The sequence below is a fragment of the Paralichthys olivaceus genome, chromosome 2 (genome assembly GCF_024713975.1).
Source record: "Paralichthys olivaceus isolate ysfri-2021 chromosome 2, ASM2471397v2, whole genome shotgun sequence".
Classification (NCBI taxonomy): domain Eukaryota; kingdom Metazoa; phylum Chordata; class Actinopteri; order Pleuronectiformes; family Paralichthyidae; genus Paralichthys; species Paralichthys olivaceus.
Window position 1 is genome coordinate 29,244,256 of NC_091094.1, and position 233,666 is coordinate 29,477,921.

The 233,666-nt window shown below is 42.8% G+C and overlaps 5 protein-coding genes across 27 annotated transcripts in view; 2 read left to right on the plus strand and 3 right to left on the minus strand.

The window, feature by feature from the left end:
• golt1a (golgi transport 1A) overlaps positions 1–13,396 on the minus strand; it is a 20,833-nt gene extending 7,437 nt beyond the window's left edge. The window contains exons 1-2 of the mRNA XM_020104682.2: positions 13,274–13,396; positions 12,507–12,598 (exon numbers count right to left, since the gene is read on the minus strand). Coding sequence (XP_019960241.1) covers positions 12,507–12,598; positions 13,274–13,298 — 117 coding nt within the window. The 5' untranslated portion in view covers positions 13,299–13,396. The remainder of the gene's footprint in view (positions 1–12,506; positions 12,599–13,273) is intronic.
• Positions 13,397–20,979: 7,583 nt separating this feature from the next.
• On the minus strand, positions 20,980–23,498 carry LOC138406048 (uncharacterized). The gene has a single exon (XM_069517570.1). The coding sequence runs from the start codon at positions 22,904–22,906 to the stop codon at positions 21,500–21,502; it is 1,407 nt and encodes a 468-aa protein (XP_069373671.1). The 5' UTR covers positions 22,907–23,498; the 3' UTR covers positions 20,980–21,499.
• Positions 23,499–25,493: 1,995 nt separating this feature from the next.
• Positions 25,494–225,576, minus strand: plekha6 (pleckstrin homology domain containing, family A member 6). Of its 21 annotated transcripts, XM_069514550.1 has the most exons (27): positions 225,172–225,569; positions 203,113–203,254; positions 167,043–167,126; positions 161,696–161,810; positions 160,762–160,866; positions 127,267–127,339; positions 113,471–113,571; positions 76,633–76,811; positions 73,275–73,829; positions 72,462–72,936; positions 71,321–71,407; positions 67,860–67,913; positions 66,279–66,350; positions 65,731–65,811; positions 63,623–63,772; positions 63,338–63,433; positions 57,816–57,927; positions 57,556–57,695; positions 56,112–56,279; positions 55,069–55,144; positions 54,699–54,802; positions 53,874–54,032; positions 44,976–45,128; positions 38,251–38,384; positions 37,996–38,144; positions 31,301–31,396; positions 25,494–30,506 (listed from the first exon to the last, which is right to left on the minus strand). In XM_069514550.1, exons 3-26 carry the CDS (start codon positions 167,090–167,092, stop codon positions 31,311–31,313), a joined length of 3,474 nt encoding a protein of 1,157 aa, XP_069370651.1. In that variant the 5' UTR covers positions 167,093–167,126; positions 203,113–203,254; positions 225,172–225,569; the 3' UTR covers positions 25,494–30,506; positions 31,301–31,310. The 21 variants fall into 21 exon arrangements, 20 of the variants coding, with proteins under 20 accessions (XP_069370651.1, XP_069370641.1, XP_069370634.1 ...); XM_069514540.1 differs by lacking the exon at positions 203,113–203,254 and having other exon boundaries at positions 57,840–57,927; positions 225,172–225,572; XM_069514533.1 differs by lacking the exon at positions 203,113–203,254 and having other exon boundaries at positions 225,172–225,570.
• LOC138405504 (uncharacterized) lies at positions 48,705–53,865 on the plus strand. The gene has a single exon (XM_069514523.1). It carries the CDS (start codon positions 48,914–48,916, stop codon positions 52,931–52,933), a length of 4,020 nt encoding a protein of 1,339 aa, XP_069370624.1. The 5' UTR covers positions 48,705–48,913; the 3' UTR covers positions 52,934–53,865.
• Positions 116,035–141,142, plus strand: LOC138405520 (putative nuclease HARBI1). Of its 3 annotated transcripts, XM_069514641.1 has the most exons (4): positions 116,035–116,682; positions 138,948–140,143; positions 140,266–140,477; positions 140,593–141,142. In XM_069514641.1, exons 2-4 carry the CDS (start codon positions 139,494–139,496, stop codon positions 141,051–141,053), a joined length of 1,323 nt encoding a protein of 440 aa, XP_069370742.1. In that variant the 5' UTR covers positions 116,035–116,682; positions 138,948–139,493; the 3' UTR covers positions 141,054–141,142. The 3 variants fall into 3 exon arrangements, 2 of the variants coding, with proteins under 2 accessions (XP_069370742.1, XP_069370736.1); XM_069514635.1 differs by lacking the exon at positions 116,035–116,682 and having other exon boundaries at positions 136,782–140,143; XR_011239286.1 differs by lacking the exons at positions 116,035–116,682; positions 140,266–140,477 and having other exon boundaries at positions 140,003–140,143; positions 140,593–140,700.
• Positions 225,577–233,666: the final 8,090 nt, after the last annotated feature.

Below are 233,666 nucleotides of genomic sequence, written 5' to 3' on the forward strand. Positions count from 1 at the left end.
GACTATTTATACATAACAGAACACAGGTGGAAACAATCAGGTGCAGGGAAGACAATCACACAGGTGGGAAGACAGACAAGGGGAGGTCACTGTTGTGGTAAAAACTAAGTTTCACTCGTGGTCCAAAAGTCCAAAAATTCAGTCGAATAAAAAGCAGGAGAAGTCAACTTAAAAGCAGCAGAGTTTATTGTCGACAAAAAACCCGAGAGCATTCAGTAGCGAGCCGGAGCTTCACCAGAGAAGAACTCTGCCTAACAGTAGCTGTCTCTGCCTAACAGTAGCTGTGGTGCTTTCTTATAAACCCTTTAGTGACCACACCTGTCGGCATTTCATTGGTTATCATTATTTCAGGGCCACACGTGTCAGTAGGTCATTGGTCTATCGTTTTATCATGGCCACACATCATTTCATTGGTCAATTTTCTAGCTCTGGAAATTTCCACTGGGCATGTTGGGATCTTACACTAGTTTTGCCCAGACATGTCCAGGCATGTCTATTTTACTTTTACACAGCTTTGCTTATTCCTCACACCATTATCTTTTGCTTAATCAGCTTACTATTTTTTTAAAGATATTGTTCTTACATTTGACACCATTATGTTTCAATTCGGTCAGATTGTCTTTTTTAAAAGATTAATATTTCTTCACACAAGTTATACAATCACCTCATACTGTTTGTTACACACAGAATATATGGTTTGATTCGTAATTACATTCACAACTTATTGTAATCAGTAGTAAATCATGTTTCAATCACACCTTAGTTTGTATTGCAGATTCTTAAAGGTATATAGTGACATTCATAAGTGACATGGTTTGATGGCCAAAAATTTACTACATCACATGACCTGACAGAGGGGAAACGTCACAACACAATTAACACAGAACATGACATAACTAAACAAAGATCTAACACTAACATAGGCGACGAGACAAGAGTTGGATAATAGCATTTTTTAAAACAATTTGGCACAGTCCCAGAGGAGAGGAAGCTATTTAAAATGTTCAGTATAAAAGGACAGATTTTATTAAAAATGTCTTAAAAAATTGAAGGGGAAGAGAGTCAAGGGGGCTGGAGGAAGGGTTCATATTTTTGACTGTATTGAGCAGTGTAGGCTGGGAGACTGGAGTAAACACAGTGAAGCAAATACAAGGCCTAGTTGATAATGAAACTGCCAGAGGATCCATGGGAGCAATAATAATTGGACAGATGATGGAGATTTTTTGGTTAAAGAAGTTTAAAAACTCATTGCAGGCTTGATGAGTAGCCTCTACTAAGAGGAGCATCAGTGGCACGGCTTGCAATGTTAAAAAGCACCTTGGGGTTTGAAGCATTTGATTCAATAAGATTTGCAAAATAGGCATGCCTAGATTTTTTAAACTCTGTATTGAAAAGCTTCATGATTATTTGTAGGTTATCAAGGTGGCAAGGGATATATCATTACCAAAAAATCTAAGTTTAATATTAAATATCAGGTCACTCAATACAAAATCCCTCTACTGACGATCAGATCGATTTACTATGTCTAACTGAAACCTGGCTGCCATATTAATACTCATATTACTCAAGGCACAGGCAGAGCTGGAGGGGTTAAAGCAATATTTAAATCTGACCGATTTATCAACCCTTGACCATCATCAGCCTCATACATCCAAGCCTGAAATTACACAAACCAGTTAATCTGGCTGAATTCTCTGAATTTCAATCTGAATCCTCTCAATTTTTATCTGAGCTAGTTCTTAGGACAGATAAATGTGGTATGCCCCAAAATATTAGATTTAATTACATCAATAGTAATTTTTATTTTCAGGGTTGAATATTATTGCTAATAATATACGTGATAGACACGTTAATCTACATTTTATATGCATGGAGAAATCAGTAAATGACAGCAGCACTCAGGTGGAATGTTTGGCACCGGAGCAGTTGCACCCCAGACTGTTTCTTTGAGGGTAACTTTCAGATGCAGACTGGATGTTGAACTGAATGCTTGGTGTCTTCATTGCTGCTGCATTCAAATTGTTTTTACAGGTTAGAAGTGGGTAAGAGTTATCTGCATTAACTCCTTAAAGCTAAGTGTTATTGAGATAGGTTGATGTCACTTTGTTTGATTGTTGATTGAACTGTTAAAAACTTTGAAACTCTGCTAGGCAGTGAAGCGGGAGATATACACGCCACTAGGTGGACGATTACTGCATTTGCAGGTGAAAATATTTATTTTATCTGTGAATAGTCTTGCAGGCAGTATTTTAGCTCCGACATACATATATTCAAGTCATGTACTGTATTTGTGCCTATAAAGAACAGTTATAAGCTACTTTGCTACAGACTAATAGGATTATATTGAAAACATTTATATTTCTTCCTGAGTGAATGCTGTGTTGTGTTTAAGTGTAATATACAGAATTCATCTCTGATTTCAGTAACCTGGACTATGTCATTATAGCAGCCCTGTTCACTTATATGAGTGATAATGTGTACTAAGATGTTGTTTGGAGTAAGACAACACAAGATGTACAACGTGTTGTACACCATGTCATAATAAATAGTCATAATATGATATTAGGTATATTACTACATGACTAAAACAATAGGTGAACAGGATTACGTACCATTTCAAGTTACTGTTGATGTATTATAAACTTAGCAGAAGGAATACATGTCTGATGTTTATATCGGCACACAACATTATTGCCAGCTTCAAAAGTTGTTTTTGTACTGTCTCATACTGTACCACCTCATACAATTGTGTCTTACATTCCAGCCTATGGTGACAGGATTGCCACAAGGCGTTTCTGTATGGAAAAACAGAGAAGAGGTACAAAAAGACTATCCTTATTCAAAAAACTTCAAAAAATCATATCAAGAAGCAGTTAACAATTTACTTTGATTTAAGACACTTTTGTTATCAGTCTGGGATGATAATGTTTGGACATTAGAAATATTTTCGTTATATTTTCACTGTTAATATTAATAGGATTTGAACCTCTACCTAATGTCAGATGTTAATACTGACAGTGTTTGTGAATCTGCTTGTTACATTAAAAGGTACTTTGAGGTGGGGTTTTTTTACAAATAGAATCACAGGTTGCTGTCTCGTTTTGTATAACTGTCTTCAAACAGATTGCATCTTTACTGTTGAGTCATGTAGTTCAGGAGTCCTGCTCTGTGAGACATGATATGTTTCTACCCACAATCTTAAAATTGGATGTGGAGGTGAAGGGGCGGAGAGAGCACCTTCACCTGCACCACAGAGGATCAGTCAGCACAGGTGAGAGCTGTTAGCTGATTGATCCTCATACTTGAAAAGGCAGCAGCAGAGCTGCCTCGGGAGGACACACACTGGGGAAGAGAGACTGAAGCTGAAGGTCCAGCAGAAAGTGCTGGACCCTTTAAGTTCCAGGTTTTGTATGTTCTGTTGGCCTGCAATAAAGAGATGTTGCTGAACACGGGATGGGTGAACTGGTTTGTCTCTGGCTGTCGTGGTGGGAGCCCCGTGGCGTGGTCTACTGCCACATTGGACATGTTCCTTTTGTTATGGGATGCTTGTATTGTGAAATGTTAAATTTATCAAATTTGTGTAAACTCAAGGAAAGATGTATGCCCTAATAAAAGATAATCATATGCTTCATTTGCTGAAAGTTTAATGACAATTGCATTTCAACATAAATTTATAGAGTGACATTTCATTCAAATACATAAGATAGTTGATCTGATCTGTACTCATTTTAGATACATACATATTCACCAAATTTTGTAACATACAGTAAAATAATGAGAGAAACAAAAAACAGGAGGGTATATTTCCTAATTTCTACAATAAACAATAACTAAATATCAAAAGAGAAAAAGGTTTCACTGCTCTGTATTAACAGGTATTGTGTCTGTAAGAGCTACATTTGACATTCAGCATACACACCATTGTGGACAAGATATTATAACCTGTTTGATTTATAATTGACAATGACTGTCCTTTTTGTCGGCTGCTCTTTTTACAATGCACCCAAGATTTTCCATTTTTCACAGTTATTTAGTGTTTAAGCACAATATCCTCTACAGTGAAATTCATGGTCCATAAGATTTTCTACCCTTATGTGGAGGCTTACATCCAGTCATTTGATCCAGTAGAGCAGGTTGTGATCCTTAAATTTGTGCTCGTATATAAGCACGTAAGAACATGTAAAGCTCAATGGCTTCCTCTGGAGAGGCGGGTGGATGAAGACTCTTCTCTGCCATGGCAAGGCAGCAAATGTCAAACACTGTATCATCAGAGGGATACGGTCCTCTCTGAAGGCATTCTTCTCTGCAGGCTTCTGTCTTTTGTTGGGATACCTCTTTCAGGTACTCTCTGGCACCAAAAAGTTGGGGTAGGGTGTACATCATCACTGGGCGCCCACCTGGAGTTCTGGATGGGTGAATTCTGTGAGTGTTCCAGAGGTGAACAACTTCCTGCAGTTCTCTCTAATTATAAATAAATCTAAAAAAGTGAGTAAATCAGTTCACACATTTGCTATACCAACTGCAGTAGAAATTATAATGCATTAAACTAGCCAGTAATGTAGTTCAAATCAGCTCCAACTCAAACATCTGCAATAGTAAACTGTATCATGAAATTAAAAACATTAAAACACTGGCAGGGAACATTTTATTGCATTTTATACTTTTCATACTTTAAGTACTTTGAATGTATACTGCTGATAATACTGTCCTTTTACTTTAGTAAGGTTTTGAATATAGCCTACATGGAGTGAGCTCTTTTCACCAATATCAGTAGGCCTATGATATTAGTACCACACTAAAACTAACCCACTACACAGAGTGGTACTATTGCTTTTGGTGAAGAAAAACATCTGAATACTTAACCACTAAGCAGGTGTCACCGCATTATTCTGATATGGAAAAAAACAACATACATACATACAACATATTGCAGTTCTTACCTCTATTATTTCAAGACGTGAACTGAATGAGACTTTTATCCAGGAAGTCCCCAGAAAAGGAGTCTGAGTCTTTTAAATCTTGGAACAGGTTCATCCAGAACTGTGCATGTTGCCTCCTTAAAAAGTCCCACCAGTTCTCTATTCTTTGTTTGTGATTGCTCGATCCATACAGATAAGATCTGTGCGAAAAGTTTTCCAGATGATCGTGCCTCAAGAACATCTGCATTTGTTCTACGTAACAGTTCTCGGTTCTGAGGTCCGAATGAATTCGGGCAGCAGTTCCATTTCGTGATTAAGTATTGCGCGATTATCTTGGGATCACTGTTTGTAGAGTAAGCATGTAGCCAAATCCCCATTCGTGAAAACCCATCTATTGCACCATTGATGCAGAACCAGTACGGTTTGAGTTTATCATTAATTACATCGAATTAATGTGTCTATTGTTTCAAATGCTCTCTAAACTCAGAAAAAAAATTTGTCCGAAAAACAGAAAAAAAAGATTAGTCCGAAAAACAGAAGAAAAAATTTGTCAGAAAAACAGAAAAAAATTATACATAAGGTCACACAAGGAAACACAAAAGTTGTCAAAGAGGGTTTTATCTTTTCAAGAAAAATGGTTTCAAGAGTACACCTGGCTACATAACAATCCGCAGGTCAAAGGGGTCTTGTGCTTTTATTGTAACAAAGTGTTTACTGACAACAGGTCCTCTTTTGGCAAAAAAGTTGACACTGCTTTTGTAAATGAAGGCTTCCGCAACTGGAAGAAGGCTTTATAGAGATTTGCAGCTCACCAAAGAACCCACTCTCATTGTCACGCAGTAACAGTGAGTGCACATGACTCTAACCCTGTCAGTGTCCAGCTATCCAGCTCATGGGCTGGGCTAAACAACAGGAGGAGGCCAGGCATAGCCTCCTGAGAATCGTCAGCTCTGTTCAGTACCTGGCAAGACAGGATCAAGCCTTGACAGGTAAATCTGGCAGTGGGAATCTCGACCAATTGTTGAAGCGGAGGTCAGAAGATGATCCTGTGCTGAAAAAGTGGCTGACCCACACCACTAATTATGCCAGCTGTCATGCACAGAATGAGATACTGAATGTAATGGCAAACACTGTCATTCGTGACATAGCAAACACCATCAGGTCTCATCCCATTCTGCAGTTTTCTATAATTGTAGATGGTACACAAGATATATCTGGTGCAGAGCAGGAGTCTATCTGCCTCCACTAAGTTGATCATGACCTAGTGCCACATGAAGAGTTTATTGGACTCTGTGGTGTCTGAGACGACTGGTCAGGCCATTGCTGACATAGCCATTGATGTTTTGGTGAGGCTCAACCTACCGATGGCTGGTTTGCGGGGGCAAGGCTATGATGGGGCAGCCAACATGGCAGGCAAATACTCTGGTGTGCAGGCTATTCTGAGGAGACAGCAGCCACTAGCGCTGTATGTCCACTGTGGGTAAATCTTATTACACAGGCTGCCTGCTCAGCCTCCCCACTGATCCAGGAATCACTTTTTGGGTCCATCAGCTAGGTGTGCTCTTTGGTCAGTCAGGGAAATGCAAGGCCATGTTTGCAGACATTGCAACAACAGACAACCAGCCTGAGCCAATGTCAACATTGAAACCGCTGTGCCCAACCAGGTGGACTGTCCGGGAACAGCCATTAAGGCTGTGCTTACTCAGTATGAGTAAGAGTTCTCTGCAGCTTGGATAAAATGGCTGGTAGTACATCCAAATCTGCAGCCAGTGCCAGCGGCTTAGCAGAACATTTTAGAAAGGGCAAAACAATCTCGGGTCTTACACTCGCTTCTGCTGTGGTAGGAGAGCTTTTTGATGCCTCAACAAATCCCTGCAGAGGAGAAGCCAGACAGTCCCTGGTATGCTGGCAGCAGTCGACTGTGTCCGCTCCTCTTTCCAGGAGAAACAAAATGACAAAAACTGTGTGACCCTTTTTGAAAAGGCAAATGCTGCAGTGGTTAGGTCTGCACAGATACAACCCTTTAAGGTGCCAAACACCAGACACTTTCCTGGTGAAGCAGTTGACTATTACCGTGTGGAGTTCTTCAAGGTCTTAGATACTGTGGATGCTCAATTTGCTGAATGCTTTGATCAGGAGAGTTTTAAGGATCTGCAGAAACTGGAGAATATGCTCCTCACTGAGCAGATGGATGATGTGGTAGACCAGTACCCTGAGCTGAAAAGAGGTGCTCTTGCTGTTGAGTTGCCTTTATTTAATAGTAAATATGAGTTCAGCTGCAGTAAGGAAGCAGCAGAGGTACTCAGGGAACTGCCTGTAGAGGTGCGGGGACTGTTCGAACAAGTGGAGGCTCTGGTTAGACTTTTATTGGTAGTGCCAGCATCTTCCTGTGAAGCAGAGAGGAGTTTTAGCACCCTGAGAAGGCTTAAAACCTTGCTTAGAGCCACCATGTCTCAGGAACAACTGAACAGTGTTGTCGTGTGTCATGTACACAGAGACAAGTTTGATGAGCTGGATAGACCAAATCTCTGTCAGCAATTTATTGCTGGTAGTGAAACTCGCAAACACACCAATGGCTCATTTGCGTAGTTATGATAGTTTGTGAGTGTAGTGATCAGACTCACATACTCAGTGGTCAATACTCACATTATTGTACAATGAATCGATATGAATTCATGATGTTGTTGAGTCTACTTGTTGATGATGTTGATGAAATTTGTGATGACTGAGGTTGGAAATAGATCAGCTCTGCTTCTTCTATCCCCATTTCAAACGAAAGTGGTTGTTCTGTTTGGTGTTTTGGTTGGTTGGTATTTGTTTCATCTGATTGGTTTGAAATAAACTATTTGAATAGATTTTCAGGATTTTCAGGATTTTGTTGAGTCTACTGGTCAGAAATACGATAATAAAGGACAAGATACATTTTACATTTAAACATTTTGTTATAAGGACTTTTGTAAAATTATTTATCCTTTATTTTATCCAGGAGTTGTCCAGATACAGATAAGAAGAGTTCTACAGATGAGAAGAGTTATACAGATACATGATCTCTGGAAAATGGCAGATGAAAACAAACAATGAATGATTTTATATAAATATATGTAAATAAATCAGATTTTGTTGGGTCAACTTGTATTGTGTTTATTGTGTTCATAGAGCTGTGTTTTTTGTGTTTACCAGCATAACTGGCATTGTAAAAACATGATCAGTTAGTTTACACAAGTTGGTTAGGGCTTCATATTTTGATATTCATCCATATCAATTAATCATGCATAAAGTAGTCCCATACACTGGGAGAAAAGGAAGATGGTGAGAAGAATTGTGTCACACCTCAGCAAAAGTCAAGTTAAGTTTTTGTCTTGTCGCCATGTTTGTATTGTGATTTCCTGTTTTATTTTGAAAAGTAACTCTTCTCTCGTTTCAGGTCACTTGCCCTTCCTGATGTGCCTCGGTCTGATTGTCTTCTCCGATCCTGATTATACTCACCTGTTTCCCATTACCTCCATGTGTGCTTATAGTCTGAGTCTTCTCTTTGTCCTGTGCCAGTGTGTCTTGTCTCATGTCGAGTCTCACCAGCCTTTTGTCACAGAACCATAGTTTCAGTCGGTTGCCTTGTAAAGAGTTTTTTGTTAGCGTTTGCCTTTAAGTTTTCATAGCTTCTTTTGTTAGTGTAGTTTAGTTATTGTTAGATTTTGTCCCTCTTCTGAGGAGATTTTTGTTTATATTTATATTAGAAGTATTGTCCCTTGTGGTAGGAGTTTTATTTTAGTTCATAACGTGTCCCTCTTTGAAGGAGCTTTTGTTCATAGTTATATTAGAAGTATTGTCCCTCATTGTAGGAGTTTTGTTCTTTTGTTAATGTTTATAGTTAATTCCCTCGCAGGAGGTGATTTGATTTAGTAACTAATTTTCATAGCCTTTTTCCCCGTTTAGATCAGACTTTAGTTAAGAGTTGTTGTTTTTTTCTTTCCCTTGTCCCTTCACGGAAGGTAAGATATTTGAGTTGTAAGTTTTGTAATCATCCCCTCTTTATCGAGGCATCCTCTGTTGTCTTTGTTTTTGTGAAAATAAACACAAGAGCTGCTCCAGTTGTTTTTTCCCTAACTCTGCATCCGAGTCCTTCCTTCGAGTTGTGTGCCTGACAAATTGGGGATCTGGGAGGGTCGTAGGGAGGCGAAAGATAAGAACGTGAGTAGGCAATAAATGTCAGAGACCCTTAAAATTATGATTTACTAATATAACAGTTAAGTAAGCAGAGATACGCACTGTTGGCTGTTTAGGACACATAAACAAGAAAGGCAAGCACAATAAATGAATCCCTCTGCAGTACTTTTTCAGTGATATGGCGAGCCTCTACAAAGTTGTGATTTATGGTGGCATGGTATGAGTTGCATACAGGCAAAAAAAAAAAAATTCCTTTGTGCCCCCCTCCCCCCAATCCGGACATCGGATCTGCACCCCTGACTGTAATCATCCCCGCCCTACAGGAAATCCCTAAGACACTGTGGGCTCAAGGCAAACATGACGTTGGCTAGATTAAAAAAATGGGAACCTGTTTTTATGCCTAAATCTGACTGCAGGCCCTGTAAACAGCAATATCCAAAACCTAAAACCTGAAGCCATTTAAGGTATTCCTACAGTTTTTGAATCATTGCAGAAAGCGGGAGTAATCATTCCATGCAACAAATCACCAAGTAAGCACAACTATTTGTCCTGTTAAGAAAATACAGGCAATACTTGTTCAGCTTCCGGAGTAATGGTTGGAAATTCACTCACCTATGTCAAGGCTGTTGTTAATCTCCCACCATCTTTAATGAGGTGCTAATAAACGTCTTGAACCATTGCCACTCCCGGAAAGATCTGCCCTGTTGCATAATGTAGATGATTTGCAGCCACATGTGAAATATGTGAAAGTGATACAGCTTCACTAAATTGCAATTTATTCAACAAAAGGGTCTGGGTCATGTGATCAAACCAGAGGGCAAATCCCTCTCATTCAAACATGTGTTCATCTATTTCCTGTTTTATTTTGTAGTTTCTGCTCCTTGTGTGTTTTCCCCCTGGACTTCCTGCCCTCGTCAGGCTCACCTGTTTGTCCTGTGCCACCTGTCTGTGTGTCTCATAAGTTCAGTGTGTACTTAAGTCTTTGTGCTTACCCATGTTTTTGTCAGTTTGTTGTTGTTAGATGCTGTTCCCTGTGTTGTTCCACCACTCATTGCCGTTTCTACTTCCCCTAGTAAGTTTATAGTGTTTCCTTGCGTCTCCCCTGTTTTTGCCTTAGAGCATTTTGTGTTAACTGTTGATTTTGCATTTTGTATTTATACCCTGCCTTCCAAATTAAAGGACACCTTTTGTTGAAAACCTTTTGTTCTGCCTTTTGGGTCCACCTGCTCCCTACCCTTGCCCCACAAAACATAATTATATCTATGTTTAAAATTGGTTTGAGAGTTCTGACAACAATGTATTGTATTGCAATGGGTTCTGGGACAATATATCATCCAACAAAATTGGCTATTGCTATTGAGGCCAACCATAATATTTTTCATAGTGCACCAAGTTAGAGGTTTTCCTTGCACAGTTACACATATCCAAGCAAAATTGGTACTGTACAATGATTTTAAATGAGATTAATTCATTAATTAAGTTTTTTATTTTTATTTGAGGTTGTTATATCTAGTATGTTTATTCATTTGTTTTCAGAAACACTGTCTCCTCTCCTTGAGATGTAGTGCAGCCGTCCTGTTTGGGGAAGTACAGGAACATGGCCAAGGCCAAAGGCTTCACCCCCTCGACAACGTAGATATGAGAGAAGAGTCCCTATGTTGAATTAGATATTTGGTGCTATACAAATAGAACTGAATTGAATAATAAGGGTTTGAACGTAATTTTGGGTTTGAAATTATCCCCAAAGTTTGAATGTTGATATGTATCAGTGATGATGCGTTGACTCTGAGAAAATGTGTATAACATGAAAGATGCTGTGAGAATCATGTTCTTTGATTTTTCCAGTGCCTTCAGCACCATCCAGCCCCTTCTGCTGAAAGACAAGCTGACAGAGATGAGGGTGGACTCACAGCTGATGAGATGGATTACAGACTGCCTCACAGAGAGACCACAGTATGTCAGGCGGAAGGAGTGCACGTCAGACACTGTGGTTAGCAGCACCGGAGCACCACAAGGCACCATGCTCTCTCCCGTCCTCTTCACCTTGTACACATCTGACTTACAGTACAACTCTGGGCTCTGCCACATGCAGAAATACTCAGATGCGATAGTTGGCTGTATCAAGTACAGACAGGAGGGGGAGTACAGGAGCATGATTGAGGTCTTTGTGGGATGCTGCAGGTCCAACTACCTGCAGCTGAACACCTCCAAGACCAAGGAGGTGGTGGTGGACTTCGGAAGGAAGAAACCACATCTCCAACCTGTGTCCATCGAAGGGGTCGATGTGGAGGTGGTCAGGACTCTCTCTCTCTCTCTCTATATATATATATATATATATATATATATATACATACATACATACATATCTGAGGCTGCAGCTGGATGACAGGTTGGACTGGACAGCAAACATGGACACTCTCCACAGGAAAGGACAGAGCCATCTGTACTTCCTGAGAAGGCTGGGGTCCTTCAACATCTGCAAAAAACTGCTGCAGATGTTTTACCAGTCTGGTTTGCTGGGGAAGAAGCAGCAAGAAGAGGGACTCTGCCCGACTGGACAGACTGGTGAGGAGAGCTGGCTCAGTGGTGGGCACAGAGCTGGACTCTCTGGTGACAGTGACAGAGAGAAGGACCCTGGACAAACTGCTGTCCATACTGGACAAGGCCCACCACCCTCTGCACAACACCTTCATCAGGCAGAGGAGTGTGTTCAGTGGCAGACTGCTGTCTCAATCCTGCTCTAAAAACAGACTTAAGAACTCTTTCGTCCCCCTGGCCATCAGACTGTACAACAGCTCTCAGTGATGGCAGGAGGCACAATGGACTAATCTCTCTGCACAACTTCCTGGACTCTGTGTCATTGCCATGTCTGACTACCTCTGCTACATGCTGTGACTGTGACATTCATTCATTCATTTTATTCAATTTAATTGCACACAGTCCTTTATCCCAATTTCTCCTTATCTTCTATGGTCACTTTATATTTTTTTTATATAGTTTAGTTGTATAAAAAGTTTTTATTTCTATAGTTACCTTGTAGTTTTTGTATAGACAATTAGCAGTGGTTAACTTAACACAGTTCTATATTTATTTTCTATGCACATTTTCTGCAAATATTTAATATTCCTGCACATGTTTAATTCCTCTGTATATATTGAAATCCATGCAAATGTTTAATTTCTCTGTAAAAGTTTCATTTTGCTTCAACTGTTTAATTTAATTTAATTTCGTTAATTCCTCTGTACACATTTAAAATTTACAGTCATCTCAGGCTAATTTCTACATATGGTTACTGTGTTATAAGTTAACACAGTAAGCATAGGTCAAGTCTAATGTATGTTCAATGTATGTTACTGCCACTGGATGCTTGACTTTCCTTCGGGATCAATAAAGTATCTAACTATCTATCTAAAGATTACTTACATTTCCAAATGCCAGCAAGATGGAGTCAAAGTACAGCAGCACACCAAAGAGCAGGAAAAATAAACCAAACCCCACGAGACCAATCCCAATTTCTGGAAGATACAGTAAAGATTTATTAATGAGGTGAGAAAATACCAACAACAAAATGTAAATATAAAACAGTTTACAATTCCAATTTTAACCCTGGGTAGATGTTAAAGAGTTATCAGTCCTCAGTGTAAATTTGTTTCTATAAGCTGCCCTCTTCAGCATTTCTCCAATAAACACATCACATAAGTACAGTAAAATGTATGCGAAGGCAGAACTGTGACTTAATAAGGCAGACATTGTTCTATAAGTTTAATATTTGTTCTCATTTGTTATGATGAAACATGTCACAAAGAGACCAAAAATGAATACTGTATACAATCATTATTTTAGTAGTTTCTAGCTTTCCTAAACTTTCTGCAATTTTTATGTTCCAGTTACATAGGCTCACCTAAGAAATGATCACACCCCTTAAAAAAACCAAAACAACTTTCTTGTACGGGAGGAAAGTTATCAGCAGCTTCCTGGTGTATTTCATTTATATTGTTTCTTAGCAATCCAGAGTCTAGATATTGAGAAAATTATGACCATTCATCATTCACTATACTCCACAGTTGTGTTAAAGAAGCAATTTATTAATTCATGGAAAGTCGCTGTTTTTCCTTCAAGGCTACCCCCAGGAAAAAATAATATATATATCTATACCTATATAGATGATAAGAAACTGTGGGAACACTTACTTTGGAACTCTGAGATGACCACCATGGTAATTCCTTATGCTCCCCCTCCTTTCTAACTTGCAGAATTTGTATCGGTGTGACTGTCTAGAAGTGAATATTTCCTATTCGCAACCTTTGTACATTGACGTTTTTCGTGGAGGAGGTAAACATTAACCAGACCAAGCATACTTTGAGCCCCTGTATTGAACAATGGAGATTATTAGTTAAAGGGTCAATTACCTGAGTGACGTCATTCAAAGATAAGATAAGTCTTTAAAAGTTCTGACTCCTGGGTAATTCTTTTCTGGGGAGAAAAGAATGACCATGACAAAAAGTGCAAAAATGCTTCGCTATCAATAGAAGATTGAATAAGACCAAGTGTGCAAATATAGCTATCACCTGTTTAAATGAGTAATTGCAGCTGGAACAAAACTATTCCTAGAGTTTTGTTTTACCCCTTAGGACTATAACTCGTTAACTCAACCGAAAACTGGGGCACACAAGCATAAGTGATCCTCATGACTAGGGTGACCATATTTTCATTTGGGAAAACCAGGACACCTTGTCGGGGGGGGGTTATTGTCAATAACAATAACTCCAATAACAAATGATAATTTTATTCAAAATGTATTTATTCAAAATGCTTGAGTCAACAATTCCTGTAATGAATGAACAGCACAATGAAAGAAATACCCTCGCCTCGGACAGCTGTTTTGTGCTTCTCGGTGTCCAGGTGGATTTTCAGATCTCTTGCACCTCCATTGGACACCGAGACATATGTGCCTGCTTTGCACACTGTGCACAAGGCTTCCCATTTGTCTCAACCTGGTCTGAAAGCCGGGAAACTCTTTTGTAATTCGTCGGTAAACGAGCACTTGCGCTTCGGCATGTTGCTTGCGTATGACTGACAGTCACGTTGTCTACGTTCTGATTAATAGGGCTGACAGCGTAGGGGCGGGGATTAGGCTACGTCACACGCAGCGCCGTGGGCAGTGCCCTAGTGCATGTACATGTAATTGTCCAAAGAAGGTAATTTTAAAAACCAGGACATTTCCTCACTTTCTAAAAATAACCCGGGACACCCGGGACAGGACGTGAAATAAGGACATGTCCCGGGAAATACGGACGTATGGTCACCCTACTCATGACTATACAACTAAAATGTGATCAATATATCATTCACCCTTCCAAGCTGAAAAACAACAACAATTCTAACCACTTTGTGTAAGAATCAACAACTATCATGAACATGTTGTTCAGGAAGGGTCCTGCAAGATCTATATCCAGTCTCTTCCAGGACTCACCCGGAAACTTTCAGGGGTGTAACGAAACCTGCTGCAGCATTTTTTGTTCCAGCTGGCAGGTCTCACACTCCTTGCAGATCTGCTTCACGTCTGAGTCTAGGTTTGGCCACCATACATATTTTCGTGCTAAGGATTTCGTTTTTCACTCTGCCTTTTTGACCACAGTGGATCTCTGCTCTTCTCATTTTTGAGGGTACAATGACTGGTAAACCATAGGACACGATCTCGCTCAGTGGACAGCTGGTTTCTCTTGTTGAGAAAAACCTTTAAATTTGCCTCTACCTGCGTGGGCCAACCTTCCATGACAAACTACTTTGTACGTGTTGTTTTTGCGACTTGTGCTCCTTGTTGATGCTCTGCCAGCAGTGTGTAAGCATTCCCAGGGTTGCTAACAGCTCTTCTAAGTGTGGCAAGGGGTAGATGTCTGTTTCCACTGCCTGATTTGCTGATACTTCGTAATCTTCACATAGGCGGCGTGAGTTGTCCCTCTTCTCCACTGGGACTATGGGTGCTGCCCATTCACTGTGCTTATCACTCCCGTCAAAAGGACCACACAGCTCTTGGTTTTCACAGATGCTTTATTCGAACACCACCGTCGAACTAAGAAAACACACAACACACCATTAACATGTTTCACATATACATAAGCATAACACAGTAAGAAAATTAAATTTAGTACCTCGCTGGCTGCACCCTGAGGAAATGAGTTCAGTCCACCATGAGGTAAAACATTTCTTTTTTCTTCTTCGTCTTTCTTGCGTCTTTCTTGCGTCTTTCTTGTGTCTTTCTTGTTATAAGTGTTTCAACAAATACTTCCGTGGACTGAAGTGCCACATTAAACAAGTCCGTTATTAAACAAAGAAAATAAATAGTTCCCTTTTAGGCTCATGTATTATAAGTAAAATAAAGATGTTTGCCAGATTTCTCTCTGCTGAAGATTAAGGAGATATTCCTTCCTCCACCTAACCCAGAAGTCATTTGACAGAAGCTGCACCTGTCGCCACCTTTTACGCAAATACAGGTCCTGCTTCACAAACTGACCAGGAGGGGGAGATCATACAGAAACGTTTGAAGTGAAGCAGTGTCAAGTCTTTTTGCAGACTTATCCAGGATTGCAGTGAGAACACTTCTGATTGTCTTTATTTGTCTTTCCCACACACCTCCCATATGACTCGATGATGGGGTATTCATTATAAACTCACATCCATATTTCTTTATTTGTTCATGGTCCAGATCCTTCATTGCTTTCATGAACTCTCTTTTTGCACCTACAAAGTTGGTACCTTGATCACATCTCAGCTGTCTCACATTCCCATGGATTGCAAAGTGTTACAACAAATACTTCCGTGGACTGAATTGCCACATTAAACAAGTCCGTTATTAAACAAAGAAAATAAATAGTTCCCTTTTAGGCTCATGTATTATAAGGAAAATAAATATGCATAAAATAAAGGCTTTAAATTAAATATTATACAAACATAAAATTACAGCATACAGTAAATAATAATTACGGCAGTTAAAACCTGGGGAACACTGACTTTAAGTCAGCATGATGTAAGTATAAGTCCAAAGTATCCTATAAGAAAGGATATGAATTCTGGTGGCTGCTCACTGCTTTGTGCAGCTCGCCCAGGGCTATGTCAGCATTCGCATCGGGTGGTATGTACACAGCCGTTACCATGATGACGGTAAACTCACGGGGTAGATAGAAGCATCTGCATTTTACAATCAAATATTTCAAGTTCGGGGAACAATGGCTGTCTACAGTGTAAGCATTTTTGCACCCGCTGTCGTTGATGTACATCAGAATCAGAAGTACTTTATTAATCCCCGTAGGGAAATTAAAAAAGTTCAGTTTATTGTGGTTGAACCATGGGCCGGAGCTGCTGCAGGACGAGCCTCTCGAGGGTCTTCATGATGTGTGACGTCAGTGCCATGGGTCTGTAGTCCTCAGGGTCGCTGGATCGTGGCTTCTTTGGCACAGGGACAAGGCAAGACGCTTTCCACAGCACTGGAACCCTCTGGAGACTCAGGCTCATGTTGAAGATGTGCTGAAGAACTCCACACAGCTGGGAGGCACAGGTTTTCAGGACCCTGGGCATAACATGCATAACCCTCCTCCCTTACTCTTACCGGAGTTGCCGTTTCTGTCGTAGCGGTGGATCGTGCTGCCTGCTAACTCGATAGCTGAGTCCGGTATGGATGGCTGGAGCCATGTCTCTGAGATGGTTAAAATGCAACAGTCCCAAAACCACTTGTGGGCCGCAATCTGTAACTTCAGTTCGTCGATCTTGTTTGTTAGGGATCTGGCATTGGTGAGGAAAATGCTAGGGAGCGGTGGCTTGTGTGGTTGTTTCTTTAGCCGCGCTGGCAGGCCGCCCCTGCAGCCTCGCTTTTGCTTCCTTTGTTTACGTTTCCTCTTGGGCCTGCCGCTGGGGAGGGTCATCCACGTAGACCCCGGGGTCCTGGTAATGTCCTCCGGTATGTCATGGAAATGGTGATAGTTCGACGTAATCGCACTTTCACAGTGGAATCCAAAACTCAGAAAATCCTGACGACTGTAGGTAGTCTTTGTTTATGTGTGTGAAAACACTACCACATATTTGGCAAACACAAATAGTAAACAAAACACTGAGAGTGGGGAGCTGTGAGCCACTGCGTCTGTGCGTGCCGCCATTTATCTCTGTGTAGGCATGGTTAGCCTCCCAGTCTGACTGGCCCAGTATTCTTTCACAGCTGTGCTTTGCTGTGGCTTTGCTGAATTCCCCACAAGTATGAGGAGACGACCGAGGTGCCCTTGAGCAAGGCACCGCCCCCCCCAACATCTGCTCCCCGGGCGCTGGCAACAGCAGCCCACCGCTCCAGTATATGTGTGTACATGGCATATGTAAATGTGTGTTTCATCCAGGTGCCAACTGGATGGGTTAAATGCGGAGAACAGTTTCATGTATACATGTAAAAAGTGTTAAACGTGACAATAAAAGTATATCTTCTTCTTCTTCTTCTTATTAGTGTCACATTTGCAGAAAAGCAATTCTTCCTTCAAATGGTCTGCATCAATGACTCTGATGTATGTCACCAAAACACTCTTGTCGTGTCAGTCATTTCATCCACTGCTTTCTCATATCTTGTCAAATAACTATTAATTACTCTTGCATATTACATATGCATGTTGGGACCTGGTATCTGTGAACCATAGTAGGGCCTACATGTGTAGCCAAAAGCCTGAATGCATGTCTCCTTTGCTTTTCAACTTCAAGCAGGCCTGCTTGGAGCAGACTGCTAAAACCTTCCAAAGGCAGTGATGCGAGAGCCTGCCTAAGAACTTCAGAACAACTGGCCATGACACAAGGTCTGACCAACAGATCACTTCACTGGACTTTGAACAGCACATCCAAAAAGGACCTTTCCCCCTTTTTTCATGGACAGATAACATTACTGGGCTTTATTTTTACACTAGGCTAAGCAAATGACTGTTAATTCTATTTCTATTTCATGTGATCTATATCAAGATGGCGGTGCGCACAGTCGCAGCGGCCCAGCGCTCCTCAACTTTCGGCAGGTTTTTCCTTTTTTTATCTCTCCTTTCTCTCTTTTTCTCAACCGTGTCTGCTATATGTGTGCAGTATAGCAGAGCAGAACTGCTGTCCTTTGCAGAACATGTCGGATGCTCATATGAGGACACTTTTTGGAATAACATTCCACCAGGGATCCGGCAAACATCGAGCAAAGTCAGGCTCACCATCCCCCTGCAGAAGTGGCGCAGGCGGTGGAGGCACAGAAAACAGAAGCGGGGCAAGAGAGGGGGGCTAGCGGCTAAGCTAAAGGCTAACCCTTTCAGACCAGCCATTCCCAGCCTCTTTCTGACCAACTCACGATCTCTCAACAACAAGATGGACGAGCTATGTATGTGGATTACGTCCCACAGCCTGGAATACTGTGCGCTGATTGTGACTGAGACCCGGCTGGACATAAACACCGCCGATGTTGCTATCGAGCTAGCAGGCCGCGCTGCCTTCAGAGCCGACCGAACAGCTGACTCCGGTAAGAACAGAGGCGCTGGACTCTGTGTTTACATCGACAACAGATGGTGTACTGTCAGAGCCACCCACTGCTCCCCGGACATAGAATATATGATGTTGCAGTGCCGACCCTTTTATCTGTGTAGGGAATTTACATCAGTCATAATTATCGCAGTTTACATACCCCCTCAAGCTAATGCTAAAGAAGCCTTGGAGAAGCCTTGGAAACTTAAAAGTCTGTCCTGCCTAAATTCCATAAGTATGTTAAATTTCCTACCAGAGAAAAGAATACTTTAGACCAGGTCTACTGCAACATATCCAACGCATTCAAAGCCAGTCCACTACCACACCTGGGTCTCTCCGACCACCTGTCCCTCTCCCTCACCCCTGCCTACAAACCACTGATCTGCAGACAGAAACCAACCTTAAAGACAGTCAAAGTTTTGACTGAGGAAGCCACTTCAGCCCTGCAGAACTGCTTTGAAGTCACAGATTGGGAGGTTTTTGCAGAAGGGAGAGACCTGGACTGACACACATCTGCAGTGCTGGATTACATCAAATTCTGTGCTGACCAGGTGACAGAGACAAAAACAGTTAAAGTGTTCCCCAACCAGAAACTGTTGCTCAATGGTGAAGTGAGGACCCTGTTCAAGGAACGCAAAGCAGCTTTCAGAACTGGGGACCCACAAAGCTACAAAGAGGCATGGATAAACCTGATGAAGGGAATCAAAAGGGCCAAATGCAGTTACCAACAGCGCATCAAGGCCCACTTAAATAACAATCACGCCAGTAGCATGTGGCAGGGAATAAAGACTCTGACCGGCTACAAACCCAACACCTCAGCCACAACCCCCACAGACAATGCCCTCCCGGACACACTGAACCAGTTCTTTGCTCGCTTTGACCACCACAGCAGGAACCCAGACACCTTCCTTGTTCCATGAGCGGATAAAGACTGGCCACAGCTACAACCACACCAGGTCAGAGCCACCCTGCACAGAGTGGATGCGAGGAAAGCACCTGGTCCAGATGGCGTCCCAGGATGAGTAATCAAGGCCTGTGCAGACCAGCTAACAGAGGTATTCACCAAAATCTTCAACCTCTCACTCCAGCTGTATGTTGTTCCCACCTGCCTTAAAACAGCCACCATCGTACTGGTACTGAAGAAAAGCACAGTGAACTGCTTGAACGATTACCGCCCGGTTGCCCTCACGCCGATCATTACCAAATGCTTCGTAAGACTTATCACCCCCCTCATCAAGTCTGCCATCCCTGCTGGCCTCGACCAACACCAGTATGCTTATAGAGCGTACAGGTCAGCAGGGGATGCTGTTACGACGGCTCTCCACACAGCGTTCACTCACCTGGATCACAGCAACACCTACGTGAGGCTGCTGTTCGTGGATTTCAGCTCAGCTTTCAACACAATCGTCTCCCATAAACTGATCCGTAAACTAAGTAACCTGGGCTTAGATGGTTCACTGTGTACATGGATAATGGACTTCCTCAGCAACAGACCTTAGCGTGTCAGGATGGGAAAACGCACTTCCTCCACACTCATCGTGAACACAGGAACCCAACAGGGTTGTGTCCTCAGCCCCCTCCTCTTCTCCCTCTTCACCCACAACTGCTACCCCATCCACCCCACAAACACCATTGTCAAGTTTGCCGACGACACCACCATCGTAGGATTGATAAGTAACAACCATGAGTCAGCCTACAGACTGGTGCTCCCGCAATAACCTGGACCTAAATACAAACAAAACAATATAAATAATTGTGGATTTTTGGAAATCCAAGAGAATTGTGCTCCCCACCCTCTCCATTGATGGACAGGAAGTTGAGAGGGTGGAGAGCTTGAAAGTCCACATCACAGCCGACCTCACCTGGTCCGTCCACACCTCTAATCAGGTGGGGAAGGCGCATCAACGCCTCTACTTCCACAGAAAGCTGAAGAAAGCTCACCTACCCCGCCCCCTACTGGTCAACTCCTACAAGGCCATCGTAGAGCCCTACTGCTGTGCAGTGTGGTTTGCCAGCTGCACCGTCAAGGACAGGTGGGACCTGCAAAGGGTGGTGAGGGCAGCTGAAAGAATCATAGGGACGACACCACCCCCCCTCAGAGACATCTACACTCGCCGACTTCATAAGAAGGCCGGTAACATTAGCACAGACCCCACACTCCTGGACATGCCCTATTCATCCCCCTCCCCTCTGGCAAGAGATACCGCTCTCACAAAGCCAGAACCACAAGACTGTTAAACAGCTTCTACCCACAGGCCGTCAAAGCCATCACCCCACCCCCACCCACACCTTCCAAGGACTGACAACCAACAAACACACACACCTACCCCTCTCCCATTCTACCCACGGACTGTACACAACACACACACACACACACTCACCCAGTCTACTCCAAGGAGAAACATTCAGTGTGAATCTCCTTGTAAATTTAGCACAAAATCATTATTTTTGCACTAATACTCAGTTGGACTGTCAGACTGACTGTCCTATTGTACAATTTGCACTGTCATTACACTGTTACTGCACTGGCACTGTCATAACACTGTTACACTTTACTATGTTTTTATAAGGGAAAAAAAATAATTTTTAACCTTTGTGTCGTGTTCGTTTCTCCCCCCTTACTTTGGTGCTCCCGGTCAAATTTGACCGGCCTGTTTTAACTGCCCTTACATTAACACAAAAACCATAGATCGTCACCAAATTGTATTTAACTCCCTTTTAACCTGTAAACAATGTCTCAGACTACTGGTTACATGAATAACTGCAGTGAATAGACACAGAAATTGAAAGTTGTATTCCAAAATTAACATTTATTGTAGAAAAATCAAAACAGAGACCAAATTCACAGAACATCAGAACATCAACATGAACACGTGTGTGTGTGTGTGTGTGTGTGTTCAGACACAGGAGTGGAATTTTGCAATAAGGTCACAGTGTGTCTTGCAAACGTAGGCATCACATTTGAAACATGTAAGACTTGTCTTATTGTCTCTAGGGGCACATAGCTTGCATCTCTTCCGTTTCTGCCCCTGTTTTGGGGGGAGAGTGGCCAGGGCCGTGGCTGGGGCTTGCAGACTCCTCACCAGACTGCAAGAGGCTGGTGTGCGGGGAAGGTGCTGGCGCCGTTGAATTAGAGGAGTCACTAAAGCTTTCCCAAGCTCTGCCAGGAAGAGTCTCCTCTTGAAACATTTCCCCTGATTCCAGGCTGGGTCGATCGCTGTCCACACCACATATGCATTACATGCAGACACATCGAGACCACCTCTGAAAGGGACCAGGCGCTCGTCCACTGTCACCTCAGGGCCTGGATTGTACATCAGTGGTAGGCGCTCCACCCACCTGTCCCAAACGTTCCTGATGGCAGCCAGTTTGTCGTCTCGCCAGCGGAAAGGTCGTGTAGCTCTGTCATCAAATCTGATAATTCTTGAGAGGACATGAAACTGTTGCAGGGACATAGTTGACCGGAATATAGGCCTCCCTGACTCTGCATCCCACAGACTTTTTGTAGCCTCATTGTTGGACCAATGTACTCCTGCTAGAATCAACAGACCCATGTAGGCTTGGAGGTCTACCTGGTCCAAGGCCTTCCATGTGTCCGCAAACACACGCCCCCCTTCCAGGTTTGTCATCGCCAGTATAATTTCCACAATGGACTCTGGTAAAAAGAGTTGGAAGCTGGACTTGATGTCATCCACACGAGATGTTGCATACCGTGTTGGCCCTGGTGACATCCTAATGATATTTTCCCCTCTTGTTCTGCCTCCTCTGTCCTGGGGGGATGAATACCAGAGCAAGTTGCCATCCTTGGACTGGAATGTCACCTCAGGTGTGTCTTCCACAGGGGCCTCTTCCCCAGGTGCCTCTTCCTCAGGGGCCTCTTCCTCGCCATATGTTGACTGTTCGGTCTCATGATGGTCTGGATCAAAATCAGGATCGTTGTCTTCTATTTCTGAAACATCCTCCTCTATTTCTGGTTCAACTCCAATCCCGTCTTCATCAGTTTGAAAAAAAAGGTCAAGAGCCTCTCTGACAGAAAAACGTCTGATCGGGCGCCGACTCATTGTGTTCAGATTAAAATAAGAGCAATGCACAAGCAAGCTATATATAGGGGATCTGTGAGAAGATATCATACGTTTTGTATCGAAAGTGTGGTTCACGTGGGGGATGGACACATTAGCCCGGGAAAGAGCCAGGTTCCCATAACAAACACCTAATTGGTAACTTTGAAGTGTTACATGTTTAGTCTGGAAGGTGTGGTTCACGTAGGGGGACAGGCACATAAGCACGGGAAAGAGAGGACACATGGTCAGTCTGAAAGGGGTTCACGCGGGGTGGAGTGTGTGTGTGTGTGCGTGCGTGTATGTGCGTGCGTGTGTGTGTGTGTAGGTGTGTGTGTGTGCGTGTAGGTGTGTTTGTGTGTGTGTGTGTGCGTGTAGGTGTGTTTGTGTGTGCGTGTGGTGGTGGTGGTGGATTTGTGGTTGTGTACTATCTGATGAATGAACACAATCTAGGGTCACCCATTCATTTCCTATGGCGGTCATTTTTGACCGGGAACACCACAGGTGTTACAAAGTTGACTAAACAACTCAAAATTCAATGAAAGTAGTGATCAGCAATTGTAAATGTTCAAATGCCTAGTGTGGAGGATATCATAAGCCCTTGAGACAATAAAATGTAAAACACAATATTTATGATTGATCGAAATGGAAATCGGTCAGATTTGACCCGAACACGACACAAAGTGTGCATTTAGAATTTTTACCCCTTGATTCTTGTTCTACTTCTTGATTCTTGTTCTTACCTCTGGATTCTTGTTCCGATTTCTAAAATCAGTTAAATGCTGCTGCAATAAGTAAGAGCTGCAAAAACAACTTTCTCTGTTCTTATGTTGGTGACAGTGTTGAACATTGACAATAAAGGTTTCTGATTTCTGATGTTTATTTAAGTTTGACTAATGTTAGTTCTGTTGTGCTGTTCATTTTCTTTGCACACATCTAACTACTTTCTTTAACCTGGCACCAACACCTCACACACTCATCTCCACAAACTTAACACATACATGTGATCTCAACCACATGGTCCCAGGGGGCCTTTTGTCTTCATAGTGGCCAGCCGCCATTTTGAATCTCAGTCAGTCACTCACACACACACACACATAAACACATGCATACTCACATACACATCTGCACATCTGTATACAGTAAGTACACCTTTTATTAGTTTGTGTGTTGTACTTTTATTATTTTCATAATAAAAGTTTTTCTTCAAAACACATCTTCATTAATGTTGCATAAGTGGGACATTTGCCAACCTCTACACTGTCCATATCCTATATGGTAATTTTGGTTATAGTTATTTTTTTGTTATTTGTAGTCAGTAATTTCATGAGACTTATTCAATAAATTGGCTATCTTTTCTCTTCCTTTGAAGGATGGTGCCCCGATTTATCTTTTATCAATTAAGTTATTATTTAATATTCATATTTTTAATATGAATATTCAATATTTTTCAGAAATTCAGAAATGTATTGAATGCCCAAATGCACAGCATTTAATATGTTTAATGTATAATAATCACAACATGCATAACAAAAGTGTGTTAGTGTTAGTGTTTAATTCAGGAGGAAGTTGCAATGAAGAGGAATGGCTAAAACAAAACAAAAATATTTCATATTACTTCTTCACATCTTGAATTTATAGTGGCATTTTATAGACTGGCCTAATATTGTAGGATTTGCAACATTTGAAGACAGATCTCAGAGAGTGTTTTGGACGTTTAGTCCAATCACGTTAAAATCAATTAATAACCCCCTTTTTCAAAAAATCAATCCAATGAAGCTTTCCTATATAGTTTTGTGTAACAAACTATGCTGTGAGTAAGGTTCCCAAGCAGATTAAAGTTACAACTCCCAACACATGGTTATATCCAGACTTGATTATTGTAGCAATATTCTAGCAGTAGATTGTTAAGGCACTGCAGCTTGTCCAAAATGCTGCAGCACGTGTCCTGTCAAGAACCAAAGAAAGAGATGACATTTCTCTTGTATTAACCTCACTACACTGTCTTCCTGTTGAATTTAGTACAGAATTTAAAATGATCCTCCTCACCTACAAGGCCCTTAATAATATTACATCAACATACCTTAAAGAGCTCATCTGGGTCATGATGGTGAATCAGAGATCATGATCGTATTGGCAGTTGATTGTGGATAGTGGTGGTGGATCATGATCAAGATGGCAGCTGATCGTGGATCATGATGGTGGATCCTAATCATGGAGGTAAACTGATCGTGGACTATTATTTTTAACAAAACTTGATATACAATATGCCTACTCACATACTCTACCATTGACACTGGCAATAACTCCTCAATTAATTTACTTTCCATTATACTACAAACTGTTTCTTCAAATCGGTGTTATAAATATTTAATTTGCTGATGTTCTCTATTACACGTGGCATCTATTGCACTTCTGTCCATCCTGCATGGGAGACAGATCCCTCACATGTGGCTCCATCTGAGGTTTCTACGTTTTAAAATAAAAGTTATTTTTGTAGTTTTTCCTTACTTGTTGAGGGTTAAGGGCAGGAGATGTCACACCTTGTTAAGACAAACTGTGATTTGTGAATATGGGCTGTACAAATAAAATTTGATTAATTGATGTGGACACATACTTATTGGCTCAAAATACAGAGATCAGAAAAATCTGAATGTGACTAAATGCTACTATGCATTTATAAGAAAATGTGTGTTTTGATACAAAGAAACTTTCTGATATGAAATACAAATACTACTAAAAACAATGTTACTCTGAGTTAGGATAAGCTAAGTTTTGACATTTTTAAAATTATTTCACTTTTGATGTATTTAAAATTAAGCTCAGAAACAAATCAATAATCAAATAGTTCCTTTATTTCAAACCTTTAAGCCATCAATCATTGTGTTTCATCCAGATTCAAACCATGAGTCTTGTCATTAAGATGTCCATTCATCACAACACATAAAACACACTTTACAGACTTTTGGCACTGCATGTCAGGATGAAATGTTATGAGAATATAATAATACCACAGTATTTCCCAGTATATAGGGTAATTCCTCTCAAATTACAGCATCATTAGCTAACTCCTCCACAGACAATCATTATTATTTTGCTCTTAGTCTTCTAAGGCCACTTTGATTATTACCTTAAACATACAGTAATCTGTTTTTAAAGATATATCTAACATACGTTACCTATATATGTTTAGATAATTACTGGGGTATCTCTTAAGCACTATGATGGGGTATCTCTTAAGCACTATGATGAAGTCTGATGCAAAAGATACAAATAGTGTTGGGAGGAGAGGCAATGGTATCATTTCAGAATACAACTTTGTCTTCAATGCACTCCATTCATATGCAACTGTTCTGGATGAGAGCTTTATGTTCAGTGCCAACGTTCTCTGCCTAAACAGTTCAGAGATGTAAGGTTCTTGTCTCTAAACTGTGCTAAAATGTTCATTGTGAAATTACCATATTTGTTAAATTGTTGGAGAATCATGAACGTATTTTAACAGCATATGCTGAAAGTATATTGACTTGAATAAATGTTAATCACCCTTACCCTGACCTGTGAGAAAGTTTTATCTCTGCTTTTTAGGGTTGGGAACTGATGCTAGGTTCCAAATGATATATAGGCCTGATTGTCTATGTCGCGCATCAATGTAACATTGCCTGTGTTTTGATAACAGTTACAGTTTAGCATGCATGATTAACATCTGAGCAACACTGTGAAAGATGGACCACAGTAAATGGTCAAAAATCAGGCTATACTTTAGATGGAGAAAGTGATGATGAGGCAATTGCAGTACATGCAGGATGTTTATTTGCTGTAAGTCCGGTTGCACCTCAAACTTTTACACATATAAGGCGCACAGTATTGATTTGGAGAAATGTACAGTGTTTGCGGTTTCAGAATATGAGTGTCAGCCTGCTCAACCAGTGCAAGTCCTTGCAAGTACCTCCAGGACAGTGAGACCTGATACAGCAATTAGGTGTTATGCATTGAATGTACTTTAGTTTTCAATTTTTACCACCATTGTTGTTCTGATGGACTCCGTATTTTCTTGAACATGACTTTTATAATTGATATCAGTAGGTTTCCTATACATATTACATTATCAAACAGCTAAAATTTTATGTAATGTTATTGCTGAAGGCTGTTTCAAATCATGAACATTTTGGGCTGAACGGACACAGTTATCAGTGAAATGCTAACTCTGGTCACACAAGAACCCCATGTAACCCAAATTATATGTTTCTCAGATTGCAATTAATGGAGACAAATTTTAAACTTTTTGGGGGATATCTGACTTTGACTGGTCATATCTCCTTTAATGAAGACCACATAAAAAGGGTGTCCTCCTGTTTTAAAGCTCTTTTCCAGCTTCATACTTATCTTGGAAGTGATCCTCAATATAAAAGGTAACAGCATTAAGAATGATTATAACAGTTAATGTTGAATTGTATAAAATAAAATTCAAAATTTTTGCTGACATATCATGACATGAAGTGGCATCACATTATTAATGATGTTGAACAGTTAGTTATAAGTGCATGGTCAGGAACATGCAAAGTACTTATACACAACTCTGTTGATGGCTCCCAGAACACTGGATAATGTGCTCAAAAAACATTTGTGAAATGATAATTTCTAAGCAAAATGCAATTCAACTTATTGTACAACTACATGCGAATGTTGAGGTGGTAATAAACCTCTAAGAAGCAGTGCCCATTCCTAATTCAGAGCTTTTGATGCAGCAAAGATATTTTATCCAAACATTTGACACATTTGTTTTTTAAATTGAAGATCTGAATTGATAAGAATCAGAATTGATAGGCAGAATCTGAATTAGAATTGATAAAAATGAAAACAATACACAACCTTTCTCATTTTAGGCTTGTTGTCTCTGACACATGACATTTCTTTCCCCATATCTCAGAAATGAGATTGTGTAACTACCTGTTCCTTTTAATCAATTCTTGTAAAGGTTGAAATAGACATGATACAGGCAAATACTGTATATAATCAACTGCTGGTGTTGTGCTATTTATCATAATGCTTGACCCATGACAAATGGTATGTGACAACTCTGGTCTAAAAACCTCAGGCAGAACTGAACTGAATAGACAGCATGCCCAGACAGTGTAAATTTGTCTGTCTTAGTATCAGACAAAATTAGCATATTTACAAACATACATAATTAGGGATTTCGTTTTGAACAATGTGACCGGTTTCCACACCAGAGAGTGAAGTCAATACGAGAAAAGGCTCCAGTTCAAACTGAATTCTGGCCCCCAAATGTACTGTCTATGACAAATGGCAATTCCGTACTGGAGAATAGGTGTGCTTCAATGTGGGAAAGTGTATAGCTAAAATTAGATTACCTGCAAAACCTGTCTATATTTCATGAGCTTTACTTGACTTGGACAATCAACATCAATACGGTTGTTCAAAATGCTGACTACATGGGCCTAAAAGCATGACAAATGGATCATATATTCATACTCAAATACTCAATGTAGTAATTACAGAACTAGAAAATTCCTCCTGAGAAATTTTGAATGTGTGCCTAGTGCTTTCTGCTGGCTCGAGAGAGACATTTACAAAAGCTGCATGATTATAACATAATTATAACATGATCCAGGAGAAAAACTGTGCAAGCCTCTTTTTGGGTTTCCTGGTAACATCCTGTAACTATCCAGGGGCTTTAATTTTGAAATTCCAACCTCTTTCAGGCTTCCTGGTAAGATGCTATTACCATCCAGGACTTTTATTTTGAAAATCCATCAGGTTTCCTGGTTACATCCTATTACTATCTGGGTAGCTTTATTTTGAGATGACTCAGTATGTTTCTATTTAGCAGCAGTAAAAAGCAAAATAAAAATTTTGCCCTTGGTTGATCTTGAACCTGTGACCACTGAGTCACAGTTAACATGTTTGAACGAAGTGAGCTAAATACACATTGATACATGGCTATGAATGTACTTTTAACCTCCCCTCTGACCTCCCTCCTGCTCTGTGTGTATCAGGTTGCCTGACAGACACACAGAGAGACAAACAGAGAGAGTCACAGAGAGAGAGACAGACAGAGAGACAGACACAGAGAAACAGACAGAGAGAGAGAAGACTTTGCGTGTTTCTATTTAGCAGCATCAGTAAAAAGCAAAATAAAACTTAGTCTTGAACTCACAAACACAGACTCACTGTTCAAGTGATCTGCCCACCGAACTAAATCAGAATGTTGACAAACAGTTGTGAAAGTTGTAATCTTACAACTTCTGCTCTGTGTGTATCACCTTGCCATGGAAACTCAGTTGCTGATTGCATGCGCCTGTTCTCTCCCCACTGGGAAAGAGACAGATCTAAGCTCTGGCACAACCTTTTTATATACAGTCTATGGGCGCAACCCTGGAACAAATCTGTGAAATAACTTTGTCGAACACACTGTGTCTGTGAGAGCGAATTAGAAAAATGTAACTTTCTCTCAAAATTAACATTAGACCCAATAGACAGGGGCAACGGAAAACTAAAGTTAAAAATGGATACAGCCAAAAGTTTAGCTCTGATAGATTTTATAGTGGCATTTCTGTGAAGCAAACAAGTTTTTTGAATCTAAAAATCATGTATGAAATCTCCATTTTTCACTTAAAGAGCAGTTTAAGCTCACAAGAGGTAGAATTTTTAGCCCTGCTCTCACTCTCCCTCTAAAAGGGCAAGAGACATTGACTCCCATTCATTTTATTTCAGATTTTTCAAGCAAACCATTTGACAAATGTCTTAGAAAGGTCATAGCACATCATTCCTGACCGAGCCACACATTTTGATGTATTTTTTGCGCATGTGTGTCAAAAATTGCGGGAGGAGTAGCGGGACGAAATTTATACAGAAGAATAAGTATAAACAGAATATAAGCCAGAGCAACAATAATATGTGTAATACATTGCCTAGTGGTGTGTGCAGAGAATATCATTTTTCATTTAGAAGTATATCAGTATATACCCACCAGTACTTGTGTAAATAAAATCTCAATGAAGACAGCAGTATATTAGAGAGGTAGAGGATAAAAGTTATGTCAATCAATGTTGTGTGTTACGTGTCATTTTCTGATTCTGATGTAAGACAATATATTGTTGTTAGCAGCACTTTAAGGTGGATAATGGTTTATTTAATGTTGTCTTCAGCTCTGCCTGGAAACAAATTCTATTTTTTCATCATGCTCAGCGTGAAAGATGGGTGATGCATCAAAGCACAATTAATGTCACATGAGGTCTAGCTTAAACAGGCATCATAGTGAGTTTGCAACAAGAGTCCCCTGGTTTTCAAATCTTGTTTTGGTCTTATGTCAAAGTGTCATTATATCCTGTATCCTCAGTGAGTCACTGATCCCACTCTTGCCTTTTAGTCGACCTCAGTAATATTCACTTGGCCTCATTCCAATCTTTCCCCTTATCTTCAGTGTGGGCCTTTTGTATGCAGTATTCCCTTTGTAAAGTTCAATATCATCGTAGCTCATCAGTATTCTCTCTTTTGTAAAACATGTCCCTAGCTAAATTATGTAGAAATATTATAGAATTTGAAGATGGTTAAGAGAGCTGCTGCCTTCTTTTGTGCCACTGTATACACATAGTATGTGGGTGTTTTGGTTGGACAAATTTGGGGCAGGGAGACTTTATGGCTTAAATTTGGGTTTTAAATGTGCTCTTGCCTCCTAAAAATGTCTTTTCCCAGATGTCCATATCTATTTAGTATCAGTTAAGTGCTAAAAAAGTAATTGTCTGTGACCATTTCCATGTATCATGTTGTCCAGTGAATCCTCAGAAGGATGCTCCATCAAACTTAAAAGCAGCCATTGCTTGAGCTGCAGAAAAAAAAGACAAAGACAAATAAATTAAGAAAGATACAAAGATACTTGTCTGTCATTGAATACCATGCACCATGTTAAGAAATTAGTGCAATTATGATTGCTACTTAAAGGTACAGTGTGTACATTTGTCCAGTCTGGACCAAAACATGACGGCCTCTGTAGAGAGGACCCGCTCCTAATATAAATTAATAATACGTATTTAAATATAAAGTGCCTTTTCTGGGCTAAAGAAAACAACAATTCATACAATTTATATGAAACTTACCAGTGAAAACATCCAGAGGATTATTCTACATAAAATCTGTCAATAGATCCCTTCACCTAAATCTTACACACTGGACCTTTACACACGATGTGTTGTTTTTACAGGATATATACTTGTCAAACTATACCAAATTGTAAACACAAGTTCCAACTTGCTAAAACTTTAAACTACATCCTTTGCAGTTCCTCAGTCGCTCAGTTGTGATGTGGGATATGAGTCGGGTGATGGATAGAAAAACTTTTTTTCCCCACATCATGTCACGATTTATGTGCAATATAACTATGCAAGGGGTTAAAATCATTTTTAACTTTAATCAGTTATTCTGAAATCCTTCTGTCACAAATTAACAAGAGACCAATTCAATTATTGTCAGTTCAATTACACGATTGTGGGTTTATTAGCATTCTCAGCCTATAAACATGAGGACTGCTATTCAAAACCCACATGGTTTAAAGTAAGCAGAGGGTTTAAACAGGGTGAAAAAGAAGTGGAATGGGGACGTGGAATAATTGTGAAGACTCACCTTGTAAGACTCACACCTTCATGATGTGGGCAGAGTTGGGGAAGTCAGAAGCGGCCAGGCTGGGCGGGGAAGTTGGGGTGCTCTGGGCACACTGGGCTGTAATTAGATCGAAGGCAGGTGGTAGGAGTGAACAGAAGGAAAAATGTAAAGCAAAAAAAGAGTGAGCTAATCAAGGGGACTGTTACGACACAGATGCATGTGGACTTATGTCTTCACTGGATCACCATGTATTCTCTAAATATATATCCAGATTAGCCTAGGCCTCACTGGAAAGTAATGTTACAAAATACAGAAATTAAATTATTTCCACCAAAAGCCAAGTAACATACATATATATAGAGGAATATGCACTGGGAAAATATGTAAAAAAAAATCAGAAATTGTAAATTATAAATTGTATGAATTGTAGTTTTCTTTACCCCAGAAAAGGCCCTTTATATTCAAATACTTTATATTCACATTGAGGGGACCCTCTCTACGGAGGCCGCCATGTGTTTTACATTAGTCCAGACTGGACAAACTAAACACCTTTTGACTTTTTATGACAATTAAAGGCTACCACAGTTTCTTTTTCATGTTAAGAAGGAGAGGGTGAGGTGAGGGGTGTTCAGCTGCAACATGCAATTTCAATACTAGATATCACAAAATTCTACACACTGTACCTTTAAAACATTGTTGAAGTTATACAAAGCCTGCTCATCATAGGGTTATAAATTCGACCCACTTGCTCCAAATTTGGTAAAATGTATATTTTGGATCCTTAATGAACATGTTAACCTCTTCATTTTCAATATTTCTGGAATAATTATGAGTCAATCTTCCAATGTAGGTTGTTGTTTTTACTTGCCTCAAAAAGGACCTTCAGCAGCTTTGTATCCTCCCTTGGTTTTAAACATACAATGTGGCATAAGTATAGGGGCTCAGGGGTTAGAGTTGTTGTCCTCTAACCAGCAGGTCGGTGGCTCGATCCCAGTCTTCCCCGTTCCGAATGCCCTAAAGGCCCTTTCCCACAGAGAACAGAGCTACACATAGAAGCACTCTATGAATGTGTGTGAGATTTCAAAACTGTACTGTAAAGCTCTTTGAGTGGTCGTCTTGCAAAATGTTTTATGAATCCCAGTTCAGGGGCGGCCTGAGTTTGGGACAGTCCTAGAATAAATGGAAATAGTTCCCTTCCCTTGAGGAGCACTGTCTCCAGCACATCAAATGTGTCTTACTATATTTCCTGCTGCAGAGTTTTAAGGAACCTCATCTTGCTCTAACAGTGGGGCCTCCACATCGAAGAATTAGCAGAAGATCATTGAGAGCTGCAAATGTCCCCCCAGGCTTCTCCAGGGAGCGTACTTCCTGCTTCCTTTTTCCAATTTCATTTGATGTACTTGGTTTTTCTTTCTTAGCATAAGAAAGGGCATTGCACTACCTAGAGATTGACTTCAGGATTCGCACAAAAGGCTGATTTCAGGATTTTAGAAATGCAAAGGTTCTGCTGTAGTAAAGTCAGTAAATCTGCAATTCCGGTTAAAGTAGTGTAACCCAGTGACAATAAAGGGTTCAAATATCCAGCAAGGATTATTCTTCAACAGGTAGTGAGAGATCAGCCACTCAGAGGTGATAGTTGGTCATGTCCCGCCTCCAACTCAACATGATTGACAGATCACATGATTGACAGATCACATGATCAGCGGTGTCTGTGAGAGAGAGGTGGTCATGTGGGAGCGCTCACAGCAGAGAAGTGTAATTAAAACCAATCAAGTTTAATAAAGTTAGTAAAGCTTTGTGTACAGCTAACTAAGAAACAGAAGGAAACCCGGAAGGTCCCGGTTTTTCCATTGATCTCGGTAAGCTAATAGTCTGAAGTTAATGTAGCAAGTTGTGTGCATGTGCTGTGCATTGTGCTGTGTGTATTGCCTATGGTAGAGATGCTAGGGATATGTGCATAGTTGTTGAGTACAGGCAGTGAATTAAAACAGTAAGTCTTGGAATAGCTTGATACTAGAGCAGCTTTTTTATTTTCTAGTTATATATGTTTCATGTTATAAAGGCAGTGTCCACTGCCCAGTACTGCATGTCAACAGGAAAATGTTAAAATAATAATATTGTTGTTCATCATTATTGTACTATCCTCTTGAAGAGGTCAATATTACACATATTATTGTAAATGATAGTGATATAGTGTTATTTGTATGCTCACAGGAAAGAGGACACTACAGAGTATTTGTGTTAAAATTGTTCCTAATACTGGATCAAGGTGATACTAAATGCTTTTGTCATAATGGCTATGTTAAAAGGTCATGATTTATCAGTATTATAGTTAGTAGTAGTTTGATGTATGCTGGTTATGATTCATGTATTGATATTTGGACTTGAACTCATTGAACTAGAGTGTAATGCAAGGCATGCACATTATTATTAAGTGTTATACAGAATGTTTACTTTAATGTTATGATTAGTGTTATGCTTTAGTATGATTGTTGTGCATCAGATAGATCAAACAAATCTTAAATTCCTGTTTAATAAAAAAACAGGTCAGGTCTTGTGGGCAGAGTGAGAACAACCTATGGAGATCCTTTAGAATTGAAGGCAAGCCTCCCAACGTGATCCTATCTGGAAGAAGAGATCCATCAACTATTCCTTGTGGTGGTAGGGTGGTGCTGGTCACCCGGACTGCTACATACACTCATAGAGAGTGCATGCTCTTTTAAGGAACTGTCACAGGAACATTAACCAACTAAAGACAGTGGATTGATAAAACACATTGAGACTGATCACAGGAAACAGACTTTAACGACAACTGACTTGAAATGACTCATTTATTTTAAATAGCCCAATTTTTATTTTCATAGAAATAGTTTTTCCAAATGTTTGTGAACTATCACCTGTCGATTTAAGTGAGTAAAGTTACATTTGCATTCAACTTGTTGTGAATCTTGTGTACTCTCATTTATGGTTATTACAGTCTATGTCCCTCAGCTCCTCATCGGACCTAGTAGATAGCAGAGATGGGGACTCGAGTTTGTGACTCGGACTTGAGTCGCACATAAGTTGCACACACAGAGACTCGAGACTTGACTTGGACTCCTGCTCAAAAGACTTCGGACTCAACAGAAGTCGACGCGGGACAGGCGTCTAATTTCTTTCTCACAAAATCCATCTGGGTAATAGTTGTACGTCTCCTGCAAGTGAAGTTGTTGCGGCGGAGGAAACGATTTAGCTAACCAGCACTCGCTGCAAACTCCTCATCTCTGCTGTCGCTCACGGTGGCGTACCATCGCCCTGATCATTTTGCGGGACACTCTCTTGTGGCGTGCCCTTTTACTGATAACCCATTCACGCATGTTTATGCAAGCTCCTCGCTAGCCTTCTTCCCCCCTCCACCAGGCAGCCTGGCTCTTTTGCTGTCCTCCTCGGACAGACGCTTAAGCTCAGTTTTATTTTTTCGCCAATCTCTCACCCTCTTGGGGTCGACAGAGAAACGTGTAGCAGCTGCTTCTCCCGAGTTTTCCTCTGTATATTTTACGTAGTTAACTAATATAATATATATATATATATATATATATATATATATATATATATGATTAGATATAGCTGTGCAGTATTCTTAACAAACTGGATAGCAGCAGATGATAGAAGGCTCATTACAACCAGAAGCGACAAGAGACTTTTATTTTTTAGAGACTTGAGACTTGACTTGGACTCATGACCAAAGACTTGAGACTTGATTAAGTCTCACCCCACAAAGACTTGAGACTTGACTTGGACTCGTGACCAAAGACTTGAGACCTGACTTGGACTTGCAAAAAAATCTATTTGCCCTGCAAATACTGAACAACTTTTATATGATAATGAGATATGTTGTAAGTCATATTTTTATCCAAGATTCATATCTTTTATCTCCTCTATTAAGAAGTAATTCTGTATCTGTATTGTAACAAGATATTTATTTAAGGAATTATTATATCTCTTCTAATTGGACTGTCCCCTATCCTCAATTGTGGCTTGTAAAGGAAAAGTAGTAATCATTCTACCTTTTGATTATTTCCATTTAGCCTTTTATTCTGTACTGCACCAATACAGAATTGGCATTAGCTGTGCAGGAAAAAAAGTAGTTTCTTCTTTTCGAGATTTAGGATACTAAAGCGGTTTTGTGGTTTCCTCCCTCGCCAAATAAACTGAGATATCCATTTGTCCCATTTCTTAATTGATTACGATTGCATTATACTGGTAAAGTCCAAAAGATGTGTAATAGTTGCAGGATAATGTTCATCTTCTCAATGCTTATCTTATAATTCAGGGATAGGGGATAAGATTCCATCTATGCATGTCAGTATTTATCTTCGAAGACAGTAGTTAGTTAACTTGTAATAATTTTGAAAGGTCTTTTGTAAGCATTATACCCAAGTACTGCAGTGTTTCTGCTTCCCATTTATGTATATATTTATCCTGCAGGTCCCTTGATGGTGCAGTTTTTATATGTTGAGCTTATAACCTAATAGCTTACCAAAGTCAACCAAAAGTGCCATCAAACCAGCACATGATTTCAGGCTTCTCTAAATATACCAAAACATAATCTGCAAATAATGCTACTTTCTGTTCCTCCCACATTAATGCCACACTGTCTTATAAATTTGCATAAAGGTTCAATAAATAAAGTGGGGAGGGGAGGCAGGACAGCTCTGTCTTGTTCCCCTCTCTAAAACAAAAGAGTCTGAAAAGCCCACATTAATCTTTATTCAATCACTAAGTTATTCATATAGGGTCTGAATTATTCTGACAAATCTATCTTGAAAGTTAATTTTTCCCAATACAATACAGGAATTCCCATTTAATGGTATCAAAGGCCTTTTCCACATCTAATCCCATCATCGGTTTAACCTTATCTTTAGTTACCTGATCAAGTACATATAAGTTCCTTCTAATGTAGTCTGGAGTCTGTCAAAGTTGGATAAAGTACGTCTCGTCTAATTTTATGAGATTGGGCAAGATTTTTTCCACTCTGCGAGCTAGGATTGACGTAAATAATCTATAATCCACATTGAGAAAGCTGATGATGGTGGTCGATAGCTGCCATATTCTTGTTTATCTTTATCTTCCTTACTGAGATAATTGCCTCTTTCCAAGAGGGTGGAATGTCTCCCCTCTATAAGATAAAGTTGAATGTGTTCAGCAACAGGGGTGGAGAATTGCTGCTTTAATGACTTGTACTCTGCACTGCAGCTGTCTGGATCTGGGGACTTTCCAGCTTTCAATTTAGAAATGGCATTCTTTGACAGATATGTTGTACTAGATTGTAATTTTGAGCGCTTGTGAGTTTAGGTAGCTTTAGGGAACTTGTGTGACAGTCTGGGAGTCATGGGAGGCATGGGTTTGAGTGTAAATTTAGTTTTTTAATAATTTTTGATTTTGTGTTTTGTTAATTGTATTTTCCCCATGTGGCAAAGCCTGTAAGACAAATTATTTTGTCTTACGAAAGCATTTTGTTTTTGAAAAATATACTTTTGTAACTTCTGAGTTTAAAATGTATATATAGCGTCAATTTCCATCTGTATTATTATAATTCCTTTGTTAAATTGGAATTTATTGTCACCTAGTTGTAATTACTTAAATTTTCCCAGGGGATCTGCCAAACTTTGCACTGTTTTTTCATTTATGTGGTTATGTTTTTTTTGCCTTCAATGTGTCACACAGGATCACTGGTGATTTATCCCCAGTATTAATTAAGTTTAGTATGTCCTGAATGTCTCCCTTCAGTCTTTCCATTATCTTTGGATCATAAAGTATGTTTGAATTAAGTTTCCATAGATCTTTCATTGTTTCCCTTCCTAAAATTAAGGATATTAAAATTGGATTATGGTTTTGCAGATTAATTGTTGCAATATGCATGCAATAGTACCTTATTGTGAATCTATCTGTGCTGAATATAAAAAAAGTAGTCTATCCTTGCAGAGTGTGGAAAAGTAAAGTGTTTGGAGCCAACTTCAAGTCAAAAAGTTACCAATGTGTTTTTTAGCTATTCCAAATGGGTTTTTTACTCTTGTACTTTTCTAAACATACAAAATATGAGCTTGTATATATATATGAGCTTTTGGGCAAGTCACTTTTGTCGAGAGACCTTTCATCACGTGCCTGCTGTTCGATGTCCCCGAAGTCCTACCAAATTAATTTAAGGGGACTTTTCTTGTTTGGAGAAGAAGCCAATCAATAATTGTATCCACAAACTGAAGTTGTCTGCTCATTTCACTTTGTATGACCTGCTATTTATTCCCAAAAATACAGTTGGACAATGAAGTTGGTGGCATTATGATAAACAGGAAAAAGATTATTGGCCAATCCCACAAAAGACCTTTAAAAAGCAAATTGAATATACAAAAAAAAATCACAAACCCAACAATGCATTTTTTCAACAAAAAAAAAAGACCTCTCAGAAAAACAGATGTTGAATGCTTTTGCCAATAAAAGTTTCTTGGTAGATAACATTGAATTTACAAGACTTTGGCAGATTTTGGATCCTTAACAATTCATGTGATTTGCACTAAATCTGAGATGTGATTTTAGTCAATCATTAACATATGTGCTTGAGGCACTGTTGAGAATAAGTACTGTGGCTTGCACTGAGCTGTGTGATAAAATAATTAATGGAAAAGGTATTAGGGAAAGGGTAATTCTGTTGATGGTCGTCATTTGGAGAGAGTCCTAACCAGAGAGAATGCGGCTACGACGAGAGGCCTCAGCAGCCAGAGCACAGGAGATCTCGATTCGCTTCTCTTGTTCTTGCAACTGCTGCTGGGAGCTGACCAGAGCACCACCTTCCACTGGCCCATCCAGAGGAGGAACCATGTTCTGCAAACTGACAGTAAGAATGTGAGGAGATGCTGATACAGTATGTATATATATATATATATATATATATATAGCTATATGATTAATTAATCTGCAAGTGAGTCAAAACCAACTTTGATTTGGCAATGAGTGTCTTGATCCGCTCTAGTTTCTTCTGCTTCTCCTTCTGTTCCTCAGGACTCAGAGGAGTGGTGTCCTCCTCATCCAGGTAGCGCTCTGGAATCAGAATCTTGTTTGACGCGACCAGCTACAACAAAGTTAAACACACATACAGCCCTTAAACTAATTTAATGACAGACCAATATATTACTTATTTGATAGCACTTAAACAGATTCTGTTTAGATAATTTGGTTTGCTGGCTTGGACTTTTCTTATATTATTATTATCATCATATTTATTAGTAATATTATTATTAAAGCCCCTACAAGGAACTTTACATTTTCATAGACTTTTGTGCCTCTATGGACAGACATCTGTCACAGTTCAGTCTCCCATCCTGCCACTTCTCAGAACTTTTCCATGGTCTCCGCCTCTGCTTCATCTGGCTGCCAAGCCACACCCTCTCATCAAGCCAACACTACTCACCTGTGAACACAGCTGCTCCTCATCACCTGCAATCAGCCCAGCATATATTCACCAGCTCCACTCAGTCATTTGCCAGATTGTTCTACGCCTATCCAGCACTCACCTCCAAATTGATTCTCTGTTGCCGACCCTGCCTGTCTTTGACTTACCTGCCTCTTCTGAAACCTGGTAATCACCTCTGCCTTCCGTCCCCGACCAAGTCTTTTGCCTTTTTGTCTTTTGTATTGTCTGCCACCTCATCTGCTGCGAGCCACGTGAAGAATAAAGACTGTTACCAACTGTCCAACGCTTGTTGTGCTGCATTTGGGTTCAAACCTCACCCATTTCAGTACAATCTGGCCACAACATGGACCCAGTTCACACAGCCTCACCACAGTCATGCCTGGAGAGTGTGGAGAACATTCTTCAGCAGCATGAGGCTCTGCTCGCCTCCACCGCAGCAGGGATACATCAAGCTGTCACCACCCAGAAGCAAGCATCTGCTAGCCAGGAGCAGGTGCTAGCTTTGTTAGCCGCACAAGTTCAGCAGCTCACTGCTGTCCTTTCACATATGACAGCTCCAGCCCCTCCTGCAGCGTCCTCCTCTGCTACACCCCCGCTAGCGTCCCCTGGGCCATCCTCTGAGCCATGTGTGGGGGCCCCGGAGCGCTATGTGGGGGATCCTGAGAACTGTAATCCTTTCCTCACAAACTGTACTCCTTCCAAACCTTTGCTGCAGAGCTCCGCAAGGTATTTGTGGTGTCCGGATTCCAATGGAGGTCTGCTGAGTCTACACCAGAGGGGGGTCAGACCATGGCCGACTACTCCATAGACTTTCGCACTCAGGCCCGTCAGAGCAGTTGGAATATTGAAGCCCAGTGTGATGCTTAACTTCTGGGCCTAGAGGGTTACATCAAGGACGAGCTGGTCTCCTATGATCTCCCCACTTCACTGGATGGGCTCATCGAGTTGACGACATGGCTGGCTCTATGTATCCAGGTCTGACGTGGCGAGAGACAACGAGGACGGGTCGACCAACACTTTCCGGCCCAGCCTCGTTCTTCTCCAGAGGGCCCGCATGCAGAACCAGTCTCTCACTGGAGGAACGCCAGCGCCGCCGCCAGGGGAACCTTTGCCTGTACCGTGGTCAAGCCGGTCACTTCATCTCCAGTAAAAGCCCGGACTCACCATTAGCAGGGAAAATACTGGTCAGTCCAACCACTGAACTGTTGCCCAAGAAGTGCCCTCTCTGCTATGCCCGCTTACTGCTGGCAGGGGTTTCACACACCCTGACTTTATTCATTGACTCTGGGTCAGATGTCTCCCTCATTGACGACGAACTGGCACAGCAGCTTGACATCGACAGGGTTCCGCTGCCCCTGCCGGCCCCTGCCAGTACCCTGGACTGTCATCTTCTGGGGACCGTCACCCACCAGACTAGACCCGTGCGGAGGCTCCTCTCCGGGCACCATCATGAGACCATCACTTTCCACATCCTGAAGTCACCTCACATCCCTCTCATTCTAAGGTACCCCTGGCTCACAACCCCACATCAACTGGTGTAGAGGCAAAATGTATTATTACTCTGTACTGGAGATCCAGATAGGGTCAGTTACACAAGGCTTAGAAAGTTGGCCAAGGACCGAGTTGGGAAATGGAGGTTCAAATGGTTGACTGGTGTTTGCATGGGGATGAACCGGCTGGGTCGCAATGACCCAGGGATATCGGCAAATGACGCAAATGGAACTGGGTGTTTTCACCAGAATAGGTGCAATGGAATATATTCCATTGTTCCTATTTTCCACTGTTCCTAATCTTTTGGCACACCGACCACAGTTGCCAGGAATAAGCAGGGAAGCAGGGGATGTCTGACCCCCAAACACCATAACACACACACGCACAAGCACACCAACATACACTCACTTTCACTCATGGGCGGTCGCAGAGGATATAAGGTCTGTGAAAGTGAGTGTTCGGGGTTGTTTCGGGGGTTGTTTCATTGTTGTTTCGACGTTGTTTGTATGCTGATGTCATGCAAATAAAGAAGTCCCGCCTGGCCGTAACTTTTCTCCACAAGTTCTGAGTCTTTCTTAACTTCCAGTGTTTTACTGGAGTCGAGCATTTCTCTTACACTGGGCGACGGGGTCCATTCTAGGTTGGAGTCCCGGGTGCCATCAAGTCTGCCTAAAGCAAGCCTCAGCTCTGCAGCCCCGGTCCAGTTCCATCCCATCTCCTGACCTCTCCGGGGTTTCGCCAGAGTACCATGACTACCGAGAGGTCTTCAGTAAGGCCAAGGCCACCTCTCTGCCCCCTCACCATCCCTATGACTGCGCCATTGACCTACAGCCTGGCACCAGCCCACCTCGAGGTCGTCTGTACTCCCTGTCTGCGCCTGTAAGAAAGGCCATGGAGGCATACATCAATGACTCCTTGGCAGCAAACATCATCTGCCTGTCCTAGTCCCCTGCAGGGTTTTTCTTCGTAGACAAGAAGGACAAGACCTTGAGGCCCTGCATCAACTATCGGAGCCTGAATGACATCACGGTGAAGAACCGGTATCCTCTCCCTCTCATCGCATCAGCCTTCGAGCTCCTGGAGGGGGCCACCATCTTTCCAAACTAGACCTCTATGTCTACTACCTGGTCCACATCCGTGAGGGGGACGAGTGGAAGACGTCCTTCAACACTCCAACCGGGCACTAAGAATATCTAGTCATGCCCTTTGGCCTTTCCAACGCCCCTGCCGTCTTCCAGGCCCTCGTAAACAATGTGCTCCGGGACATGCTCAACAAACATGTCTTTGTCTACCTGGATGACATTCTCATCTTCTCCAGAACCAAGGAGGATCACGTCCACCATGTCCAGGCGGTCCTCCAACGACTTCTGGAGAACTCCCTCTTCGTGAAGGCCGAGAAATGTGAGTTCCATGCCTCCTCAGTCGCCTTCCTGGGGTCCATCATCAGCCAGAGGAGAATCCAGATGGATCCCAGCAAGGTCTCCGCTGTCACCGCCTGGCCCATCCCTGATTCCAGGAAGCAGCTACAGAGGTTCCTTGGCTTTGCCAATTTCTACTGACGCTTCATCCGTGTATACAGCATGATGGCAGCCCCACTCACTGCCCTTACCTCCTCCAAGATCCCCTTCAACTGGTCTTCTCCTGCTGCTGCAGCCTTCAAAGCTCGCTTCACCTCTGCCCCCATCCTTTGCATGCCAGACCCTGACAGATAGTTTGTGGTGGAGGTGGATGCCTCTGCAGTGGGGTAGGGGCAATCCTCTCACAGCCGTCAGCTGATGACCAGAAGCTCCATCCCTGCACCTTCTTCTCTCGGCGACTCTCTCCAGCTGAGATGAACTATGATATTGGGAACCGTGAGCTACTAGCGGTCAAGCTGGCACTGGAGGAGTGGCACCACGGGTTGGAGGGGGCCAAGTAGCCGTTCCTGGTCTGGACCGAACACAAGAGCCTGGCGCACATTTGGTCGGCCAGGAGGCTAAATTCCAGGCAGGCTCAGTGGTCCTTGTTCCTCACGCAGTTTAACTTCACTCTCTCCTATCGCCCAGGGTCCCACAATGTTAAGCCTGACACCTTGTCTCACCAATTCCTGAAGGAAGAGGAGGAATCAGCTTCAGGTTGTAATACCATCCTTCCATCCGATCTCCTGGTGGCTGCCCTCACCTGGGGGGTTGAGGAGAGAGTTAAAACAGCCTTGGAGAACCAACCAGCACCTGCCCTCCCAACCGGCTCTTCGTCCCAGCTGCGCTGTGCTCTGAGGTTCTCCAGTAGGCCCACAGCACTCACCTAACCTGCCACTTGGGGATCCAACGGACCAAGGAGGTACTGTAGCGAAGGTTCTGGTGGGCCTCTCTGGACCAGGACACCCAGGAATTGGTCAAGGCTTGCCTGGTCTGCAGCCAACACAAACCCTCCCATCAGGCCCCTGCTGGACTCCAGCAACCTCTCCCTGTGACCCATCACCCTTGGTCCCACATCTCTCTAGATTTTGTCACAGGTCTACCACCTTCTCAGGGCCATACTACCATCCTGACTATTGTGGACTGGTTCAGCAAGATGGCTCATTTCATTCTCCTGCCCAAGCTCCCCTCGGCTAAGGAAACGGCTGAACTGGTTCTCCAGCACGTCTTTCGCGTCCACGGCCTTCCTGTCGACAAGGTGTCTGATCGAGGACCCCAGTTCTCATCTGTCTTCTGGAGAGAATTCTGCACCCTCATTGGGGCCTCGGCTAGCTTGTCCTCCGGATTCCACCCTCATTCCAATGGGCAAACTGAGAGGAAGGAAGGAAGGAGATGGAGGTGGCCACTGCATGGTCTCCAGTCACCCCTCGTCCTGGTCACAGCAGCTTCTATGGGTGGAGTACGCCCACAACACCCTGACCAGTTCCTCAACTGGCCTTTCACCATTCCAGTGTGCTTATGGGTACCAGCCTCCACTGTTCCCTTCCCTGGAGAAGGACACGTCCTGCCCCTCCGTCCAGACCTTCATTCGCCAGTGTCACCACACCTGAGCCCGAGTCACAACCACCCTCCCGCGGTCTGTGGGTCGCTACATGAAAACCGCCAATCGTTGGCACACCAGGGCTCCCACCTACCAGGTCGGCCAAAAGGTGTGGTTGTCAACCCGGGATTCCACTGTGGGTTGACTCTAAGAAACTGGTGCCCCAGTTTATTGGTCCCTTCAAGATACAGAAGATCATCAACCCGGCTACGGTCCGGCTCCAGCTCCCCCACTCCATGAGGGTCCATCCCACATTCCACATCCCAGGGTCAAGCCTGTTACAGAGAGGCCACTGGTTCCTGCTACTCCTCCTGGATGGATGGATGGAGGTCCTGTCTACACGGTGCACAGCTGATACGTTCCTGACGTCGTGGGAAGGGCATCCAGTATCTGGTCAACTGGGAGGGGTACGGGCCGGAAGAGAGGTCATGAGTTCCTGCATGAGTTACATCCTGGGACCCCATCTCATTGCTGCCTTCCATCGGCAACACCCAAACCAGCCCAATAAGGGGCTGTCTTGTCCAGGCTGCCTCGTCATAGTGCTCCTGCTGGGTCCACGCCCTCTGCTCCAGACGTGGAAGACTCCCTCTCCTCTTCAGGGGATTCCTCATCCAACGATGAGGGGTTCCTCCCCCAGGCCCCCTCCACCCGCCCTGCTGAGGGCATGGACTGGTCCTGCTCTGAATAATTCTAGGTGCACCTTCAGGCCCTTCCTCCCACCCTGCATGTTGGCTTTTTGAGACGTCAGGAGCCGTCCCTTGATGGTGGGGTTCTGTCACAGTTCAGTGTGTCCCATCCTGCCACTTCTCAGTACTTTTCCATGGTCTCCGCCTCTGCTTCATCTGCCTGCCAAGCCACACCCTCTCATCAAGCCAACACTACTCACCTGTGAACACAGCTGCTCCTCATCACCTGCAATCAGCCCAGCATATATTCACCAGCTCCACTCAGTCATTTGCCAGATTGTTCTACGCCTTGATGCCTTTGCCTTCCGTCCCCGACCAAGTCTTTTGCCCTTTTGTCTGTTGTATTGTCTGCCACCTCATCTGCTGTGAGCCACGTGAAGAATAAAGACTGTTACCAACTGTCCAATGCTTGTTGTGCTGCATTTAGGTTCAAACCTCACCCATTTCAACATCATGCAGCTTTTCAAGCACTACCTGAGCCTTAGCTTGTGGGGGAATGTGTACTGCCTTCATTGTTATTGTAAATCCCTTGGAAGTGACTGTTACTAATGTGCACCAGCTGTTTACGTTAACACACACACCTCCTCTGCTTTCCCCATCCCTTGTTCGGTCTGCTCTGTAAACAGAGCAGCCGGCTACTTTGATCGCCTCATCTAGGATGTTATTCAGCCAGATGTCTGTGATGATAGTTACGCATGAGGTGTAATTCTCATTTTTATCGCATCTATCTTGTTTGTAAGTAAGTGCTAGTCTGTACGGGTTAACCTTTAGCCTAGTATGTAGCCCAACTGTCTTTCCCCTCATCTGTTTCCTCTACCTGTGCCGCATGCATCGTTTTGCTGGTGGGATAGTGGTCTCCGGGCTACATAGGATAATCAGGGATAAAAGAAGAGTTGAAACTGAACCTCATTCTGGCGGAAATTAACACATAGGCTTTTTTGGAGTGGCTTGTATATTCTAGTGCAGTAGGTTGCACCATGCACCATGAGCTGGATGCCAACCAAAGAACAGAAAGACTGACATAAATAATTTGCATCTGACCTTGCGGGTTAGAATTGCATCAGATCATTCTCACCTCCTCGCTAACATCCAGGTCATAGTTTTGTGGTTCCATCTGTAACCGTCTCAGCCGAGCAATTTCTTCCCGTGGTGACTCTTGGCCCTGGCCTCGAACTGCTGTCTCCATTTCTTTAATGTCGATCTCATGAGCAGTCAACCGCCTCCGCACCTGTCCATATACACAAGGATGCACACACATTCAGATTCAATTAAATCATCTGTAATCTTGATAATGAAAAATTTGCTGGGGCTCCTGTCTACTGCAGAGTATCACAATGGATCTCACTAAAGGAACAAGAGTTAACCCATGTGGAAAAAATTATAATAATCAAATCAAAATACTTTTGATTATTTTGAAACTCTAGCAGTTCAGTGGATGTCAGTTGAGTTGTGATTGACTTACTTAGGACAGATGTTAATACCAAGTCTGAACCGGGTCAAAAATATTATTTATACTTGTTTCAGCTTTTTATCAGTAGTTTATTGGTATCTGTATTTAGATTTAAACGTTCAGTGTGCAGAATTTAGTGGTGAATTTGCATGTTGCGGATGAATATTCCTCATCTCACCCTCCCCTTACCAACATGAAAATGAACCTGTGTTGAACTTCAGTTGTCATGAAAACACAAAAGGTTTTAGTTTGTCCAGTTTGGACGACAGTAAAAAACATGGCGGCCTCCACAGAGAGAACCCCCCCTCCATCTAAATATAAAGCTTTTAAATATAAAGGGCCCATTCTATGGTAAAGAAAACAACAATTCATGCCATTTAGATGATTACACACAAGTGAAAACATCACTAGGATTATTTTATATTCAACACATCATGTGACATACCTCATTTTACACAGTCATCTATTATACACATCCACCTTATTAGGCAGCCTATTTAGAGACATTTCCCATCAACCCATTTGCTTGTACTGCTTCTGCAGTATCATTACCAGTTGCTTCAGCCCCTCAACCACCCCAGCAGCCACCTGTATCCTCCAGGGGGGGGTCACATGTATTTGCTCATCACTCCCATCATATCTGTGTAATCATATGGGGGGAGTGATTGATTCGGAGCCTAGATGTCAAACACAAACTATGTTCTAATGCTGCAATAAACAGTTGAACGTTAGTTATCTGACTGAAATCCCTTTCACCTAAATCCTACGCACTAGACCTTTAAAAAGACATTTTTGCAAATAATCTGTAGTACATTATTAACTGATTAAGTATTTATACTGCCTTTATTGTCTTTTACAATGTATAAGCATAATGGCTTACACACACACACACACACACACACTTAAAGGCACATACACAGGGGTAGCTGTGGCTCTATAGGCGTAGTGCGGGTCATTCTCTAACCAGAAGGTTAGTGGTCCGATCCCAGTCTTCCCCATTTTGCATGCCAAAAAGTCCTTGGGCAAGATACTGAACTCTGATTGCCCACGATTGCTGGGTCGTTCCCATAGAAAAACACATTTTGGGGTAGGCTGTCCCAATACATGTTGGGATAGAGGGGTAGGGCCAAATGTTAGGGCTATATAGCCCTCAAACCAAGGGGTTCCCAGAATGCCTTGCAAATCACCGGCAAGCTGGGAGATAGAACCACAAATGGAGTATTTTCTCCAATATTAAGGTTTTTAGAAATTACCATGATTTTAATATCTTAGTTTAATATAATTTCAATGTTTTGTGGTCATTTTTTTCACAACAACCTTAAAACAAAAGATTGTGACTGTGCTAGCATTAGCATGCTAGCAATCTTTTTCTCTGCATGATAATCCTGTATTTTCACATAATTTCATGTCTAATCCCCCCTCTTTGAAGACACACACATGATGCACTTGATTGAACCCCCATATAAAGCAATGTTAATGAATTTAACCGCTTCTCTCATAACAAAGCATCCTGGCAGGGTTACATACATATCACAGCTGGCAATCTGTATGGAGTTTTTTTCCTATCTTGAATCAAGATCCTGGTCTTTCAGTTCAAGCACATGACTTGTTGAATTTATGTTCAGATTGTGCATTACTTTTCATCAAAACCCTGCTCTTGCACTAAAATAGCTCTTGATTGCACTTAAATTTGCTCTGGTTCTGCTCAAGCTGTGTGCTAGCACTCAGATATATATTGTTGCTGGCACAGATTTCCTCCACTCCAGCCCTTCTCCGCACTTGGGCTGATTTCGTGTGCTTGTGAATCTTCTGCTCTTGGAGTTCTCTTGTACGCTAGGAATTTTTTGTGTTACAACTCTGTCAAAAGTCCCCAACCAATAGAATGCTTAACCATAAACAATAACACACTTTGCTGGGACACACTGATAATAAGCAAAAGGCTAAATAAGAGTAACGTGACCAGGATGTTAAAATAAAACAAAAAACATACATTTCAGCTCATTTCCAACAGCACTGTCGAGTAGCAGACTTCAATAACTTAAAAATTCACAAAGCATTCAAGAAGTGTGTCCCAACAGGTCCTTCATTCTTTAAGTCCCTAGAAACATATCTGTTGTTGTTTGGTGTGATGGCAGCGTGTTCCATTATTTGCTGATGTAAGTATTTGAATCGCACATGTTCGATAGATTGCCCCATTTTCTCTGCATTTTTTGGCCCACTGTTGTCCAATTTATTTTTGGGCCAGCGTATTACAAATGTTTTAATGAACACTGTGACGGAGCGCATGACGTCTCGTCACGGCAGCAGTACACTGCCTCGTATACACGGGGGTGCCCTGCACACGCCGACCGTCACAGCACTAATGCACTGCCCCGTTTACATGTCTTATCATTACAAGTGTTAACTGTGTGCGTTACATCTTACCGGTGTTCAGTGTCGCGTCTGTGTTTGTTTGTGCGGGGCGAGCGGTTCCGGATGCGGATATAAATAGACGCTCGACTTCCGGAGTAACCGGAAGTGAACCCGCATTCTGTTTAATATTGCTTTGGCTGTTGTATGAATAGTTGGCTACGCCTTCAAGTGTACATGTGTTAAGTTTGTTACCATACATGGTTCCAGTCATATGGAATTCAATTTATTAGCTGTTAAAGCTTCTTGGTGTCACGTACCGGGGACACCCCTGTTTATTGTTGTATTTTGGTTTGCTCCAATTGTAGGGGCGGGCTTAGCCCCGATTTAAGCGTGTCGATTCATTCTGTCAGGGAGGCTGCTACTGGAAGGACGTAAGTCATAGAGCTCTCCCAAAAACGGTTTTCTGCAAAAATATTTGGTTATTGAAGTTATTTGTTTGGGCCAATGTGCCTATTTATTTTCTCATTTCCCAGTGTTTGTTTTTCCACTGGTTTGTTTTATTTTATATTTACTTTGAATAATTCTGCCTTAACAAATAAATGCCCTCTTACAACTGCAACTCCAAGTACTCCTGAGAGTTATTTCCACCGAGCTCAGCCACTCATAGACATACCTACCTTTAACATTTGGTGGCAGTGGTGGGATCCAGTGGCCATGAGCGGCTCTCAGTGAGTAGAGATGGAGACCAGAAGTGGAGTTACAGCACCCCACGGGGCTGCCCCTGCAGGAGCCCCGGGAGCAAGGCCGAAATCTGCAGCATCGTCCAGTACGCACACTCCAGTGGTCGGAGACCGGACCTATCGGCTGGAGCACATTATGAAGTTGTGGTGGACTGTCAGCGGAGGCAACAGGACCAGTTGGACGTAGAGGCACAGCGGCATGACCAGAGGTGGAAAGCCATGGAGCATCAATTTCACCAACTACAGAGCCTGGTGAGAGGTGAGACGGCGCGACAGTCACTCGTAGAGCTGCAGCAAGACAACCCGCCCATCTCCCGCCCCTCTTCGACTCAAGGGCTACTTCCTCATGTACCAGATCCACAACCACGTCCAGGTCTGGTACCAGCGTCCGGACTACAGAGCTCCCTGAACTCCTCTGCTATCAGCCTAGCCACACCTCCACATTTCCATCCGGGTTGGACGAACCCCAAGATGTCCCCATATGACGAGGACGAAGATATTGAACATTATTTAAAGACATTCGAAAGGCTCGCGGCAGCCAGTCAGTGGCCCTTAGATACATGGGCACTGTGTTTAGTGCCCTTGTTGAAAGGGAAAGCCAGAGCTGCTTTCGTAGCAATGAACATTGAGGACAGTCAGGACTATGTCAAAGTGAAGCAAGCCGTTCTCAGGAAATTTGAGATCAATGCAGAGACCTATCGCCAGCGTTTCCGCTCCAAGACTATCCTGGAGGGAGAGACGGCGAAGGAGCTTCGTGATCGACTCAAAGACCTCCTGGGGAAGTGGCTGGACCCAGAGACGAAGTCCAAGGAGCAGATCTGTGACCAGGTCATACTGGAGCAGTTCCTGGGGATGCTTAACCAGGAGCTACAGATATGGGTGAGAGAACGCACCCCACACTCCTCGGCGGAAGCGGCGGAACTGGTGGAGACCTTCGTAGCCGCCAGACAGTCCAGACGGTGCTACCAGCTGAGCCCACACGACACCTGGAGAAGACCTCAGCAGACAGCCCAGCATGAGCCGCTGAAGACACCGGTCGGTAAGTCTGGGGGTAGTAGTGGTCGTGTGTTCAGTCCCTCTAACAGCCCCTATAGGCCCAGCCCCAGTGTGAAGCCCACTCCAGCTAGTACATCTCGGGTCCTGATCTGTCACCACTGCGGTCAGCAAGGCCACATTAGACCCCATTGCCCTGTGATGCAAGCCACTGACTCAAGACTGTGTTATCTCTCTGGCCCTAGTAAACACATAGCATTCACTCCATCTGATGTAACTGTCCCTGTCATGATAGGAGGCAAGACGCTGCAGGCTTTGGTTGACTCCGGTAGTAGTCAATCTTTTGTTCTTAAATCCTGTATGAAGTCTAATTATCGGCCAGTGGGTAGCGTTAGGGTCCGCTGCATCCATGGTGATGAGTCTGGGCATCAGACTTGCGAGGTCCCCATTGTAATCAGCAGTCAAAAGTATTTGCTTACCGTAGGCCTCTTGGATAAGTGTCCCTATCCGGTGATTCTAGGCCAGGATGTGCCAGTCTTAACAGAGTTGCTGCAGAATGTTAACACAGCTTCTAGCTATGTTTTAACTAGGGCACAGGCCAGTAAGAATACAGAACTAGATGATTTAACAGAGTTACCGTATAGTGGCCATGGTGGCAAACCTAAAAAATCCAAGGCAGAGAAACTTAGGGCTAAAGTGGCGGGTACAGCGGTGCCAGAGAGTCTTGCACTACCACCACTGGAGGGCAGTGAAGTCCTTGTGCCAGATTTTGGCAAATTACAGCAGGAAGACCCGACCCTTAGCTCTAGCTTTGCCTCGGCGAAAACCCCAGATGAGGCTAGGGAAGACATCAAGGAGGGAGGTGTTTGTTTTGTCATGCGCAATGGCAAACTGTACAGGGAGAGTGCAGACAAGGAAGAGTTAGTGGTCCCAGAGGCTCTGAGAGGCAGAGTACTACATCTGGGGCATAGCATTCCGTGGGCAGGACACTTAGGCAAAGAAAAGTCTGAGAAAAGAATCGTGAACAGGTTTTACTGGCCGGGTTTTCAGAAGGACATAGCGGAATACTGCAAGTCATGTCCGGAGTGCCAATTGTCTGCTCGCTCACATAGAGGCTTGAAAGCTCCTCTCATCAGTCTCCCCATTATAGATGTGCCTTTCAGTCGCATAGCCATGGATGTAGTTGGTCCCCTAGAAAGGAGTAGGGCCGGCCACAGGTATATTCTAGTTATATGTGATTATGCAACACGTTACCCTGAAGCTTTCCCCCTCAGAAATACAAAAGCTAGGCAAGTAGCCAACTGCTTAATTCAACTATTCTCCCGGGTGGGGATCCCCAAAGAGGTATTGACAGACCAGGGCACCAACTTCACCAGTAAGTCTTTAAAGCAGGTGTACTCAATGTTAGGGATCCGGGGCATCAAAACCACACCCTATCACCCGCAGACTGACGGCTTGGTTGAGAGGTTCAATCAAACCCCGAAGTCCATGTTAAGAAAATTCGTGTCTGACTCAGGAGCTGACTGGGATCAGTGGCTCCCCTATCTGCTTTTCTCCTACAGAGAGGTACCGCAGGCATCCACCGGGTTCTCCCCCTTCGAGCTTTTGTACGGCCGGGAGGTGAGAGGCCCGCTTGACATTCTCCGTGAGAGCTGGGAGGGGGACGCTCCTCACCAGCCGGTCAACATCGTGAGCTATGTCCTAAGGATGCGGGAAAAGCTGGAACAGCTGAGCTCCATGGCACATGACCACCTAGCCAAGGCCCAGACACGACAAAAGACATGGTATGACCAGACTGCACGCAGCCGCTCTTTCAATCCTGGAGAGAAAGTACTGCTGTTGCTACCCTCATCTGAGAGCAGTCTGTTGGCTAAGTGGCAAGGGCCGTATGAAGTGCTTCGCAAGGCCAGTGAGGTTACCTACGAAATTGCCATGCCGGACAGACGTCGCTCTAAGCACCTCTACCATGTCAACCTACTAAAGAGATGGACTGACCGTCCGGCAGCCGTCCAAAACCAGCTGTGGGCGCGGACCGTGGAACAGGAGGAAGAACCAGTGGAGCTGTATTTTCCTACAGCTGGTGGTGAGTCTCCCTACCCCTCCGTCACCCACCTGACACCTGAACAGCAGGAGGACCTGCTGAGCATCATCCCCAGAGGCCTGTTCCGAGACCAGCCAGGGCGGACCGAGGTTATCACCCATGACATCCAGCACATGTCTCCAGGTCCCGTCCGGCAGACCGCTACCAGGGTTCCAGCGCGGCTGATATCTACGCTGAAGCAAGAGATACAGGACATGCTGGAGATGGGGGTGATTGAGCCTTCGCACAGTGAGTGGTGCAGTCCAGTGGTCCTAGTTCCAAAAAAGGATGGCGGACTCCGCTTCTGTATTGACTTTTCAAAGCTGAACAGCATCTCGACATTTGACCCCTATCCCATGCCCCGTGTGGACGAGATGGTGGAGCGCTTGGGGAGGGCAAAGTTCCTCAGCACTTTGGACCTGTGTAAGGGGTACTGGCAGGTACCACTCTCCCCCCGAGCACAGGAGCTGACTGCCTTCCGTGCTCCATCGGGTCTATACCAGTTCCGGGTCATGCCCTTTGGCCTTCATGGCGCCACAGCAAGCTTCCAGCGTCTCATGGATGAGGTGCTGAGAGGCGCTGAGGACTACGCCGCGGCCTATATTGATGACGTTATTATACATAGTTCCTCCTGGGCGGAGCATCTTCATCACCTTCGCGATGTCTTCCGGCGGATCCATCGAGCAGGGCTGGTGGTGAACGCCAGCAAGTGCCAGCTCGCCAGGTCGGAGGTCTGTTACCTAGGCTACAGCCTGGGGAGCGGCACTATCCGACCCCAAATCGGCAAGGTGGACGCCATCCGCGATTCGCTGCCGCCCTCTACTAAAAAGGGGGTGAGGTCATTCCTGGGATTAGTCGGCTGGTACCGACGTTTCATCCCTAACTTCTCCAGCCGGGCTGCACCCTTGACAGACCTAACTCGCAATACCAGTCCCAACAAGGTGGTTTTGACAGCTGAGGGTGAAGCAGCTTTTCAGGACTTGAAAGAGAGCATGTGTCTTGATCCGGTGCTCCAGAGCCCAGACTTTTCCTTGCCCTTTACGGTGCAGACAGACGCCTCAGGCCTTGGACTGGGGGCAGTGTTGTTGCAGGGTGAGGGGGAGGACAAAAGACCAGTGCAGTATGTGAGCCGTAAACTGTTCCCTCGCGAGACTCGCTACTCCACTGTTGAGAAAGAGGCTTTGGCTATTAAGTGGGCCATTGACACTCTTAAGTACTATCTGGTGGGCAAAGACTTTGTCCTTGAGACGGACCACAGGGCCCTACAGTGGCTCCATCGCATGAGGGATTTTAATTCAAGGATTACCCGTTGGCACCTGTCGTTGCAGCCCTACAAGTTTACGGTGAAGTACAAGGCGGGCAAAGACAATGCTATTGCGGACTTCCTTTCGCGCCATGACATGGACGCTCTCTCTTAAGGAGGGGGGTGTGTGACGGAGCGCACGGCGTCTCGTCATGGCAGCAGTACACTGCCTCGTATACACGGGGGTGCCGGGCACACGCCGACCGTCACAGCACTAATGCACTGCCCCGTTTACATGTCTTATCATTACAAGTGTTAACTGTGTGCGTTACATCTTACCGGTGTTCAGTGTCGCGTCTGTGTTTGTTTGTGCGGGGCGAGCGGTTCCGGATGCGGATATAAATAGACGCTCGACTTCCGGAGTAACCGGAAGTGAACCCGCATTCTGTTTAATATTGCTTTGGCTGTTGTATGAATAGTTGGCTACGCCTTCAAGTGTACATGTGTTAAGTTTGTTACCATACATGGTTCCAGTCATATGGAATTCAATTTATTAGCTGTTAAAGCTTCTTGGTGTCACGTACCGGGGACACCCCTGTTTATTGTTGTATTTTGGTTTGCTCCAATTGTAGGGGCGGGCTTAGCCCCGATTTAAGCGTGTCGATTCATTCTGTCAGGGAGGCTGCTACTGGAAGGACGTAAGTCATAGAGCTCTCCCAAAAACGGTTTTCTGCAAAAATATTTGGTTATTGAAGTTATTTGTTTGGGCCAATGTGCCTATTTATTTTCTCATTTCCCAGTGTTTGTTTTTCCACTGGTTTGTTTTATTTTATATTTACTTTGAATAATTCTGCCTTGTCGGCCTTCAATTTGGGGTTAACAAATAAATGCCCTCTTACAACTGCAACTCCAAGTACTCCTGAGAGTTATTTCCACCGAGCTCAGCCGCTCATAGACATACCTACCTTTAACAAACACAAAAACTGTATTTGGAACCAATAAATAAGCAATGTACAACTTTAAAAGTATGACAGTATGCATGTGCAAGTACTTAGTACAGGTATGAGCAAGTAAAACATTCCATTTTGCTTCTTATATCAAATGATTGATCATACCACTTTGTAGTTGGCTGGAGACTGGCCACCTGAGATGTTTAGGCTCCGTCTCTTCTCCCTGACAGAGCTGCTCTGGTTGCGGCGGATTCGTTCATTCTGCTCTTCTATGCTCATCTTTGACTTCATCTCTGCAGGAAATATAGCACTCTTTGGACGTTCCTGTAAAAAATATGTGACATAGTAACACTTTTAGAAAAAATTTCAGTCCTAGTTCTGTTGGAGCTTAGTGGTCACTTAGACGCATTCCACCATACAACTTCATAGACAGTGAACTGCATTCGACTCAGAGACGTAGATGTTTAAGACCCATCTCAATAACATAAGTTATTTGCAATAAAGTATCAAAGCAAACCATCAGAGTGTGTGGGGTTTACCAAAGTTCAGTCCTATTTCTTTCCTTTCATCTTGGTCTTATCTTTTTTTGATTTTTAATGTCAAATAATTTTTGCTTGATAAATTATGCATCTTTCTTATGATTATTCCCAGATAATAGTACATCAAACTGGGTGTAATGAGTGAATTTAAATTCAAGTATTTTAAAACCAAGTGTTACTAAAGCTATCTGAGCATCATTTAAGCTTAACTATTGCAGCACTTACAACTACATTTGAATTACTGTCTGAACTGAATTACCACAGTTGTGATCATGAGAAACATACTTGATGGTAATTTTGTTTTTGTTTCGTGTGCACATTGGTTACAGATTGACAGATTTCTACACATAATTTAGTTTGAAGGCTTAAGACTGTACATCTGTACACTGTGGATTAGATAGGTGCTACTAGTATTTGGATACTATTTACTATTTAGTTTAGGTTGACATACCCTAGAGATTGCATTAGGCACCCTGCCATTATGCCAGGATGCTTCAGTAGAGCTGCTGTGTAATTCGTCGGTGGGGGCCTTGGTTCTAGGAGGAACAATGCCAACTGGCAAGTGACACAAGAGATAAATTCAGAAAGATTTTAATGAAGAAGCTTAATTCTCAGTGCTAACACAATGAGAAAATGTTTGCATATCTTGTCAATCTTAGTTGATTTGATGATATAATCATACCGCAAAAGACAGAATAATGTAGACTCCACTCCATGATGTTCTGTGCAATAACGCAGGACGAAATGGCTGAACTATGATTATCAGCTTTCAAAGGCACAAAGGTGGTATCACATCGAAAGTTGGGCTAAGGTTGTTATACCTTTATTCATGTTGTATTGCCTGTCCTGGACCAGGTCCTGCATATCAGTGATATTGTTCTGTTCACCAAACTGGAGCTGCAATATGAAATATGTATCAATATTAAACCAAAAGGTTCTGACAAATTTTAGGAAACATCCAAAGCTGCTGATTAAACAGAATGCATTCATAATTTGTTATTAGTGATTGGAGAATCATTTTTAAATGACTGTTACACCTATAATAGCAGAAACAATACATTACTTGCATATGCAGTAATGACCTGACCAGTATGCATTATGACACTGAAATTAGATGATTTTGGTCTTACATCTTACATCTTAGATGTAAGAACAAAATCATCTAATTTCAGTGGAATTGCAGAGAATAGTGTATTCAGTCTCTGAGTTTCTGAAACTTTGACAAACACTTGAAAACCACCTTGACAGTGCTATACTTCAAAGGATCAGAGATAACATGAGAGTCCAAAATGGACACCCTTTATCCTTGAGTATTAACTGTTATACTACAGGAATGCAACACAGATTGCAGCCAGACATGAGATAGTAGTGGATGGTACAAATACATGTAAATCCTTGTCCAAGTAGACACTAGGGATTTTATGTGAATGTGTGGATGACTTTCATAGTACTGCTTCCTGGAGTGACCGGTAACTAACTAGCATGACTACATCATTACTAAGACATTATAGGGCTCTAGAGAACCCTGCTGCTAATTCCCTATCCTGCAATACAAATGTTGTGCGTTTTGATCTGATATCCTTTATTTAGTTACAAAGATTTTCTGATATAGCATGTACCTGACATTAAAACAGTTAAGCAGTACCATAAGGTACAAATTGAGCTTAAAAATAGGCTGCTATTGATACAAGGACATTCAGAGGCAATTGGTGGATTGTTTGAACAAGAGGTCTGGAAAGATGAAGCATGTAGGATTTGGAGGGATAAATGGCTTTTGGTGGCTAAGTTTAAGACTCATAATTTGAAAATATGACATTGAAGAACATTTAGGACTGGGTGAGCAGAGGGACTGACACCCAAATACCTTTCTGATGTGAGAATCTTCACCATCAAGGTAACCATCACCACGGCACAAGCTGCGTAGCCAGGCGGTGCTGTCAAAGGGCAAAGGGGGGATGGAGGGGGGGTGGGTAGCGGAGAGCTCCAAAGGATAATAGGCCTTGGGGAGAGGTGGCCTTGGGGGAATACTTTCCTATATCACCATAAGGGCAGGTAGGAGGGAGGAAGAAAGGAGAGGAAGGAAAGGAGAAAGAGAGTGCTGCTCATCAGGAGGAATGATAATAAGACAGGCAAAGTGCAGAAAGGACTCATGGGACTGATTTTATGGACTGGGCTCTCTGGTTATTTAGGAGTTAGATACAAAAATCTCCGGGCCAATGAAATACCTGACAAGCCTTTGTGAGACAGCCACAATATTTCAGCCATCAACTTGTATCATGATCATCTTGATCTTTGAATAAAGCAATATAAAATGTTAATGATTTGAGGGAAATAGTGTCATTGCATTTACAATGTTACAAACCTGAACACATGAAATGGGAACAGAGCTTGAGAATGTTGAGCTTAATTATAAAGTTGATAATGTTTTCTCTAAAGATGGCTCTGCATCAACACTTTACCTGAATGATTATCAGACTGTGTTATGGCAAATATCACTGGATCATTACCCAGTTTCCCTTGATTGTTAGGACAAGTAAGTAGCCTTGCACATGCACCAGCATCAGGCAATGATAGTGAGGCTGGCTGGCAATGTGGTTGGATTTTGGGGCAAGTACTTCTAAAACAAAGGACTGAAGGTGCATGCAGATCTCGCCTACAGTGTAATGATAAAACATCAGTGCAAAATGAATTGTGGAGATGCAGAATCTGAGATTCAGGTATAGAAAAGCATCTCTTGTAGGGCATGTTTCTGAGGCCATTATGGTATCTTGTTGAGAACTGAGTTGGTTGGGATCTTTTCTTAGGCCTACCCTGACTTCTGGAATACAGTCATCTAAGGATCACCACTTTATCTCCTTTAGGTCAGATTGAGTTTGGACCATGTCTGAATGCTGTGGTATATTTGGAGTCCTGGTATTGAACTTGAAGAAGTCTGTGCTTTTCTCCTGCTCTGATACTGCCTAGACTTTGTTGGCCGGACCTAGGTTGGTCAAGGTTGAAATTTGCTCTACAGTTTATGTTTTGGTCTGTTTCCTCTATCACAGGATCTAATCTAGCCGAGGATTTCCAATAGTTTTTGAAAGCTAGGGAGGGCTGAGGAAAGTTGTGTTGAAAGGTTTCACATTGATTGAAATGTATACTTTCCACAAGCAGGCTTGTTTCAGATTCTCTGTAACTTCTGGGTCTAAACCTAGGTCTAGTGTCAGATTTGAAATTAGGTACTGTACATGACTTTGGACGAGGTTTAGGTCTTGATCTTTTTTGCACTTCAAGCTTGGTTTTAGAGTCTGTGCATATGCATATATTACCTCCGGGCCCAGCTGTTTGGTGGGGGAGACGTGAGAGCCAGGCACTGGGGAGAAGGGGCTGAGTGGGCTGGTGAGGCTTATTGAGCTCAGGGGACTGGCTGGACTATTTGTGCTAAAGGAGCCTGATGCACCGCTGGCCACTGCCCAAGAGAAATAGAGGGAGGATGAGGGGTAAGGGTAGAATGATTAGAATTTACATGATAAGGACATTAGAATTTCCATTGAATTAAAGTAATTATTTCCCAGCTCCATTGTGTTACCTCTGTGCTTGGCTGTGTCAGTACCTCTTGATAAGTTATTCTTGTGCAGTCCTTCTAAAACATCCTGGACTCTCCAAAACTCTTTCTGGATGTGCCTACGCACAAGTTCACTCTGCAATAAACCAGAATAGACAAGAGTAGTATCAAAGGGATATTGACTCTCTATTGAAGAAACAGTCCAAAGGGATATCTATAAATCATTTATAAAGGTTATACAGAGCAACATTGAAATTTCTATTAGAGATGTTGTTAAAGTATCTAAAGAATTTTCTGAACAAATAAAACTGAAACTATTCACATGGTTAGATAACATGAAAGGTTGGTGAAATAAACATTTTTGCTATAAAAACAATGTCCCTTGAAACACTAATAGTTTCTGCAATTAGCCTAACATGCCGTAATTAGTCCTATATCTTAGCATACTCCTAGCAACCATTTCATTTACCTTTTCTACAAAAATGTACCAGACTTTATTCATATGACTAAAGAAAAATGTGAACCATTGATTTTGTGTAATGATACATTTGTATTTCTGAAAAATTTCCCCAACATCCTTGTTTTCCCAATAAAAATCTTTGGGTCTTTACTACAGTTAAACATAAAATTGTAAAACATTGGTATGGTGGGTCCATTGATGCGTCCGATACAGTCAAATAGCACTAGTTACTTCAGAAATAATAAATATAGCGGGTCATGGTAATATACAGCATTTCACTCAATGTTTGGAATCACTAGACTGATTAATATACAATATGCCTACTCCACCACTACAGGCAATAACTCCTCCATTTAAATTGTCAATTCTGCTCCCTTCATCTCTATCAGACATTTTCTTATGTATAAATACTTTAAACATTGACACTCCTTTCCACTATGTTAACAATTGTTTCACATGGAATCCTTTGCACTTCTGATATCTGTTTTACATATTAGACACACTCGAAAAAATAATGGAGATATCATACTCAGAGAAGACCTGGAAAAGCTTTTAGTGTTCTTTGTGCCATACAAGAAAATTCGGCCTGAATTTGATAATCTGGGACAGGTCACTTTGTAATTACACTTGTATTAGTCTCAAAAAAAGCCTAAATCACCTTGCTTTATGCATACCAAGCTCAATATTACCAATTTGTAGAAAGAATCATGAAAGATAATGAATAAGAAAACATATATTATTCATACAATAATCAGTCTGCTTTTGTTGCTGCGGGAGATTTTAATCACTCCAACATGAGGACAGTTCTCCCCAGGTTTCACCAACATGTTTCCTGTCACACTAGGGGAAATAAGACTCTGGACCATGCTTCCCCTAACATATCTAATGCTTAAAAAGCTACACCCCTCCCCCACATATGACAGTCTGACCACCTCACTGTCTTTCTCCCCCCAAAACACACACCCATCATCCAACATGTGAAACCTACAGTGAGGACTATTAAAGTGTGGCCAGAGGGGACAGACTCTGTGCTACAGGACCGGTTCAGACACACGGACTGGCATGCTTTTGCACCTAACACCCAGGCAACCTGTCACTCCAGCGCAGACATCGAAAGCTACGCCTCCTCCGTACTAGACCACATCACCACTACCATAGACAGTGTCACCACCCGGAAACGTATCACCATGTACCCAAATCAGAAGCCCTGGATGAACAGGGATGTACGTCTCCTGCTTAAGGCCTGCAACATCGCCTTCAGATTAGGAGACCCAGCAGCCTACAGCACAGCCAGGGCTGACCTGAAATGGGGCATCAAAAGGCCAAATATCGCCACAAACTGAAGGTTGAGGAGCACTTCTCCAACTCAAACCCCCGACGTATGTGGCAAAGTATCCAGGTCATAAGGAACTACAAGCCCCCTAACCCCTCTCCCCCTTCCTCAGACAGCACCTTCCTCAACGAGCTCAACAACTTCTACGCTCTGATGTTAAAACAGTGCTGAGCAGGATCAACCCACGCAAAGCTGCAGGCCCTGATGGCATCCCTGGACGTGCTCTCAGGGCATGTGCAGAGGAGCTGACGGGAGTCCTGACGGACATATTCAACATGTCCTCGGCCCATGCTGTTGTGCCTACCTGCTTTAAAACCACCTCCATCATGCCTGTACCAAAACACTCCACTCCAATGTGTCACAACGACTACCGCCCAGTAGCACTCACCCCCATCATCACTAAGTGCTTAGAGCAGCTGGTCCTGGAACACCTCAATTCCTGTTTCCCCCCACCTTAGACCCCCACCAATTTGCCTACAGTAAGAACAGAAGCACAGATGATGCAGCCACCATAGCGCTGCACTCTGTCCTCTCACACCTGGACAACAATAACACTTATGCCAGAATGCTGTTCATCGACTTCAGATCAGCATTCAATACCGTCATCCCCTCCAAATTAATCTCAAAACTCAGAGATCTGGACATCAGATCATGTTCGGTTAGACCACCACTGCTCCTCCACCATCACCCTGAGCAAAGGCTGTGTGATGAGTCCATTCCTCTACTCCCTCTTCACCCACGACTGCAGACCTGTACATGGTTCCAACACCATAATCAAGTTTGCGGACGACACCACGGTGATTGGCCTCATCAAGAACAGCGATGAGTCTCAATATAGGGAGGAGATGGATCCCCTGGCTGCGTGGTGCAACAACAATAACCTGCTGCTCAACATCAACAAAACTAAAGAACTCATCGTGGACTTCAGGAGGAATGCTGACACCCATCCACATCAATGGAGCCGCGGTGGAGCGAGTGACCAGCTTCAAGTTCCTGGGGATCCACATCGCACATGACCTCACCTGGACTACCAACTGCTCTAGCCTGGTCAAGAAGGCTCACCAGCACCTCTTTTTCCTGAGGCTTTTACTGCTGTACCATCGAGAGCATCCTTACAAGCTGTATTACGGTTTGGTATGGGAAGTGCTCTGTTGCGAACCGGAAAGCGTTGCAGAGGGTAGTGAAAACTGCTCAGCGCATCACTGGAGCCTCTCTTCCTGCTATTGAGGACATCTACAGGAAGCACTGTCTCAAGAGGGCAACGAACATCAAAGACTGTTACCACCCAGCACGTGGACTGTTTACCCTTCTGCCTTCTGAGAGGCGATTCAGGTGTCTCCGGACAAAAACATCCAGGTTCAAGAACAGCTTCTTTCCTTCAGCGGTCTCCCTTTTGAACTCTGCCCTTCGACACCCCATCGCCCCCTTCAGACACACACTCCTTCACACACACACTGCCCCCCATACCAAGAACCCAACCCCTGAAGCCCCACGCAAACACACTGACCAACCCCTACCCCCCATCTCAGACACACGCTATGGACTGAGTAATGTCACCTGCACTACTGTTTATTCTGTACACTGTACATACACTATACACACAATATAACCTGTATATTGTCAATAGCAATATCTGGTAGAATCATATCACTAATACTGTATATATATACCTACCTACTGTAATATATTTATACACTGTTTAGCATTTACATATACTTTAGCATACTGTAAAATATACTTTAGCATACTGTAAAATATACTTATTCACTGTTTAGCATATACATATACTTTAGCATTATGTAACATATATTTATTCACTGTTTAGCATCTGTAACATATATTTATTCACTGTTTAGCATATACACATACTTAAGCATACTGTGCCATATTTTATTCACTGTTTAAGCACTTCTGGTTGGATGCAAACTGCATTTTGTTGCTTTGTACTTTGGACATGTGCAATGACAATAAAGTTGAATCTAATCTAATCTAATCTACAAAATGAACCTTTGTGTAAATAAAAAAAAAAACTATAAAATGAATTAAAAACATTCTGTTAAAGGTGTATCAAATTTTTAAAAAACAATCAACAGCAAGCAACAATAGTATTCGATCATTCTCATCAAGCATCGATCAACCCATTGTATTCTCCACTTGTTTTGTGAAACCAATGGCTGCAGACCACAGAACAGCCACATCTGTGCCCCTACCGGAGAGCTAACCAGAATCAGAATCAGAATCAGAATTCTTTTATTTGCCAGGTATGTTTGCACATACAGGAAATTGCCTTGGTGTCATTGGTGCACTACTTATGTACATAAAACAACAATATAAAAAACAACAATATGTAAGAAATTGAATAAAATAAAATAGAATAAAATAAAAAATAACATAAAATAAAATAAAGAATATACATATATACATTAACAGATTAACAGGGTTATGGGCACGTGCTGTGCGAAGGTGCAGAGATTGGTGATAGTGCCAGTAGTATATAAGTAATAAATTATAAATTATGTGCAGGGGGTGGGGTGTGGTGGGGTAGAGTCAGTGCGGTGCAGAGTCAGTGTGATGCAGGGGGCTTGTTTGTGAGCCCCACTGCCACGGGGAAAAAACTGTTCAGATGGCATATTATGTGTTAGTTAAACAGACAGGGACAGACTGTATTAACCATCAACTCCTGTCTAACAATTGCAGATTATATGCTACATCAATTTTGTAAAAACAGTGCAGATTTGTTATTCCTATGTAAACATTTCTGAGAATTCAGAGATAATAATCTCAATCATTCCCAAAAGCCTGTTTTTAATAAAACACAAATCTCTATAATCTTGTTGATTTTGAAAACCAAGAAGATTTTTTTGCCTCCAATGAATGCCATGCACTTCCACAGTTATGTTCCTTACTGGAAGTTTAATGTTCTAATGGGTCATGGTGAAAGGCAGATGTGTGAATTTTGGGTGTAATTAAACAATTTAACAATATTTGGTTGGATAGACTCTGCTGCCCAGGCTTTTTGGGAAAAAAACTGATAGACTACCCTTGGTGCATTGTGTTTGGCTCTGTGTGGTTCTTGTCCTATATTTATATCCATACAAAGAAGAAATGCTTAAAATTTGGTGGTCAAAGGTCAAATATTGATCACTTTGACAGAAGATTAATTGTTTAGATTGCAGTGGTTAGAGGTACATTTCAGGATGACCTTATTTTAGTCTGGAAAGAAATATGATGTAGACTAAAAATGCACTGGTTGGCAGAGACACCATTGCAGGGCGGTAATTATTGTTTCTTGAAGCACATCTGAGTAAACCCAAGTAGGCAAAGACAAATATTTCTATCCTTCTCATAATGACGTTGATGTTTCAAGAATTCTAATTCTAAAACTTTAACCATAGCCTCTCTACTCATGCCCCACTTAAATCATTGCTAATTGCCCCGGGTGTGACTTGACCACTGTGCATCACTGTTTGATTATTAGTCATAGACATAGTCACCCATGATAGTAGGTAATGGTAAATATAATTTCATTAACACGTGTGCGTGTGTGTGATTCTTTGAAAAGGTGAATGGAGATCCATTGAACTGGAAATATGTTTTTTATTTGAGCTTTTTTTTGGAGTCTAGTCAAGTGATTGAACTGTCTAAATTTGAAATGTCTACATTTGTTTCAATGGAAGCTGATGCCTCCTTTAAGGGTGTTCAATAATTTCTACAGTAATGCTTTACAGGGGTGATAACAGCATTAATTTTTACCTGTCCTCCTGCATTAAGCTGCTCCCATAGATCTCCATGGATAGCGTTGGCCTCATCCTCTAATGCTTCAAACTCCATGCGAGTGGTGGTTAAAGCCTGAGAGAGGTACACACAAATGCAGCCATACTAAGGGAATTGTTCATCTGTGGCTTACATAAATCATGCACCTTTCTTACAGCCAAACTCTTGTTAAAGCACTGGACGAGTCACACCGTAACGACAAAAGGATATTACATTTCCCCCCACTCTGTATGCACGTTAGGTGTGTGTGATGCACTGTCTTACACTGGAGGCCTGGGAGAGCTCCCCTCTAATGTTGATGAGCTGGCTCTGCAGGGATCCTTTTTTGAACTGTAGCTTTTCCATGGCTAAAGGCTGGTTATGATAAAGCTCCATCTCCCGATGAGTTGCAACCAGCACTTCTTCTAGGTTGTCCTGAAAAGGGTTTTTATTTTTAGTGGTCGATGAGTATATATCCTCACATATGTTATAATTATAATAATAATGATAAAAATAACAATAATAATAATAATAATGACTAATATTATAATACACATTATACTACAACACAAAGCATGTATTAAATCTTGAACAGGTGCAGAGCCTGGTCAAATTTGTGTTTGTGAATTTCAGAAGCCATACCATCGTACCGCAGACCACAGTCAGCAAATTAGGTTAAATTCTGCTCAGGATGTCTCTTCCATGAAGCGAAACTGTAAGAGGGTAATAAATACCTTTGCATGCTTAGTGGGAGGGGGCTGTGAGTTATAAGTACACAGATTCTCCGTGCATGTCATTCAGGTGATGTGTACTGTGAGTCCATCTGCAGATGCTGAATTAAACTTACAGAAAGAAGTGTTTGACTTTGTGCTTGTTTCACAGAAATGTGTTATGTCTCGTCAAATATGTTAAGTTTATTCATGTTCATGTTTTAAGTTGTCATGCCTGTGTTTAGTTAATGTTTAGTAATGTGTCTTTTGAGTACTGGGTGTTAAGTTAAACTTCACTCATGTCTAGTCTCATCGTGCACTTCCTGTTTTATTTTGTACTCACCTTTTCCCTCTCGTTTCAGACCCTGACTTCCTCCCTTTGTGTGATTTTCCCGCCCCTGATTAGTTTTTACGTTTTTTATCCTCCAAGAGACCGCTTTTTGTTTGTGCATTTGTAGACAAGGAATAAACCTTTTTTGTTATATTCACTACCTTCTTGAGCCGTGCATTTGAGTCCACCAGCATTCGTGTCTAAGGTTGCAACAGAATGCCACCACAAGTTCAAACATATTTTAAATAAGCGGATGATCCATCAGTGGTGAGGCACTTAAAACCTGACCATTCATAAGCATTGGGTTCCGTATAATTTTTTTAATTTTACTCGGATAATGCTCTGAGATTTTTTTTGAGGTCCATGTTTAGATAACAAAATAGATGGTCATTGATTTTGGGAAAAAAAAGGATGTTATCATTGAATCATTTTAGAGAAGATCATCTCATCCTCCAGAGGTTCTACAAAGCTGCACTGCAGAACGTTCTGTCCTTAGGCCTGTTATGCACCATTGGAAATATGCATGCTCGAGATCACACCAAACTGCAGGCATGATTAAGACAACAAGCAGGATCATTGAGAGATAGTCAGGTGTGTGCAGCACAGCTGTATGATGACCTTATTTTTTAAAAAGGCTGATGAGATACTCAATGCTCCTACTCATCTTCTCCTCCTCAAATTCAGGGGAGTAGCAGGTCAAACGGCAGAATTCTGCATTAGGAAATTAAAACATCAAGGTACAGCCAATAATTTGTCCCTACATTAATAGATGTGCACTTATTTTATGTCTGGATATTTAGATTGTGAGCTTATTGTAGGCTACTCTCATTGTGTATACTGTTGTATATTTTCTGTATATCATACATGTGAGGTATATTTAATATATTATTGTATTTGGTATGTTGAGATATGCTCCTGTATATGGTATAGTCTGATTGCACTTTTAAATTGTATATCTTATGAGGCTGTGGCAGTAGACCATGCCACGGGGCTCTCACCACAGCAGCCAGAGACGAACCATTAGACTAGCTTTTCAGCTCTGTGTCTCTCCGTCTCAGTTCTCCTGAGTGTTGCGTGTGTGTTCTCCCGAGGTAGCTCCGTCGCTGCCTTTTAAACCTGAGGATCCATCAGCTAACAGCTCTCACCTGCGCTGATTGATTTATCATTCTCTTTTTGCACATTTAATATTGTTAGTAGGCCTATTGCTTCATATATTGTGTGCAGGTGTATATGATTGTGTGTGCCTGTATGGTGTGCTTATGAGACGTGTATGACCACATTAACTTCCCTTTGTGAGATAATAAAAATCTTGATTGAAAACATAGTATAATATTGTAAGGAAAATTAAATACCTTGTCCATTCTCAGTCTGTGAACAACAGCCTTATGGTCTTTCAAAATTCGATTCTGCTCACACAGTCGACTCAAGAGTTTCTGTGTCAGACGGGAGAGCAGGTGGTAACCACATTATGTTGTAAAAACCAAAGAGAAAATATAAGACAGAATGAAATAGCACAAGAATGGGTCTACATGAGTACATGCTGAGGGTAGAGGCTCAGAATATACGGACACTGGAAGGTTACAGTGTCCATATATAAAATAATAAAATTATTACTATCTATTATGTAGTGGATTGTGGATGTAGTGGAGTTCAGGTAAATCAATTTTCCACACTGAACTGGGAAAACAATGTCATTATGGTGTCTTTGTATACAGGGGCACTCTTACTTTGTAACAGTAAAAGGCCAACCACAAACCTTTTAACTGCAGATAAAAACATTTAAACATGAACCTTCACATTCCTCTGGACATGAAGTGTTAAAATTGTGAAAGATCTGGATGTAAGTTTTTTTTGTATGTCAATAAATATACACATGTGCATGTAGTGTTAAATGTCTTACACTGGTTTCAATCTCATTGAGCTTCAGTGTGGGATATAACTCTCTGCTGTAGACATCATGGAAACGAGGCAACTGTAAAAACAAAGGATACAGAAATGATCTAATCATCATCATCATCAATCAAACAGTACAGACACTTAATGATCCAGAAAAACTAATATTCTGTGTATATATTATGTTCTTTTGGGTGAGAAATATGAAACTTAATTCAGAAAGTCATCAAGATCAATATTAAACTTTAAAGCCAGCAATAAATAATTAAGTTACAATGAACTATTAATCATTATTTTGCTGGCTCAGTTGTCATGTTTTCTCCAGTGGATTGAAGGTGATTCATTTACTTGACGTTACAGTAGTTGGAAAGAACTCCACAAAGCCATTCTTTAACCTGGTGTTCAACAATACCTTGGCATCTTGATATTGGATACCTGCCTGTTACCTCATGTGTAACTGTCACATAACACTGTACCAGTACATCAATATATATATATATATATATATATATATATATATATGTAGGTACTGGGGTACAAGATTTGAAGTAGTAAGGGAGTGAAAATTATCGATTTGAAGAAGAAATTACTGTCAGATCTCTTAACTAATAAACTACTTATTATATTATTACAGGGTATATATAGATTGGTTCTGTGATTCACTTTCAAAGCAAATTTGTTTGTAGCTGCCTTTTTCACATAGGTATCATTGCAAAAGTCAGGCATGTCCTGTCTCAAAACGATGCAGAAAAATTAGTCCATGCCTTCGTTAACTCCAGACATGATAACTGTAATTCCCTTTGGTCCACCGGTAACTCTTTAAAGACTTTCCAGCTTTTCCAAAATGCTGCACCATGTGTATATACAAGAAAAATTCTCCTCTTTCAAAGTCCTTAATGATATGGCACCGTCATACCTTAAAGAACTCACAGTACCATATCACCCCACTAGAGCAATGTGCTCTCAGAATTCAGACTTAGTTGCCATCCCTAAAATCTCTAAAAGTAGAGGAGGAGCCAGAGCCTTCAGCTATCAAGCTCCTCTCTTATGGAATCATCTTCCAGTTTCAGATAGTGAGGTAGGCACCCTCTTTACGTTGAAGAGTATATATGCTTAAAAGCTTCTTTTTTGGTTAAGGTTATAGTTTGAGCTGGCTTGGGTCTGCCTTGGACCAGCTTTTACTCAAGCTGCTATTTAAGATTGTCAGGGGACACGTGACGCATAACACACTTCCTCATTTACTTGTTCGCAGAGCTATGCTGATGAGGATGAGTGATCCACCATTCGGATAACCTAACCAAAAAGGTGAACCATGCTGAAACTATGCTAGAAGCTCTGACAATACTGTTATCTAGCTAATTTACAAGCAAGCTTCCTTTTGTAGGGGAGAAGCTCCTGGGCAGTGCATCTATGGGCAGCACTTTTTCTATGAGGGGCCATTTGGAATTCAGTATCTTGCCTAAGGACACTTCAGCATGCAGATGGGGAGAACGGGAATCGACCTTCCGGTTGTACCCCTCAGCCACAGCCAATGTAAACATAGTATGTATACTTGCAAACAACATTGTGTATGTGTGTGTGTGTCTACCTGCTCATCTAGGTATTCCAGGTTACGTTGAAGTTGACGGTCTAATATGTCCTCCTGAGCCAAGTAGCACAACAAGCAGTACAACAGTGACACACATGTAAATCACATAGACACATACTGTACAGCTTTCAGATAGGCCAGCAGCAAAGCAAAGCTAAACACCACAGCCAACATGCTACGCATATTGGAAGTCTACCAGTAGACTGTCAGGGGACACATGACACATGGAACCTCTCATTCCTTCTCTCCCTCTTTATCAAGTTAATGTTTTATGTACATGAGAATTGCATAAAGAATTGCGAGTCTCCATCAGATTTCGTGCTGCATCTGGCTCCCTACAAAATTGTAGTACATTGGAAGCTGCTTATATTGATCGTTTTTGTCCCGGGCCAAATTAATCACTATAAGCGGTTAATTACTATTAAAAAATTGCTTACTTTCTGTATGATAGTTATAGAACATGAGGGAAAGATAATGGTGCCACATACAAACAAACACACAATAACTCGGACACGTGTTAACTCACACTGGGTAAAAACATTATGAGTGAACTTAGACAACGTATGGAAAGCCAGAGGAGATGGTGGGTGCTCGGTTTGGCTCAATTCGGTTTGTAATGTGCAGCAAATGATAGACACATAGGGAAGCATGAATTACTGACAAAGCCAGGAAAAACTGTAAAATTCACTTTTTTACGGTCCAAAGCTGTATGAAATGACCCAAAATGATCAGTGTAAGCGGACTTAGTGGAGCTGTCGCTAGGTCAATGCTCCGGCTCTGTGTGCACTGCCTGGGACAGTGGAGCTGTGCATGGCTCCCTGGGTGTCTGCCCTGGCCTTGGTACACCCTCCCCATGCTGGTTGAACGTGAGGTGCAAACAAAATAGTGACATGCTTAATAGGAATTGTCAAGAGTCTCACCTGTGGTCTGAAGCTCCACAAGGTATCTTAAATGGCCAACCCTAACCCTAACCTTAACATGGTCACATTTCCAAAACTGGAAAACTGTTCACAAGTGTTTGTTTTCACTGATAACATTGAAATTTTGTCTTTCAGTCAAGTGGTTCCTGTCTCCTATTATTCTGCCCCATATTCCATTGATCATGGGTCACGGGTGGTGTAACTTTTTATCTAAGGGTGCTCCAATTGATCGGCCACTGATCCATATAGGTAGATATTCCCTCTAATTAGTTTGATTGGGGATCTCTATTCTTTTTTTCAGTGAATACTTTTGCACTCTAACTTAGGTTGTTATTTGATGAGTACTTTTTGGTTTTTTTCGCTAGAGCCCATGGCTGAAATAGCTAACTAGTGAGACATATTGCTTCCATTCTCATCTATGTTGAGAGTTGCACATGTGCATAATCGATTAAACATGACAATGGCTGCATCGTGGGCTATGCTGATCTGCTTCTCTGTGATGTGGGTACAATGTAGGTTTTTACTTTGTGATACTATTTCAAACAATCTGCCCCAAGTCCTGATTGGAACACCATTATCTGTATCCTTAACAATTTTTTTTAACAAGGAGTCGTCCAATTCATTGTTTTGGCATCGTCTGACAAATTATCATTTTGGTGGAACTTGGCGATGAGAGGAAATATTTGCTCCAGCCACAGGTGCTACAGATGTTTTAATTGTTTTGTTTCAATGTAGGTAGGTGCATGTGGTCTCGGTGAAGACTTAATTTTAATGAGTGGCATTAACACTCTATTTGACCCATTTTAAGTTTCATTTTTCCTGCAAGTGATCTCACAGTGACACAGTGAGGAAAATTAAGTGATGTTAACTCGAGTTTAAAGAACTTTTTTGTTCATTTAAAAGTAAATAGTCCATAATAACTTTATCAAACCACCTCTTTATATAAGTATATATACTTTTTTTTTCACATGCTGAGTTGGTCAGTATTTGAATATAAAGAGCCTTTTCTGGGGTAAAGAAAACTACAATTCATACAATTTAGATGAAATTAACTAGTGAAAACATCCTCAGAATTATTCTACATTAAATTTCTGCCAATAGATCCCTTTCACCTAAATCTTACACACTGGACCTTTAAAGGGAGATATACGCTAAAAACGTTTTTGGGGGAAGTTTGTGACTTTAACTGGTATAGACACTTGTCAAGTTCTGATACCCTCACTACCCTCCATGTCTCCTTCACAGTGGGGAGCACACAGTCATCACAGTGAAGTCAGACAGGCATGCAGCACCTCCCACCTCCCAGCTCCTGTCCCAGCTGTGGTGGTTTCTCTTCGCTTGTGTGGAGGTGAGTGGTGATGAACAAAGGACTAAGATACCAGTGCCTCGAGTTTTCAGCTAGTTAGCCAAAAGACAAAAACAAATATAGTTAACTTGTCTCTTGCTAATATAAATGCATGAGCTACTAGCTAAAAAAAAATAAAGAAAAAGTCCACCAGACGTTGCTTAACAAGCGGACTGAAGGCACCTCATCAGAAGATATAAGCAAAGATTTAGGCTGAAAACTCGATGAAAATGACCTTGTTTCGAGTCGAATATGAATGCCAGGGCTTGGGGAAACTTGGATGACACCACACCAGCAGTATGGAGGCATGTGAGTTTTTTATGTTGTTTTATTACATCTGAACTATCTCATTAAAAATGCAGATTAGCTTGTTTGGTGAATTTAGGAGAAATTTACAGATGCAGACAGACAGGGGGTAGTAAAACAAACACCATCTCAATGTATAGTTTTAGAAGTGTGTGTGTGTGTGTCTATGGTAAGTTTAATAATAATAATAATGTATTGGATAATTTATGTAATCAGGCAATACAGTATTATCTTGCTTCGCTATTGAAGCTGAAGGTTAACTTGTGAAACAAAAAGTTTAAAAAAAACATTTATTTCAAAGTTGAAGTATTTTTGCATTACCTAAATAAATTTTTCGCGGTGTTTTTTCAGCATTTTTGCAGTGCTTTCCCCAGCAAAATTAACAAAATGAGTAGGAGAAGAGAGCAGAATTCACTAAGCCGAATTGTTGCAACTAAACATAGGCCTGCTCTGTAGTTTGAAGGGTAGGTTGGTTTGCTTATTTATGTAGGAAACAGTCTTTTTTTCTTTCTTTTTCAGTTTTGTGTGAAGATTTAAGTTGATTTTCAAGTGTTATTTATTTCAATACCACCAAAAGAATTCAAAGGATTTATTGTCATGTGCAAAAATAAATAGATTATTAGTCTAAAAATTCTTACTTACTTGTTCCACTCCCTGGTGCAGTCAGTCAGAAGTCAGAGATGTGCTATAATATCGAACTTTTAGTTTTAACTTTTAATAAATAATTATAAAAAATGTCCCTTTCGCACTTGAGCCCCTGCCCCCCAAAATGTATGAGCATGTCCCTACCACAGGTCCAATTGTAAGTGCTATAGCTATTGTAGATTGTGCCAATGTGTGACTTCTTATGTTATCTAGTCGATACATATGTGTACATTAGTGGCACATACCATTTTATTCTGGATGGAAGGGGATACAGGGTAGTTATGGTGGTATAATCCTTGGTTTAAGGACCTCCTGTCGCCAGAGTAGTCATACTGAAGGAAAGAGGAAAAGTAATAAGAAAAGATGGAAGGGAACAATGGAGATGATATTTAACATTGTAAAGGAGAGTAAGGTGAGTGTGGTTTCAAATGAGACAATCATAATAGTTTAAATCACCAGCATTATTCACAATACTGATATTGTCAAAGTTTGAAAGTCAGTCAATTTAACCTTTGACTTGGTTTCTTTGTATTTGATCTAATTTTTAGCAAATGTATTACACTCAGAATGCAACAAAATAATAATGCCTACTAGGTTTGTGCAGTAAGATAATGGTCTAAGTTATTGAAGATGGTTAGAGTGATTAAAGATATTATTCATAACAATAGTATTAAAGTAATAAAATGTGCAACCTTAATTTGCAACCTTTTGTCATAACTCCAGGGGGATATGCATTATAGAGACAGATCACTGTGAGCCATAAACAACTGTTTCTACCAAGCCTATCTCACTTTCTCAAGGAGTGAAAGATTGGCTCAGCACACCCCTAGTTACGACACATGAAAGTAAAACATCAAGATCACATTCTTTCTTTCATTGCTGTTGACCATTTGAAAATCTTCAGTAAGGATAAAGGTAATTTACACTCTTTTCAAACCTTTAATTATTGGAAATGGCTTGGGTATTCAAAAATTTGATATTTTGAGCTTTCATTATTTTAGCCTATTTTATTTTCCTGGAATTCCATTCATTCAGTGAATGGGAACAACATGGGACACATGTTTGGCTCTATCAATAAGTACGATTTTAGCACAAATAACAACATAAGTAAGTTGTGGTCTGTTGTAACACAATGAAACATCATACTGATGGTACAGATATCTTTAATTTCTACAAACCCTCCATAACCCTCTTTGTTCTATAAATAATATAGTATTTAATAATATTAGAGGATAAAATAAGAATAAAACTATATTTTGCTTTGGAGGTACACTGATGGCATTACAATCTATGATAATTTTCACTTTTATTAATAAAGCAGGAAATAAAGTACTCTCTCACAACTCTCATAACCCTCTTTGTACAAATAAAGCCACACTCGCTCACCTTTGGTGAGCCGAGAGATCTCCTCAGGCTGTAAATTGATGGATCAGCATAGATCACATCATCCCTCATCTTCCCTGGAAATCGGGCCGATAATGATCGAGCTGGTGAGGCAAAGTGTGGTGGCACCGGTGAGTAGGGCCCCCCTGATGAGGAAGACGATGACCGAGGCACAGACCTTGAGCGTGGCTGGATGGACAGTCGCCTCATGGATGTTTCCATTCCCCCATAGCACTGTGCCCCCCATGGGTCCCTGGGCATTAGGTGCGCATACAGCTGATGAGGTCCATCCCTCAGAGAGTGACGCTTCTCCGAGGTCCAGCCTCTGTCATATCCCTCCACAGCAGAGACGGAGCAGATGCTGTCTGGTCTGACACCTGATGGGTACATAGGGAAATCCTCCACATACTGGGGACCACCAGGATAACCACAGTAGTCAGCAGAGACCACCCGATTAACTGGGTAGTATTGAGATGGGCTGAAATAACAGGATGACATTTAGACCACTTCATAAGTCATCTCAAGTAAAAAATACAGAATTTCATTGACCTATAGTCTGACCACTTAATTTTGTTTAATAAGGGAATGCTGAAATACAGAATAAAATAAATATTTTGTTTTGATCTAACTGCATGCTATCAAAAAAATTGAAAGATAATGAATGATGTGGGGGGGACACCTCCGAACAGCTACTGAACTGCCAGTTAAGAATAATGGCATACAGAACTTCAGCAGCATCAGTGTTTTAATACTATTCCAATGTGCACTGGAAAAGAGATACATGTTTTATGTTTCCCCTCTTCTCTATTGATCTACCTGTCATCCTGGGAAACCATGCCCCGGCGCTGGTTGACCCACTGCTGCAGCTGAGCCATGGAGCTTTTCCTCTGGGCCACCCTCTCTAGAGATGTCCTGGGCACAAAGCCTCTCCTCAACACAACCTTCTCTTGTTGTTCCCTGGGGTCCTGTAATGGACCAACAACACCCTCTGAATGTCCATGAGAGGCACAATGTCCGCTGTTCCTCCTGGACAGAGGGTGTTTGTCATTGCTTATCTGGGACATAATATTGGCTGGGCCATAGCTTCCCCAACCATTTGGATGATGATGGTGAGGTGCATGATCAGTGCCAGGTCCTCTTCCATTATCTTCACCTTCTCCAACTTCTCCTCTGTTAATCCCTTTTCCCTGTTGATCTGAGAGGTGGTGAGTAGAAAGAAATGGTTTTTGACGGCTGTTCGCCTCATTAATCTTAGAATGGGTGGGCAGGTTGGTCTCAGTTTCATTGTGTGTTTTTGGGTGTGGATGCTTCTGAGGGTCAGGTGTCACCATAGTTTTGTTGAGATCCCCTGTGGTGTCTGTGTAGTTTGTTCTGAGAAATTTGAAGACAAAAAAAAACATTAGCATACACAGGCAGTTTGAAGTGTTTCAAAAACAAACCGATTCTGCTATATTAACAAAAAGAGACTTCAAAACCCACAAAACCTCATCACCTGGCCAAGTCACTGAGCCAGTGCTTGACACATGAAATAATCCATTAAATTGGTTGTCTAGAAATATGTTATTATTAATATTGTTTTAATCTTTTGTCTATTCATGACGTGACTGTAGTTATGAAGGTAAAAAAGTCTCTGGTGAGACAAAAAATAATAATAATTAGACAGTTGCGTGACCGTTTTTCTTTATAATCATCATCAGGAAGTGTAGCAGATCATCCACAAAACAGAAAGTTGATGGTTTGATCACCAATAATCTCCACAGTCCAAAGTGTCCTTGGGCAAGGAACTGAGCCCAGACCACTGCACCACTGAAACTGACTGACCTCAGGTCATACTCATATACATCCTGCTTACTGTCCAATTCACCTAGGGACACAAGTTTGTTTATGGGTATCTTGAATTTTCTGTGTAGGCTGTTTATGGCTCAAGAAAACACACCTAATAGTCAAACTCAATGAGTGGGGGTTGGAAACTAGCAGTAAGAAAAAGCGTGACAAGAACAAAGGACATAAATTGTACATAATGGAACGGGCTGTCGACGACCAAGAGCAAATTGTTAACGCTAACCAGCAAACCACAACAATGTGCTCAGGGCTGGATGCAATTAGCCAAGAGATACAGGGACCTCAAAACCAAAATGAAAAAAGACTTGACTACACTCAAAGAACAAGTTGCAAAAGACGTTAAGTCTGAAATCAACAAATTAAAACAAGAAATATACCAGCAGCTCTCTGCTAATACCAACACTTTACAGACACAAGGGACCAAAGTTGCAGAGGGTCGTATTATGGAAATGGAAACGTGGAATGTAGAGGTGAAGGATGTGCTGTGTAAATCTCTTAAGCAACAGAAATCTCTAGAAGTAGAGTAGAAGGAATAATATACAGATCTATGAGATAACCGAAGACAAAGAAGTGGACTCTGCCTCGACTTATGTCCAGCAGCTGCTCACAATGGAACTCTCACTGCCACCAGACCTCAACCTGCAACAAATCCAATGAGCCTACAGAGCTCTGACCCAAAAGCTGGTCATGGTTGTTAACTTTTTGGAATTTACAGTCAATTTATTAAGAGAAACAAGGTGCTTTCTAAGCTAAAAAAGGAAAAGGTTTGAATATTGTTTTTACAGGAAACAAAATTTAATCAAAAAATACATGAGAAACTCACACATCTAGGTTACAGGAAAACATTTTACAGCTTCAACTAACCTAACAATAAGATTGGAGTAGCAGTAGTCATACCAAACTCTGTACAATTCGAAAGCTCTATAGAAATAACAGATAAAGATGGGTGTAAATCAGAGGGTAACACTAGTACATGTCTATGCCCCCGTCCAGAAAGTAGGAAATGTTGTTTGAACACCTATTCAATCTCATAGCTTTGGAAACTGAAGGCATTTTGATATTTGGAGGTGATTTTCATGTGTTACTGCACCATGGCATAGAAACTACAAGTGTCCTAAAGACAAAATACACTTATCAAGGTTTATAAATACAACATCTGCTGGAAAGAGATAAGGCACATGACTCGGGAGCTCTCTCTGTCTACTCCAGAATTCAGTACTTCTTTATTAACGCTATCGAAAGATTGGAGTGGTGAGTATCTCAGACCATAGCCCCATATCTGTGACAATTTACTTAAACAAAAGACAGCAAAATACTTTATGGAGGTTGAATATTGGTATTTTCAACAATAAGACAGTAGTAGATCATATAAGGGCAGAGATTAAAAATATATAGAGGGGAGGTAGATCCTGCCATATTGCCTTAAAAGCTGTTCTGTGTGGGAAATTGATTGCCATATCCTCAACACAGCAGAAGGGAAAAAAATCTAACAAGTGGGAATCCTAAAGGAACTAGAGGGATGACATTAAAAAATCTCAAGAACCTGATGTTCTACAACAAATAGTAAGGGAGGATATAGACAATATTCTTAGAGATGAGATAAAAAAGAAAGATAGGGGTATAGCGGTCGTCCTCCAACCAGAAGGTCGGAAGCTCGATTCCCAGTCTTCCCATCTGCATGCCAAAGTGTCCTTGGGCAAAATGCTGAACCCCGAATTGCCCCATAACAACAATAAAAGTGCTACTCTAGATGTACTGAATGTGTGTGTGAATGGGTGAATGGCAAACTGTAGTGTAAAGCGCTTTGAGTGGTCTTCAAGACTAGAAAAGCGCTACCTAAATACAACCATTTACTATGAATCGGGTCCGAAGGCTATTAAATTACTCGCAAGAAAATTACGCAAACAACCATCTATTAATAAAATTAACAAGATAAGAAACCCCAAAACCCACCAATAGTTTCATGAAGCAGAATAAATAATTAATGTGTTTGAGGATTACTATAGGAAGATGGAAAGATAAAGAAATGAAAGTTATGGATTTCCAAATTCCAGTTTTGCTGGATAGTAACAATTCCTAATTCTATTTATTAGTATGAAATAGGCAAGAGATGAAGACCAGGAAAAAACATTTGTCTCTCTTTGAATTTGGCAAGTGTTCAAGTTGATAAGTGGGAATAAACAGTTGCATGTAAAAGTGTTTGAGTGGAAGACAATATGAAATACCAAAAAAAACTTAAAGTGGGTGGTATGTTTTAACAGATATTGGGAAGTTGGATATGATTGTCTAAGGGTATGTCACATATGGCTTGGTGTATGTATTTGAAAAGCACCTCTGCGTTGGCTGAACGATGACTTCTGTAGCCTCACTCATTGCTGTGATCCATTCCTCCTGCTCCTCATGACTGTCTGCACTGAAGTAGTATGTCTTGGTCCCAGCATGCTCTGCCTGCATGCAAAACACAATGGAATTCTTCAGCTCCTCCTTGTCACACTCTTCCTTCAACCACACCTGCAGAGGGAGACAAATCACAGAGCGGCAGAACATGAATATCAAAGATGTTTTGATATTTCTTTATCTTTCCATCTTCCTATAGTAATCCTCAAACACATTAATTTACATTAGCAGTATGATGTAAACACTGCACCAGATAACCAGTCAGTGTTAACATCATACTTGACTTACAAATTATGTTAATTATCCACAACTTCATGTCCTCATGTAATAAAGACATATTATATTGTATATATGAAGACTTTCCACTAACAAACATGCAAAAGGATTTATTTTCACATTTCAGGCCGTTTTTTGTATAACTATAAGTAGTAATCTCACCAAACAGGCCTGGCAACTTCATAAGACCTGCACTTGTTTCATTTCAGATGAACCTGAAACTGTTGCAGAAAACAGCTACTGTAAAGCAAAGGAAGTAGGTCAAAGTTCAGCTAGAAGTGGGTTTTGAAGACAGGTCTGAGAATGGAGGGTGTTGAGCATAATGTATGGTTTATGATACTGGAATATTAATAAAATGGCTTGACTTCAGTTTTGTTTAATGTTTATTATGATTACCTATTTCTCTCTGGTTGTGTCTGGCCTTTGTCACTAACTTGTCTGGCTGCTCATGCTTCTTCTTCAGATTTCTATTGTTACTGATATAATGAATGTAAATAAATGTGAAAATAACAGGAGTTAGAAGGCCATCAGGTCTCATGGACCTCGAAGGTGGGAGGGAGAGAAAACAGTGGCGACAGAAAAGGTCAAGGGTTTTTGTTTCAAAGGTTTGGTCTTCAAGACTAGAAAAGCGCTACCATTTACCACAGAGCCGGCCCTGTCCAGCTTGGATATGTCCTTCTTGGAGGCCACAGTGTAGAAAAGGACACTGGTGTCCACAGGAGTTTCCTTCAAATGGTAAAAGCCTGCTCTGTCCCCTCCTGTACAGATGTTAGTGTGAGTTGTCCAGTCCAGTTAACTTTCCAGCCACAGCCCGAGGTACTTGTAGGAATCTACAGCTTCCACCTCAACTCCCTCAATCAGAACTGGTTGCGACATTAGGGGAGTCAATGGAACAGTCAAGAGGGGCAAAGTGATTTCGCATTTGAGACAGCTCAAAGGGGATATTTATTTCCTTCAAGAAACTCACCTTAAGACTTCTGAGATTTCACGTATTAAAAGACCTTGGATGAGTCATGTATTTCATTCCAGGTTTTCTGCAAGGGCAAGAGGGGCGGCCATCATTATAAGTAAAAATATAGCATTTGAGCCGACAAAATCTATTGAAGATCCCAATGGCCGTTTTGTGGCTGTGTAAGGCAAGCTGTTTGACATCCCGGTTATCCTGGTGAGTGTCTATGCCCCTGTGTGGGATGATGACAAATTTACTACCCATCTTTTTCCTTCCCTCCCAGACATGGACAGTCATTACCCGATTATATATATTATTACCTTATTCAAGACCCTGTTCTAGATAAGTCCTCCGCTACGCTCCTTACTTTGTCCAATTCCGCTACTACTTTGAAATCTTTTTTAAACCAGCTCGGCCTATGTGATCCTTAGAGATCTCTTAATCCATCCAGCAAAGCCTTTTCTTTTTTCTCCAATGTCCATCATACATATTCTAGAATCGATTTTTTTTGCGTAGATAACAGGTTATTACATTGGGTCAACTCCAGCAAGTATCACAGTATAGTGATTTCAGACCATGCTCCTACATCTGTCATCATACACTTTCCGAACCATAGTCCTCCACACCCACAGTGGAGACTTTCCCACTTTTTATTGAATAACTCACATTTTAAAAAATTCTTTCAGGAGGAAATAGCTTTTTTCTTTCACGCGAACAACACCCCAGACATCTCAAGAAGCACTCTTTGGGAGGCGTGTAAAGCGTATCTGAGGGGCCAGGAGATCTTGTTTGCCTCTCGGCAGAAAAAAGCAGACACAGAGAAGATGGTTTGGCTCTCGGATCAACTGGTCAGTATCGATACGCAATATGCCGCTGCCCCTACCCCCTCTCTTTATGACCAACATTTTAAACTTCAGGCTGAATTTGACCTTCTGTCAACTTCCAAGGTTGAAACTAAATTATTAAAAACAAAGCAACGTTATTTTGAAATGGGAGACAAGGTGGGTAAACTCCTTGCCCATCAAGTTAGAACCTCAGCTCTCTCCAGACTGATCCCCAGGATAAAATCACCATCGGGATTGGTCATCACCGACCCCAAATCGATAAATGATAGGTTTTTGACTTTCTACTCTAACCTGTACACCTCAGAGTACTCACCAGAAATCTGGAAAAACCATAATCCCCTGGAGATGCTCTCATATCCTAAAGTTGAGAGCATTCTGGCTGATAAATTGGGCCCTCCGATCGCATTGGCAGAAGTACATGAGGCGATTAGACAGCTACAGAATGGCAAGTCTCCTGGCCCAGATGGATTTGTAGTAGAATTTTATAAAGCATATTCAAACCTAATAACCCCACATTTGGTTAATGTCTACAGCGAATCCTTTAATAGCGGCAGATTGCCCCCAACCTTATCAGAAGCCAATATCTCTCTTTTATTAAAAAAGGACAAGGACCCCCTTGAATGAAGCAATTATAGGCCCATCTCACTTTTAAATGTGGACCAAAAGATTCTCGCCAAAGTCCTAGCCACTCGTCTGCAGGAAGCCCTACCTACCCTAATCTCCTCAAAACAGGCTGGGTTCATGGCTGGAAGGAACTCCTCGTCCAATACCAGGAGACTTCTCAACATTATCGGCTACCCCAACCCTGAAACACCTGTGGTGGTCATTTCCCTAGACGCTGAAAAAGCATTTGACAGGGTTTAGTGGTAGTATCTGTACTACCTCCTATCTAAATTTGGTTTCAGTTCTGATTTTATTGCATGGATTAGACTGCTTTATGATTCTCCCACTGCCCACATCCTCACAAATGGATTGAGGTCGCCTTCTTTCGCCCTCTGTCGGGGCACCAGGCAAGGGTGCCCCCTCTCCCCCCTCCTATTTACTCTAGCTATCGAACAATTAGCCATCTGGCTTCGGGGGGAGGGGGGAGTTGAGGGCATCACCAGGAATGGAGTCACCCACAAGCTGTCCCTTTACGCTGATGTCTTGCTATTATATGTATCAAACCCAACCTCGACCATCCCTGTTATCTCCAAAATTTGACCCAATTCGGCAGATACTCCGGTTACAAATTAAATTTTAGCAAAAATGAACTACTTCCCATCAATGAATTGTCTAGGAGGATACCATCTTCCTCTTTCCCATTTAGAGTTGTTTCAGAGGGGTTTTGATATCTTTGCATTTTTGTAACCGCTTCTATCAAGGACCTTTTTGATAAAAATTTTCGCCCCCTCATTGATAAGTCTAAGCTAGATCTGACCCGATGGTCCTCCCTCCTTCTCTCCCTAACTGGCAGAATTAACCTGGTTAAGATGGTGATTCTACCTAAATTTCTCTATTTGTTCCAACATATTCCGATTTTTGTCAGGCGGTCTTTCTTTCAGCAACTAGACCAAACACTCTCATCGTTTCTGTGGTTGAAAAAGCTGCCTCGTATTAGAATTTTTTTTTTACAATTCCCCAAAAAGCAGGGCGGTCTTGCACTGCCCAACCCTATCCAATACTACTGGGCGTGCAATATTAACAAAATTAGTCATTGGCTTGATAGAGGAACCAACACAGGCCCCTCATGGGCCTATTACAATGTTTTTTCAGAGTACACTACACAAACGCCCGGCTGGCAAAGATTTATACAGGCACCAGTGACAGTTGTAATAGATGTAAACAGTCTCCTGCTAACCACACACACGTTTTGGTCCTGTTCAAACCTCACTGGCTTTTGGCGCCAAATTTTTGATACACTTGCAACAGTGTTTAATATGGATCTCAATCCTGAACCTTGCACGGCCTTGTTTGGCTTGCCCCCACTTATGTCACCCAATCTCCCAGCGTCAAAACGTCAGGTATTGGCCTTTACAACCCTATTGGCTAGACGCCTTATCTTATTTAAGTGGAAACATGTTCTCCCACCCTCACACAGCTGGCTTAAGGTGGTCCTAACTCATATCAAACTTGAGAAGATTAGATTCTCACTGGCGGGATCTGATAACGCCTTCATCAAAACATGGCAACCCTTTTTAGAGTACTTAAACAGAGTTACTATTCACCCAGAAAGTGATTAGATGCCCCTCCCCTCCACCTCCTCCTCCCCCTCCTCCTCCTCCCCTTATTTACTTATTTATTCAATTTTAATTATTTATTTACTTTACTTACCTACTTACCTACTTACCTACTTACTTGCTTATTTATTTATCTAATTTACTTTTTTATTATTATTTTTTTTATTTTATTGTTTTTTTTGTTTTATTTTTTTCAATTTTTTTTTAGTTTTGATGTATTCATTTATATTTTTGTGCGTCAGCCTAACAGTGGATGGGAAGGTATAAGGGTTAATAGGGTTCGCAGAAGCCGTTCAGGCTTAGTTCCAGTTCGATAGAGCATTAGGTAAAGCAGCCAACAACCACTGTTCAACAGCTTATTTTGCACACACTGTACATGTGAACTGCTTGTATATGTAAGTGAAAAAACCCAATAAAAAGATTTATAAAAATAACTTGTTGCGGTCTTGGTCCGGACCTCCTAAAGTCAATGACCAGCTCCTTTGTTTTTGAGGTGTTGGGCTGTAGATGGTTAGTGTGGCACCAGACATCAAAATCCCTCACCAGGCTCCTATACTCCTCCTGTCCCTGATGCAACCAACAATGGCTGTGTCATCTGTGAACTTCTGTATGTGACACAGCTCAGAGTTGTAGCAGAAGTCTGAGGTATACAGGGTGAAAAGAAGATGAGCCAGCACTGTGCCCTGGGGCACTCCAGTGCTGCTGATCACAGTGTCAGACGTAGTGTCCTTCAGCCTGACGTACTGCAGCCTGTCGGTGAGGTAGCTGGAGATCCAGGCGACCAGGCAGGGGTCCACTCGCATGCTGTTCAGTTTGTCCTGAAGCATAGGGGGCTGGATGGTGTTAAAGGCATTTGAAAAATCCAGGAAGAGAATGCTCACTGTGCTGCTTCCCTTATCCAGATGTGAGTGGGCTCGTTGTAGCAGGTAGAGGATGGCATCCTCCACACCAACACCTGTCCGGTATGCAAACTGCAGACAGTCCTGGGTGTGTTGCATCTGGGGTCAGAGGAGGCCTAGGAGTGAGGGTACTCTCCCTAGCTGCAGGCTTAGGTTGAAGATGTGGTGCAGTGGTTCTCCTAGTTCAGCAGTGCAGGTCTTCAGTAGTCTGGGACACACCTTGTCCAGGCCTGCTGCTTTACTTGGGTGAAGCTTCCTCAGCTGTCCTCTGATCTGGTCCGTAGTGATGAATGGAGGAGATTGTGTTGAGGTGGAGTCTGTGGTGTCTGGTGTGGTGGCTGAAGGGAGATGTATTAAGGGAAGAAGGAGAGATGGCTGCAGTGAGGGTGAGGTTGGGGGGGTTGAAGAAGTCGTTAAGTTCGTTCGCCTTCTCCATTGTACAAATCTGGTCTTTGTGTTGTGGCCTGTGACCACGTCTGCACAGAAGTTGAAGTAATCCATCAGACAGTGTGTCAACACCTCTATGTCCTCACCGTGCGGGTTGACCAGCACATCCCAGACCCTGGTGTTGTAGAAGTCTCTCAGGGTACTTTTGATTTCAGTGGACCACCTCCTGATCGAGTGAGTTGTTATCAGCTGTCTTTGGACAAGGGGGGTGTACTGTGGCTGTAGGTGGACCAGGTTGTGGTCAGACTTCCCTAGTGGGGGGAGGGGTGTAACTCTGTATGCATACCTCACATTAGCAAGTCAATTGTCCTGTCCTTTCTTGTTGGACAGTCCAAAACCAGGTCAAAATCAGCCAAAGTAGAGTCCAAAGTCACATGATTAAAGTCCCCAGAAATGATTACAAATGCCTCAGGGTGCTCTGTCTGCAGCCTTGTTGTGACGAAATGAATCTCCTCAAATGCATTGGCTGCGTCCGCTCTCGGAGGGATGTAAACACAGATGGTGATCACGTGACCAAACTCCCTCGGCAGATAGTATGGCCGCAGGCTAACAGCTAGCAGCTTGAGGTCCGGACAACACGGGGCCGTCTTTACGGAGATATATCCTGGGTTACACCAGCGGTCGTTCACGTACATGATGAGCCACCCACCTTTGCTTTTCCCGCATGCTATAGTGTCTCTGTCAGCTCTCACAGCAGTGAATCCCACCAGGTCCACATCTGGTACGAGGTTGGTTAGCCATGTCCCCGTAAAGATGAACAAGCTGCTCTCACGGTAAATCCGCTGGTTGTTCAGCATGGACAGCTTGTCGATCTTGTTTGGCAGTGAGTTCACATTCCCCATGATTACGGATGGAATCGATGGTTTTGTAGTGTTTCTGGTTGTCCACTAGCCTAGCCTTTAGCTTAGCCCTGGCAACCCCTGGGTCGCCCCCTCAGCTCAGCCGGGATGGGGTGTTGTATCCCAGCTATTCCCTTTGTTCTCAGAGGCAGCACCTCCTCTCTTGAATAATTGAGATAATTGGCTCCTGGTTGCATTTAAAAGTTAAAAATATCCATGGAATATGTATAAAAATGTATCAGACACACGTCTTCCTAAAAAGAGCAGAAAAACGGAAAAAAGAGGTTAAAAAGAGCTAAAAACTGAAGAGCTACTGGAGGGGCAGCCGTCTCATACAGTGCCCAGCTGTGCCTAGCGCATCCTAGAGATGTATCTTACAAGGAGAAACAGGTGCAATGCACAGGACCAGTGAAGAAAAGAGCCAAGAAGCATGCATCCTTCATTGCCAACCCCTTTGGCTTCACCAGGAAACTGCTCGGTGATAAGCGGCCCCCTCAATTGCTGATGACATTAACACTCTTCACAACACCTTGTGTGACCTAGCAAGAGAGCAGGAACTTGACCACAAGAAATCCCTGATAAGCCCAGCTCCCCCAACAACTCAGTTTGACTGTAAGGAACAAAGCTGGCTAAAGGTCCAGGAAGTTGCAAAGGCAGCAGGATCAGCCTCTGCCCCTGGGCCCAGTGGGGTACCTTACAGAGTGTACAAACGCTGCCCAAGACTCATCCAGCAACTGTGGAAGATCCTAAGAGTGATCTGGCAAAGAAGAGGGGTCACCAACCAGTGAAGATGGGCTGAAGGGGTTTGGATCCCCAAGGAAGAGGACTCCAAAGACCTCAACCAGTTCAGGACTATATCACTGCTCAGTACAAAAGGCAAGATATTTTTCAGCATCTTGTCCCGGCGGTCGTCAAAGTTCCTTTTACAGAACTATTGTATCATCAACACATCACAGAAAGGTGGGAACTCTGGCTGCTTGAGGCACACAGGGGCTATCACACAGCTTCTGAGAGAAGCAAAGGCAGGCAAGGGTGACCTGGCAGTCCTGTGGTTGGCCCTCGCTCATGCCTACGGATCCATATCACACAAGCTGGTTGAAGATACTTCAAGATGGCGCCCTACTAACGGGTGCCTGTTGTAGCAACTCCGAGTATTACTTTTACGTTTTTTTGTGTTTTTATTACGTATTTTATATTTTTTATCTTTATTTTTGCACTTTCCTGTGCATCTCCACAACACACAACGGCGAGATGCTTTTGAAACAAATTGGACACTTTTTATTACTTTTAAAAGCACTTGGGTCTCTTGGATCACTGGGAGCCATGCCGGTAACACTCGTCTGCATTGTTTACACCCACGACCAGCTGATGGCCCTGAAGCACACCACCCTCTTGGTCGGAAAGAGACCCACCATACCGGAGGAGCTAAAGAGGAGAATGGAGAAGAGGAAGTTTAAGCCTTTCATCCCTGCAGTCATCACTGGAAACGTCACTGGCAAATAAAGTGGACAGACTGGAAGCGCTTGCCAGGACAAATAGGTAGTACAGGGAGTCTAGTATAATGTGTTTCACGGAAACGTGGCTGCACGAGCAGATACCAGACTCCAACGTCACCACTGCGACCGGCAAGAAGAAAGGAGGGGGCATTGCCGTGCTCGTGAACAACAGGTGGTGTCACCCCGGGCACATCACTGTTAATGAGCGTGGACAACCCGGACATCGAGCTCATTGCCATCAGACTTCATCCATATTATTTGCTGAGGGAGTTTACCGGTGTCTTCGCCATCAATGTTTATATTCCTCCATCTGGAAACGCAGAAGCAGCGTGTTACATCATCCACACTGACTGCTGGATTACAAAGTCAACACCCTGGGTCATCATTATCATCACAGGTGACTTCAGCCATGTTTCTCTTTCATCCACACTCCCAACCTTCTTCCAGTTTGTCAAATGTGCCACCCGTGAAAATAAGACTTTGGACCTGCTGTACGCAAATGTTAAGGATGCGTACAGCTCCACTGCCCTGCCACCACTGGGCAGGTCAGACCATAACCTAGTTCTGCTCTCACCATCATACAAGCCTGTGGTTCAGTAGCACCCAGTCACAGTGAGGACAGTGAGGAAATGGTCTCCTGAGGCCATGGAAACACTGCGTGGAGCGCTGGAGGTGACAGACTAGGATGCCCTGTATGAGCCACATGGTGAGGACATTGATGGCCTGACTGACTGTGTCTCTGAATACATTGGGTTCTGCATAGACAACACCATCCCCACTAAAGAAGTCAGCTGCTACCCAAACGACAAACTGTGGGTAACCAGTGACCTGAAGGCCCTTCTCAACAACAAGAAGAGGGCCTTTAGATCAGGGGACAGAGCAGAACTCAAACGGGTACAAAGGGAGCTCAAACGCAGCATCAGGGAAAGCAAGGACAACTTCAGAAGAAAACTGTACAGCACAAACTGTAGTACAAAAACACCAGGGACGTCTGGAGTGGGATGAGAGAGATCACCAGCTTCCAAAGGAGAGGTGGGGGTGCAGCTGAGGAGAACGATTGACGTGCCAACGAGCTAACCCTGTTTTTCAATAGGTTCACCTCCAACCTCCCATCCCCGGCGGCCCCTCTACTGCCTCTACTGCTTCTCCGAGCAGCCAGTGGTACTGACCTCTCACATCATGAAGGTGATGGAGAGACTGGTCCTGGCACACCTCAGACTGCTGGTGTGCCCATTACAAGACCCCCTGAAGTTTGCATATTAGCCCCATGTTAGGGTTGAGGATGCAATCATCTACCTGCTGCAGAAGGCTTACTCCTCCCTGGACAGACCCAACACCTCAGTCTGGATCGTGTTCTTTGACTTCTCCAGGGCCTTCAACACCATCCAGCCCAGACTGCCGAAGGCCAAGATGGAGAACACGCAGGTGGGTGCTCCCCTCGTCACTTGGGCTGATGACTATCTGACGGGCAGACCACGGATTGTGAGATTACAGAACTGTGTGTCTGATTGTCTGATCAGTAACATCGAGGCCCCCCAGGGAACTGTTCTGCCCCCCTTACTCTTCACCACATACACTGCTGACTTTAAGTACTGCACTGAGCCATTGTGGGGTGTGTTGAAGGCAGGAGGAAGGCTGAGTACAGGGACCTGGTTGACAGCTTTGTGAAGTGGTGTGGGGAGAACCACCTGCAGCTGAACGTGATGAAGACGAAGGAGATGGTGGTGGACTTCAGGAGGAACAAGCCCCTGCCCTCTCCTGTCTGCATACAAGTAACTGGGTGTCACACTGGACAATAAACTGGACTGGTCCACTTACACAGAGGCCATCTGCAAGAAGGGCCTGAGCTGGCTTTACTTCCTGAGGAGGCTCAGGTCCTTTAATGTCTGCAACAAGATTCTGCAGATGTTTTATCAGTCTGTTGTGGCGAGCACTATCTTCTTTGCGGCGATGTCCTGGGGTGCGGGCATCAAGACAAAGGACACCAACAGACTGAACAAACTCATCAGAAAAGCTAAGTCTCTTGTTGGCTCTAAGCTTGTCACCCTGGAGGAGGTGGTGGAGGAGAGGATGCTGGCAAAACTCCTGGCAATCATGGACAAATCCTCTCACCCCCTCCACAAAACACTGGACAAGCAAAAGAGCAGTTTGAGCAACAGACTCATTCAACCCCGCTGCTCTAAGGAACGATACAGGAAATCGTTCCTCCCAACCGCAATACGATTCTACAACTCATCTACCTCTGTCTGAGCCACCATCACAGAACTGCATTAATTCTTCCTGTCACCTTTTGCTACCTGCTACCTTCGCACTGTGTACCCTGTACAAGACTCCGCTCCAATACTGGAACATTTACTTCATATGATATGCGTTATAACTATGTGATATTATATATCATTTTATACAATTTTCTTGTCTTTTTGCACATTCTATTTACATATTCATATTCATAGTATATTATCTATTGTATATGTATATCGCGTATTGTCAAGTATTTATATGCATATATTATACCTATACTATATATTATATGATATCATATCTTGTGTGTATATATATGTTATTTTCATTATATACTGTTGTTATACTGGTATTGTGTATATATATATATATATATATATATATATACAATTTTGTTATTATATATTATTGTTATTATTATTATGTATTATATTATATACTATATATACTATACTATTATTACATACTGTTTAGTAACAATAACATTACCATCATATCATCAGTACTATTACAATCATCTTGCCACTGCACCTTATCTACCTATTTATCTTGTGTCTTTTAAGTGCCTTTTTATGTGCCCTTGTCCTATTCCGTTTTAATTTTAATTTTTTCTACCTACAGTATCTTATTCTATTGTATTTTTGTTGTATCCAAATACCGAACTGCTATGACGACCTAATTTCCCTTTGGGAATGAATAATCTGTCTATCTATCTAAGAGACTCTCTGTAGACACCATGTTCTCAGCAAGATCAATAACCTCATTCTGGATTACTACAACAATTTCTGGATGAGAGTTACATCTGGATCTTCAAGATCAGCGTGGCACAGGCTTGAGAAGGAAAAAATGAACTGGCTGCCCCATCTCAGTTAACCTTTTCGCCCTTGTCAATAATATGGTGGTAAAATCAGCAGTGGTGGAGTGCCGAGGACCCCTGACAAAGACAATTGCATGCGGCAGCCATCAATCAGAGCCTACATGGACGATCTGACTGTTATAACATCATCAGTCCCTCGCTGCAGGTGGATCTTACAAGGACTTGGGAAGGTCATCTCATGGGCAAGGATGAATTTCAAACCATCAAAGTCAAGGTCCCTTGTGTTGAATAAATAGACAAGTTTCGTATTACAATTTCTGACACCACCATTCCAACACTGTCAGAAAAGCCAGTCAAGAGCTTGGGGAAACTCTACGACTGCAGCCTGAAGGACACAGCTGCTATCCACAAAACCTGAAGTGAAGCCAGGCTTACCAAAATTGACAGGTCCGGGTTACCTGGTCGCTTCAAGGATCTACCAGCATGCCATTCTTCCCAGGGTTTCCTGCTACTGTATGATGTCCCCATATCAACTGTGGAAGCTCTGGAGAAGAAGATCAGCAGCTTTCTGTGAATCCACAGATTGCCAAGGAGCTTAAGCAGTGCTGCTCTGTATGGGTCCACCAACACCCTACAGCTCCCCTACAGTGGCCTCTCAGAACAGTTTGTGGTGACACGGACTAGACAAGCCATTCAGTGCAGAGAAGTAGCAGCAGCTGGCATTGAGGTTCGCACAGGCAGAAAGTGGAGTGCTGCCAGAGAGTTGCAGGTGGCAGAGGCATGGCTAAGGCAGAAGGCCCTGGTTGGGACAGTGGCAAAAGGGTGATCAGGTCTGGGCTACTTTCCAAGCTGCCAGATCCCATCACATTAATTAAAACAAGCTTCACAAAAATTAGAAAAAAAGTGGCGCTCCAACAGCTGTGTTGAATAATCACATATACTACAAATATATTCTATCTTAAGGTATATAAGAAGGCCCTCCACAAAGCAAGAGCTGCCTATCACTCCACATTAATAGAAACAATAAAAACAACCCCAGGTTTCTCTTCAGCACTGGGGCCAGGCTGACAGAGAGTCACAGCTCCATTGAATCCAGTATTACTCCATGCCTGAATAGCAATGTCTGTATGCACTTCTCTAATGATAAAGCTTTTCGAAATAAAATCCACCATCTCCTGCCCTCAATTGATGCTAATACATCATTAAGCAGATAAATCTCAGGAACAGCTGAGAATCCTACTAATTATTTAGATAGATTCTCTCTGATCACCCTTGATAAGCTGACCTAATTTATCTCCTTGTCTAAACCCAAAATTTGTATCTTAGATCCCATTCCTACAAAGTTATTTGAAGAAATAATCCTCCTAATTAATAGTTGTTTACTGAATACAATCAAACGTTATCATCAGGATATGTACCACAATCTTTTTTGCTAGCTGTAGTCAAACTCCTCTCAAAAAACCCACGCTGGACCTGGAGGCTTTAGCCTATGGAGCAATATCCAACCTCCCCTTTCTAAAATCAATGTAGCCAATCAGCTGTGTGAATTTTCAAAGGAAAGTAATCTCAATGAAGACTAGTCATGGTTAAGAGCTCATCACATTTTATTACTAGACCATTTAATTGGCATTAAAGGAACCACCCTAACCTGGTTTGAATCATATTTATCAGATTGATTGTGCAAGGCTGCATTTATTGTGACCAGTGAGTTCAACAACGCCAAGCTGAGGAAAGTCCTGCTGACATACCATCAACACATCAGCTGTCCTCCATGGGTGAGAACACACTCAACCATATTTACACTCCCTTCAGGGATGCATATAAGGCCCTCTCTTGCCCCCCATTCAGCAAATCAGGTCATGTCTCAGTTCTGCTGCTGTCTTCCTATAGGCAGAAACTCAAACGTGACAGACCAATGACTCAGACCATTTACTGGTGGTCCGACCAATCAGACTTGGCTCTTGGGGACAGCTTCAGCACTACAGAGTGGTGTGTGTTTCAGGACAACAACATCAACAGATACACGGACACGGACACGGTCATCTGCTACATCAGCAAATTAATCAATGACTACGTACCAAGGATTACTGTACGAACATTCCAAAATCAGAACCCCTGGATTAATGGTTCATGCCAAACCTAAAGCACTGAAGCCTACAAATCAGGTGATAACCTGATTTGATAACTGTGCTAACCACTGCTACTGTAATCATTGTCTTTCATTGTAATTGTACAATATGTTTCTGTTGCGTTGTTCTGTACACGTGACATCCATTGCATGTTTGTCTTTCCTGGGAGAGGGATCCCTCCTCTGTGGCTCTCCCTGAGGTTTCTTCCACCTTCTTTTCCCTGTTAGAAGGGTTTTTTTGTGGGCAAGTTTTTCCTCACTCGAAACTGAGGGTCTAAGGACAGAGGGTGTCACTCCCTGTACAGATTGTAAAGCCCTCTGAGGCAAAATGTGTTTTGTGAATTTGGGCTATACAAATAAAATTTGATTTGATTTGACTGCTTTTCATTGACTGTAGTTCAGCATTTAATACCATTGTGCCCCTGAAGCTCGTCACAAAGCTCAGAGACCTTGGGCTAAACAACGCCACAACTTCCTGATGGGCAGACCCCAGGCTGTGCAGATAGGCAGCACCACATCCTCCATCCTGACTCAGGCTGGGTGCTCAGTCCTCTCCTGTACTCCCTGTACACAACCGTCAAACATATAGAGAGGAGGTCAGAGCCCTGGTATCTTGGTGCCAAGACAACAACCTCTATCTCAACATCAGCAAAACAAATGAGCTGATTGTGGACTACAGGAAGAGACAAGTAGAACACGCCCCCCTCTGCATCAACAGGACTATGGTTGAGAGAGTCATCAGCTTCAGGTTCCTCGTGGCTCACATCAGTGATGACATGACCTGGACTCACCACACAGACTCGATCACAAAGACAGCCAGACAGCGGCTCTTCTTCCTCCGCAGGCTGCAGAGGCTCAACATGGATCCCAGGATTCTTTTACAGGTGCACCATTGAGAGTATCCTGACTGGCTGCATCACCACCTGGTATGGCAGCTGCACCGCCCTGAACGGCAAGGCTCTGCTCAATGCATTACCAGGATGGAGCTGCCATCCATGGGGGACCGCTACACTCAGCAGTGTAGGAAAAAGAACAAATGGATCATCCAAACCATAAACTGTTCTGCCTGCTGCCATCTGGCCAATGGTACTGCAGCGTCCAGGCCCGCACCACCAGGCTCAGATACAATTTCATCCCCCAGGCCATAAGACTTTTAAACTCCTCCTGTTGGGATCTAAAGTCAAGTAAGGAGAACAATGTAGAGCCTCCATGTAACTCCAGAAGCCTGAGCTAGAGTTTTCAGCATCTGGCCAGGGTGTAGTCGCATTCCTTTGTGAACCCCCTGAAGTTGTAAACCGCTGGCTGAATTTCAATTCTAGCTTCTCATCCTAGAGCCCCCCAGGAATGGCCCATGACGTCACTCAGGGACCCCTCTGATAAAAGGGACCAGGCTCCGCAACTCCTTTGCTTTTTTCCTGTGTGCCATTGTTACCACCAGGACCTCTTCAAGACTTCAGTGAGACATGGTTGCTAAAAGGGAGCAACTCCTCAAACGTTTTTTTTATTCTTAATTTTACTTTGAGTAAATTTTATTTTATTTTTATTTTACCTTTAAAGACCTAGGCCACACGTCTTCCGCTCGCGGGTTTACAGACTTTTTTACCCAAGGATCCACTGCTAGCTATGCACAGTCAGCTGTGCAGTTACCTGCAGAAGACTTCGTCGAGGAGAACAGACCGAATTCCCTCCTTTTGTCGACTTCGCTGTTTCCCACCACTACCACTGAGGAAAACAGCTCATCTCATCTTGGAAAGAGATAACGGCCCCCGCCTGCTTTCACGGACCGCGCCGATTATGCAGAGACGAAACGCGGAGCCACGCCAAGCAAGAGGCTTATGTGTTACATCTGCCCCTCTCTCTGCTCCTACTACGCCCTCTACCTCTAGTTCTGGGAACCACTAACCGGCTACCACTCACTCAGTGGTCCTCCATGTTTTTGTTCATCACTTACAGGTGCACCGGAGTCAGAGCAGACCCTCACCAGCTGCACCTCATCTGTCATCAAGCTTCTTCATATACTCCTCCTGTCCACCTCCACGCTGCCAGATCGTAGTTTCTTTCTGCAGATGAGAGCTTCTGAGAAAAGAATGCACATGGGTGAAGTTTCTGATCAGAGGGTGAACGTTGTGACAAGACAGCACCTACCCCAGTGTCAGAGGCATCCACCTCCACGACAAACTGGAGCTCAGGGTTTGGGTGAATGAGGACTGGGGCAGAGGTGAAGCAGCGTTTAAGTCTTTGAAAAGCTGCCTCTGCTTCAGGCGTCCAACAAAATGTCAGAGAGGTGGAGCTGAGGGCTGTTAGAGGTGCTGCCAGTCGGCTGTAGTTGCGAATAAACCGCCTGTAGAAATTGGCAAACCCCAGGAAACGTTGTAGTGATTTCAGGTTGGTGGGTGCTGAATATACTGTGTCGGGCCGTTCGGTCCTCGTTATTATGTTGTATTTACTGTTTGTTGCGCCGTGTGTAGAGTACGCACTTCCACACAGTGCCTGCGCACTGTTGCTTGTTACTGAAATAACTGGGATTTTACTCGTTAAAAGACCAGTGTCCAGCTGGACGGACCTCCCTTCGCCCGCCTGGTCACCGTGTGGTAAAATCACAGCATATTACTCATATGGTTGATTAGATATACTCTGATCATTTGTTATATGTTTTCTTTCCTCTCACTCTTCTCCTCCACTAACCCGTTCATCATCTGATCCTTTGTTCTTCTACCCCTACTTCTTTTGAATCACGCGGCACTGCCGCCATTTTGGATTTGGCGATTCGACGTCACCAACGTGACCTGGCACGCCATCTTTACTTCACCCCCCTTTCTTTCCTCACACACATATCCACACACACACACCCACACACACGCATGCACAGTGCCACGTGTGTTTCTTTTATAATGAGTATAGTCGTTTATGTGTGGTAATGTTTTTGGTATATTTTGGATGTTTGTTGAATGAGTATTATTGATGTGAATTGATATTGCTATGTTAAATAAATTATTTTTCTAAGTAAGGAACTAGCTTTAACTGGATTCTTTGTGTATGTGTCTATGAATACAGCTGGATTATAATAGTCAGTGCTCGGATTCAAACCTTCACTGTTCAATTAAATCATTAATATTACATATATTGATTATTAATTGAAATTTCCCAAATTGAGATGGATTTTTACAGGTTGATTATTGGTCCCTGATACCAGGGTGGTGCCCCGTCTTATTAATGATAATTAATAAATATATTATTCCAATAATCAAATTTCTGATTATTGATATTTCTGCCAATTATCAAACCTGCTCCTTATTGTGCACAACACTCCTATCTACCATAACTCATCTCTTTCTCTTTCTTCTGTTCTTTGTGGTTATTGAGGGGTTATATAAGCATCACAGAAAACTTACATCTTTCAAATTTAAACATGTCTTTAATCTTTTATCTCTCTTATATAAGAACATGACTAACTCACATTTACCAAGTGGACCAAATGTGTCCAATGTAAGCTTTTTAAAGTTGTGATGTTAAATCCTTTAACCACACTGTCAAACGTTAATAGGTATTATCTCATCTAGAAAAACTTATCTTCAGGAAACACATCTGCTCACTTTTGATCATTCTTGGATCAGAGGAGGTTGGACTGGTAAGTCCAGAGGGGGCACAATTCTTAAGAACATTCCATTTCTCATGTCGAGCAGACTCTTCAGGCTGTAACATCATTGTAGTAGGCAGGTTAATACACCCGTCCTTCTGGTTAATGTTTGTGCCACATGGATAACAATTCATTTTTCAGAGTGTGGTAGTGGGGGGTGGTCAGTGTTGGTGGCAAGAGGGAGAGAGTGGGCAAGTGGCTCAGGGATTAGTGCCAGGGAGAGAGTCTGATTGTGTACAGGTGTACTGCATTTGCTAATGACTCTCTCTCCCCTTTTATCAGCAGTAGCATGCTGGGATACAAACACACACGCCACGAGAAGCTGGAGGCGACCTGGAGGAGGACAGCCAAACGCTATTGATATATGCATGTGTATATGTGTGTGGAGAGCAAAATAAAAGAAGTTAACCAAGCACTGATGAGGAACCCGCGGTGGCACGAGCTTGCTACACAGAGATTTCTTTGCCAAGCTTCCAAATATGGACACAAACAATCTTATTCTTAGAGGAGATATGAATTGAGCACCACCCCCTGCCTTAGACTGTTGTTCACCTAAATCTGTAGTCATACCCAAACCAGCTCTTGCAATTCAGTTATTCGTTATTAATACAAATGGGATATCTGATGGATGGTGATTTCAGAATCCTACATCCAGAGGCTATTCCTTCTTCTCACCTGTTTATGGGACATAAACTTACATTATTATTATTCTTTTTGGACAAGAAACTTCTTGCATTAATGCAGTGATTCTCAAACTGTGGGGCATGACCGCTCATATATTTGTTTATTTTATTCTCTCTGTCTCTCTAATTAATCATGATATGAATTGTGCCTGTTATCAATAATAATTAATAGTCTTTACATTGTTGTTTACATTTTAAGTAGTCAGATCTGATACCTGATGGTGCTCAATTGTCCCCGGTCTTTCTCGCTCCCCTCTCCCCTACTTTCCCCTCCCCACTATCCCTCTCTCTTCTCTCCCCTCTTTTCCACCCATCTGTCATCTCCTTCCCCCGTTTTCTTTGCTCACCCCAACCAGTAGAGGCAGATGACCGTCCACATTGAGCCTGGTTCTGCTAGAGTTTTCTCCCTGTTAATGAGGGAGTTTTTCTCTCTACAGTCGCCAAAGTGCTTGCTCATTGTGGGAACTGTTGGGTTTCTCTGTATGTTGATTTTAAGGTCCTGACTTTCTATGTAAAGTGCCTTGAAATAATGTGTATTATGATTTGGCGCTATACAAATAAAATTGAATTGAATTGAATTTAATTGTATATTTTGTAGAACTGATGATTTGATGTAGGATGACTCATACTCGTTTTCGGGTGACAATGCAAAGAATACTTGCTTCCATGGTGATTTTAGATTCACACAGAGAGAAAGAGAGTCTAGGTTTGCAAAATGGAGAAATACACTGACCGGCCACTTTATAAGTCACCTAACCCTGTTCAATTGCCTGTTTACACAAATAGCTAATTAGCCAATCACATGGCAGCAACTCAATGCATTTAGGCATCTAGATGTGGTGAAGACAACTTTCTGAGGTTCAAACAGAGCATCAGAATGGGGAAGTAAAGGGATTTAATCACTTTGAACGTGGCATGGTTGTTGGTGCCTGACGGGCTGGTCTTAGTATTTCAAAAACCGCTGATCTACTGGGATTTTCACACACAACCATCTCTAGGCTTTATAGAGAATGGTCCGGAAAAGAGAAAATATCCAGTGAGTGGCAGTTGTGTGAACGAAAATATCTTGTTGATGTCAGAGGTCAGAGGAGAATGGGCAGAGTGGTTCGAGATGCGACAGTAACTCAAATAACCACTTGTTGCAACCAAGGTATGCAGAATACCATCTCTGAATGCACAACACGTCGAACCTTGAAGCAGATAGGCTACAGCAGCAGAAGACCACACCAGGTGCCACTCCTGTCAGCTAAGAACAGGAAACTGAGGCTACAATTTGAACAGGCTCACCAAATGCACCATGTCATAAAGCTCACATCATCTCAAACTGGTTTCTTGAACATTAGTTCACTGTACTTCAGTGGCCTCCACAGTCACCAGATCTCAATCCAATAGAGCACCTTTGAGATGTGGTGGAATGGGAGATTTGCATCATGGATGTGCAGCCGACAAATCTGCAGCAACTGCATGATGCTTTCATATCAGTATGCACTAAAATCTCTGAGGAATGTTTCCAAAATCTTGTTGAATCTATGGTATGAAGAATTAAGGCAGTTTTGAAGGCAAAAGGTGTCCAACCCAGTACTAGCAAGGTGTAGCTAATAAAGTTGCCGGTGAGTGTATATTACAGGTGCAAGAAGAAAAACAGCCAGTGCTTCAGATACAAATAATACAAAGTCGGCTGACAGTAACATTTATCAACTCCCAAGTAAAGAAAATATGACTACGCATATCTTGCTCTTGGACTCACGTGAATGTGGTAGGAGATGAGGAGAGACCTATCTGTGTTTTAACTCTGAAAACAGATTAAAAAGACCATTTGAGACATTACATTACACTCCACCCACGTTAGTAAGACACTCAAGTAATTTAAGAGAAATCTTGATGAATACCACAAGCAGGAAAAATCGCTTTAAAAAAACAGCATCCATGAACAACAAAGCACAACTGGCCTCATACAAGGTTGCAGGCAGAATTGTGCAGAGTTGTTATTTCACCAATGTGAGTCCATGTCTCTAGGAGCAAAAGTCTTCCTTGAGAAGATTCTTTTATAATATTTCACAGACAACAGTGCTTAGTAGGTGAGATATCCCATCATAGCAGCAGCACCTTCAGATTTCAGCTCTGCTGAAGAGGAACAGTTCACTGAGATGTCGTCTGACTCCTCCCTGAGACTAAAGTTTGAATCACAGACACAGTGAATTTGGAATTGGTGTGGAGAGGGAGCATCCACTCAGAGGGCTGTGAGTATTCTGTTTTCCTTCACCACTTCCTACCTCTGTAAGATTGGATTTTCTGCTGTTGCCTTTCTGAAAACAACATAAAGATCTAAGCTGAACATTGAGCATGAACTGAGAGTGGCATCCTGTATGATCCCACTCCATCTGTCATTCTGGAAATTTTATTATCATTCCTTTTCATCAAAAGCATTCTTCTTGTCCATAGACAAACTGCTATCTGGATTTATTTGGAATAATAAATACCCCCACTTGTTCTTCTTCTATATGCCCTGCTCTGTTCAAAGCTCTATCTTAATGTACGTGTATATTTAAATACACTTCAAATCCACTTGTGAAGCATGTAGTTTAGAGTAAAAGGAGTATCACCACAATAAGAGATCTGTTTGCTGACAACATTATTATATCTTTGGATCAGCAATTCTACAGTTCCTTATCTCCCCCCACTTTGACATGAATTTTCAACTCCGCTTTGCCGTTTTCTCTGTAAATGAGCCCTTGTTGACGGTCACTGGGGCCAAAGCATTATTGTTGGCCTCCGATCTGCTCGGTTCCTTGGTTGTCAACGTTGATTTTGCATGAAGTCCGCTTGCCTCAGACTTGTGTGTATGTTGTTTAACAGTCTTTGGAAGGTATGGGTGGGGGTGGGGGGATGGCTTTGACGGCCTGTGGGTAGAAGCTGTTTAAAGCCTAGTTTATGCTTCTGCTGTACGCTGTAGCCTGACGCGCACCTCCAAAAAATACTAACTACGTGTCACGTTGACACGGACTGCGAGCGCTGTGATTGGTCTGCTCAGAACGTAAGTTCCGGCAGTTGCTTTTTCCGGTCTTTCTTCCTCGTCGTACAGACCACCTCCGCAAACGTCTTCTCTGTCGCCTGCGCTTCAACATTTGCAATATAAGCATTTGTTCTTCAATATTGATGAGCTCCAAATACAGCTGCTCCACCTCGGTCGCCATTGTTTGCTGTTGTTTACTTTACGGAAGAAAAAGCAAGGATTTGGCTGAAACCACACAAACACACAGCCACACCCCCCTAGTGGCATGGCGGTGAATTGCAGAGCAACGCGTTCCCTCGATGCAGAACTTCGAATGCTCAACGACGGCGTCACGTCGACGGGGTAGGTACGGCGTCAATGTGACGCAGAAGCATAAACTAGGCTTAACAGTCTTGTGGTTCTGGCTTTGAGAGAGCGGTATCTCTTACCAGAGGGGAGGGGTGTGATTAGGGCATGTCCGGGGTGTGTGGGATCTATGCTAATGTTACTGGCCTTCTTATGGAGTCAGCCAGTGTAGATGTCTCTGAGGGGGGGCAGTGTGGTCCCAATGATTCTCTCCTCCACTTATTTCCCATCATAACCACCCAGTATTGGTTATCCAAGCTCCAAACTGTCAATTGGGACAATTTACTCCTTAAAGTCACATAATTTGAACCCTTTAAGGAGTCAATGGGGAAAGGACTTGGGGCCACAATTTTCTGATGGAGTTTGGGAGAAAGCTTTAGAAAGGATACATTTCTCCTGAATCTGTTTCATCACACAATCATCCAATTTAAGGTCCTACATCGTCTTCATTGGTCTAAAGCAAAGTTAGCTAAACTCACGCAAAATGTCAATTCAGTGTCTACCGACGCAGGCAAGTACCAGCCACCTTTTCACAAATGTATTGGTTCTGTCTAACTAACTCACTAGTTTCTGGCAGTCAATATTGAAAACCTTTACAGATGTTTTGGAAGTATTCTGCCATTACTGCACTATTTGGAGCAATTCCACAAGATCTACAAGATGGAAAATATAATTGGTTTTGCTTCCCTTTTAGCCAAATGACTAATACTACTTAAATGAAAGGATAAATGTCCACAAACTTTTGGACAATGGATAAAAGAGGTTATACGTCATCTGACAAAGGAGAAAGCATGTTACACTACAAGAGGGTGTGCTCAAAAAGTCTATGCTATTATGCTAGACAGTGCAGGTCAGAGCTGTTAGCTGATTGAGTGGTCATGACTGAAAAAGTGTAAATGTAAATACAAACCATTTACCATTTTAACTGGCTACTTTAGGGTGTGTAATTGGATAATAAACACAAAATATACACTTTTAAACAGTAAGATGGCAACCAAAAGTAACATGTAAAATCAGGAATACTCAGGGAGGAATTAACCAAATTAGCTTTTTTACTTTTAAATGGCCAAATAACTTTCCTATTGGACATTTTCGTCTTGGGACTTGTATGGATCTACATCTCAAAGACTATATGTTGATGATTAGGACCTGATTAATAGATGGTTAGATGTTAATGGGATGTATGGATTAAGGGGTTGAGTGCTACATACAGTAGATTATGTTCCTTAAACATTAATGGCAGGGCATCAACACATTTCAGAGGAGTGAGCTGTGTCTATAGTTACAGCGGCAGATAAGACAGGAGGAGACATAGGAGCAAAGGGATTTTTACAGTGTGTTCACAAGAGACACAGTTGAAAAAGCACACTGTAAAGAAGCCAAATGGGCAAGGCAAGTGCACCATACAAAGTTTGTGGTAAAGGCTAGAGGAGTGGTAATGTTCAAGTCTATGATTGCAGATAAGGAAGAGAGAGATATTTTGGTTATAGCAGTGCTAAGTATGTGCTAAGCTAAACTTGAATGGAATATAAATATAAAAACTTTGTGACTTTTAATGTAGCTGTGTCAGTAACAAAGCACTGTCTATTTTGGATTTTCTCTTTGCTCAATTTTGCTTATTTGAAAAATGTAATGTGGCATTTTATGTAAACATTAATGCTAAAAAAAACCTACCCCTCTAAGCATCTCAACCAGAGAATAAAAATTATGCGTGTTGTGTATATTGTATACAGTCTTTGAAAGTATTTTTTGTTCAATCTGTAAAGTTTTCTCTCATGAATTCAGTAGTTATCTCTGTAATATACCAAATTCAATTAACTTTATTTATGAAAGACTTTTCATTGAATTAATTGCAGTTCAAGGTCCTTAAAAAATGTTAAAACAGAACAACAGGCACTTAAAAACACAACATATTAAATAAAAGATGAATATAATATAATCTGAAAATCGTGCTGATGTGTGTAAAATTTTGTGGAGGGGTGGGGCACGAGCCATTGAAGAACCCATTGAATGGTGGCCCTGATTTGCATAACCAAGCAGACCCAGGATTTAGGGATACCAATTTTTTTTTAAAGGGGTAGAGTAATGACATGAAATTAATTACAAGCAGGAGCATAAAAATATATTTTGAGCAGTTTTTTTAGAAAATATGTTGATGCATTTCTGATATGTAGTGTTTTTTTTTTTATTTTGGTGAATAATTACAGAAAGCTGCTTCACCATTTTTAACCAGCCAGCACTGAGTGACCTCAAGGAGCGATTTGGAACTTTCTGCATTTAGGCCATTTTAGGCATTTAAAACCAGTAAAAGAATTAGCATCTAGCCTCCCGTGGATGTTTTGCTTTGTCAAATTGCTTTCCTTCACTGCTTTCGCTCAATCGATCGTCGCCTCACTGCCTGCGTCTCGCTCAATCTGACACTTTGTTTCCACCGCTTGGCTCTGCTCAGCTCACCTACCCGTGCATCGCCTGCAGGCCTTGGCTGCTTCGCCTTCACAGTGGAGACCTGAACATAGCTGCACAGCTGGCTAAGCTTCTGAGTCCCTTTAGCTTGGGTCACATGTTTGAGTAGACTGTGGGGTTTGTCCGGAATTGTTTTTTTTTTATTCTTTAAATTGTTTTTTCATTTATTTAGCTTTTGATCAGTTTATTTCATTAGATTAATATTATCTCATTTTCATTTGAGATTCCTTGTTGTTTGTTATCTTTGAATTTGTTGTATTTTGTTTTGTCTTTATTTCTACTCTCCTCCTTGTGTGCTTTACCATCCAGTCCAGCACAGTGGTCGGCGAAAAAGTGTAATTTCACAACCTGCGCCTGGGGTGGGAGGTTGTCTTGCCAAAGAGAACGGTGTGCCCAGTCTATGTTCGGAGGCCTCTCGAGACCCAGAAAATCTGAGATGGACATTTCCCATGCTCCCGTTTTTTTTATCCTGTTATGTGTATATTTCCTTGCCTCGAAATCTTCGCGTCGGTCTCTGATCATGGTCAGCCCTTTCGTCATATTGCTGATATCTGACTCTATAAAGGTATCTGAGTAGATGGTAGTTCCAGCCTGGAGTTCAGATACCCCTCTATCCTTTTGTTAACTTGCTCCACCATACTTGGCAGTTAAGTCTGCATCTGAGAGACCCTGACTTTGGAGTTCCGGCAATTGGGCCATCGCTTTTTCCTCAATTTTCGCCATCAAATTTAGTTTTAATGACTCAATGACTATTGCGTGTGGGTCATTTGTGTTGTCTGCACCCGGGCTAGCATTAGCATGAGCGGTAGCCGTCGCATTTGCTTCAGGTACAGTAAAGCTCTTAAATGTTGTCTCCCTGCTGTTTTCTTGGTATTTCTCTCGCAGTAATAGAAGGAATGTTAACTTGTCTATCCACACACGTGAATGTGACTTGAAAAGAGCAATATTATTAGACTTCTTGTGAGAAGCCCAACAACTGCCAATCCCAGAAGTCCAAATCATTACATTGTATAAGTTTCACTCTGATTATTGTAAAATGTTCATTATAACAACCACTCGGACACAACTGTTGCTTGTACCACCCCTGACTCTTCTCCCTTCTCTTTCTATCTGTCTTTTCTCCCCCATTTTCCCCCCTCACCTTAACTGGCTGATGCAAAAGGCTGCCCACTACTCTGGTTCTGCTCAAGGTTTCTCTTTAATAAAAGGGAATTTTTCTCTCCACAGTTAAGAGTTTGCCTATTGAAGGAACTTGTGGGTTATATATAATATTATAAGATCTAAACGCTAAGCACAATACTGGTAAATTGTAATTGATTATTAGGATGCTCTAAATATTTTTACTTGGTAGATGCAGCAGACACATACACAACTCTACTTTAAAATACCCAGGGGACATATAATAAGATTTGGGTGACAACTGCAGACATGAGTTTTGGTCTGAGACAAAGCTTTAAGAGGATTTCTGAACGCTTCTTAACCTGTATAGAGGTAGGTGGTAAAGCTTCAGGAATAAGGGACAACAGGTTTAACCAGCTTTATAACTGCTCTTGGTTGAAAAAGCCACTCCCAAAGTGCAGAGAGCTCTGACATGTGGACTGGCAAGTGGACACAGACATCAAAGGGGCCTTGAGCCCCTGCCATTTTTCTTACTCGAGAGAAAGTGACCTTTTACTGGGCTGCTTTTAAAATAAAAAAAATATAGCACACTTGTAATAGCAGTAACAGTCTATAGTATGTTTTGAAGTACTTTCTAAATAAAAGGGAAGTTTATATTTGTCTGACTGGTTTTATTAACTGATGAAAAAGCAAGTATGTGTAGCAATATAGGAAATTGTGGATGTGATATATTGAAATACATCAAGATGCATTGTTGTGCATTCGAATCGTTGACTGCTCAATTGTAATCAAATCATGACACTAGTAAAGGTGCACACCTCATCACAGTCATATCAGACAGGCAGCACCTCCCAGCTCCTACTCCAGTTGTGCTGGTTTTTCATCTCTTGTGTGAAGATGAGTGGTAATGAAGAAAGACAAACCGAAGATACCAGTGCCTCAAGTTTACAGCTAATTAGCCAAAAGACAAAAACAAATATAGTTGTGTATTGTTAATGTACATGCATGAGTTACAGGCTAATGTACTGCACTTAAGAGGGAAAACTACAGGAGAATACAGTCAAATTTGTATCTAATAATATCATCACAATCACCACCTTGATATACAAATTAGGCGTTAACTAATCAAAATGTGCTAATTTACATTAATTTGCCAATTGCCACTGCAACTGAATAGTAACAAATATCATTTCATTCACTCTTATTTGGCCGGCGCCCCACACCAGGAATTTGATGTAGTTAGACAGAAATTAACCCAATTAAATTTGAAAATGCTTATCATGATTATGACTCTGGACTCTTTATTCTTTGGACCTTTGCCTCTTTTATGAACATTACACTACATTACATTACATTATCCATGAGGGTACAAAGCCAGTACAACAAGAATCAAGTCATTACAATTTGCTTAAAAAAAACTACAAAGTGATACAATATAAGTGCAACACATTATTTATTTATTTTTTTTTAATCCAAGGTGTAGTCGGATGAGATGTGTCTTTAGTCTGCAGCAATTATTTTATCCAAGGTGTAGTCAGAAGAGAGGTGTCTTCAGTCTGTGGCAGAGGAGATTTAGACTTTTTCCTGATGGGGAGCTTGTTCCACCTTTTAGGAGCCAGGACAGCAAACAGTCTTGAGTGGTAAACTTGAAGTGAAGGAGCAGCAAGCCGATTGGTAGATGCAGAGCAGAGTGGATGGGCTGGGGTGTAAGGTTTTACCATGTCCTGAAGAGTGTTTTCATTTTGATTACAGATTCCTTATTTGTTTTTGCCTGTACCTTTATTTTATTTTTGTTTGGATTCCCGTTTTCTCCCTTAATTCTGTTTCCTGTTTTATTTTGTAGTTTCTGCTTCTTGTGTGTTTCCTACCTTTACTTCCTGTCTTTGTCCTGTTTCCCTCCCTGGTGATTGTTTGCACTAGTTCCTCATGTGTTTTACCTGTGTCCAATTACCCCTGCCTATATGGATGACCAGAAATGTCTTAAGTATGTGTCAGTACAATACAAGAAGATTATCAAAACCTTACTCCCACACTAGTTGATAACTTTGTAAATAGTACTGCAGCCTCACTAAAAACAGCACTTGAAGCTGTCGCCCCATTAAAAAAGAAGAAAGTAAGTCAGAGGAGATTAGCTCCGTGGTATAATTCCCAAACGCGCGTTCTAAAACAGACATCGCGGAAGCTAGAAAGGAAGTGGCGTTCCACCAATCGCCAAGACTTCCACCTAGCCTGGAAGAATAGCCTTATAAATTGGAAAAAAGCACTTAGAAATGCCCAAACCTCTTATTATTCATTACTAATAGAAGAAAATAGGAACAACCCCAGGTTCCTCTTCAGCACTGTAGCCAGGCTGACAGAAAGTCACACCTCTACTGACCCATCTATTCCTCTAGATCTGAGAAGCAATGACTTCATGAGCTTCTTCACTAATAAAATTACAACCATCAGGGATAAAATCCACCACCTCCTCCCAGTGAATAACACTGATACATTGTCCGGTCCTGAAACCATAGCACCAGATTTATGTCTAAACAAATTTTACTCTATTGATCTTCCTGAACTGACCTCGTTAGTTTCATCATCTAAACCAACTACTTGTCAGCTGGACTCTGTTCCAACTAGACTTTTTAAAGAAGTCCTCCCCCTAATTGACAGTTCCATTTTAAATCAGATTAATATGTCTTTGCTAACCGGCTACGTACCACAGGCTTTTAAGGTAGCTGTTATTACACCTCTACTTAAAAAGCCTACGCTTGATCCAGAGGTTTTAGCTAACTATAGACCCATATCCAACCTGCCCTTCATTTCCAAAATCCTAGAAAAAGCCGTTGCCAACCAGCTGTGTGGTTACTTAGATAGTAACGGTTTATTGGAAAAATTTCAGTCAGGATTTAGAACCTATCACAGCACAGAAACAGCACTATTGAAAGTCACTAGTGACCTTCTTATGGCATCAGATGATGGACTTGTCTCTGTCCTCGTCCTGTTGGACCTTAGTGCAGCCTTTGACACAATATATCATAAGATTCTGCTACAGAGATTAGAACAACATATAGGAATTAAAGGAACAGCACTACACTGGTTTAAATCATATTTATCAGATAGATTCCAATTTGTTAATGTTAACAATCGTCCATGCACATGCAAGTTAATCATGGAGTTCCACAAGGTTCTGTCCTTGGACCAATACTCTTCACCTTATATATGCTCCCCTTAGGCAACATTATCAGACAGCACCACATACAATTCCACTGCTATGCAGACGACACCCAATTGTATATTTCCATGAAGCATGATGAATCTAATCGCCTAGTTCAACTTCAGGAATGTCTCAAAGATATCAAGGCCTGGATGACCCAAAATGTTCTACTTTTAAACTCAGACAAAACTGAGGTTATTGTTATTGGCCCTAAACATCTCAGAGAAACACTGTCTGACCAGATAGTCACCTTGGATGGTGTCAGTCTGGCCTCCAGCTCCACTGTGAGGAACCTTGGAGTGTTGTTCGACCAAGACATGTCATTTGACCCCCAAATTAAACTAGTGTCTAGGACGGCTTTCTTCCATCTGCCGATATTAACAAAATTAGAAACATCCTGTCTAAGCAGGATGCTGAAAAACTAGTCCACGCGTTTGTAACCTCTAGATTAGATTACTGTAACTCTCTATTAGCAGGATGCTCCATGAAGACTGTTAAAAGTCTCCAGTTGGTCCAAAATTCTGCAGCACGAGTGCTGACAGGAACTAGAAGGAGAGATCATATCACTCCTGTCTTAGCTTCCTTACATTGGCTCCCGGTAAAATTTAGAATAGAATTCAAGATCCTGCTCCTCACTTTTAAAGCCCTCAACAATCACGCCCCCTCATATATCAAAGAGCTGATAACACCTTATTATCCAAGTAGATCACTTCGTTCCCAAAACACAGGCTCTCTAGTGGTTCCAAGAGTCTGTAAGAGTAGAGCAGGAGGTAGAACATTTAGCTATCAGGCTCCTCTCCTATGGAACCAGCTCCCACTCTGGGTTCGGGAGGCAGACACTGTCCCAGCATTTAAAGTAAAACTAAAAACCTTCCTCTTTGACAAAGCCTATAGTTAGGGCTGGATCAGGTGAGTCCTGAACCATCCCTTAGTTGTGCTGCTATAGTTCTAGACTGCTGGGGGAACTCCCATCATGCACTGAGCACTTCTTCACTTCCCTCTGTCTCTCTGCCCCCCCACACCTGTTTATTTATTTATTTATTAGTTTTAACATGTCATCATGTCAAAGTGTCACTTTGTCCTCCCATAGTCCCTCTGGCTCTTCTCTCTATCTCGTTTCAGATAACTCCAGCACCGGGACTGCAGGACAACAATGACTACCATCGACATTGTTAGCATTAATTAAAATAACTCAGTAATTCATTAATATATCTAATCCTGTTGTAGATCACTACATTGTTATTGTTATAATCAGCCCTGATAGTGATTGGTGCCCAATTGTTCCCGGTCTCTCTCTCTCCACCTCATCTCTCTCTTCTCTCCCCCGCTTTCCACCCATCTCTCCTTTCTTCCCCCCTTACTTTTCTTTCCTCAACCCAACCGGTCGAGGCAGATGACCGCCCACATTGAGCCTGGTTCTGCCAGAGGTTTCTCCCTGTTAATGAGGGAGTTTTTCCTCTCCACAGTCGCCTGTGCTTGCTCATTGTGGGAACTGTTGGGTTTCTCTATGTTAATATTGTTTTAAGGTTTTGACCTTTAAATGTAAAGTGCCTTGAGATAATGTAAATTCTGAATTGGCGCTATATAAATAAAATTGAATTGAATTGAATTGAAGTATAAATAAATGTATAAATAAATACTTACATAAATAAATAAATGCATAAATGAATACATTTCTTAAATTCATTTCCACATTCATTTATTTCAACATTTAAATATTTTTGTGTTTTTGTGTTTGATGTTAATGACAAACTGTTGTGCAGTAGTTGCTGTTTGCAGTGTTGTCAGTGGAGTTCAAAGTTTTTTTTACTGGGATGATTTAGTGGAAATAAATTGAAGACATTTACATATTTTTGTATGTATTTAGTTAAACATTCATTTATTTATACTTAAGCCATTTCTTTGACAGTTCATTGTTCGTGGTTGACTTCACGCACGACTGTACTGCCATCCACTCCACAAACACAGTAGTGTCACAGTCAACGAGACCCACTACAGAGAGGATATCCAACATCTAATTCATTGGTGTTCAGCCAGCAACCTGGTGCTGAATACAGGGAAGACCGAGGAGGTCATTGTAGACTTCAGGAGGTCCAGGAAGACAGATCACACTCCCCTCCTCATAGACAGAGAAGCGGTGGAGCGTGTGGACAACATCAAGTTTCTGGGCCTCCACATCACATCTGATCTCTCCTGGTCCATGAACACATCCCGCCTGGTGAGGAAGGCACAACAAAGGCTCTTCTTCCTCAGGGAACTGAAACGGGCTGGACTCTCCTCTCGGCTGCTCACGAACTTCTACCGGGCCACAATCGAAAGCATCCTCTGCCACAGTGTGACAGTTTGGTATGGCAGCTGCACAGCACAAGAGAGGAAGGACTTGGCATGGGTGGTGAGAACAGCACAGGGCATTGTGGGCTTCCCCCCTTCCAGAGCTTGACTCCTTATATGCGGGCCGGTTCAAGAAGAGGGCTAGATCCATCGCCACGGACCCCAGCCACCCCGGCCACAGACTGTTTGTTCTGCTTCCATCAGGCAAGCAGTATAGACACATAAGGACTACGAACAACAGACTGAGGGACAGCTTCTTCTCCAGAGATGTCAGAGCCATCACCCCCTGCAGCCTCTCACACACCTCACCACCCCGCAGTCACTCACACACAGACACCTCCCCCTACAGCAACACGCACACACTCAACCCCCCCTGCAGCCACACACACACATTCACACACACCCCTTCCCCTGCAGCCACACGCTCACACTCACACCCCCCTGCACTCTCCCCCTGCAGCCACATGCAAGCACTCCCACTTACAGCAATGGGAGACTGAAAATGACTACTGACAATCATGCACTCCGCACTTTGGTCACCTTGTTTACATTTTACATACTGTATTTATTGTATACATATTCTGTGTCATTACATGTTGTTGTGTCATTACATGTTGTTTACTTGATGTTTTTATGTACCATGGGACGTAGCAATCCAAATTTCGTTGAATCACGTTCAATATCAATAAAGGCAATCTGAATCTGAATATGGAAAGATAAAATGTATCAGGTCTGATAATGGTGCAGAATTAATGGGAAAGAATTACCAGGCACTAATCAGTAAAAATGGGATTAGTCATAAGACCTCAGCACCATATCCACCACACCAGAATGGTGCAGTTGAGCGAAACTGGTGCACTCTCTTTGAGATGGCTAGGTGTATGCTAATAGAGAGCAAGCTGCCAAAAGAGTTATGGATACATACAGTGCAGACCGCAGGATGCAAAAGTTTGGGTCAGTATGTTATGCCTATAAACAAGAGAAGATAAAGATGGACTCGAGGTGTGAGAAAGAACTATTTGTTGGATATGACAAAAATAGTCCATCCTACATGGTTTACTATCATGACAGTGGGAAGATGCAGAAGCATAGACTGATTAAGTTTGTGGCCAAAGTGAATGTAGAGCAGGAGACACAGACAGATACATCGCATGATGATTATGACTTTGAGGTTCCCAAAAGAGCTAGCCAGGCCAGGCAAAATACTACTGTGAGTCCTCAGGGGCAGTTGCCAGTGACTATGTCTGAAGTGAACAATCAAACAATAACAGATGAGGCTGACCATGAGCACAAGCGATACACCTCTAGAGTGAGGAAAAGACCATCTTATTTGAATGACTTTGTAACAGACTATGAGAGTGATGATCAGTTGCTCACTAACATTGATTACTGTTACAGATCAGTGTGTAACATACCACTGACATTAACAGATGCTGTAACCTCACCTAATTCAAAATAATGGGTTAATGCAATGGATGAAGAGATGCAATCATTAAGAGAGAATAGTACATTCACTTTAACTGACTTGCTTGAGGGTAAGAAAGCAGCTGCTAACATGACAAGTGTCAGTCTTAATGCAAAAAGCAGCACAGGAACACCTGATTTTACATCAGATGGATGTCACAACTGCTTACCTACATGCTCCAATAGACTGAGATCTATATGGAGCAACCAGAGGGATATGAGGTGAAATCGAGCATAAATGAAAAAGTGGTGTTAAAGCTAGAGAAGTAACTTTACGGGTAGAAACAGTTCAGCAGAAATTGGAACAAGACACTACATGATTACCACTTTGTACAAAACTCTGCTTATAATTGTGTTTACACAAGGGAAACAGAAATATATATATATATATAATGTTATCATAATATTTTGGGTTGATGATTTAATCATGGTCACCAGTGACAAACATGCACTGGTAGTTGTAAAGGAGATGCTCTCAGCAAGATTCAAAATGAAAGATTTAGAAAAACTAAAATATTTTCTTTTCTTGGAAATGTTGAAGAAGGGAGCACACACAGAATATTTGATTAATATATCTATTTTGCAAAAGATAACACTTTTTAAACACATGAACATGTTGAAGAGGAGAATAGTTATGCATCTTAGGTTTTACACACTAATGTTTACATATTAAAATATTGCATCCAAGTGAAGCTTGTTAATTCTGAAAACTGAGTTTATTTCTGGCCCAGAGCAGAGCTGCAGAGCTCCCTGTGAGGAACCTGAACCCAAATATTATTTAAAACATTTTGTCTGAACGTGGTCCGTCTAGTACCGATGGGATCCATCAGAATTGGAAACAATTCTACAGTTTTAGAATGCATCATGAATCTGACGTAAGAGTTTTCTGAGATAACTTATAACAAATTTAAGAAAATTCTTAAGAAAATGGTGAATGAGACCCATTGAGATCGTGTTGACATTCTACAGGAGTGTGCATGATCACATTTGGAATGGAAACATGGTGCAGCACCCTAATTATTACTTCCAGAGCTGACATCATGTTGTCAAGATATAGCATACATTTCTAGAATATAATAATAATAATAATAATAATAATAGGATTTATACGATACTTTACTATTTATCTTTTATATGTGACGTTTGTTATTCTTGGTGTTTTTCAAGAGATTAATCTGATACATCACCAGTAACTAATTTCAGAATTTTGTGACTGGGTGCAGCCTCACCTGGACTGAAAAATTAGAAACAGGGTGTGCTATGTCTCTTCACATTAACAACTGCTGGGGACCATCTTGTGACCATCTGGATTTACATAATCTGCTCTTATCATAGTAGAAGTGGAAAACTTTTGTCCATTATATATTCAATATTAAGGGAGTTGTAAGCTTTTGGGACAAGCAGTTAGTGAGTTATGGTCAGTTTGTTTCAAGTTCCCCCACCCTTGAGCAGTTGTGCAGGACACAAGTCTACAGTCTTTGTCTGGAGCTTTGTTCCATATTCTTTTGATGGTTTGCACTGAATGAATAAATATTGAAATCACAGAGCAGGAGTGCTGATGGAGACCTAGAGCTGAGAGGTGGTTGTGAGTAACTCAGATGGTAGATGCTGTGGTAGAGGGGGTGAGGAGAATGATGCCGTTAACACAGACGAGAGGTCTCAGATTGTCTATATGAATATTTGGTTTGAATGACGTCTTCACGGTTTGACAGGAAGCCGTCAGACATGACAATGGGGATGACATAGCCAGGCTGTGAGCCAGGGACCAGTCTGGAACAGGGAGATGGGACTGAGCAAGTGGAGAGCAGACAGGGCCAAAACAAGAAGGGGCAGCCCTGAGATCACAGGCCTGTGTTGTGTACACCAGTGGATCCCTAACTGGTGAGGATAAGCAAACAGCTTAAGGGCAGATAACAGCTCATCGCCAGAGATGGTAAGTACACTGACTTGACATATAGCAGCACTGAGTTACTAAAAGTTAAGCCAGGAGCAGGAGATGAAGCTATCTTTTTTCAGTCAATTAGCAGTGGATCTAGTAGCAATGAGAAGGAAAAAAAACACAATTTGGCAACGGAGTCTGAAGCGGCATACACGCCAGCGTCTTTAAACATCCAGGAACTAATGACTCGATTGTTTCTCCTACACTCTGGCCATCCCTGATGGATTGTGTATGGAGCAGGCTTCGCTCCTTTTTTGTGCATTCCTGTAGCATATATTTCCTCACTCACTGCTACACAGTTGAGCATAGATAAACACTTCAATCCATCCAACTATGATTTAATGTAGGTGAGTTGAAATCTTGGCAGTGCTTCAGGCAGCTCCATGACTTTCCCTCTCCTGTAACCAATATTTAAGTAATACAACTGCAGGTGCAGACAATACAATTCTCTTTATGCAATATGATTCTAAAACAGTGATGTATAGAATTTTTCAAGTGGCTTGTGATCATTGTAGACCAGAGATGTAAAACTAAAGGCCCGTGGGCCACTTGCAGCCAATTGTATCCAGCCCGTGATCAAATATTATGTCTACCTTAACTGGCCCGCTGGTGCGCAATGCCCAGCTAGACACACACAGAGCGAGCGCACCTCTCCATTATTATATTAATTGAATCTTCCAGTGTTCCAGAGATCCCAGTACCTGTCCCGTCAAGTTCCCCCACACGCTTTTCTCTCTGATGAAGATGAACAAAAACACAGGAGTCGTCTCACTGATGCACACCTTCACTCCATCTTGAGGGTTTCTACAGCAAAGAACCTAAACCCAAACATTAATGAACTGGCAGCCAAGAACAGATGCCAAACATCTGGTTCTGGCACATGTAAATAAAAGAAGAATGTAGCCGACCTAAATATGTTTTCTTTTGCAATTTATCCAATATCCTGTCTATCCTATTTAATAAATGTTGACCCTGTTTGGCCCTCGAGGTACTCCCGGTTTTTAATTTTGGCCCTCTCTGTCATAGAGTTTGACACCACTGTTGTAGACTGCTTTCCAAAGACATAATCATGATATTTTATGCATGGATGGACATTAAAGAGCATTTCCTTCATCGACACCTCCTTCTCATATCCTATCTCATATACCCTCAGAGACCTGGATGAAAAAGGGACAGTTGTCTTGCAGGAGCACATCTCTCAGTACGCTGTGATATATCTCTACAGTCCTCAACTGTGTGCATGGGGTTGTGCTCTCTTTTGAGGACTGTACTTGTTAAATTCCCTTTTTGTTGGTGTTCGGGTTAGATGTAGATATGTCTCCAAAGATTCAACCATGTTTGCCTCATCTATATTTTATATTCAGGCTTCCTGTGTGAACAGTAATACCTACAAACTGCTCCTGATCAAGTCATGTTAATTTTATAATAGTGGCACACTCTGGCCCATGCTATCTGTTGCAAATCAGCTGTTCAAAGAAACAGTTTACAAAAAAAATAGTGACTTGCCAAGTGAGAGAATAGGTGTCAATAGTTCACTCAAAATGCATAGTTGTCTCTCACTAGTCTGTGGGCCAGTATTGGTTCAGTAATTTCATAATCCTTCCTCCCTGAGAGCAGCAGAAATTATGTGACAATGAGCAAATACTACTGATGGATTTTTGGGTAAACTAAATAGAGTAGTCTTACATGTCACTGTTTCTAAAACAGGGCATTTTTCTGGGCTGCGCTAAAAAAGGGCAAACATTTAGAGTATACCCACTTCTCCAGGGACCACTACACCACTGGTTTTAGGGATAGGGTTACAATTAGGTTTAGTTTAGGGTAAGGGTTAGGTTTAGGTATTTAGTTGTGATGGCTAAGGTTAGGGTAAGGGGCTAGGGAATGTATTATGTCAATGAGCGTCCTCACTAAGATAGAAGAACATTGTGTGTGTGTATGTGTGTGTGTGTGTGTTTGTGTACATGCACTGGACTTTGCACCAGAGCTTCCTGGATATGCAGTGAAAGAAAAGAAAACAACAAAAAGGACTAAATGTTCTAAAAAGAGAAGAAAACTGATAATGAGGGAGAGATAAGAAAGAAAGTTGTGGCAGAGATTCTAAGAGAAAGCTGTCAATTCAGTGTGTTTAATACTGATGTTAAATGATTAAGATTTATTTGCCATTTATAGACTCAGCTAACCTATTTTTAATTAAAATGGTCTCATCTTTATTCAGCTCTTACAAACAGTTCTTTTAGGTAGCATGATATTGACACTGAAAGTAAATTATTAATAAATCAACATTTTGGGAAATATACATTTTAAATTAGGACAAGGTGCTGTCAGTGCTGCACACCGTTGATTTCACAAATGGTATATTTGGCCCTTTCTATCCCTACCAAGATAAATGTGTGCTTATGATCCAATCATCCTAATCAGTCAAAATGATGCTTGTGTAGGCGGTGATGTGAAGGGCTTGTGAACAATAAACACTGATAATTAGTGTATTTTTAAATATTGTATATATAATTCCAAACTTGCAAAGGGTAAATTAACTCTTTAAATGAAATAAAACTACTATAAGTCCATTACAGTATGAGTTGCATTCACCCATCCACTGACTTGTTCATTCATACAGCACTTTTTCTATTGAACACTATCCATACATTGTTAGCACACAGCAATCAGGGGTTCAGTATTTTGCCCAGGTACAATTCTGAATGCAGACTGTAGAAGCTGGGGATTGAACCACATAGCTTGTGGTTACTGAACGTCCCTCGCTAACTTCTGAGCCATAGCTACAAGTGAATTGTTGCTGTGAATTGTGTAGTATAAATTAACAAAAAGACACACACAAATCAGGTATAGATAATATCAACATCAACAATAAGAAATAGGACAAACAACCTGATCAAACATCAAAACCCATAGTATAATAAAGGTTTCTTGCTTAACTAGGAATCTCAATCTCATCACCTGATAAGAGCTAGAGATTCACGTTCCCATGGTGCTACTTTACAGTAATAAATAATATAATTTAACTCAGCCATGATCTATCAATCACCCAGAGCCTAACCTCAAACCTTCACTAAGCCACAGCAATGTAACCAAGGAACAACAAGTTCAAACATTACTAAGTAACATTGCACAACAAGGATTCTTCAAGGGTTAGGGCAGTGCTTCTGTGAGGCACTGCTGTCTACTAGGGAAACCTACAGCTACAACATTTTCTTCTAACTGAAATATTTATTTGAAATATTTGGACAAGACTAAAACAACCAAACTACAGGATATTCCAACATATAATAATTTGTGTCTTACTAAATTATGTCATGTACATTAAAAGTCATATGGACTCAAGTATGTTCTTGAGTAACCTTGTATGAAATACAATAAAATAAAGACCCCCAAGAAGCTTTTTAAATGTTTCTTGGATGTTACTAACCTTAAAGGCAAACTTGCGGGTGATGTTATCTGCGGGCTCCACTCGACTTATCCGGAAACTGAACAGCGGTAAACTCCCTAACACACAGTCCTCCCTCTCATCTGTGAAGGGGAAAATTTTAAGTGTGAAAACAAGCTAGGAATAATGAAAGATACATTAATGACAACCTGAGCCACTTCATCCAACCAGCAGTATAAAAGACAGAGGAGATTTTGTTGTACAAACATGAGTGGAATCAGAGCTGCTTTCCTCTTATCATGCTCCTGACAGCCTCCTAGAATAGATATCCATTATAGTCCGAGGGTCCCTCTGATAAGCAGTGGTAAAGGCTAAAACACACTGACACACACACCCACACACATTCTAGAAACTAGCAGTGATAAACAGACTGCTAGAAAAGTGGAGCACAGAGCCTTAAATATTGCAAGGAGGCATGAAAATTTCAGCTGGTCCTACCTCATATTTGTTAAACGTAGCTCTGCACCAGTGCTCTCTGCCATTGACTGCGTGTGAGTGTTTTTTGTATGTGTGTATGTGTGAGTGTAAAGAGAGGAAAAAGAGAGAGCAAATGAGGGCAATCGAGCCGAGAGAGAGAGACAGCAAGAGAGATCTGAGGGAGGGGGAAGGGCTTGTACATCATACAATACGGTGATTCCTGGGTGTGAGAGAGCATGCGCATGTATGTGTTTGTGTGTGTGTGAGAGAGAGAGAGAGAATGATCAACCCATGTGACTCAGTATTGCAGGAATCTTGGCCCCTAGCCAACTGTACCTGCTGCTTGTCTGCACCAATCTCTCTTTCTCACACACAAACACACAAGGCCTGAAGGGACTACCTAGTAAACATACTTGTGCCTTTCCCTTGCTCCTATCAATATTGAAACAATGACTGATGACTGTCAATATTTGTAAAATTAATGCATAAAATGCATTCTGTCATTTTCTGAAGAGTAAGAAGTAAGGTGTTAATCACTTTATCATAAAATGCAGAAGACAATTTAGATACTGGATAAGGAACCAGCGAATTCTGGGTATTTTACACAGACGATATCATTAATCATATCTTTTGTATCAAAGGTGTATTTATGTCTGAACATATCCCCAAGATTTTTGCCTCCAACCCAATATAATGACTTAATTGGAATTTAGAAATTGTGGTGTTCACAGTATTATGATAAGGAAGTACTAAATGTGTTCAAGCCTCAGTATATAAAAATATTTTTATTGTTTATATCACCAACATGTATCACTGATGAAGATATCATGACTGTTTTTATTGTTGAAGCTTTACTGAAATCAAGAATTTTCCCCAACACACCCTGATTTATTCATGTTTCAATCATATATCACATGATTGATGATGTACAGTATTTAGAAGCGAAATAGGATTAAGTAAAAATCAAAATTTTTAATAGAGAACTCTTATTTAATAAAAAAGTAATTGACAGAATAAGGAAAGCAGGAGGACCCAAGTGTGAAATAACAAAAATGGCATGCATGGGTGCTTGGGTGGACAAGCCGGGCAGAGATGTTTTGGGCAGATGGCCCGAGGGATAAAGGCTGGTCCTCATGGGGGGCTGAGCAGGGGGACAAAGCAGCACACTGGTTCTCTATGAAGAACGGACAAGAGCAGGTGTCTTCCTCTCCATCAACGCTGCACCAGGGACAGGAGACTACGATGACTCAGGCACTGGTTCTGGAGATGGCTGCAGCTCTGGCTTGGGCTTTGGAGATTGTTTAAGCTCTGTTTTTGGGATGGCATTGCCGTCACAGCCAACAGACCAGGACCAGGCGATGGCATAGACATCACAGCCGACATGGGTCCACCTCATTCACAAACAGCTTGAGTGTTGTGCTTCTTCTTCTCATTGCGTGATGCCATGATTCACCATAGAAACCCATTTGTCATCAGGTTACTTTTATATTCATGAGGTGCTTTGCATTGACCGTTTATGGTTGAATATGGGCTTGTGGATAGCGGACTTTAAGGCAGATCCACATACGCACTTTTACAGTTGGAGTATGATTTATATAGAAACATTGCCTTCAGGTGTGATGCGCATGGTTTTTCTTAATAATAATTTACCATTTATCTATTTAACTATTATTTAATCATAATTTTTTTTAAATATTTTTACACTTTTTTGCACAGTTTTGCATTTTTATTTTAAGTAATTGACATGTCTGTGAACTTTAATTTTCTGGACTTTGCCTCCTGAATAAGTAGAGTTTTGATTTTGATTACAGACTCTTCGTTTATCATCTCTATACCTGTGTTTACCATATGTTTGGATTTGTTTTCTCTGGATTTTCAGTTTCCTGTCTTATTTTGTGGTTTTGCTCCTGGTGTGTTATTGACTTTACTTCCTGTCCTTGTCCTGTTTCCTACCCCTGTGATTGTCTGCAGCAGTTCCTCATGTGTTTCACCTGTGTCCAATAACCCCTACCTTCCCTGTGTATATAAATCTCTATGCTTCCCTTTGTCTTTGTTGGTTCATTGTCATCTTACATACTTCTCTCACCACGTGTCATTTCTGTTTTCCTCATTCCTCTCAAGAGAGTTTTCTAGTGGTGAAAACTCGGTGTCTACCTTGTTTTTGCTGTTAGCCTTTTTTAAGTAATTGTATTTTGTTTGTTCTTGTAAAGAACCCTGCTTGATTAAAAGGACACCTTTTGTTAAACCTTTGGTCTCTGCATCGTTGGTCCTCCTGCTTCTTAAATAACCTGAAAGTTATTGAATTTGCTTTTGCAATAAATATGTTATTCATCGATATGTGTCATGTAATTTGCCTTTAAGTGTAATGAACTTTTTTTTCTATAAATGATCATTATTTTAAAAAAGCACATACCAACTTAAGAAAGCATTGGTATCTGTAAAATTCCAACCGAAAGTATCTGTATCGAACTTATAAAGTCTTGTGTGTTGCCTTTAAGGCATTTCTTTTCTTTAAATCATCTGTTGATGCCTTACTTTTAGTTGCAAGTGGAGGATGGAAAATTAATTTACAGTTCAAAAGATTTATTGGTAATATTATTTATCCGTTTGCTTCACAATGACATCACTTCTGGTTTAGAACAACTTCCTGTTTTGACTACTTCCTTTTTTGGCAACTTCCCGTTTGGGGCTTCCTGGTTCTGCTGTAGAGACCTGTGGGACATGCTCTGACAAACAATCCACTTGCATCCAATCCAAAGCATCATAGAGGCAACGCTGTAAGTTTATTTATTCCCTGCTAGACATGCTAGATATAATATCTTAGTAAATATTTAGCTTAAAACATGTTTTGATAAGTTACTTATATTTTATTTTGCAATGTGTACCGGCTACAACAGCTGTGGTAACTGCCACCTGCAGTGCAAAGCAGCAATGTATATTGACAACGATGTACAATGTAATATAACAAACGCTGAATATTTTGTATTCTTTACTTACAGTTTTCACCACAGCATGGTCAAACTTACTACTACGACTCTGTCTTCATTAGCTCTGGTTTACCTTGGTGTTTAGTCAGAGTTACAACACACTGCACGAGAACACTATATCTGGTATTGCCCATCTCTACAGGAATAACAGGAAATAAAGTCACAGACACACAAGGAGCAATATTTCCAAATAAAACACGAAACAAAACACGGTATAGAACAACTACACAAGCCAAATCTAAATAAAGGAAAACCAAGGAAAATCATCCATCATCAAAATGTTCAACAAAAATCCAATAGCTTTTCAGATAAATGAGCACAGAGCTCAGTCATGATTGTAATTCCACAGAAAATTGTTTACAGCCAAGTGTGAATTATCCTGAGTGGAGACAGAAAAAAGGCAGATGGCTGAAAATACACTAAATATATGAATGGTATATATATATATATATATATACACTGCTCAAAAAAATTAAAGGAACACTTTTTTATCAGGGTATGGCATCAATTCAATTGCACTTTTTTGATAATTATCTGGTCAGTTAAGTAGCAGAGGGGGTTGTTAATCAGTTTCAGCTGCATTGGTTTTGATGGAATTAACAACAGGTGCACTAGAGGGGCAACAATGAGACGACCCCCAAAATAGGAGTGGTTTTGCATGTGGAGGCCATTTCAAGTTTCTCCCTCTTGATCACTTTGACTGGTTTTCCATTAGTGTTGGCTTTAGCTAGAGTCATTATCTCTACTGGGAGCATGAGGTGATTTCTTAACCCTACAGAAGTTGCACAGATTGTCCAACTCCTCCAGGATGGCACATCCATGCATGCCGTTGCAAGGAGATTTGATGTGTCTCCCAGCATAATCTCCAGAACATAGAGGTGATTCCAGGAGACAGGGAGTTACTCTAGGAGAGCTGGACAGGGCCGTAGAAGGTCCTCAACCCATCAGCAGGACCGATATCTGCTGCTTTGTGCAAGGAGGAACAGGTTGAGCACTGCCCGAGCCCTACAGAATGACCTCCAGGAGGCCACTGGTGTGAATGTCTCTTCCCAAACAGTCAGAAACAGACTTCATGAGGGTGGTCTCAGGGCGCGACATCCTGTAGTGTGCCCTGTGCTCACTGCCCAGCACCGTGGAGCTTGATTGGCATTTGCTATAGAACACCAGAATTGGCATGTCCGCCAATGGCGCCCTGTGCTTTTCACAGATGAGAGCAGGTTCACCCTGAGCACCTGTGATAGACGTGAAAGGGTCTGGAGAAGCCAAGGAGAACGCTATGCTGCCTGCAACATCGTATACACACTTGAACTAATGGGTAACTCAGAACAGGTGGCACAGGACAAACAGGTGAACATGATGAGGGTAGGAAGTCAAATGGGGAAAACACACCGGGAGTAGGGACTACAAAATAAAACAGGAAACAATGAACAAACCTAAAACATGAATTCAAAATGTAACAAAAACACTGTTTTGAAACCGAACTGAAAACACTCTTCATAAACGAGAACAAAAAATACCATAACAATGACAGGGATGAATGCAGGAGAAGCACAGGGGGGAACACGGAGGAAGGCAGAAGGGAACATGAGAGGAACACAGGGTGAACATAGCGAGGGACAAAGAGGGGACAAAGAGGGGAACACAGGAGAAGCACAGGGTGGAACATAGAGGGGAACACAGAGATGAACACAGGAGAAGCACAGGGTGGAACACAGAGATGAACACAGGAGAAGCACAGGGTGGAACATAGAGGGGAACACAGGAGAAGCACAGGGTGGAGCACAGAGGAAGGCTGAAGGGAACATGAGAGGAACACAGGAGGGAACATGAGAGGAACGTGGCGAGGGACAAAGAAGGGAACATAGAACAAACTTAAAACATGAATTCCAAACATAACAAAAATGCAATTTAAACTACAACTGAAAACACTCTTTATAAAAGAGAACAAAATAACATAACCGTGACAAAATACCATAGCGTGACAGAATACAATACTAGTGACAGAAATACCATAACGTGACAGAATACAACACCCGTGACATAAATTGGTGGTTGTTGGCTTATGAGAGCCAGGTGTGCCTCAAGTTCCTGGTCTCTCTCTGGGTCACTTAGAGTGGTATGAAAGGCGTCCATCTCCTCAGCTGAGCACCTGAGGCTGCTGATGAAGGTGTCCCCCAGTAGCTTCTTAGTTAAGGTGAAAGGTTAGAAATGGAAGCAATGCACTTCTTTGCGCATTCTCTCACCTGTCTCGGTTGCCACTCTGCCCTGTGAATGCTCATAAGCTTCTTTCTCAAAATGTTGTTGAGTTTGGCAAACCGTCTGGTTGTTTCTATTTTTTCTGCAATTAGTATATTTTGTTGGCCCCATGGCTCATTGTGTAGGTTGGCTGCATGTTGTGTCAGTCAAAGTGGCCAAACCTTTCTGATGCACAGCTGACAATCCATCTTTCCCTTGGCTGTCATCTTGCATGAATCATCCGATGAAGTGTGACCACATGAAGTTGTTATTGGTTGGGGGTCACTTGATCCACTTCTGTGAGACTCCTCTACAGGGATTGAAAGGCTTTGGAGGTACTGAGCTCTGTGGGGGGATTCTGGGAAGGGCTCTTCCTACATCTCACCAGGACCAGATCCTGTGTGCTGCAGCTTGTTTTCCAGGTCCATGGTTTACATCCTAGCCTATTTTTAGGCCTTGAAGATTTTTTGCATGATTTATTTGATAATTTCCAATCAATAACCTTGTTTCAGTCATAGTGGGGTTCTGTATCAGCTCCAGTTTTATATATATATATATATATATATATATATATATATATATATATATATATATTGACTGCTCAAAAAAATTAAAGGAACACTTTGAAAACACATCAGATCTCATTGTGAAAACAAATTATGTTGGATATTTATACGGATATGGACAGTTTAATGTCTTAGGAACAAAAGGGTTCCACATCTTTGATGGAAAAAAACACCCCGAAAATCATAGTGAAAAAGTGATGTGGCAGGCTATATATATATATATATATATATATAAAAACTGGAGCTGATACAGAACCCCACTATGACTGAAACAAGGTTATTGATTGGAAATTATCAAATAAATCATGCAAAAAATCTTCAAGGCCTAAAAATAGGCTAGGATGTAAACCATGGACCTGGAGAACAAGCTGCAGCACACAGGATCTGGTCCTGGTGAGATGTAGGAAGAGCCCTTCCCAGAATCCCCCCACAGAGCTCAGTACCTCCAAAGCCTTTCAATCCCTGTAGAGCAGTCTCACAGAAGTGGATCAAGTGACCCCCAGCCAATAACAACTTCATGTGGTCACACTTCATCGGATGATTCATGCAAGATGACAGCCAAGGGAAAGATGGATTGTCAGCTGTGCATCAGAAAGGTTTGGCCACTTTGACTGACACAACATGCAGCCAACCTACACAATGAGCCATGGGGCCAACAAAATATACTAATTGCAGAAAAAATAGAAACAACCAGACGGTTTGCCAAACTCAACAACATTTTGAGAAAGAAGCTTATGAGCATTCACAGGGCAGAGTGGCAACCGAGACAGGTGAGAGAATGCGCAAAGAAGTGCATTGCTTCCATTTCTAACCTTTCACCTTAACTAAGAAGCTACTGGGGGACACCTTCATCAGCAGCCTCAGGTGCTCAGCTGAGGAGATGGACGCCTTTCATACCACTCTAAGTGACCCAGAGAGAGACCAGGAACTTGAGGCACACCTGGCTCTCATAAGCCAACAACCACCAATTTATGTCACGGGTGTTGTATTCTGTCACGTTATGGTATTTCTGTCACTAGTATTGTATTCTGTCACGCTATGGTATTTTGTCACGGTTATGTTATTTTGTTCTCTTTTATAAAGAGTGTTTTCAGTTGTAGTTTAAATTGCATTTTTGTTATGTTTGGAATTCATGTTTTAAGTTTGTTCTATGTTCCCTTCTTTGTCCCTCGCCACGTTCCTCTCATGTTCCCTCCTGTGTTCCTCTTATGTTCCCTTCAGCCTTCCTCTGTGCTCCACCCTGTGCTTCTCCTGTGTTCCCCTCTATGTTCCACCCTGTGCTTCTCCTGTGTTCCCCTCTTTGTCCCCTCTTTGTCCCTCGCTATGTTCACCCTGTGTTCCTCTCATGTTCCCTTCTGCCTTCCTCCGTGTTCCCCCCTGTGCTTCTCCTGCATTCATCCCTGTCATTGTTATGGTATTTTTTGTTCTCGTTTATGAAGAGTGTTTTCAGTTCGGTTTCAAAACAGTGTTTTTGTTACATTTTGAATTCATGTTTTAGGTTTGTTCATTGTTTCCTGTTTTATTTTGTAGTCCCTACTCCCGGTGTGTTTTCCCCATTTGACTTCCTACCCTCATCATGTTCACCTGTTTGTCCTGTGCCACCTGTTCTGAGTTACCCATTAGTTCAAGTGTGTATTTAAATCCCCCCCATGTCATTGTTGGTTCATCATCATTTTCTCCATGTCCATGTAAAGGGGTTAGGGTAACCCTTTTCTAGTCTTGAAGACCACTCAAAGCGCTTTACACTACAGTTTTCCATTCACCCATTCATGCAGATGGGAAGACTGGGGATCAAACTTCCGACCTTCTGGTTGGAGGACGACCGCTCTACCCCCTCAGCCACAGCCACCCATGTGTATTGTTAGACCTCAGTAAGTGTTTCTGTATTTCCCGTTGTTTCTCCCTTGTTTTGCCAGAGTGCACCTTTTGCTACTTCTTTTGTTACTTTTACCTTTTAAATAAAGGACTCTTTTTGTTAAATATTTAGTTCTGTGTCTTGGTCCTTCCCTTTCCCTTTTACCTTCCACGTTCCCCCCCTCTCACCGCCCAGCTTGATGGAGGTTAAGGAGGTGGTCAAAGGAGCCAGATTAGCCTCTGCAACAGGTCTAAGTGGAGTCCCATACAAGGTTGTGACAAGCTCGTGCCACTGCGGGTTCCTCTCCACAGATGAGTACGGTCAGTTAACTCTTTTATTATTTTCTCACACACACCCATATACACACAATTGTCCTGCTGGGCTTTTCCGGTTTGCCTCCAGCTACTCGTCGTGACTGTCATGTCTCAGCACACTACTGCTGATAAAGGGGTGAGAGAGTAATTAGTAAATGCAGTACACCTGTACACCAGACTCTCTCCCTGGCGCCAATCCCTGAGCCACCTGCCCACTCTCTCCCTCCTGCCACCGACACTAACCACCCCCCACTACTGCAAAGGTATACAATTGTTTACCACAATTCCTCCAGTGCCTTTGGAAGAGGAGGAGCCAGTTGGGGTGTGCTGAAGAGGTCTGGATAACCAAAGAGGAGGAATTGATGGCCATCCAGGGCTCCAGACTAATATTTTTAACTAGGAGCACAGTAGTCCCTACTGAAAAATCTAGGAGTGCAAGCAGAAGAATTTAGGGGCCCATCTTAATTCAACCTTCAATGGAATTATTCACATTATCCCCCATAAATAGACAACTTACATAAATTACAATGTCACGGCTCCAGACTAACTTTTTCCACTAGTAGCACTTATTTTAGGGGCACCAGCACAACATTTAGGCACAACACTTACAACGCAACACATTCATATTTTTTGACTAAATAACAACCACATCAAAACAAGGAACTTCCTCTTACAGGATGCCTCTCCTTCCCCTCCCTTTAGAGTACGTCCCTCTGAGGACCACTAGGGTCTGGCACCTCAGTACAGGCTCTCCCTCAAGACTGTGTGCTGAGCCCACTCCTGTACGCCCTATACACCCACGACTGTGTCCCTCGCCATCCCTCAAACAGAATCATCAATCAGCAGGGGGAGACGAGACCGCCTACAGTGAGGAAGTTCAGCATCTGTCTGTGTGGTGTCAGGCAAACAACCTGCTTCTGAACACCACCAAAACCAAAGAAGTCATCTTTGACTTCAGGAAGAACCAGATGGACTACGCTCCTCTCTGTATCAACGGAGACCCGGTGGAGAGAGTGTCATCCTTCAGGTTCCTGGGGGTCCACATTCAGGAGAAGCTCTCCTGGGTCACCAACACCATGGCCGTGACAAAGAAGGCCCAGCAGTGATTGTACTTCCTCAGGATACTAAGGAAGAACAGCCTGGAGCATAAGCTTCTGGTGTCCTTCTATCGTACTACCGTTGAAAGTGTGCTCACTTACTACATCACAGCGTGGTTTCCTGGGAGCACAGCTGCGGACAGGAAGGCCCTGCAGCGAGTGATCAACAACGCCCAAAAAATCATCGGCTGCCCTCTACCCCACCTGGAGGAGATCACCACCACCCGCTGCCTCAGCTGATCCAGAGTCATCTTCTCCGACCGCTCCCACACAGCCCACCACCTGTTCGATCTGCTCCCCTCGGGCAGGAGATACAGGTCAATCAGAGCCTGCATCTCCAGGCTGACATACAGCTTCTTCCCCTGGGCCATAAGAACAATGAACACACAAACTCTCAAATAACTGTGAACTCTCCAAAAACCTTTGCAATAACTGTATTTTCCATGTGCAATAATAGACGTACCGTATAACTTCCACCTCCCCCCATGAGCCATTCCCACATCAGTCACAACTCTTATTAGGTTACTGTGTGTGTGTATAGCTGTGTGTATATACCGTGAGTGCACTGAATGCCAGTATAAATGATCGTCCATAATCGTATTTGCACTGTAGGATCTGTTTGATTCATATTTGCACATTCCATTTTTAAGCTGCTGTCTATTTATTCTTCTTCATGCATATGTTCTACTCTCAGTTGCACTGTAGGGCCTGTTTACATTTCCTTCCTGCATATCTTAGCTGGTTGTTTATTTATTACATATTTATTGGTGTGTTTGTGTGTGTGTGTGTGTGTGTGTGTGTGTGTGTGTGTGTGTGTGTGTGTGTGTGGCTTTAATCACCAGACACACCAACCAAGATGGCTGCGCGTGTACATGCTCCGGCTTCTTCTCTCTCCCGACAACGCAACATTTTTGTATAAATCGCAGTGTTTTTATATGTCTTCGTCATGTTGTGTCGACCAACATCATCGGCAGAGTTTCTGCTTTACATTGGCAGAATCACATCTTTCAATCATAACCCAAACCCAGCGTACGAGGATATGCTATGAGGCTGCGGTCTGCTCCAGAGGCCTGGACCAGCCCGGACCCCCACTCCTGCACCTCACTCAGAGTGGAGGCGCCACAAGCGGCGTGAGAGGAAACAGAAGAGGGGCAAGCGCGGAGGTATCCGAGCCAGGCTAGCAGCTAGCCCCCTTACAAGCCGGCCATCCCAACCATCGTGCTGGCCAACGTACGCTCTCTGGACAATAAAATGGACTACATACGGCTCTTAAGGAATACCCAGAGGAATGCGAGAAACTGCTGAGTGTTTGTGTTTACAGAAACATGGCTTAACAACAACGTCCCGGACCGCGCCATCAAGCTCGAGTGGCTAACTTGCTACCGAGCAGACAGAGCCCTCACCAAAGGAGGTAAGACACGAGGGGGGGCCCTCTGTATTTACATCAACGACGCATGGTGTCGGGACTCTGTTGTGGTGAACAAGCACTGCTCGCCGCTTTTGGAGCTCATGATCATGAAGTGTCGGCCATTCTGCCTGCCGAGGGAATTTACAGCTGTTATGATCGCCGTGGTGTACATTCCCCCGAACTCCAACAACAAAAGCAGGAGTGAGGCACTGAATGAACTATACCACCACATCAGTGAGCAGCAGGGGATTTGAATCATGCCAACCCCAAGACTGTGTTTCCAAAACTACAACAGCACATAGACTTTCCAACTTGGGGCAACAACACTCTGGACCATGTTTACACCTTCCAGAGAGGACCTTACAAGGCTTTCCCCCTCCCCCACCTCGGTGCCTCAGATCACATCACCATCATGCTAATGCCAGCATACAGGCCACAGGTTAAAGTCACCAAACCAGTTCGGAAAGAGATGTGAGTGTGGCCAGAAGGGACTGTAGAGGCACGCTGCCTTCAAAGCAGGAGACCAGGCTGGCCTGAGAACAGCAAGGGCCAACCTGTCACGTGGCATCAGAGAGGCTAAGAGGCAGTACTCCAGGAGGATAGCCCACCAATTCAGTGACAGCAGAGACTCACGCAGAATGTGGCGAGGACTAAAGTCAATCACAGACTACAAGCCCCCACCGCAGACCTGTGACAGTGCCACCTCTCTGCTGAACGAGCTGAACGGGTTCTTTGCTCGCTTTGAGGCACAGAACACCACGCATGCACAGAAATCCCCCCTCCTCCAGGTAACCAGGTGATTACACTCTCCACAGACAACGTCAGAAGGACATTCAGCAGGATCAACGCCCGAAAAGCATCTGGTACTGACAATATATCTGGCCACGTACTGAGGGACTGCGTGGGAGAACTAGCAGATGTCTTCACAGACATCTTCAACACCTCTCTGTGTCAGACAGTCGTCCCCACATGCCTCAAAGCCACCACCATCATCCCAGTTAGTCATGGAAAACATCAGGTCGGTGCTCCCCCCCTCCCTGGACCCCTTCCAGTTTGCATACCGGTCAAATCGTTCGACCGAGGATGCCATCTACACCCAGCCCTTACACATCTGGAAAATAAAGACTACCACGTCAGAATGCTGTTCATTGACTTTAGTTCAGCATTTAACACCATCATCCCACAACAGCTGGTCACCAAATTTGACCAGCTAGGACTCAACACTTCCCTGTGCAACTGGCTGCTGGACTTCCTGACAGGGAGACCACAGGCAGTGCAGGTCGGCAGCAGCACATCCAGCACCATCACCCTGAACTGGGTGGCCCCCCAGGGATGTGTGCTGAGCCCCCTCCTCTTCACCCTGCTGACCCACGACTGCATGCCGATGCACAACTCCAACTCCTCTATCATCAAGTTTGCGGATGACACAACTGTGGTGGGTCTCATCAGCAACAAGGATGAGACAAGCTACAGGAGTGAGGTGAGCCATCTGACCTCTTGGTGCAGACAGAACAATCTCTCCCTGAGCGTGTAGAAGACAAAAGAGATTGTTGTGGACTTCAGGAGAGCGCACACCCAACACCCCCCTCTGACCATCAATCTCTCCTGGACCAGGAGCAGTATATATTTTATATTTATACTTCTTTAATATTTTTCTAATATCTTCTTATATTAAGATGTGTTTTTTTTATTCAGTGTATACTGTTTTTTTTAACTTAAATCTGTGTTACTGGGGAGACCGAGAGTATGTTCAATTCCTCAATATGTATGTGTATGTGTTGCAGAAATTGACAATAAAGCTGACTTTGACGTTTGTGGGTGGGTGGGTGTGTAAATGGTTGTATTTATATAGCGCTTTTCTAGTCTTGATGACCACTCAAAGCGCTTTACACTACAGTTTGCCATTCACCCATTCACACACACATTCATACATATAGTGCATCTATTTGTAGCACTTTTTATTGTTCTTGGGGCATCTTGCCCAAGGACACTTTGGCATGCAGATGGGAAGACTTGGGATTGAACTTCTGACCTTCTGGTTGGAGGATGACCGCTCTACCCCTTAGCCACAGCCACCCAAACGTAGTGTGGTGCAATACCACACAAACTGGTTGAGCTCACCCTTCTTCGACACCATGTTCCCTGGATAATTAAGGACTTTATCCTGTACTATTACAATAACTTCAGGGTAAGGGTGCCCTCGGTCCAGATTAGACTGTCACTAGATCACCGGTCCCAGGCAGCAGGTGGATTCTTTAATGTCTAACGAAGCTCATCACCTGGGCAAAGATGGGTTTTAGTCAACTAAATCCAGGTCTCTAGTGTGAAGGAAGGGGAAAGTAGTGATCTCTCAACTTTGCACTTTGAACTGAAGCTCTTTGCTTATTTTACAGTTAATTGTCTTTACCAAAAGTAGCTAACTATTTTAAATATGATTGCAACACACTACTGGAAATAAAACAGTAAATGATCACTCGTACTAACCAGTTTCTTCTCTGGGATCCACTACACACACACACACACACACACACACACTTGAGATACATATCTTCATTTTTGAAGAGGAAAAGCAGTATTACTTCTTTTTCTTTACTATATGCTCGTAATCTGCATCAGTAGGAGGCTTGAGTCACTTTTTCACAGTTGCCATGATGACATGTTGTGTGTGTTCCATTGATGAGGGCTTTTTTATGTCCTCATGCACTAAGGATTACTTCAATTTAGAGTTTGACAGTTCAGAGTTAGTCAACTCCAAGGTCAGGATCACACACTCCTAAGATTAACAAAAAATACCTCTTACTGGTAACACCTTTAAATACAATTTCTTTTCCTTTTGAAACACTGTATCAATTGAAAACCATTGAGGCAGGGAGACTGGGAAGTAGAATGAAGCACAAACCTTTGTAGTAGAATAGACTTCGTTCAGTGAGGACGAACCACCGCTTGTTCCATTGCTTTACTCCACTACTGGCCTGTCAAAACAATAACATCATTACACATTGTCATTATTATCATCATCAATAACAACATAATCTTTATCTCTGACCACAGGGGCAGCTGTTGCTCAGGAAGCAGAGCTTGTTCATTAATTGGAAGGTAGATTATTGAATCCTCCATCTTGAGTAATCTGATCACAAGTACAGTTGTGAATGCACCCATTGCACACTGAAGACTTTTTTAGAAATGTAGGTGTCTAACACTGAATCCCCTACCTCCCTCTGTCTCTGGTCTTGCCTAGGGGACTGAGAGTAACAACTGGTTTGGAGAATGAAGATTATGTGTGGGGTGTGAGAAGGTCTGTAAAGTAAAGCAGTGAAAGGCCATTCATTGAATTAAAAACCATTAATAAAATGTTAAAATCAATTCTAAAAACCATGGGCAACCAGCGTAATGAGACAAGAATGGCTGTGATGTTTCAACTTCTTGTAAAATCGTTGCTGCTTTAATTTGCACAAGTTCGAGGAAGTAGAGATTTGCAATAATATATATAGCTGGAGATAAAGCCATGAGTGAGAATTTGTACATTATTTGATGGAAGGAGTGATCTGATATTGGCAAATTTCTTGATTTAACTGTGATATTACACAATCCCTGTATGCATTAGGTCCAAACACCATCTATATAGTTTTGTTTGAATTGAGCATGAAATAGTTGTAAGACCTCCGCAACTCAATGGCAATGACACAAGTTGTCATTGGGGCAACTGAGGTCAGATGGATTTCTGGATAAGTAAATTTGTGTGTCATCTGTGGCTGAGTGAGTAGAGCGGTTGTCCTCCAACCGGCAGTTCAATCCCCCATCTGCATGCCGAAGTATATGGTGTGAATGGGTGAATGGCACTATACTGTAAGCGCTTTGAGTGGTCATCAAGACTAGAAATATAAATATATAAATACAAACCATTTAACTTTACAAATCACTTTGGCTAATTGACAGTAAAGGGCCAAGAAGAGACCCTTGAGGAGCACTGCAGACTTTCACTCAAAAGAACAACAAAACTACACATTAAAATAAAATAAAAAAACATTTCCATTTATCAGAATCAGAATCAGAATACCTTTATTGTCCCACAAACGGGGACATTTCTTTGCCACAGCAGCAACAGGACAGTAGTGTTTTAAAATATATTAAAGAAACCTTTTCTTTTAAAATATAGACAAAAATTACCACACAAAATAAGTAAGAAATGTATTGCTGTTCTATGGTGAATCAAGGATCTCAAAAATTAACATACATGCTAAAATAAAACAAAATATCCCTTTCAATTTAACAAAATCAGGTATATCAAGATCAGTGCAAAGAAAAACTATTTACATTGTGTCAAACACAGCTGCTTAATGAGAGAAATGGAATTTTGTGTCTGTTGCCAACTCTTTGAACGCACAAATGGTGTGATGGCCATGCGGATACACTGATGCAAGTGTTCACTTGTGAGTCGACTGCAGTACATGTTGTCCACCATGTTCATTGTTGAGAATGCAGATTCACAGCTGTAGGTTGAGCCAAACATTGTGAGAATATGAAGTGTCATCTTCTGCAGCAGAGGGGAATTAGCTGCAGTTACCATCTTTGTCCAGAAGGTGATAACGTCACACTGAGTCTCCTTCAGTGCAATGTTTTCCTGGAGGTCAATTAGCTCATTTTGCAGTGAAACAGCTGTGGCCCATGGGGAGATTTTCTGTGCTTCTGCAGAGAAATCTCCCACATTTCGGACCAGAAATGGATTGTCAATGCACAGAAGGACTTGCTTTCCCGATATGAAGTCATCAAAGCGCAGCTTGAAATCAGCTTCTCCATGAATTCAACATGATGCTGATGATCTCCTTTTCATTTGGTCTGTTTCAAAAGTTTGGGGAGGTGGAGCAGTTCCAACTGTGGGTAAAAAGTAAAATGGAATAATAATCTCTGCTTTGAGATGTCAAAAATGGCATAAAGTATCAAAAGTATTTAAAGTAGGGCTGTTAATCGATTAAAAAAATTAATCAAGTTAATCACGTCAATAGGCTGTGATTAATCATGATTAATCACACAATTAAAATACTACTATTTACAATTACAGTGTTTGAATAAAGAAATGTATGACAAAGTGGTTAGGGCTTTTTAAAACTAAAACTTTTATTTTACATCTCAGCCAATTAGAATATCTTAATTCACAGAGCAACAACAACCATACAATGCCATCAGTCTTTTTTTTAACCTGCTCATCACGGGCACCTGTGTGCCACTGTAGTAAACACGCCTCTGAAATTGGGCTCTACTCTATGATTGCATAGAGGTTTGACTGATAAAAGGGCCTCATCATTAGAATGAATACAAAGTCTCATGGAGTGCTTTGCATTGCCAACAACATTCATAACGAGCTGCCAACTTAAATAGAAGACAAGCATATGAGAAACTGTTATCTTCTGCTACAATATAAACAGCTTGTCTGTAAACTTTGAGGTAACGTTTCACCCAAATAAAGTCAACATTACATTGAGTGGGCTGAAAGCTGAATTATAAACTGAATGTCATAAGTGTCTTAAAAGAAACAAAGTGAACAGTCCTTTTTACACACTTATTTCAATAACAATAACTGTGTGCAAAGGTGTTGTGTTACATAACTTCAGTCAACCAATTCATCGTCTACTTTTCTTTTAACCAGTTACCCAGGCAAACTAGCTTGTTGACATTTTCAGATGACAAAGCTGACCTCTTCTTCTGTACAATGTGGCCTGCCAAAGAAAATAGTCTCTCACATGGCACTGTTGAGGCAGGTGTGGCCAAGTACTTTTGTGCAAGATGTGCCAGCCTACCATGGGCACCAGTGTGCGCTGACCACCACTGAAGTGGACATGTGTCTATGCTGACACTGGGCTCTGCCCTATACCTGTCCAGAGTTTTGTCATTAAAATCTGCATCCTCCTCAGACTCTGACTCTGACCCCAACAGTAGGAGAGCCACTTTCTTCTTTGGTGGTTCTGGTTCCATTTCATCGCTGCAGGACTGTGATTCAGTTTCTCTGTCCTTCAGCATCTGACTCAGCTTTTTTCACACCTCTTCCCTCTCTGCTTTGAGCAGGCACCTGAGGTCCTTGAATCTGGGATCTAGAGCTGTTGCTAGCTTTAACCATGACAGGTTTGTGTTCTCCTTTCGTGTGTTGAGGTCCCCTTTGAATGCAGCCTTGAAGCGCACTATGTAGGCAGGGTCAACATCTGAAATCTCCATTGTACGCAGAAGGTGGCAGAGTGCAGGCAGGACCACAGAACTTTCAGCTCTGCTGTGTTTGCAGGACTGTGTTTAAAATGTCCGACTATTTTACGGCACTTGGCTAATGCACCATCAAACCCGCTGTCACGGAGAGACACTGTGATCGACCGCTGTATAATGTGCGCTACACAAGGCATATGCTCGAATGGTAGACTCCTGGCTACCGCTACCATATTACGAGCACTATCTGTTCCAATAGTGATGACCCTGTCCGTTATCCCCCACTCTTTAGCAACGTCAAGAAACTGGCGAGCGCATGCTTCAGCGAAATGCCTCTCCTCTGTTTTCACTACACCTAACGCAAACGAGTGCAGCTGCCAATTATCATCTATTAGATGAGGTGTTATGCCGAGGTAGTTATGGTTGCTTACTGATGTCCAGTGCTCTCCTGTCAGTGCAATAAATGAAGCTCGTGCCAGCTGCTCCACTTTCGTTTCCTTTTCACTTCCATAGAGTTCATGGATTCTTGTGACAATAGTTCCCCTCGAAGGCGTTTTGTAGGATGAGTCCCCTGAGGCGATCTAGATAATGTCTCGAAGCCCCTTGTCTTCAACGATGTTGATGGGTCTGCAGTCCGTTGCGACCCATTTAGCGATAGCATTAGTTAGCTTAGCTGTTGTCGTCTTGTTGACAGAGCCACCTCTGCTGCACTCTGCCAGCGTAGCTTGACGAGCACGGCTTGAACTCCTCTCGGTGTTAGCATCTGTGTTAGCAAAGATGTGCTTTTCACGGAGATGGTACTTCAGACTCGTTGTACTACGGTGGAAAGACAGTTCATCACTGCAGTATGTACAAACAACTCTGGTTTTATCTAAACTCCTATTCGGAAGCTTTTTAAATATAAATTTGCCGTTAAGCACACCGGGGTCCGTCTCCTCACTCATCACTTCGCTACTTCTTCACCCGCAGGCAGGTAAACATCCGCGCTGGAGGACTACGGCAGGAGATTGTGGTCAGATTTGGTGATGTGATTAATTTGCGTAAAAAAATAAATAACGCATTAAGGTTTCCAGATTAATCACACGCGTTAACGCGTTAACATTGACAGCCTTAATTTAAAGTACAATTCAGATTATGTGTGTGGTAGAAAATATTACACAGCCTACCTGTAGGTCACTTTTAAAGACCTCCAGTTTCCTCTGGACATCAGCTCACACACTGTGTTGTTCTTTCCTTGTAGTTTCATATTTAGGTCATTAAGATGAGATGTTATGTCTGACAAAAATGCCACAGCTTCCATTTTTTCTGGATTTTGCAGGAATTCCATGAACTGTTTTGCCTTTGCACTCTTTTGCTCTGACAGAAAAACTTGCAGCTCAGTCCTGATGGCCCAAAAACACCCACGCCACTCTGAATTTTGAGGAAAAGTCTCTTCAAAATTATTGTGTTTGGGCTCATAATGCTGTTTCGAATTGGAACGTTTTACCATAGCTATGGTGTCCTGGCATATTAGGCACATTGGTCTTGTGCTGGTGAGAGGGAAAATGAATGCAAATTGTTCCGTCCATTCCTCTTGGGATTGCCGATTTTCACGGTCCACCTTTCTCTTCATCTCGACTCACTACTACTCACCATGGCTGTATTTTTATTTTTATTTGCACTTTAATTTCGATAGTGTATACTACACTTTGTTTCTGCTGCTGTAACAAGTAAATTTCCCCGTTGTGGGATGAATAAAGTATATCTAATTTAATCTTACCGGCGAATGTGGAGCATACCATCTTCATCCAATCTTGACTCCTGCCACTGACAAAGTTTCAAACTGTAAACCGCTCCAAAAGGGAAAAGTAAAAAAAATGAGCTGCTGTGGTGGACTTCCAGTAACTGAGTAACAGCCTATCAGCGCACCGTTGTCATGGAGATGACAGCTCATTTACACATGCTTACGAAACCTAAACATAAACAATGACAGAGTCATGCGGTGAAGGAGTCACACAGTAGAGTCACACCAGCTCAGGGGCCACAAACAGAAGGCTTGCGGGCTGAATGCGGACCACAGGCCGCCATTTGAGGACCCTTGCCATAGGACAAGATGTTGAATATCCCTTGTACCCTTGACGGTCTTATGCACTAGTTAAGATTTCAATCACCAGTAGATGTTAACGGATGTTAGAAAACACCAGAGGATCTTAGGACCATATCTTCAATTGCCCAGCCAACATGTCTAAGTGGGGCCCACATGGGATTTACTTGGGTTACATGGGCTTCAATTGGGCATGGGCTCAGAGTGGACTTTTAAATTGGTTAGTGTTGGGCCCCACATGGGCATCCCGGAAGAATATACATGGGCAAAAGATGGGCATCCCATTTGGCTGGCACACATGGGAACTAGATGGGCCCCAATTGGGCTATATTCTCTGGGTGAAATGAGCAGTTAATTGAATAGTTTCAGGTAATATGTATGCAATGCTGTTGACACTTAAGGTATCATCATCTTTGACAATGTTGACACTTATGTCAAAATGTTGGTATTTAAGCCACTATATTGTGATCACCCTAAATAAATAAATAAATAAGACACACATTTTTTGAATAACCTCAACCACAAAATTGTGTTGACATCACTTTGTATTTGTGGAGGCAGGAGTTGCCATGGAATTGCATGGGAATTGAGAGGAAGTCTCGCGATATCTCACAGGAATTGAGAGGAATGGTAAATGGTTGTATTTATATAGCGCTTTTCTAGTCTTGAAGACCACTCAAAGTGCTTTACACTACAGTTTTCCATTCACCCATTCACACACACATTCATACAGTGCTTCTATAGCTAGCACTTTTTTTGATGTTCTATTGGGCAGTTTTGGGGTTCAGTATCTTGCCCAAGGACACTTTGGCATGCAGATGGGAAGACTGGGGATCGAACTTCCGACCTTCTGGTTGGAGGACGACCCCCCTCAGCCACAGCCACCCCAGGAAGTCTCGCAATATCTCACAGGAATTGAGAGGAAGTATCACGATATCTCAATACGTGAACTGTAGTTGGCGCAGAAAAGATTTGAAAAGTAAAGAAAAAAGAAGAAAATTTGAACGTTTGAAGAGTTTTGCATTGGGGATAAACACAGTTCGTTTAAGGAAAGTCCTGAATAACTAATAAAAAACCAGTGTGGAAGTGAAAATTGCCCTGTGTAGACCTAAAAGTTTGTTCAATTATTTTCAATTTAAAATGTTAGCTTTTCAGTTTTTAGGTTGTCTTTTACATCTGGCCAGGGACATCTGGCTAACTCTGGCTCACTTACAGTTTATTTTAATACTTTTGATTAGTGTTGCATTGTCCCTTTCAACTAAACCAATAAATAAATGAACCTAGTTAGGTAGGTAAATGTTTTTTAGCCAGTATGCTAGGACTTTAGTGAATTTAATGTGTGCCTAACATAAGTTTTGACGTACCTAATTGGGGACACACACACCAGCGGGCCCAGCTAGCGGTTAGCCTCACTAGCACCCGCAGCGCTCGCGGCAGCTAGCAGGGCTAACAGCCATCCGGGCCCTCAGCAGCAAGCGCTGTGGGTGCTCCTGTTGTTGGCGCCAGCCGGCTATAGGCCGGACGCTCCAGGGCTTCAATCAGACTTATTTCCTTTTTCTTGCTGGTAAGTGTGTATCCACTATATCTCCCACTATCCACTAATTTTCTCATACAGCCCTTGACTTCTTCTTCTTCATATTTAACCTTGTGTGAATGGCGGTTAACGCAGCATTTCCGCCATCTAGTTGATTGGAGGCGCATTACATATGGGCTTTAATCGGGAGAAAAAGCTCAAATGTGACCCCAAGTGGTAAAATTAGGTATATTTTTTAGATAGATCGATTCATACATACACAAATACATACAATACATGACAGACATTTCCTGTCAGAATTTCCCTTTGGGGATTAATAAAGTAATTCGCATTCATATTCACATGCACGCATGCATACATACATACATACATACATACATGTACACCACACACAATTTTGATTATCTTGTCTTTTCAGGAAGAAATGGAGTTTCACAAGAATGAGGACTGTGTGTATGAATCAGAATCAGAATCACTTTTATTGCCAGGTATGTGAACACACACGAGGAATTTGACTCCAGTTTTACTTTGCTCTCTTAGTACAAACAGTTAACAAAAAACAAAACAAAAACAAAAGCTATGTAATTGTACAAAAAAGCTAAATAGTTGGTGCAATGGTGCATAGTGCATGGATGAAATAATAAATATACATATACAGTGTGCACAGTATATTGTATGTATAGATATTTTACCCGTGATGTTACTGATATTTGAGTCCGGTTTTAGCTGTGAGACAGCCTGAGGGAAAAAACTGTTCTTATTTAGGGATGTTTTGGCGTACAGTGTTCTTTAGCGCCTTCCGGAGGGGAGAAGTTTAAACAGTTTGTATTCAGGGTGTGATGGGTCTACAGAGATGTTACCTGCCCATTTCCTGACTCTGGACAGGTACAGGTCCTGGATGGAGGGCAGGCTGACACCAATAATTGTCTCTGCAGACCTTATTGTCCATTGCAGTCTGTTCTTTTGCTGTTTTGTGGCTGATCCAAACCAAACAGTGATTGAGGAGCAGAGAACAGACTGAATGATGGCAAAGTAGAATTGTGACAGCAGCTCCTTAGACAGGTTGAGCTTCCTGAGCTGGTGCAGGAAGTACAACCTCTGCTGGGCCTTTTTGATGATAGTGACTGTGTTGGTCTCCCACTTCAGGTCCCGGGAGATTGTGGAGCCCAGAAACTTGTTTCAACAGCAGTCACAGAGTTGTTGGTGATGGGCAGCAGAGTGGGGGGCATCTCCTAAAGTCCATTGTCATCTCCACAGTTTTGAACGTGTTCAGCTCCAGATTTTTCTGACCACACCAGCAGACAAGCTGTTCAACCTCCTGTCTGTAAGCAGACTCAACACTGTCCTGAATAAGGCCGATGATCGTTGTGTCGTCTGCAAATTTCAGGAGTTTAACAGACGGTTCTTTAGAGGTGCAGTCGTTGGTGTAAAGGGAGAAGAGCAGTGGGGAGAGTACACACCCCTGTGGGGCGCCAGTGCTGAGTCCGGGTGCTGGATGTGATGCTCCTCAACCTCACCTGCTGCTTCCTGTCGGTCAGGAAGTTTGTAATCCACTGACAGGTGGAGGAGGGCACAGTGAGCTGGGTGAGCTTGGTGTGAAGGATGTCTGGAACAATGGTGTTGAACGCCTAACTGAAGTCCACAAACAGGATCCTGGCGTACGTCCCTGCAGAGTCGAGGTGTTCCAGGATGTAGTGCAGTCCCATGTTGACAGCATCATACACTGACCTGTTTGCCCAGCAGGCAAACTGCAGGGGGTCCAGCAGGGGTCTGTGAAGTCCTTCAGGTGCGACAATGCCTGTCTTTCGAAGGACTTCATGAATACAGACGTGAGGGCGACAGGCCTGAAGTCATTCAGTCCTGTGATTGTGGGTTTCTTGGGGACCGGGATTATTGTGGAGAGTTTGAAGCATGAGGGGACTTCGCACAGCTCCACGGATCTGTTGAAGATCTGGGTGAAGATGGGGGCCAGCTGGTCAGCACAGACCTTCAGACAGGAGGGTGACACACCGTCTGGGCTGGGTGCCTTCCTGATCTTCTGTCTGTGGAAAAGCTGACAAACATCGTCTTCACAGGGGGGGGGGGGGGGTGAATGAGTCGAATCCGCAGTAAAACACATTCAGCTCGTCAGCCAGTTGATTGTTCACTGCAGTGTTGGGGGATGGTCTCCTGTAGTTTGTGAAGTTCTGCAGGCCTCTCCACGCTGACGCCCGACCATTGGCTGAAAGGCTGTTTTGATCTTTTCAGCGTAGCTCCTCTTAGCTGCTTTCACCTTGGTAGTCAGTGGGTTTCTGGCCTGGTTGTACAGGACTCTGTCCCCATTTCTGTAGGCCTCCTCCTTGGCCTGACGGAGCTGCCTGAGTTTTGCAGTGAACCAGGGTTTGTTGTTCTTGTATGTGCAGAAGGTCTTGGTGGGCACACACGTCCTCACAAAAGCTGATGTATGATGTCACAGTATCAGTCAGTTCATGCAAGTCTGAGGCTGCAGCCTCAAAAACACTCCAATCAGTGCAGTCGAAGCAGGCTTGTAATTCCACTATGGCGTCATCGGTCCATCTCCTCACCGTCTTGACCACAGACTTAGCGGATTTCAGCTTCTGCCTGTAGGTTGGGATAAGATGAACCATGCAGTGATCAGAGAGTCCCAAGGCTGCACGGGGTACAGAGTGGTATGGGTCCTTTAAAACAGTTTAAGAATGGTCCAGAGTGTTTGTGTCCCTAGTGGGACACTTAATGTGCTGTTTATATTTAGGCAGTTCATGCCTCGAAGTTATCTAAAAATTTGCATGTATCCATTGAGGAATTACAAAAGAAAATGGTCCTCTTGCCATTAAAATCTGGATATGTTGCATTGCCACAGCTGCACTAGCATGCTTTTTTTTAATATGTTCCAGCATGCGTCCATTTGCAGTGGTGGATTTTTTGGATGGTGGAGGTGTGGCTATTGTGCCATGCAAATGGCTTGGACAAGAGGAAGACTGTTGCCGCTGGCCACCAGGACGAGTCAACATAAATAAAGAAGTAAAGGAGCAGCTTATTAAATAGACTGGCCACAGTTCAAAGTCAGTAGTTTGGGAAAAGCGGGTAATGTACCATTGTTTTTTGAGTGACAATAGTGATGATATTTATGTTCCAAATTATACATAATGCATGTTTCTGATTTTTTATGTTTTTGTGTTTATGTGTTGCAGCAAACTATACCACTGCAAGGGACAAGCTTTTGCAGTCCGAGATGAACTCGGATTTGCAGAGCGAATCAGAATCTGGAAGGGGAAAGGGAAAATGTAAAAGGTGGTAAGTGATACAGTTAATGTGGTGCCAAATTTGTAAAATCAATGTGCTATGCCCTAATCCCATGCCCAATTTTTGGCCCTAATTTAGACTTAAAACACAGTGTAAATAATATATTTTCATGTCAGATTTGAATGTTGGTGTTTACACTTTGATTAAATGTCACATGCATAGTGGAATTCTATCTTTTTTGTCTTTCTTTCGTTGGGACCTGGTATCTGTGAACCATAGCTGGGCCTACATGTGTAGTCAAAAGCCTGACCGCATGTCTCCTTTGTTCTGGAGACAAAGAAGAGCTTCCAGAACTCAGTCTCCCAGGGTGCTTCATCTTCACACATAGGTGGTAAAACTGCTCCTGGAGACAACTCTCAACCACTATTGGTCACTGTGTGCCCCATGAACCATGTTTAATCCTATTTCTATTTCATGTGATGTTTGACTTGTGTTGTTGTGATATTTGGTAATATGTTATTTGAAAGTTAATGTTAGTTCTGTTATGCTGATCACTTCCTTTGCATGCATCTAACTACTTTCTTTAACCTGGCACCAACACCTCAAACTTAACATCTACATGTGATCTCAGCCACATGGTCTCACCACTCTAGGGGCCTTTTGTCTTCATAGTGGCCAGCCGCCATTTTGAATCTCAGTCAGTCACTCACACACACACACACACACACACACACACACACACACCTACACGCATACTCGCAAACTCGCATACACATCTGTATATAGTAAGTACATCTTTTGTTAGTTTGTGTGTTTATACTTTTATTATTCTCATAATAAATGTTTTTCTTCAAAACACGTCTTAGTTAATGTTGCATAAGTGTGAATTTTGCCAACCTCTACACTGTCCATATCCTTCAACTTTGCTAGCTATTGATGTGGTAATTTTGGTTATAGTTATTTATGTAATTATTAATCAGAGTTCCAAATTTGTAGTCAGTAATTTAATGAGACTTATTCAATAAATTGGCTATCCTTTCCCTTCCTTTGAAGGGTCGTGCCCCGATTTATCTTTTATTAGTTTAATTATTATTTAATAAGATTTTTAATATTAAGATTTCTCTGATAGCCACATTTATTGAATGCCCAAAAGCACACCATTTAATGGTGCCCCGCGTGAAGGAAAGTACATAATCGTACCCCGCGCGAGGGAAAGTACATAATAACATTTTTGGTGCTCCGTGTGAGCCAAAGTCATTAATAATAACATTATTTTGATGCCACGTGGAGCAGTGCACAACATTTGTTTTTAAGTTTTTGACACAATGGTGCTGAACTGTTTAAACTGCTTTCATAAAATCAGATTGTTTACAAACCACACAGCCAGGTAGATGGAAATAGTTTTTGGGAGAGCATAAGTAAACGTTAATTTGTTCCAGTTAGAAGCGTTGGTTTACAGTATTAATCAGTAAATCAAATATGTTAACACTTTACTAATCTTAATAATACACCATCTTTTGTCCATTTCAAGGCATTTCAAGGCAAAGGGTTCTGTCCAGTTCTGAGGAGGAATCGGACAGTGCTACACAACCATCCTCCAGTGGGTCCTCCTCACGTCCTCCTGTTATAGGGAACACACCGTCTACTCCTTCGCTCAACTCCTGTCCCTTTGTCAGGCCACCTCTGCTGTCAACACCTTCAGTGGCTACCACACATCACAACCCCCATCAACTGTGCACATAGAGATGGCATGTTTGAACGCGTCCTGACGCTCCTGGAGGAAAACAAGGAGAGGCAGAGGGTCTATGGAAGGATGATACAAACACTCCTTCTGCAAAGTGATGCACCCACAGTGTCAACTAGGGATGTAAAGCCTAGTTTATGCTTCTGCGTCACGTCGACGGCGTAGGTACGGCGTCGACGTGACGCAGTCGTTGAGCATTCGAAGTTCTGCGTCGAGGGAACGCGTTGCTCTGCAATTCACCGCCATGCCGCTAGGGCTGTGTGTTTGTGTGGTTCCAGGGGTTATAGCCGAATGCTTGCTTTGTCTTCCAGTCATAGTAAACAACAGTAAACAATGGCGACCGGTGTGGAGCGGGTGTATTTGGAGTTGGAGCTCATCAATATTGAACAACAAATGCTTATATTGCGAATGATGAGGCGCAGGCGACAGAGAAGACGTTTGCGGAGGTGGTCCGTGCGACCACTAAACCGGTCGAGGCTGGAAACGGGTGAATTTACAACACTGGTTCACCCACTGAGGGACCTGGATGAACAAATGCACTTTCGATACTTTCGAATGTCAACGGGGCGATTTGACGAGCTTCTTCGCCGTATACAGCCATTAATAATGCACCAGACAAAGCACAGCATGCCTGTTGATGTCGCCCAGAGACTGGCAGTGACGCTGAGAATTTTAGCCTCGGGTGGAAGCCAGCAAGCTGTGGCGGCTAGCTACAAACTGGCGTCGAGCACTGTGTCCATCATTTTGTCGGAGGTCTGCAAAGCATTGTGGACAGCGCTTCAGCCCGAGTTTTTGCCATGTCCTTCAACCAAACAATGGGAAGCCATGGCAGCAGATTACTGGCGGCTGTGGAACTTCCCAAACTGCGTTGGAAGTCTCGATGGTAAACACGTTACCATAAAAGCGCCGCCAAAAGCAGGGAGCGACTACTTCAACTACAAAGGGGCTCACTCCATTGTGCTGATGGCAACATGCGATTCCAGGTAATTCCTATCGAGCAAAATAATTTAAAACATGTTTGATCTATGGGTCCATGTAATGCCTGTGTACAAATCCACAGTAAAAAACATTAATGATAACGTTGATGCATTGATGTCCTTTACAGATACAATTTCACAATGGTGGACGTGGGAGGATATGGAAGAGAGAGCAATGGTGGCATTTTCAAAGAGAGCAAGTTTGGGTCGATGCTGCTCGGCCACAAGCTCAACCTGCCCCCACCAGCTGAACTTCCAGGAACTGGAGTCCAGATCCCCCATGTCATCGTTGCTGATGCTGCCTTTCCCCTGCACTGCAACTTGATGCGTCCCTTCCCAGGCAAGTATTATTACATACACATATCTAGTTATCTACCTATATATATGCAGCTCTAATAATGTGTTATATGTATATACCATTGACGTTAAACAGTACGTTATGACTTCCTATACAGGAGTAGGCATGAACATGGACAAGCAGGTCTACAACTACCGCCACTCCAGGGCCAGGCGGGTAATTGAAAATACATTCAGCATCATGGCTGCACGGTGGCGAATTCTTGGGAGACCAATAGAGTTTCGGCCTGAAAAAGCTGTGGATGTCGTCAAAGCCTGCGTGGTCCTACACAATTACCTCACCTACACAGATGAGGTGAGCCCCCCAGACAGCAGATACATCCTGCCGCATTTTGTGGACACCGACAGTTGTGGATCAGTGCAGCCTGGCGAGTGGAGAAAAGTGGTGGCCAATGACCCGAACTTCGTCGAATCTGTGGATCCCACACTGATGTCCAGGGCCCGCTCCACCAGAGCGGCATTGGCTATTCGGAGTGACCTGATGGCTTTCTTTCAGTCACCTCAAGGAACCGTGCCATGGCAAAACGAGATGGTGTCCTGGGGCACACTCAATAAGTGATGTTTGTGAGCTATACGTTGTGTGTAAACTGTGCTTGTGCTGTGCAGTGTGTGCTGAAATAAATATCAAAACAACTGTTTGAAAACAAACCTGTGTGCTTTATTGCCATATAAATAGTATAAATATATATATACATATATATATATGCATATATATATATATATATATAAAAAAGTATAGTTTAAAAAAAAATCAGGACAAAGTGCACCCAAAAAAAATACAACACACACTTCAAATATTTACAAAAAAACTATATGCAATAAAAAGTTCACGGGTGTGGGCTCCTTCACTGTCTGTTGTTGTGTATCAGGCCGTAGACGCTGAACATAACATCAGGTCTCCGGTCATCTGGCACCCTCCGGAGCAAGTCGGCCACCGTTTGCCCGAACCTGGAGCACTCATCAGCCCCATGCAGCTGCTGCTGAAGCTCTAGCCTACGGCCTTCTAGGCTGGCCATCTGCTTTGCAAGGTCGTCCTGCTGGTCCCTCTTTCTTTTGGGCCTAGACACCGGGGACTCCATTGTGGCAAAAGCTGGTGGCTTGCTGGGAGTTGCAGGGGGAGCTGGTAAATCCGGTGTGGTAGACCGGGGGGGCTCGGTGGGCGATGCAGAGGCCTTGTCGCTTTCCGATGAACTGCACGACGTTTGTTTTTAATGAAAGAGTAGATGCTTGATTAGTCTATGTGTTTGTTTACAACCAGTAGCCAATATTACATGTTGTTAAGGTTTTACGTTACACATAAGCACACACATAACTGATGATGTAGCAGTAGTAACAGAAAACACATAACTTTGCCTTGTAGTTTGACTCCGTTTCGCGGTGCTTGATGTGTGGTGCCAGCCACGATAAAAAATGATAAAATGCTGGGACTTTTTGGCCGCCTGGTTTTTTGCGCAGCCGGACAAATTTGTCCTGGAGGTTCTTCCATCTCTTCGTGCACTCCGCGACCTCCAACCCCGTGTTTTGGGCGATTTCTCGCCACGAATTGTTTGCCATTTGGCAGTCTTTGTAGTTCTTTGAGGAAGTATTGTAGATGTGGTCGTACTTCCTGACCTCCTCGATAAGACGTTCCTCCAGCTGGTCCATTGCTGCTATCGGTACACAAGAACTTTAAAAATGGCGGTGTAGGAAGAAAGGCCGGAAAAAGCAAATCCCGGAAATTACGTTCTGAGCGGACCAATCACAGCGCTTGCGGTCCGCGTCGACGTGACGCGTAGTTAGGATTTTTGGGAGGCGTAGGTACGGCGTAGGTACGGTGTAGGTACGGTGTAGGTACGGCGTCGGTACGGCGTCCACGCGAAGCAGAAGCATAAACTAGGCTTAACGGTATGGGATTTTACAGTACGGTATGGTGACGGTGTTAGTACAGTATACCACGGTATTTCACGGTGACTGTATTTTATTTTTTTAAAGATTTTTTTTGGTACTAGGGGCCATGAAATAACCAACAAAACAGACAAGTATCATTCTTAGAAGAAAAACATTGCTTTATTTAAGCAAAATGTGTGTGTGTGTCTGTCTGTAAACCACCATAATCTCTCTCTATCAAATTCGGGTTGCGCTTTGGCATGACGTCACTGCCATGCGCCAAACAAACAACTAATCTACAAGTGAACAAAGCGTTGCAAAGCGACGTAGTGATGCCTTGTAGATCTGTAGACAACAAGACCATGCCGTTCCATGGAGAATGAAAGTGACGTACAACAACAATAACAATGCTCAATGAAACATCGTAGACCGGCTACCCCAGCCAGCATGTCCATGTGGGCCCCACAAGGGTTAAATACGGGCTATGTGGGTACTGAGTGGGCATGGGCTTGAACTGGGCAAATTTTGGAGGTCCCATGTGGTTTTACTTACATGGGACCCACATGTGAAGCCCATGTGGGCTGGCTGTATGAGCCCCATAAGGGATGTTAGTGGGCTAAGTGGGCATGGGCATAAACAGGGCAAATTTTAAGGGCCCCATATTTTTTCAGAAACATGGGCCCTACATGAGGAGCCCATGCAGGCTGGCTAAATGGGCCCCATAAAGTATATATGTGGGCTAAGTGAGTCTGGGCTAGAACTGGGTAACATGGACATGGGCCCTATATGGCATATAAGTGGGCTAAGTGGGCATGGTATGGGACTGGGAAACACTCTGTGGGACACATTTGGTTTTAGTTATATGGGTGCCACATGAGGAGCCCACGCAGGCTGGCTAAATGGGCCCCATAAAGTATATATGTGGGCTAAGTGAGTCTGGGCTAGAACTGGGTAACATGGACATGGGCCCTATATGGCATATAAGTGGGCTAAGTGGGCATGGTATGTGACTGGGAAACACTCTATGGGACCCACTCTATTGGTTTTAATGATATGGGCCCCACAATTGAAGCCTATAAGGAATATGAAGCCCCTTTCAGACAGAATTTGCATGACTGTGTAAAGAAAGAAAAGAAAGTCTACCTATAAGCCTTGTTTGATTTACACACAAAAAACAAGACTTGAGAAGTACTTCCTCAGTGTCTGCTTTTACATAGTGAGTCAGCCCTTAGTAAACTTAAAGGCTCACAGATACGCATGCCAGGTGTGTGAACAGCACCATCAGCCTCTATTCATCCTCTGGTCTTAGTTTACGGAGCAGCTGGACTCCGTTCACACACTTTCTGCCTCTGATACTACCTCAGAGCCAGATCAATTCTGTGCTCTCCTCACACCTCTGGGCCAGATACAGATGATGGGGCAGACATTTAGAGTAATGTTTCCATCTTGGAAAGGCAATGTAAATTGGGACTTAGTTTTTCAGATACTGCCTCAAAACCGAGGGGTAGAAGAAAAATCCCTGAACGATTTGCTGGGACTACAGCTTGCCTAGAAATGTTATCTTTGGACATAACCATGCAAAATTTTGAAAATCAGTTGGAATGTCTTTGCATCTTAGCATAATAAACAAAGGAATGGGTATCATTAAAACAAGAATGTCAGAAAAAAATGCTATTTTTAATTTCATTAATGTTAACCTGTCTTTATAGGTTATCCCTGACAGGTGGAGGCACAGTCCGCCGTAATGGGAGCAGGCTAGAGACCCGAGCAGCAGCGTCAGCTGGGATGAACGGCTAATGTAAATTACTGGCTCAAAAATATACTTGAGTGAAGATTAAAAGAACTTAACCCTTGTGCCCTCATCAAATTTACTCCCTTTTGTACCCAAAAATGTACATGTCCAAACAACAACCAAAACACTATAAAATCCTCATACATCAATATTTTTTTCTACTTTTTTTTCATAAATCTCCTAAGCAACTTCAGACTTTCTCAAAACTACCAAACATTCAATAATTTTCAGGATTTTAACTCATTTAAATGCCAGTTTAACTATTTGAATGATTCATTTTTTAATTTTTTTTTACAAAAAAACACAAAAATTAAATTATTATTTATTATTATTATTATTATTTAATTATTTTCCATATAATAAATAGTAGGGTGATGGGGTTTTGGTGGTGATTAGAGTCTTGGATATGCCAAAGATCAGCAACAAAATTGATTTGATTGCATTAGTATTTTTCATGTAGTGTCAAATACTCCCTCCAGACACCTGGTGGCCAAAAATGCCTCATTGACTCCCATGAAAACCACATTTTTTAATCTCACTGTCATTGCAGTATAAAACCATACATTCTGGGATGGCAGCATTTCATTTTGTTCTGTTGTTTCTCTTTTGTTGTTGAAGTTTTCAAAGTTGTTGCAGTTTGCACAATAAATGTTCACATTGATAAATCAGATGTTGATTTAAAAATTATATCACACACACAGACACACACACACACACACACACACACACACACACACAGAAACCAATCACTCAATCTCCATAATATAACTGGCAAATATACAAGAATTTCATGCATCGGCCTACAATGTGAAAATGGTTGAATCTGGTGGAATACAGTGAAAATGTCAAATATCAATACTGTTCTTCAAAGTGAAATACTGACGTTCCAGAATGCATGGTTTTATACTGGAATGACAGTGGGACCCCATCACCCTACTATTTATTATATGGAAAATATTGTTTTTATATAAATAATAATAATAATAAATTTTTAATTTTAATTTTTGTGGTTTTTTTTGTAATGACATTCAAATAGTTAAACTGGCATTTAAAGGGTTAAAATCCTGAAAATGATCGAATGATTGGAAGTTTTGAGCAAGTCTGAAGTTGTTTAGGAGATTTATGTAAAAAAAGTAGAAACGAATATTGATGTATGATGATTTTATAGTTTTTTTTTTTTTTTAATTTGTACATTTTTGGCAAAGGGTGCAAAATGCACCAACAAAGTATAAAAGACATGTGAGTGTAAAATACACTTGATTTTAAAAAAAATCCTAAAAAGAAAAGTAACTGCAAAAATGGCAGAGAACCAGTAGGTGTGTTCATTTATTTTGAAAAGGTAAAAATGAACGTGTGCTTTCCGCCACATATGGGCATGGTTTCACCCCACGGTAACCATCCGCTTCACCAAGTAGTCCTACATCAAATTCAGTTCGTGATCGTTAAATTTAATTTGTTCATACCTAATTCCGACAAGTTAGAGTTTGACCATAATCGTCATACGCGTTGCAACGCAACTATTCGCAATTATTTGGATTTTACAGATTGAAAACCCGCTCCCTGGCATAACCGTTTGGCGCTCAGACTGCTCCTCGTCCTCGTCTCCTCTCCTCTGTTGCGGCGTAACTAAGGTAAGACTAATGATTTGTCGGCAGGAGTGGCTATTTACAGTTTGTTTTATGTGTGCAGAATGTAATTTATGTAATATGTTTGTCCTTGTTTTGCCTGTGCAGGCCAGGTGCACCTCCAGGTAGACAGAATAGCAACTGAATGCATCTCAGTTACAAGCAAATTTAGCAGATGTTGCTCTCATGTAGGCTTTTTCTGACCATGGGGTGCAAAACATGTTTAATCAGAAAGCCTTGCCAGTAAATAAGTAACATTGTGGCTTGGTTGCTTGTCATTTTATCACCCTAAGTGGCGAGCTGAGACTATAGTGAAATGCACAAAAATTTTAGCCCGTGTTTACACATTTAATGGCCTGTGAAAGTTAATGAATAAATATATTGTACAAGGCTTCAGCTATGTACATTTAGTAGCAGTGGGATGCAGCATTCTGTTGTCAATAAACACACATGTTGATGGTGCTGCAACCGAACTGCATAGCTGTTAAATGATTGGTTGAATGCCTGTCATAGAGTCCATGGATACCTATTTCAATGAGCTACGCAGTGGGTACACGTGGGACTGTTTGTTAGATGTTCAATATATCAAGGATTATTGATCTAGTTTTATTATGTGTCTTAAAATGGAGAGTATACGATTGTCAGAATTAACAGAACACAAGTAAGTGGATGAGGTGTGTATGAAAGATAGAGAGATATAGTGCTCAGTAAATTAGTTCAGTGAATACTTTTTTTCAATAAAGGGTTCTGTGATTCATTTTATGAATTTAACCGTTTGTCTAATTTGAACCTTGATTTAACTTATGGCTGCACAGTATAAAATTAAATGGTTTGAAGCGTGTGACAGTTTTGTCATTAACAGTGTAATGGCGTACATTCAGCAGAATTTAGAGACCAAGACTTATTGAGTTGTTTGGATTTTAATTTTCAGTTCAACTCTGAATTCAATGCATTTATCAACCACTAACTAATGTATTTAAATAAAGTTGATTCAGATTTTGCTATGGCCATCAAACTTATATTCAACACAGTTCATTATCATCTCTTGGATATTTGCATGTATGTAAAAGGAAATTTATTATTTTGGCCGATAAACCATACGCTTCTCTGGTGTATTTTTTTTTTTTTAGGACGGTTCTTCCATTGCATGCAATGATGCTTTGTATTGTATGTTTTTGCAGGTCTCTGAGCATCTGATATTTTGTGGGCATCACCAGTAACCAGAGTATCAAGAGGTTCCACAGAGGTTCTAACCCTAACAGTTCCAAAAAGGTAAATTAACACATGGACATATTTTGATGACACTAAGGGAAATGTTTTGAGGGGTTCATTGGTACTCTTTTGTTGTGGAATGTTGTCAATGTAGTATTTATTGCCGCCTTTCTCTGTGCTACCTCAGGATGTATAGTAACAGAGTCAAATAGAGTCTAAATGTCTCTCTGCATAGACAGTAAAGCCTGCAAGTCAAGATACATCCTCAGTCTTGATTTGTTCTGACAAGCTCCCTTGTAAATTATGTCCCTGGGATAATAGTGCTGGTCTTGTGCTTTTTGCAAACTAACTAAACATACCCCAAATTTAAAACCCAAATATCTGTGAGTAGACAAATAGTCAGGTATATATGTGTGTGTAAGTGCCAAAATATTGATCTGTCTGTTACAGATCAGAAAAATTGATTTCTATGGTAGTTCTCGAACAAAACGAAGACGCATTAAAGCCAAAGTTGCAGAGCACTTGCAGATGTTGGAAGACTCGCATGCCAAAGACAAAGTGTCTTCAAATCTGGAGTGTGTCGCAGAAATGAACAGCCAGATTCCTAATGAAGAGTTGGATTCTCAGACTCTGGCTTTTAACATAGAAAGTGGCCAAGAATCAGATTCTGAGATGTTCTACAGTGATAGCAGTGAAGAACTAAATTTGGATGGTAGCATTAGAGGAACTAATCCTTGTAATTATCTGAAAAGGAAATTAGCTGAATGGGCCCCAAATCACAATATTTCACACAGTGCATTGTCAGAACTATTGCATATTTTAGGGCAGTCCGGCCTGGATGTACCCAGAGATCCAAGGACTCTTTTGTCAACCTTAACAACCTGTGAAGTCAAAGAAATTGGAAATGGTAGCTACTATCATTTTGGAGTGTCAAATGCAATTACTTCACAGTTGTCACGTGAGTCAGATCCTTCAACAGACACTCTAACTCTACATGTTAATATTGATGGATTACCGCTCTTCAGAAGCTCCAAAATGGAGTTATGGCCTATTTTGGCCAAGATCAAAGAACTTCCAAGGTCTAATGTTATTATCATTGGTCTGTATGCAGGCCCAACAAAGCCTACTTCTGTTGAGGATTACTTAAACAAATTCATTCAGGACCTGAAGGTTATAACAAATGAGGGGTTGCATTACAATGGAAAGCATTACAATATTGCTCTGCCGGATGCCTTCATCTGTGATGCACCTGCCCGTGCCTTCTTGAAATGTACCAAGGGTCATTCTGGTTACAGCTCCTGTGAACGCTGTACAGAGCATGGGATTCACATGGACAATAAGGTGGTGTTTCCTGATTTGAAAACACCACTCAGAACAGATGCACAGTTTGCAGATATGATAGATGAAGAGCATTTTCATGGTGTTTCACCTCTACAGGAGCTTGGCATAGGGATGGTGTCAAGCTTTGTACTTGATTACATGCATTTAGTTTGCTTAGGAAATGTTCGAAAACTTGTAAGTCTGTGGATCAAAGGACCTTTAAGGTGTCGGATTTCTGCAACCACCATCACCATTATCTCTAACCATTTAAAATCAATTAGAGAACATCTCCCAAGGAATTTTTCTCGAAAGCCACGGTCACTTATGGAATACAGTCAGTGGAAGGCCACTGAATTTCGACAATTTTTGTTGTATACGGGTCCTGCTGTTCTTCAAGGACGATTAACTACACGGCTGTATAAGAACTTTATGCTACTGTCAGTAGCAATGAGAAATTCTTCTCAGCCCAGCCTTGTGTTCTGAATACTGTGACTATGCAGACAAACTATTGAAATGTTATGTGACAAACTTTGTGAGGATATATGGACCAGAGCACCTTGTGTATAACACCCACAGTCTTATACATCTGGCTGATGATGCAAAAAAGTTTGGTGCCTTAGACAGTGTTTCATGTTTCCCTTTTGAAAATTATCTCGGCACATTAAAGCGGCTGGTAAGAAGGCCCTAAAATCCTCTACAACAAGTTGTAAGGCGTTTAGGTGAAAAACCTATCCCCTTTGAGAATGGAAGGGAAATGAGGAATACGCCTCAACAACCACATCTCTATGGTCCAACTCTCCAAGAGTTCCCTGCTCGTGTACAATACAAGAAGTATAGACATGAGGGAAATATTATTTCATGCTCTCAAGGCAACAACTGCTTTGATGTTGAGGGCAGAGTTTCTGTTGTGCGGAATATTGTAGAGGTGTTATCAGGAGCGATGTACACTGTGTGTCAGGCTGAGGGGGTAGAGCGGTCGTCCTCCAACCAGAAGGTCGGAAGTTCGATCCCCAGTCTTCCCATCTGCATGCCAAAGTGTCCTTGGGCAAGATACTGAACCCCAAAACTGCCCAATAGAACATCAAAAAAGTGCTAGCTATAGAAGCACTGTATGAATGTGTGTGTGAATGGGTGAATGGAAAACTGTAGTGTAAAGCGCTTTGAGTGGTCTTCAAGACTAGAAAAGCGCTATATAAATACAACCATTTACCATTTATCTTGTGTGGGGAGCAGAACAGTGACACAACTCTCTGACCAGCTTCATGGTGTGCCTGTGACTGACTTAACAAAAAAACTCATACTGCTTCCTATACAAGAGGGGTATGTGGCTTTTCCACAGTTACACGATATGTGATTGACCTCATGAACCTTGCAGCATGTCCCTCTTCAGCATTGTGGAGTTCAGCGATGAAGAATCCGGAGAAGGGAAGACCGTAGTGGATATAGTCCCATTGTGTTGGTTCACTGATGAGGACAAGACGGAGTGTTTTTGGCCATCAGGCCTAAGTCTTAATATCACTAAGGCAGTTAAGCAGCAAGTCCAGCCAGATGCTTCATGGAGGACATACAGTGTGCGTGTTATTGGAAATGCAGGTAAAAAACATATTTTTGGGGTGTGGGATAAGTGAAGCTGTATGAGATTTGGACTAACCTATACTTTTTTTTTTTTTGTCTTTTTAAGATACATATGGAGATGCTCGGCGTAAGCTTGCACGAGCAGAGGTTACATCTGATCTCCAAACAGACAATGACATACCAAAGAAACGACAAAGAAGGTAATGTTAGTGTACTTAAACCTTTTACTGTCCTCAGTGTAATTTTATAATTTACCTTAGCAGCACAAAAAGGAAGATTTTACATATTTTAACAGTTTTATATTGTATAATGATAGTTGTAGGTTTGCAACTGTATGAAAACATATGACTTATTGAGTTATGAATTATTTTCAGCCAGCATCACTAACAAGTTCCTGCCTGTCATCGCTGACCCATGACTGATAATTTCACATTTTGGACTCTGAAATCAACCATCAACTTCATTTAATAATTGTTTGATTTCTCAACTGGCCCATGCTTGTTTTTTGGTTATGTTGTGAAGTGCTGTAAATGTGTCACAACTGGCCAAAAGTCTAATTTTCATCAAGAGTGCCAGGCAGGTTGTTACACAGTTTCATCATAAACCATGGTAAACAACATACTGTATACAAAAATATCGATATAACGTATAACATGGTGATAGGCCATTAAAGGCTCATATTTTATTGTGCTTCCTTAAACTTTTATGTGTATGCCTGTAGTACTTGGACCAACAGACAATACTGACACATTTTAGAGTCCACCAAATTCTAATGTTTACAATCTGACTTAACTATCCAAAACGAGACCACTCCTTCAATAATGCTTAATTGATAATTAATGTTAATATTGTCCCAGTGTATTTACCAAGACATTGCTATGTGTAAGGAACTTGTAAATAACCTTTAAGTGTTCAAGTTTTTTATTATTTGCTAAAGTATCTTCTACCTGAATGTAGGCCACCCAAAAGAACCCAGGTTCTGTCAAGTGAGGAGGAGGCTGAGTCATGTGATGAGGACCTAGTGCCACCTTGTCCTCCCCCTGAATTTGGCAGACATTCAGCAGTTGGATACAAGCCTAATATCACCTTGAGAGTGAGTGTGGCCCAGAATGTTTGAAGCCCCAGCGCGGCCCTGAGTGTTCGAAGCCCCAGCGCGACCCCAAGTGTTCGAAGCCCCAGCTCGACCCCGAGTGTTCGAAGCCTTAGTGCTTCCTCAAGTGTGAGCAGCCACAGTGACATTGAAGGAGCCATGTTTGTAAAATTAGTAACCCTCCTGGAAGAAGTAAAGGACACTCAAAGAGTACATGGCAAAATGTTGAATACACTGCTGAAGCAGAAAGTGGCCGTGCCAGTGTTGGAACCACCGATATTTCCATTGACCACGATCCAAGACGTGCAGGCCATAAACGAGAAGCTCAGCGACTCGGAGTTCATGTCTGGAGTTGTACGTTCAAACTCTGATACACGTTTAATTTAATTTGTATTTGGCACTGAAATATAATCTAAGCTGTTAACTGATTACTCTTCTTTCTTTCCTGTGCCTTTCACTCCCTACACTCAGATTGCTATGGTGGGAGAAATAGGAGGTACTTCATTGGATGATGCCACCAGGAGAATGATGGCATTCCTCATGTCCAATGAATTGGCACTCCAGTTCAACCTTTTTGGACGGCATGGCAAGAACAAGTTCAGAGAGCTGTGTCTTTTCGACGTCATATACGGTAAACTTCAGTTAATGTTACCTCATGTAACTTTCTTTATCTTTGTAGCTTAAAATGTTGAAATTTGGTGAAATATCTGATCTACATAAGTAGATGCATGCTCCAGCTTACAGCTGGCCTAAGTTGTAAAAAAGGGGCACAACAAATATATGCAGAGGCCACTGTTTGTAGTTTATGCGGTTTTCCATATTCTCTTCATGGTGGCACATGAACTTTGTTATTCTGTGCTACAACTTGGTGATGTGTTTTCTTTTTTAGCTTTGTGTAATTAGACAAGTAATGATAACCCTTCCTATACTTTAAAAAACTGTACCTAAAAGTTTTTAATCACTCATAACCTTCATAAGGTTTTTTAAGGAACCCAATACTTTTCTTCATCAAGGTAGCATGAAATTGATCAAATGTTAAATACTACTGTCTATTTTAAGTAATTATTATTAATATTATTTTTATTATATTACAATTCATTTTCCATTGATAAATAATTTCCATTCCATTATTGGTTCTGTATATGTTCAACATTCTAAAAATATGGTTAAAATGGTTGTGGATGAGTTTAAAAAGCAGTTAAGCGATAAATAGATGTAATGCATTTATTTTGCCAGTAGGTGTCGCTTCTCAGTGTCAAGTTTGACCAGAGTTCTAAATTTTTGCTCAGTGAGTTCCTGTGAAGAAAGAAATTGCTGTAACACTGATAATAACTTTTCCCACAAATGACCAATGAAATTTAGATTGGACAAGTGTGCTGGTCAATCCATTGGACTGTACTCCTCCAAAAAAAAAAGATAAAGAAAATTGCAGTGATTACAACCTTTAGAATGGCTCTCTTTTTTTTCTGTCACAATGGTTTGATAATGTAAAACTTTGGCTAGAGTTATTAAAATGGCTCTTGTGATTTATTTTTAGGAGCACTAAAGAGGAACACATTGACCCAAGGAATCACACAGAAGGATGCAGAAAGGGCCGTCTCCAAGTGATTCATCGGAGCCCGTGACAGAGGTGGAAACAGAACAGTAAGAGCTCAGAGAGAGCTTCAAAAAAAGTTGGAGGGTGGGGAACTCCGCCAATAGAAAGAGTCCCAATAGGTAAAACTTTGCACCCAGGCTATGTTATATTGAACTTGAGCTTGTTCAATTTTGGACTCATTCAGTTTCAGAGGTCAAAGCTTTAGTTGTCACCTCAAGTTTTTCTGCCCCATTTCTCTTTTTTAAAAACAAGAAAAAAAAGACTGCAGCTCAAATGTTTTATGTTTAAAACAAAAACATGTTTTTTTAAACATTAATTGAAAACAACTTTATATTGTGTTTTTTGTATCACTATTGTTTTGTTGTATTTACTTAAGAGGAACTATGCAAGACTTTTACCTTTATTATATTTAAATTATTAATTTAAACAGCTTCGGAGTAATTGTGATGGTTAAATGACTTGCTACGGGGAGAATGGAGGCTCTCTGCCTTCTACCTAGCATCTCTTGGCCGAAAACGAACCCTGCAGGTTCAGTGCCTCTGACCCGGTATCCCAGTTCTCATCACAGCACCACAACACAAATGCGCCCTGTAACCCATAATCTCTTGTTTATGACAGATAAAACTACACAAATATACACATCATAACATCCTTTATGATAAATACATTCACCGCTCCATGGATTGTGTTCTTGTCGGCTTTGTTGAAAACAAATGCACATGGCCAGGTGGGAGAGAGAGGAGAGGAGGGTTAGCAAAACAGCGAAAAAGTCACCATCAAAAGTGGGGCCTGAATGGGTCTCAGATAAATTGCCCAGTTGGGCCACATTTAAAATCCAGTCTGATCCCTCTTCGTGCCCATGTGGGCAAAGATATGGGGCCTACATGGGTCCTGTGCAACACACCAAACTGGGCCCATCTGAAACCCAGTCAGAACCCACTTGAGGCCCATATGGGCAAACACAGGTGAGTCCACTATGGAAACTGCGGACAAACCCACTTGAAACCCATAATGTTGCCTATTTGGGTCCCACTTAAAGCCCAGTCAGATCCCTCTTAAAGTCACACAGGTGGGGCCTGAATGGGTCTCAGATAAATTGCCCAGTTGGGCCCCATTTAAAATCCAGTCTGATCCCTCTTCATGCCCATGTGGGCAAAGATATGGGGCCTACATGGGTCCTGTGCAACTCACCAAACTGGGCCCCATCTGAAACCCAGTCAGAACCAACTTGAGGCCCATATGGGCAAACACAGGTGGGGCCACTATGGAAACTGCGGACAAACCCACTTGAAACCCATAATGTTGCCTATCTGGGTCCCACTTAAAGCCCAGTCAGATCCCTCTTAAAGTCACACAGGTGGGGCCTGAATGGGTCTCAGATAAATTGCCCAGTTGGGCCCCATTTCTGATCCCTCTTCGTGCCACTGTGGGCAAAGATATGGGGCCTACATGGGTCCTGTGCAACTCACCAAACTGGGCCCCATCTGAAACCCAGTCAGAACCAACTAGAGGCCCATATGGGCAAATACAGGTGAGGCCACCGTGGAAACTGCGGACAAACCCACTTGGGACCCTTATCTGCAGCCCAAATTTAAACCTTATGGGCCCCACATGGACATGCTGGCTGGGACAGTGGGATTTATAATGATTCATCTTACCTGCTTGGACTTAAGCTGTGCATATTCTTTTTTATGCCACTCGCGGAGATGGGACGTCATGTTAGATGTATTCGCCGATCTTGCAACTACTTTCCTGTTGCATAGTTTGCAAGACGGCTCTCCGTCGTCCTTTATGGATCCATCCGGTTGTTTTCGGTAGCTAAAAAACTCCCAAACAAATGAACGGAGTCACTTGGCCGGAGGATAAAGAGGTGGTGAAGTAGGGGACACCGGGTCAACCGGGCCCGTGGGTAAATCTGCCTCTGGTTCGGAGTCTGCCATCATCAAGCCATGCTTTTTTCTAGCTTCCTGGATCATGTGGGTCTTGCATGTGTTTACCAAAACTACCTTTTTGATTGGACTGTCACTGAACCAACTAAAAGACGCTGACCATGCAGCCTGCCCTGAACTAAATGGAATATACATTTGAGCAGCACACAGGTAGGAAACGCTTTTTCAATCTACTGCTGCAGCTGTAAAGTTAGATTATAATGTGACTGAGTGACGACCGACCACCACTGATCTTAATGTGAACGTGAAGTGAAATGCTTTATTTGTTAGTTCCCTACTCATGTAAGTGGAGTTGTGCCGGCAGCGCCGCATAATATTAAAACCATCTCCGTGAGCTTGGAAATCTTGCGGTGTCACCACTGCGGTATACCGAAATACGGTACACCTTTTCACCCCTAGTGTCAACACTACCAGAGAGTACAGTATTCCCACTGAAGACTGTCTCAGATGTTCAAGAAATGGAGCAGAAATTGCAGACCCCACCTTCCACAAAGAAGTGGTATGTATGAGCTAACATAACCATTGAGAATTTCACCAAAAGAAGAAATCAATCAACTCTTGGACTTGTAACTGATGTGTTTGTGTCAGTAACATCCACTAAGCAGGAAACTGGAATTTCGAGGAGTTCAGTTGTTTGAAGTTGTGTATGGTATGTTTACTTTCTATGGGATCAGGGCTGCAACCAACAGTTATTTGTGATTTTCAACAGATGTTAAATGCAATGCTGAGTGATGTTATTTTTATGCAATCATGTATTGAACCACCCATGCAATAGGATCATGCTTATGTAATGTGAGACTGAAGAGGAATAATATTAATCTGTGCCTTAGGGCTCTATTTTTGTGAGAGTAATGGCGGAACACAAAGTCCCACAGGTGTCACACAGCGGTGAGGTTTGTCTTGTACTGGGTTTTTGTCTCGTGACTTCCTGTTTTATTTTGAAAATTAACGCTCCTCTCGTTTCAGGTCACTTGCCCTTCCTCATGTGTCACCGCTCTGATTGTCTGATCATGTCCACCTGTTGCTCATTACCTTCATGTGTTTTATAGTCTGCGTCTCCCTGTGTCTTGTGCCTGAGTGTATTGTTTCTGCCATGCACCCCAGCCAGTCGCCACAGTCCATGTTGTCTCTCAGCCTTGCTCGTCACACGTCACATAAGCCCGTTTGCTTTACCTCCAGTGGAGTGATCTTTTGTCGGTACTTTCACAGTTTAGTGTTGTGCGTTTCATAGCCATTTTCATAGCCTCCGTAGGAGTGATTTTTTGCTCTAGTTAAGAATTTTATAGTGAGTAGTAGAGCCTCCGTTTTTTTAGGAGTGCGTTTTCATTTGGTCTTTTCTGAACCGAGTTTGGTTTTCCTCCTTAGGGAGTGTTTTGAGTTTGTAGTTCTTAGCCCTTTTTGTTTTCCTCCTAGTGGAGTGATTTTCTGTTTCATACATTTCTCTTTGTTTTTTTTTTTTGTTTTTTCTTTCCCTCCGTCACGGAGTGGGTTTGTGTTTATTGAAAGAATTATCAAATTGTTTAATTTTGGATAATTCTTCATAGAACTGATAGCTTTATTTCATAGCCTGTTATTTTGGTCACTCTGTCTGAGGGGTTGAAGAGGGTTCAAAATAAAGCTTGAATTAACAGTCAATCCTCTGCATCTGAGTCCTCCTTCAAGTCCAGGCCTGACAGAACAGCCCTCTGTGCCCAAGAGGCCCGTCTTTCCCGTCAGGAGGAGTTTCAGACAGCTATGGCTTCTCAGATGGGTCACCTCTCGTCTCAAATTCTGACTCCCCATGCTTTCCCCACTGACCGCTCCAAGATAGCCTTCAAGATCTCCCACCTGGCCAGAAGAGCCAAAGCCTCAAGCGTCACTTTACCTCGGCCCCCATCCTCACCATGCCAGACCCTCGGAGACAGTTCGTGGTCGAGGTAGACGCCTCAAACGAAGGGATCGGGCAGTTCTCTCTCAACGGTCGGAGCAGGATGGAAAGATGCACCCCTGCGCCTTCTTGTTACGGCGGCTGTCCAAAGCAGAGCGGAATTACGATGTCGGCAATCGGGAGCTGGTGGTCAAGCTCGAAGTGGAGACACTGGCTTGAGGGGGTTAACCATCCATTCATCGTCTGGACTGATCACAAGAACCTTGAATACATCAAAAAAGCTAAAAGACTTAATTCTCGCCAGGCCAGGTGGGCGCTGTTTTTTTACAGGTGGGTTTTCTTTTTCTCTTTCATACAGGCCGGGGTCCCGGAACGTCAAACCAGACGCCCTGTCTCGACTCTTTGACCCCAAGCCTGTTCCAAGGAACCAGAAACTATCCTCCCACTAACCTGTGTGGTTGGAGCAGTGACTTGGCAGATAGAAAATGAGGTTAAGCAGGCTAATGGTGAGGCTACACCACCTAGTGGGTGCCTAGAGAATCATTTGTTTGTCCCAGTTGATTTGCGCCCACAGGTGATCCACTGGGCCCACACCTCGCTGCCTTCCTGCCGTCTGGGAGTTCGGAGGACAATGTTCACCATCTCTCAGAGGTTCTGGTGGCCATCCATGGAGCCGGAGGTCCGGGAGTACGTAGAGGCATGCTCAGTCTGCACCTGAAACAAGACGTCCTCCGGGTCACGCATGGGACTCTTACAGCCACTCCCCATCCCCTCCAGACCGTGGTTCGACATCTCCATGGACTTCGTCACAGGGCTCTCGGTTTCTCAAGGTAACACCACTATCTTCACAGTGGTGGACAGATTTTCCAAGATGGCAAAATTTATTTCTCTTCCGTAACTGCCCTCCGCCAAGGAAACGGCGGAGATCATGATGAACTATGTTTTCAAGGTTCATGGTTTTCCCAAGGACATTGGCTCTGACCGGGCCCCAGTTTGTTTCCCGGTTCTGGAGGGAGTTCTGCCGGCTCATCTGAGCTAAGGCCAGCCTGACCTCAGGATATCACCCGGAGGCCAACGGCCAGACAGAACGCCTTAACCAGCAACTGGAAACTGGCCTCCGGTGTCTGGTCTCCCAGAACCCCTCTACATGGTCTGGGTAGAGTATGCCCACAACCTACTGCCCACCTCAGCCACAGGTATCTCACCTTTCAAATGTGTATTTGGTTACCAGCCCCCCTGTCTTTGCAGACAATGAGCCAGAGGTGTCTGTGCCCTCTGCCCATGCCATGATTCGTCACTGTCGCCGTATCTGGGCAGCCTGCCCCCGCCTACCAGCCGGGTCAGAAACTGTGCCTCTCTGCTAAAGATCTCCACCTCAGAGTCCCCTCCAAGAAGCTGGCACCACGGTTCATGGGTCCCTTCCCCATCACCAAGATCATCGGTCCTGCAGCGGTTCGCCTTCGCCTGCCTCGATCCCTCCGTGTTCACCCTACCTTCCAACGTAAGCCAGATCAAACCTTCCACGGAGTGGGTTTGTGTTTATTAAAATAATTATCTTATTGTTTAAATTCTTCATAGAACTTATAGCTTTTTTTCATAGCCTGTTATTTTAGTGACTCTGTTTGAGGGGTTGAAGAGGATTTAAAATAAAGCTTGAATTAACATGCAATCCTCTGCATCTGAGTCCTCCTTCAAGTCCAGGCCTGACAACAGGCAGGTTTGATGGTGAGAGATAATATGTAAAAAACATGCAATCTTCTATTTTAGTTAAATTATACAAAATATAAAACTGATCCCATTATTGTGAATAGAATCAGATTCCAGACTGCTCTCTCTGTGTGTTGGTCAAAATGTATTTCTCCACTGAACCAAATGATGCCTCACTTATTACTTACTGTCTTTTGGCAAACAAACATTAAATGAGGACAAAATAGAAATCATACTAGTTAGCCCTAAAACAAAAAAAAAACACTGAAAGTCTATACCTCATTCAAAAACTCACTGCGGCTCAACTATTAACCAAAACCAAGAGTAGAGAGCACATGGCACCCTGTGACATGAAGGTTTCATTTTAAGGTCTTCCTCTTTGTGACACTTGTGGCCTTTCTGTCAAACAGCAATGGCGTGCCCCTCAATGGAAAGCCAACAAACAGTAAGTGGTTACAAGATTACTGTACATGTTACAATCTGCCTCAAACTTGACATCTACATTGAAAGTCACCTTGAACATACCTCAAGTACAATATTTGACAGCTGAGGCAAAATGGCTCAACAGCACAACCTTCAATATTTCATTAAAATAGCCCTTGTGCCTCATTTGAGCTATAGCTACAAAATTTGGTCGGCTTATGTATCATTCCAAGTCCTACAATATAGTCTCTTGGTGTCCTGTCCTAAACACAGCAGAAGGTCTGCCATTTTGGATTGAACATGCTAATTTGGCCTTATTTCTGGCATTATCACACATGCTACAAAATCCTACTCCTCCAACAGATTTCATCCTATCAACTTGAAATGTATTATATCATCCAGTGGATGAGTCAAAAGTAAAAAACCTGGGTGAACACTGATTTAGAACTAGACTTTAATTCACACATCAATCAATCACAATGATTGCCTTTTATCGTTTAAAAAACATTGCAAGAAAAAGACCGTACCTCACTCTGGCAGTTGACACATTCTTTTATACTTTCTCCCCTGTCTACTGCAATGACCTTTATTCAGGATTACTGGCAAATCCATTGATCAGCTCCAGCTTGTACAACAGCCAAAGTTTTAATGAGAAATAGGATAAGAGATCACATTACTATGGTTTTAGCGTCTTAGGGATAGTCGAAAATTTTTAATTCACTCCTCATCTACTCACCACTATGCCGATGGAGGGATGGGTGAAGTGTTTGAGTCTACAAAACACTTCTGGAATCTCAGGGGTAAACTTTGTTGGAGCCGAATCGGATACAATTGAAGTAACCGGTGACTTATACTTTAGACTTAATAAAACATCAGAAAAAAATAACATCCCTTCATACTGCTTTTCGATTAATAGTTAAAATTTTCTGTGAGCTTTTGTGAAGGGGTGTGTCTGTGGCATGATAGCAAATTTCGCTGATTCACCAGAAAACCTCAAGTGCTTATAACATCCATGTATATTGTCCCATCTGCCTCCAACTTAAGATCCATATAATAATTGTCAATAATAGCCACAATGCCCCCCAGCTGTGATAAGAAATGTCATGTTTTGCATTTTGGTGTAGTGCGGCTAGCCTGTTTATATTTCATATGTATCAGGTAGTAAGGAGAGCCTAAAGGAATTGATGATGCAATGCCATGAAATTTGTGAGTTTTTGTCAGAGGTGAGTTCAGGGTGCGGCAGCGAATTTAGATGTCTCACAATGACACTTCAAGTAGCTGCAAGTTCCATGGTTTTGCTCGTCATTGTTAAACGTCATATGTGTGATGAGGGTCTAGCTCTGAACACATCTTTATGCAAATATACTCAAATAGTCACAGCGCCTCGTAGCTCTGACAGCAAGAACCATCTTTTATACTTGACATGCTATGCTTAGTTTGTTCATTTGATCCACCTCAAAATAGGTCTGGGAAGCCCTGAGGCGATGGTGATGCCAGGCTCTGACATTTAAGCGTTTCTGTTGAACGGTGATGGCATGACCTTCAATTGAACGCCAACAAACAGGAAGTGGTTTTGACATCACCGCACATGCTCTAATCTTTCTCAAACTTGTACGATGAGAGTCACTTTCATACTGTTAACACACCACACGGACAATATTTGGCACCTGAGGCAAAATAGGTCAACAACACCACTTGCTGGAAAAGTCCCTCTGGTTCAAATGTCATAGGATTTACCTGAATTGTGAGACATAAAGAGCAAGCATTTTGCCGATGAACGCAGGGACAAGCTCTAACATCCTTCCCATCGAGTCCCAATCGAGTGCCTCTTGGTTGGGACGCTGCAGCCTTAGCGCTGTCGCCAGGTGAGGGCCTGCTCATTCTTGCAATTCTAAGTTATTATTATTATTATTGAAATTAATATCTACCCATCTATACTTTAAAGTACATCAATTTGATGTGATATCTTTGTTTTAAACAAACTGTCTGGACATGCTAAAAAAAAAAAAGAGTGCTTGATGATCTCTGTTATTCCTCCAAATATTATTTTAGTTATATGTTTTCCAGTTTTATCTTTGTTTACTCATAAAGGTGCAAATGTATGACCGTACGGCTAAAGTGATGACAAAATGTAAGTTGCTTCAACTTTCAACTTTCAAATACACTGCCTATAGTTCCAATCAATTCCATAAAATCAGTGGTGTTCAGCTTTGATAATAAAAAAGTTAAGAGAAATGGTTTTACCTGCTTGTACAGCCATCCCTGTTTAGACACATCTGCTTTGAGATTCCTACGCATGCAGTTGGAGCGCTTCCCAAAGAAAGCTGCCTTTTTCAGTGCACAAGACATCTGCAGGTCAGCAGCGAAATGGAAGAAGAGGAGAGTTTATTTATTTGTTTAGTATTTATTTAACAAGATCAACCAGCTGATTCCAAAAAGTCTATCAATTAATATCTCACCAACTGTTCATCTAATTGCCTTCACACTTGGCATGCACTTGCCAAAAGAAGTGCAGTGCCACGTTTGTTGCCATTTGGACACACAATATGTTCAATATTAATACAAATTACCAAACAAGAGTCCTGCAATCTAAAGCAGTCAATGTGTTTCTGAGGGGGGTGCTTTTACAGTCTGTAGTCTGAGTTGTCTCCTTCTATGTCTTCGGATATACTACAGGAGTGGTAGCTAACAGGGTCAATCGTGGGTCAATATCATTGCCAGATCAATTTGAGTATTACATTTTTTTTCACCTAAATTCATAGAATTACTACCACTAAGATCTTGTCAATTGCTTAACAGACCTATGAAATAGCAGCATACCATCTATGAAAAAGAACAGTTCAGTAAATCATTCAAATGTGTATGAGCCATACACATGAACAGTGCAGGTCACTTTAATTTTATAAAAAACATTGATTATTAATTTTATTTGCAGATAAACCAGGTAAGACAAACAAAGTTTAATGTCCAGCAAACAAAGGAACAATTCTGAAGTTCCTCAGGAGCATTACCACAAGCCAAGCAAACAGCATTGATAAGGCACTGACCTAGTTTATTAAATACCTATCAAATTCTGCTACAATGTTAATGTATTGCGATTTGACAGATAAAGTGAATAAGTACATTTCTCCAATCTGTGTGTGTGTGTGCATGCGTGTGTGTGTGTGCATGTGCTTACCTGAGCATCAGACTGGGCTTCTGGAGAAAGGTCTGACACCACACTGGCACTTTTTGAGTAAGTGAACTTTTCAATAGAAGTATTCACCTTTGCATTCATATCAAAATCATAGTTCCTGCACAGAGAAGCAGAGGCTCTCCTATCAGTACATTGGTCATTTGTACTTCCCTATTATTTTAAACCTTTAGATAGAACCATCAAACATTTGCTATACAAAATACAAATGGTACAAATCTGATCTACATTTATATGCCAGGTTGTAATGGGCCTCAATGCGACTACATTATTGAGTACAATGAAAGAGAAGAGACCAATGTTTACATTTACCTGACAAGGACCTCTAGTGATCATGTGAATTACTGTTATCTGTCAGAGAGGATGATGGTGTTACAGCATGTGACTTATGCTGCAGACCATATACTGCAGTCAACAGTCAGTGTTGACTCATGACTTTGCCATGACAAAGGCAAATAACCTGAGTTGTAGTTTGGAGGGTTAGTTTAGTTTTCAAAGAGAATTACTAAGTGGAGGTGGCCACGGCACAGCTAATGGCTTTTAGTGGCTGTGGGGCGTCTGTGGCCGAGCGGTAAAGCGGTTGTTATCTAAGTAACAGCTGACAGCCATCAGCTGCACTGATTTATCCACTGGCACAGCTGGAGGTGCCCTCAGGGCTTCACACACTAATACACTCCATCTGACATATAATACATAATATATATATATATTTTTAATATAAATGGAGTAGTTTGAAGTTGTTAGATTGTCTATGGGCTCAAAAAACAGAATCATGCTGTTGTACAGTCTGATGGCAGTAAGCAAAAGTAATGCCTGGAGTGCTGTTTTGGACCTGGGTTGGATGAGTCTGTGGCATGGTGAAATGGTAAATGCATTGTATTTACATAGCACTTTTCTTGTCTTGATGACCACTAAAAGCACTTTACAGTACATTTTGCCATTCACACACACATTCATATTGTGCATCTATTAGCAGCACTTTTTTCCTATGTGGGGCAATTCAGGGTTCACAATCTTACCCAAGGATACTTCAGCATGCAGATGGGGAAGACTGAGCTCAAAATACCGACCTTCTGGTTAGAGGATGATTGCTCTACCCCTCAGCCACAGTCGCCCAACTTAAAATGTCTTTCCATATTTATGCAGACGATACACAAATGTACTTATACATAAATCCATCTGACCTTGACTCAGTTGCCTCACTGAAAACTTGTTCAAAGGTTGTATTTGTCATCTGCACAACAGATACAGCGTACATGTTGGCAATGAAAATCTTAAATCCCAGGCACCTCAAGCAACTCAACATGTAATAGTGTCAGAAGATAATAAAATATGAGTAACTAAAAATACAAAATAGCAATACACTATTGCAAATAAACAAAAAAGTACAATGTCATTAACTAGTGCAAAAAATAAAATAATCACTAAAAGGTGCCAATAAACATTATAATAAAACATTATAAGGAGCTAAGGTGAATATAAACAGGTGCAGTCATGATTTAGCAGCAGTTATGGGGAGGTATGAACAGATATGAATTATTGCACTCATTAATTTTTTATGTAGCTTAGAAATTTGATGAAGAGAAGATGTAGCAGAATGAGAATTATTATAGACTAAATAGATAAATATAGTTCTTTGTGTGTATGAATATTATAATGTTTAAATGAATATGTTGCTATAAATAGATGTAGTGACTTTCACAGAGCTCAGGAGTTCAACAGTCTTGTAGCCTGTGGGATAAAACTGTCCCTGAGTCTGGTGGTCCTGGTCCGGATGCTGCAGTACCGTCTGCCAGATGGCAGCAGACAGAAGAGTTTGTTGCTGGGGTGATGGGGGTCTTTTAATATCCTGTGAGCCCTCTTCCTACAACACTGGGTGTAGAGGTCCTCCATGAATGGTAGCTCCGTCCTGGTGATGTGCTGAGCAGTTTTCACCGCCCTCTGTAGAGTCTTACGGTTGAGGGCGGTGCAACTGCCGTACCAGGCCGTGATGCATCCGATCAGGATACTCTCGATGGTGCACCTGTAGAAGTTGCTGAGTATCCTGGAGTCCATGTTGAACCTCCGTAGCCTGTGGAGGAAGAAGAGCCGCTGACGAGCTGTCTTTGTGATGACTCTGGTGTGATGAGTCCATGTCAGGTCCTCAGTGATGTGAACCCTGAGGAACCTGAAGCTGCTGACTCTCTGCACAGGAGTCCTATCGATGGTGATGGGGGCGTGTCCATCTCTCTGCTTCTTCCTGTAATGCACAATCAGCTCCTTGGTTTTGCTGACGTTGAGATGGAGGTTGTTGTCCTAGCACCAAGATGTCAGGGCTCTGACCTCCTCTCTGTAGGCCGTCTCGTCGCCGTCTGTGATCAGGCCGATGACGGTGGTGTCGTCAGCAAACTTGATGATGGTGTTGGAGCTGTGTGTGGCCACGCAGTCGTACGTGAACAGGGAGTAGAGGAGAGGGCTGAGCACGCAGCCCGGGGGGCTCCGGTGTTGAGGGTCCGGCTGGAGGATGTGATGTTCCCCATCCGCACTGCCTGGTGTCTGCCCGTCAGTAAGTTCAGGATCCAGTCACAGAGGGTGCTGTTGAGCCCGAGGTCCCTGAGTTTGATGACGAGCTTGGAGGGTACAATAGTGTTGAATGCTGAACTGTAGTCAATGAACAGCATCCTCACATACTTGTTCCTCTGGTCCAGGTGGGAGAGGGCAGTGTGGAGGGTGAGGGTGATAGCGTCGGCTGTGGACCTGTTCTCACTGTAAGCAAACTGCAGGGGGTCCAGTGAGTTGGGGAGGGAGGAGGGGACGGAATGTTTGACTAACTGCTCAAAGCACTTCATGATGATGGGGGTGAGTGCAACTGGGCGGTAGTCGTTGAGGCAGATGGTCTTTGTCTTTTTAGGGACTGGAATGATGGTGGACTCTTTGAAACAAGTGGGGACTATAGATTGGAGCAGTGACTTGTTGAAGATGACTGTGAAAACCTCTGCCAGCTGAACTGCACACACCTTGAGAGCACGGCCAGGGATGCCGTCAGGCCCAGGAGCCCTATGTGTGTTGATCTTTTTTAGGGATCTGCACACATCTGCACTGGTTAAAACCAGGGGGCAGGGGCAGGGATCCTGAGCCTTCTGTACCTCCACAGCCGGGGGTCTCTCAAAGCGTGCATAAAATGTGTTCAGTTCATCTGGGAGAGATGCACACACTTCCTCTGCACCACTTGTTGTTCTTTTATAGTCTGTTATAGTTTTTAGTCCAGACCACATGTTTCTAGCGTTGGAGCCCTTGTAGTCAGACTCCACTTTGTTCTTGTATTGTCTTTTAGCACTGCTAATAGCTCTCGGAGCAGATACCTGGAGTTCCTGTATTAATCCAAATCACCAGCGCTGTGTGCGACAGCCCGGGTTTAGCTTAATCCATCTGACCTTGACTCAGTTGCCTCACTGAAAACTTGTGTCACTGCCATTAAGTTGTGGATGTTACAACTATTTAATGCTCAAAGAGCTGCCAGTTTACTGTTGTCATGGAGAGGTTAAGAGGGGTTGTCCATGGTGACACTGATCTTTTCCCTCATCCTCCTCTTTGTCACCAAATCCAGACTGTCAAGTTCCAGTCCTACCACAGAACTGGTCTTCTCTAGCTTGTTTAGCCCATTGGCTTCACCAGCCTCAGGTTCCAGAGGTAGTCTTCCAACAGATCACTTCAAGTTCAAGCACACTCAACATTTTTAAGCTCTACCTACAGATTTAAGTGTTGTTCAGGTTGTTCAGGTTGGGGAATGTGAGGGTTGCAAGCTTCAGCTACTGTTCTGTTTGTTGGATTATTACAGCATTAATTCATATACCTTAAATTACCAAATAATAGCCAGGTTTCAATTAACCGCAGGGTCCCCTTTAAACTCCGGGTGCAGGTGTATATTTTGATAAATAACTGCCAGTTCCAAATAAATGCTGGATCTAATTTATTTTTTTAAAAGAAGTGACCACTGCACGTTTTTCTTCTTAGCCTTTTTCACGTATTGTGCTTGCTTTCTGATGATCGCCATGGCTCCGGTGCAGCAAAAAAAAAAAAAAGTACGACTTGAAATTCAAACTTTCTGTTGTAAAATATGCAGAGGAAAACTCAGGAGAAGCAGCCGCTAGACGTTTCTCTCTCAACCCCAAGAGAGTGGGAGATCGTCGAAAAAATAAAACTGAGCTTCAGCGTCTGTCCGAGGAGGACAGCAAAAGGGCCAGGCTGCCTGGTGAAGGCTAGCGAGGAGCTTGAGATAAACATGTGGAAATGGGTTATCAGCAAACGGGCACGCCACAAGAGAGTCTCTCGCAAAATGATCAGGGCGATGGCAAAACAAATGTACACCACCGTGAGTGACAGTAGAGATGAGGAGTTTGCCGCGAGTGCTGGTTGGCTAAATTGTTTCCTCCAGATGCCAGAGAATTCACAGAGAAGCTGGTGAATTTTCTGACATTTTCATGATTGAGTGAGGATGAGTGAGAGGTTGGACATGGACTTGGTCTTACAACAGGCTGTTGAACCAGTTTTCTTGTTGTCTACTCAGGTTGCCCTCCTTCATGTTTTTTTTTTTGATTTATGTAAATTTTTTCTTTGTGTTTCAGAAAACAAGTTGCTGATATACAGACAGGATCTGGCCATTTTTGTTCAGTATTTGGCCTTATATTGTCTACCTTCCTGAAAAACTGATTCATTCAACAATCTGAATTACTGGTTTGAGGTTTAATTGAGTATGCATCAGAGTGTTGTGTTGACAAAAGAAGAAAAAAGTTTAACTACAGTACTGTAATTTTACTTTTAAAAAACTTAAAAGTTATAGTCATACTGGTTTAATTAAAGAATTTGAGTAAATTACCATATTTTCCCAGTTTTGCTGAGCAAGACTTTTGTGAGGAAGAAATTAAATGCCTGTCCCAAACTGTCGCCTGGTCCCAAATAAACGCTTGGCCTGTTAAGTGATTGAAACAAATAAACTCCTCGGCTATTATTTGTTAATTTACAATAATATAATATAATATATAATATAATACACATAATTAATCCACATTCATTCTTACATGCATTTGTTGAATATTACTTGTCATGTATCTTGTCAGTACAAACAAACAAGGATAATAATACAAAAATGTTCTTGCATAGGGCCAATTGTCATGTTGCAGAGGCAAGCATCTTTCCTGTTTTGCTTTCTTGATTGACTACAGGATATACATGTAGTTTACTATATAGATTTATTTTTGATTTGAAGAAAGTCTTTGATGTCTGTTTGCTGCAACTGAACAAGACAAATCAACACCAGCTGTATAGAGTAACATATATTCAGTATGTTACTTACTGCAGATAAGAGTGCATGAGTGTAGTCTCTTCCAACTGGATCAGGCTCATTGCTTTTCCAGCTGGTCCATCGGGGTCATGTTGCCTGAAAAGTGATAGACAGAGATCAAAACGATATAATCAATATTAGCTGTTATAGAGGAAATCAAAAACATGTATTGATCTTTATTCATCTTAAAGATTATTGGATCTCAAGTTTATGTCTTCATGTATCATATCTGTCAGTTATGATAGGAAAGATAGACATGTTTTTTGCCTTGTCACACAACATTGATAAAAAAATTATATCAGTCAATAGCATTGAACTTTAAAAGGAGGAATCTTGGTCTGTCTGTCTATTTCCATATTTGATTTCTCAACAACTCATAGGACTTTGTTGTCATTGTCATTGCCAAAATGTATCCCAATTAATTTCAGAGTTGTATTTAGCATTGCTGATCGTATTGGCTATTTGTTCCATACTAAGAAGATTGAAACATTGAAGTAGACATGTTTCTATAGAGAAGCATATTTGGCTTATGAAGCTTCCAGTTAAATCAAAATCATTCTGATAGCAGCCAAAAATAGCTAAATGTATTATTTTCCTGTCTTTTTATAACTTACATGTGCTTCCCTATATCCTAGCAAACCAACAACAGGACACAGAACGAGTACAATATTCAAAATTACGGTAATCTAATGAAATACTTTCATCTTAAAGGATTTGACAGCAGAGCAGTGCCACAGCATATTAATTAAATTTCCTGCTTGTCCACAACCATGTCTACAGAGATCAGAAGCACTTCCCAGATAGCATGTAGATGTGGGCTGTTGTAGATGTGTGACTTTGTGTGCATCTAACCTTTGTGTGCTCATATGCTTATAATGCAATATAAGCAGAGGGCTCGAAGCTCATTCTTCAGTTGGGTTCTGGAGAAAACTTGGGTTTACATTTTGTAAAAAGAATAAACTCTACTGCATTGAACTTTGGCAATCCCCAGTGAATTATTTTGACCAACTATTGAGAACTCCAGTAATAGCAACGTAACCTTGTTGGAAAAGATTTCTAGACGTAGTATCTGGCCAAGTATTAGACTTTCGATCTCCAACAGGGCCACATCAGGCAATGATGCTGCACTTCTGGCCTTCTTGTGGCCCCGGACAAAATGGATGTGAGGCTTAAGTTGCCTAATCATAAAATAATAATAATAAAAATGATAATAATAATAGCTGTATTTGTATAGCACTTATCTAAACAGAGTTACAAAGCTCATCAAAAGAAAAATAATCAAATCCACAGGCAGAGAACAGGCAGCAATCACTAAATCTGACTTATCCACCAACCCTCGACCGAAAGACAGTTATAACTCCTTTGAAAATCTTATAATCAGCCTCATCCATCCAAGCCTGAAATCACATAAACCAATTCATCTAGTTATATATTGTCCGCCTGCCCCTTACACCTACTTATGGTAGGTGATTTTGTCATCGTTATTGTATTTTTGTTCTCATTTATAAAGAGTGTTTTCAGTTCAAGTTTAAACTGGGTTTTTGTTAAGTTTTGAATTCATGTTTTTTTTTTGGTTTTTTTCATTGTGTAATGGTGTTTATTCAGTCAATGGACATATTTCATTTTTTCCAATCAGAGCCAACAAACTTCATATATATATATATATATATATTTTTTTTTTTAATATTTTTATTAAGAGGTTAGGCACAGGACAGAAATCAATGTCAAATTTTCATTGGGTACCACAATCTCAGCACGGCAAACAGCAATACACAGAGACATTAACACCACAAAAACACTGCGCATCTTGATGGATCAAGAATAGTATATACATTCTTCCTCTTGGGATGTTTTTCTTATTTTTTTTGGACCACATGAGCGTGGTCCAGTGAACAACGCATTACACAACTCAATGAAAACAACAACAATAATGATAGATAACCGAAGATTGTATTAAGTAACAATTAAGTATTAAAGCTAAACAATATATAAAAAAAAAAAAGAATAAGTAAATGAATGAATAAAAAGAAAGAAGAAAGAGAGAAAAGAGAGAGAGGGGGGGGGGGGGGGGGTCCGTCAATCAGGGGGCAGGGACTGGAGAGAGTGGAAGAATGTAAGAAAGGGAAGCCACTTACTATAAAATTTGTTAGTGCTACCTTTCACAGAATATCTGATCTTTTCCAGCTTTAAAAAAGACATGGTGTCGGTAAGCCACTGAGTAGTAGAAGGAGCTTTAGTCGACTTCCAGTGTAAAAGAAGGTGGCGTTTTGCCAGTAAGGAGGTAAAAGCTAAAGTGTCTAATTGGGTAGAGGTAAACTGGTTATGGTTCTCTGGGAGCCCGAATATGGCAACATGGGGGGAGACTTTTATAAGCACTGAAAGTATTTTTGACATGGTGTCAAAATAGTTCAGCCAAAAGCAAGAGAGTAGCGGACAAGAGTAGAACATATGGGTTAAATTGCAGGATGGGGCATGACATTTGTCGCATTTGTCGGTGATACTGGGGTAGATTTGCGACAGTCGCACTTTAGAAAAATGAACTCTAAACAGTACTTTAAACTGTATAAGTGTGAGACGAGCGCAGGATGAACTTGTGTGAATTTTCTTAAGAGCAGTGTCCCACCAGTCATCCTCCAAGTTTAGATCCAGTTCATCTTCCCAGGCAGCCCTAACTTTGGTAACTGGAGAGCAATCAAAAGACAGAAGTTCATTATAAACTTTAGAGATGAGTGATTTTTGAAGTGGATCGTGGTTTAAAAGCACCTCCCATTGTAAGGTCGGCGGCGAGGAGGGAAAAACTGGAAACAAAGCTTTAGCGCAGTGTCTAATTTGAAAGTATCGAAAGAGATGAGAAGTTGGGAGATGAAATTCTCCTGAGAGATTTGTAAAGCTGCGAAAAATACCATCTTTGTAGAGATCTTTAAAACATTTCAGGCCTCTATTATGCCATGTGAGAAAGGTTGAATCTGTAAGTGGAGGTTGAAATAAATGATTGTTCAGTAAAGGAGCTAAAGTAGATGTTGATTTGAATTTGAAGTGTTTCCTAAACTGATACCAAATTTTAAGTGTGGAGTGAACCACTTGGTTATTTGTGAAGCCTGAGAGGTTGGATGGAATAGAAGAGGTAAGTAGAGCGGGTAAGGAGGATGAAACACATGACTGTGCCTCCAAGTGACACCATGGCAGATTCACCAACTTGAACCAAAATGAAATTTTTTGAATGTGTGTCGCCCAATAATACAGTTGGAAGTTCGGAAGTGCTAATCCGCCAGTGTGGATCCTAAGAGCCTTTCCACACCATAAGAAGTCAGAAATAGTCTGATCGATTGTTTTAAAAAACTGCTTTGACAGGAAAAGTGGGAGACAATGGAACAAAAAAAGAAATTTGCGCAGAATGTTCATTTTAACCGCGTTAATTCTTCCAATTAACGAGAGAGGCAAGCTCTTCCATCTCTGGAGGTCAGACTTAATTTTAGACATTAAAAGTGAGAAATTAGCAGAAAAAAGGGAGTTTAACGTTCTGGTTACGTTGATCCCGAGATACTTAAAGCCAGAAAGGCTCATTTTGAAAGGGACATCTGATTGTGTGAGCTGTGATGCTGAAGCATTGACAGGATAGCATTCGCTTTTAGAAGTATTCACTTTATAGTCTGAGAAAGAACCAAATCTCTGGAAAGCAGATAAGATTGTGGGAATCGAAAGGACAGGATCTGAGACATACAACAATAAGTCATCAGCATAAAGTGACAATCTAAATTCTGTGCCCAATCGTGAGATCCCAGTAAAAGTGGAGGAGGATCTCAGAAAGATCGACAGGGGCTCTATAGCTAGCGCGAACAATAGAGGAGATAGGGGACACCCCTGTCTGGTGCCACGGGTTAGAGTAAAAAAATTGGACTGAATGCCATTAGTGTAAATGTTTGCTTGTGGTGATGTGTAAAGGAGACGTATCCACGAAATGAACCCATTACCCAGTCCAAACTTCTTTAGTACAGTAAATAAATAGTCCCATTCAACCCTATCGAATGCTTTTTCAGCATCGACCGAGATCACTACCTCAGGTGTTGTTGTGGCAGTTTTAGAGTAAATAATATTTAGAAGTGTTCGGACGTTAAAGAATAACTGTCGCCCCTTAATAAATCCAGTTTGCTCATGTGAGACAATAGTTGGTACAATGTTCTCCAGGCGATAGGCCAAAGCTTTAGCAAGGATCTTAGCATCTACATTTATCAATGAAAGAGGTCTGTATGAGCCGCAGAGATTCGGATCCTTATCTTTTTTTAAGAGGAGACTTATGGAGGCTTGCCTTAAAGTGGGAGGGAGAGTGCAATGTTCAAGTGATTCCTTATAAACAGCATGTAGCAAAGGGGACAATTTATCCTGAAATCTCTTAAAAAATTCCACTGGAAATCCATCAGGGCCAGGAGCCTTGTTATTTTGCATACCTCTCGCAGCGAAAGTGATTTCTTCTACTGTTAATGGTGAGTCAAGTTCTTTAGCAGCATCTGAGCTTATCACAGGGAAGATGAGGCTATCTAGGAATAAATTCAATTCAGTGGTGTCAGGTGGAGATTCAGACTTATATAAAGAGGTATAGAATGATTGAAAGACAGAATTAATGGTGGCGGGGTCCTTATGCAATGAGCCAGATGAATCTTTTAATTGAGGGATCATACGTTAGGCAGCCTGGCGGCGTAGTTGATGAGCCAGAAGACGACTTGCCTTGTCACCATGTTCATAATATGTGGAGCGTGATCGTAAAAGAAGTCGCTCTGCATCACTAGTGGTGATGAGATCAAATTCAGTCTGTGAATCGACACGCTGTTTAAGTAAACTGGGAGAGGGGCAAGTAGCAAGTTGTTGGTCCAATTTGGTGATATTGATAGAGATTTCTTGCAATTTGGCTTTACGGGACTTATTCAAGTGGGCAGAGTAAGAAATAATCTGTCCCCTCAAGTATGCTTTTAATGATTCCCACAGCAGTGAACATGAAACTGGTTCCATATCATTTTGATTTATAGAGATATAATCAATTATTTTAGTTGTAATAAATTTGGTGAACTTATCATCTGAGAGAAGTAATGTATTAAACCTCCAAGGTGTTGAGTACCGAGGTTGTGAAGAGAACTGAATATCTAAAGAAAGAGGGGCATGGTCAGAAATAACAATATGATGATAATTAACAGACAGTACTTTGGGAATTAGTTTAGCATCAATAAAATAATAATCAATCCGAGAGAAAGATTGATGAATCTGAGAGAAGAAGGAATATTCCTTGTTATGAGGGTTATTAAATCTCCAAGGATCAGTGCAACTGTTCCTGGACACAAAATCTGAAAGTGACCTCGCCATTGAAGAAGGAGTCAGAGTTCGTGGGTTGGAGCGGTCTAAGTTGGGATCAATTACACAGTTCATGTCCCCGCCAATTATGAGGAGGCTTTTGTTCAATGAGGGAAGACGTTCAAATAACTTATTCATAAAGTGTGGATCATCGAAATTGGGGGCATATATGTTAACTAATAAAATAGGAATATGGAATAGCGTACCTGCAACAATTAAGTATCTGCCATTTTTGTCTGATATCACCTTAGAAGCTGAAAACTGAATTGACTTACCAATTAAAATAGCAACCCCTCTGGCCTCGGAGTTGAAATTTGAGTGAAACACCTCAGAAACCCAGGGACATTTAAGTCTGACCTGATCTTTAGTACGCATGTGGGTTTCCTGCAGGAACACTAAGTCCGCTTTAAGACGTTTCAAATGAGCAAATATCCTTGATCTCTTTATTGGACTCCCCATACCTTTAATATTCCAGCTCAAGAGTCTCACAGAGGATCCAGTGAGTGGGACATCAGAAGTATTAGTATTGGTGGCCATATGTTAAATCCCTAGAGATAGAAATAGACTGAATGCGGATCCCCAAGGAAGGAAGAAGAAGAGAAAGGGAGAAGAAGAGAAAGAAAAAGAAGAAAGAAAAAAGAAAAGAAAAAAAAAAAAAAAAAGAAGAAAGGAAAAGAAAAAACACAAAAAAAACCCACACACATTGAACCACCCCCCCACCCCCCAATTGCACTTACAACGACCCCATCCCCAAACGATGGAGAACCCAGTGCTAACTCCACAAGGAGTCAGAACCCTAAAACGAACACTTTCGGCTTTTTGCATAACTATCAAGCTTCGGGTTAAACTCCTGCAAGTCTAGCAACATTTGACAGGAAGGTACAGTCAGTCAAGACCAAGTTAAACTGAAAACCACATACTGTGTGTTTATGAAAATAAGAGGAAACAGATTAACTGAAAAAAGTAATAAATATTAAATGTCAATATTAACTGTCACTGCTTCCTCAACGGTGTGTATCACCTCACGGATCTCTTACAAGTTGAGCGACCTGATGAATGCGCTGGCCTCATCTGCTGAGTCAAACCTCTTCTCCGCACCGTTGTGTGTGATCCGGAGGCGCGCCGGGTAAAGCAGACCGTAGCGGATCCCCGGTATCTCACGGAGCCGGTGTCGAACATCATTAAAGGCGGCTCGGGCATGAGCCGTCTTCGGGGTATGGTCGGGAAAGACAGAGAAACTCAACTCTCCAACCTTGATCCGCTGCTGGGTTCTGGCTCGGCGCAATATGTCCACACAGTCTGTATAATAGTGAAGACGAGCGATGATGGGGCGAGGACGCTCTCCGGGCTTTGGCTTCGGCTGGAGATTACGATGTGCGCGGTCCACGAGAGGCTCTTTCTCCAGCCCAAAAGCCTCCTTGAGCAAAGAGGAAACATCCGCAGCAGCAGAAAAGGTGGAAAAATCTTCAGGGATTCCCACTAACCGTATGTTATTGCGCCGCGATCTCGCCTCCAGATCTTCGCATTTATTGTCCAGTCTTGTCAGCTCAGTTGTCAGGTGCTCCACTTTAGCCTGTATGGTAGTAATGTCATCGGTGCAGGAGAAAAGCGATGCTTCCATTTCACCTACGGTGTTCTTCAGAGCGCGCACCTCAGACTGGATGATTGTAATGCAGCTGGATAACTCCGATTTCACTGCCTGTAGTTCAGCCTTGATGCTTGACAAGGTCTCGGTCGAGGCAGCCTGAAGCTCAGCTCTGAAAATAGCTGCCATCTCAACACGGAGTGACGAGAGCAGCTCGGCCTTGAAGTCGTGTGCAGGAGCCCCACCTGTGGCCTCGACCAGGCAGGAGGGGGGATCACTACGAGGCGGGGAAGCAGTGTGCGAAGCAGGCCGCGGCGGTTGCACAGGTGGTTTGGCTTTTGGAGGCATTTTGGTCAGCAAAAAGACGGCGTTAAATTTAGATTATGGAGGTGGGGAAAACACACACCGAAGAAAGATGGAAAAGGTGTACCTAAAATTTTTTTTTAAAAAGTTGTTGCAGGAGCTCTGAGAAACACGCCTCACTCCATTAGCTGCTACACCGGAAGTCTGAATTCATGTTTTAAGTTTGCTCCATGTCCCCTCTGTGTCCCTCGCTTGTAACCCACTCTGCTCCTTTCTGTGTTCCACTCTGTCTATCACTCTCTGCCTCCCTTTCTGTGTCCCTCTCCTGTGTTCCCCTCTGTGTTCTCCTCTGTGTTCCACCCTGTGTTTCTCCTGTGTGCCTTGCTGTGTTCATCTCTGCGTTTCTCCTGTGTGCCTTGCTGTGTTCATCTCTGTGTTCCCCTCTGTGTTCCACCCTGTGTTCATCTCTGTGTTTCTCTTTCTATGTTTCACCCTGTGTTCCTCTCGTGTTTCCTTCTGCGTTCCTCTGTGTTCCACCCTGTGTGCCTAGCTGTGTTCATCTCTGTGTTCCTCTCTATGTTCCACCCTGTGCTTCACCCCATGTTCATCTCAGTGTTCCTTTATTTCCTGTTTTATTTTGTAGTCCCTGCTCCTGGTTTGACTTCCCCACTAGACTTCCTGCCCTCGTCAGGCTCACCTGTTTGTCCTGTGCCACCTGTCTCGAGTTAGTCATCAGTTCAGTGTGTATTTAAGTCTTTGTGTTCCGCCATGTATTTGTTGGTTCATCTTCTATGAATGCCCTAGTCACGTTCATGTGTCTCGTAACCTCTCGCCACGTTCCCAGTAAGTGTTTCATGTATTTCCCTGTGCTATTGCCTGAGAGCAACTTTTTTTAAGTATATTTTTAGGCTTTTATGCCTTTAATGGACAGGACAGTTGAAGAGAGACAGGAAGCAGGGGGCAGAGAGAGGGGGAATGACATGCAGTAAAGTGTTGTCCGATGCGGGGTATACTCTATACATGGGGTGCCAGCACAACCCACTATGCTACCGAGCACCCCCAAGTTTAGAGTTTTGCCTTGCTTATAATAAAGGACACCTTTTGTTATAAACTTTTTTTGGTTATGCATTTTGGTCCTACCCTCTCCCCGCACCTCATCCCCCTGACAGATTTCAATTTTCATGTAGATGTTGCCAACGACAGCCTTAGTTCAGCATTCCACTCAATAATAGACTTGATTGGTTTCACTCACTGTTTGAATCACACTCTTAATCTTGTTCTGACATATGGCATAGGTATTGAAAATGTAATAATATTTCAACAGAACCTTCTTCTGTCTGACCATTTTTTAATTACATTTGAATTAAGAATTACACCGATTCTGGACAGAAATTCATTATAGTCTGTGTTTATCTGATAAAACTGTGAATACATTTAAAGAACTGCTGCCTTCTGGACTTACCTCTTAGCCATGTGTCAGTACAATAAAGGAAAGTTATCAAACCTTCACTCCTAGATTAGTTGATAACTTTGTAAATAGTACAGCAGCCTCATTAAAAACAACCCTTGACGCTGTCGCCCCGCTGAAAAAGCAGAAAGTAAATCAGAGGAGATGAGCTCCATGGTATAATTCTCCAACGTTATTTAAAACAGACATTTATTATTAATAGAAGAAAATAAGAACAACCCCAGGTTCCTCTTCAGCACTGTGACCAGGCTGATAGAAAGTCACACCTCTACTGACCCATCTATCCCTCTAACCCTAAGAAGCAATGATTTCATGAACTTCTTTACAAATAAAATTATAACCATCAGGGATAAAATCCACCACCTCCTCCCAATGAATAGCACAGATACATTGTCTGGTCCTGAAACTATAGAACCAGATTTATGTTTGCACTTCTTACTTCTAAATTCAGACAAAACTGAGGTTGTTGTTATTGGCCCAAAACATCTCAGAGAAACACTGTCTAAACAGATAGTCACCTTGGGTGGTGTCAGTTTGGACTCCAGCTCCACTGTGAGGAAACTTGTAGTTATGTTTGACCAGGACATGTCATTTGACCAACACATAAAACAAGTCTCTAAGACAGCTTTCTTCCATCTGCGCAATATTGTAAAAACTATAAACATCCCGTCTCAGAGGGATGCTGAGAAACTAGTCCACGCATTTGTTACCTCTACACTAGATAACTGTAACTCTATCAGGAGGCCCCAGGAAGACTGTAAAAAGTCTCCAGTTGGTCCAAAATGCTACAGCACGAGTGCTGACAGGAACTTGAAGGGGAGATCATATTACTCCTGTCTTAGCTTCTCTACATTGGCTCCTTGTAAAATTCAGAAAATAATTCAAGATCCTGCTCCTCACATTTAAAGCCCTTAGCAATCAAGCCCCTTCATATATCAAAGACCTGATAACACCATATTTTCCAAATAGATCACTTCATTCACAAAACACAGGCTCTCTTGTGGTTCCAAGAGTCTGTAAGATTAGAACAGGAGGTAGAGCATTCAGCTACCAGGCTCCTCTCCTGTGGAACCAGCTCCCACTCTGGGTTCGGGAGGCAGACACCATCTCGGTATTTAAAGTTAAACTTAAAACGTTCCTTTCTGATAAAGCCTATAGTTAGGGCTGGATCAGGTGAGTCCTGAACCATCCCTTAGTTATGCTGCTATAGGTCTAGACTGCTGAGGGAACTCCCATCATACACTGAGCACTTCTCCACTTCTCTCTGCCCCCCCACACTCATTTATTTATTTTAATGCATGTCAATGACTACTTCACTTTGTACTCCCATAGTCCCTCTCTCTTTTTTTTCTCTCTCATTTCAGATATCTCTGACCCCGGAACTTCAGGACAACAACTATTACCATTATTACTGTTATTAATTACAATATGTCAGTAATGAATTATTATATGAATTGTGCTTGTTATCAATAATAATTAATCGTTTTTACACTGTTATTGTTTACATTTTGACTAGTCAGAGCTGATACCTGATGGGGCTCAAGTGTTCCCGGTCTCTCTCGCCTCTCTCTCTCTCTCTCTCTCTCTGTCTCTCAACTCTCAACCACTGTTGGTCACTGTGTGCACCATGACCCATGAGGTCACAAGGCCAAAATAAGCCAAGTTACCCCTCTCCTATCTCTCTCTTCTCTCTTCTGACTTTTCCCCTGCTGACCGTCCCTGGAGGAGTAGGTTCTGCTCCTGCTCTCCCAGCCAGGGAGACTTCCTCCCTACACAAGCTCCTCAACTTCCAGCAGGCCTGCCTGGAGCAGACTGCTAAAACCTTCCAAAGGCAGCGATGCGAGAGCCTGCCTAAGAACTTCAGCACAACTGGACAGGACACAAGGTCTGACCAACAGGAGCATACAAACCAACAAGACCACTTCACTGGACTTCCAACAGCACATCCAAAAAGGACCTTTCCCTCTTTTTCATGGACGGGTAACACAACTGGGCTTTATTATTACGCTAGGCTAAGCAAAGGACTGTTTAATACTACTTCTATTTCATGTGAAGTTTATAAGTGTTGTTGTGATATTTCGTAATTTGTTATATGAAAGTTAATGTTAGTTCTGTTATGCTGATCACTTTCTTTGCATGCATCCCACTACTTTCTCTAACCTGGCACTAACACCTCACACACTCATCTCCACAAACTTAACACATACATGTGATCTCAGCCACATGGTCCCACCACTTCAGGGGGCCTTTTGTCTTCATAGTGGCCAGCCACCATTTTGAATCTCGGTCACTCGCACACTCGTACTTTTATTATCCTCATAATAAATGTTTTTTTCTTAACGTCTTTATTAATGTTGCATAAGTGTGAATTTTGCCAACCTTTACACTGTCAAGAAGTCCATATCCTTCAACTTTGATAGCTATTGATGTGGTAATCTGGTTATAGTTATTTAATTATTAATCAATGTTCCAAATTTGTAGTCAGTAATTTCATGAGACGTATTCAATAAATTGGTTATCTTTTCCCTTCCTTTGAAGGGTGGTGCCCCGATTGATCTTTTATGAGTTCAATTATTATTTAATATTAATATTTTTAATATTAATTAATATTTCTCTGATAGCCACATTTATTGAATGCCCAAAAGCACACCATTGAATTGTGCCCCGCGTGAAGGAAAGTACATAATCGTAACCCGCGCGAGGGAAAGTATATAATAACAATACAATGAAAGATAAAAGTTCAGAGAATTTGGGGGCAAAATTAACATTTGGTTTGGGAGTGTGATAAACTACTAGACCAAGGACTGTGGCAGTGCTGCAAATTTTGACCATAGTAGCCTCAAAGCTAGAAAATGTCTCTGTGTTTATGGGGCAGCAAGTAAAGCAATTTTTAAAAACAGCACCCCAAGGCCAAATTTCCTGGGAGTGCTTAAATATTCATTGTTTGGTGGGCAGAGCTCTAGCAGCTGGGTGTAATCGCCAAGAGACAACCAGGTCTCAGTTAGGAATCGAAAAATCTAAATCAGATGAAGAAATTAGGTCATTCAGTTTAAAAGATTTGTTAGAAAGGGACCTGACATTGAGGAGGGCCAGCAGCACAGGTACACTCTGGCCCGCAAATGGGGATAAGGGGACAGAATTTGGCCTAAATATCCCAAAACAAATGTGGGCTTTTTCGACAAGTATTCGGTGCTCTAAGCAGGGTGTGATCCGGGTGATAATCAAAAGTGTTAAATGATGAATATGTGAATATCAAATAGTACCAAACTATTTCAGGCCACACTTGTTTGACATGTGGTATTGCTTTGGCTTACTTGTGGCCCAAATCTGACAAACAGAAGTACCTGCCCATGATAAATGCTTCACTTCCTGTGTCTGTCACTCGGCGCCTAACCACTCCCACCTATCACACATTGTAGTCCAAGCCATCAAGTGCAGACCACACAGTGAAACTTTAACATAAATCAAATTAAAGTGGTTAAATGAGGCATGTGACAGAATTTTGTGGCTGTTTGGACAATGCACAGTGGAGTTAAAAAAATAATCCTGTTTCATGGCGAATCAGTAGGTGTCACAATGACGCTGACTTACTTTTTACACATGTAGCCACTCAGGCCACTTCTCTGATCATAGGTGAGTTAATATTGACATATAGAGCTGTTTTGGCCTGGACTCGGATCCTGTCTCAGAATTTTTGGTGCTCATTGGACAATGCACAGTGGAGTTAAAAACAATTACATTTTTCCACTGATCAGCAGGTGGCACTATGACCCTGAGTTGATATTGACATAAGGAGCGGTTCAGGCCGGAACTACGACAATAAGTTTTAATCTTGGTGCAAATTGGACAATCAACAGTAGAGTTAATACAACTTAATATGTTGCTGTTGTTACATTTGAAGGAACAATGTATATTGAAATAACAGCATTTTCGTGTGTCATGGCGACTTGTGGAAATTTTACGCCACGCGTCTAACATGGTGTTCGACAAAAACTCAGTTTCAGTTTTCACATGCCTACATCATCAATGTCTTGAGGCCCTTCTGACAAAGTTTGACATGGTTGTGGTCAATGGCCGAGGAGGAGTAAATCAACATGTATGAGGTGCAAAAAATAAGATATTTCCTGTTGGCACCAGGGAGCTCTGTGATTATAAGTCATGATTTCTATGTAGATGTCATCAGGCTTGGACTCTTGTCTTATGTATCCAGTTTGGAGTATATTGGACCATGTATCTCCGAGATACAACAACCTTATGTTTTGATGGCGTGTAGTCAAACTTTGACGCCACGCCACGGTCATGATGAAAACTCAAAATCAGTAAATTTAAAGAGGAGCTTCTTACTCTGTGTGTCTATGACGTTGCTATGGTTACTCACTAATTTGATTAGGAACACTTGTTGTCCCCCTCATTTTAGAGAGCCGCAGAAGCTCCAGACCACCCCAGAATCACGACATACACATTATTTTTTATTAGGTAGAGTTAAGAAATGATACCGTGAGAGCGATGTAGAAATTTAGTTTTCTCATCAGGAATCATTTTTTGAGATTAACATAAGAGTCAATGGGGAAGCTGTCGCTAGGGCTGTGCTCTAGCGACAGTCTTCAAAAAAATGCTTGTAATTAAAAAACTATGAGTCCTATCTGTGAAATGAAAACACTGTGGGAATCCCAAGACTTCCCAGAACAAACAGATCTATTTTTTATTGGCAGAGCCCCCAGCTGGCAAGGCACCCATAATTATAATAAACACTAGGGCTACGAAGCAGCACTGAGCGGGCCTGATGCAGTCACCTGGGAGGGTGGTCGGGGACGGGGCGAATCGGCTGTGTGTTGCGTGTGTTTTGCACAACAGGGGAAGGATAAATGCTCCACTTCCTGTGCCCTTCATGGAACGCCGAACTAAGCCCACCAATCACACTTTATGGTCAAAGCCATCAAGTGCAGACCACAAGGTGAAAATTTAATGTAAATTGAACTAAAGTTGTAAAATGTATCTTACTTCCTGTTACCAGTAAGTTGCATTATCACTATCACTACATACAGACTAATATATCTGTTCAGGTCAGGGCTCTAATGATGCGTCACCAATTTGAGGCCAATTGAACAATGTAAAGTGGAGTTAAATACTACTTTCTGTTTCGCAGCAAATCAGTAGGTAGTGCTATGAGCTTGAGTTAAAATTGACATATCGAGCTGTTCAGGTTTCGACTCTGATCATGAAACTGAATTTTAGGGCTTTTTGGACGATGCACAGTGGAGTTAAAAATAAAAAGTCCTGTTTCACAGTGAATCACAAGGTGGCGCTATGACTCTGGGTTTGTTTTGTCACATGGAGCTTTTCAAGCCAGGACAGATCACTGGTTTAAATGTTGGTGCCGATGGATAATGCACAGTGGTGTTAAAAATAACAAAAATTTCCCACTGATCAACAGGTGGTGTAAAGACCCTGAGTAAATATTGATATAAGGAGCTGTTCAGGCTGGGAGTGTGATATTGCTGCCAATTAGCCAATGCACTGTGGAGTTAAGACAACTTTGTCTCCTTTGGCAAAGGATTAACCTTCACTGCACCTCAATGTTTACACAATTTGAGGAAATGTCACAATTCTGACCATGTTCTTACAGCTTGTCTGAGCTCATTTGAGCTGTATATTGTAAAGCAGCCAGCAACAGTGTGTAAAAGAATAAAACATGTCACTTCATGTGAGCAGCAGGTGGCGCTGTGACAATGAGTCAATATTGACACATGGATCTATTCAGGCTGGGACTGTGATCATTGCTTTACATTATGGTGCCGAATGGACAATGCACAGTGGAGTTATGAAAAACTTTGTCTCCTTTGGTGAACGATTAACCTTCACTGCACCTCAATGTTTTCATGATTTGAAATTACACGATGGGATCACATTCATCTGTCATCTTAACCCCGTGGAGATTATAAATTATTAAAAGTTTAAGTTATTTTCACAAAGTGTCACCATGGCAAAATAGGAAGTTGTTGTATCTCTATCTATCTGAGGAAAGACATTAGATGTGATTGAAATTTTGAAGTGTCTCTTAATTCGAGAAAAAATCTATTTATTTCCAATAGTGGTCAGTGATTTTGCCCTACAATATGTGATATATATGTGTATTCAGATCGACTTAACCTTGGTTTAAGTAATACCTAGAAACAAATAAAAGATCAACATGATATGAAAGGAAAGTGAAGCTGAAGTAGTACCATTGGTTGGCTGATTACTGTGTCAAAATGTCAAATTCAACAAGAAGAAAACGCCACAAGGGAACCATCAACACAAACTCAAACTAATATCCAATAATTCCTGACAAGCATTGCACCACTGAAGAACACACTAATCAGACATGCATTAATCAATCTATCAAATTTTTGTTGTATAGCTCATAGTCAAAAATCACAATTTGTCTCATAGGGCTTAAAATAGTGTGATATCCTCTTCCCTTAACCCTCAATAAGAGTAAGGAAAAACTAATATTAAGAGAGGGAAAACAGAAACCTCAGAGAGAGACACATACATCACAACATGGTTCACACACACTATTCATATAATACTTCACTCTACAAGCACACACATTAAACATATACAGTAGGCTTATGGCTTCCCTGTGTTTTCTTATTGGCGCTGCATTGCAGTCTGTTTCTGACCTCCATGCTCCTGGCTGTCCATTCCTCAATCAGCCGCCCCTCCTCCCCACCTCTTCTTCCTCGCTTTGTCCCATGTGACACTTAATCATTTCTCTCGACACCTACCTGACTCTTCTGTCCACACGGAACTTCAACATCCTTCCTTGGATCAGTCCTGTACTGACATTGCAGGAGATGGGATAAATGGACGAATAGATGGAAAGATAGAGAGACAAACAGAGAAAGTGGAGAGGAGCTGGACTGATGGAGGGGAGGAAGATGGATACACACCACTATCCTTGTCTCTCTCCAGACCGCATGCTTCTCCCACCCTCTGCTTATTTCCCCACCTGTCTCACCCTTGCCACTTTTGCTTTACCCTCTCCTCTCTGTCCCTTTCTCTCTCTCTCAAACTCACACACGCACACTTGCTGTCTGCTGTAAGAGACAGCAACACTCACTGTATTTGGTCTCCTCCTTGTGGCTGGCTAAATTATTTTTGGACACCTCTCTCTCTCGTCTGTGTATCAATATCTCTTCAGATATCAGTGTCATCTCTTGCAATATATTTCCCTCACATGAACTTTCTACAGGGACCAGGAACCTTTGCTGGATCCACCATAGAATGTATATAAAAATTGCACATAGCTTCCGGTTCCAAAAGATGAAGCCTATGTAGAAGTGCTTAAAAGTTTTATACTGCTAAGATCCAGCACGGGCTGGCACGAGTTGGCTCTAAGAAATCTAGCTCATTGACTGACATTCAAAAAACACTAACTTCTCCCATGAAATACAAGTAAAATAAAGGGGTTTTTTTTTAAATTCCACGGGTGATTACGGTTTCGTTAAATAGATACACTCCATTTTAGAGATCTGGCAGTCAGTTTGAAAAAAATATCGTAATTAGATATTACAGCTTAAACAAAGGTAGGTTTAGGAGGGGTGATTGACAGGAGTTGAGAGAGATTTACTGGAGCTGTTCACTCAGTTCTGTGATTTACTCTTATTCTGTCATTATTAGTGGAGAAGAACTCCTAGAGATTTCATCACATCAACTTTAAATTTGGTGAGTGTCTCTTTAACTCCATGGAGATTAAAAGTTATTTTCACACAGTGTGACCATGGAACGGTGGCAAATTTATGACTTGCCATGAAAACAGTAAGTTGTTGTATCTCAAACATACATGGTCCAATCTACTGCAAACTTCACATGTATGACAAGCGTCCTGGCGTCTTCCACTTCCGAGTCCGTGTGGTGGCAGGTAGGCTGTCGGTAACAGGTGTCTTCTCTCTCTTGTTGTCCATCCAGTGCTCATTTTAGTAACTTTTGTTGTAGAAGCTCGTTTGGGTGTTGCTGCATGCTGCTCTTCGGTCCTTATGCCTCTCGCTGTTCACTGCTGGTAGGTGCGCTATTTTCATGTGTCCTCTGTTGTGGCGTTGCAGGTGTAACAACCTGTGTGTTTGTTTACAGGTAGCGCTCGTGTAGCGTCGCTCCCTCCCCTCTGTCTCTGCCTCGTTTGAAAATAGACCTACGTGCCCTTTTTGTCTTTTTTTGGGGTATTATTATATTGAGAATATTTCCCTTTGCAAAACTCCCAGGGTGGCGTTGTCTGGCAAACTTAATTTAAATCCTTTACACTGCATTAATTTACACATTACGCCTTGTGTTGCCACAATCTGGCATTGTCGGCAGGATTGCAATTTTAGAGCAGAGACTTGTGTTCTGTCTAGGTTTGTTGTATTTTCCTTTTTTTGTGTGTGTGTGACTGTTTTAACTGGCTTGTTTAACCTGTGTTTTCTTTTCTTTTTCTTCCGAGGCAAAGCAGCAGCTGGTTTTGTGGACCTGCGACGAATCCATTTCCTTTTTTTTTTTTTACGGTAGGGAGTCATAGCTGGTGCAGGGTTAGTGATGGAGGCAGAATTGCAGGAACTGAGGGAATTAGTCGCTCAGCTAAGAGTGGACAATGAGAGGCTGAGACAGGAACAGGTCACAGCCGTGCCTGGCCATGGTACGGCAAAGTCAGTTCCTCTTTTACCCGCTGCTTCTTCCACTACCAGTGCTCCCTTAACGGAGAGACTAGTTTTTGTGCCCAGAGACAGGAATATTTAGGGGCTTGGCTTTGTTCGATCTGCCGGTGGTGTTTGAAGCTCCCAAGCTTGTCACGCAGGCCCTCCAAAAGTGCCATGAAGCCAGTCTTATGACTGATCAGGTAACAGGGAGAGTCAAGGTCCGTGGTTAAAAGGCTTGTCGTATCCCAGGTGGCGTGATGAAGATGCTCAGAGCAGTACTCTGGCACTATGGTGCTGTTTCAGCCCCTAGACTCTGGCCGGCCTTCTGGCTTCCCCTGCCCTGTTGTCGGTGGTACGGGCACAGCCTACATTCCCATTGTCAATGTAGGATCCTTAGATGTGCTGCTCTACCCCTATGCTGTGGTTGGGACCTTAGAGGAGGTATGGGTGGAAAGTTTACCAGCCGGTGTCACTGAGGTGCGCTGTGGTGGCTACGGTGGCTTCCCAGTCTGTTTCACCACCAGTGCAGCATCAGCTAGTGGGCTTGGAGTTGGGTCATTTGCCGGCAGAAGCACAGGGCGAGGTGAGAGCGCTTTTGGGTTGGTTTGGGTCCGTCTTTTCAGCCCATGATGGGGACCTAGGTTGTACTGACCTGATTTCCCACGGGATCCCGCTGTTAGACGATGTCCCTGTGTGGCAACAGTATTGCCGGATTCCCCCGTCAGAGTATGAGGTTGTTAAAGACCACATTAATCAGCTGCTCAGTGTGCGGGATATTAGGGAGAGCAGCAGTCCCTATGCCTCTCCAATTGTGCTGGTTAAAAAGAAGGATCGCAGTCTTCGTATGTGTGTGGACTATAGGCTCCTTAACAGTAAAACCAGAAAGGACGCCTTTCCATTGCCTCGCATTGACGAGTCCTTAGATGCCTTGACAGGAGCTTGTTGGTTCTCCACCATGGACCTTGCTAGTGGGTACAACCAGGTCCCCATGGCAGAGTCTGACCTTTCCAAGACCACTTTTTGTACCCCCTTAGGTCTTTTTGAGTGGAACCACATGCCCTTCTGGCTTTGCAATGTTCCAAGCACCTTCCAGAGGTTGATGCAGCAGATCTTTGGTGACCAGCAGTGCCAATCGCTGCTGCTCTACCTGGAGGACATTGTGGTCTTCTCCTCTACCATTGAACAACATCTGGAGAGGTTGGGTGTGGTGCTGGGGCGTCTGCAGCACAAAGGGCTAAAGGTGAAACTCAATAAGTGTGCCGTCTTCGACCAGGAAGTGCTTTATTTGGGACATGTCATTTCCGACCAAGGTGTATCCACAGACCCTAGCAAGGTTGCGGCGGTCTCCCGCTGGCAATCTCTAAGTGGGCAATAACCAAAAAGTTCAGGGAGTACCTGTTAGGCCACAAATGTGTTGTTTATACCGATAACAACCCCTTGAGCCACCTGTCATCTGCCAAGCTCGGGGCCACCGAACAACATTGGGCAGTCCAACCTGCTTTCTTTGATTTTGAAATAAAGTACCAGTTCAGGCCAAAGCTCTGTCTCGTCAGCATCCCCGAGGCACAGGACATGGCACAGTACTCCCTCAACCCTTGCAGCAGGCCCTGCAGGTAGACAAGGTAGAGGCAATACAAGCCACTGTTGCAGCCTTGCCCCATCATCCCCCATCTGACCTTGCCATGCTCCAGGACACTGATGCAGTCATCCGGGAAGTGTTGGTTTTCTGGACACGTAAACGGTGTCCAAATAGAGAGGAGGGGAAGCAGGTATCGCAGGTAGCCTTGGTCTTGCTTCGTCAGTGGGATCGGCTGGTTGAGAAGGAATGGCGTGGTGTATCAACAGGTTTTCAGGTTGGATGGGGCCGAGGTGGTGTTTCAGTTGTTGTTGCCTGCGGCGTTAAAAACAGAGGTGCTGACTGAAGTCCACCAGGGGCATGGTCATCAGGGGGTTGAGAGCGCCTTGGAGCTTTTACCCAGTGGTGCTACTGGCCAGGGATGTTGGTGGAGGTGGCGCAGTGGTGCCAGGCATGTGAGAGGTGTCAGGTGGCCAAGGTGAGTCAACCAGCCACTCGTAGTTACATAGAACGAGATTCTGGCCATTGATTTTACCATTCTGGAGCCCAGCCATAATGGGATGGAAAACGTTCTTGTCATGACTGATGTTTTTAGACATGGGCTGTCCCCACCCGTGATCAGCGAGCTGCCACTCTAGCTCAAGTCCTGGTTTCTGAATGGTTCTCGAGATTCGGGGTTTCACCCTGGATACACTCGGACTAGGGGCAGAGCTTTGAGAGCTCCCTTATTCAGCAGCTGTGTGGTCTCTATGGTATTGAAAAGTCTCACACCACGCCATACCATCCTTCTGGGAATGGGCAATGTGAACGTTTCAATAGAAAACTTCACGATTTGCTGCGTGCATTGCCTGTGTCCCGAAAGCGGGACTGGAGCTCCTGTCTTCCCCAGGTCCTGTATGCCTATAATACCACCTCACATCAGGCAACCGGTGAGTCTCCTTTCCTTCTGATGTTTGGTCAGGAGCCGAGACTCCCCGTTGATTTCCTGCTAGGCAGAGTTCAGGATCCTGTTGGTGGCTATGTGCATGAGTGGGTTCAGGAGCACCAGACTCGCTTGCAGATAGCGTTTGAGAGAGCTCGTGACCGGTTGAGGGCTACTGCAGAGCGCCGTAAGAAAAATCATGACCGACATGTCCGAGATGTTCCCTTGAAGGAGGACCAGTTGGTGTACCGGGGAGGCCAGTGGGCCTCGGTCATGTATCGTGTCTTAAGGGCACAGAGGGAAGGGGGAACGGTTTACACCATTGACCCAACCAGAGCCAGACAAGTCCATCGATCTCTGCTGAAGGCTGTGTTAGGGGTCAGTTCTCCAGGTGCTGCTGCTGTTCCCTCTCCGCCTCCTCCTGCGCAGTCTCAGTTAGAGGATGAGCTGTCTTTTGATGGTGATTAGTATGTCATGGGGTCTGAGAACCCGTTGCCCACTCCTGTTCAGGCCGAAGCAGTGACTCAAACCACCCCTCGACAGCTGGTTCCACCATCTGACTCAATCTCTGTTGTGCCATCTTCGTCTGAGGATCCGGTGACAGGTACTTCTTCTTACCTCCCTGTTCTGGAAGAAGCTGCTGTCTGTCGGACCACTGGGTCAACTGCAGGTCATCACTCCAACGTCCACCGCCTCCCACGGCCTGCAGAGGGGGCTGAACAAGGAGGTGTTAATCCTCCTGGCCCTGTGTCTAACGCAGTTGCCGCACTATTTAGGCCTTGGAGTTAATGTTTTGCCTCGTTTTGGTTATTCCATCGTCGGGACAACGATTCAATTACTGGGGGCAGATTGTGGCGAAGCTGTGGCTCCGTAACACCGTTTCGTCCCTCAATTGGGTCAAGCCATGTTTTAACTGTGTGTGCAGCGTGGTGATTTAATTATTTTGTTCCTTTGTTATTTGCGTGTGTTTGTTTGTTTATCGTACAGCATCGTACAGCAGCCCAGCACCAGCCAACAGGCCAACAGGCCCTGAATGAGCAGCATAGCGGATGACCAGCGCACTCAAAGCGGAAACGAGGCAAGAGAGGTGGGCTACATGCTAGGCTAAAGGCTACACGAGCACAGCTACCTAGCCTGATGCTAGCTAACATCCGCTCACTTGATAACAAGATGGCTGCACACCCTGATGCTGTGCTCATCATTGCTGGTGACTTTAATCACTGTAAGCTGGAGCCCTCCCTAAGTACCACCGGTATGTGAACTTTCCAACAAGGGGGATAACATTCTGGTACCAGAGGTACAGAATGAAGCTGGAGGGATACTATTTCTGTCGACTCCAGGCGCATGTGGCAGGGAGTTCAGCACATCACCGAGCCACTACACACTGCCTTAGGAGCTGAATGTGTTCAATGCCCGGTTTGACCTCAACACCAACCGGCGGAGACTGAGCCTGTCCCTTGAGGGCAGGGCACACCGCTTGCTGTGACATGGGCAGAGGTTTGTTCACCTCTGAGGAGGACGAACCCACGAAAGGCAGCGGGACCGGATAACATCCCTGGTCGTGTGCTCAAGGCATGCTCATCGGAGCTGGCAGATGGTTTCACTGACATTTTCAACCTGTCCCTCACCCAGACCAATGTTCCCACCTGTGATGTTATGAGTACTCCATGTTTAAGTACTACATTACCCAGCATGCCACAGGGTGTGGGGTTGCATGTGCAGTTGGCATTGTTCTGTCATGAGTGAGGAAGTAAACATAGTTAAAAGACCATCTATCACGCCTTGTCTGTTCATTATAAGAATACTAAGAGACAACACATGGTGTCAGAAGTGGCCGTGAGCAGCTATGAAAGGAATTTTTGGATGTCTACCTGGAGAACATTGCGTGGAAAACTGAAAGATGAACTAGGGCGCATGTAAAAACTAGGGATCATCAAGAAAATAAATGAGCCAACTGAATGGGTCAGCTCGCTGGTTGTTGTGCAGAAGAAAACAGGTGCTCTAAGAACATGCTTAGACCCAAGGGACAAAAAAACAAAGCAATCAAAAGAGAACACTTTAAGTTACCAACCAGAGAAGAAATCATGGCACAGTTTGCTGGAGCTAAATGGTTCAGTAAACTAGACGCTTTGTCAGGTTTCTGACAGCTGAGGCTAGACGAGGAGAGTTCAAAGCTGTGCACGTTCAACACGCCTGAGGGCAGGTACAGGTTTCTTCATCTGACATATGGTATCTTATCAGTGCCTGAAGTCTACCATAAGACTATTCACATGATTTCCGAGCACATACCAGGAGTAGAGACAATGATGGATGACATCATAGTCTGGGGATCGACTCGAGATGAACACGACGAAAGACTGAGGCAAGTGCTAGACAAGACAAGGGAAGTGAATCTGAAACTTAACAAAGACAAATGCGAGTTTGGAGTAAAAACACTTACCTTTGTGGGAGATGTTGTTAGTGAAGAGGGGATGAAGCCCGACCTGAGAAAAACTTCAGCAATCAACAACATGGAAAGACCAAACAACAAAGATGAGGTCAGACGGTTTCTGGGGATGGTCACCTACACGTATCTCGCCAAGTTTGTCCCACAGCTGTCAGCACAGTCAGCACCTCTCAGGAGTTTACTCGAGCAAAAGAATGAATGGATATGGTCCCACAAACAGGAACAGTGTTTTGTAAAACTGAAAGAGACTCTGACAAAGGAACCCGTGTTGAAGTTCTATGACCCAGAGAAGAGAACATGGATCTCAGCAGATGCGTCACAGTACGGCCTGGGAGAAGTGCTGCTGCAGCAACATGATGAACAGTGGCTACCTGTCGCATATGCATCCAGAGCCTTGACAAGTGCAGAGTCCAGGTACGCTCATAATGAAAAGGAGCTGCTAGCGAGCTTGTATGCATGTGAGCGTTTCCACCAATATGTCTATGGTCTAGTGTCCATCATGTCCAAACCACCAAACGACTGTCCAGTAAGGATACAGCACATGCTAAGCAGGCTGCAAAAATATGATGTGCATATGTTATATACACAAGGGAAATACATGTACACCGCCAACACCTTGTCTAGAGCAGTGGATAAGGAGGAACATGAGGACAGTGAGAAAAGTGCAGAAATACGGGCATATGTGGACATGATTGTGATGTCTCTTCCAGTTACAGCTGATAGAACAGAAGAAATACGGAGGAAGACAAATGCAGACAGAACAATGAAGGAACTCAAGCACACAGTACAGAAGGGATGGCCGGAAAACAAAAAGGACTGCCCCACAAAAATACAAGACTTCTGGAACTGTAGAGCAGAGCTCACCCTGGTGGATGACATAGTGTTGAAGGGGAGCAAATTTGTTATTCCATTCTCACTACGTAAACAAATGCCCCAAAAGATACACGAAAGTCACCTTGGTGAAGAAGAATGTACAGGCCGAGAATCAACCAAGATATCAGCCAGACAACAGCGTCATGTGAACTATGCCGCACACACAGACCAAAACAACAAACTGAGCCGCTGATGACTCATCCTGTGCCCCACAGACCTTACTACAAGGTTGGAACTGACCTATTTGACTGTGATGGAAAGAGTTACATAGTGGTCACTGACTACTTTTCAAACTATCCAGAAGTTGGAGCGCTGCAGTCAACATCAAGCAAGGCATTCATTAAGACTGTCTTTGCCACACATGGTGTCCCATTTGAACTGTTTTCGGACAATGGTCCCCAGTTTTCCAGCTGTGAGTTTGCTGCCTTTGCCAAAGAATGGGGGTTTCAACACTCTACGTCGAGTCCAACCTATCTAAAATGTCTAACGGCCTGGCAGAAAGCTCTGTGAAAACAGTAAAAAACATGATGAAAAAAGCACAGGACAGAGATGATTTTCAGAAAAGCTTACTGATCTACAGGAGTGCACCTCTACAGAATGGAATATCACCAGCCCAAATGCTCCATCCTGCCAGTAAATGAGGACTTGCTGACGCCCAAGAGTGCACACAAAGTCAGAAAAGTAAAGGAGGAACAAAGAGCGAAGCAAAAACAGCTGTATGATCAAAAGGCAAAACACCTGCCTATGCTGAAACCTGGAGACATGGTGCGTCTCAGGGACATCCCCACAGGCACATGGAGACAAAAGGGACAGGTGGAGGAGGAAGTAGCCCCACGCTCCTACAGGATCCAGACGGAGAATGGACTGTCTCTGAGGAGGAACCTAACAGATCTTCAACTACAGCCGAATGTAAAGGACATTGCAGCTCAGGAGATGGTTCAGCAGTACATGACTGAATCTACAGAGCTGACTAACAGTGGTCTGACAGCAGCGTCTGCACTACCAGCTACTGTGACACCTTCCAAACTGTTGAAGTCGCCAGCTGTTGAAAGACAGGCTAGACTTACGAGACATGTTCAGCCACCTAAGAGGTTGATCGAGAGTTGTTTAAGTGTCTTTAGTGTTGCTAAACATAGGAGCAACATGCACCTTTAAGTTCTTCGTTCTATAAAAAAATAAATAAAAAAGTATTTATGTTTCAAAAGTTGTAGTAAGTAAAGTGAGTATATAAAACGAAAAGGCACTTTAGGATGGTTATGTTTTACAGGGGTTAATATTTTTTGCTTATAGGGGGAAAGATGTGATGTTATGAGTACCTCATGTTTAGTACTACATTACCCAGCATGCCAAAGGGTGCGGGGTGCATGTGCAGTTGGCATTGTTCTGTCATGAGTGAGGAAGTAAACATAGTTGAAAAACCATCTATCACGCCTTGTCTGTTCATTCTAAGAATACTAAGAGACAAAACACCACCTGCTTCAAATCCACCACCATTGTGCCCCTCCCTAAGAAAAACACCATCACATGCCTCAATGACTATCGTCCTGTCGCACTCACCTCAACAGTGATGAAGTGCTTTGAAAGATTAGTCATGACATACATCAGGAAAATCATCCCACTGACCCTAGACTCCCGGCAGTTTGCTTATAAACACAATAGGTCCACTGATGACTCTGTAAACGCTGCCCTACACATAGCCCTCACACACCTAGAACACCCAAACACTTATATTAGGATGCTGTTTGTTGATTATAGCTCTGCTTTTAACACAGTAATTCTACATAGGCTTTCTGAGAAGCTGCTGTCACTCGGATTGACACCTTCCCTCTCTGGCTGGGTGCTAGACTTCCTGTCTGGCAGGCCACCGTCGGTGAGGGTGGGGGGGCAGACATCGGTCATCGGGGCGGTGAGCACAGGAACCCCCCAAGGCTGTGTTCTCAGTCCACTCCTGTACACTCTCTTCATGTACAACTACGTGGCCTCCCAGTCTGGCACCAGCATCATAAAGTTTGCTGATGACACCACAGTCATTGGGCTGGTGACAGACGGGGAGGAGACGTCGTAAAGGAGGGAAGTGGCAGGGTTGGTTGCCTGGTGTCAGGTCAATAACCTCTCCTTTAACGCTGAGAAGACTAAGGAGATGATTATTGACCCCAGGAAGAGGCGACAGCAGCACGCTCCACTGTACGTAGGTGACACTGAGGTAGAGAGGGTTAGGAATTTCAAATTCTTGGGGACACACCTCAGTGAGACTTCAGCTGGTCACACAACACCCACCAGCTCCTCAAGAAAGGGCAGCAGAGACTGTACTTCCTAAGGAGACTGACAAAGTTTGGCATGTCAGCCAAGATCCTCAGCAACCTCTACAGAGGTGCAGTCGAGAGCGTCATTACCTATGGCATCAAAGTGTGGCTGTGCAATGGCTGATAAAAACAGCACAGCACATCACCGGGGCAGCCCTCCCACCACTTCAGGACATTTACAACACAAGGGCCATCAGGAGGGCCCAAAACATTTCAAAGGACAATACCCACCCCCAACACAGCCTATTCACACTCCTGCCTTTAGGAAGGCACTACAGGAGTGCCAAAGCAAGGACTACACGCCCGGCAAACAGCTTCTTCCCACAGGTCATCAGACTATTAAATAAAACTTTGAACTCTGCCCCCACCCCCTCACCCCACTCCACTGACACCATCACAATAATCTGTACACTTTGCACTTTAAACATAACATACCTTTGTACATTTTTATTACATTTTGTAAAGAATGAATTGCACTATTTTCTATTTCTTCTATTTCCTTTAATACTATTTTATGTTATAAAATTTGAATGCTGGGAGATTGAAAAACAAAGTAAGAATTCCATTACATGCTGTAAACTGTGTTTATCTACTGTGTACATGACAATAAACATCTTGAATCTATCCGTGTGTGGCATCAAGCAAATAACTGAAAGATTGCTGATCAGTTATTAGCACTCATGGTCATTTTAGCTGAGATTTGAACATAGATGCGAGCAACGATAATAGAATATAATTCTAACAAGCTGTGGGTGTACGTAAGAGGGAAGATCAAGCAGTTATTTGGCCAAAACTGCACATTATTGTAGATCCCACAAAACTGATGGAGGGAGCAGCATCAGTAAATAATCTGATGGCTAGTGATGTCATTGTTGAAGAGAAAAAATATATATATATATACATATACTTATAAATGTAAGTTATATATATGCATATATTCTGTTCTGCTATACACACGGCAGTGAAAATTAGATTTATTCTGGATCGAATTTACGTTCTTCTACAAAATCATGCGGTTTATCCAGGATTTGTCGGCGGTCCAATAATCTAGAGATAAGTGATTTACCTTGGGGAATGATATGCATGGCGAAATTAAAATGAACCAATTAAGACGAAGTTCCATTTTGGTAATGGATGCTGCATCCAGTGCACTTTTTGTGGCTTCTCTAATTTGCACTTGCTTTTGTAGAGGTAGTGATGCTTGCATAAGGTCGCTGTATTAATAAGATGCCTAAGAGTATCTTTTTTTAAAGGGCCTTGAGTTTTCTTTTTTGAGAGTGGGACACTTAACAGCTTAAAAACATTTTTTTGTTGCGTTAATGAATCTATTTGGCTGGGACTGAGGATAATCAAATACTAGGAAATAGTTGGGTAGGTGAATGACGAATGCAAGTTGCAATTATTATTGAGCAATGTCCTACATAGGCTTCTAAAAGAATATTGAATATACTGGTCTGCTGTACGACAACAGAGCACCATTGTCATGGCGGGGGCTAACAGATATAATCTTTTTATTTTATTTATTTATAGATTTTACCTGAATATTTCTGCGTTGCAGTGCCTATGGATTAATGTGAATATGGGAAATGAAGGATCATCAGATGGGCCCCTCATGGCCCTTATCCATCTCCTTAGACAGTAACTTGTCAATTTTATTTATTTATTTTTAAAGCTGATAGGAGATTATTACAGGCGTGGAATATTTTTGGCATTGCGCTTGAACCGCCGAAAACGTGGACTGAACCAGTCATTAAATAATTACAAAACGTGGTTTGAGTGCTTCTTTAGAGCTTAGCCAAGCTCTGATACGTTCCCAGCCTGGAGAAGCCGTCTCCACAATACTGCACGGGTTTGATTACAAACTTGAAGAGATGCTGCAGACACGGGTGGGAAGAATGAGACTTCCAATGAAGTTGTAGGAACTGCAGTTCCCAGAATTCTTTGGGACGTGATATCGATTAGCAGCGCGCTACCGGTTGTGCTCACGGTGAAAACAGCAGATGCCCTGGATGCACTGTTAAAGTTTATGGAGAGTTGTCTCGGTTCCCCCTGATGTGGAGGCAGGCGTCCGTCTTGCTGAGGGAGGACTGGTTGTTGATCAGTACGTGAGGACCGGGTCTTCGTCCGCCGTTAGAGTCGAGCTCGCTAAGCTATGATGCTAGCCTGAGCAGCCAGTGCTAGCCGGTGCTGCACCAACTTTTACTGAGACTGCGGCGATGTGCTTTATTTTCGCTGTAGCTTTGTTTGGAGTGGAGGAAGGACATTGAGACATACGGGAGGAGAGAACGCCATTCTCTCCTCCCGTATTTTTCCGGAGTGGGCCGAGTATTCCCACACACACCTATCAATCTCTTGGGAAGCGATATCTTGTGTCCCCTTAAGGCTAATATTATGTGTAATAGTTAAAGCATCTCCAAAGATTAAAGATCAAATTTAGCCCTGGTGTATTGTATCCACTTGATGTCAAAACCATAATTGTTAGAGAAGTGGGAAACATGGAAACCATGGGTACAGACTCAAATGAGTGATGCAGTTTAACCAAGTTTGCCTCCACATAGCACTCTTATGTATGATGACCAGCAAAATAAAAGGACTACGAAGAGTGCTGGGATGAAGTAATCAGCAACAAACCATATCACTTGATCACTCAGAACATATACCTGGAATCACAAGGAGTGGCTATAGCCGTAGTGCTCCCCACTGGGCTGTAGGACTGGTTCCAAGCCTAGGGCTCCAAACCTCATATCACACTGATGGTTGCAAAAGGACATAAATCCTGTGATTTAGGTCCAATGGTTGAAGGCATTGCATCGACATAAATGGACCATGTTGGGACCTGGCATCGGTGAACCATAGTTGGGCCTACATGTGTAGTCAAAAGCCTGACCACATTTCTCCTTTGCTCTGAAGACAAAGGAGAGCTTCCAGAACTCAGTCACTTGACCATCTCCAGTGAATTCTTTTGGCCAAAGATTGAAGACTCCAGAAGCAATAGAGCATAAGTGTTGGATAAGAAGTCTAGTTTTAGTATCTGGCCCAGTATTAGACTTACATCTGCAAAACATACACCACCAGACTTAAGAAAAATGTTTACTATTAGGCTATCAGGTTCCTAAACTTGCAGTCAACTTATGACAACAACCCTCTACACATACACACATGTGCAATTACTATTCAAACAGACTCCATACAGTTAAATTTCTGAGTCTTAGTCTTTGTGAACTTTATTGTCAACCAAACAATGCAACAGGTAGTTACACAGAGGATTGAAATTGCGTTTCCCCATACTCCAAATGTGCAAGTAATATATAACACACAACATATAACATACAACAAATAGTGCAAACAAACAGCAACTGTTGTGGTTTGATTTTTGATGTTATGTTTTGGTTTGTTTTAACATCTCTCTCTCTCTCATACAGAGTGTGCACCAAGGGGCGGGGCAATCTCCTGGAGCACAGAGCACCTGGCACACCTGCAGCTCATTATGCCCTCATTGGTTGGCTTCTTAAGCCACTCTCCCTTTGTCTCCTGTGCCGGATGATTCATTTGCCTTGCAGTGCCAAGCCTGTGCATCGTGTGACTCCAGCTGATCGCCTCGCCTCGAGTTATTCCTTCTATGTCCCTTTGTATTGTGAGTTTTGTGCCTCGACACCATTTCAGTTGTACTTTTGTTCCTGAGTCTTTTCCCATTTCTATGGAGATTTTTAGTTGCTACTTTTCCTAGAGAGCTTTTGCGTTGTTACTTTATTTTTTGAGTATTTTCCTGAGGAACTGTCCTCCCTCCTTTTGTTTAATAAACTCTTTTGTTGAACTCTGCAACTGGGTCCTGACTTCCCTGACTAGACCATAACAGAATCATCCGGCCAAGCATGGACCCAGCAGAGATGGACAACTACAAACGTGCACTCTCGTCGCAAGCCGCCAAAATAAACCAGAATGAGTCCTCTCTGGGGCGGGTGATGGAACACCTGCAGCAGCTCGGTGCCAGCGTCTCACAACTGGGCGGTCAGTTGGCCGCCCTGCAGGACCAGCTCGTCTCCTCTCCTGGAGCCGCCGCTCACCCCCCAGCCGACGATCCTCCTCCCAGCCCTGCCCCGCAAGCACGCGAGCCGTACATCCCCATACCAGTCAGGTATTCAGGAGATTTAGGTACTTGTTCGCAATTTCTACATCAGTGTCAGCTAGTATTTAGCCAACAACCCCACACCTATGCTACGCCTCAAGCTAAGATAGCCTTCATAATGAGTTTGCTCACTGGACAGGCGGCAGCCTGGTCCTTAGCGATATCTTCACAACAACACGAGTTGGTTAATGATTTTCACCGATTCACTGACGAAATGAGACGAGTATTTGACCACCCGGTAAAGGGCAGACAGGCTACAAGCCAGTTACTCGATCTCAAACAGGGTAGCTCTTCGGTGTCAGAGTACGCCGTGAGTTTTCGCATTTTAGCGGCAGAGAGTGGGTGGAATGATTCGGCTCTTCAAGCCATATTTTTTAAGGGGTTGGCAGGGGAGTTAAAGGATGAGTTGGCGGTTCGGGAGGAATGTAACTCGTTCAACTCCCTTGTTGATTTAGCTATCCGCCTTGACAATAGGATGAGGGAAAGAGCTAGGGAACGGCAGAGGACGAGGAGCAGGCGGCTCATCTCCGGCACGCAACCCAGCTCCCCAGACTCCGCTCCGGGATTGCCCGACACCACCCACTACGCTCGAGAGCTACGACCGCCACCAGTTGACGAGCCTATGCAATTGGGTCGGGCCCGCCTCACCCCAGCCGAGAGACAACGCAGGATGCATGACAAGCTGTGCCTCTACTGTGGACAAGGTGGCCACTTCGTTTCCTGCTGCCCAGAGTTGCCAAAAAGACCGGGCTCACCAGTACTAGAGAGGACTCTGGTGAGCCACATCTCTTCCTCTCACACGTCAAGAATTCAGGTTTCAGGTATGATTCACGGACCTGAACACTCGGTTCCAGTCCAGGTGCTGGTAGACTCCGGTGCCGATGACAACTTCATTGACAGAAATTTTGTGAAGAGTAACAACATTCCTATTTATGAACTGTCCTCTCCCAGCGCCAACTCACAGACAATAAGCTCCACCCCTGCGCCTTCTTCTCACGTCGACTCACCCCCGCCGAAAGCAATTACGATGTGGGGAACCGAGAGCTCTTGGCGGTGGTCCTGGCTTTGCAGGAGTGGAGACACTGGCTGGAGGGGGCAGCTCAGCCCTTCATCGTTTGGACAGATCACAAGAACCTCGCCTACCTCCGCACAGCTCGCCGCCTGAACACCCGCCAGGCCCGCTGGGCCCTGTTCCTGGGTCGTTTCCAGTTCACCCTCACCTACCGCCCCGGGTCTCGGAACATCAAGCCGGACGCACTCTCCCGTCAGTTCACCCTGGAGGGAGGGGGGCCCATTAAGGAGACCATCCTGGATCCCGAGTGTGTGCTGGGGGCGGTTCGCTGGCAGGTTGAACAGGAGGTTCAGGAAGCTCTGCAGGGCCAGACGGTTCCAGACGGTTGCCCGCCGGGTCGGTTGTTCGTACCACCGTCTGCCAGGTCATCAGTGCTCACCTGGGGGCATACGTCGAGGATAGCCTGCCACCCAGGGGTCCACCGCACGCTGGCTCTCATCCAGCAGCGTTTCTGGTGGCCATCCATGGCTTCTGACATTCGGGTCTTCATCGCTGCATGCACAGAGTGCGCCCGCAACAAGTCTTCCCACCGACCCCCGGCAGGGCTCCTACAACCTCTGCCCATTCCTCCACGTCCCTGGTCACACATAGCAGTGGATTTTGTTACTGGACTGCCCCCCTCCGAAGGTAACGACACCATACTCACGGTGGTTGACCGTTTCTCCAAGGCGGTTCATTTTGTCCCCCTCCCTAAACTCCCCACTGCCTTGGAGACTGCTAATCTACTAGTGACACATGTCTTCAGGTTGCACGGGATTCCACAGGACATTGTGTCGGACCGCGGACCTCAGTTCACCTCGCGGGTATGGAAGGCTTTCTGCCGGGCCCTGGGAACCACCTCCAGCCTCACCTCCGGCTTTCATCCCCAGTCTAACGGGCAAACCGAACGGGCCAACCAAAGCCTAGAGTCCTCTCTACGCTGCGTCGCCTCCCGCCTCCCATCATCCTGGGCTACACACCTGCCCTGGGTGGAATATGCCCACAACTCCCTCATCAGCTCAGCCACCGGGTTCTCGCCATTTATGATCAACACCCCTTATTCCCTAACCAAGAGTCCAACGCAGCAGTCCCCTCTGTCCATGCTCAGTTCCGCCGGGTCAGACGCGTGTGGCGAGAGACCCGTGCAGCATTAGGCAGAACGGCTGAGCGCAACCGACGTCTGGCGGACCGACTTCGGGTTCCCTCACCCGACTACCAGGTGGGTCAGCAAGTGTGGCTCTCCTCCCGAGACCTCCCCCTCCAGACCGACTCCCGAAAACTCTCCCCCAGGTACATTGGGCCTTATCCTGTGGAGAAGATAATAAACCCCAGCGCTGTCCGCCTCCGCCTCCCAGCCTCCTTAAACGTCCACCCTGTGTTCCACGTCTCCCTCCTCAAGCCAGTCACCGAAAGCCCTCTCCAGCCTCCTGCACCTCCAACGCCTCCCCCACTTCTCGTCGACGGCCACCCAGCCTACACGGTCAACCAGATTCTGAATGTGCGCAGACGGGGTAGGGGCTACCAGTATCTGGTCGACTGGGAGGGATACGGCCCCGAGGAGCGCTCCTGGGTCAGCCGCTCCCTCATCCTCGACCCGCAACTGCTGCGGGATTTTTACATCAGGTTTCCAGGTAAACCAGGTAGGACGCCAGGTGGCGCCCCTTGAGGGGAGGGTACTGTTGTGGTTTGATTTTTGATGTTATGTTTTGGTTTGTTTTAACATCTCTCTCTCTCTCATACAGAGTGTGCACCAAGGGGCGGGGCAATCTCCTGGAGCACAGAGCACCTGGCACACCTGCAGCTCATTATGCCCTCATTGGTTGGCTTCTTAAGCCACTCTCCCTTTGTCTCCTGTGCCGGATGATTCATTTGCCTTGCAGTGCCAAGCCTGTGCATCGTGTGACTCCAGCTGATCGCCTCGCCTCGAGTTATTCCTTCTATGTCCCTTTGTATTGTGAGTTTTGTGCCTCGACACCATTTCAGTTGTACTTTTGTTCCTGAGTCTTTTCCCATTTCTATGGAGATTTTTAGTTGCTACTTTTCCTAGAGAGCTTTTGCGTTGTTACTTTATTTTTTGAGTATTTTCCTGAGGAACTGTCCTCCCTCCTTTTGTTTAATAAACTCTTTTGTTGAACTCTGCAACTGGGTCCTGACTTCCCTGACTAGACCATAACAGCAACAATGGAAACAACATATACAGACACACAATGGACCTATAAGTTGTATCAGAAAAAAATAAAATAAAATAAGATAAAATAAAATAAAATTCACAGTGTGCCAGAGTGTATTCAAAAAAATTGCAACAAATGTCACACTACATCTTTGAATGTATATAGATTTAGTTTTGTATTATACTGTATTTACTTTTTCATAGTAAGCCCTTTCTACCCTACATAATTTAACTATTGCACCGCTGAGCTGATGGTTTTTTATTGTATTGTTGACCCTGTGTTAACTTGCATATGAGATTAAACTTGAAACAAGTTACTTTTTTTAATGCGTAAATTTGAAAATAAATAAATTAAATGATAATTGAAGCCACCATGGCATCTTACACTTAATGATGGCCATTTAAGTACATCATATATTGAGCAATGATGGTTATTAAATTATTAAACATATATATATACATATTATACATATATAGTTAAATTAAATATGTATGTATGGTGTAAAAAAACAGCATCATTTACACCAAGTTTTTAGCCTAAAAGTCCACTGATATGACCCTGTTTTAAGTCGAATTTGAATGTCAGAGCTTGAGGACACTGAATTTATTGTTCTAGATGTGTAAGTAATATTAAATTACCACAAAATATTTATGATTGATTTTTAAAAAAGTATTCTTAACAGGTTAATGAAATTCAACCCTGAGATTTAAATTCCACATTATTCTTATTTTATATGATCATCATATTAACACCTGAATGTGTCATGCATCAGATGCAGGGACTCATAGGTGAGGGAAAACTTTGATATGTGCTGAGTCGAGCAAAATGGAGCAGTGGCTGTTGGGGGATAGAGGCAAGCTGTTTATGATGAAGGGGAATAAGAAAATCAAACTGAATCATTTAAAACCAAAAAAGTGTGATGGCTCAGAGGACAAACCCAAGCCTGTGTTTGTGCTGTGCTGAGATGCTAGCTAATGAGACCCTGAAACCATGTTATCTGCATTGCCATTTAGAAACTAAACATGGACTATTTATATTTACATATAGCCTCGAGAATGTTTTTGAAGATAAACAAAAAGGGTACCTGAGCCGAAGGAAATCAATCGAATCCACATGTATCCCTGGGAGTGAAATTGCCAAGGTAGTGGAGACTCACACGGCATAGCTAATATGATAGCAAAAACTAGGATGCCACATGCTATTGGGGAAGATTTAATACTGCCTGATATGAGATGGTTGGAGTGGTGATAAGTGAGAATAACTGAACGTGATTTATTTTGCGGATGACACAGTGAAGCACCGAATTGATGAAATGGCTGAAGATGTGTTGAATGAATGCTTTGAGTCAACTGTGTGGGAAGAACTGTACTCTCCTCATGGTGAGGACATTGACAGCCTCACTGACTGTATCATGGGCTACATCAACTTCTGTGTGGAAAACACTGTCCCCACCAAGACAATACAGTGTTTTCCCAACAACAAACCTTGGATTAACCCTGACATAAAAGCTCTGCTGAAGGAGAAGAAAAGGGCCTTCAGGTCAGGCGACAAGGAGCAGCTGAGGGATGTGCAGAGGGAGCTGAAGAGGAAGATCAGGGAGGAGAAAGATGTTTCCAGGAGGAAGATGGAGGACCAGCTGCAGCGAAAAAACATCAGTGGAGTCTGGAAAAGCCTGAACACCATCTCAGGCCACATACAGCCAGACTTCCATGCTGCAAGGGACAAAGAGTGGGTGAACGACTTGAACACCATTTTTCAATAGATTTGAACAGTCTGTCTCTTTCAATGACCCAGGTGAGAAACAAGCTACGGCAGATCAAGGTGAGAAAGGCAGCGGGTCCAGATGGCATCACCTTCAGACTCCTGAGGTTAGGTTAGATAGTTGGACAGGTGTTCCACCTGAGTCTGAGGCTGGGGAAGGTGCCACTGCTATGGAAGACTTCCTGCTTGGTACCTGTGCTCAAGACACCGCACCCAAAGGACTTCAGCAGCTACAGGCCTGTGGCTCTCACATCACACCTGATGAGACCTTGGAGAGGCTGGTGCTTCATCACCTCCTGCCTGTAGTGACACCATCGTTGGATCCGCTGCAGTTCACCTACCAGCCTGACATTGGAGTGGATGACGCTGTCATCTACCTCTTACATCGAGCCTGGAGAGACCTGGAAGCACTCTGAGGATGTTTTTGATTTGATTTCTCTAGTGCTTTCAACACGATACAGCCTGCGCTCCATGGGGACAAGCTGGACTGGTCTGCTGGAACAGCAGCATTTCAGCAGTTGACGTCACCCCAGTGAAACCCCGGGATGTAAACAAAGAAACTTGGACTCACAGGGGGCTGGCGATTCATAGTAAATAAAGAGTTTTGCGGTAAATGATGCGTTATTTAGAGGCTGTATTGTGGATGCCCCAGTCCCTTGCGTTGTATGGATATACGCCGATCGCGTGTGGATCGAAAATCGTCTGAAGGACTCCAAGTTACTCCAAACCTTTGTGGGTGAGTAGATCAACATACCATATGCTGGAAATAAGGACCAGGTTGAAAAAAAAACGAACTCCCATTTAAAGTCTATGTCAAATTAAATTTGAGGTTTATCACTAAACAGACACGAGAGGTGGCTGTGGCTGAGGGGTAGAGCGGTCATCCTCGAATCAGAAGGTCGGCAGCTTGATCCTAGTCTTTCCCACCGGCATGCCAAAGTGTCCTTGGGCAAGATAGTGAACCCCGAATGGCCCCTCATTGAAAAAATTGCTGTACATAAATGCACTCAATGAATGTGTATGTAAATGGGTGAATGGCAGAACTGCACTAGAGAGACTAGAAAAGCACTATATAAATACAGACTATTTACCACGACTCTTTGCAGTGGAAGGAAGAATAAATAAATACACTACTTCTGTGAGATGGTTTTCCTTAAAAGGATGAAAACTAGAGCAACATGTGCAATAAAAACCCTTACATACTGTTTGGTTCAAATTTGACATTTTGACATTTGACAGCAGCAACAATTTCCTCATGTGACCCAAAACATACACAAAAATATTTTTTTAAAATGTTATCCAAGTGCTACAAATTTTTTAATATTGAAACTGTTCCATTTCAAATTTATATCTATTGAAATGGATTTGTTGAAAATGCGTCTAAGTTGAGAAACTACCGTAACATAGGTCATGTCTGAAAACGGCAAGTAGAGAGTAAAGATCCCTATCCCTTCACCTCCCTTCTTTGAGGGTACCAAATAACAAGCATGCAGCAATACAGACCTTCTTACAGCATCCCTCCCGTCACTTTTTTCTCCTGCCTTTTTTGTTACTTCCTTTACTCCTGCCTCCCTGTCAGTAGGAGATACCTACAACATGCTGGGGCTTGGCTGGAATGGGCCAATCTCCAAAAAGTCCTGAGGGCCTGAAAAAAGGGAGAAAAGAAAAGACAGGAAGAGATTCAATCTGCATGTATGCTGACAATTGAAATAAAAAAGGACATCTTTTTCTAAAGCCCCAGAAAAAATAACTCCCTTCCTTCCTCCTCCCTACTGCAAGATTTCCACATTTGCTTCTCTGAAGCGATACCCCTGCACTCTCTTAAGGCTTAAGCAGTAGTCAGAGAGCTGGTGAAATTCGGCACCACTTTTGGTTTCTTCGTGTCCAAGGTGTTCAATCAGGTGCTAGAGGTTATGGCTTTAAAGCATCAGGTTTCTAGTGAATACCATCCTCAGAGCCAAGGAGCAGTAGAGAGACACAAACATCTGACACTGTGTATGATAAGCATCTGGTACTGTGCATAGCCTTTGACAAATGTCTAATAAACAACAGACACAAGGAGAGTCTCCTTCGAAAGGAAATGCCTCTTCCAGCTAAGCATGTTACATTTGATCATGTGCTACACTAAGGGATAACAAACATCCACCATACAGGTCAAGCCCAATAGGCAGCAGAGATGATGATGGGCAATATAAGCAAAGGGATTAAAGCTGAATTTTCAGACAGGTCCTGAACCAGCTGGCGTTTACATTTTCTGAAAAAATTAATTCTACTGCATTGAACTTTGCACATCTCCAGTGAATTATTTTAACCAACATTTGAAACTCCAGTAATAGCAAAGTACACGTGAACTCTAGACTTAGTATCTGGCCTAGTGTAAGACTTTTTATCTCTGACAGATTCCACCAGAACTTGAAGCATATGCTGTGCACTTACTGTTTTGAATGTTGTTTACAGTCCCTGTAACTGTATAAGATACCCTGGGGTTCAGCCCTGCTGAGTTAGTTCTTGGTCACACTATTGAAACTGCTGCAGGAGATGGCAGATTCCCCACCCAAGGTCAATGTGCCCAACTATGTGAGGTCCTGTAGAGAGCATCTCTATCGTGCCTGCAAAGTAGCTAAACAAGCCATGGCAAGTTCTTGGCATTAAATGGAACAGCAATTTGAAAAAAATGCTGTTCAGTGCTCTTTTCAACCCGAACATCAAATACTGGCTCTTCTTCTAATACCTGGTTCGGTGTTACAGGCCAGGTTTTTTGGGCTTAATGTTATTGAGAAGAAACTGCTACTCACCCATAATTGTCTCTGTTGCCATTTTAATGGAAAGAATGGTGCTGCTTTTTCTGAGACATCAGTGGGGCAATATCTGGCTCCAAACTAGAAGGTTTGTTATTATATCCACATCAATCCGATTGTAGTGCTTTGTTTTAAGACCAACATGTGTGGAAAATCCAACTTCACATTTTTAAGTGGTTGGAAACAGCATTAGCAGTTTCAGAGCAGAGTCAGCCAGCTCAGGATGCTCAGGTTGGATGTGGACAAAAAAGATTTTCTCTCTGAAAGTGGTCTTCAGTGTCCCATCTGATGCGATGTCAAGGCTGTCGACCTATCTTGGTGGAAGCTTGGTGTGATGACATAGTGACATGTTCAATGTGTGTTTTATGCACAAACAGACTTCAGATCCACTCAACGCATGCATCCAATACTGGGAAATATGTTCTCAGCTGTGAGTGAAGGCCCTGGAGATGTTCCTTGAATTCAATTCAATTCAATTCAATTTTATTTGTATAGCGCCAAATCATAAAATAAATTATCTCAAGGCACTTTACATAGAAGGTTACCTTATGAATGCTGTAACTGTGTTCAAGCTCCTCTTCGGCAGCAAGGAGAAAATGGCAGAAATTGAACATTAAATAATCCTAGAGATGTTTTCACTATGTGTAATCATGTTAATTGTACAAATTGTTGTTTTCATTTTTACAGAAGTGTCTCTCTCGTCTTCCCTTTCTTTCAAAAGCACTTGCTCAGAGACTGATGTCCTTGCTGTCTCTGAGGAACTTCACGCTGCTAGAGCAGCATCTTTTTCTCTGTATGCTGAAAGTCTACACATCTCCTGCTGCAGACTAAAGACACATTTCTTCCGACTACACCTTGGTTAAGAAGATGATGTCCAACAACCACCATCAACTCTGGTGTTTTTAAAAACATTTTTGTATTAAATAAAAAAAATATATTCACTTTAGTTGCACTTATATATTGCACTCACGCGTAGCACTTTGTAGTTTGGCTTTTTTGAAGCAAATTGTACTTACTTGAATCTTTCTTTTTCTGGGTTTATTTTCATGTTTATTGTATTTTTGTCCTCTTTTATAAAGAGAGTTTTCAGTTCAAGTTTAAACTGTGTTTTTGTTACGTTTTGAATTCATGTCGACGTGCTGACGTATTGCGGTGAGCGTATTGTGTCACTTCCGGTGTCTGTGTATTGAACTCTTCTCTCTTTCGTCTCTCCCTATTCTTCTACTCTCTGACTCACTGAAGCTAACTTTGTCACATTCACAGTTGTACAATTCCTTACACTCATCTCTCCAGATCTTAGTGACTCGACTGCTAAATCACTGTGATTTCCACACTACTCATGTTAGCTTAGCACCTTAGCATTAGCAGCTAACAATGGCTTCTCCCTCTCACTCTCCTGCTCTCTCCTGCTCAGTGTACTTGATGTTTAGTTACTCCTTTGCCTCCTTTAGCAATAACGGTATATATGTTAAATGTAACCTATTTGCCAGGATGGAGGCGAGGAGTAACCATTTTGAATTGCGGCTCTGCACCATGGAGAGTAAATCTTAAGCTGATGTAGTTAGCCAGTCCCCGGTAGCCAGTGCGAGCCAAGTAGCTAGAGCTTCTCCAGCCCCCCCAGCAGCTCCCGAGCAGCCGGGAAGCCAGGTCGGCTGGGTGACTATACGAAATAAGAAGCGTAGCCCTAAACTGAAGCTCCTGGTTCACCACCAACCTCTAATAAATTTTCCCCACTCAGCAGCACACCCGCTGAGGATCAAACTGTGGTTATTGGCGACTCTATTTTGGGAAACGTGAAGTTAGCGACACCAGCGACCACAGTTAAATGTTTTCCTGGGGCCAGAGCGGGCGACATAGAGTCCTATTTAAAACTGCTGTATAATTCTCAGACACGTGTTCTAAAACAGACATTGCGGAAAATAGAGAGGAAGTGGCGTTCCACCAATAAACATGACTTTCACCTAGCCTGGAAGGATAGCTTGATATGTTACAAGAAAGCACTTAGAAATGCCAGAACCTCTTATTATTCATTATTAATAGAAGAAAATAAGAACAACCCCAGGATCCTCTTCAGCACTGTAGCCAGGCTGACAGAAAGTCACACCTCTACTGACCCATCTATTCCTCTAACTCTGAGAAGCAATGATTTCATGAGCTTCTTTACATACAAAATTATAACCATCAGGGATAAAATCCACCACCTCCTCCCAATGAATAGCACATACAGAAACATTGTCTGATCCTGAAACCATAGAACCAGATTTATGTTTGAAGCTATTTTCTTCTATTGACCTTCCTTAACTGACCTCATTAGTTTCATCATGTAAACCAACAACTTGTCAATTAGACTCTGTCCCAACTGAACTTTTTAAGGAAATGTTCCCCCTGATTGACAGTTCCATATTAAATCAGATTAACATGTCTTTGTTAACAGGCTATGTACCTCAAGCTTGTAAGGTAGCTGTTATTAAACCTCTGCTTAAAAAGCCTACACTTGATCCAGAGGTTTTAGCAAATTATAGACCCATATCAAACCTTCCCTTCATTTCAAAAATCTTAGAGAAAGCAGTTGCTAACCAGCTGTGTGATTACTTAGATAGTTACGGTTTGCTGGACAAATTTCAGTCAGGATTTAGAATCCATCACAGCACAGAAACAGCACTATTGAAAGTCACTGACCTTTCCATGGCCTCAGATGATGGACTTGTCTCTGTACTCGTCCTGTTGGATCTTAGTGCAGTATTTGAAACCATAGATTACAAGATCCTGTTACAGAGACTAGAACAACATATAGGGATCAGAGGAACTGCACTAGACTGGTTTAAATCATATTTATCAGACAGATTTCAGTTGGTTAACATCAACAATGATCCCTCCATGCACATGCAAGTTAGTCATGGAGTTCCACAAGGTTCTGTCCTTGGACCGATACTCTTCACCTTATACATGCTCCCCTTAGGCAACATCATGAGAAAGCACCACATACACTACCATTGTTACGCAGATGACACCCAGCTGTACATTTCTCTGAAGCATGATGAATCTAATCACTTAGTTCAACTTCAGGAATGTCTCAAGAACATCAAGGCCTGGACGACCCAAAACTTCTTACTTCTAAATTCAGACAAAACTGAGGTCGTTGTAATTGGCCCTAAACATCTTAGAGAATCACTGTCTGAACAGATAGTTACATTGGGCGGTGTCAGCTTGGCCCTCCAGCTCAACTGTGAGGACCCTTGAGTTAAGTTTGACCAGGACATGTCATTTGACCAACACATAAAACAAGTCTCTAGGACAGCTTTCTTCCACTTACGCAATATTAACAAAATTAGAAACATCTTGTCTCAGAAGGATGCTGAAAAACTAGTCCACGCATTCATTACCTCTAGATTAGATTACTGTAATTCCTTATTATCAAGATGTCCCAGGAAATCAGTAAAAAGTCTCCAGTTGGTCCAAAATGCCGCAGCACGAGTACTGACAGGAACTAGAAGGGGAGATCATATTACTCCCTGTAAAATTCAGAATAGAATTTTGTGAATGTGCTCCTCACATTTAAAGCCCTTAACAATCAAGCACCTTCATATATCAAAGACCCAATAACACCATATTATCCAAATAGATCACTTCATTCACAAAACACAGGCTCTCTTGTGACTCCAAGAGTCTGTAAGAGTAGAACAGGAGGTAGAGCATTCAGCTACCAGGCTCCTCTCCTGTGGAACCAACTCCCACTATGGGTTCGGGAGGCAGACACCATCTCAGCTTATAAAGTTAAACTTAAAACGTTCCTTTTTGATAAAGCCTATAGTTAGTTCTGGATCAGGTGAGTCCTGAACCATCACTTAGTTATGCTGCTATAGGTCTAGACTGCTGGAGGAACTCCCATCATCCAATGAGCACCTCTCCACTTCTCTCTGTCTCTCTGCCCCCCACATTCATTCATTTATTTATTTTAATACATGTCAATGACTATTTCATTTTGTACTCCCATAGTCTCTCTCTTTCTTTTTCTCTTTCATTTCAGAAATGTGTCTGTTATCAATCATAATTAATAGTCTTTACACTGTTGTTTACTTTTTAACTAGTCAGATCTGATACCTGATGGCGCTCAAGTGTCCACGGTCTTTCTCGCCCCCCCCATCTCTCATCTCCTTCCCCCGTTTTCTTTGCTCAACCCAACCGGTTGAGGCAGATGACCGCCAACATTTAGCCGGGTACTGCTAGAGGTTTATCCCTGTTAATGTGGGAGTTTTTCCTCTCCACAGTCGCAAAAGTGCTTGCTCATTGTGGGAACTGTTGGGTTTCTCTATATTTTGATTTTTAGGCCCTGACCTTCTATGTAAAGTGCATTGAGATAATGTATATTATGATTTGGTGCTATACAAATAAAATTGAATTGAAGTTTTCTCTGTGTCCCTCGCTTGTGTCCCACTCTGCTCCTTTCTGTGTCCCACTCTGTGTCTTACTCTCTGCATCCCTCTCTGTGTCCCTTGCTTGTGTCCCACTCTGCTCCTTTCTGTGTCCCACTCTGTCTCACTCTCTGCATCCCTCTCTGTCCCTCTCCTGTGTTCCCCTCTTTGTCCCTTGCTGTGTTCATCTCTGTGTTCCATCCTGTGTTCGTCTCGTGTTCCCTCCTGTGTTCCAACCTGTGTTTCTCCTGTGTGCTTCGCTGTGTTCATCTCTGCGTTCCCCTTTTTATGTTTCACCCTGTGTTCCTCTCATGTTCCCTTGTGTGTTCCTCTCATGTTCCCTTGTGTGTTCCTCTGTGCTCCATGCTGTGTTCCTCTCTGTGTTCCACCCTTTGCTTCTCCTGTGTGCCGCGCTGTGTTCATCTCTGTGTTCCTCTTTCTATGTTTCACCCTGTGTTCCTCTCGTGTTCCCTTCTGCATTCCGCTGTGTTCCGCCCTGTGTTTCTCTCTGTTCCCCTCTGTGTTCCCCTCTGTGTTCCACCCTGTGCTTCACCCGTGTTCATCTCAGTGTTCCTCTGTTGCCTGTTTTATTTTGTAGTCCCTGCTCCTGGTGTGTTTTCCCTCCTTGACTCCCTGCCTTCGTCAGGCTCACCTGTCTGTCCTGTGCCACCTGTCTCGAGTTATTCATCAGTTCAGTGTGTATTTCAGTCTTTGTGCTCCCCCATATATTTTTTGGTTTGTTGTCGTTGAATGCTCATGTCATGCCTATGTGTTGTGTCACCTTTTGCCACGTTCCCCGTAAGTGTCAGTGTCTCATGTCTTTCCCTGTGCTGCTCCCTGTTTTGCCTGAGAGCAATTTTTGAGTTCTTGGGGATTTCTTTTGTTAAGTTTGCTCTACCTGAAAATAAAGGACACTTTTTGCTACAAACTTTTTGGTTCTGCATTTTGGTCCACCTGCTCCCTTACCCTCTCCCCGCACCGAATAACCCTGCCTGACATTTGTACTCTCATGATTGAATGCACTTATTGTAAGTCGCTTTGGATAAAAATGTCAGCTAAATGAAATGTAATGTAATTAATATTTACATCTGGAGTGGGTCCTCTCTACGGAGGCCGCCATGTTTTTTACAGTAGTCCAAACTGCACAAACTAAACACCTTTTGAGTTTTTATGACTACTGAAGGATACCACAGGTTCTCTTTCATGTTTGGAACAGTAGGGTGAGGTGAGGGGTATTCAGCTGCAACATGAAACTTCACCACTAGATGTCTCTAAATTCTACACACTGAACATTTAACCCTTCACTACCCTTCACCTTGAAATCCTTAAGAACAAGTGACTGTGTAAAATCTTGACAATATTAGTAAAACCTGTACCACACACACACACACACACACACACACACAAATTAATACAGGAGGTATGGTGTGTCCAAATTGCACCAAACTCGGCACTGGTCTTCTCTGAGTCATTAAAAATACACATGCCAAGTGTGAAGCGAATATGTCAAATATGTGTTACACATTAAGGGAGAATGACAGACGATTGTGGAATAAGTTGGAAGATTACGGTCAACTTCATAATTATGTAACTCAGTTCAGTTTAGATGATGAAAGGAACCGAAACTGAAACAATGTGAAACACTGAAACTGTGTTGCTTTCATAAATGTGTGGCTTCACTCAGCAAAGTGGCCCTAGTGGCTTGGTCCCTAAACAACCTGTGGTTCAGAACAGTTAAACTTTTTGATGTTTTACATATAACACCTTTAATCAAAGGAAAAGATTATGTTCTTGTTTATTACAGTAATAGTTGACTTCAGAGATTTGTATTTAATTTCATTCATGTCCCATTCGTTCATAATTCTCTTAAAAAACATTATTATGAAATTGATAATAGGCTAATGTTGTTATAATATTATATACAATAAATAATGCAAAATATGTAATGCATTATTATAATGTATTGCAATGTAATGTTTTGTCATTATTAGGCCTGCTCGTAGACAGCAGCTCTTCTTCCTTTGGCAGATGAGAAGGTCGAGCTTGGACTTCAGAAAACTCATCAACTTCTATATGTGTAGCATTGAGAGTGGCTTGGCTTAGTTTTAAATCTGCATGCTCGCTGTGAGTCTTGCCTTGGGCTAGAGCATACTGGCATGGCACTCTCTGGGCAACATGCCCATACTTTAAGCTTCTTTTATTAACCCAAAAAAAGTTAGTCGTGTGTTGCTGCAGATACAAATCACAAGCACTTTATGCCAACATGGCAGGATGCTGTGATTATATTAACACTGTCTGGAGAGATCTCTCTCTCTCTCTCTCTGTCTGACTCTTTCTCGCTCTCTTTCACTTTCTTTCTCTCTCTGCAGGTATCTGTGCAGGATTCAGACAACAAAAATATAAACTATTATTATTGTTATCATTATCATATGAATTGATGCTGCTATCATTAATAATATCTTTACATCCATAATTATCACTCTTATTGCTTTCATTATAACTACTCTGTCAGAGCTGAAACATGATGGTTCATGACTCTTCCTGGTCTCTCTCTCTCCCCCTATCCTGCCCCTCCCCCTATCTCTCTCTCTCTTCTCTCCCCTCTTGTTCACCCATCTCTCCTCTCCTCTCCATTTTTCTCTGCTCACCCGAACCGGTGGAGGCACATCAAGACTTGTTCTGCTAGAGCAGTGGTGTGAAACTCAATCACAGAGAGGGCCAAAATCAAAAACTGGGACTATGTCAAGGGCCAAACAGGGTCAGCATTTATTAAACAGGATAGACAGGATATTGGATAAAGTGCAAAAAGAAAACATATTTAGGTAGGCTACATTCTTCTTTTATTTACATGTGCCAGAGCCAGATGTTTGGCATCTGTTCTTGGCTGCCAGTTCATTACTGTTTGGGGTTAGGTTCTTTACTGTGAAAACTCTCAGGATGGAGTGAAGGTGTGCATCAGTGAGACGACTCCTGTGTGGGTTTTTGTTCATCTTCATCACAGAGAAAACCATGTGGGTGAACCTGAAGGGGCATGTACTGGGATTTCTGGAACACTGGAAAAATAACTTAATAACACCAAATACTCGGCAGGTGAAGAGGGGCACTCGTTCTGTGTGCATCTAGCTGGGTATTGCACACCGTGGCTTGGCCAGTGGAGCCTATTCACTCCACCTGGCTCTCTGGCCAGAGGGAGATGGAGAGAGAAAGGAAGGAAAAAGAGAAAGAGATAAGCCTGAGAGACACAGTGAACATGACAGGGCAGGCACTGGGATCTCTGGTACGCTGGAAAAATTATTTAATATCATGAAATACTCGGCTGGCTCGCTCGTGTGTGTCTAGCCGGGCATTGCACACCGGTGCGCCAGTTAAGATAGACATACTGTATGATATTTTATCGTGGGCCGGATATAATTGTACCATGGGCCGGAAGTGGCCCGCAGGTTTGACATCTCTGCCAGAGGCTTCTTCCAGTTAATGAGGGAGTTTTTTTCTCTCCAGAGTCTTGCTCATTGTGAAAACCAGTGGCAATTTAGCAATTTTGGGGCCCAAGGCGAACACAGGCCTTTTTTAATCCTTATTTATCTCAGAGAGAACTTTTTCCAAACCCAATAAAACATATTAACAGTTTAACAAATGCACTCACAGTAAAATCTTATTTTCATAAACAATATGATCTCTGTAAAATAAGAATGTACCATATTTTCCATTCACATCGAAGATCTGTCATCTATTAACTTGGTTTTCAGCATGATCTCTGATTACGTCGATGATAGGCCTCTGTGTTATATCTCTTTTTAATTAAGTGTATAGATAGCACACAGGGAAATAGGGATTATGGAGTTACAGAAATAATGTGTGTGTGTGCCGTGCACACAAAAAGAGGCTCCGGGGCCCTGCCCCCGCTCACTCAGAGCAACACACGCAGTGAGATCAGAGCATTCACATGAAGCAGCTGGTGCAAGACTTTGTTGAAGAACAGTGGAAACAGTGAAACACAGAGTTCCTCTGGTGACAGCTGCTTCATGATCAGGGCAGATGCTGCAGTTGGTTTGTATCAAGCTGGAATTTCTGTTCTGAGCTTCCTCAGGAAATAGAGACACATTCAGAAGCAGAGGATTTCTCCAGGCCTACTCCACAAAACCGTCCACCAGCACTCTGTACTCGCCCTCCCTCCCATCACTTTATACACCCGAACACTGCAGAGTCATCAGAGAACTTCTGCAAGTGGCATGACTCAGAGTTGTGCTGAGAGTCAGAGGTGTACAGTGTGAAGATGAAGGGTGACAGTTGATGTATATGGTGGTGGGCTCTGTGGTGCAAGGAGAGGAGTGAAGGATCAGTGTTGAGGTAGTCCAGGGTGGTATTAGGGCCAGTGAATATTTAACATTCTGATGGCTGCTGGATAGAAGCTGTTCCTTAGTCTGGACATCCTGCAGAGGTGTGAACAGTCTGTGTTTGTTTGTGTATCTACTTATTTTGATAGATTGTTTTTGTTTGTATGTTGACCATGTTTTATGTTGAAAGTATAGTGATCTTATTGTTTAGTTGACCTCTTTTAAAGTTGGGCCCTGGTTTTGCAGTTTAATTTCTGTTTTTGTAAATTGTATGGATTTAATTGTTTGTTAGTTGAAAAAGAAAATGTTATGAAAAAGAGAAATTCCTTTTAACACCTTTGTCCTTCGCCTTTCTGCTTGGTCCCTGACACCCTGATCGAAATGCAAGAGATTCAGCATGTGACATACCTAACTTTTATCCTAACGTTTATCCAGGTGCTTTAGTGTGGAAACTTCCTAACATTTATGGTGGGCACAATGTTGTCAACACAGGTGCTAATGTTCCCAGTCACACATTCAGCATACTCCTGTATTTTGATGTAGAATCCTCTAGTGTGGTTGCAGCTTTTAACACACTAGTATGTCTTTGAGATACCATCCTGCATGATGCTCTCAGTTTGTAAAGACCAGAGTTTAACTTGTCAGATCACTGGGTGTGTTTGTCTGTTTGAGTCTTTTTCTGTAGGCTGGGTACTAAAGTGTACTAAATGGCCCTTAATAGCTGTGGAGTGCACTAATTGTGACATCAGACGCTGACATGCTGCGGAAAAGGTATTGCATTATTTCCTGTTTTCCTGCAGCTGGTGGTGGTCACCCTCTCTGAACTAGCTCCTCTCCTCTCCTATTTCTCTATATTACTACAGCTAAATCATCAATCTATAGTTAAACAGCCACACATATCACTCCACACTCTCTGATGCTCTAGCAACACTGTGTTTTTCCATTTGCGTTTCACCTGATTCTTCTGTTTGAGTTCACTATCTATTAGCACTTCTAGAACTTCTCTGCCTCCTTTAACAGTATTGGTACGTGTAACTAATGTAGTGTATTGGTAGCGATGGAAGCAAGGCGAGGCACCTTGTAATATCATACGGTGTCAAAATTTAACATCATGAACATAGTACTTCCACATAATCCAATTATATCAGACCATAACTTAATAACCTTTGATTTGTCTTTATCAGACTACATGCCATTTAAGAAAAACTCATTTTCTAGATGTCTACCTGATAGTGCTGTAGCTAAATTTAAGGGAATTATTCAAATTACATTTAACAAACATAAATGTAACACCAACAAATTGTTTAAAAAACCCAAGCTCCACTGAAATTGACCATTTTGTTGATAGCTCTGTAAACTTATTACGATTAACATTAGACTCCATAGCACCTCTAAAAAAGAAGTATGTAAAACAAAGTAAAGTAGCTCCCTGGTATAATTCGAACACACATGAATTAACACAAGTGTCAAGAGAACTAGAAAGGAAGTGGCCATCCAGCAACTGTGCTGAAAATCATCTAGCCTGGAAAGATAGTGTTAAATTACATAAGGCCCTCCACAAAGCAAGAGCTGCACATTGATAGAGGAAAATAAAAACAACCCCTGGTTTCTCTCTCTAGTTGACAGAGACACACCTCCATCCAACTCACTCTTCCTCCACCCCTAAAGAGCAATATCTTTGTGACCTTCTTTAATTATAAAATTCTAACTATTGGAAATAAAATTTACAATCTCCTGCCCTCAGTTGACTAGTACACCATCAAGCAAATACATCTAAGAAACAGCTAAGAATCCTACCAATTATTTAGACAGCTTCTCTCTGATCATCCTTGATTAGCTGACCACAGTAATCTCATCTTCTAAACCAGAGATGTCAAACTCAAGGCCTGCGGGCCACTGGTACAATAATATCCAACCTGCGTTAAATAACATATGTCTATTTTAACTGGCAGTAAATAGGATGCACCCTTTTTTTGGTGAAAAGAAAGCTCCATAGGCCAAGCCATGGTGTGCAATGCCCGACTAGACACACATGGAGCGAGCGAGCCCTCCTCCGCACTCGCCAAGTGGGAGCCAGGTGGAATGCACGGACTCCATAGGCCAGGCCATGGTGTGCAAAGCTGAGACGCACACGAGCGACCAAGCCCTACTCTTAACTTGCAGAGTGGGAGCCAGGTGGTGTGCGCGGGCTCCACAGGCCCGAGCCAGGGTGCGCAATACCCGGCTAGACACACACGGAGTGAACGCTCCTCTCCACTCACTTGCCGAGTACTTGGTGATATTATTTTTCAAATGTTCCAGAGATCCCAGTGCAAGCCCCGTCAAGTTCACTGTGTCTCGCAGGCTTGTCTCTCTCTCCATCACGGCCAGAGAGCCAGGATATGCACTGTGATGTACACTAAAAGTATTATCACATTTATGTTATATTTTGTCTAAGTTTACTGTTAATAATAATTTTAAGTTTGTGTTTTCTTTTGCCCCTTTTGGAAACTCTCATCTTTTGAATTATTTTTGAAAGCAAAAATAAAATTATGTCACCAAGATGATTGAGCCATTGCGGCACCTCCCGGTCAATAGGGGGCAGTGGGAGACCATTTCTGGGCCAAGGGACTGCTACTTTGAAGCTTGAGCTCAGCTGCTTCTCATAGCTGTGAGGAACCCAGCAGGGGCAAGCCACGTCTCCATGTCTCACTCTTGTCTCCTGTATTTCAGACAGTATATAAATATAGCTGTTTATGGGTGCCACTGTAACAGTACCACAGTCCTTTAAGCTAGCTGTAATCAAACCCCTCCTCAAAAAACCCACCCTAGTCCCGGAGGTTATAGCTAACTACAGACCAATATCCAACCTCCCCTTCCTGTCTAAAATCCTCAAGAAGTTTGTAGCCAATCAGCTGTTTTTCCAGGAAAGTAATGTATATGAAGACGTTCACTTGGGGTTTAGAGCTCATCACAGCACAGCCTTGGCACAAGTCACTAACAACCTTTTATTAGCTTCAGATCAAGGGTTTGTGTCTATCCTCGTCCTGATAGATCTTAGTGCAGCATTCAACAGTATTGATCATCACATTTTATTACAGAGATTAGAACAGTTCCAATTTGTGCAAATTAATGATGAGCCATCTGTGCACACCAAAGTTAACCACGGTTTTCCATGGGGTTATGTGCTCGGCCCAATTTTATTCTCATTGTATATGTTTCCACTAGCAAACACCCAGTTATACCTACCAATAAAACCAGAACAGTGTGATCAATTTACTAAACTTCAAGCCTGATTCAAGGACATAATGACCTGCAATTTTCTCTTATCAAACTTAGATAAAACAGAGGTTCTAATACTTGGGAGCAGAGCTTTCAGCTATCAGGCTCCTCTCCTGATGAGATCCCAGTTTCAGTTCGGAAGGCAGACAGACTCTCTACGTTTAAGAGTAGGCTTAAAATCTTCCTTTATGATAAAGCTTATAGTTAGAGCTGGTCCAGGCTTGTCTTCGACCTGCTCTTAGTTGTGTTGCAATAGGTCTAGAAAAGCTGGGGACACATGACACATGAAGCTTCTTATCACATATTATGAAGAAATTAATACATGTCTCATCAACACATGTTAATGACTTGACTTCTTCTCCGGAGCCCCTATTCCTTATCATTCGCAGATCCACACCATGGATTAAGCTGAAAGATTTAGCAAATCAGAGATTGCGATCATAATGGCTGATCCTGTATAGTGCTGGCTGATGGTTATAGTAATGGCTGATCCTGTATCATGCTGGCATCCGATTGTAGTGGTGTATCCTGATCGTGGTGGCTGCTGAACATGGACTATGGTTATAACAAGACTGCTTTATATACAATATGTCTACTCAGATACTCTACCATTACTGTCAATAATTCCTCAATTCGTTTACCTTCCATCATGCTACAAACTGTTTACGCTAACCACTGCTGTAAATACTCATGACATCTATTGCACTTCTGTCCACCCTGGGAGAGGGATCCCTCACATGTGGCTCTCTCTGAGGTTTCTAAGTTCTTTTTCCCCTGTCAAATATTTCTTTTATTACTTTTTCCTTAAAATTATGACTGATTACCTGACTCCTAAATGGTGGAGCAAGCTGCCCATTCACTTTAGGACAGCAGAAATTCTACACAATTTCCAATGCAGGCTAAAAACAGATGTCTTCCGACTACACCTTGGTTAAGAAGATGATATGTAATGTAATGCAATATTTGCAGTCACTACAGGTGTGCAGGGTGAAAACATGCAATATTTTACCTGGCCTCTAGGGACATTGCACAATAAATATACCGTTTTTTTTCTATTGCTAAACGACAGTAGGCACAACTGGAGTCACATGTGCAAAACTCTAACAACAGTCTGCACTACCAACAGTCACCTGAGCTAAACAGTTCACATCACCTGCAAAACTCATTCCAAGCAACACAACTCTAAACACATGGCTCAAAACACGCTCAGTGCAGCCAAACACCATGCACAACCCTCACGGAGATAACAAACACTCAAAGTCACTCAGAACACACTGAGAGTAAAAACACTAGCATCAAACACCAATACAGAAAATACAAACTTTTCATCTTTACAGTTTGAACAATTTCAGTGACTTCATACAAAGTAATATTTTCTTCAAAGAAAAGAGTGACATTCTTTCACATGATTTATTAACATTTTTAGAACATAACAATTCTTTAAGGTAAATGAAAATTAGCAGTTTGCTTCAGTAGTCTGTAGTAATTTACGGAATTACAGTAATGAGAAAAAAAGGTAGAAACTAAAAGTACATACTGTAATTCGAACAAATAATTGAGGGGCTAATCCTGCCTCTCTCTAGCATCAGGCCACAGGTTTTCATCAACATCACATCTAATGTTCTCTCTTGCCATGCAGCTGGGGAAGAACCTTCTGGAGTGCTTTATCAATCCCTGGCAGTCCTCTGGACTGGTGTCCTCACATCCGGCACGCATGGCTTCCAAAAGAGACATTTGGTCATGCGGTTGGTGACCAACCATGTCAACAATAGCATTTTCCTGCGCATCTGAAAATATTTTTCCTCTTCCCCCTGTTGGGGGCAGCCTTTGGGTCCTGTTGTAAAAATATATTTTACAGTCAAACTTTCTGTAATATATATCTGTGTAAATATTCTATAATTGCAATACAAAATAGATTGCTGTAATGTTTTCATTTACTGTAAGGATATAACTCTCACCTGTTTGTATGATGGAAAATTCACATTACAGATGCCACTGTGGATCTTTGCAGATTGGGTTGCACCCTCAACCCTGCCTCTCTCAATGAGAGACCATGGTTCACGACATGGTCTATAAGTGTAGCCCTTATTTCATCTGAAATAACAGCTCTTTATCTTCTTTGTCTTCCTCCACGCATCCGCCCTCTCTCTGCCACCCTTCTCCCTCCACGAACCCGTCTTCCTTGTTCCATTTCCAAAATGAGTCTTTCTAAGCTCTACCTATATATACTGTAATATATATGTATGTGTTTGTGTGTTCACTAACAAGTCTAAAACAAGACACCTGCTTAGCCTTTCAGCTGAAATTGCAATCAGCAGTGTTTGAAAGGCACAAGGCTGAAATCTATTCGGTTTTGAATATGTGGTTCACAGTTTTGACAGCATAGTGTTAGCATTTGAACAAAGTGCTGTAAATTCACAGTGTTGTGCAGGTTGTGGTTAAAGTCATGGGATAAGTGTGTAGAGTTTTGAAAACTGTGTTCAAGCAATGAAAAACGAACTAGAGTTTGGTCCACATGAACTGCTGCTGTGCAGACTATAGTTAGAGTTTTGCACATGTGACTCCAATTGTGCCCACTGTCGTTTAGCAATCGAAAAAAAACTGTAATATAGAAAATGGAAAAGAGTTTAAGTTTAAACTTTTTTCTTGGCCTCTAGCCACCAAGATGGCGCCACGAACGGTCGCCTCGGTGTGTTGGTGCGCACTTTTGTGTTTGTTTTTAGTATTTAATTCTGTTTACTGCGACCCTACTCGGATTACTTTCACGATGGACGAGCTTCTTTCCATCAGGGACACAACACCATCCGATTTATGTCCCAACTTTATCGCCTCTTCCGTTGATTTAGTGGACTTACTCATCAAAGGTGCGGTGGTCCTCGGACAACCAGTGAGACTCCGGCGGAGACGACGAGGGAAGCGCGCTGGGGCCCTGGTGCACTTCAGGGAGCGGGGATTACGCTCACCTCTCCCGAGCATCCTCCTCTCCAATGTCCGCTCGCTGTGCAATAAGATGGACGAACTGCGCCTCCTCATCCGGACAAATAGAAACTTTTCCCTTACTTCTGTCTTGTGTTTCACGGAATCGTGGCTGACTGAAGCCACACCGGACTCCGCCGCACAGCTGACCGGCTTCCAGCTGTTACGCGCGGACCGCGACCCGATCCTCTCACACAAGGCAAAAGGCGGAGGGATTTGTTTTTATATAAACCAGGGCTGGTGCAGCGACGTGAAAGTCATTTTACAGTCCGGTTCTCCGGACCTGGAAACTTTTTTCATTACCTGCCGACCGTTCTACCCTCCCCGTGAGTTCACCTCTTTCACCCTGGCCGGCGTGTACATCCCCCCGCAAGCTGACGTGCGCGAGGCACAACGACAACTGGCCGAGCAGGTACTGGGGGTGGAGAGGAGGAGAGAGAACACTTATTCCCCTGTTATAGTCCTCGGGGACTTTAATAAGGGGAACTTATCTCAGGAACTCCCGAAATATAAACAGTTGATCAAATGCCCGACCAGGGGGGAGAACACTCTTGATCACTGCTACAGCACCATCACCAAGGCGTATCATGCAGTTACCCGCGCTGCTCTGGGCCTGTCCGACCACGCTCTTATTCACCTGATCCCAGCTTACAGGCAGAAACTCAAACTTTCTAAACCTGCTGTGCTGAGATCCAAGAACTGGAGCAACAGAGAAGCTGTGGAGGAGCTGCGTGACTGCCTGGATAACACTGACTGGGACATTTTTAGAACTGCTTCCAACAGCCTTGATGAATACACAGATGCAGTGACGTCATACATCAGCTTCTGTGAAGACAGATGTATCCCAACATGCACCAGGGTGAGCTATAACAATGACAAGCCCTGGTTCACCGCAAAACTCAAACAGCTTCGTTTGGAGAAGGAGGCGGCCTTCAAGAGTGGGGACATGGATAGTTTCAGACTGGCAAAATACTCGTTTGGCAAGGAGATTAAGGAGGCCAAACGACAGTACTCAAAGAAGCTGGAACAACAGTTTGCAGCCAACGACTCCTCATCAGTCTGGAAGGGGCTGCGAGTGATCACCGGCTGCAAAACCAAATCCACCCACTCTGTGGAAGACCTGAAACTTGCAAACGAACTGAATGACTTTTACTGTAGATTTGAAAGACAATGGACCAGTTCTAACCCAGACTCCCAGCCCCCCCACATAGCTATTACACCTCTTCACCCCAGCCTGGACAAAGACTCAACCCCCCTCCCCCCCATCACACCTCTCTCTATTCAGGAGAGAGATGTAAACAAGCTTCTGAAGAAGTTGAACCCCCGCAAGGCACCTGGACCCGACGCTGTCTCCCCCTCCACACTGAGGCACTGTGCAGACCAGCTTTCTCCAGTGTTCACGAACATCTTTAACACCTCACTGGCTGAATGTGTTGTACCCGCCTGTCTCAAAACATCCACCATCATCCCCGTTCCCAAGAAGCAGAGGATCACAGGCCTTAATGACTACAGACCTGTCGCCCTGACCTCTGTAGTAATGAAGACCTTTGAGCGCCTCGTGCTGACCCACCTCAAGACAATAACCAACCACCTCCTCGACCCACTGCAGTTTGCCTACAGAGCCAACAGGTCCGTAGACGACGCAGTCAACATGGGACTCCACTTGATCCTCCAGCACCTCGACTCCCCCAGCACCTACGCCAGGATCCTGTTTGTGGACTTCAGCTCCGCATTCAACACCATCGCCCCAGCTCTTCTCCGTGACAAGCTGACACAGCTGAGCGTGCCTGAGCCCACCTGTAGGTGGATCTCTAACTTCCTGACTGACAGGAAGCAGCGCGTGAGGCTGGGCAAGCTTGTCTCTGAGTCCCGGACCATCAGCACTGGAGCCCCACAAGGTTGTGTGCTCTCCCCTCTACTGTTCTCCCTCTACACCAACAACTGCACCTCCAGCCATCCCTCTGTCAAACTCCTGAAGTTTGCAGATGACACGACCCTCATCGGATTAATCACCAATGGGGACGAAGCCGCCTACAGAGAGGAAGTTAACAGCCTGGCTTCCTGGTGCAGCCAGAACCACCTGGAGCTGAACGCTTTAAAAACTGTAGAGATGGTGGCAGACTTCAGGAGGAGCCCAGCCCAAACTGCCCCCCTCAGCCTGTGCAACTCCCCAGTTAAAACAGTGGAGTCCTTCAGATTCCTGGGGACCATCATTGCACAGGACTTGAGGTGGGCGGAGAACATCACCTCCATCACCAGGAAGGCCCAGCAGAGGATGTTCTTCTTGCGGCAACTGAGGAAATTCAACATGCCGCAGAAAGTGATGGTTGAATTCTACACAGCCATCATTGAATCCATCCTCACCTCATCAATCACCATCTGGTTCGCTGCCTCCACTGCCAAGGACAAGGGCAGACTGCAGCGGATCATAAGGTCAGCTGAGAAGGTCATCGGCTGTGACCTGCCGGCCCTCCTAGACCTGTTCCACTCCAGGACCAGTAGGAGAGCAGGCAAGATCATTGCTGATCCTTCACATCCCGGTCACCACCTGTTCCAGAGACTTCCCTCCGGAAAAAGGTTTCGGGCCATCAGGACTAAAACCTCTCGCCATCTGAACAGTTTTTTCAGTGGGGCTCACAAACAAGCCCCCTGCATCACACTGACTCTGCACCGCACTGACTCTACCCCACCACACCCCACCCCCTGCACATAATTTATAATTTATTACTACTCTGTTACTGTATATATGTATATACTTTACTTTATTTTATTTTATTTTATTTTATTTTATTTTATTTTATTCAATTTCTTATATATTGTTGTTTTTTTATATTGTTGTTTTATGTACATAAGTAGTGCACCAATGACACCAAGGCAATTTCCTGTATGTGCAAACATACCTGGCAAATAAAAGAATTCTGATTCTGATTCTGATTCTGATAGGGGCATGACAGACAGAATATTTTCCATTGCATGCCACACTAGACATTGCCATCTCTTTCATATACATTCCCCATCCTCCATATCTTCTCACATCCAGCCAATCTCTCTCCTCCCCTTCCCCTCCCCCACACATCCTTTGTCCCTTCAATGGGGCTGGCCCATTACTGAAGGTGTTACCATGGTTGCGTGTGTGTGTGTGTGTGTGTGTGTGTGTGTGTGTGTGTGTGTGTGTGTGTGTGTGTGTGTGCGTGCGTGCGTGCGTGCGTGCGTGCGTGCGTGCGTGCGTGCGTGCGTGCGTGCGTGCGCATGAGTGGGTATCTCAGACAGAGCAGGAACTTAACCTTTTCATTCTCATTGTATGGCCAAAAGCGAATTAAAAAAAACTAAAATATACCTTGGTGCTTATAATTTGCACTCTTCAGAACAGCACTTACATTGAATGACTGACAAATGACTGAAAATTTAATTCACTAATGCAACATAGCCTGTCTCTCACACACACACAAACACACACTCACAGGTTAATATACTAAGATTCTCAGGCTGCATTTTCCCCTTTTTCTCCTCCTCACATTGACACCCACATTATGTGTATGGCTACATGGACACACATCACAATGTGGGCTGAAGACTTGAATAGAACCCTCTTTATCCTGCTTTGCCTCTGATCAGGATTGCAGAGGAATTGGCTAGGATTAGTTTAATGCTGCCATGTGGCATTTAGCACAGCCTCTTGATGACATGCAGACACACCCACAGGATAACCTTAGTCTGTTTTATCTGTGCATGTGCCCTGTAATCACTGTGACTTATGATTTTTCTGTGATCTTTCAATAAATTGTGAGATGAATAAATTCAGCATCACTCCACAGGCCAAGCCACTGTGCAGAAAGCCCGGCTAGATGCACACAAGGGAGTGAGCCCTACTCTCAACTCGCAGAGTGGGGGCCAGGCTGTGTGCACAGGTTCCATAGGCCCGAGCCAGGGTGCGCAATACCTGGCTAGACGCACACGGAGTGAGTAGCCCTGTCCACTTCTTCCTTATTTGGCCCTTATTTGGCCAAGGCAAGCTCAGATGTGCTCTACATTTTCCCTATTCATTATTTAAGCAAATAAATATGACCTAAATCCAGTCAACCTTAAAATTGATCAGAGTTCACAAATTTATAAGAGCTGCTGCATATCTGTATCTTTCTGATACCTTACGTAATCCAAAAACAACATGGAATGACAAATCCATTTAATTGTAATTCATTGCTGATTCCTTATCATTCAGACACGATTTATACATTTATATAGTGTATATCATTTCAAGATTTTAAGAGACAAAGCGGAACAATTTTACATGTTTCAAGTGTCAGTATCAATGTCTACCAATATACTGTATATACTTGCAGTTTGGTACAGACTATTGTCCACCGAGTCATACACTGATGACACTATTCACCAAATTTGCCAAAATATATCCACAACCCAACTTGCTTACGTTTTGGTAGTGTGATTAACTGAGTAGCAATCTTCTATATTCAAGGTTCAATGGTTCCTAGCCCCAAACGCAATGCCCTTGGGGTGTCTGCATCAGAACAGCGTATTATTCTCCAGGTAAACACTTTTAATACTTATGATGCTACTGGTCTAGAGGTTAATTATTCCGGAAGGAAATTGGGGAAACCTCCACTATTTAAACACTGGGAGACGGACTATAATTCCATTAGAGGAGTTGAGATACAATTATAACTGTACCCAAGACTAATGTATTAAAACCTGGGCCCTCTAAGAATATATTACTAACTTGAGCCATTTGGAACTAAGGATGCAAAATATAATGTGACGTTCCTATTTTAACATTAGAAATATACATCAGTAACCAATAACTACACACAAAAAATGGCAGATTCCAGACACAGTAGAGGAAAAAGAGAAAAGACTATGATGGTCAATGAGTAATGACCTTCATCCCTGAAATATTTTAGTTTAGCTTCTGTCTCCATCTACTTGCTAACCCAAATGATCTCAAACAAACATCAAGGTCAGTGCATAGTTGGTGACACATAAAGAGGACACTTCAAACATGCAGCCTGTGCCAGCCCCACAGCCCAGTGCTGTGACATAATACTGTATTAACCAATGTATTGTCCAACGTTAAAGCAAATGCTGTCCATATCAACATTCTAGTCAAACAGTGTGTGAGCATGTATCGTATAATATAATTATTTTAGTCGATAAATGTGGTCTACACTGTGGTTGCCATGGTGACACAAGCAGCTAGTGGCCAACTGCTCAGATGGCAGTCACAGATGGGCCATGTTGGCTGCTGTACAACCTACCCTGTCTGTCTTCGCTGCTGTTTAAAGTTATATAGCTGCTCTTTAAAGCTGATGATATAAGTCTGATCTGTGTCCTGTTGCTCACTGTACTCTGCCCAACAAAGCAGAAAGAGGGGAAAGACAGGAAGCTTTCACCCTACATGCTCAAACCCTGAAGAAAAGACCAGATGCACATCCAAATGCAAATTATTTTCAGCCAATATAATTAATAATTGAATCAGTAATTAATAAAGTATCAATTAGTATCAAAGATAAAGCAGACTGAAATGACTGTGCATATACGTTAAAGCAGTGAAGAGATCAAATTATTCCTGTCACCACACACATACATACACTACATACACACACTATTCTGTTTAATGTTGGTATGCTCTCTGTGGTTATCTGTGAATATGTTCAATCACCAACACAGTTTCCATTAGCTAGTAATAATGACTGATGGCAGCCATGGTTAAATAAGCACAACAGCACTCCACCACACAAACATTCAGACACCAATCGGGTCACTTACCACTCATGGGTACAAATGCCGCCACATCGCTGCTTTTTGCATGTCACCATGCACGTGTATCCCAACATGTGTATCTTTTCCGATCAGTGTATTGCAAGACAGTGCTACAACACAATATTCAGCCCTTAGTCATTACCATGGTAAACGTCACTTCTAGCTAAGAATAGGTCCCCCAGGAAGGAGAGCTGAGCGGGTGGCTGGATGCAGGAAAATACAAGGCAACATCTCCTCAGATTTGGAATGATAGAGGGAGGAAAGGAAGCTAGAGACGTTGCCTAGAAAAACCCTGAAAATCCCTGGGTATTATAACATCACATGACCACCCATCCACTGTCAGTCACAGAGCAAGTGGAGGAGAAAAGAGCAAGGAGAGAATGAGGCAGAGAGGGCACATGAGTGAATGAGTGGGGGGGTGGGGTAAACACAGTGCTGTTCCCTGTTTCCCTCTTTCATTACAGTGACAGAGGCACATAGAGGAGGCATGAGCCAATAAGATGGGAGGACTGTCTACTGGTTTAAACCCCTCCCTGAGAGGAAAGCCAACACTTAAGAGGCAATCATGATGAGGGAGGGACAAAGAAAAGCCAAGAGAGATCAGCAAGCCTTTGCTGACTGACAGGAAGACAAATTAAAATAGTTATTATTTAACCTGCTCTAATTTACATAAACACAGTGCAGATCATAATGGGCCATAAGACATAAAAAGAAGAAAGAGCTACCAGTCTATATTTGCATTTGTCATCTTCAGATTCAGGGCACAGTTGCCATATTCAAAGAACTCAAAGGTTAATTTTTAATAACCTTTGAGTTCATATTACTGGACTATAAGCCTTTTGGCAGAAACTCCTATAGCAGATTATCTGATAGTGCTGTAGCCAAATTTAAGGAAGTGATTCCTTCAGTATTGAATCCAATGCCATGTCTCAATGTAGCAGAGGAATTGTGTTGCTTTCTTTAGCCCCTCTTAAATATATCATCTTGTTGATAGTACTACAGGCTCATTACGAACAACTCTCGACTCTATTGCACCTCTGAAAAAGAAGATAATTAAACAAAGGAAGTTAGCACCATGGTATAGCGAGCAGACTTGTAGCTTAAAGCAAGAGGCATGCAAATCAGAACACAAATGGCGTGCCACTAAACTGGAAGAATCTCGTTTAGTCTGGCAAGATAATCTTAAAACATACAGGAAGGCTCTCCATAATGCCAGAGCAGCCTATTACTCATCATTAGTAGAGGAAAATAAGAACAACCCCAGGTTTCTCTTCAGCACTGTAGCCAGGCTAACAGAGAGCCGCAGCTCTACTGAGCCATCTATTCCTTTAGGTCTAAGTAGTAATGACTTCATGAGCCTCTTTAATGATAAAATTATAACTAAAGCCGTCAAACTGTCTTTTAGACCCCATCCCAACCAGGCTGCCCAAGGATGTTCTTGTCAAAGTTAGGGAGGGCGACGTGAGAAGGGGAGGACCAAAACGCAGAAACTAATTAAAGTTTAACAAAAAGTGTATTTTATTTAGCAGGGAGTAAACGTAACACAAGAAATCTTCAAGAAATAATAATCGCACTCAAAAACAGGAGTGGAAACACAGAACAGGGCAGGATACAAACTTACTGGGTAACGTGACGAGAGCTGACGAGACACATGAACAGACAGAACCATGACGACGACGAACCAACAACCACATGGGGGAAACACAAAGACTTATATACATACTGGAACTAATGAGTAACTGGGGACAGGTGGCACAAGACAAACAGGTGAACCTGATGAGGGCAGGAAGTAAACGGGTGAAAAACACACAGGGAGCAAGGACTACAAAATAAAACAGGAAGCACTGAACAAACTTATCTACGAGAACAAAATACAAAACTGTGACAGAACCCCCCCCTTAAGGACCGGATTCCAGACGGTCCAAAAACTGAAATTCAAGGAGGAGTACACATGAAACTGAGAGGGGTGGGAATCTGGAACAGAGCACGGGGCTCGACCCGGAGGCCAGTCAAAGTCAGAGCACGGGGCTCGGGCGGGCGGCCCGGAGGCCGGTCAGAAATTGACCCCGGGGGCTCGGGCGGGCGGCCCGGAGGCCAGTCGGAAACAGAGCCCGGGGGCTCGGGCGGGCGGCCCGGAGGCCGGTCGCAAACAGAGCCCGGGGGCTCGGGCGGGCGGCCCGGAGGCCGGTCGGAAACAGAGCCCGGGGGCTCGGGCGGGCGGCCCGGAGGCCGGTCAGAAACAGAGCCTAGGGGTTCAGGGAAAATCAGCTGCTTCTGCAGTCCAGTCATAGGAAGTTCTGGGGAAGATAGCAGCTGGGGCCGCTTCTGTGACACAGGAGGCTCTGGAGAAGATAGCAGCTGGGGCTGCTGCTGTGACACAGGAGGCTCGGGAGAAGATAGCATCTGAGGCTGCTGCTGTGACACAGGAGGCTCTGGAGAAGATAGCAGCTGAGGCTGCTGTTGTGACACAGGAGGCTCGGGAGAAGATAGCAGCTGAGGCTGCTGCTGTGACACAGGAGGCTCGGGAGAAGATAGCAGCTGACGCTGAGGTCGACACTCAGGGGGAGATGACCGATGACGCTGCTGTCGCTGTACCGGAGGAGACGACAGCGACCGCCACCCCCCCGGCGCCGGCCTAACCCTCGACCGTGGGACAGGAACAGGAACTGAAGCGGAGCCAGGCGAGACCCGCATCCGTGGAACAGGAACAGGAACTGAAGCGGAGCCTGTCGAGACCCGCATCAGTGGGACAGGAACAGGCACTGAAGCGGAGCCCGGTGAGACCCGCATCCGTGGAACAGGAACAGGAACAGAAGCGGAGCCCGGCGAGACCCGCAACCGTGGGACAGGAACAGGAACTGAAGCGGAGCCAGGCGAGACCCGCAACCGTGGAACAGGAACAGGAACTGAAGCGGAGCCCGGCGAGACCCGCAACCGTGGAACAGGAACAGGAACTGAAGCGGAGCCCGGCGAGACCCGCATCCGTGGGACAGGAACAGGAACTGAAGCGGAGCCCGGCGAGACCCGCAACCGTGGAACAGGAACAGGAACTGAAGCGGAGCCAGGCGAGACCCGCATCCGTGGGACAGGAACAGGAACTGAAGCGGAGCCCGGCGAGACCCGCAACCGTGGAACAGGAACAGGAACTGAAGCGGAGCCAGGCGAGACCCGCATCCATGGGACAGGAACAGGAACAGGAACTGAAGCGGAGCCAGGCGAGACCCGCATCCGTGGGACAGGAACAGGAGAGCCGCTCGCCGTAACCCTCAGCCGAGGGACAGGAACTGGCGAGACGACTGCTTGAACCACCGACCGTGGGGCAGGAACAGGAACTGGAGAGCCGCTTGCCGTAACCATCAGCCGAGGGACAGGAACTGGCGAGACGACTGCTTGAACCCCCGACCGTGGGGCAGGAACAGGAACTGGAGAGCCGCTCGCCGTAATCCTCAGCCGAGGGGCAGGAACTGGCGAGACGACTGCTTGAACCCCCGACCGTGGGGCAGGAACAGGAACGGCAACCTCCGAAACCGGAACGTGAGTAGCATCTGCGGGAATCCCCGACGCCGGAACATGAGTGACGTCAGCCGGGACCCCCGACGCTGGAACGTGGGTAGCATCTGCCGGGATCCCCGACGCCGGAACATGAGTGACGTCAGCCGGGACCCCCGACGCTGGAACGTGGGTAGCATCTGCCGGGATCCCCGACGCTGGAACATGAGTGACGTCAGCCGGGACCCCCGACGCTGGAACGTGGGTAGCATCTGCCAGGATCCCCGACGCCGGAACATGAGTGACGTCAGCCGGGACCCACGATATCCTGTATTGAGGTTGCCGCCTGTTGACTGGTGGAGATGGATGGAAACTGAGTGAGGGGGCTCCCCTCCGGCGCCCGCCCCGCGTCGTAGCGTTTCTACGCAGACTGTGGGGGCCCCCAAAAGCCAGGCGGGTGCCGAGGTAGGGAACTGCAGGGGGAGTTGGGGATGAGAGGATGTCCTTAAGTCTCCTCTCTACGGTCACCAGGTGCGGGACAAAGTGGCTGACCCAGGGTCTGTCCTTAAGCCAATCCCGCACCGGTGCCATTTTCTCCAGGAGCTCTTCACGCTGCCTGGTGCCTGCGGTGCTCAGCTCCTCCACCAGTGAGTCAAAATAAAAAACCTTCCTATAAAAAACATAAAGCTCTGCTTGGTCCATTTCTGGTTGGTTCGTACTGTCAAAGTTAGGGAGGGCGACGTGAGAAGGGGAGGACCAAAACGCAGAAACTAATTAAAGTTTAACAAAAAGTGTATTTTATTTAGCAGGGGGTAAACGTAACACAAGAAATCTTCAAGAAATAATAATCGCACTCAAAAAACAGGAGTGGAAACACAGAACAGGGCAGGATACAAACTTACTGGGTAACGTGACGAGAGCTGACGAGACACATGAACAGACAGAACCATGACGACGACAAACCAACAACCACATGGGGGAAACACAAAGACTTATATACATACTGGAACTAATGAGTAACTGGGGACAGGTGGCACAAGACAAACAGGTGAACCTGATGAGGGCAGGAAGTAAACGGGTGAAAAACACACAGGGAGCAAGGACTACAAAATAAAACAGGAAGCACTGAACAAACTTATCTACGAGAACAAAATACAAAACTGTGACAGTTCTACCTCTAGTTAGCCCTTCTTTATTGGATATGATTAATCTGTCTTTATTATCAGGATTTGTACCACAGTCCTTTAAAGTAGCTGTGATTCAACCTCTTCTTAAAAAGCCCACTCTAGATCCAGAGGTTTTAGCCAATTACAGACCAATGTCAAATCTTCCTCTCTCTCTAAGATACTTGAGAAAGCTGTAGCCAATCAGCTGTGTGACTTTCTCCATGAGAACAATTTATTTGAGGATTTTCAGTCAGGATTCAGAGTGCATCATAGCACAGAGACTGCACTTGTCAAAGTTACAAATGACCTCATAATGGCATCAGACAAAGGACTCATCTCTGTACTTGTCTTGTTAGATCTCAGTGCTGCATTTGACACCATTGACCATCAAATTAGTTTAAAGAGACTGGAACATCAAATTGGCATCAAAGGAACCGCCTTAAACTGGTTTAAGTCCCATTTTTTATCGATCGATCTCAGTTTGTTCATGTCAATGATGAATCCTCCATGCATACCAAAGTTTGTCACAGACTCCCACGAGGTTCTGTGCTAGGACCACTTCGATTCCGTTTATATATGCTTCCTTTAGGGAACTATTTAGGAATCACTCCATTAATTTAGATTTTAATGCCGATGACACCCAATTATATTTATCGATCAAGCCTGATGGAACCAATCATTTAACTAAACTTCAAGCATGTCTTAAGGATATAAAAAGTTGGATGACCTACAATTTTCTAATGTTAAATTCAGACAAAACTGAAGTTCTTGTACTTGGACCCAAAAACCTCAGAAACTCTCTTTCTGGAGTCTGAGTTACTTTAGACAGGATCTCCCTGGCCTCCAGCGCCACCGTTAAGAATCTCAGAGTTGTTTTTGATCAGGATATGTCCTTTAATGTCCACATGAAACAAATTTCAAAGACTGCTTTCTTCCACTTACGTAACATCGCCAAAATTAGACGCATTGTATCTCAAGTGGATGCAGAACAACTAGTCCACACATTTGTTACTTCTAGGCTGGACTACTGTAACTCTTTGTTATCAGGTTGCTCCAATAAGTCTCTAAGGACTTTGCAGCTAATTCAGAATGCTGCTGCACGTGTTTTATCAGGAACCAAGATCAGAGATCACATCTCTCCCATTTTGGCTTCTTTACATTGGCTACCTGTTAAATCTAGAATAGAATTTAAAATTATAGCTCATGGTACCTTACGACCCCTCCAGAACACTACGCTCTCAGAATGCTCGGTTCCTTGTGGTTCCCATCATCTCCAAAAGTAGATTGGGAGCCAGAGCTTTCAGCTATCAAGCTCCTCTTCTGTGGAACAAACTACCATTTTGGGTTTGGGAGTCAACACTTTTAAGAGTAGACTTAAGACTTTCCTTTTTGATAGAGCTCATAGTTAGGGCTGGCTCAGGTCATCCCTTAGTTATGCTGTTATAGGACTAGACTGCCAAGGGTTCCTCCCTCTCTCTCTCTCTTTCTCTCTCTCTCTCTCTATTATCATCACCATCTGTAAACATACATGTCTCATTAATGCATGTTACTAACTAAACTTCTTCCCTGGAGTTTCTGTGCTCTCTGTCCAGCAGGTTCTCATGGATCATGGCTGTTCCCAGTTCATGGATCTTGGTTGCCACTAATGCCATTGCCCTGCCTGACATCCACCACTCTTATTATTATTATTAGTCATAATTCTATGACATTAATATTAACTTGTATATTATTGTAGCATTGTTATAACCCACCACTACATATATTACCACCACTGCTAACAACTGCTACTGTAATCATTGGCTTTCATTGTAATTGTACAATATGTTTCTGTTGCTTTGTTCTGTACACATGACATCCATTGCACGTCTGTCCGTCCTGAGAGAGGGATCCCTCCTCTGTGGCTCTTCCTGAGGTTTCTTCCACCTTCTTTTCCCTGTTAAAGGTTTTTTTTGTGGCAAGTTTTTCCTCATTCGAACCGAGGGTCTAAGGACAGAGGGTGTCACACCCTGTACACATTGTAAAGCCCTCTGAGGCAAAATGTGTTTTGTGTATTTGGGCTATACAAATAAAATTTGATTTGATTTAATTTGATTTTGAGCAAAGGTGAGAGTCTTATTTTATACGGCTGCTTTTGACTGAAAAGCATTCACAATCCACAGAGCGGCCGTGGCTCAGCGGTAGAGGAGGTCGTCCAATGGTTCAATCCCTGGTCCCGCTTGCCACGACTGAGGTGCCCCCCCCCCAACATCTGCTCCCCGGGCACTGGCAACAGCACCCGACCGCTCCAGTATACATGGCATCAGTTGGCATGTGTGGGATGTGTGTTTCATCCAGATGCCAACTGGATGGGTTAAATGCGGAGAACAATTTCATGTATGCATGTAAAAGTGTTAAACGTGACAATAAAAGTATATCTTCTTCTTCAATATCAAACACTTTGCATCTCACACAAAATATTTTCCTGTGCTATTTTAACTTCATCCTCCATTACTCATGTTCCTGTGAAAATGAAGAAAGGCCAGGGGTAGTCAGGTCAGTGGGTCAAGAGGCTTCACACATTAACATTTTGGTAAGAGAAACACTGCCTGACCAGATCACATTGGATGGTATAAGTGTGGCCCCCAGCTCCACAGTGAGAAACCTAGAGTTATGTTTGACAAGGACATGTCATTTGACCCACATACAAAACATGTCTCTGCGACAGCTTTGTTCCACCTGCACAATATTATTAAAATTAGGAACCTCCTGTCTTCGAGGGATGCTAAGAAACTAGTCCATGCATTTGTTACCTATAGACTGGATTACTGTAACTCTTTATTATCAGGATGTCCCAGGAAGACTGTGAAAAGCATCCAGTTCATCCAAAGTGGTGCAACACACTCCCAAAATACATACTGCTAAAACCTGTGACAGCTTCTTATACTAGTAATGCCCTGCATCTCACTTTGTAAGATCAGCGCTTTTATTGATTTTTTTAATATGTGGTCCTAATTGTCATCTGTTGTAGGAAACGTATACATTCAATCCCTCAACCATTTTCTGCCAAGCTTTCTGCTTCAGCTTATTAATAGTGACAGCGTTGTCTTGTGATGGAAGTTTTCTCGAAGCTGGTGAAAGGAAAACTCAGGAAGCATAAGAGTTTATTGCAGGCTTGATGCATGCCATGAGCAATATCAATGTGACAGAGTAACGTGAGCAATTGTCAATCCCACTGCCACGTGGTTGTGCAGGGACACAATCATTACTTCTTGCAATTCATGCACTAAGACTGACAAGTAGGATGGCCCAAAAATGTACCTGGACCGAACCTGGATCTGCTGGAGTCCAGGAGGACCGATGGACTCTCCCTATCCCACTGTCTAGGTGCCCCAGAGCAAGGCACCTTACTCCCACCTTACATCCGCTCCCCGGGCGCTTTCAGTAGCTGCCCACATCTTCGTGTTGTCACTGCTCACACAGGATGGGTTAAAGGCAGAGACTTTATTCCCCCCCCATGTTGCATGTAGTTGTGTGCTGTGTGTTGCATGATTTGTGGGCTATATATAGAATCTTAATCTGATCTTTGTAACCAAACTCTGCATACTATATACTGTAATGCTGAGCAAAGTTGTGAAATTGACACATTGAAATTGACATAATTTTGCTAATCTCATGAGCTATAATCACATACTTGGAGGTCTGGTGTGACGGTAGGTAGGAGTGTAATAGTTATTGGCTCCCTCCTCCATTTTGGAAGTTAGGTCAGAACAGTTAAACAATCTGCAATCAACTTTATTGGAATAGGATTAAATATTCAAGATTTAATCAAACTTGGCATATATATTGACAGATCCAGCAATTACTTAC

Coding starts and splice junctions, on each gene's coding strand:
- LOC138406048 (XM_069517570.1), bottom strand. CDS start 22,906: ATGTGTCCTCTCTTTCCCGTGCTTATGTGCCTGTCCCCCTACGTGAAC.
- LOC138405504 (XM_069514523.1), top strand. CDS start 48,914: ATGTCCCCATATGACGAGGACGAAGATATTGAACATTATTTAAAGACA.
- LOC138405520 (XM_069514641.1), top strand. CDS start 139,494: ATGGCGACCGGTGTGGAGCGGGTGTATTTGGAGTTGGAGCTCATCAAT. Junction 140,144..140,265: donor ATGGCAACATGCGATTCCAG/GTAATTCCTATC, acceptor TGTCCTTTACAG/ATACAATTTCACAATGGTGG. Junction 140,478..140,592: donor CTTGATGCGTCCCTTCCCAG/GCAAGTATTATT, acceptor CTTCCTATACAG/GAGTAGGCATGAACATGGAC.
- plekha6 (XM_069514533.1), bottom strand. CDS start 225,239: ATGTTGGGATACACGTGCATGGTGACATGCAAAAAGCAGCGATGTGGC. Junction 71,408..72,461: donor GATCTCTCGGCTCACCAAAG/GTGAGCGAGTGT, acceptor TCTTTCCTTCAG/TATGACTACTCTGGCGACAG. Junction 31,397..37,995: donor TCGTAGCCGCATTCTCTCTG/GTTAGGACTCTC, acceptor ATCTAATTACAG/CCCAGTGTGCCCAGAGCACC.